Raw genomic sequence first — 266,139 nt, forward strand, 5'->3', positions numbered from 1 at the left:
GGGTGTTAGAGTATGGTCCTCGGACATCGGGGTTTCTCTTAGGTCGGAGGTTTCGGGGTCGGTTGTCTTGTGGCCGAGCGTTCCGAGGTCGGACGCTGACTTCGGCTGTCCGGGGTCGGAGGTTGTACGGCTTCTTAGGGGCATTTATGTCATTTGGGGGGAAACTTTATTCCCCCCAACACTACCCCCCGACTTCCGAGTTCGAGCGGCTTGTGGGGCTCGGATGTGGGAAGTAAAGTCTGTCACTAAGGTTGGGGGGAAGGTCTCGCCCGCCCCCTTGTGCTTTCCGGAACTTTTATAGTGAGATATGCGCCCTTTGGCGTCTCGAGGCTGCTTTATTCGGTGAGCTAATGATGGAGCTCGTATCGTCATGCTTCTTGAATCGCCAGGATCATTTTACGGCGGATTAATGATGGGGGACCTCGAGCTCGTCGAGGCGGTGTCTCGATTCCGTAATCGACGTTTCTGGCTCATTAATGAGGGTGCCGTTACAGGGTTTGAAACGGACACGCGGCGCGACCCGAGGTCGGACGCTTTCGATTTCATGTTACTGGATCATAATTCCGAAGAAGTGGAGGCCTCATCGGGGCTCCACGTGTCCCAGATCTTATTAAACGAGGGGAGCGGGGGTTACGTCCGCCCGTTCCTCAAGACGATTTGATTCTGTGGACCCATGATGAGGCCCCGAGATCCGATGGGACAACGCTTCGATTTCGTATCCGATTTATTAAACCGGAGTGAATACGGTGCCTCGGCTTCCGAGGTCGACACGTGGCGCAACCCGGTCGGGGGGATGGGAACCGACCCCGTCGATCTGGGCCGTCAGGGGGGTCTATATAAACCCCACGAGTCTGCCCCAAAGGTCTTGTTTGGCTGCCTCTTATTTTCGTCGTCTTTCCCCCCTGTTGTCGTGGATGAGGCTAGAACCTTGGCTAACCGCCTCGACGACCTCTAACTTCGTATTTTAATCTTTGGGCTGCTTAACGAAGCTGCCCTTTTCCCTGGCTATATCTTAGCCTTCTCGGATTCCAGTCGTCTCGACCAAAGGGAGCTCCGAGCTTAGGTTTCTAGAAAATTTCTCTAAGTCCTATAACTCGGATCTTAGAGTCGCGGGAGTTGCCACGTTTGGCCTTTAGGAAAATCTTAAGGTACCGAGGTCGGGCCTTAGCCCTTCAAGTGGGACCGGAATAGGTCTATTCGTGCCGCTATTCGGGGAGTTTAGTCGGGTTTCCGAACTCAACTCCGAACCTCTCATAGGGAGCGCGGGCTAATAAACAAGTTATTGCCGAAGGTTTTCGTAGTTATCGTTCTCGGACCCTGCCGAGATTTCGGTGAACAAGGTTGGGATTCCCAAAGATCGCCTTGGTACCTGTGCTTGGCTGGTACATTCGTGGCCGGGACCACTTTCTCAGCTGGACGTCAGAGTTTACTTAGAAGAGCCGAGTTGGGCCCTACTTTATGAAGCCTTAGTACGGATTGCGGAGACTTGACGAACAGAGCAGGCATAATGAGGTTGGGAGGTCGGTCTTAAGCCGACCCAGCGAAGAAGCCCGGCTTTGGGGCAAAATAAGACTCCAACATTGGACGAGATCCCGCTCGGCAATATGTAGATAAAATTTGACAAGGAGGGCGTCTAGTTGGGTGTACCTCTTGCATTCTCGGGGTCATGCTTCGCATGGTGGAGTAGGTCGCTTCCCTTCCTCGTCGACCTCCGGAGTCATTTTTGACTGGTAAAAGGGGCTCGGGCTTCCCATGGACCCGGCGACTCCTGCCGGAGTTGAGAGGATCTGGGGAGGCTCTGTTGATTTGTAGCCCTTTTTGAGATCGAGGGGGCTTAAGACCCTATGGTCGGACCTCGGAGCGCCTCAGCCTTGGTCGAGGGATCTCACATCAGGTCGGCGGGTTTGTGGACGCCTTGCTGACTTGTGATACCTCCCGAGGTCGAGGGAGTCTGGTTCTCTACGGTCGACCCTCGGGGCATCCCGACCTTAGTCGAGGGGTCGCTCGCTTCGGGGATCGGGGATCGTCGACCGCTCCCGGGGGTCCACTTTGTGGCGCCCCGGGTGGAGCCACCCTTTCCACCCCTCACGGCGCCTTTCCGAGGTCGAGGGAGTCTGGTTCTCTACGGTCGACCCTCGGGGCATCCCGACCTTAGTCGAGGGATCGTTCGTCAGGTCGGCTGGTCTGGGCACGCTCTACCGACCGGCGACGCTTCTCGAGGTCGAGGGAGTCTGGTTCTCTACGGTCGACCCTCGGGGCATCCCGACCTTAGTCGAGGGGTCGCTCGCTTCGGGGATCGGGGATCGTCGACCGCTCCCGGGGGTCCACTTTGTGGCGCCCCGGGTGGAGCCACCCTTTCCACCCCTCACGGCGCCTTCCCGAGGTCGAGGAAGTCTGGTTCTCTACGGTCGACCCTCGGGGCATCCCGACCTTAGTCGAGGGATCGTTCGTCAGGTCGGCTGGTCTGGGCACGCTCTACCGACCGGCGACGCTTCCCGAGGTCGAGGGAGTCTGGTTCTCTACGGTCGACCCTCGGGGCATCCCGACCTTAGTCGAGGGATCGCTCGCTTCGGGGATCGGAGATCGTCGACCGCTCCCGGGGGTCCACTTTGTGGCGCCCCGGGTGGAGCCACCCTTTCCACCCCTCACGGCGCCTTCCCGAGGTCGAGGGAGTCTGGTTCTCTACGGTCGACCCTCGGGGCATCCCGACCTTAGTCGAGGAGGCGCTACGGGGGGCCGCGAAGGTACTACCCCGTTGTTGGTGTCGAGCGCCACGGGGGACTGCGAAGGTACTACCCCGTCTTCCCGAAGTGTCGAGGGGTCTGGGCACGCACTGTCGACACTCGGGGCATCTCGACCTTAGTCGAGGAATCTTGCACCAGTCGACGTTTCACCGCCCTGCGATTCTTCCCGAGGTCGAGGGAGTTTGGGACTCTACGGTCGAGCCTCGAGGCATCCCGATTTTGGCCGGGGGATCTGAGGATCACAGACGACCCAATATTAGAAGAGGATTACAGTCATCAAAATGAGAGAAATATTTGCAGAAAAAGGAGCTGAGTCCATTATCCTGATTATCTTGAACCCCTTGGGGTTTCACTGGTAGTACATTCGTAAATTCTCGGAGTTCTAGCTTCGTGGGATCAGAGTCCCTTCCAGGGACTTCAATTTGTACGCCCCTGGCCGTTGTACCCGGGCGATTTGATACGGTCTTTCCCAGTTTGGGGCGAGCTTTCCTTGCTCGGTTGGTTGAGAAGCCTCGGCTTTTCTGAGGACGAGGTCCCCTACTTTGAAGAGCTTGGGCTTAACTCTGGAGTTGTAGTATTGGGCCGTTCGCTGTTGATATCTCGCCATGCGCACCCGGGCGACCTCTCTTGTCTCTTCGACGAGGTCCAAATTGCTCCTGAGCTGGGAGGAATTGGTATCGGGGTCGTAATGCTCCACCCTCAGAGAAGGCAAGCCGATCTCCAATGGGATGACGGCCTCAGTGCCGTATGCTAGGTTGAAGGGGGTCTCTCCCGTGGGCAATCGGAACGTGGTCCGGTACGCCCAAAGGATATTGTACAAGTCCTCGACCCACTGTCCTTTGGACCGATCAAGCCTAGCTTTGAGTCCCTGCAAAATAGTTCGGTTAGTTACCTCAGTTTCCCCGTTTGTCTGGGGATGGGCAACCGAGGTGAAGCGATGATCAATGCCGAGCTCAGAGCAAAACTCCCTGAAATGAACATTGTCAAATTGTCGACCATTGTCAGATATAAGGATACGGGGTAGTCCGAATCGGCAGATTATAGACTTCCACACGAAGTCCCGCATCTTTTGCTCGGTGATCCGGGCAACAGGTTCGGCCTCGACCCATTTGGTGAAGTAGTCGATGGAGACGACCAGGAACTTTCTCTGTCCGGTGGTTAGGGGAAAGGGCCCCAGGATGTCGATCCCCCATTGGGCAAACGGCCAGGGGGCGATGATGGAGGTCAGCAGAGCTGAAGGTCGGCGCTGGATATTGGCGTTTCGTTGGCACCGATCGCACTTGCGGACGAAATCCGTTGCGTCCTTCTGGAGTGTGGGCCAGTAGTATCCCTGCCGCAGGATCTTGTGGGCCAAGGCTCGACCCCCCAGGTGATTTCCGCAGATCCCTTCATGGACCTCTCGGAGGGCGTAATCCGCCTCGGAGGGGCGGAGGCATCTGAGAAGGGGGAGAAGTAAATGATTGTCGATAGAGTTTATTCTCGTACAAGACATACCGGGGAGCCTGGCGCTTGATTCGGCGAGCCTCCGTCTCGTCATGAGGTAGAGTTCCGTCCTGAAGATAGCGGACGAGCCCGTCGATCCAGCTTGGCTCGGAGTCGATGCACATAGTGGGCTCGGGTTCCTCCGTGCTGGGGACCCGAAGATACTCGAGCGCTGTTCCCTTGGGAAGCTCGCTCATGCGGGAGGTGGCCAGTTTGGATAGCTGGTCTGCCCTGAGGTTTTTCGCTCTGGGAATATACTGAATATTGAAAGAATTCAGGGCAGATGTGAGTTCCCGCACCTTTTGGAGATACTTTTGCATGGATGGCTCTTTAGCTTCAAAATCCCCTTGGACCTGGTTCACCACCAGCTGGGAGTCGCTGAAGGCCGTCAGGTCTTCCACTTTTAGTTCTTTCGCCAGCTTGAGCCCGGCGATGAGAGCCTCATACTCGGCCTCATTGTTCGAGGCCGGGAACTCGAGGCGCAGAGCTTGCTCGGCCACCACTCCATCTGGACTGGTGAGGATAAGTCCGGCCCCGCTGCCCCCCGGGGTCGAAGACCCATCCGAGTGCAGGACCCATGGCTGCTTCGGAGTCTCCTTCACGGACTCAGATGGCGGCTCGGGGTCGTCCGGAAGGGTGCACTCCACGATGAAGTCGGCGAGTATCTGAGCTTTGATAGCCGGCCTGGGCCGATATTCTAGGTCGAATTCCCCGAGCTCGACCGCCCATTTGGCGATCCTCCCCGCACGATCCGACCTCTGCAATATCTGCTTCATAGGCTGGTCGGTTAATATAGCTATCGTGTGGGCTTGGAAGTAAGGCCTGAGTCTCCGAGCCGAGTTGATGAGAGCGAAGATGGTCTTCTCAAGTTTAGAATATCGGGTCTCAGCATCCCTGAGAACCCGGCTGGTGTAATAGACCGGCTTTTGGAGCTTGTCTTCTTCCCGGACGAGGACCGAGCTTACTGCAGCTGGGGAGACGGCCAGATATAAGTAAAGAATTTCGCCCTTCTGGGGCTTGGTGAGCAGCGGGGGAGAGGCCAGAAGGCTCCGAAGCTCTTCAAAGGCTTGCTGGCATTCTTCTGTCCACCGGAAGTCTTTCGGACGTTTGAGGCTCTTGAAGAAGGGGAGGCAACGCTCGGCTGATCGAGAAACAAACCTTCCCAGGGCGGCTACCCGCCCCGCGAGCCACTGCACCTCCTTAACTGTCTTTGGAGGCGACATCTCTTGCAGTGCCCGAATTTTCTCTGGGTTGGCTTCAATTCCGCGTTGGGTCACTATGAAACCCAGGAACTTGCCCGAGGTGACTCCGAACGCGCACTTCGCCGGATTGAGTTTCATTTGGTATTTTCTGAGCTTGGCGAATGTCTCGCTGAGATCGGCTATGTGGTGTTCCGCCGCTTGGCTCTTTACCAGCATGTCGTCCACATAGACTTCCATGTTCCGGCCGATCTGGTCTTTAAAGATTTGGCTGACCAGTCTCTGATAGGTGGCCCCAGCGTTTTTCAGGCCAAAGGGCATCACCTTGTAGCAGTAGGTGCCCTTGTCGGTGATGAAGGCCGTCTTCTCCTCGTCTTCTGGCGCCATTCGGATTTGGTTGTATCCTGAAAAGGCGTCCATAAAAGTTAGCAGTTGGTGTCCTGAAGTGGAGTCGACGAGCTGGTCGATGCTCGGGAGAGGGAAGCTGTCTTTTGGGCAGGCCTTGTTCAGGTCGGTGTAGTCCACGCACATACGCCATTTTCCGTTGGCCTTCTTTACGAGGACTACATTGGCGAGCCAATCCGGGTAGGAGACCTCCCGGATGAAGCCGGCTCCGAGGAGTTTGTCCACCTCCTCGGCCGCAGCTCGTTGTCGCTCAGGGGCGGAGCCTCTTTTCTTCTGCTTTACAGGCCTGCTGGTCGGCCTCACCTGGAGTCGGTGGACCATGACCTCGGGATCAATTCCTGGCACGTCCGCGGGCGACCAGGCGAAGACGTCAGCGTTGTCCCGCAGGAAGCTGACGAGGCGATTCCTCTCATGGGCGCCGAGGCCGGAGCCAACCTGCACGGTTAGCTCGGGAAAATTTTCTTGTAGTGGGATTTGAATAAGGAGCTCACCGGGCTCTACTTGCTTCTTCCAGAGGGTGTCCCTCGCATCGAGGGTTTCTATGGGCAGTGAAGGGCCCATCGGGCGGTCTGGTGCCTCGGCTGGTTGCTTTACTGTGTGGGCCGCCATGTAGCATTGCTTGGCGACCAGTTGGTCTCCGCGGACCCCGCCCACTCCTTGGCCAGTGGGGAACCGCATGAGCAAATGGCGAGTTGAAACCACGGCTCGAAGGGCGTTTAACCCTGGGCGCCCAAGGATGGCGTTGTAGACCGAGGGCAGACGGACCACCAGGAAGTCCGTCCTCACAGTGCTCTCCCGGGGGGCGAGGCCAACTGTGACAAGGAAGCTAGCCTCACCTTCAACCGGGACCGCATCTCCGGTAAACCCGACCAGCGGGGCATTGGTTCTCCGGAGGTGTCCTTCTGTCAACCCCATTTTTTGGTAGGCATGGTAGTACAAAATGTTGGCTGAGCTTCCATTGTCAACTAGGACACGCTTTACATCAAACCTATTTACAATCATTGAGATGACCACAGCGTCATCGTGAGGGGTCTCGACCCCTTCTAAGTCCTCGTCCGAGAACGAGATGACTTCATCAGTGCGTGGGCGCTTCGGGGGTGCTCCCTGGGCGGCTGTTCCTGCCGAGGTCCGCCCAATCATGTTGATGGTGCCGGCGATAGGCCTGTTGCAGCCAGGATTTTCGGTTGGTGCGACATTCTCCGCCGGCCTCCTTTCCTCATGTCGGTTCCTCACGAACCGGTTGAGTACTCCCCGTCTGATGAGCGCTTCTATCTCGTCCCGGAGCTGGAAGCAGTCCTCCGTGTCGTGCCCGCGATCTCGGTGGAAGCGGCAGTACTTCCTGGAATTTCGGGGAAATCCTGTGTCTCGCATAGGAGGCGGGGGTCGGAAGAAGTCCCGACCCTCAATTTCCATCAGGATCTCGGCCCGAGGAGCGTTGACGGGTGTATAGTTCTCGTACCTCGCCTGGTACGTCCGGGGCCGTGGTGGAGACCTCGGGCGAGGAGGTGTCCTCTGCTGAGGTCGCCCCTGTTGACGGGGCGGGCTCCTCAGTCTGGGGAGATTCTTCTCTCGGCGGGGAGACCGGCTTCTTTGTCGACCGCGCTCCTCGCGGCGCTTCTTCCGCTTCTTCGAGGTGGGCTCGATTGCCCCCCGCCTGGAGGCGACTGCCTCCTCGGCCTTGGCGTACTTCCGGGCTCGGGCCAGCATTTCGGTGAAGTCGGCCGGGAAGCTCTTCTCGATGGAGAAGAGGAATCGGTAGGAGCGGACCCCAGTCTTCAGAGCCGACATGGCTATCGACTGGTCTAGCTCGCGAACCTCCCATGTGGCGGCGGTAAAGCGGTCCAGGTACTCTTTGAGGGACTCCCCCTCCTTCTGCTTGATGTCCAGGAGGGAGTCTGATGTTCGTCGCTGGCGCCGGCTGGCAGCAAAGTTGGTGGCGAACTGCCTGCCGAGCTGCTCAAAAGAGGACACCGTGTTCGGCTTCAGACCAGAGAACCAAAGCCGAGCGGTCCCTCGGAGGGTTGCTGGGAAGGCCTTGCAGAGTATGGCCTCCGAGGACCCTTGTAGGGCCATGAGGGCCCGATAACTCTCCAAGTGGTCGAGGGGGTCGGTGATTCCGCTGTAGGGCTCCACCTGAGGCATTTTGAACCTCGCGGGAACTGGCTCGTCCTCGATCTGGCGGGAGAAGGGGGACTTGGTAGTGAACTCAAAGTCCCCTTCCTGTCTTGCCTTCTTGCTGTGGAGTGCCGCAATCTGGCGCTCCAGATGCTGGACTTTTCGGTCGAGCTCCCCCACCCGTGGGATTGTCGCTGTGGTTTGCGCCAGCTCACGGTGATCCGGGGCTGACTCCGCCTCAGAAAGTTGGGGTCTCCGGTCGAAACCTTCTTCCGGTAACTCTCTCCGGGGAGAAGCTCGTTCTCCATTGTTGGCTCTGGAGGAGCCATGCAAATTTTGGCTGGGGAGAACCGGGCCGTTGGGGAGACACTCCGGCGGGGCTTGGGCCTGCGGGGGAAGTGCCGGTAAAGCCTCCACGTGCCGCAGGCCCTGAACGGCGGCGGCCAGGGCCTGGACTTGCTGTGCCAGGGCATTGAACTGTTCCGGCTGGACCTGAGGAGCTGGGTCAGCCGGAGTTGGAGAATTCTGGACGGAGTGTCCAGGACTTTGCGGGGGACGCCGGGAGACGTTAGAGGTTCCCTTACTTCTCAACTTCATGACTGCTACTCGGTCCCTTCCTCTAGCGCCAACTGTTGCTGGAAATTGGACCCGGGGGCAATCTTCGGTCGAGGAGAGGGAACGACTGTTAGTCCTCACGGCGGGGGCGGCGGTCTGTCGGCGGGCGGCGTCCTCCGTCCGGGGCGGTCGAAGAGAAGGAACAGCAGGTCCTCGCAGCGGGGCGGCGATCCGTTGGCTGGCGGCGTCCTCCGTCCGGGGCGGTCGGAGAGAAGAAACAGCAGGTCCTCGCAGCGGGGCGGCGATCCGTTGGCTGGCGGCGTCCTCCGTCCGGGGCGGTCGGAGAGAAGGAACAGCAGGTCCTCGCAGCGGGGCGGCGATCCGTTGGCTGGCGGCGTCCTCCGTCCGGGTGCCTGCACACGAACCGGTGGCCGGGTTCTCCGGCGCCGGCCCTCCGACGCTCAAGTCAGGGAGGGGGCAAATAGTGGGGAGAAGGAGATAAACAGTGATTTTTGGGTGTATGAATGTTCCCATCCCCTCTTGGGAGGCCAAGGCTCCCTTTTATATGCGGGGGTCGGTTTACCTGTGATGTAACAGGGCGAGGCCGTAGTACGGCTTGGCATGTTGTTCAGGTCGGCGCTCGGTCAGGCGAATCATTGCACTGATGTCGGCGGTATGGCCGAGATCAGAGACTTATCATAGTCGACTAGACCCTGCTGGGTCGATTTGCCGTGGAGAGCTGGGGATCCGTAGATGTCAGGAGCCATGCGCATTTATTGTGGAGTAAGTCGGAGATCCGCATTTATTATGGAGTAAGCCGGAGATCCGCATTATTGGTGGAGTAAGCCGGAGATCCGCATTATTGGTGGAGTAAGCCGGAGATCCGCATTTATTATGGAGTAAGCCGGAGATCCGCATTTATTGTTGAGTGTGCCGGAAGATTACAGCGGCCATGCGCAATAAATGCCGGAGGGGTGTTAGAGTATGGTCCTCGGACATCGGGGTTTCTCTTAGGTCGGAGGTTTCGAGGTCGGTTGTCTTGTGGCCGAGCGTTCCGAGGTCGGACGCTGACTTCGGCTGTCCGGGGTCGGAGGTTGTACGGCTTCTTAGGGGCATTTATGTCATTTGGGGGGAAACTTTATTCCCCCCAACAGGTTACATGCAACATAAGTGGCATGGTCAAATATATCTATCCTATTGCAGATATTTTTTGTTGGTTTTGATCTTTGACACATGTCTGCTAAAACCTTGGAAACTAATTAATAGTTATAATTTAGAGAACACATGTTAGTCAATTGGATAGATCTCATTTCAAAAGGATACAGTACATGAAGGGTAGCATATCAGTGCACTTGAGGAGAAGAAAAATAGATGGAAAGAGATGTCTAATATTATAGTAAAATTAAGTCGCAGCCTGTTCTCATTATATGGTTAGGAGGTGAAAGAGTAAAATTATATTTTGAATAATTCATGACGCCGCAATTATCTAGCCATATGCAAAAAAAAATTGTTCCAATTGAGATCAAAACCTAATAAACACACACACTTATATATATATATATATATATATATATATATATATATATATATATATATATATATATATATATATATATATATGTAGATTTTAAACAGATCATAAAACTTGATGACTCAAGATGCAAATCTAAAATTTAAATCATTGTGTATGATATAGAACACTTAAAATGTCTATATGTAGAAAATCATGTGTTTCATAGATTTCCAGCATACTCATCAAGTTGTCTTGGAGAAGTTGATGCATAAATGAGAAATTTTCAAAATCCATGGTTGTATATCTATGCACAAATTGATCTAGCATGAAGCAATAATTTCAGGTCAAGAAGAAAAAGAAGCTGAAGAAGCAATGACAACAATCCGGAAATAAGATGTAAGCTCTTTTTCGTAGGAGACTCTCGAAGTTGTTCCCCATCTGGAACAATTTTTTTTTCAAATAACCAAAAATAATGTTTCTTAGGTGATGTGATTTGCTATTTCACAAGGTTTTATTTAGACAATGTCCTCGACGCTTTTCAATGAGAGAAAAGAGAAAATCGTATGTTAAATATGATACATACTCGATCCATCTTAAGTAAAAGAAGGTTCCACTTACTATAGTATTATGTGGCATTACGAGATCCTCCATGCATTGTGCAAATTGCACCAACCTTCTGGTTCTATATATAAAAAACAATAGAAGTATGTATTAAATCAGATAAATTATTATCGACACTGCATGCACTAATACGGCCTTGCACGCAACTAAAATGGCTGCTGGTTTATGTAATAATGCATTGAGATGCAGACTTGTTTGTTGATAAACCAAGAGCATAACGTGTGTGAACAGATGAGCGCCCCCATCTGCCAAGGCTCTGACTCACTGAATCAAAATCCGACACGTTACCAATGACCCCCAGCCCCTACCCAGTCCTCTTACGTGTCTACTTGCCTATAGTGGATAAAGCCTGCCCTACCTTCCCAGGCGCAGCGGGAACGTGTTGCATCTTTCGCGTGAAAAAAATAGGAACTCCTTCCTTCGCACCTCTTGGCTATCTCAAAGTAAATTTCGATGGTGCGGCGCACGCCAGATCTCACAGTGGTCGGAGCAGAGTTGCAGGCAGCATGGGAGGGTATATCATATGCGTGGCAAGTGCTTGGTGTGGAGTGGGTATGCCTCGAGAAAAATTCTTCTGTGGTTGTCGATTGGCTTCGAGGGACGGATCGGTTTGAGGATGGTCATCCCCTCATTCGGAAGATCCGTAGCGGTTGATGGGTGATGTTCAAATAAGACATGCGTTTAGAGAGGTGAACATGGCTGCAGACTGAGTCGCCTTCTTTGTGCTCGATTAAATGAAATGAGTAGCTGTTTTTACTATATATTAAAAAAAATACTCCTTTCTTTGCACGGATCCACCGTTGGATCATCCACCGGTAGCATTGGGATCTGTGTAGGCGGAGTAGAGAGCGCTGTGAGAGCCGTACGATGGATGATCTACGCGCAAAGGGGAATCCTTGTTCAGCGCGAAAGATCCAACCCGTCGGTGGCGCCCCGCCTTCCTGAGAAAGCGCAGAGCACCAGTACGGCAATGGGGCGAGAGCTGACATCCCCATGGACCCCACCGCCAGCGTCCAATGCCAGTGCCTTTTGCTGACGTCGCACCCGCATCCCCGCCAATTAAGCACTTAAAAGCATTAAGGGCTTAGAACGAGAAAGATTGTTGTATCGACAAAATAGAACGGAAAGATGAGAGTTGGAGTGGGAGAGACCGAGAAGAGCAGGAATTTGAGTTGAAATCGAGGATCTTCCCAAAATTGGACCCGGTTGCATCCTATAATTGCGAGGATGGAGAATTCCCTCGTCGAAGAGGAGATCACAAGAAGTCGGCGGCCAAAGACGAGAGCGAGAGCGAAGCCTCCGCCGTCTGGAAGGGGCAGAGATAGCCGAATCGAATCCGTATCTCCGCCCGGTCTCGTGTCATCTTTCGAAAAAAATCGTGAGGAAAGCCTCAGGAATCGGTACGTTTCTAAAACTCGGGATGGAAAGAGCTTAGATATAGACCGAGTGATTTCTCTAGGTTGTTGTTTGATTTGGATGTTTCTGAGTTTGTCCTCAGGTCGGCGATGGTGATGAGCGTGGACCCGGCGGCGGGAGAGGTGGAGGTGGCGACGTGCGAGTTCTGCGGGCTGACGGAGGACTGTACCCAGGCGTACATCGCGCGGGTGCGGGAGAGGTACGGGGGGTTGTGGGTGTGCGGCCTCTGCAGGGTGGCGGTGGAGGAGGAGATCGAGCGGTCGGGGCGGCGGATGTCGAAGGAGGAGGCGATGACCCGGCACGCGAGCTTCTTGCGGAACTTCTGGGACGCCGCCGCGTCGCCGGTCAACCCGACGCATCTCCTCATCGCCGCCCTCCGGCGGCTCCTCCGCCGGATCCTTGACTCGCCGCGGACACCCGACGGCCCGCACCGGTGGGTGGAGGTCGCCGGCGCCGCCCTCGCCCGCTCCGGAAGATGATTCAACTTTCAAGATTAAGATACCGGTGAATGGAATGTTTTATGAAAAAAAAAAATAGTTCTTGTTCTCTTGTCAGTACCTCTAGTTTATGGTTAGACTTTCATCTTTTAATAAAATTTAGTTCTTTTGAGAGTTAGAGTTTCATATTTTAAGAAATTTTAGTTCTTTTGAGACTCAATTCTCTTACCTTCTACTTGGAAGAATTCTATTTTCGAATTGGGGGTGAAGATTTTTTGACAGTGTGCTGAAAGCATGAAGTAAGAGGCAAAGCGATGGAGTTTGAGACATGGAGCACTGGAGCAATAAAAAAGAACAGAGCTAAGAAAAACTCAGAAAGAGAATAGATTGCCAATGAGAGTTTTTTTTTTTTTTTTCCAATGCTGGCACTCATCTTGGAGTTTTCCAATGTGTTTGCTGCTGCTGCTTGGTGATGATCAACTTGGTTCAGAAAAATTAAAAAAGGAGAAAAAAGCTGCAGATTAGCTTTACATGGTCTCCTTGTAGAGGTGATTAAGATATTTAATCAAGTGATTGATATAAGATGAAGCTAAAATTCTTATATTGGAGACTAAATCCTCTGTTTAGTAGTTAAGTACAAATCATTGGACATAGAGATTAGGATATTGGGCTTGATATATGTTGGTTTCAAATATTCATGGGGCCAATTACATATCACACATTGAGATATATCGATGTATATCATATGGCATGCACGTTTCATTTGCAACACCTCAATTGTTGGGAGGCATTCCATATTTGGTTGTGGCTGAGGCTCTCCGTAAACCCTAATCATTTAGAAAAGAAGATTTCTCCATGGTTGCTCTTAACTAAAAGTATCGTCGGTAAAGTTCTGTCATCGAACACACAGATTCACAATTTGATCCCCACATGTTCCTCGTTTATTTCATGATATTTTATTTTCAAATTCTATAGGATGTATTCATATTAGAATGGTATGATTTTTTCATTCTATCAAAAAAAAAAAAAAAAAGATTTCAAAAGAAGATATAAACTGTCTATGCTTTCATAACCTATGATATCCAATAACGCCTCTCTCTTTCCAAAGTAGTCGGCAGTGATTAACATCTTGCCTCCTTAAGCCAACAAAAAATATTTGTTCAATAATCTAGTAAGCACCTTTTGTCATTGCATTCAAAAGCAGCAGTTCCCAAGCCTAGGTAACCTCTGTATTTGAAATTGATTTACCAAACCTAATCATATTAACCTACTACAATGTTCTCATTTTTGCTCCAAGTAAATCCCCACTTCATTAGGGATAATGCAAGGAAAATAAAGCTACCTTGTGACTCATCATGCAATCATTATTAACTAAACAATCCAATCATCCCTAGCTCATGTTAGTTAAAAATCCTGTCAGTCAATCTCTATTTGTCAATGCCTTGATCCTCAATTATTCCAAAATTATCACAAACCACATACCATGGTCTTCATTCATAAATACATGGAGTAGTCTGAGTGGTTGCAATTTGCACCGAGTAATTCCTTTTGAATGTCCCATTGATGGATCCACGTCAGCATGGGACCCACTTGATGTAGATACGAAAACCTTCCCCTTGGACATGTATCCATTATTATATGTGGCGGTCCTCGCGTAATAATGGGGATTTATTTCATTCGGAAGACGGACTTCAAACCTTCTAAGTTCCAACTACGTTCAAAAGAACCGCATCCAGCTTTTATGATCGTATCATTAATGCCACTGGTGAATTAATTGAGTTTCTAAAGATGAGCTATTCTACTGATCATTTCACGAGACTATGACTATCTAAGTTTTTGAGATCTTTTAAGTGTGAAGCTAATTTGAGTTAGTTCCGAGACATAAAGAATTTTGGTTTCTTATCTCACTAGGCATGTTTCCAAAAACTTTTCTTGGTGAAAGCTATATGCAAAACCATGTCATTGGTCAATCTTATATAAACATTTTCAAGATTTAATTGAGAGGATGTTTCAAACCATCAAGCTAGTAGTTGGCTGGAGGTTGGAGGTGAGATGATTGAAGTGGTAATGAAACTTGAGAGATGTTTGATTAGCGCTATGTTAAATTTCACAAGTAGCATTTGAGGTTGCAGGTAATAATATGATTGAACTCATACTACTTTTTAAACTCGTGGCTGCCAAGTCTGCAAAGCTTGATTCTTTCGTTCATGTCATGTATAATAGGAATTATCTGTTCAAAAATTAGGACCTGTTTGCTACTGCTGTTGTTTTTCAAGTTTTTGTTTCCCATGAATTAGTGACATACTTCATAGAGCTTGATTTTGGAGACAACATTTGCACAGAAATTCGATCATTCCTTGCTTTTATTTTTATTTTTATTTTTTGTTTTGACACCAAAAGCTCTAAAAGTTTTATACATAATTTCAGAAACCAAGGGTTCCATGAATGTTCTTCTTTAGTCCATTGCAATCTTTTTCTCGAAATTTTAAAAATAAAAATAAAAGCCAAACGAGCGCTTAGTTGTTCATATAAATTGATATCAAGCAAAACACAAAAGATCACTATAGGTTTTTAATTAGGAAAAACACTTGTTTAGAGGATCTATTAAAATAAATTCTAGGTAAAATGCAACTAGGATCACAAATTACATGTTCAACATTAAAGTTGGAAGAAGCAGTGGAAAACCAAGAAAAATTAAGCATATACCAAAAGTTCAGGCAGAAACAGAAAACTATGAGAATCATATAAACATAAAAATTGATCTAGTGGTATGCCATTCTATGGAAGATTATGTACAGGAAAAGCAAGAAATTGCCTCAACAATATCAGTCCAAGAATTTTTAAAAGATGGTCTTTTTGAGATGTAAATTATTATCAGGGATAGCTAAATCCTAGAATTTCATTTTTGGCTTTTAATTTTAAGGGATGGAAGGAGGTATATAATTGAGTCCTAAAAGAGAGATTCAAAGGCCTTGTACTTATTTGGGCACAAGGTGGTAGGAATCTTAGGCAAAACCTAAATTAGCCATTGCTCTGCTAGACTTTATATGATCTTTGTTTTTATCACATAAATCACCATTCCTATTAAATTTTAAAAATTTTAAAGCACCATAACAAGCATCAAACCCTTGATTTCCTCCAACTTAAATTATGTATGACTACCTAAAGTAAACCTTAATTTGACTTACATGTTCAAGGCTTATTTGGTAGGCATAATTCGAGATCTTATTGGAGTACTTTACATTCATACAGAGAAAAAGGCCGCAGAGCTGAATGCAATTTTCCATTTGTTTCCATTTTTTTTTGGTGATATTCCATTTGTTTCCATTTGAACATGATTGTGGCATGGCATCGAAAAATGCCACCAAAACCTGGCGAATTGCACCAAGCCTCATGCATCGCACCATCGCCTCATACCACGCCATGTTGAAGACTTAACGGCAGGAGTCTTCTCAGAATTAACATACTTCATTCATCACACGCCCAAATAATAGTAAGCTACGTTGTCTTTGCAATGGAGGAATTGAAGTCAAGTAAAAGCATGCAGCCTATCCTGGGGTCAGAATCGGCTTATTGAAACCATGAGTCCTATATTTTCTTCACAAGATAAACGAAGAAGACCAGAAACAAATCATTCACAGGGAATGACAGTGGTTGAAGTTATAATAAGTTTAATTATGAGCATGACTTGAAAAGCATAACGAGCTATAATGAAATGGTAGTGGTTGCATATGGAGTAGCAACAACAATACTGTATCTTTGTGGATTGTAGCCATTTGCCACTACGTGTTTTATATGACAAGAAAGAAAGATTAGCAGCTAGTTCCTTCAATTTTGAAAAGAACTGCATTAATGATCTGAACCTATATAAGGATTAAAGGATGCGATTCACAATTGGTATGATTTGTTATCCTGATTGCACCTAAAACTTGCCTAAGAATGTAAGGATTTAATTGGTATTAAATCAATCCTAATATATATATATATATATATATATATATATATATATATATATATATATATATATATATATATATATATATATATATATATATATATATATATATATATATATATCTCAAGCGATTCATTTTAAATAAAGCAAAATCTTACTCAATTTTTTTTTTGGGCTTCTCAAGATCAGCGAGCTCCCAATAACTTGGGCCGAGGCCCTATCTCTTGGCCCAGACCACAACACCCATGGAATTCAGGGTTCTGCTCGCCGACGCGTAATAATACCATCCTAACCTTTTTAGGCCTTACACGCGAAGCGCGCGAGGGAAGATGCGTACGTTACCGATCCGCTTCGTCCGTTTCGACTCAGCGAGAAGCTTCGCTGCTCGTCGTCAAGGTACGGTTCTCACGAAATCCCAAATCCATCCCAAACCCTCCTTCTTGTACTGCCCTAAAACCCTAAATTTCCCATCGAATCCTCTCTATTCCCAAAATTTTTACGCTGGCCACATCGGACGATCCTCCAATTCGAACCTCTCAGTTCGTTTGTGTTCTCATGTATCCAAAACCTAGATCTCCGAGTTAGGGTTATCGGGGAATCGGCTGGAGCTATGGAAACGGACGTGATCATCGGGCGCCATGGTGGATTTCGTGCGGTCTTCCATGGTTTTTGTGCTCTGGTGCTGCTCTTATTCTTCTACAACAGAGACGACGTTCTCCGGAACCCTTTCCTCCGTCAAAACTCCAGTTTCCCCTCTCCTTGGGTTTCAAAATCCAATCTTTTTCCTCATCGGCGGATCGCCGAGGTGCCTCTGACCAATTCAACCAAGGGGGTTGTGCAATTTGATGGGATGAATGAGAATTCGGAATCCTTTGGGAATCCGACGGAGGCGTGCGCTGGACTAGCCCAGCACGAGGGTTTTGCCACCCAGTGTGATTTCTTGAAGGCTCGTCGGCGGTGCCATTCCGGTGGATTCATCGATTACCTCACTTTCTTCTACTGCGATTGCGAGAAATTTCGTGTTCTGGGCTTCGCCATGCTTGCCCTCTGGCTAGCAGCTCTGTTTTATATGCTGGGAAACACGGCTGCCGATTACTTCTGTTGTAATCTAGAGAAGCTCTCCAGCTTACTGAAGCTTCCTGCGACCGTTGCCGGGGTCACCCTCCTCCCACTCGGGAATGGTGCTCCTGATGTCTTTGCTAGCATAGCGTCTTTTGTAGGGACCGGCACTGGGGAGGTGGGTCTCAATAGTGTATTGGGTGGCGCAGTCTTTGTTACTTGCATAGTTGTCGGGACTGTTTCGCTATGTGTTGCGGAGAAGAATGTTCAGATTGATCGGAAATGCTTCATCCGGGATATTAGCTTCTTCCTGTTGATGTTGGTATCTTTGTCCATGATCTTGATTGTTGGGAGGGTGCCTGTTTGGGGAGCAATCATGTTTGTTTCAATTTATGTGGTTTATGCATTCACCGTGGCGGCAAATGAGATGCTGAGGAAGCATGCTCGGATGTTGAAGTTGGATATCGTGACACCTTTGCTTCCGGTTAGAGGGGGCATCTTTTCTCATAGTGTTGAAGAGGATGAATCTATTTACAGCTCTCTTCTGGAAGAAGATATTGACAATGAAACGCCGCAGTTGCATACTTCATTACCTCAGTGGATGTGGGCATCACATGTGGCTATTTATTCGAATCAGGGTAGCAGGGCTAATTCATTTGAGAATGCCAGGCCTTTATGGGGTTGGAGTGATGAAGTAGAGGTGGAAACCTCGTTTTTCTCTTGTTCTAACTTAGTTTTTTGGATGGAGATGCCTCTGTCTATTCCGAGAAGGTTAACAATTCCAATTGTTGAGGAAGAAAGGTGGTCAAAAGGATATGCAGTTGCCAGTACTTTTTTAGCACCTCTTCTGTTGACATTTCTCTGGAACAGTTGTGGAAGTGAGGGCTCCAAAGTCAGCGTGGCTGCTTATGTTGTAGGTGGTATCATTGGTGTTGCACTCGCTGTTCTTGCTTTCCTATACACGAACACTGATCGCCCACCAAGAAGGTTCTTGTTTCCATGGGTAGTAGGAGGTTTTATAATGAGCATAGTGTGGTTCTATATTGTTGCTAATGAGCTAATTGCGCTTTTGGTGGCCTTGGGCGTAATCTTGGGCATCAATCCATCTATTCTTGGATTGACAGTATTGGCATGGGGTAATTCAATGGGTGACTTGATGTCAAACGTTGCTTTGGCTCTGAATGGAGGGGACGGAGTGCAAATTGCCATGTCGGGATGCTATGCTGGGCCCATGTTCAACACACTTGCTGGTCTGGGGATGTCAATGTTGCTTAAAGCATGGTCGAGGGCGCCTGCTTCATATGAACTCCCACATGATAGGTCCTTGGTTTATACAGTAGGTTTTCTTATGTCAGGACTCATCTTGGCTCTTGTTATTTTACCACGGAGTGACATGCGCCCGAACAAGATGCTGGGTTATGGCCTCATTTCTCTTTATCTGATATTTCTCTCTGTTAGGGTGATCTATGCAATGGGAGTCTTATCCTTGGCTGGTTTGCATTGATTCTCTATAGTGCTATCAGGGAATCGAACATGAATCCCTTGAGGGAACACTCAGGATGCACTTAACATGAGCAGGAAAGGTATGATTCGATGGAACTTTGTATTGTTGATCATGTTAGATCATGTTGTACTGAGGCCATGAATCAAAAACTGGCAGCAGCTACCGAGCCACATATACATAACAAAATTGAGAGTTGTATAGATTTATTTGAATCACATCTGATTTTAGTTTTCCTCCGATCTACACATTTGTCATGGCTTAATGGGTGTTCTAATTGCTGCACTTGTTGTGGGCTGGTTAGCTGGTTAGTTTGTAGATAAACAACTCTTTCTCAGTGCTGACCTATGAGGCCTGGTTTGTCTTTTTATCCTATATTGTTCTCATGTAAGATTGTAGTTTTCTTGGATTGTTTTTAATTTAGTGGCTTTTGTTTAGTTAGAACTTCCATCTTGATTATTGTAGCAGTGATCTTCTAAGGATCAAGTCAATATTTTGCCTGCCAAATAGGTCCATTTTTCAGCAAAAAATCAAGATAAATGCTCTTTGGTTTTACCTTGCTAACAAATTGAGCTTTCTAGCTGACTAAAGCAAATATCATTTTCAGGAACTTCATGTTTAAATGAAACATTGATTGGTCATGCATAATGAAGCACAATGCATCATTTTTATATTCTCTAAGAAAGTTATATTGTTTGTGACTTTCATCTTATAAATAGGAAAGGCTTTTAAACTGGAATGTCGAAGTAGCATGTATCTTTATCTGTTGGTGTTACTTTGTGGATAATTGTGATACTTATACATGGAAGTTAAAAAAAACTTCTACCTTGTTCACTTTTTTTGTAATAGCACTCACTGGAGGCAATCACCTTCGACTTGTTGAGGGCCAGACATCTAACTTAATTGTGCTCTATCTGTTTTCAATATGGTGATGAAAATCTTCAATTGAGAGCTAAGATCTTCTCTTATGGGTTGGCAAAAACAGAGAAAATTATTTGCAGAATTGTTGAAATGCGTGTAACAGTGGGATGAGAAACGAAAATGATGATTTAACCATACATATATTAGAGTTAACTTTTTGATGCAGTCACGATCAAAGAGTGCATGGTTGGGTCAGAAAGGAAGATTAGTTGTAATTGAAATGCCAATTTTTAGTTTTATTTGCTGCCCTTGCGGTGTTTTTAGGAATCCATTCATATAATTTGTCAATATTTTGTCTTTTTAAAGAGTTTTTTAGTGGTTAATTATGAATAGTTGCAAATAAAGATCTCTCTCTCATGCAAACGTGCACGCTCTTGTGTTGGGCATGCTCTTAAATAATATATCGGACAGATATTAAAACAATACTTGAAGTATTATTTTTTTCATCTTGGTCAAATAATTTTTTAAATTATTATTCGAAAGTGAATCAATTCTGATTTATTCAATTATTCTTGAATTGTATACGAATTTTATGATTTATTCATAAATTATTTATAATTACTAAACAATATATATATTACAAATTAATGATCTCTTATATTGTTGTTAGTGGTGATATTTTTTGCTATTGTTTTTTGTTCTTGCATCTTCCATACTTATTTCTAATTAAAAATTATAAATATTTTAGAAAGATCTTTTTTAAATTTTATTTTTTTTCAATTTTTATTTAATCGTTACCTTCTTGTTTTAGTACTTTCATGTCTGTTAAAATAGATGTCTTACTTGCTACGACCCCCTTTTGAGCTGGTGTGTTTCTATTACTCCTTGTCTGCTAACATTACACAGCAAGCCAGACACTATAACAATGGGAAAGCTACGCTCGATCTAACAAAGCGAGTTATTAATTTATTTTATTTTTTTTCTTGGTATTACTAATTTAATTATTTTTCATAAGTAATAAATTTCTAAGCCAAATCGTCCACGGCATCATGGAAAGAAGCAGTACAGAAATAAATCAACACCTTTCATGAACCTTGATATTTTACATATATTACTTTTCCACAGCATTTTTGCATGAGCAAGTATACCATGGCAAGTATACTTCTATATATTTAGTATGAATATATCCCATAAAGTTAGTAAATAAAATATTCCAAAATAGAAGTGTCCTTTCAATCTATGATTGGAACCCATGCAAGATTTGTGCAAAATTTAAATTAAAAAAACAAATGGAAAAGCAATAGCTTCAGATTACAAAAGGTTGACACGAAGGAGCATTGTTTCTAATAATTTTAAATCGAAATCAAACCATTCATACAGGATGATAACAAAACAAGAATGGATTTAGTAAGGTTAATAAATTTGTTTAATGTTGCTTTTTTAATTAGACAAGATGGACTCGTTTAGACTGATCCTAACACCCAAGTTACATTACCCCGATGGCCTTTGCACGTTTTTTAACCAATCTTGAGAGAGAGAGAGAGACACAGAGAGATAGGCCAGCTGGTCCAGTAGCTAATGGGCGTATATTGGATCGATCAGGCCTATGAACACCTTGGGGTGGAGGTTTGCAGGACTATCTATACAATTAAATACTAACTTCTCCCTTTGTCTACGGCTATCTTCATCTTTGTATTCTTCTGACCCAAGATGAGGCAAAGAAAGCATGAAAAAAGAGGAGAAAGAGGCTGGCCAAACAACCATTCTGATGGGAAAAAAGGAGCCCTTATATTGATGGTTCCTTTAATAAAGCTGTGATAATTATCATTATCTCTGATATTGAAGTTATAGATGTTGAAATCCATCCTCCATTAACTAGAGCATATTTGATCGTTCTCCTTAAATGGCTTAAATCTTCTACAGTGTTTAGGTTTACCTCGCTATTTCATTGGATTGTTAAATACTTTAAAATCAATCGTAACGAATCGTAACCAAAGGTCACCGGGATCTTGATGAGTTCTCTTTTCTTCTAAAAAATTTTACAATAACCTCCAACAAAATCACACCTGCCATAACATAAAACTCTAGCACGCTTTTAACAAATTTGAGACCAAAACACCAATTGGAGGTGCATAACAAGTAAAATCAAAAATGTAAAGAACGTAGAAGTTCTCACAGACACCATGAGTTCTTCGTAACTTGAACTAGATTACCTCAGACCACACTGCCACTAGAATTCAATTCCATGGTGATACAGATTATAGCATATTTTCCTTCTTTTGGTGAAAAGGGATTTGCATGAATCCAATCTCTGAATTCAGAATCTAGTATGTTTTTCATCCATGCCATCACTCTGCAGCAGCAACCAGAAGGGACATTTTTTTTTTTTTTGCTACATACCAGAAAGGACAATTTCAAAATGCTAGACCCAGAACACGAGATAGTTGTAAATGCTGGAGTAGCATTTATCTTCAATCATCTTAAACAGCCACTTTATTGAACACTTTGCTGGGAGATACTAGCCCTTATATAGACAACTGTCCATTTAATTAAATCAGCATTCATTTACACATAATGCAATACCCAGAACATATCAAAAGATTTCTTTTCCAAATCCCAAATTTGAACCTGCTATTAAGGCAATGGACAAGCTAGAAAACAATTACATTAGAGAATACAACACGCAATGGACTCAGTTATAGCCCGATCTTTCATTAGCAACATCTACCTGCATGTACACTATGATTATCTACAATAATCTAACAGGACACGACACATACACAAACAGAGAGAGAGAGAGAGAGAGAGGATTATTATTACAGATCATCTGAACGAAGAGGTCAATACAAACATGTCACATTCCAAAATTGCCAAGCCAGAAGAACAACGGGAATTGAGCAATGGCCATGAAAAGTAGTAGATAGTGTTGCCTGCTCGAGCGCTTCTCGTAGCTCCTCATCTCTGTGAAGATAACCCTCTTCATGGTCTTCACTAAAAACACCCCCATGCACATGCTCACCCATGGCATCAGAAAATAATATGAGTAACTCCATAAGATCCTTGCGAGCATAGCCAAGGACAATCCTGTGAAAGCATAGCCACCGTATGCCACAATATCAAGAAGCGGGGCCTCCCCACCACCTAATGAATATAGCAAACCTTTTAGGAGGGCAACCTGCATAAACCACCCAGCCAATCCCCTCGTGAACTGTAAACTCAAAGCTTCTGGACTGAACCTGCAAGAGATTTAACTACGATCAGCCACTGCTGTTGCTTGAAGATGCAAGGCAATGCCAGAATACACGACTTACTTTCCCATAAGACCGAATGAGAAGCCCGCAAGAATAATATAGGTACCAAAGGCCATGAAAGGGATGTATAGATCTGGGGCATTTATATCATAAATTGGAGGTTTATATGAAAGCCTACCTCCAACTGGCTCAGTTATCCTGGTCCAATGACCCTGGATGAAACAGAACATAGCAAAAACAGAAATTACTTTTGTAAGCTTGTTAAGAAGAAAGAGAAGCAATCAATTAGGAAAGCGACAGTAATGAAGAGAATAGTGAGTTTACCCTGTGCAGGAATGGAAATAGGACCACTTTCAACTTATTCCTCACATACTGGTCATTCACTTGAAAATAATACTGAGGATTGGAGAAATACTTGCTAATCTGTTACATTTGAGGCCAAAAGTTAGAAAATATAATGGCATGTTGCATTGTTTATAGTGCCTACAAATAACTCCGAAGGCAAAAGAGAGGCTATCAACTTATTTACAATGCATTGTACTAATGTGAATTCTCTGTTTGCATATTCCATACATTGCTTTGCATGAATTCAGAGCTCGAGCCCAAGAATTTTTCTCCATATGCCCCCAGGCCACCTCGGATAAGTCCAGATCCAGCCCCATAGAATGCATTGCCAAATGGGTTTGGTTGAGGATTTAATGGAGGTCTCTGCATCCCAGCCTGATTGCCCAGATTATCATACATGGCTGCAGATGACAGCAGAAGTAGTTGTCCAGCAGATTTAAACACAATTATGACTAAACAACACATCATACAGAAAAAGGACATAAATACAAAAATCGCTAGTGTTAATCAAGATTTTTTATTGACAAATATTATAAAACCACACTACATCATAAGCAGATTAAAATTACAGTTGAAAAAATTGCAGCTGCCTAGTGGTCAATCAAGGCAGGCCCAATTTGGGCCTAACTAAACTTTGACTAGTGGGCGATATTTCAGTCCCAAAACAGGACCTCCTCAGATCAGGTTGGCTGTAGTTTAATAAACAGCTCAACTCAACCCCACTAACAAGACCAAAAGAGTTAAGAATTTCAAGGCCGGCTCATTAAAAATAAGGTGGCCCCCCACCAAACCAAGCACATCATAATTGGACTGTGTCCAAGTCAATAATCTAGACATGAAACCATTTTGAAGCCCTTTTGAGGCATGCAAGGTTCTGAACCGCCTTGAACCAATCCATATTATCCTTATTTCTTCATTGAAAGAGGTTGAATGAAACAAGGAAAGAAGGACAATTACTCCGCCATGTACTACGACAAGGATATGGGAACAAGGGGATAATTTTCAGATTCTTGATTGATGGTTTGGTATTGGATAATAAAAAAAATGTTTAATGGGCTAGGTCAATTATAATATCATGCTTTATTCAAGATTGCATATATCACAAAAACATAAAGAGTCAGTGCTAAACTTATGAATAACCCACAAAGAGATCCACATGAAACAGGGTTGAGGCCAATAAAGTTACTGGTTTTCCTAACTAGGCACTAATTCTGTTCTGTATGATTTTTCTGACTTGTCCACTAATTTAGTGTTTTTTAAGAGCAAAGATAAAGGGACAGGAACAAAAAACAATACTTTCAATAACTCACAAGTGCCAACTAATATTCAGCAAAACTAAGGCCCACAAAACTTCAAAGCCCGTAGAGAGATTGAGGCCAAAGCCAATAGGGGAAGGCCCAATTGACAACAAACAGCAAGCATCAGGATGTCTGGCACCTCATCTTACTACATTATCTCCCATCCAAGCATCGATTTCTCTGTTAGGTTTATCACTATCCCTTGCCCACCGACCACAACAGTTCCTCCAGGTTTTCCTCTAGAAGAGCTAAGGAAAAGAAAAGGATATTCTAGCTCTAATAGTTTCCTGCTTAAATCATACACAGATTGATGTCTTTCAAAAATGTTTTTAAGATCCATAAAAATTCCTTAGGCCCTGCTTAAGACTGCAATGTTCAAACCAACCGATCTAGCCAAGCCATACAAAACAATCAACAGAATCTATGAAAGGATGAACGAAACTGGGACACAGGTTTTGAAAGTTAAATCAAATCCACATCTCGATTGTGCATGTCAATGGGTAAGCACACTATACAGAAGTCTAAACACTTCATATCTCTAGAAACACCGTAATGGGAGATTTAAACCAGCCCCCTTCTCCACTCGAAAATTGATCGAATAATGGCATCCCCGCATCCACTTCTGTTCTGAAATCTCCCTTGTGCTTGGGAAACTTGGTCACCCATGCAATCAGTTCAGAGGGAATTTAAGTGCCGAAAAGCCGATTTGCCATGATTTCGCGCCATCACTGCCTAGCTCAATCAGCGCATAATTAACCATTGCCTCTTATAATTCCAAGGAGGAATCCTATTTTCTTATGCATTGCAGAAGCCCACAGATAATGTTTAATAAATTGGCCGGAATAACAGAAAAATAACAATAACAGGCCGATATTAAGAACCGAATGGGATAGAGATGCACAAAAGTATAGAATCTTTGGTCATTGATGTTAACCTAGCCAGTAAAGAGCCGAACTTTTTATGAAGAAACATCATCTATCCAGATGCTTTTATCCAAAGATTTGAGTTTTCGATTGAAAAATGCTACTTTTGATAGTCGGAAGCGATCAATTTGATCCAGACAATAACGGATTCAGCACAAAACTCGTAGCTCAATAGATCAATCCATAAAGAGGCAACGACAATCAAGGTCATAACTGAAGAAGATAAAATCGAAACATTTGAACAAGGTTTAGATTAGATTGATCTAACCGAGAGAGAGAGAGAGAGAGGTAGCAATTGGAGATGGAAGGCGTACCTCCAGAGCTTGGGCGAGGCCAGATGGGCGATTCGAAGCGGAACGAAGAGGCGAAGACGAAACCCTAGACGGCGTAGCGACCAAGTGGGTGTCCGTATAAGGGATTTCTTTTGTCATGGAGGCGGGACGGGTTGATCCGTGACTTGGATGCTAGTATGAGTTGGCTCCGTGGCCAATGGACTCAACTCGTCCCGGTCGAACCGGTCTTAACCTGTCCGGAAGAACCACTCCAACAAAAAATATTGGAACAAAATAAAATAATTTTCTTACAAAAATGTTTCACTAATCACTATTCTATTCTTTTTCATTTAAATTTGATATTAGTCATAATAAAGAATTAGCATCTAATTTCCAATTCCTCTTAGGGGCGTAACTCAGGTTCTTTAGGTTAAGTAATAATGAGTCGGGTTAATAGCAAACTGAACCCAACCCAACTTGATCTCCCGAGCTACTCTAATCTAACCCAATCCAATCCCATCGTAAGATAAATTTATACAGAGTAGGACTGTGTCACGTTAATTGAGTTAGATTTGGTTAAATAGGAATCCCACAAAATACCACTATGTTATAAACCAAGTTTTCTTCATTACCTAAGGAAAATTGTTAATGACCTAGTATAATTAATCAATTTGTTCAAAAAAAAGAGAGAGAACGAAATCTGGTATTCTATGTGTTGCCGCATAAGAGGAAACTCTGGGATTGGAGGAAGCAAACCTGAGCCTTATGCAAATTCCTTTATTAGGAGACCAAAAGTTCTGGTTTTCATTCTTGAGTGTTACATCTTGTTTTTTTTTTTTTTCCTTTTCTTTTGAGGGGGGCTTGAGCGTTGCATCTTCAAAAATTTGCACATATAATTATAATAAAGGTGGATCCCCCTCACTCGTTCTCTCTCTCAAATAAAAATAAGAAATTTAATATGCAAAAACACTGAACTAAAGATAAAGAAATAAATTTTGTAGAGAAGTTATAAAGCATTCATATTTGATTGTTTATGTGGATAAAGTACGACCAATATACAACCCTTAGTATGTGACTAAGTTTGTAATTTTAAATGGAGTCCAAGGTTTTTTTGGATTACCAGCAAATCCAGGTTGTAAGGCTTCTTTGCTACCTGAATTCTGAAGACCGAACAATGCAGCGTTCAATTCGCTGGCATTTTGATAAAGAAACCAAACTCCATGGCTCTCAACTCTCAACCTCTCATTCCTCGGTCTTCAACTTGGCATCGGTCTGACGCAGGCCAATCCTGCTGCCTTCTTTTTCTATCCCTTTTTTTTGGGTACAATTTTCTATCCGTTACAATTCAAAAATTCAATTCTCCTCCCTGACGCTGCTCCAGTCTCCCTACGAGGCAGGGCAGAGCAGACCAGAAGAAAACTGAGAGAAGAAGCATCACCTTTGCTCTCTTCCCCACAAAGAGGCAAAGGGACTCTGGAGGACCGTTTGCTTTCTTCCCTTCCACAACCTCACTCTCCTTTCTCTGTGTCAAGCTTTCCCACCCAGCAAGCCTTCCTCAGTTATTCCCCTCCACACTTCCCTCTCATCTCATCTTTCACACGCTACTCGCTGTGCACCCTGAAGACCCCATCCTCGCTCATAACCTAGAGCTTTTGGTATCTTGGAATTTTCTCATCTTTGTTAGAAACCCAATTGAAAACTAGTGTTATGTTATCTTTGAGTGTGAAAATATTCCAATTACTTTTTAACTTCTGTTCCAATGCCTTTGCTTGTAATGGATTTGTTATTCTTTTGACAATACGGCTCTGACATACATTAGGCAATACCAACTTCAGACGCTAGCAATTGTAAATATCAAGAACCTTGCAACCTTTGATCTGTTAAACTTTTAAGTCCTCACTTCATCATCGTCTGAAGAAAAATGTTATTGTCCTTCTAGTCTTCTAAAGGATATGTACATTTCTTCATGGAAAGTTTTTCTCTTTACCTTTAGTAACATCAACTATGCCATGCCCACTCATTGGTGGGGTTGTAAGACTATAGACTGGAGTTCGGCTGCCATCAAGTCTCCTCTCATGACCACGACCTACACCATTGACAACACCAAATTCCCTCTCCAAGATGCTGCTAGCGGCTCACTAGCCACCCCCTTTGCCTTTGGTGTTGGTAGATCAGCGGATATGGAAAGAACTCAACTGCTCATTCGTAAATCGCGCGATCCTAATCACGCAGATTCGCATCCTCTTCTTTATAAATATCAGACATGGAGAATCTTCGGATATAAAGAAAAATCCGAATGTCATACTCTCATATTGCTATATCTTTTTCACCTCTCCTTTTTTTCTTTCGAAATTTTGCCTAACTTAAGTATCGGAGGGTCCCCAGCCAGACACATTCCAGTGACCGCCTGATTGTTTTCTATGGTTGTAGAACAACTCCAACATCGTACGCCCTTTCAACTCAATCGAGCAGAGCGGCTCATCCACCCATCAAGTTAGATTTTGAGCGGCAAAACTAGTCATGTGGATCCTGAGAAGGCTCCCTCCCTTGGCCTCATCTATAACATCATGATTCATGACTGATGAGTACATTGCTTTCCTTTGCTCCTTAGGCTGCACCATCCAACACATTCAAGTCATTGTCAAGAGGCCCAACTATCCACCCTAGTAAGTTGTGTTTGCATTTATTTTGGGTTGGAAATTATAATGGGTGCTTAGTAAGTTGTGATGGCATTTATTTTGGATTTGGAAATTGTAATGGGTGCTTAGTAAGTTATGACTGCATTTATTTTGGGTTTGAAAATTATAATGGGTGCTTAGTAAGTTGGAGCATGATTAATGCTTAGACTAATATATGCAGACCAAGTAGTAGATGGTGAAGGGCATTTTGTGATTACTAAACTATTTAATATATGAGATAACTTGAGCCGATGAATATCTGCGGAGTCCTGTTGCCTACACTTGAAAGATGAGACAAATCAGTTGATCTTTTATTTCCTCACAGTGACTGTTCAAAGATTCTGCCTAATCTCCGTTTGAAGAGAGTGATGCAATAGAGATGGTTCTGCTTCATTTGCCATTACCATTGAATCCTGCTCTATATCATGGTGTTTCTTTTGGTTGCTTTACAAAGAGCATCGATGTGAAGTATCAGGCATTGCTGGAAAGCATTGAAAGCATTGAAACTGATAGCTCAGTGGAGTTGAATACAACTGCAATCATGGTGGGCTCATATTTATTTTAAGCTATCTGGAAAAACATATAGTGATGAGTATCAGAAACTGACAAGTTCCCTTTTTTTATTTGTATTACTGCTGGGTTGTCTATAATGGACTTGCTTAAATTTATATAGGTCACCAAATGAAGATAACTGTGACTGTGGGCTACTGTTTCTTACTAATTAAAATTCTCATCTACAAGTAGGTGGACTGCATGTCAAGCAGAAAAGCCAATTTAAGTGAATTGTCTATTATTATAATTGTTGTTTTCATTGCCCATGAGATTAATTTTTTTGCACTATACTGATCTTTAAGGATGTGGATTGCATATTTTTCAGGGGAAAGAAGGGATTTACCCTCAATATAATAACTAGATCCAAATATTTGAACCTCTAGTTACTATGCAGAGGGCTATGATTGCCAGACCGGGGAGACAAGAAAGAAAATATGCATTTTTAATTTTATTCCTGATGAAGTTTAGTTATATAATGAGGTTTGCGTTTAGCAGCTAATTTCGGTGTGAAAAAACAATGTATAATGGCTGTCTGGAGCAAGTTTGTTCGTAGATTCTGAATGCCGAATTTGGCTGCGTGCAAAAAGTTGGCCTGCAGATTACGGACACTGCTTGAGACTGGTCATCATTCATCCAAATTGATGAATTCCAGGCAATGCAGAATGCCGACTCCATTAATCAGACTCATTTTTGGTACCCGAAAACTCTTGGACTTGCAGGAGCATGGCTTTCTCCTATTCCTCCAACTTCTTCCCAACTCCTCCCTTTATATCTTTGGTCTTTAGAACCATCAGAAGATTTCACATAAATAGACTGCCAACATCATATGATTCCCAAACAAGTCCATGCGTCCACACTGACATACCTCCATTACTTGTGCCAGATACTAATTACCATCTCACTGTAAGCTTGCAATGGGGGAAATAGGCTGCCTTCAGAGGATATTGAGATATGCAATGAAATATATTCTTGATCTCTATCGACAAAATCAGGTCAAAATAACACACCATTTTGCAGGTTTCGTGATTCAAGGAATGTGGAATTTGCATTTGGTGCCCCAATTTTGTTATGACCTACCCCTGCATCATAATACTCAGTTACTACGTTTCCAAAATAAGATTCCAGTGGCATAGTGTTATTGTTTATCATGGGCAAATGAAAATGCCCATGGGAATGGTGACCCAAAACCTGAGGCCAGCTATCTGATGCTCATCTCTGAAATAAGGTTTGGAACAGAAAAGAACCATCTAATTATCCAGCAAAGCTTGTTAGAGGTTGCACTATAGGCATATTAAATTCGAGCTAAGCAATATTTAGGGTTTATTTTCGATGTCGCATTTTGTCATGAAGCGATAATGTATACACCGAGGAAAAGAGATGAAAAGGGGTGATTAGTTAACAAGGATTTTAAATTGCATGAGAGATTATTAAATTTATCATTCTTAAAATTCAGGGATAAGATAAAACACCTTTCTATGAAATGTTTTATTTGAAAAAAATTGATCAGGAGCTTCGAAGGCCACCTGTTTATCTCTCCTGCATACCATCATTTTTTTCCTTAAGAATTCTATAATGTGAGGATGCGAGCAAATCTTATCACCATATAATCCCTTAGTTTACCATGGTTGATTAGTTCCATTAACTGGAGCATTCTGGTGGGTAACTTTTTTGAGCTTTAGTATACTATGATGTGTACCTTATGAGCTGTCTTCTGATTTAAAATGCTGATATTATCTTTAGAACCTCTCCTTTTTAAGACCATGTGTTTTTAATCAGGTTCTTGTACTGTGTAAAACTATTACGCTTATGAACAGGAAATGTTATTAGAACCACTCTTTGGATGTTTCATTATGTAAAGAAAGGGCTCAAAACCTTCTCTTCTTATGCATTAACTAAAGTGGGTGTATTACAAGCAAAGACATGTTATCAAGTGGTCTAATCTCATCCATTAGGACTGTTTGACTGTTAGGTGGACTCATCCTCTCTCTCTCTCTCTAAGTATTTGGTTGATAATCCCTGCCCTCTGTGGGTAGGCAAATCCAAGGCTACCCAAATAAAATGTTTGGCATGATGTTCATCAAAAAAATGTTAGCAGGCTTGAACTTTTGGATTAAAATGCCCTTAGATACTGATCCATTTGGACTTAACTCGTGTCTAAGATATAAATTTATGGGTTTGGGTTTAAATTAACAATACCAGATCTCCAACCAAGTCAGCTGTGGGTCTAGCAAGTGTGAATTCAATCCTGTAAATTTAGCTCGTTTTTGTTTTATGAAAGAGATGAATAAAGCTGGCAAGTATCGTATATCTGTAAATTGGGACATGGATGCAATATTCTGTGGCTTTGTACAAACTAGCCGCCTTTTTGATGCCTTTGTGATGTGGAAGCTTTCTAAGTCTTAGTATTAAATTTGGTAACTAATTGATGAAACTTTAGTCTTGTGTTGAGTTTTGTTAAGAAATCATTGATGCATATTCAAGCTTTGCTATTGGAATAATTTCTATGAGGTTAACCAAAAAAATCTGGAGAGCAATCAAAGGTGGAGAATTGAGGTATGAATCCTTATCTGAAAATAAGAACTTGCATAAGTTATGGCTAATCAAAGCCCAAAACGGTTAAGTTTAAAATGGTAGGAGTATCCTTATGCAATAATTGCTGTGATGAAATGTGTGTGGTGGTCCATGAAGGCTCCATTTAAAAGGATTTTCTTAATGTGATTGGTAGTTCGGTACCTTCAAGCAACCTCATTCAAATTTCAAAGATGCTACTTCGGGCTGAAGCCAGTGGAAGGTAGAAATATTCTCTTCAATGAGCCATCAATTTCTCCTTGACTTCTTACATAGAAGGGATTTTCTCTTAAACTTGTGTGAAGGATTCTTGCTTCTCCTGATCTCCAAGTCTGTAGTATATGGTTAAGGTACTCCTTTGCCACCTATAGGCGTGCCAACAATTTGGACAAGGAGGAAACCGTCCCCAGACCTCTTCAATTCTCAATATAAGCCTTGGCCCTGGGTCGTTTTATCTCATTTTGAGGCAAGGAAGATATGGGTGGAGCGACAAACATAACAGTACCAGTTGTGAGCAAGATCTATTGCTTTTCCTCTCAGACTACATTGATGGTGAGGAGGCGGCCTCGTTTGGTGAATGGAGGTGGCTTTGTGGTCATGAACTCTAATCAGAATCTGGTTTTCAAGGTTGATGGTTGTGGGATCCTCGGCATCAAGGGGGAGTTGATTCTAAGGGATGGAGATGGAGCTCCAATACTTTTCATTCGTAAAAAGGTGATCCACTTCGGCTCTTTCTCCTTGTTACTGTCGTTGTGTTCGCTGAGATCTTTCAAATTGCCAGGGAGGCGTCGTGCAAGCACTAAGTGCTCACAACCGATGGAACAGTTACCTAATGGACTACGAAGAACCAAGCAAGCTAGTCTTTAGCTTGCGAGAGCCGAAGTTACGTCTTCTGACGAAGAACTCTATAAAGATCTCCAATGATACAGACGGGAAAAACAAGGACTGGAGCTTTGAAGTGAAGGGATCCTTCATTAAGAGGGCTTGCACCATCAATGATCGAAGAGGCAACGTTGTTGCCCAGGTAATTAGCAAGCCATGCAGAAGGCCTACAATTTGTATATAAACGCAAACAATGAGACAGAAAGTATCGTAACTTGTTCTTCTTTTTGAGTTAGGTGGGTCTCAAGGAAATGATGGCAAACAAGGATTTCTACCATGTGGTGGTGCAACCAGGCTACGACCAGGCCTTCGTTATTGGAGTGATAGCTATTCTTGACAACATACATGGGGAGTCCACCAGGTGTTGATGGGAATACGAGGAAGAATAGTTGATGCTATACCTCTTTGTGAGCAAAGAAGGGAGACCAATGCAAACAGAGTTGGGAGCTATACAATAGAATAGAAGTTGCATGTGGAAGCTGAACAAGGAAATGTGTGTGGATAGCCCTCCTGAGTCCATGGGATTGCCCCTCAGTCATGGATCATCACATTCCATGGTTATCATCATTAAATAAAATTACCACTGTTTCCTATAAATGGTTAGCTAATACATGGTAGATGGACTGAAAAGAAAAGAAAAAAAGAAACTTGTGTGTAGGTAATGTTGGATTATTTGTTTGTAAGCTGAAGGGGAGAGAGTTCTGGTAGCTTCTCTTTTATTATGGAATTGCTTATACGCAACCCTTTCGTTAATTGTTATGCCAACTTTATGGAATTTCCCAGCGAGTTTATCAATTGATATTAATCTGAATCCACATACCTTATCCATTAGACAAAAGAGGATGACCTCAAACTTCAAAAATCTTTTTAAGAGAATACTTCTGTTCAAAGGCGTACGTGCCTTTCTGACATTTGTAAAGAGCTTCGAGTTGGCCTCTTTCGAATGCATGGTTGGTTCTGGCTTTTTGACGTGGGCCTCAGACCGAGGAATAAAGGTGGTTGCTACGGGCACAAACGTGAACGGTTCTTGCAAATCAAGGCCTTGGAGCAAGTCATCACTCAAAAAATGCACTACACAATAAAAACGACATCTAAATATAGGCATAAATCCAAGACAACGTGATAAAGGTGCACTGTTGGACTTATCAGCAATACGCACATAGTCAGAGAAAAGAAGCAAGAATAATTTTTAGTTGGACTTGAGCTGATAGACTAATCCAACCGCAAAGCAACACATATGGAAACACGTGTTGTGCTCTTTTCTATTTATCGATTTGTGCGCATGTTGCTCTATGGTTGGACCGATCCACCAGCTGAACCAGGGTCCAGCCAAAGAAACCAACTCAAAGTGTATGTAGAATTTTGATTCATAATGTCAAGTCCATTTCTAAAAAGAGAGAAAAACATGCGACTTCAATAAGGTCTCGTATGGTTTTTCATCAAATTAGAACTGCAAATGCGCTAAGCTTTAGGACTGTCCAAGCTCGGCCAGATAAGCTCAATTAGGGTAAATGCAAGAACAAGTTGGATTGGAATCCCACTGATTGGATTTCATCTGATCAGGTAAAGCAGGAAGATAGAGTTTGATACTAATGATCCGAGAGGTTGAACGCGACCTACTCTCTAAACTATTTCCAAAAGTAAATATCGTGTAATCTGGAGATCTCCTAGCTCATGCATTTAAACATTAAAAAATGGTTATTGTATCTGATTTTTCTTACAGAAAAATAAGCCAAGCAATATGTTGCAAGAATCTACAACTACAGGAATGCAAAATGGGCCCGGCCAAGACAATATTTTGGGCCAAGCAATATTGGAATGTAGCCCGGCCCAGGACACAGCCCATTTGCATACCATCCGTCAACTAATTCAACTCGCGTCGCGAATTAGACGTCGCCTTCCGAGCACCGAGGCGCCCTCCATGCCACCGGCCATCCCCTCTTGCTCCAGGGTCAGTGTAATCTTATTATTTGTTTTTTCTCGACGCTTTGTAAATTGGAAAGTTCTGATTTTTATTTCATTTAATTCTTAATATCTTGGGGGCAGCGAGGAGGAAGCTAGGAAGGGATCTGTTTCTCGAACTCATCGTTTTGAGCGCAAGGTTTTTGAGAATTTGACTCACTAAATTAGACGTAAGATTTGTTTTTTTTCATCCTTTTCCCTTCAGTTTTTTCTATGAGAAAAAAGAGATGCTGATCCAATTGCCATGATGAATCATTTTATAACTTTATTCTGGTCATGAATGTATCGATCGTTAGTTTGTTAGTGGAAGTCACTTGATGTTGTTTATTTGTGGATCGTGCGAGTTATTTGATGACATTGGGGATGGAAAAATTTGCTTTAAATCAGTGCTCCAAAATTTGATTGTGTCAAGATATTTCTTGCCTATAAAAGAAGACTGTATATAGAAGTGTCCCTGAAGTCCAAACACCAGAAAACGTTACCTTGAAGCAATACCTTTTCTCTCATGTCATCACAATGCGAAAATGGATAGGAATTAAATTAATACAATCTAGGAAAATCTAGTGAAGTTTGCTTCTAGAGACTTTGTGTGATGATTGATCATTGCATGTCAATAGGGTTCGATAGGAATTTTCAGCAAATAGATTTTTGCTATGTTATATCAGTTGGACTATTGGATACAATGGGGCGTATTGAGAAACTAATTGAGGATGCTACCTGAAGCCAAGAGGGAATAAACTTGGAGATGAACAGAGGACTAATGCACGTCTCGCCAAAAAGAAGATGACGTGTTTAAAATCATTCTGAGATGTTTGGGCATCAACTGTTGCTGAGAGCAGTTTTTTTTGAAGGTTTCCTAGGATACAAAACATGGCTAAATTGAATTATGTTGAGAGCCATGATGAGGTTAGATACTACCAAAAGGTATAGATGGTGATGGTTTAGGGTCACCATGCACAACTTTTATTCTTCTTGAGCTTAGAGGTCTTATGTTAGCTCTTCATGTTGAGTTGCTTATGGGTGCATTTAAGGTAGATTCTTTCTTTGCTTGTGTTGCAGCTGGAGTCTTACAAGGTCTTCAATTGTATTTTATTGCTTCTCACCATACCAAATGGGCTGATTCAGCTATTTTGGGGTGGGTAATTGCATATCTTTGATCAACTCCTGAAACTTCATAAGCACTATTCAATATTCTTCCAATATTCAATAAAATAAGGAGAGTTGTTTCGCAATTCTCTTGACACTTGGAATGATAACTTTGTAGTTTATATGTCGATCCAAATTGTGGTCCCCCAAAATATTGGAAATGCTATAGAGTCTTGTGATGACGACAACAAGAATTTATCAGTAAAGGAGTTCTTTGGAGTTTTCTTGTGGATACAATTGCCATAAGTCATTGCTTTTGAGCCTCAAGCGGAAATTTGCTATCAGGAGGATTGGACAAAATGCTAAGCGCTAGAAGACATCAAAGATGATTGCAAGTGTATTTTGGTAGCTTTACATGAAAGCTCCAACTTAGCTAAACGCTTGCCGATTTTTTCCCCAAGTAACACTAAAATTTTTGTTTGTTGTAAATAAAAGTGTGTCTGATGAATTTGATGCTTACACTATCACACTATCATATGTAGTTATACCGACACTTGCGTAAGTATCCTTGATATGAAAGCATCAACCTTTGCCAGCATGAGTGTAATTGAGTACATATTGCTCTTCTTTTGGTTAGAACATCTTCTGCTGAAGTGGGCAAAAAGCCATAGCCTTTTTTTAGTTCTATTTTGTTCTGTATCCTTTGGTGCTTTGTCTGACTCTATATAAGGAGTGATTTAGTGACTAAGCAATGAAAAACTAAAGGAAAATCATGGGCTGTAAAAGATGGAAAAGTGTTAATGATTAAATAAATTTTCAAGTGAGGTTTAATAAGCATGTGGATGGGGTACTTCTCATTATGTTTTGATGACAGTTATGATCACCATAGAACTCTAATATGTTCTGTTATTAGTTTGTCAGAGTAAAGGACGTAAAGGACAAAGGCATTTGGTGGAAAATATCATCAGATGATGTTGGTTCCAATCATTTATGTTCCTAACATGACGTTATCATTTTCTAATATTTTATGTGTTGGAGCCTTGTTCTTCTTAGACCAGTAGTTAAAGAGCTTTACTAATTCCATTGTTTTATTTAGAAGAATCTTACACTTCAATCAAACCCTATATCTCATTTCAAAATATCAAAAAGAATGACAGATATTGGGCAAGATGATCTATGTTCTCTATGTACAACACAGTTCCTTTATCACAATATATGCTCTACTCTCTTGAAGGTGTCTTGGCGAGTTTCTGTACAGCCCATGGCCTCCATCCCTTCAGACAGTCTTGGAGTGACTCCCAGACCTGGGGGACCTTAGCTTGTGCCTGTGGCCATGGTGGTGGTGTCCATTCTCTTTTACTTCTGTCTTCTCTGAGTCCTCTTCTTTACCGTTCTCCGCTGATACTGTGTAGATGAAAGGGCCGATTGGCATGTCCTCCATTTCCAAGAGAGGCTCCAAGTTCTCAACAATGGTTGACATCTGAGGCCTGGATTTTGGGGTATGGCTCAAGCACTGGTAGGCCACAGCAGCTGCCTTCTGGGCGCACTTGGTGGAGTACTGGCCCTCAAGGCTGGGGTCCATGATGCGGTTTAGCTTCCGCGCATCATTTAGACATGGCCTTGCCCATTCCACAAGGTTCTGCTCTCTGCTTGGTCGAGTCTTGTCGACAGACCGCCTCCCTGTCAGTAGCTCAAGCAACACAACTCCGAAGCTATAGACATCGCTCTTGGCTGTGAGATGGCCTAGTAACGGAGCAAATTGATTAAGAACTCATGCAAAGTTAATAGCAAGAAGGGAAGTAGATCATGTTGAAGGCTGCATCTTGTTGCATACCTGTCATGATGTATTCTGGCGCAGCATAGCCCTCCGTGCCCATGACTCGGGTCGAAACGTGGGTGTCATCTCCTTCTGGACCATCCTTTGCAAGTCCAAAATCTGAGAGCTTTGCTTTATAGTCCTGAGGATTAATGGAGCATGCTTTTATTAAGCAAATTGCCATTCAAATGGTGAGTTCTCAAAGTCCTGAGGATTAATGGAGCATGCTTTTATTAAGCAAATTGCCATTCAAATGGTGAGTTCTGAGGATTAATGGAGCATGCTTTTATTAAGCAAATTGCCATTCAAATGGTGAGTTCTAAACCTTTAGCGAACCAGAGGTTTTTCAGAGTAGCTAGAGTACTTCAAAAGGATATTTGAACTAGAAGCAGTCTAAGGTTTCTAAGCTATAACTGGAACCTATTTTCTTATCTTTCAAAGAGAATCATGAAGCAAAGCCTGACAAAACACAGACTGGTGTGCAATTGAAGTTTTTAGCCATGAACAATACCAGAGATTTTTTACTGGTGGTTGGACCCCGGCAGATAAATGCCAATTAGTGTTCTAGGGATGAGGCTTGGATGCTCAAGTCTATATGTTTGTTTGGTCCCGGGAAGGTAGTGAATATGAAGTCAAACATCAAGCCAGCCTTCGGCATAACCTTTCAGATTGGAGTTGCTTCCTCGACTAAATGCATGTCATGGTTAGATATGCAAGGAAACATGGGAAAACAAAATTTTAGTGGTTACCCTCACATTTGTGAAAATTGTTCTATCTTTGTCTGGACATCATACCATCTTCTTCTACTTTTTGTTCATATTTTGATTCTTGTATCAGTTTTCTTTGAGTGATAATTTTGTTGTCAGATCCCGACAACAATCTCGGGATAAGAATGTTCAAGGCAGTGGAAAGCTTGTTTTTTGTTTAAAAATAAATATGAAAAAATCACATCTAACTAGTTGGATGATAGCTCAAGGTGTAAATAAAGCTGGATGAGAACCTATTTTCAAAGATTCAATATGGTGAACATACTATGAACCTGTCAAATTGTGGCACTCAACCTTAAAAAAACAGAGCATTTAAATTATATAGATATATATATAAAGTCACTAGAACTTGAGACTGTGATTTGTGAGAGAAAGGAGAATACTGAAAGAGAATTACCGAGTCCAATAAGATGTTTGAAGCTTTGAAGTCTCGGTATATCACTGGCTTCTCCATTTCATGGAGAAAGGCGAGGCCTCTGGCGGCTCCGACTGCAATCTTCAGTCGTGTTAACCATGGTAAGGAAGCGAAAAATCCTGCACATAAGAGCTAACAATCTCAGTCCAAATCATCAGAGACTTGATCTATAATTAATGCCAATAGATGTGAGGATTTTCTTGTTTGGTCAAAAAAGAAAGAGAAACTTTATTCTCTCTTAAAAAGATACAAACACCTTGTTGGCTCAATCCATCATATGCGAAGAAGTTCGATACTATTTATTTACAAGCAGTACATCAGTGAAGGAGATACTTGCCTTTCATTTGATGGTTGTGCACTATTGTGAAGCCTAACGTGATTGTGCAACTGTGGTTTTGCCTCTTAACACATCGCACGTCCACTTGACCATAGGTTAGAAGGTTAGACTGTTGATTGCGTTTGGTTTTGGTGGTAATGAGAAATGATCAGAAGAAAACTTCCTAATAGATAATGGTAGTATAGGATTATAACTTATAACCATGCAGTCGCATCTCGGAGGAAGTTTTAAGTTCAAAATTTAGGAGGTTTTTCTCCCAGATACTTGACAGGGATAATTCTCACATTGTTTCTTGCAAATGATTGGTGGTGCTCTATTATTATACTAGCGTATTAATGAGTCCTTGGATGCAGATTCAAAAGCATGGAGAGAAAAAGAAATAGGAGAGGGAAGAAGGCTTGGATGAATGCAATGAAAAGAATAGTGCCAAAGAAAAACTTATATTAGCTCGACATGGTCGCTATCAACACCTTAACATACAGAAATATGGTCCTACTTAACACATGATTGTAGGAAAATTATTCCTCATATTAGCTCGACATGGTTTCTAGCAATCTATTGGCTTTTCTTTGTCTGTACACACCACTAATCACAATCGCTCGTTTCTATAGCGGTGCACCCAGATACACACTTGATGAACGAAGACTATAGAAACGAGCGATTGTGATTGGTGGCATACACAGTCATGTGATGCAAGCATTGTAGAAAATAATTTCTTCAGTAAACCACATCAATACCCATGCCTCCGGTAAAATTTTTCAAATCCATAATTGATTTCAAGGAACCTTTTTACCTTTAAGAAATATTTCATAAGGTTTGGCCTTAACTGGAAATTAAAGAGAAATATAGAATTCATGCAGCCAGCCCACAAAAATTGATGGAACAGGACTACTTATATATTCTATTTACACATTATGACTGCTTAAAACTCTTTCTTAAAATATATAAAAGTAAAGAAGAAAAGGACAAATACTGAACTCTCAAAAACACTGTGACTCCGCAAAAGGCACTACAATTGGTCCAATTCTCAGTCCATGCACTGTGAAGAGGTCCTGGGTTCAGACATGTGAAGCGACTTTCTCACCATATTTATCAAAATAATAAAATAAAAACATTATAACTTCCAAGAAAATGAACAAATAAACGGATCAAATTAACTAACTAAAGGTATGTCATACCTTTCTTTTTGAAAAATGATGCATATTGAGATGTCATATTAGCATCAGAATCACATCTCACCAAGAATTTTACCAAACCTAGATGACGACTAGAAGGGAGAGAACGACCATCAAAAAAAGACTAGAAGCGAGAATGTTCAAAGTATGCAGTCACAAAGAGACAGAGAGAGGGAGAGGGAGGGAGGGAGGGAGGGAGAATGTTCAAAGGGTTGGTTGGCTTACTTTTAAAGAGATGGTTCTCCAAGCTGCCCCGAGCCATGAATTCATAGACGAGGAGCCTGTGCTTGTCCTCGCAACAGTAACCGATCAGTTTCACAAGGTGGGGATGCCTCAATTGCCCAAGAAATATGACCTCGGCCTGCCATTTTAATCACGTAAGATATAACAAGAACTAAATCTATGCATCGAATCCGCAATTTTAGTGTACTACAAGAACAAAAAATAGCCACAAGCACATATTGTGGCTTTCGAAGCTAAAGCCAAGTTCATAGTTCTTGGTACCAGCCATTCCTTGTGGCCTTGCACCCCCTCCAAGTCCAGGAGCTTCACTGCGACCGACTGGGCCTTCAACCCGGGTTTCACCTTCTCGTCGACGAACCCTTTGTAGACGGGCCCGAACCCACCCTCTCCGAGGAAGTTGCTCGTGGAGAAGCTCTGCGTAGCCACCTTCAGCTCTGCAAGCGTGAAGACATAGAGATTGGATCCAACAAGAGATATCGAGAGGTCCTCAGGAGACAGCATGCCGGTGGAGTTGCTGAGGTCGGAGTACGACAGCCTCTGGAGCGACTTCTGCTTTGCTGCGAGCTTCTTCGGCCGGACCGATGGGCCTTCATCGTCCCCCCCACAGCACATGGTCAGAAGACACCTCCAAGAAGCTTTCGATTCCTTGGGAGACATTCTGAAGCTATCAATTAATGGAGCCTGCGAGCTCCACCCATGCAGGGCTGATCGATCACAGCGCTTAATTATCTCAGAGGTAAAAGTAATGGCTATGCTGCTGTGGAAGTGCTTGCTTGGTTTAGCTTTGGGGAGATTTTAATTGTTGAGTGTTGAATGAATGGTTACCTCAGAAGAGGCGAGGAGGTTGGAGGGATGGAGTTGGAAGTGTCTTTAGGAGGAGGAGGAGGAGGTGGTGATGGAAGACTTGAAAGAAGAGGGAGCCAATTATTCACAACTCGCCAACTGCTCTACCAAATATAAGGGCCGCTTCTTCCTTGGTTTTGAGGGAAATGTCTTTGCTGACCCTTGACTTTGGCAATGACATAAGAATTTGGAGGAGTATAAAAGATAGGAAGGAGATTTGAGGCTTCAAGGCACGTCTACCAAACGGGATTAGAGTTTCTTTTCTTAAATACTTTGTGTAAGTTTCCACGCAACCAAAATGGTATGCAGGAGTTTTTAATTTTCTTCTGACAATAATTGCTTATTTCACAGTTTAAAGGTAAACATGATTTTATTACGAACAATATGCTTCATGCATGCTATGGATGTATACTTTAAAAATTGTTTGGTGCTGAATTAAGATATGGACTGGCCAACACGATTGGAACCTTCTTGCAACCTTTGCTCATGTGGTGCAATAGAGGACACATCCATCCAAGGGAGAAAGATACAGCTTATCATTTTAGTCTAGACAAAGGGATTAGGTACTTTAAAGAATTGAACTAGATGATACTTTAGCCGATTTGTTATATCACCCACTAGATCTCAAACATGTTTAATAGAGCTTTTTTATGGATTTAGTGTAGCTTGAAAACTATTGCGATAATAAGATATAGGTTGTCGAGCTTCTAGAACTTGACCTTGCCCTTGTGGGGTGCATCATCTTTGTTGAGGGACTCCAACTGCAAGGATTTTGAGAGAGAGAGAAACTTCTGTAGGCATTTTATTCTGTTCTCCATTCTTCTATCTCCTGAAACAAGTTTAGGTTTGTAGAATATTGGAAGGGCACCAACCAACATCTACTTGAGATTTTTTATTTTTAATTCTTTGTTAGCTTGGAGGGCTACATCTGTCAATGAACTGTCCCTGGATATTTTTTTTTAGCTCGGGACTTGCGAGACTTTCCTTCGTGTGGGGCTCTGTAATTAGTCAAGACATACATGTTTGTCTTCTTATTAGAATGAACGGTACGTACACCACACGCGCGCACACACGCACTCTCTCTCTCTCTCTCTCAGCCGGCCATTTGAAGCTGGCAACCACTTTCTGGCTTCTGAGGTGAATAAAATCGCTGGTCTTTTTTCTTTTTTTTCTCTCTTCTTTTTTTGAGGTTGGGGCTGCATGTGGTTCAGGGAGATCTAGCTTAGGCTTGATCCTAGTTCAATTTGAATTGGCTTCGAAACCAAAATTTATGATGCATCACTCTGGATTGGGTGGAGGTGTGAGGAGTTAGATCCCAGATTCTTGAATAAATTTTTGCAAGGTCAAAATGGGTCCACAGTTGACTGACCAAGTCCAATCTTTTGAGAAACTGTGCCCTGCTTGATGATTTTGTGAACAGTGAGCCCATGAGTCCTAATTTTAGCTATGATAGAGTTCAGATAGATATGTTTGGCCTCCTGAGTCCTAATACAAGATTCGAATCGAAGTGCTGATAAGAACTACCAAGAGGTTTAACCAGCAGGTCAAGCTAGCACCTTCATTTAGATTACAATTCTGTAACAACCAAATGGATAGTATATATGTAAACAAATACTACAGCCTGGGAGAATGTGATCTGGTCTTCTTTACTTGAGCAGAGGTTTTCCTTACATTATTGAGTTCAATAATCCAAATCAATTTCCACATACGTTGGCTAAAAAATTTTGGCCTATACAACATCCGGTCAGTTTGCACGATTAGGCCTGGCCTCTGCCTGTTCCCTGCATGAATCAGACTAACCATGATTAATACACCATTTTTGAGAACCGGCCTAGGATTCTAAGAAGAGGTCATAATGCTTTAGACTCGAAGCTTTCGATACTCTTGTAACCTAAAAGCCTTAGGATTTGAGTGTGGATTGAATCTCTGGTGGCAGGATTGAACTAGTAACCTTCACATGCATAAAGATCATTATCATCATCATCAATTACTTCACTATTAAAACCAATAAGTTGTATAAAATAGACTATATTTGAAACAAGATTTGTAATTGGGCTTTAATTAACTTGAGTCACATGGTCAACGAGTTATGTCCACCTATCAGCTACTGAAGCTCGAGCATCAAACTGCAGAAAGCTTCTGTTCAAATACCTTAATCCCTGCTTAATGGCGCTGGCAGATCAAATATCTTTCTAATTTTATATTATAATAGATAATTATATCATAAGTTGCTTCCCCATGATAGATAATTTTATTTTGGAAATTTTGCATACATTCTCTAACAAAAAAAAAAACTATTTTAAGTATAAAATAACATTATTGTACTTTTGTATTAATATCTCGAAAAAGCTAAGCAACAGTATAGTCTTTACAATATAATTGAATATTAAAAATTTCAGAGATATTAATACAAAAGAATAATAGTGTTATTTTATACTTAAAATTAAAAATCTAATAACATGGAAATTATTGTAAAAATAGAATTATTTGATGGACACATCTATAAATAGTATTTTATATACAATAAGCCTACTATATGCACAAACATAAGCGATCCTTTTATTTTTCAGTAGGTCAAATATAGGAAGTGCATCTGAAAGAAAATGAGCAATTGAGCTCTCACACAGACAATGCCGTCAGCCACCATGATGATTATGAATCGCCATCAGATGCTATCCTGAGAGAGAATTAGTATAAGGTGCGTAAAGGAAGAAATTGTATTTCAGAAAATATTCTTCAGTACCAACGGTAATGCCCTCGGTCCAGTAGTCTGAGGTTTCGATAATAGAGACCCTCTTAAAACTTCATTCTTAATTAAGTTGTGGTGTTTGTATATTCTGCCGATCGATCTTTTGAAAACAACTACTGCTACATGTAGTCAAGATTACAGTTAGCAAGGGATTAGATTTCTAAAGCTGTAGTTGGCCTGCCATCTGATTTTCTATGAAATAGTCATATCAAATGCAATAGTTACATGATCTTTTTTTTCTTTTTTTAAGTATTAAACCATGGCAGGTGAAATCATGACCAATCTATTTGACTAATGAACGTCTATCTTTATCCTTAACCCTCTCAAATATATAAACATGATTCGGAGGGTCCTACGGGATTAGGGTTCCTTCATTTCTTTAGTAAGGTAACAATCTTAACAATGAGAAACAATGAATCTGATTCTAAGAAATTCTTAGTCTTGATTCTTATAAATTCATGAAATTCTACTGTAGCTTCTCTGGCATTAGAAAGGTGCAAACATTAATATAAGATTCTGTATCAAAGTCTAGTTACAAATTCTGAATATAATTAATTTCTTTCTAGAAATGGCTAATGAATGTAGGTTGTGAAAGTTCAAGGACCCCGCAGGGTTAACTTGATGCATATAGAATAAAAGATGTTTTTGAGAGGAATATAGGATAAAAGATGTTGCCTCATGCATTGGTGCAACGGGGTACGTTAGTTAACTGTGTTCACAGTGAAAAAATTTTCTTATTGTGTGTGTTATACCTTAGTATGGAAGTACGTATGACCTAGAAGTGGAGGAAGTGATTTAGTTATTGCCTGCCTTTCCTTCAGAAGTTATTTATATCTTTGGTTTCAGTCAACGTCTGCAACTAAAATTGCACCAAAAACAAGTTCTAGTCTGCTTCGTACAGCTGGCTGACATACATATTTACATGATCTGTGTGAGACTTTAAAAACATTCAAGACTCGTTTAGTTTGCAAAATAGAAGAGGAAAAGTATAACCAACAGAAAAAATAAAGAAAAACCTCTTATTTAGATGAAGTTTTCGAACGAGAGAGATAGAAAAGCAGTATTTCTATGGAAATAAGATTTTTATGTTTTATGGAAGAGAAAAATCTATGAATGATATAAAAAAGCTATTTTTCTATAAGTTGGGAATTCAATTTTTTTTCCAAAACTACCCTTAAGCCATCAAAATCCATGTATAAAGTTTTTTCTTTATTAAGATAATAATTCACACAATTTTTTTATGAAACTAGATGCCCAATTAAATAAGTCATTCTAGAATATGTTACTTTTACATGGTCAACCAAATATACCAAAACTATTTTTTCCGACATTATGTTTTCAAAAAAAGTTATTCAGGTAAAAAAGAAAACTCACGGTCGAAATGGTGAAACGAAGAACTTATTGCACTGCCAAAGTACAAAAAGTACAAACAATTTCTTCTAAATGTCTTGAATTGGTCCGCAGAACTCTTCAATGCCTCCATGGAAGATCAAATCTTTTCACTAATCTTTTTAGCTTATACATACTGCCTTCTCCTTCATGTAAAATTATTGAAGATATTTCTGTCTCCTTATATTAGTCTCTTTCTAAGACATTTTCGAACAAATTTCTAATCTTCTCCCCGCTTTAAATCAATATCAGTTGATATAAGGAAGGTACAAGGTCGACATCAATGGGTAGGTGAGGAAAACTATAGCCGCAAAATAAAGCAACAACTCCAGTATTTTCACGACATTTAGGTCATCTCTGAGGACCAACTTTATGAAAATTTCTGAGTCCAATAAAAACTCAAAAATGAGATCACTACCGGTTTTCCATTAAAAACAAAATATTTGATATTTGGATGAGGAACAGAGTAATAACTATGGTTTAAGAGTACACATCTTTATCTTACTCCCAGTTTAGAAATGAAACAAGGTGATCCAACATCTCTCTCTCTCTCTCCCTCTGTCTCTCTCTCTCTCCCCCTCTCTCTCTCTCTCCTTCCTACTCGTGTGTGCACACGCATGCATACATGCATGTGCGCTGTGGTTAACAGAGGAGGAGGTTCTGCAGACGATTTCTCCATGGAAAACCCCATGGAGTTCCGCTGCTGGTAATTTTTACTTCCTGCAAATCCGGTGATTTGATTCAGTTCGCATCCATTGGAGGCTGCACTAAAGTTTGTGACTTGGTCATTGCATGAAACATTCTTTCAAAGTTACACCCTTTTCTTGACAGGTAGGACGTTAAGCAATCTGCAAATTCTATTTCCATTGCATGTGGCAGGAAAACTAATACCTTGTAGCCAGAAAATCTTCCGCTTGCGTTGAAGCATATGATATCATCCGATCTCCCAATCTGCTCTTTTATGACGTTTAAGCAATGCACCTTAGAAAAACGTGACTGCTAAATTAAAGTGGCACTACTTGTGGACAGAATGGCTTCACAAGAGCCAGTACGTACAAAAGATTTTTCCTGTGTCTAGAAAATTTTATTTGCGTAAACAAAAAAAACGGTATTATTACACATACGCATAGATATATAAATGTATGCATGCATTCATATATATATGTATATATATATCTGTATATATATATATATATATATATATATATATATATATATATATATATATATATATATGTATATATATATATATATGTATATATATACACACCCATACAAAAGATCTTTTCTGTGTCTGAAAAATTTTATTTGCATGCACCGAAGACAGCATTATTCCACATCCATATAAATATATACATACACACGCGCGCATATATATCGCAGAACATTGCATCTTAAACTCTTTAGTTAATTGCTTTCTATCCATATAATGCATATAGCTATAATTTTTGGCCGGGCCGGTTCAATGGCTCTAAAAAAATTAGTGATTTTTAATCCCTCTTTTTGTTCTTGATTTAATGCGGAGACAAAATATGCTTCTTATACTCTTTATGAGGAATAATCAATTCGTAGGATGGTTGGAGAATTTCAGGAGTAACTATAAAATCTTAGTTTGGGTCCAATATTTGGGCCAGCAATTTAGACCCTTCAAACTTATTCCGACCATTAATCTGTTGCTGATGCAAGCAACATGGAAGTCAATTGTCCACACCACTAGTGGAGTCATCTTGTCAATCATTTTCCCTTTCGGTTGGCAATACTACCGTACGCATCCGCATAATCCCCAAAACCTGATCAACTGGACCGGAGAACTCTTAATTTTCTGTCGGCCAGAACAAGAGAAGTTGAACACAAGCCGTTCCTCCTCAACTAACCTTTTGCTCATCACGGCTCTATTGCTCCAGTTGTTGGTTATTTTGTCAAATCGAGGAGTACTTCTTGCTGCCACATCCACATATATCACATCTGATGGGCCATGCAGCACACAGATCATCTGTGGGCCTCGATCAATCAGATCGCACCCACCTGGTATCCACTAATTCCAGAACCAGCTTTCAAGAGACCAAAAGTAAAAAGGAAAAATTCTCCCGGCCGCTGTGGGATAAAAATTTGAATGAAGTCAGAGAACAAAAAGTTCTGATGCTTCACTGGAGATTCCTTTCCATGCCTCCTATTGGCTGTATAATATTTGTATGTATAAGAAGAAGGATTCCTTTCTGACTCCCACCAGCCATACAATCATTCCTCCACACATAAGGCTGTAAGTCCACAGGGGCTGACTTCGTCAGGCAACGAATCTTCAGAAATCTCTTACCTACTTTTGCGTGAAAGCTCAAGATATCCGTCTTGGCAAGAGCAAATAAATGGCATCGACTTCCATGCGCCCACCGGCCACACCTTCCCACTTAGTTTACCAAGAGAGTGAAACCATTCACACGCGAAGATAGAATGTATAGTTTGTGGAAGTGCAGCGCAGCAAAATCCTATTCCTGCATACAACATCACGACGACATGGTTATTGCATCATGCAAAAATTTCAGACGCCTACGGGATAGAAAATTGAGGCATGACTTGAAATACATTCATGGGGTGCCCATCCAATGTAGCATCAACAAAGAAAAGATATATTAATCAAAAAAATCTCCACCATTCACTTATACAATGAATCCACATCATGCAACTAAAAAAATCACCACCCATTATGTTTGGGAATTTGTAGGAATTCTTGGATAATGATCCTGAGATGCAAGGATCAACCCAAGGCACAGACTGCCAGCCAGACGAGTGCAAAATCTTTCTTCATCTTCTGTTGTCTTCGCAGACTCCATATTCTAGTAACTAATATTTCTGGCTGTCTGAAACTCTGAACTTATGAAACAGAATTGGCTTGAAAATTGCAAAATAAAAGAGATAAAGTATACAAAATCAATTGGTTCCTCATGGAGGATGGAAGAAATATACAGCATTGCTCCTTGCATCCCAAATTTACACTCACGGAGCACCAACCTGACAGAAAGTTATATTGCCTATTGAAAGACCGCAACCCCGCAAATATACATCTGCATGCATATAACAACAAGAATGTCTAAGGCAGTATCCCACGAAAGTCATATGACCGATGCAAGAAATACAAACAGATTAGGTATGCATAAGGTTCTGGGGGAAAACAACATGTATCTTAATCACAGGAATGGATAAAATAGAATGAAAAATAAAATCATGAACTCTTAACACTCGTTTAAAATGTTCTGTAACCAAATAAGACATCATTTTTCAATTCAATAGAGCATGAATACTAAATTCATTCCAAGAAGCTTTAGCGAACATTGCAGTGCATTAAATGATTTTATGACTCAACAAACTTTATGCTATATCACGTTTAATAACTTTAAACAGCAAGCGCTACTATATAAGGATGAGGATGACTGTAACAATCAAGGTAAATACTATCAAATTTTAGAATATTATCCCAATGGCTCTTAGCACCCAAAGGCAACCTTGTATATAACTGGTTGAATTCCAAGCTAGGCAAGTTTGGGCAAGAGTACGGCCTATATGAAACCTCAGAAGCCAATTGGTGGGTACAAAGACTGGCCTTATTGGTTATGCACATGAAGCTCAAGCATTGAGTAGGCAACCCTTGAAGATTCTCCTAGAATTGCAGAAAGAGGTGATTTAGAAAGAAGGAAAAGGCTTTTACAACTAATAGCACTCCTCTCAGATGCACATGCAGAAACCTGAAGAGCTTAAAGTTCAGCATTCCCACATCCCATATTCAAGTCATTTCTGAAAATCTAATGTTTATGTTTGAACAGAGACAAACATGAAACCATAATAGCATATCCAACCCCTTCGAATGTCCATTCTTATGCAGATATCAAACCTCAAGCACAAGCAACACCAATACCCGTTGAAATTCTAGCAACTTCAAATGCCAGGCAAACACAATATCGAGAGTTTAAAACCAAATATGAACACTTTTAAAAAATGATCCAATTGCATGTTAAGTTCAAAAATCAAGAGCAACTTGTCATACACACTATTTATGAAAATGACTATTTTGTAATCAAGGAATATTACCTCTTGATTCTGTCCGTCATTTTATACCAAAAATGCCCTCCCAGCTTTCTATAATATACAACTTATTCTCTCTCTAAATTCTGGATGTTTAGAAAAGAAAATATGGTTTGAATTGCTTTTGAAATCCAACCTAATACAAAGACTGAAATATATCTTCCAAATCAAAGCATATTTGGGACTATTTTTCAAAATCAATTTAGAAAAAGAAGAATCTGAGAAAAGATAAAATGATTTGGATTTCTTCTGAAAACAAACTCTGGTAAAAATAAGAAAATATTTCTTCCAAGTCAAATCCTATTTCTTAATAATTATTTTTTTGAAAATAAAAATTTTTATTTGAATAATACTTTTGCAGTTCATATAAAATGTAACTTGAAATTTTATTTCCATTTTTTTCTTTTAAATGTGCGTTGCACATGCCTGATTGCTAGTATAAAAAAAAGTCAAAAGTGATGTATATAATTTCACATGTGTAGGTAAAATAGTGAGGCTGAAGTTAGCTTCTCACCTCAAAGAATATTGCAGCATCATGTACACAGAAAAATTGCCCTGCAAGGATTAGTAATATAAGCACACCCAAAAAATCATCCTTGGGCTAATAAGAACTCTATTGAGATAAAAAGAACCAAAAGAGCTACCTGCACTTGACAAACAAGTCACTCCCTGAAGAAATTTAGAGAACTACTCTTAAGATAACAGTAACTCCTTCTACGGATACAACGATATACCATGATGCTATCTGAAAACAAGACTTCCATTCTGATGCTGTCTCAAATTCTCAATTAGAGTTTTATAAAAGGATTTCAGAGTCTTGATGTCATTTCCCTGTTGAAAAAGAGGCAAAGAGTTCTGGAACAGTGAGTGTACTATAAATCCAGCAAAATCAGTATCCAGCAGTTAGTTACGCTACAATATGGTAGGTCACAAAATAAATCGTCAGGAATTCCAAATTCCTCGGCAAGATTCAAGGAGAATTAGAAGAACCACTTAAAGAGCAGTTTTAGAGACTTCCTTTACTCCAAATCTAGACAAGTGGGTCACATTTAAACAATAGAGAATTGTAAATAGAAGTCTCAACTTAAAAATTTTTGGTCTTCTTTCAGATTATGCAATGCATTCCCTCTGTTCTTAAACAGCTTGCACTTCTTCACCGTGCATGGTAGAAATATCATTTTCAGGGATGACCAAGAATAGCACGTCAGCGCAAGTTTTCATACCTGCAGCTTTTGATAGTATTGTTCCACCAAATCTCGTGGACAATGATCTGCTGGAAGACCTTTCGACAGAAAATGAATAATGAAATCATCCCCAAACTTCTCATACATGACCTTCTGAGCCAGTACAATTTCTCCAAAAAGAACAAGCTGTTAAAAAGAGAAAGTGTACCATTAAATCAGTCTGAATGCAACTGATACTAAGGAAAACACAATTAACAAGCAGCCATCCAAACATCAGAACCCAAACAGTGATTTTATTGGAGGGAAACAAGAGGTTGGAAATAACAACACATGAATAACATGTTCTTTACTTTTTCTTACAACTATTCAAAATTCAGATTCATCCATGTCGACAAAACTAGAGCATGGAGGATCACATGGGACTTGCAACTAGTATGCAAAGTGGATAGAACCGTAGAAAATGCATGGCCATTTGAAAACTTAAATAAGTTTATATTAAAGCAACTCCCCAGGAAAACATTAACAAGAGAATCCAATCCCAAATGCAAAATTAAATGATTTTTGAGGATTCTGGAACATCCATCCATTTAAAAAAGATCATTGTTTGTTAAGTATATTATCCCAAAAGAACTAAAATCCTAATCAGAAAAAATCTCCAACAGCTAATCATGAGCTGAAACTGAGTGAAAGCAATAACTTTTGTTTCTTTATCCAATGGTAAGGGGGAGTAGTCATCTGGATCTTCTTCAGCACTCAAGACCATACCCACAATCATAAGGTAGAAATGTAAAGAAAAAAGAGGCAACCTTTAAAAAATCTAATAAAATACTATGAAATTAACTGGTGTGGCCCATATATGGAGTTACTGAAACAAACTGAGAACAAAATATATTAGTTGCCAAACAAGTCAACATTTTAGGTAATCCAACAAAACTGCTGCTTCTAAATTTGTCAATACCTAATCTGACCCAAACTTTAGCGCTATATCTGTAAGCAAAGCATGACCCGATTCTTTAGCAGCATTACGAGCAAGCTTAACAAAAGCTTGAAAACAAAAGTTGCAGAAACTAAAAAAGCTTCAAAACAAGTACATGCACATGCCTAAGTCATATTCAACCCACAAACCATGCCTCAAAATTTATAGCTGTCCAACTTTATGATATAGTCGAATCCTAAATTATATCTACTGCTCCTAGAACATTTAACAATAAGAACTAAAACGAAACATCCCATTATTCCCATTTGATCTTCAGCTGTAATGTTATTTTCTTCCTCCAATTTAACAGTTACAATGCGACAAGAAAGTTCTTCTCGAGAATATCAATGAAACTCTGCTTCTGCTTGCCCTTTTCACCACCATCCCGTGATTAAACGCTGACCTATCTAACATTGGCATATTTAGACTTGCTCAAAACACTACAACTTAGCCTTCATAAGAGACTCAAAAAACCAGCATGCGTGCAGTGTCTATAGGCATGAAAATTAGAGGGTTTCAAGAGTAAATAGATGAAGGATTTACAGTATTTGCATCATGGAAGTCAAATGACTTGTCCAGAACACTATATAAGCAGCATTCAGTTGCAAATTTCTCAATTATAAAGCTCCGGAAACCAGAAACCTGAAAAAATTGTAGAAAATCCTTAATGAAGCAATCAAGTAGTCAATTGAGAATATATATATATATATATATATATATATGTGTGTGTGTGTGTGTGTGTATACATATATGTACATATACATATATATATGTACATATACATATATATATGTACATATACATATATATATGTACATATATGTATATGTACATATATATATATATATATATATATATATATATATATATATATATATATATATATCAGGTTGATATGCTTACAAAGATAGATAGAATGCAAGGTACCTTATCTTCGCCACTAAAGTTGGTGCACCAATCCTTAATAAGTTTTACAAAAATTTGCACGCACAGCTGAAAAATTTGCTTGAAATGAAATGAGGTTAGAACATGCAGAAATAGAAAGGAATTGAAAAAGTTAAAGCAGAAAATGTTACTGTAGTTCTCACCTTCCTAAGAAGCATATCCTTATGACTGCAAGAAGCTAACAAGAGCACATGCATAATAGCATCCAAATACACCTTACAACTTGGTGCAAGAAAAACTGAAGAAAGATCGTGGGTCGCCATAACATGCAGAAATGTATATAATGTTCGCTGCAGTTCTTGCAGTTCACGTAATTCCTAGGAGAGTCAAGAAGGCATGTATCATGGTAAGTAACCAATGCCCTTTATGAATTTTAAAGTTGCAAAGGAAAAGAAAAACACTTGACTTTGAGTTCGTCAATAGGATTTTTACAAGGAAACAATGTTAATAACTCCTAGTAAATGCCAGGATTTCAACATGCAGCTCAGATAAAATTTGTCAAGCAGTATCACAATTTTCAGTTTTCATTTTGTCAAAAAAAAAAGACAGTAGAAAAAAAATGAAAAGTAAGAACAAAAATAAACAAGATTTTAGGTTTATCGAGATATAACTACACAGTAACACTTCTGCACTCTTCAGGTATCAACATGACTTAGAATTCATGAAAGTAGGAAGTGAAATTCTAGGAAACAATGCCACAAAAGATATGCACTAGCCATAAAATCCAACCTACTTTGTGTCCTCATCTCATTTATTATGTAAGTGTTCCATGTGTATTTGCTAAGCATAGGATGGTGAGAAGATGTGTTTATTCAAGCAAATTGCTACCCACATTTTGTTTTTACAGAACTTTAAGATTAACCTAGTTTAGTTCCAGCCAAAATTGATTATAAATCAATCTAAGGTTAGATGTTCTGAATTCAACATATTTTAGCTAGTCTAGGAGATTTTTACTAAAATATTCTGGCTATGATTTCGACTAAAATTATTGTGTTATCAATGACATGACGAATAAGGTTCAGAACAAGAAAAAACTTGAGTCATGTCCATCTTTATTAGAATGAGCATTTAAGGCAAAATTCCAAACATGCTTTTATCAGCTCTCACAAACAAGATTGCAAGGATGACAAAGTAAACAGAAGTAATCAAGTTAGCTAAAGCAAACAACAACATTCAATGTTCTGGATTTCCTGTTATATAGTGCATGTTATTGTTAAAACTGCAACATATAGATAAGCAAAAGAACAAAGATATCCATATGAAGAATGTTTGTTATTTGTGGCCCTTTTTGTGTGGATGGAAAGGCCCATGAACCAACGCTACATAAAAGGTCATATAGGCTAACTCACACTAGGCGTACAAGCCCAAACTCGCACCGTTCTCACCAGCCTATGTCGAATGCCACCCTACCCCTGCTCAACAAGAGCCATTCATATGTGCCCACCCATGCCTGACTCACACCATGACCATGCTTGAAATCCCCTTAAGCAATGGGATCAAACATGAGACTACTAAATAGGAAAATGAGGTGTAAACTAAGTTAGTAGGTTGTTGTCCCCAAGCATCAAGTTAACGGATAATCATGACCTGCCTAAATATCAGACCTATGAACAATCATAGTACGTAAAGCTATCAACAGTCAATATGGTGATGCTAGGCAAAAGGAGGTTAAGTGAATATCGGTATTCTTTTTTGACAAAAACCTAAGAAGTAGTTGCAATTATGATAGCACAAACTAGATAGTTTAATCCTCTTTCAACAATGATGACTAGGTGGATAGGAAGTTATAGACCTGAGCATCTATCGTGTCAAACCAGGTTCAGCCAGGCCTAGGTCCCATATCAACCAAAAACAAAACTTAGGCCCGAGCATGGCCCGACAAGAAATTTTGGGGCCCAAATCCAACCCTACAGGCCCAACCGAGAAGAGAGGAGAGGGAGAGATCAGTGAAATGGGGGGCAAAGAGAGAGAAGCGAAGGGCAACCATGAGAAGTGGGGGGGGCGAGAAAAGGGGAAAGGATGGAGGGAGAGAGGGGAAAAGGGAGGAGGATTGGAGAAAGGAATGGGGACTTTAGGGTTAGGGATTAGGATTCTCCCTCGGACCCCCCTATTATTTTTCTTTTTACAACTTTTTAAATAAAAAATATAATAAAATTATATATATATATATATATATAATACTTTTTGGGTCGGATTGGGGTAGGCCAGGTTAAAAACACTAAGCCCAAGCCCGGCCTGAACTTTGTTGGGCCTGAAAATGGAAACTCGGCCTGATCCGATGGGCCGAAAATCCCAGCCCAAGCCCAACAAAAATCAGTCCAGCCGGGTCAATGGGCCAAGCCTGGTTTGCGCAAGTTTAGGCTAATGTAATTGATATGTAATAGATAAGGGCACGTACGATTCAAACACTTGACAGGTTAAGGCATAAGCCTGAAGGTATATGGTTAACAAACTAAAGCAACAAGCATGTTGCACAATGGAGCACCTGCAGTGTTGTTGTTTAAGAGCCTAAAAAATTTTAAACAGCAGCCAAGGTTGCTGTGCGAGCGAGCACATTCATATGGATTGCAACAGTTAATACATTGGCATTGTGTATAATGGGACCAAGGATTCTCTTTTCATATTAGTTGGGAAGAAAAATGAGATGAAGATTTTGTTTATGATGGAGCATAGATGCAGGACACTGAAATTAAAGCTTAGGCATTAAAAACAAGCATGCTTGCTCTATATTTGCACCAGAAAGGTTGATCATAACTTTAATTATTTTATCAGTTAATTATTTAAATGTCTACTTTTTTTATTTATTTTGTTAGTTCAGTTTATACATGCCGCACAAGTCTTATGCATTTCCTTATTGCCTTAATTGAGCTTGGTTTCAGCATTCCATATGTAGAGAAAATAAATACGTATTAATAATTTCTGTTTCCTAAACGATACCAACCACATACTTCTCTAATGGCAACAAAATAATGTTGCATTAATGCAGTTATATTATCTTAAGTTATTATTATCATAATAATCACATGAGTAGATAGACAACAATCAAACTCCATATAAATCATATAAAACATAAATAAATCTTCCCCATCGGATTTGCAACAATTGCCTATTAGACTGGTTACTTTTAAAGCATAGTATAGGAAATAATATTTTTAGTGTCATGCTTATAAATATACAAATGTACATAGCAAAGTTCGCCATCTCGGTACTGGATTTGTACGAGTACCATGCTAATACAAAGTCAGTACACCTGATACGGAGGTTGGTTCGACATACCAAGACTCAGTTACGGAGTCTCCATTCGATATTGATACAGTACGGTACACTTGGTATGAGGCTACACATTGGTACGCAAACCATGGTATGTAATACTTCTAAAGCAACCAGATGTTGATATTCATGAGTTCAACATAATTTTAAGGAAAAAATGGCATATGTAATAAATGATAACCAATAAAGAAAAGAGAATATTCGTCCCTATACAAAGGTACTGCATTCGAATTAGGTTCTTCAGAGGACATGCATGAAAATTCTCAATTTCTAGAGGTGTATACATATCATGTGACAGATTTTTTCATGCTATTCAGATTTTGACCTCATAGATATGTATTGCAAAAACTATTAAAACATGACTGTTTAATTTGCAATTCGTCAAAAGGAATATACATTAAAGCCACATTTTCCGACATTCCAAATATACATGCTCTGATTTTTTTTTTTTGAGTATGCGTGCACATGTTAGTCGGTGAATCTTTTTTTACTTTTTGCCCTTATTTTGGTAAACAAGTCATCATATAGCATGTCCAAACACCCATTTCAATTCATGATCATTAATATGCAACATAATTTTAAGGGGAAAATGGCATATGTAATAAATGATAACCAATAAAGAAAAGAGAATATTCGTCCTTATACAAAGGTACTGCATTCGAATTAGGTTCTTCAGAGGACATGCATGAAAATTCTCCATTTCTAGAGGTGTATACATATCATGTGACAGATTTTTTCATGCTATTCAGATTTTGACCTTATATATATGTATTGCAAAAACTATTAAAACATGACTGTTTAATTTTCAATTCGTCAAAAAGGATATACATTAAAGCCACATTTTCCGGCATTCCCAATATACATGCTCTGATTATTTTTATTTTTTTTGAGCATGCATGCACATGTTAGTTGGTGATTAATTTTTTACTTTTTGCCCTTATTTTGGTAAACAGATCATCATATAGCATGCCCAAACACCCATACCTCAGTATTGGCTCTAGATCCTGACGGAAATGCATCACTTGAAAGAATAGCAGATAATCTACTTGCAATAGCTGGAAATATCACCTCCAATAAGCACCCCATGGAGGTATTAAATTTGCATATCAATTGATTGATTAATACAAGAAAATCCACCATATCTTTCGGCTGCAAGATAGGGAGTTCAGAGTCAAAATAAGTGACATCAACTCAAAATAGAACAGCTCATAATAATATGCATCTTTCACAAACAAAAACATCATGCCTAGGATATAACAAAGGTATCATTAGTATAGATAACAGCCACACAATAAAGTACCAAACCATTGCCCACTTCCCAACTCTACAAAGAAGACAGGCTCATAAAGTCAATGGATGTACTTGAAATGTTTTTAGCAACTAATGTCAAAGTACAATATCAGAGACCAAGTCATTAAAGATCCAGCAGAGATGTGCTGAGTAATAAATAGGATGTCTTCCACTGTTCCATTATATGCAATATCATTGCACACGATGAATTAGAAAAAAAAATTTGTTGCTCATCACATAGTCCGCTAGCCTGTAAAAGTCTATTTTCCATTCAAATATTGAAATATTTAGGCGAGGAAGAGGAAAGGCCAGTACAAACAGGAAAAGAAGATGATGCATAATAAACGCTCAGGAATCTTGAGCTGCCCACCAGAAAACTAGTTGAATAATTAGATTATAGCTGACCAATGCAGAGATGAAAATCTTCCGAATAAGTTAGGCAGATGATGGTAGCTTTATTATGTGTAGTAGAGCAGAAAGATAATGTGTTGGCTGATAAAGACCTTTTATTCCCTAAACAGGCTATGCTTGGCAAATATTATCATGTAGCTTCTAACTTAAATTCCAAGTAGCCCTTAAAAGATGATCAAAGTTTAAAGATTAGCTTATATACCAGCAAAACATGCGGCATAAGTCTAGCGACTTATAAGGAACATTGTGTGTGTGTGTGTGTGTGTGTGTGTGAGAGAGAGAGAGAGAGAGTAGCTAACACAGCTCCCAAATTCTTGTCCCTCCTTTCGAAGATGGAGGTCCCGATAAGTGAAGCAGACAATCCACATTGGAATCCAAAAACAATTTGCATCCACTACTTAACCTGATCAAACTTTTATTAGTTAGCATTAAATTCTCAATCGGAGCAACTTTCAACGCAAGCAATGCCTAATACAAATCTGGAAGGAAGATGGATAAGCAAGGAGACATATCTTATCGGTTAAGCTGTTTTGAGCTCATGCAACTAGAGAAAGGCTCAAAATACCACACACTGGCCCCATATCAACCAAGGATGGGCATGATACGTGTCATACCGTGCTCGGAGCAGGGAAAGGGTATTGATAGGACACTTTGAAATGACTAGTATACCCCTGGTACAGTGGTCTCCAAAATTATTTTTATTTTTATTATATTTTACTGTCTTAATAAAATGTTTTTGCAAGAAATATAGTAGAAGCATTACTACAAGTGCCCTTGTAATGGCTTTTTATGTATTTTAAAGCTTTTTATGTCACTCATTTATTACATGACTTGCAAGTAAAAATATATTGTACACAAACAACTGTATAAATTAACAATTTAAATGCAATTAGGATACTAGAAATCACTGGAATAATAAATGTCGTGTTTTCAATTTGATGAACCACAGGAGATCATTTTTTTGGAAAGCACATAATATTCATTGGCTTAATGGACGTTAGGTTTTCAATTTAATGAACCATGCTAGTTTACGTTTACCTAACCTCATAAGTGACAACCCCAAAATGTGCTTCCATAAAGTGGCTCACCTAGGAAAGAAAGAATCAAGAGAAATTGAAGGGAATGGGTCATATGGTCGCTAGGGGTTGTAAGTAGACTGCCTGCCTCTCAACCAATTTTCACTTCTATTCTTTGATTTTCTACTAGTTGGCCCTTAAATAAGGGCACAGCATGTTAATTAATATAAAGGTGGAACTTTCAAGTTATTTCCCGCTTTATAGACTCATCCAAACCCTCAAAATATGAGATCAAGTATCCTAATCTCAGCTTTGCATCAATATAAAGCCACTAAACAGCAAAATAATGACCAAAAACTGAAAATAAAATAATTCCACAAAATTATGGTCTGTCGTACCGGTGCGTACCAGCTAGTACGGGCCGGTACATACCGGTCCGGCCTCGAACCGGTATCAGATCAACGTGGAATCCGGTACCAATAGCTTATCATTGGAGAACCAGTATAGGACCGGTACGGATCGATATGGGACCAGTATGGGATCAGCTTGGATCAGCATTGAATCCGAGATCGGTACGGATTAGCATTCAATTCGAAACCGGTATGGACCGGTACCGGACGGTATGGGCCGCCACCGATATGCCGACCGGTGCCCGTACGGCGGACCTTGCACAAAAGCATAGCATCTAAAATCAAATTGCATTAGAAAGAAAAAGTAGAAAATTTGACCGGAGAATTGGAGGGGCTCACAAGGTAAACCAAAACTGTCTTCTTAAAGTTGTTTCTGATTGTAAATCTTCCAAATAAAGAAAAACCGTTATTGTTAGGCATTTTTGTTGGCTAAATTTATTGTACAGAACAGCGACAAATAGTAGTTCATTATCTATCTTTAAGAGCTTTCCTTAGTAAGTATATTGTTTAGTTCAGAGCCTTGAAGAACATGGTATTAATGTGACACTTAGTGAATGTTGAATAAGGAAATACTTAAAAGGCGTGGGAGGAATCTAATCGAGAGAAAAGCTGCAAACAACAATTGCCAACCTTTTTAGGGCAGTCTTGTGCTATAATCAATCCAGAGAAATTTTTGGTAGTAGTTGTATTTTGTTGGATATACAATCATTTTAATTTCTTTTTTCCATGAGTTCTTTATTTTCTTTTCTTGTATGACTTGAAAGCATACAAATATGCCATCAATACCCCTTACGAATCATAACAACTACGAATACATTTCACATAAATCAATTGAAGGCTTTCCTCATATCAATGGAAGGTTGTGAGGATTCCTTCTCTATAAATTTTCATAAATTTCCCAAGCACCGAAATATCATCCATAGTTCATTGTGCAATTCCCAACTATCTCAAAGCAACGAGTGTTGACTATCGAAATCACCTTTATAATCTCATCATAACACCTTTACAAAATACAAATTACAACAAATTCTTTGACATATTGTACTTTTAGTACTATCACAAGCTTTCTTAATGGATCTTCTCTATTATTTGCTAGTTGATCATAAAAGAAAGCCATCCACAACACTTGGTGTAATATAGTAATTCAACATAGTTCATTCCTGCCACTCGTTATCATTTTCTTAAAACAATTTAATTGGCCATTTGTTATCAATTTTTCAATTAAATTCACCCAACTTTAGTGACCCCATAATATGTTTCATATATCCATCGTAGTTGGCAAGGTATGGTAATTCATCTTTTTTTCTTTTTGCTAAAGCAGATGTATCATACAGTACGAGTACGGATACATCTAAAAAAATCGAAGAATAATAACTTCCGGATTGCACCGGATAACCCAGTTTCCCCCACCGAAAGAGTATCCCCAAAGTAATTGGCCACATGAGAGGCTACCCAATCCGTAGTTCGGTTACCGGTCTAAACACATGCTTCGCCTGCAAAACCAACCTACCACAGACCATAGCCCGGATGTCCCTAAGCAATGGGTGGTGGTCACCCACCCCTCCCATGCTCTGCTAGATTCATCTTTATACATAATAGTTAGAATAATGATAATTATTCAACCATTTGACATGTACTTTGTTTCAAAATGCCATCTAATGTTCAATAAGAACCTTGGAGGAAATATGAGGGATTCATCAAGCCTGATTTGTAGTTTCATAATCTATTGCACCTTTAACTTTTATAAGGCCTATCATTTTACTAAAGGGTGCAACAACGGGATCAACCATTTTCCATATGATTTTCTCATGATATTCAAATATGCTAGAAATTAATTAAAATATGACAAATCACTTTGAGTGAGAGAAATTTTTCTGAATTACAATGAAGATGAACACATCAAAACATATCCAACCACATAAGCATGAGCTTCAACATGACAAGCCAAAAGAAAAAGATAATTATGTAACCAAAGGTATATGTGCTTCAAATAAAAAATATTCCGAGATGGAAAGACATGCAGAATCCCCAACCTATCATCTACTGATTCCAAAACTGGGGAGAGAGAAAGAATAACATAAAGAAGCACCTCATTCTCCACAAGCAACTGTTTCAATGCCGTAGGAAGGCATGGAAATATAGATACTCCTAAAACGTCAACCATGCGATGAAGAAAGGAGGTAATCTGCACTTGCACATATTATATAAGTCTGGTAGGATAGTAATTTAGAGTGAAAAAAAAAAAAAGAAAAAGTAGAAAAATCATATAACAATCAGATGGCCACCTTTTTCCGTAAAGGTTTGATATTTGGAAATGTGACAAGGATTTGCAAAACCACTTCCAGCGTCTGTAAATCAAATAAGGGGAGGAAAGAAACATTTAGACATGTTATATGCAAGACAATTAAGAAGGACACAAAATTCCTCATTTAGCTTCAATAGTAAAAAAGCAAGCCAGCTCAGCATAATCACTTTAGTGAATATAAATGTAAAGTGTGTATATAAAGAGCAAAGAAGCAACATTATATACCATGAAAATTAATAAATAAATCGGCATATTCTTATATTACATCTATGCATTTATTGGAAATATTTAATGGACAGCCTCAACTTACCTGCTTAAACATAATGCCGATTGCTGGACGACTACCAGAAACTAGCCGCTCATTAAATCCCTAATCCATAAACCAGCACATGGTAAGCATTGGGCATAAAAAAAAAATATATAATATTCATCTTAACAATGATAAGTTGCATAAACTGATTAAAGCATTAAACATAGGAAGTGAAAAGAAAACAGTCCAGTTTGAAGTCTAAGAATCCAAATGCAGACATCAGTAATTCATACACAAAATCAGATGTGGCTTACAAGTCAAAAAAGGAACATTTTCGAATGGATGAAAGCAAAGTTGCATCACCACATAAAGATGGAAACTAGACCTTGCTAAGAGCGTTCAATGCCACAATAATCTGCTGAAGCATCATAACTTTTGCCGAAGATTCTTCTAGCATCTGTACTTTGGCATCCAAAAGCAATGCTTGAACCTGGACTTTTCAAGCACATGTTATAATCGAATAGATTATCCAATACAAAACAGGAGAAGGAATCATAAGTACCAGAGCAACTAGAGGGAGGGAAAGAGACACACTGAAAATCCAACTTCACCTGTTGACAAAGAGGATTGAGCAATGCTGCCAAGTACTCAGATTGCTGTTCAGGTAACACATCTTCCATGCCAATCAATAGTCCAATTGCCTGTCAAGCAAGTCCAGAATTTATTTAGGTTGAAGATAGCATTTGACATAACAAGAACTGGCTCCACAAAAGCACAACAACGGCCTCCTTCAAACTTAGCAAAGTTATACCTCAAATGTCTGACTACCATCTTCAGAACCAGAGCACTTCAGCTCTTTGGACGTCCAATCTACACTTGTAAACCGAGCTACCGTATCTTCCAGGCTCTGCAAACTCATGAAACACATAGTATGAAATAATTGAAAAGCAGCAGCACTTCATGGGCATAGTGTATTACTATAAAAAGGAAGAATCATGCCTGCAGAATTTTATCTAAATATGGGACAAGCTTTGCTTTCAGTAACTTCACGGCTCTCATGAATAGATAACTAGCTCGTTGGCTCACATTGAGGTTCTGATGGTGTATTCCCCTCTCATCCAGAAAAGCAGCCAGCACATGAGGTATGTACTGAACATTCTCATGCACAAACTTCATGTACCTGGCAACCGTCTCCAAATAAACGAGTGCCACCATGCGATGCGAATGGCACGAGAACCGTGCTGATAGAAGCATCAGGATCAACTCCCTCAGCAACCCACCACCTGTCCTCATTACTTCGTCACTCACCGTCTCACCATACCGGTAGAACAAGGTCAGTGCAGCTTCTACTTCCTCCACATTCATTTCTGAAGAGGGGAGAACATTAACTAACAGATTCCTGATAAACAATTGTGTAACATCGGGCGCTACTCTGCACACACTACGGAAGAGTGTGAACAGCTCCTTCCGGCGCTCGCCCATCTGGTCCTCCTCGTCCCTCCCAATCTTATCAGGGATGTCAAGATTGCTTCTGTAGGCCGGATCATAGCGTATCTGCACTCGAATCACTTCTAATATCTGTCCCAGGTAGACTACCTCTTTCTGTGATGGTGACTTCATGGTAGACACATAGTCCGACAGGAAGTCCACCACATTGCCGGAATCCACTTCATCGCAGTTTCGCATCACGTAGAACACCGACGGCAAGGCCTCCTCAAGGAGCTCCAATGAGGAAGACCTCTCGATTTCCTCCGAACCCAACTTTTTGTGGCATTCCAGAGCCTCGGACGCATAGCGAGTTATCAAAGTCGCAAGCTTTAGAACGAGATCAGGGTTAGCAAACACCTGGCTCACTCGGAGACTGCGGAGAAAGGCAAGCTTCGGGCGGGGGTCCATTCTCTTTGAGACGATGGCAAGGACGCAACCAGCGGCTGCAGACCTCAGCTGCTCCGGGGAGCCAGGAGCGAGAATGAGATCGAAGAGAAGGGGGAAGAAAGCGTCATTGACGACGAGGGTGATGTCGATCCAGGGGACGTACCGCCTCATGGTGTCGAGGGCGGCAGCGGCGAGGGCGGGGTCGGAGGAGCGGTAGAGGTAAACGGCGTCGAACCAGTGGCGAGCGATCTGGGGAACGCACTGGAGGCGCATGGAGTCCTTGACGCGGGAGGCGGCGGCGGCCTCGTCGGGCGAGCGGGGGTAGTCCTGGCTGAGGAGGTCGTCGTCGAGGACCACGAGGAGGCGGGCGAACATGTCGACGGCGAGGGAGCCAGCGGAGGGGAGGCGAGGAAGAAGCTGGAGGAAGGGGGAGGGCCAGAGGGCGGGGTACTCGATGCGGATGAGGGCGGCGATGGCCTGGGCGAGCTTGTTGCGGAGGAAAGGAGGGGAGGAAGGGGGAAGGGGGTGGTCGGAGGCGAGGGAGAGGAGGGAGGAGCGGAGGAGGGGGAGGTCGGCGGGGGGCAGGGAAGGATAGCGGAGGAGGATGGCGTCGTGGAGGGCTTGGAGGCACCAGAACTGGACGGGGACGAGGGGTGAGCGGTGGAGGCGGTCGAGGCAGAGGCGGAGGAGGGCGGAGGGGTCGGTCTTGGCCTGTTCGCAGAAGGCCATGGCTTGGGCACGAAGGCCCGGGTCGGCGGCGCCCGGCTGGTAGATTAAGAGGATGGCCTTCTCGAGGTCGTCCATGGCGGGCCTCGCCTCTCCGAAAGCCCTAGAAGCAAAACCCTAAAAACCGCAGCGGCTGATCGATTCAATTTATAAACAAACGAGAGATGGATTTATTTTTGATGAAATAAGATAATATATCGACGCTCGAGAGGAGAAGAGATGGAACTTCCGTTTTCGTTTCTTGAGCGATTGATTACTGTTTCTTTACATGGATGGCGTGAATGCGGAAGGGGAAGAGAGGGTGGCGAGCCGGGGGTGTGCGAAGCGGAGAGGGGGCTTTTTTTATATAGGGGAAGGAAAAATACGGGGAAGTATAAGATAGAGGTTTGAATTGTTTATCAGTCCTTGGGTGGGAAAACAGATAACAAGAAAAGGAAGGATGGGAGTGAATGGGCTGGAAGAGAAGGGTGGCCACATGTTTGGGACTTTGTCCCGGGTTCAATGGTCTCAGGCAGTAGAAGAAAGTGGATGATGACGAAAGATGGTGAAGCCTTTCTAGTTAAATATGTATTTAGAGAGACAAATAAGGCTGCCGACTGAGTGGCTACTTATGTGACTAATCATTCGAAAAGTACCTTATGGTCAGAAGAGGAAGAGTTGCCTCAGACACTCCATGAGCTTGTATTTTCTAATTTTATTAGGTATGTTCGTACACACATTGTATGGTTAACCCGTTAAAAAAAATAACAATAAATAAAAATTTATAAAAAAAGAAAAGTGGATGGAGGTTAGTTGGCGCTGCTTTTTTTTTTTTTGCTGAAAGAAAAAAAGGAAGAGGGGAGGAAGAGACAAGCCCATCCCCGCATAGCAGCCCTCACTAGGCCCCCACCCTGTCAGGAGAATGTTTGATGCGGGTATAAATGACCGTGTGTTGGGCACCCCGGCCGGTTTTACTCATACCCTCCCCACCCATGGGCCGGTTCGGTTACCCGACCCGACCCTCCGTGTGAGTACGTCACACCTGGCACCACCCAGGCTACCAGCCGACGAATAGCGCTTCCAAACCTCGTGTCCAGATGTGGGGCATCCAGTCCCCAAATTTAATCGACGTCCGTGCATTTCGAATCTGAAACCACTTGGTTGGAAGCAAACGCCTCGTTCTAACTGAGCTACCACCTTGGTGGTAGTTGGCGCTGCTTTTGGTTGGCTCAATTGGATTCCGTGGGTTCGAATTGGATTTATTTAAGCGATTCTGGACAAGCGGATAAACGTCGTGATTACTAGATGTGACCTATTGAGAACTAAGGAGAAGAACCGACATGAAAACCAGCACTAATGCATTGGGACTATTAAAAGAGTTTCCTGATTTTAGTTGTGCTAATTTGAACGGCCATGTTAAGGTGAGAATTATGTTGATAGATAGGACTAGAACTAGATCTAGCATTATAAAAAATAAAAAATAAAGTTCAACGGACAGACGAAGCGTATTGATATTGAAGATATGATTATTTGATGAGAAGGAGATTGATTGATTTTTTCGTGATAATGAAATTAAGACAATTGATATTAAAGATCAGAAAAAGATACATTTTCTGAGTCCATAGCCTTCACTAGCATACATGGCATCGGCATTATGAAACATCGATTGCATGGCAATAATTGGTGCATTCTTTACAAAATAGAAAGGAATCATTATTCAATGAAATGCGTGCTTAATCGAAACCAAAGCATGCACTCGAATGATATTCGCATGGCATGTCCAAGTCTAGCATGCCTCAATGAGAGGATGAGATGAACCAATCTAAAATTAGCCACTATTTGCACAATCAAGAATTGTAATCCAAGGAGTTGGAGTGCATACCTTGAAAGGCTATCCAATGGGATGCGATCAACATATCTCATCAAACCATGATCCTTGGAGTGTGAAGATAAATATAATCACCACATGAGATGGATTTTGTAGTCGATCTTGGGTACTATATAATCATCGATATATTCCAAATGCCCAGGGAGTATATTTGATAAAAAGTAAAGGTCATGAAAACAGAGGTTTAAGAATATAATGGAGATTTTAACTTTACAAACCAATACTGGTCTATCTGTATTCATAAAATGTGATGACCATCTTCAAAGTACAACTAGCGGCCTCTGCTTTATCGTACCATTTTACGGAGTGATGCAGGACAATGTAGGAAAGAGAGGGAGGAGGAGGAAGAAGAGGAGAGGAGGGAGAATCAAGCTGCTCATCTTGCTTTGTGACCATAGCTTCACATTAGAGTTTCGGAGAAAAGAGATTGATTTTCATTCATGCATTCATTCATCAACCCTAAATAAGTATATGGACTTATATATATATATATATATAGAATCACAAAATAATAAAAAAATCTCTATAAAGAAAATAATTTCATAACATCATTAGATTTGAACTAGCTGGACCCTGTGAACTGGCTGGACCTTGTGGCGACCGTAGATTCGAGTGATGGCTGACCTGGCACTGGTGTCTGCACCACAAAGATACCAACAAAATAGTGCAAGGAGAATCACTTCAATCATATAGTGTTGAAGTGGAAAGCTATAATAATATTGGTTGGTGGAAATTTTCACAATCAATGTACGTGGCAAATATTTTGGTTCAGAGATTATGGCCACATCCACCATATCAAGGAGATTGATGGCAAATGAAAAGAAAATCTCTCTCTCTCTCTTTGTGCCATGGTAAAACATATCCCGTATCATAAATTCCAAGAATTTCTTACAACCTCTATCGCACAAGATCTGTCGCCATAGCATTGAGCATGGATTTTTTGGTTTAATAGACTTGATATCCTTGCCAAATTCTATAAACTCGTATCCAGTATAGATACTTTCCCATTCAATAAGTACATACAAAAATAACTTTTAACCAAAAAATAAAAAAACATCATATTACAATACAAACAAAATGTACTAATTTATTAAACTTCAAGCTTAATTGCTCTAAGCACAAACAAGATAAAGAAAAACTCAATATTGAGTATTGTATAAATCAAAGTAGCAATGATAAAATCAAATGTCAAGCCTAAGACAATCCAAACATAGATGGCTCATTTGTTTGTTTTTTGTTTTTGGTACAAAAGTTGTTCGCACTAGGCTAACGTGAGTACAACCAACATAATCAAGGAAGAGAAAATGGCGGAGCGGCTTCCTAGTATGTCCAGAGGACCACTTCCAACTGATGAGCAGTGAAGGAGGCGACCAGTCTACGGCTATGTTCGCTTTTCGGTATATATGTACGGCCTAAAAGGTGCTACAATCTTATTTGTTAGATAACCACACATAACCATCAAAGAAGGCACCATTGCCAAAACTGCACCCCCTAGGCATCCCACAGAAGAGTGCAAAAACTACGCCCCTCACTAATTGGGCATCCGAAGGCTGGGTTCAACTCACAGCCCAATGGGCCTAAGCAGCCGATGGGCTAGACCTCGCCCAACACGATCATTCGCGGTAACCGAGATCGGACGGCCAGTCTTTCATCTCCTCCTCTATAAACAACCATCTTCGTTCGGGTTTCGTTCCCCTCTGGAACCCTAACCCTAGGAGAGGGGAGGTCAGAAGATGACGACGCGCTTCAAGAAGAACCGGAAGAAGCGTGGGCACGTGAGCGCCGGCCATGGCCGGATAGGAAAGCACCGGAAGCACCCCGGTGGCCGTGGTAACGCCGGAGGGATGCACCACCACCGGATCCTCTTCGACAAGTACCATCCAGGGTACTTCGGTAAGGTCGGCATGCGCTATTTCCACCGCCTCCGTAACAAGTTCTACTGCCCCACCGTTAACGTCGAACGCCTCTGGTCTCTCGTGCCCGACGACGTCAAGGATGCCGCCGCCGCCGCCGCCGGAAGCTCCGCCCCGATGATCGACGTCACTCAGTTCGGGTACTTCAAGGTGCTCGGCAAGGGGATGATGCCCCCCTCCTTCCCCGTTGTCGTGAAGGCCAAGCTCGTGTCCAAGATCGCCGAGAAGAAGATCAAGGCTGCCGGCGGCGCCGTCGTGCTCACCGCCTGATGGTCAGTTGGGCCAGATCTTAGTCTTTTTACCTCTGGTTTTTTCTCTCGGTACCCGTCTCTCATTATTTTGGTCGGTTGAAGGAGTGGATTTTAGATCCGAAAGCATGTTTTTATTTGAATCTGGACGTGTTCAAACTTAAATTTTGGATCCAATTGTTTAGGATTTATACATGTTTAGATTAATGAAGCGGGTAAGCATTGATGTTTTGATTGAGTTGTTGCTTGCTTTGATGATGATTGAGTTTGTGTTAGCTTTGACATCTAATGATGTTTTTGGTAGATCGTTGCAACAAACACTTGAAGGATGTAAGATAGTTCTTGGGTTGATCGATAGGGATAATTGGCATTGTTATCTATGGGAAGGTTCCATAGTGGCATTGTTGTTAATGTAATTATAAGTATTATGATGGTGGCTATAGAATTTTTGATCATATATTCTCGCATATTATATGTGTGCGTGCGTGCAAAGTTGAATTGCACACTTTGCCTTAACTCCTTGTAAATTAACGATTTAAAATCAATGACAGATTATCCAAATTTAAGTTGCAAAGTATTAAACAGGATCTACACTATAAAAAAATCCACAAATCAAAATGCATATTTTTTAGTAGTCTCTAATCTAATTATTAATTAGATATTTTTGAAATGGACGGTTTTAATGGTATGATATTATATTTTACTATGATATACTCATCAAAATCTAATTAATTTAAATTTACCAATGTTTCAAGTTGTGTAATTCCATAAAGTGGACTCTTAATTTATATGTCTTAGTATACTAGTGCGATTGATACCATTTTTTTTTTGCACTGATTTGATGCATAGATTGGAGACTAGTAAAACTTATAAATTTTGGCTTTTTGATTTTTTTTAAATGTAGATTATGTTAATGGATCACCTGCTGGTGCTAGTGGCAATGATGTGGATAATTGGGTACTGGTAGTATTACTTTGTTGCCTTTCGGATGCTGGATTCTCTTCTTCTTTCTTAGGTTGGAGGAGCTGGTTGAACCATAAGTTGCAACAGTTGTGTACCATTATAGCATCTCCATCCCATGGATAGTTAGTAGTTGTATCCTTGTATTTGTGGCTTAATGTTTTATATATAAATAACTTAGCTTTTGCTTAATATGAGAATGCCAAACATGTAGTTTGTTTAGAGCATTCTTATCGGATTTCAAGCAAATGTCTTGGATGCTTTCTAACCTATATTATCTTTGGGTTTATTATTGAGGTCCATAATGATAACATGTGCATCATCTTGTGCATCTAAGCTTGTTTGATTTTCCGTGGCATGTATTTCAGTCTAAAAAAATTACCTGCTTGGGGCCTTTTTTTTTTGTTTTGTGGGGGGGGGGGGGGTGTGAGCAGGCTGAGTGGGAATCTATTTTTTCCCCCAAGATTAGGTCGTTGTGGAAACATACTTCAGCTCCTTTTCAAGCCAACCAAATGCTCATTGTGGGCTCTTTCTGGGATGAATTGAGTTGGGATGCTCCCTTAGGGACAACCAGACAGGCTCTTAGCTTGTTTGACTTTCATGCACCTATTTCAATCTAGGGCTAGTGAAGGCTCATTAGTCTTTTCTCTACACTTCAATGCATTTTGCAATCTTATAATTTTTTTTAGATCGTTATATGCTGGTCGAAGCTGTTGCCATTGTCGGTACTTTTGATGGGGTCTCAAGATGTTGGGTATATCTGAAGAACTTGTAGATAGAACTTACAAGTCTAAGTTTGCTATTCTTTATATTCATGCAATTTCTTTTTTTTTAATGCCAATCAGAAAATAAGTGCTATCCTTGTAAGTTATGAATGCTAAAATAAGATATATGCACAAATTCAACAATATGCTATTTAATGTTATGGTACTATGGTTGTGAATCAAGGCTCAAGAAGCTGCCATGGTTTTGTTTTTTTTTTTTTTTGAACTTGTAAATATTTTCATCACTTCAGGGTAACATCGAGAGTAACTTATTTTAAACCACACTGCTGTTTTTAGCTCTATATTTAAAATGATGAAATCATAGTTCCAAAATAATCCTCTCCCTCCGAATGCTATCCAGCTACATGATTTATTTTTTGACAATATATTGTTTTAAGATCATATGCATTGATGAGTTAATGCAGGTGTTTGAGTTGTATTTTCACGCCTGCTCTAAACATTGAAAGTTTTTAGATGTTGAGAGTTTTATTGCTTTATGAAAGACTGCTTGTTTACATGTCAAGAGTGGAATGATTAAAGGTGACCGGATTATAGTTAAATTATGTTTGATGAAATGATGATATCTTTCATAGTGAATTTAATATTCTTCTGAATTTATGTTTTGTGGTCAAATAATCATTATTTTCAGACATAATTATCTGAATGAATCAAACGTTAGTTCAAGCTGGAATCAATCTGGAGTTCAAGAAAATCATCCCATATACGATAGTAACATGAAAATGCAAATGAACGGTTATTTATTGAACAAGCCTATGAAAATAAAAGGAAGAGACATGATGAAATTGATTAATCATAAATCAATATCCATGAACAATTTAGTGATTTGAAAAAAATGGGGGAAATTTTGGTCAATAATTTGGAGGACACAAAGATCAACAATTTTTTCAAGTGAACAATTCGACCCTTGGTTGCCGATCCTAAGTCTAGGGCATTGATTACCACTATCAAAATTTCTTATAATTGATTATTTTGCAGGGATCACACTTCAAATTTATCTCACTCCAAATGTTCCAGCTTATGCCTCCATTGGATCTTCATTTATAGATACTACATAAGAGAAAAGGAACCAATCATTGTGCATGCTTAAAAAGCTTATATACAAAGACAATTCCACATAATAACAAGAATGATGGACTGCATCATATGCATTTTAAATTCTTCAAGAGATACCTGGTCAAGGTCACGCTGAAGCAATTGCAAGTAAAGGGAGGACTCCATCAGGAAGTTTCAAAAAAAAAAAAAAAGCCGCTTCCATAAGATATTTAGAGTGAAGCAAAAGGAGATTTATATGATTACGGTTTTTGGATTCGGGTGGATTAGGTTTGGTTTGGGTCGGGCCTATTTTTTGTTGACTAAAATTAGATCATGATGATATAATGTTATATGAGCACAATTAGATTGAAAAATATAAGACCTAGGTCTAATCCAAAATCTAAATTGTGTCTAATTTTGAAGCCGGCACAATCCTTGGGTCTTCCAATACGGATCTAGTTAGGTTTAATTAGGTCAGATCATGGATTAGTCTGACCTATTTGCTGCTTTACCTCTTCATCATGGAAGACTTCTGTATTTATCCAAGATTTCTCTGATGGAGCTAAGTTACAGGTATAGCTTGATAATGGACTTAGACTCAATGCAAAAAGAAAGTGGCAACCTTAGGTTATGACTTGGTCAAAAATGGACTAATTGTTAACCATTTGACATTCATCAGAGTGTGATGTCAACTTTAAATTGCATCTCTAGTTTGATAACCATATTTTCTATGTAACATCACTATGGACCAATATAAATTTTAGTAAAGAAGCCATTTTCTCAAGTTGATAGAGTCTCTTAATGGGTTTACTAAAAGACTCCAATTCAAATCCCACCTTCATCATGAGTTGTCTCGTAATAAAGCTAATTGTTGTTGATACCTCCGTTCCAGTTCCTTCTTACATACGAGCTTAGAAAAAAAAAAGAGAAAAGAGAGCCTCATGGAGAATGTGGTCAATAATTCATAATTGAGCCCCACTACAATAATCGATAATTTATTGTCTCCATGGATTATCCATTAGAAAAGATTTCAAAATCATCATAAATCTTTCTTTTTGCCAAATTCTAAGGGCTCTAATGTGTTAACGAGCATAGAAGTTCTTGCTCTCTTATATACAAACATGCCTGAAAAATAATTTATTTATCTAATAATTATAATATCATTTTAAATTTAAATATTATATTTAAAAAATGTAATCTTTTTAATAAAAAGTCTGTACATGGTTTCATTATTTAAAAATTTTGATAGAAAAAATGTCATACATCCCATGAAAAATGAAGCGATACATTCACACCCGTCACAATACCATGTATAAGATTAAGAGAGGATTAATAAAAAGATATTTTATCATATACAATCAAGTAATTTTATTATCTTGTAAATTCTGTGTATTATTTTCTGTTGCAATGATTAACAGAAACATTATAATTACTCTGAAGCAAACGACATGCGTTGGAACCGCAATTTATCTTGCTTCCCGTAAAATACCCAATCCGGCAAACGACGGCTGTTATTTCCGTTACAACAACAGATGTCGGCGTTATAGCGAAACCCAGATCTCTTCCTCTCCGCCCGCGACCAAGAGCTTCTTTCCGAGGAAGGGGAGGAGGAGAATTTTCAGCAAAAAAAAAGGGGAGGAGGAGAATGCCGAAGCTCTATGCGGAGGCGGCGGGGGCGGCGCCCGTCTTGAACCGGAACACGGAGTGGGTGGTGTACCCAGGCGTGTGGACGACGTACATACTCCTCATCTTCTTCGCCTGGATCGCCGTCCTCTCCCTCCTCCGCTGCTCGCCCGGCGTCGCCTGGACCATCGTCAATCTCGCCCACTTCTTCGTAGGACCCCTTTCAATCCTTCTTCTCATTCCTCTCTCCTCAAGTTCGAATCATTTTAGGGTTTCGGTGCCACTATGGGAGCTTTCGCATGTTGGAATCTCGTGTTCTTTTTCTAATTCTTTTCTTACCATAAGATGTGGGCGTTTTTATCGGATTTTGTGATGTAGATTTGTTGTTGCTCGTGCAAAATGACTGGAATCCAATTCCTATCGATGGTGTTTCAAGCAAAAGAGAATAGAGAAACAGAGAAAATAGGTAAAAGAAAGAGTATTCAATCACTTTAGGGGAAAGGGACCTTCAGTAGCATTTAGGCTATTCTTATTAAATTGATCATCTATCTAGATGTCCCCCAAGGCACTACACATTTATAAATTGAAAATATGAGGTAACCAATCCCTAAGGGACTTGGACTGCTCCTAAACTAAACTCCCATCCTGAATCAAATTAAACTTAGGATCCTAAATAAGAAACCTATCGCAAAATTGAAGCTTTTGGTTTGAATGGATGATAATGATACCATCATACCAGGAAGAAGTAAAGGATTGGTTTCTTCATATAAAGCTTTAGGTTTTTTCTGTTTTTATTGTATAATGAAGGAATTATGGATAAGTTTAAATTTTTAACTGATCGAGGGGATAGGATTGTTCATGGCTTACATTGGACACATGTGCAGTCTCTAATCTTGTCAGGGTCTGTGATAGGGATGGTAGTAAGATAATGGATGACTGGGGTTGAAGGGACATAAGACCACTCCCCATTTCTCTGATGTTAGTAATTTGTTCTCTTGTTCTTCTAATGTTGTTTGAAAAGAACTGGAGGGCTGGATGAGACTAGAGAATTGTTAAATATGGAGAATTGATATGTGGAGAATATATACTTTGTGATAGATGAATGATGCAAACTTATGGAAATTGCTTTTCATAAAACTTTCCACCCTTGTTTTTGAGTTGAAGCATATTATTTTAGAATGTTATGAGAAGACTAGATATGTTGTTTTGGTGCTTGAATCATGGATAAACTCGGAGGATTTGAATTTTGCAGAACTCCTGGCTATGCACAGACCAGTTTACAACATTTTTTTTTCTTGAGTAGGATTAGTGCTAATCGAGAGTGGAGACCTATAGGAAATCTTCGTGAGGTCTTTCTTTGGGACTTGTACAGAAACTTGTGATAAATGGATTCAGGGCCAGATTGGCCTTTGAAGGGTTCAAATTCTAACTTAGCAGGTTTTCTTGGAAAGATCTTGAACTGCAGCAGGCCTTAGGGATGTAAGACTTCTCCTATTGATATGAAGAAGGAAGCCATAACTCAAAATTTGCTATTGCAACAGTTTGTATAATAGGTTACTTGGTAGATCATTTGCTACAAAGAACATGAGAACATCATTAGATCTTCTTTGTTTTTTTTTTAAATTTACAATGCTGTAGGATATTTGTCATTCAACCATTTCTAATCTTTCTGCATTTTGAGGTAACTAGTCTGTAATTAGGCTTTAGAAGATTTATATTTTTAAATGTAGAACTCTGAGCAAGTTTTGGTTTGTTTGGCCTCTGATGGCTTAATTACCTGCATTTATTATAAAAACTTTTTAAAACGTTTTTCTTAACAGTTGATGTATGCTCAACAATTTCATGCAAAGCTTCCAGTTTAGTTTCTGCTTCTTTCAGTTTAATAAAAAACAAGATTCAAAGTTTTTGGCCCCTCTTCCCTGGTGTCTTAAGATGATAATAGATCCGTGGCCTATGTAAATACTCTGCTTATAGTGTTGGAGCATCATCTCACTGGTGGCTACTTTGGTATTTGTTTAGGTGACGTATCACTGCTTTCATTGGAGGAAGGGAACTCCATTTGCTGAAGACCAGGGTATCTATAATGGTTTAACTTGGTGGGAGCAGGTGGACAATGGCAAGCAGCTCACCAACAATAGAAAGTTTTTGTCTACTGTACCAGTGATCCTGTGAGTATCCTCCAGACATGTCCTGAAAAGAAATTCAAAACTGAAGTTGCAATAGTGGATGCATCTTTGTGGCAAAGAAGGTTCACGAGCTTTCAAGCCAGCCAGTGATTTGACCTATTTTTCTTCCCATGTTGTTCTGATACTTTGACCTTTAGTAGCTGCTAGATTTTGCACTGTATTTCATATTTAGTACTCAATTGCCTTCTAATTTTTGCCATGGTCATGCGGAAAGGTTGCATTTTATTTCATATACCGTCTTTTTTTTTGTACGTATACTGCTGTTTATATGCTAAAAATGTCATGAAATATTTGGTTGGTGAAGGCACTTAAAAGTCATGTCTTGTTGTTAACTATATATTTCTTTTCCAAATTCCAAAATATGAGGTTTCTACCTTTACTGACTTTGTTATTATTGATATCAAAAACTCTATAAATATAATCATGGCTTAAATTAACTGACTAGCAATGACATCAAACATGTCTATGGGTAATATGGATAGAGATTACCGGAGCTATCCGAAGAAAATTGAAGGTGGCTGGCTTGTATAGTGTAGGCATGGGGGAAAAAAGTATGAATTGGAAAGAGTTGCTGGCTTTTGCATCATAATTCTTTTATTTTATTGTATTTTATACCTCTAGGAACGCTCCCTAGTATGTATAATGTTTTGTTGCATGTTAATTCTGCCTTCTTATTCCTGCTCCACTTTATAAATTTCTTAGCTCCACAATTAATTATTATTACATGGATGTAATTGTCTTTTTCTTGAGAATATGGTGGCTATTCACCACATTCATGTTTGAACTTGAGACCTCTGATCAACTGAGCTACCAGCTGTTGGCATTCTTCTTATGATCAAATAAGAAATACTTTCATTGTGTTGATGTATCTTCTGAATGGGAAATGGACTTTTTTTTTTCTAAATTATTTGTTGCTTGTAGTCGCTAGGTATCATGATTGCTACGTACATAGTCTTGTTTCTTGCCAAACAAATACAGATTGGAATTTTATGAATGCGATTCCACCTCAGAAAAGTAAACTTGATTGAAGGATGTAAGAAATTATGTGGTTGAATTATGATGTTCTTTCATACGACTTCTAAATTTATCCCAAATCTCCTATCAAAGCTTGAACCTTTTCTTTCTTTTTAACATGCGCTTGCCTTTATTGAAATTTATTGATATAACCATGTGTATCTGGCAGGTACCTGATTGCCTTACATACGACGGACTACCAGTATCCGATGCTCTTTCTCAATACACTTGCTGTGTTTGTGCTGGTGGTTGCCAAGTTCCCTAACATGCACAAAGTCCGTATCTTTGGAATTAATGGAGATCACTGATCTATGCCCTAAGAATAGGGTGTGCGATTATTTTCTTCATGTACCTTCATGGCTGAAAGAAAATGGAAGTTTTGGGTTTTGATAAGGGATGCTTTGCTCTCAGTGCTGCAATTCTTCTTGCATTATTGTATATTAGGTTAAAATAAATAACAAAAACATATACACGAAATCGATTGAGCATTGGCACAAAGTTTTGGCTTTTGCAGGATGGATATTATGCAGTTAATGTTGCAAAACTCTCTCCTTCAGCATTTGTTCAAGAGATATTTGTTGTTCAGCTGGTGTTGCAACTATTCTTCCTCCCTCTCTGATCCATCTGTTTTCTTCTTGTGTTTTAATTCAGACATTTATTTCCCGATCCAATTAAGTATTGTTCTCCAGCTTTGATGTGTTGTTATTCATCTTAGCAGGGCTCTGAACTAAAACACCTGAAACTCTTGGGAAGCACGCCGGCTTCCGGGTGTCGCACCAAGCCCCAAGGGCACGTGGCATCGTTTGAGGCCCAAAAAAATCCCAGGCTTTGGCTCGTGTTTGAGGCCCGAAAGCCAGACTCTGGTTGAAACGTTCCAGATTCAGATGAGGCCTGCATCATGTTAAATCTGGGCCTTACTCGCTCGTTTCCTCGCCCGTGCACTATGACTCAACTTCTCCAGTTATTGATGGATTCTTTTTTAAAAAACATGATGGATGTTTAGAAAAAAAGGAAAAGAAAAAGATTGTACCCATGATGGTTTAATCATCCAATTTGTTCTCGAATACAAACGACGTGAGGTTTGAATGCTACCCGCGATTTTAGGAATTGGCTTGCAGAAATTTAATTTGTGATCATGCCAAGATGCATCATAAATGATTCCTTCCATCTTTCCAAAAAGAATTAAAAAGACAGGTGAAGGGAGTGACTGAGTTTGGATGTGAAGTGCCAAATATACCACTGACCTGCTCTAAAAGTAATGGGTTGGTGTGGGGTTAGATGGGCAGGTTGTCCACAGTTAGCTGCTTACCAGCAATAGTTCTCTGTTAAATCAAGTAAAAATGGCCATCTTCTACATCATGAATTGAGTAATTTGCTCTTCCACTTAGTTTAAGTAGTCTGTTTTAACTGCTTCTTGGATCTCATCCTCGACTCCACCTTTTTCAGGTTAATCTTTCAATCATTCCCTAAGTTAGTTGTTCTCTTATTCTACATCGACGGATGATGAGCTAAGTAACATTAGCCTTTCCATGCTTATGCATCCACTTGACTTTTTTTTTTTTGGCACAATCGCTACCAGGTAGGTAGATGACATTGATCTATTTTTATATGTAGAATGGTTTGCACAATTAGTATGTACCTATAGCCATTATCATCTTCGGCTCTTGGCCTAAAAATGTACTTTCATATCACAACAAACAAAGGAACAAAGATGGTATTCTATTGATCATTCGAGATTTCTGTCATCGTTAATATGAGGATCCGTGCGGGTATATGTTTAGTCCCACATTGGTTATTCGTTAGGTAGATCTTGGAAACTTATACAACATCAAAAAACACAAATAATATCTTCCAACTAGTTATTTTGGATGAGGTTTTGGATTGCTACAGTTAATTGCGCTTGAGAACTCAATGAGTTAACACAAGAAGTTCCATATGTCAATGAACAAACATATGATTGATCTTAGCCATTCATGCGGTAGAATTTGCACTTTACTCATGCTCTTGGCTTTGATAGTTAAAACCGGCATTAAAAACTCAATGGCATAATGATATTTCTTATTAAGCGAACACGGAGGACACAAATGGCTCAACCAACCATCCAGGTCATTATCACTATCTACCAAAGCTGGACCACCAGTCAGCTTTACTTTCTTTGTAACACTGCACGAAATATTATGTCCATTCGTTGCAACACGACATACCTCCGAGTGATGCTACATTATATATGAATAAAGTAGCGTGGATCATGAGATGTGGCTCTAAAGTCTAACAAGCGTTCTTGTTGTTTCCTTACTTTCTTTCCTACTATCTAGAATTCAATTTCGGATGGAGAAATCTCTCTCTCTCTCTCTCTCTCTCTCTCTCTCTCTCTCTCGGGGTCATGGATTGACCAAATCCAACGATCATAATAACCATTTTATCCTCGTCTAACCGTACAACCGATCCGAAATCCAACGGCTACTGCCTCTCGGGAACACCGCACTCCCAGTATCCACTCGGACTCCTCTTATCTATTTTTATCGGGATCTTTTTTCGATTGCCTTCATCCAGTATTTACCAAAACAACGCCTCCAATCTCCATAAATTCCTTAGACTCTCTCTCTCTCTCGAATTACGATGGGTTTGAGCCTCGTTTCGTTCATGGAGTCCTTCCTCCGCCTCTCCTTCATCGCCGCCGGGCTCCGCCTCCGCACCGTCGCCATCGACGCCGACACCACCCTCCGCTGCTGGATCTCAAACTCGCTCCCCATCTCTTCTTCCAATTCTGGACCTGACAGGCGTCGCCTCAAGCCCCTGCTCGTCCTCATCCACGGCTTCGGACCCAGCGCTACGTGGCAGTGGCGCCACCAGGTCCGGCCCCTTTCCCGCCACTTCGACCTCGTCATCCCCGACCTCCTCTTCTTCGGCGGCTCCACCACCCGCTCCCCCCACCGCTCCGAGGCCTTCCAGGCCGCCTCCCTCGCCCGCCTCCTCGACGCCCTCCGCCTCTCCAAGATCTCCGTGGTCGGGACCAGCTACGGTGGCTTCGTGGCATACCACCTGGCCCGGGCACTCGGGCTGGAGCGGGTCGAGCGGGTGGTGATCGCCAGCTCCGACGTGCTCAAGTCCGCCGGCGACGATAAGGGCCTGGCGGAGCGGGCCGGCGTGGAGAACGTCCAGGACCTGATGCTCCCCCGGACCGCCGCGAATCTCCGCGCGCTCATCGGCCTCGCCGTCCACCGGCCGCCGCGGTTCATGCCGGAATTCGTTCTCCGCGACGTCGTAAGGGTGCGCTGTTCGTTTTCTTCCCTTTCTCCTTCCTCTTCCCCATTTTTGCTCTTTTTCGTTCCGATTTCTCCTATGTGAATTTATTGCTACAATGCTATGTAATCTAAGCGTACAAAATGACAATCTTTTTTGTGCTTGTAGAATGATCTAAAAAAAAAACATATATATAATTATCTAATTTTTTAAGCATTTGATGCTCTAAATTATATAATTTTCTATATCTAAGTATTAAGGTTACAAGCTAGTGTATCTATAATTCTATATATATGTATATATATAATTATTATATACAATGTTACGTTAAAACATCACCTATCAGTACTGTGCCACTATTGGTGGATTCTTATGGAGACAAGGGAAATGGAGGGCCCACATGCTGTTTAATATGGAAGCCGGGTTGATTGGTCTTATTTATGTTTGAAGTTTGGCGTGTGGGTCCTGCAAGGCATTGCGTTCCTCCATGACTGCCCTCTTAAGACGATCGAAAGCTTCCATGCCCTCGTTCATGTCGCTTGGCGTGATTCATGGATGCAAGCCAGCGTTAGCATCTAAACTAATAGTTTAGTTTGTCAGAAATTACAATCGCAGTACATCGTAGCTGTTTAGATGAAGGTGTTGAATAAAAATTCCGTGCTCTTTTTCGTTCAGCAGTGCTTTGAGGAGAATGTGAGCAAAACACGTAATTCCATTAAGGATTCCATCAAATTATAGAATAACACGTAATTCGCATTCTCCAAGTTATATCTTCTTACGTCATTATTCATTGACATCGTTCTTTTAGTTGGCCGGTTCATATGTTTATACTGGACAATGAAATAACTGAAGGTGGTCTTAAATAATAGCTTCTCCGTACAGTCACTGTGTAATGTAGATTGAGACCTCTGTTTGGAAGGTGAAGTTATTATTTGTTAGTATTTGTTGTAGTCGCCAGCTCCCCATAATTTAGACAAATGTCTCCATCTGTAATCGTTGTCCTGGCGATGTGGAATGGCATTTAATAATATAATTATATTGAGCTTCATGTATGGTGGTTTGGCACAAGGGGCTACCATTGATTTATGAAGGTAGATGAGTTAGGTAAGATGTTGGTGCTCGTTTGGAGTGAGAATGCTTTCATTGAATTCATTAGCTGAGATGACTTAATAAAGAATATGAAGGAAAGAATTTATTTTGGTTAAAGTAGAAGAAAAAGGAAGGAGGAGAAGAAGCTGAAGAAAAAGACATGCGGCAGAATTGGTGCTGGAGATCAAATTAACTTCAAATACAGGAAGCAGGTAAAGGTGCATTATTTCATAAGTTTACTCTGCCTTTAAGTGTGGCTTTGTGGGATATGATGTACTTTGCTTTACACCATGAAGACTAACTGATCTAGAAGTATTTTTGCTTGCAAAGAAAATAAGGAACGTACTGGCATTTTTAATTGAATCTTGGAGATGCAGATGAGACAGACCTTCAGCTTTTTCAGAACTCCATTGCCTTCAATAATTTCCCAGCTCTTGGTCTGTGAGATGCAGGCGACTGGTTCAAAAGGTCGTTTCTGGTTGATACCATTTGCAATATAAATACTTTTCTAATTCAAGAGCTTGGAGTATTTGATTGAATAGTTAAATTTCATCTATTATAAATGTAATTCGGTAGATGGCTGTCAGTTAAGAGAAGGAATACTTGGAAAATGGCGAGTTGTTGAAGAAGTACTCGATAGATGAAAAGAGCGTTGTAAGTCAAAAATTGGGATGGAAGTTTGCTATCATACCTCCATAGTGGAGATACAAGCTATTGGATGATAATACAGCCATTAGATTAGTTTAGGCTCTAGAGTGGCCAAGGGTATATTGTGTCATGCTTTGAGGGTGGACATGATCCCTAGAGTTTGCATCATATTTGTAGGTACAGAGATGTTAAAAATAATGCAAATGGATTAATTTTTGAGCCAGATCTAATTTGTAAAGGTCTTTCTTTTCATTAAAGAGATAAAGATAGATTGATTGACACCCACACACACACACACACACACACACAGAGGGGGGGTTTTTAGGCCCTCTCCTGATCTAATTTGTAAAGTTGCAAGTTCTAATTGCCTTTTGGCAATAGATGCATGCATCATAGGGCCTGTTTTTACCCTTCCAACAGCTTCAAAATACTTCATGTGATTCCTACTTGGAAAGTCACAAGTTTGGTTCCATATTTAACATGGAGGCTTGGAATTATTGTCCTGACTTTCCTTGGTCATCTTGTTTCTGAATGCTGTTTGTGATCATAAAATCTCTTGCACCATAACCTGTGTAAATTAAATCTTATCCTTGTCTCAAGCTTTTCATTTAGAGAAGTGGCTGATGGAGTGGTTGCGCAGAATCTCTACAACCAGAACGTAGAAGAAAAGAAGGAACTTATGAGGGCAGTCACTCTCGGTAACAGAGATGAGTTCCAGCTGACTCCTCTCCCTCAGGTGACAATGATGTCCATGCACAATTGTAAGCGAGGTTGTTCATGGTCCTTCCCTGCTAAATGATTTCTTTCCACTTCTTGTAGGATGTTCTGATCATATGGGGAGAGTATGATCGTATTTTTCCATTGGAGAAGGCATACGAGATCAAGAAGTAAGTCATCACTCATGTATACCATATTTATGCATTCTTGTGTGGTGATGGCTGGGTTATCAACTTAAATTAATGGATGCAGGCGTTTGGGAGAGAAGGCTAGATTAGAAATTATGAAGGACACAGCCCACGTACCTCAGGGGGAGGACCCAGAAAAGTTCAACGAGATCCTTCTAAACTTCTTACTTGGTGCTCCAAGATCTGCAATGTGAATTTTGGCTTCTTACTTGGTGCTCCTAAAGCTCTTTTCAATCTGCAAAAAAGGCCGGGTGGTATTCTTAGCTCCCTTCTACTCAAAAAAAAAAAAAGGAAAAAGAAAAGAAAAAAAAAGAGTTTTGGCTTATGATGCTTCAGAGCTTCCATGGATGGATTTGTGGGACGAGGATAATTATTGGACTTGGTCCAACCTATGTGTCTGAGGCATAGTGATTTAAGCTTTCTTATTTGGAATGTTTGGAGGGATGGGACTCATTCCATCGAATAAGAATTTAGTGCATTTAATTGGAGGGATAAGTGAATGTGATAGGTGCATATATTTATGAATTTTTTGGCGTACATATCCTCCTAAATATTAAAATTTGTATAAATATTCTTCCAGAATTGATATTTGCACGTAAGCCCTTATGAAACATTTATTTTGAGCATATATCTTTTTTTTTTTTGTATATGTGCCCACACCATCAAATGCCGTTAAGAAATTGGCGGTTTAAAATAAAAAATAATTACATACTTTCAATGCGTAGACTAGCAAAAAAAAATATTGATAAGGATATAAATGCAAATAATAACTTTGCAAGGATATTCATACAATTTCACATATTTAGAAGGGTTTATATGCAAAAAAATTAATTTTATTTTGTCTATTTTAACTTATTTTAACACTCGGATTTTACAAAAAGATATGATTCGACAATTGGGTGACCAAAAGAGTTATAGAAGTTTTTTTATTAATCATAAAATTATTCTACATTATTTTTCTTCATTTATAGCAATCATTATATCTTATTTCATCGAATTATAGCTTGTAATATTCATTGTTATAGATGCATATACGAGGATATGTATTAGAATACAGAAAGAGATTAGAATCTCTTAAAGACACATGATAGATTGTAATGATTAAGTTTCTTTATTAGTGTCGTGCTTATGGGTGAAAAATAATATTAATCATCCCTAAGCAAAATCATCGAAGGACTTCATAACTCTTCAAAACCTTCAGACTCATTAACAAGCTTTGCGGACATGTGGTAGAAAGCCACCCTTTACGTTGTGTATTTTAAGTCACTTATCTTTGGAGCTTTGATTTTTTGAAAAAAGAAAAGACTGCTGCATGGGGCTCATCTTATCACATCAATTTTAAATTAGCCATCAACCTACACACAAGAAATTTTTCAGCTCCCAAAGATAAACATTGCAAATCTCATATATTAAAACATAAATGTTACAAATATCTCACAACATTTTTATTAAAATAATTTATAAAGCTAAAGACATGATTTGACCATCTTTATGTAAAAAAAAAAAAGACACAATGAAGGAAGAACCTTGGCGACCATGAAAAGAACTTAGATTCCAATGGTGAGAACTCCGATGATCGAAAGAGGAGGATAAGAGTTGCCTATGGTGGAGAAAAGAGTCGAAAGAATGATTTTGATTTCGGACGAATGATTGAAATAGAGGGTTCGAGAGAGATCAGAAAATTTCTTAAAAGTGGTAAAAATATTATTTTTCAGTAAGATTCGTTAACTTGTTACCCGCTTCAAAAGTAAAAAGATAATTTTATAATTTTAATTATTTTTAATTTAAATAAATATGTTTTTAACTAATCCAATGAGCTAAATAAATATGATTTTGACTAATCAAATGAGTTGAATTGCTATGTCAAAAATATTCATAAAAATAACATTTTACGAGGGCATGCATGTAAATATTAATTCGGGAGGATATTCATGCAAATTCTAATATTTAGGAGGGTATTCATGCAAAAATTCAAGATTATTTTTTTTGCATCTAGACTCTTCTAAAATATATAAAATTACATGAATACCCTTCAAAATTACCATTTACATATATACCCTTATAAACATTTATTTTTGCATGTTTAGCCGTTACAGGTATTTCTGTTATTTTAATTTTAAATCACTAACTTCTTAACGACATTAGATGGCACGGATACATATGAAAAAAAAAGAATGGTATATATACAAAACAAGTGTTTTATGAGTATATACATGCAAATATTAATTTTGAAAGTATATTCACATAAATTTTTATATTTAGAAGGGTATATATGTAAAATATATATTTAATAGTCATTGTATTTTGCAATGATTTGTATCTATCAAAGGAATAAAATCAATTTTCCACTCTTTGTGTATATATATTTAGAGAGTAAATAGGAGCAAAGAAGTAATTAGAGAAAGGAAGGGGGAAGCCACCCCCAAGGCTCCATTCAAGCGCTTTAACGGTAAGCTTCCCCCCAAGGCTCCATTCAAGCGCTTTAACGGTAAAGAATATGTCTTTTTCTAGCACTTAACAGCGACACATTTTGGTATTGATATTTTTAAGGTGGTTGAGACTTAATTGAGCTGCATCCATTTGATAAACACGACGAGACAATCAAATCGTCCTTCCTAAAACAGACTCGCATAGCTTTGCTCTAACCTTCACGCGCAGCCACTTTGTAGCCCATGTAATATCGAGTGGGTCGTATACTTCCAATTCATGGACCATGCAAACTCCATGGAAGTGGATAGTTACAAGTAAGGTTTGCCTAACCAGCCTATACCGGCCGATTCGGGCTCTATCGGATCAGTCCGGCCTATAACTGGTATAACGGAGCCGTGGAAAGTGGTACAGTGCTGAAACCAGTCGGAGCCGGAGAAGAAGAAAAGAATGAGAGAGAGCGGAAAATAGAGGGAGGAGGAGAGGCCTCCGCCGTCTGCAGAGGGCTGTCGGGGGCTGGCGGAGGCCGAGGGGGGCAGCAGAGCCCGTGAGGGGTGGGGGAGCCCTCGGTGGTGAAGTGGAGGCAAAGGCCGCGGTCGTGGAAAATTTTTTTTAGGAATTGTTAAGTGAAGTCGGTAAATCTGTTACCGACTTTATTTAAAAATCTGAGCTCGCGGGCGGTCTCTCCTCTCCTCACTCCCTCACCCGCTCGCTCTTTCCTTCTCTTCTTCTTTCTCGGCTCCGGCGGGGAAGAGCTGGCCGGTTCGATCCAGTTTAAACCGATCCGAACCGAAACCATACCGATCCAGTAGACGATCGGTACGCCTATCAGTACCGGTACGACGAACTTTGCTTACAAGAAACTATCTGGCAGCCTTCACAATTGGGAAATCAAGGTTTCGGTAGCGTCATTGTCGTCTCTTTTCGAAATTACCATGCATGAACCACTCGGCCAAAATAGGTTGATAACATCAATCATTTGCTACCCTAATCTCTAGATGCATTCCTTTTGGCGTGCATGATGTCTGTAAAAATAGTTGTTACTAGTGATGTGCATGGATAAAACCATGAAGAGGTCAGGGTTGCACTTAGGACAAGTTGGGGCTGGATTGCTGGCTAACTCCACGCTAGACCAACCTCTGTATCTCCTAATTACAACCCAACCTAACTCAACCACAGGTGGGATCTCCAATCCAACCTCACCTTCAGCTTAAATTGGGATCCGGTTGGATTTGTATCAAGTTGAACTGGGTTGGATTGGATCAATTGGTTGGAGCAAGGCAGATGGGCTATTTATGAATGGAGAAAGGTTTAGAACATTTCTATTCAGCAGTATCGGATCAGTTGGGTGCTTTTTTTGCAATTTTATAATTCAGCAGAGATAGAGGTTTAGTTAAATAAAATATACAATGTGATAAAAGAAACAAATTTATGTATTTATCAAAGCTTGGAATTTGTTTCAGTATTTAGGATGTGTTTGTTACGTCACTGGAATGAGAATCAAAATCATAATCGAAATGGATTGGAGTAGAAATCAATATGGCTATATCCTCCGACATGTTTGGTTCATGATCGGAATCGGAATGAAAATCGAGATGACATGAATGCTAGAGAAAATTAGAAATTGAGTTTTGGAGGATCGTGACATTTCTATTCCTCTCTAAAGCTGGAATGGAAATACGAGGCTCTTCTCAACCAAATGGTTGGAATGAGAGTCACTTATTTTCATTTCCATTATAGAGTCCTCTACCCAGAAGATTTTTTCTTTTTTTTTTTGCTGAACAAAGGAACACTGACTCACCTTTAGTGGAGGGAATGAATCAGAAATCATACGTGGAAAGAGATACGAAGTCGGGTGGGATCTGCTTTCAAACAGCCATATAGAGGTTCACTCTCCTGAGCAAACATACCCTTGATTTAACTTTAAATCTATTCTAGCCAACTTGGGATTAGGTTGGGATTTTTGAACCTAAGCTTAATTGCATTTCATAAAATCTCAGCCGACCTGGCTAGAGAATTGGGATGGTTGACTTTGGGTTAAGCCCAACCAAGTTGCATCCCATGGAGCGACCATGTCTTCTTCTTCTTCTTCTTTTTCTTCTTCTTTCTTTTTTTGTACAACGGCGGTTCACACTCTACGGATGTGGATATGGCTAACAAAATCAGAAAACAATAAAGCAGACAAAGAACCCGGCACTATGTCCCGGTTCCTCCACAAAAATCCACCAGAATGGTGCGTCGCATAGGATGCAACTCAATCAGCTGCTCCATTCGCTTCCCTGAAGGTATGTGTGGCCTAATGACTATCACATTCCTGCAGTAATCTACGAATATCGAGGAGCAGTGACCTATCCTCACTTGCATGCCTTTGACCTCGGACCCAGCCGATCACCGTGGCCGAGTCGCCCTCAAGAATAAGTTGGTCCGCACCCAATATCCGACGGCCAAACAAGGTACCCTCCCAGGCTGCTTTAAGCTCGACACACACTACTGAGGCATCAAAGATCTGTTGACCCCCTGCCGCCATAAGTCTAGACTCAGGGTCTCTGATGATAAAACCTGCACCTCCGCTTCTCCCCTCGTCCATTACACTGTTATCGAAATTCATCTTTAGGAAACCAAGGGGTGGAGCACCCAAGATACGAACACATACCTGGGTGCTGCAAGAGCATGAAGGGGGCCCAGATGTTCCTGGCCAATCCGGTAGGTGAAGTCTCAGCAGTCCTAATGAACTCCGCTGCGTGCAGTAATGTTTTGGCCGCCGCCACCCTCGGGGGCGAACTACTGCTCTCAAAGACTCAGGTATTTCTGTCCAACCACGTGTGGTATGCCAGGTAGGCAGCATGGCCCCTCTCTCCTCCAACCCCGATCCTGACGCTGACTCCTCCAGAAAAAGCAGAAACTCCTCAATGGACAACCACTTCTGCTCTTGGACATGATGTACACCTGCACTCCTCCAGATCTGACTAGCTCGTGGGCACTCAATCAGTACGTGGTATATGGACTTCTCCATCGTCGGACAATCTCCATAAGCTACAGTAATTCTCACTCCTCGCCATGCCAGAACACTTTTTATGAGTAGGCAGGCTCCATACTATCTTCCACAGAAAGTGCCACATAAGAGTGAACCCGTAACCTCCAAATTTACTGCTCTCAATTTGCCGTGCCACCAACTCCCGGCTTATCCTCAGTATGTCGTGAATTCCCACAACCGTCCGCCGAGTCAACCTCCATACCCTTATGTCTCCTCCACCGGGATCGGGACCATGTCTTCTTTTGACACCTTGCGCCGGAGTCACGATTCTCTACTCCCACCGTCCCACGTGACTACACTTTGTTTATGGAGCGTGAGAATATCACTCCCTGCGCTCTCCGACACCTCAAATTCAGCTGGTCTCTGATTCCAGCCTTCAGATTCGCCACGTTGGAGTTTGGAAGGCCAAGATCACATATAGGGTTGAGAAGGGCACAGTCAGAGATCGCGACCGCCGACGACTCGCGAGGGTTTCCGCTTGGACTCCAGGGAACGGCGACGGCGGTTTGGAGCTTTCGCATTCTGGCCAGCCTCCGATCGCTGCTGGGGAGTGGTTTTCTCTGGGAATTCTAAGAAACCCTGGAGAGATTCGAGGGATCTCGTCTTCTTCAGAACGCATTGCCCCCATCTATGCCATCCAGGTCTTGTGAGTTCTTCCGTACTCTTTTTCTTTAATCATTCTCGAGGAATTTTTTCTTCTGGCTTTGTGTCGGTGTGTACAGTCTCCATTTCGCAATATTATGATAGCTTCAATTCATACAGTAGCAGCGTAGATTATTTCAGAGAAAGCAAAGAATTTGGAGAATTTCATGTTGTTTGAATCAAGTGAAGGTTTTGATTTCAAAATTATTGTTTTTTTTTTTTTTTGAATATAGAGCAGGAGCATTCTGAGCTTTTTATTCTCTTATTTTAAACTTTTATGCATGGAAAATATTAATATGTAACTTCTCCAAGAAATCAGATTCCACTGGGCTCCAGCTGATCGGTTGGAGCATCCACTATAATAAATTTGGAATCCTTCATATAGCCACTTTCTCGTACATCCAAATAACTATCTTAGTGTCTTTGTTCAGTTATTCCAATAATTATACTATTTCTTGAGTGCTCTCTCAAAATTGAATCTTTCATTCAATAATTATCTATTTCTTGGGTGTTCTGTTAAAATTGAAACTTTCATCCCATAATTTCCAATTTTGGATTTCAAAAAAACGCATATCGAGAGATTGCCCGGTATCAGTTGGCATACCACAAACGGTAGTAATTTTGGCGACATGCTTTTGAATTAAACTGGCAAAACTTTGATGATCAATGTTCCCCCTTGGTTTCACCCAGGATTCCATGCGTTCTACTTCTCAATGGGGGCAAAGGAATCCTCCTTTGGCATCCAGACTGCTATCACATTGTCTGATGCAATCTCTAAGCTGACAATTCATAAGGAGTTTGCTTGAACTTAAAAGACAGAAAAAATCCTCAAAGTTGGAGAGGAACAATCGAATGCTAGGTGGAACATTTGGATCTGGCTTGCTTGTGCCATGGGGTAAAACTACAAAAGCACACCTATACTACTCTTCTAAATCATCTCAGTGCATTGGTTCCCATAATTCCAGGGGCATATTTCAGTTGCAGCATTGGCTTGCGTGCCTCTTTTGTTCTCCTATTACTAAAAATAGCATCACTATTGGATTCTACTTTATTTTCTCTAATAATGTGACTTAAAATAAACAAGTTTTTCGCATACATGTTCCTCCATCATCATAATCACATGAGCATCCTCTCTTAGCTGGGGATGAAGAACAAATATGAAAGGGCTCCCTAGGAACAAATGAAACTTAAAGATGTTTTAAGATTTCATGGAGGAGAGATCAATAAGTAGATGAGAATCAATATGGCACTCTCTATAATAGGATGACATGCTGCTAGACATGAAGCTGCAAAGTGAATGAGTCATCATGTCCATATGCTCTCGAGCTAATCTGAAGAGACACACTAGGCAGCTAGAGAAAAGTGCTAGAGCTTTATGCCAAAACCAATCATGGAAAAATGGGATGAACTAAAAAGAGACAAATCTTTGGATAAGAACAATAGGGGCCACCGACAACCTTCTAGCAGATCCTTTTGCAATTCGTTAATGTAAAAAGCCGCCCCTCCAAAGTTATCATTACCATCTTATCGCCGTCTGCTTTTACATTACTTTCTTCATGAGTTAGCTGTAACATATATTTGGTGCATCCTGACATGTTATTAACTTGCAGATAGGTAGCATTGCCTCATTCAGATTCTTCTAGAGATGGAATTATGTTTGCAGAGCTCACAAGGGAAACAGGACAAAACACATATAGTATGATATCCATGCTTTCCCTTGCTTTTGAAGGCATGGGTTCATTCTGTAGCAGACAAAAACCTTACAGTGAGGCTGACGCTGAAGAAAATAAACAGGTAATCTTCTCCATAGATCAAAGTGCTAACCATCAACATTTATAAGTTGCACCCTTCAATATTATCCTTTCTCATGTCTTTCATTGCCCTAAGATTTTAATGCCCATGGCTTCTCGTTTTGTTTCTCCTTTTATCTTGTTTGAGCATTTTCAGGCTGCAGAAATTGAGAGGCGAATTGCTCAAGAAACAAAGGCTGAGCAACATATCCATAAACTTCTACTCCTTGGTATGCTTGACATATATTTTTTATTTCATTTATACGAATATCATAAATATCTGGGATATTATAGTGATGTCCTGCAAGAGAAATGGTATTAAAGAGTTTAAATTAGAAGCCAGAATGTGATACTTCTTGGTTGTGGTCATGGTTCATGGTTACCTAGAACAGTCTATTGGAATTAATAACTAGATAGTGACAATTTCAAATGTGCATTGCTCATAAACTGAGATGGTGTATACTTACTCTCTATGTTATGAAACAGTATTTCTTGCTAATTCTTACTCGTTACACACTAATGAAAGAATGCTATTCTTTGTATTGATAAAAATGGCTGGGTAAGCAAGATCAGCTGACAATGCACAGAATTAGTATAAATTCCATTGAAGCTTACTGGACAGATTTTTTTTTACTTTCTAGAAGAAAGAACAATGAACATGCCTGAAGATCTAGCAAGAAGAGTTTTGCACACCAAGTGTCTTGCCAAAAGAAAAAAGCTGAAAGAAAATTGAAGAGAAACAGTACATGTATATAATTTATATTATTTATATATATGCATATAATATGTGTTATATATAATGTAAAGATGGCTTGTTTTGGTTTAAAATATCATCATTGTGAACAACAAGATTTGAATGAGGTGGTGTTCTGGATGAGTCCTTGGCTGGGTTGCAGTGAGAGATGATTATGTTGGTGCTGCATTGTATAGCACAAAGATGGAGTAAGGAACTAAAAAGAGGTACTTTTGTTACAGAGGCCAGTCGAGATTACCTTCAACTCCAGGAGAGTAATGCGGAATTGGGCCATTAGATGCTGGAAAGGAGCATAGCCGTTGCAAATTCTGCAACTTGGCATATTGAAACATTTACATGTTGTATTTGACCCTAATAATGGTTAAGAGATTATGGATGAGTTGAAGGTAACTCAACTCATCTCTTCATCTGCAAAGAATTCTCGACGTAGTTGGTGGATGAGTGATGCTTTGGTGCAACTGGTGTCTGCATGACATGGTGAATAGTTTGATAATGAATCTCTTTGGCTGTGCCTGTACTTCATGTATCTCTTTCTAGCGATAAGTCAAAATTTTGGAACTCATTAATATTTTGTTAAAAGATGCCATACTTAATGATTTTGTTGGCTTGAGGCTAAATATCCATTGATGGTCAATCGTGATAACTAGAGTTTGTGGTTAAGGAAAATTGTGATTGGGGGCTGCACAGGTTCAAGCAAATGGAAGGATGGTCTTGGTGGTTGAGGACTGTGGTGAATGAAAGGTGCATTTTATTTATTTTTCTGGTACCAATAGACAAACAGGGTAACCTGTGTGCTTTCTTGCTTTCTACGATGCCCACTTCTTTATCTTTTATATCTTCAAGTATTTTTGAAGCCTTACATAACCCATACGCATCTTTATGGGCACACTAGTTGTGTTTTTCTTACTGTTGTCAGGTTGGCAACTTCTGTTCCTCTAGTTCCTTGCATTCTTAAAATTTTCCTTTCTAATTTCAAAATAGTCTTTAGAATGTCCATTCAGTACGATAATAATATAGAAGAAATTAACTTTGTAACTTATTTTTTAATAGGAAGGAACATGAAGAAAACCTTTTTTGCTTGTTCTCATAATTGATTTTATTTTTAAAATATGTAGATATAAATGTGGCAATCTAATAAATAACCTTTGATTCTTGTAAGTGACATGTTAAATAGTACCATCTCTGACTAGCTAAGTCTGACCATGAAATTTAATAGGTTCTATAATTACTGTGATCTGAGACTGAGCGTAACAGCTGGTTACACTACTTTGTGGTCTTCAGCTTTGAGCATAGAAAGCATGATCTGTTCATGAAATTATCATAGATGCCAGATGGCAGGGATAAACTGAAACTGATATAAATTTCTGCATTCAGGGTTTTTATATTTCTGCTTCTTGATTCTCATCTCTTTGTCTGTGTTCATTTTTGTAACTTGTAGTTTTCTGCCTATATAAGCTGATCCTTTTCGTTTTTTCTTTGAGTTGAAGGTGCAGGAGAATCAGGAAAATCTACAATTTTTAAGCAGGTGAGATAACCTGAGTCCATGATGTTTTTTGCTGCATTAGAATTAATCCCGACACTTCTTGTGCTTAATTTTTCTTCAGATGAAACTAATCATTCCGAGCTAGCTTTGTTAACAATATAATGACTGGATTTGCTTTTATTTTTTTGATCTGCAGTAGTTTAATCCTGGCATTTCTTGTGCTTTATTTTTCTGCAGATAAAACTACTCTTTCAAACTGGCTTTGATGAGGCGGAACTCAGAAGTTATACATCAGTTATCCATGCTAATGTGTATCAGACAATTAAAGTATGCAATACTGAAAAGGGTGTGTCTGTTTGTTTCTCTAATTCACGTAATGAGGGTTCCTTAGTGTCAAGAGCTTGGGAGAGTTGAACTTCTTTGGATGTGATCATTCATATGCTCTTCTTTCCTGAGGTTAAATTGATTGGTTATGAACAGATATTGTACGATGGAGCAAAAGAATTGGGACAAAATGAATCAGATTCGTCGAAGTATGTTGTGTCCATTGAAAATAAGGTTTGTTTAAGCCTTTCCTCATTTTAAATTGTCTCTTGACTCTTCATCCACAACCTACTTGCGTACATCCCCAAAAACAAGAGACTGGATGAATGGAAATAATATCTGCATTTGTCTACTTTTGTGTTTGTCATGAAGATTAAATCCTGGAAGTATGGTTCTTTTATTGTAATATCTTGCTAACACCATAACGTAGACCAGGAACTTGTTCATGTGCACTTAATGCCAGAGCAATATATTGTCCGCGTACTTTTTTTGAGAATATGGTGCAGTCAAACCCAATATTGTCTTAGTGTTTTTTGGACAGCATGTTAACATCATGCTGGCCAGAGCTTATTTAAATAGCCTGACATTTTATATTTTATCATATTCGCACTTATCTCAGAATTGCTAGATGTATAAATGCCTTGAACTCCATCGAACTGGAAACATCATTTTTTAGGCGGATCTTCAATCACCTGCCTCTTCGACGAGAAGCGGTCGAGAGCTCAGACAAAAGAGTACAAGATATGCCTAGAGTTTCATTAGTTTTTGATCCATAAATATTCCTGAATTTGATAGCTAACCAGCAAACACTTACTCCTTTGCTGGAGAAAACACTTGCATGCTCTTGATTTTTATAACTCTTCATGAGTGTTTTGTGCTAGACTTTAAACTAAGGACATTTTTTGTGAAGATAGGTCAAGTGATTAGAGTAATGATTGTCTTCTACTTGCTTACATTTTCTTTCTGTTTTATTATTTGTGATGTTTGGCCTAAGTTTAAAACAATACTGCCCTTTTGATATCAGGAAATTGGAGAAAAACTGTCTGCAATCGGAAGCAGGTTGGATTATCCATATCTTACTAAAGATATTGCACACGAGATAAAAACCTTATGGAAAGATGCTGCTATTCAGGTAGATTCTGGTATATTGTGAAGTACCATGAAATGGTGATATTTTCATAGTTCTATTTGTAGATAGGTAATTGAGAGCAGCTAATCATTCCTGATAGTTGATAATGTGTATATTTGCAGGAAACTTATGCTCGTGGAAATATACTACAAGTTCCTGATTGTGCTCAATATTTCATGGAGAATTTGGAACGATTATCCGAAGCAGACTATGTTCCAACAAAGGTATAGTATGTGTAAAAATTACTCTTCCATTATGTACCAGTTTAGTATTGTATTTTGAAATTGTTTTTTTCCTGGTTTTGTTCATAGCATTTTGGTTATGTTTGTGAATACCTCTGCATCGTCATGTATTTGATGAACTCCATTTATCAGAAATCATGCTACAGAAGTGGAATACACTGACATACCCAGTGTAAAGGACTGGTCTATATTCTTTAAGCTTATTGCAGTGTTAATTTAATGAGGTGATGGTGTAAACCCTCTTTTAGGCAGAAGGTGTAGCAGATGAAGGGGAATCGTATGGTTGCTGGTTTTGGTATTATTCTGTTCCAAAATTTATAAATGGAAGAACTTAAGTTTCAGAAAGGGCATTGTGATGCGAGGTAATTGATTAGGAACATTGGAACCTCGAATTGTTGGCATCAGAGGCACCAATGCTCACCAAAAACCTTTCAGGATCAAGCATGCAAGCAATGTAGATGCCTCTAACTGCCTGATCTGGGACCAATCGAGCGCCTAGGCACCACATGGCCAGTACATGTGCAATCCATTGCAGATCAAGCAGGTTGGCACCAATCAGTTCTTAAAACTATAGAGACAAGAACAAATAGAAGACAAATAACCCACATAATGGTGGAAATCAAAGCGGAGTTTAGGTATAAACGGAGGATTAGGGTTCAGGTTAGATCTTGAGTGGATCAAGCGAGTGATGGGGTCGATGGCCATGGACGAGCTCCAGATCATAGAGATCGGTGAAGAGGCATGGGGGAGTGGTTAGGGTTTAGGTAGAAATTTGGGTTAGGTTTCAGGATTTTAGCCATAGAGTGAACTAGTGCCTCAGGATGTCAGCTGACATGGTAGAATGGGAAGCAGAAGCACCTGGGCTTGGCTGGAGGGGAGGAGGCATGAGTGAGAGGGTGAGAGGGGAAGGACAAGGTGAAAGGCATGGGGGAGAGGAGGGATGAGATGATGAGGAAGCAAACCCCAAGCGAAGGTGGTTGAACGAAGTTCTGAGGATGGGGACAGTGGCTGGAGGTGATAGACGAGCGTGAATGAGAAGAAAGAGACGATTCCCATGAGAGGTGATGGCAACGCTAAGAGTAACCCAACCGATGCGACGGGTGTAAGTGAAGCCCCTTTGCACCCTTTCCCATTTGCTGTATTTGTCCTGTGTAATTCGGTCCTAGGATCACTTGCAGCAGGTGAGGCCCTGCTGCAGCTCCAAATACATTGGGCCCACTCATTTTACACCCAGCCAAACAGCTGAAAAAGGCCACTTACTAAACTAGGGTCGACTTGCACCTAGTTACAGGTATCCAAACAGCATCTAAATAAGTTTTAGCTCCTTATTATTAGGCTAATTCATACTTTAGAAGAACTTCTGAAACATGAGGGTAGATTTGTTATTTACTCTGTTACCTCTTGACCCCTTCTGTTTAACCTTCTGTTTAATTCTTTTTCCCTTCTGTTTATCTATATTTCAATTTAGAATCACTTTTATGATGACAAGTGGACAATGTTTAACTTAACGTGCTTTTGTAAGGAGGCCGTGCTTCTAAGTCTATCTTCTCTACAAAAGTTGCACCAATCATCTTTCAGCGGTAACATGATGCTAATAGTTGATCTTTCCTTTGACTGTTCTGATTTTGCTTCCTTTACACTATGGATGTTACAGGAGGATGTTCTTTATGCCAGAGTGCGAACAACAGGAGTTGTAGAGATCCAATTCAGGTGGCCTTTCTGCTTGCTGTATCTTTTCAGTAGATATCTTTTTGCCTCTTTATACAATCTCATTTATGCACCCCATGAAATAGTGGTTTTAAGATTTACCTTAGCTGTTAGTTTAATCATTTGCTCCTACTGATCCTTTCCCTGTCATTTTAATAGAACACAGCCCCTTCTTTTAGGAAAGAAGGGTGGAACTGAAATTGAGTATGACAACTTCGTAATCTGTTGATCCATTGTTTCAACAATATCTAGCTATCGACGTTTACCTTCTGGAATATGTAATCTATGACTCTATACAGTTTTGTTTGGGGAGAAAATGTGCACATTAATATTATACTCTAATTCTGATACTCTGGTTTGTGGACCTGATTTTTACTGTTTTTTTTATAAATTTTTTTAGCTGTCACCCCAGAATACTTATTTATTTTTTAATAAAACATTTTTTCTTTCCCAATCAGTAAAATATTGTGGGTGCTTGATAAAAGTGTTCAAGTTATTTTGCTCTTCGCAATCAGTAAAATGTTATTGTTGCTTGGTAAAAGTGTTCAAGTTATCTTGTGACCGGTGATCTTATTAAATGGAATGGTCCTTCTGCAGCCCTGTAGGGGAGAGTAGAAAAAGTGGTGAAGTTTATCGGTTATATGATGTTGGAGGCCAGAGAAATGAGAGGAGAAAATGGATCCATCTGTTTGAAGGTGTTACGGCTGTAATTTTCTGTGCTGCAATTAGCGAGTAAGCCTCCGATACTCTATACGATATGAGTCCTGCAAATATTTTTATTTTTTATAGTTTTCATGATACAAAAAATCCTGCTATCTATGTTATGTAAAACCTTCTCTTTATATTTTAGAACTTGAAGTGCATAGCTTAAACATCAACGAATTTGCAATGTTCTGTCAGTTTTAAGTGTGGTCAAACCAACTCTATTGACATGCTTATGGGGTCTCCAATATTTTGTTTGTTTAATGTCTTCTGGTTAAACATGCCTTCTATTTTATCTTCCAATCTTTTGCTTTTTCAAAGAATACTTTTTGACTGTTCTCTGTCCTAATGTTTCTGGTTAAATATGCCTTCTATTTTAGCTGCCGGCTTTTTGATTTTTCAGAACATACTTTTTGACTGCTCTTTATCTTAAGCAACTGCCCTATGTGCATCTTAATCCATGAGTTGGAATGGCATCTCTTGCAGACCTCAGATGCTACTAAAGTAATAATCTGTACTTCTGGGCCACTGGACTGGGCCACACTAGTATTCCATGCATGAATTTCTGTCAATCTAGGTTCCTTTTAATTGACGTTTGCTGTTACAGGTATGATCAGATGCTTTTTGAGGATGAGACAAAGAATCGGATGATGGAGACCAAAGAGCTCTTTGATTGGGTCCTGAAGCAAGCATGCTTTGAGGTCTTTGTGTAGCTTTTGTTAGAAGTTTTGGTTCCATATTTAGAATTCAGCCAGTTGTGAGCCCTCTCTAAATTTAATAAATTGTCTTGAGCAGAAAACGTCATTCATGCTGTTCCTCAACAAATTTGATATTTTTGAGAAGAAGGTTCAAAAAGTAAGAGTTCTACCACTGGTCATCAGTCAATGATAAGCATTTATGCAAATACACTATTCACTCTTCTACAGGTTCCCCTGAATGTTTGTGAGTGGTTCAAGGATTATCAACCCAAGGCATCGGGAAAGCATGAGGTGGAACATGCATATGAGTAAGTGGTTTGGTGCTTAGCAATGCAATAGCAAATGATCCAAATCCACTGTAAGATGCCTATGAAAATTTTAATAGAAGAATTCATCATATAAATAAGGAGATACCACTGTAGGTCTGTGCATGAAACGAGGTTTCCATGCAAATTACATGCTTTATTGGGATTCTTTATATTATCATTTTATTTGTTCTTTAACTATTCTATGAGAATGCCATTGTTAAATGAGGTTTTCAAATGGTTTGCTGGTTCTACCCTTGATTTGAATCGTCTCATGAAAGGGGAATTACAGTGAGCTGGGGCTTGCCCTGGTTGTCACACGCCCCTCTGCTTTAGCAACAGGAGGTTTTGGGTTCAATTCTTGGGTGGTGCATCCCCAAAAATCTGGACTTGGTAACTAAAATGCAGGTGTCTCTCCCTCCCTCTCTCTATTAAAAGAAAGAAAAAAGAAAAAAAGAGCAAAGGGAAATGCTGTGCTCTTCTGGCCCAAGTGGTATTCAAAGTCTCTGTGGGTTACGTCAAAGGCAAGGGACTCAAAGGGAACATGCAATTGTTATTAGTAAATAGTTGAAATAAATTGCCTACTAAATTCATAATGTGTAGTTCAGTCGAATGTGGAAATATACTTAAATAATCTTACAGCCTCAGCATGATCTTTTAATCATTGTGGACTCCTTACCAGCTGTCTTATCAATCAATACTATATTGTCTTCAGATAAACAGATGTATGTGTAGGAACAGACGAATGGGCAAAATCATTTCTAATAAAACTAGAGCTGAGTTAGTGGAGTAGAAAAAGAGGTGCTTCTGGGTTGCTAAACATGACCTGCCAACGTAAGGGTAGGATGGCAGTGGTTGGCATTAGGTCTTGGTGAATGAAAAATACCCACATAATACAATAAACATGGGAGAGCTATGAATGTATAAATGGATATGTGGTAGATTGAGGAAGAACAAGGTGAGAGACCGGCATATCAATGGGAGGAGGCATAGGGTTTGCTTCAATCATGGAAGAATTATTAACCTATACAGTGAACATGGGAGAGTTATGAATGTTGAAATGGGTATGTTGTAGATTGAGAAACCGGCATATCAAAGGAAGGCGGCACAGGGTTTGCTTCAATTGTGGACAAAACTATTAACCTTTTGGGTTTGCTCCAATCATGGAAGAATTATTAACCTATACAGTGAACATGGGAGAGTTACGAATGTTGAAAGGGATATGTTGTAGATTGAGAAACTGGCATATCAAAGGAAGGCGGCACAGGGTTTGCTTCAATTGTGGACAAAACTATTAACCTTTTGAGATAGTGTTGGCATCTTCCATGGCTATATGTGGACTGTGGAGACTCAGCAATAAGGGATACTTGAATGTGTATGAGAGTGAGGAGGTGGATAGCCATTAACAAGAAGGATTTGCAAGTAAGGATTCATTAAGACAAGTTCAATTTACAAATGCAAAACTTGATGTTCATGGTTGTAGCTAGCGTGCTGTTAAACCTGCATATTTTCCTACATTCACATGCATTTTTGTAAGAAAGTAAATCGTAAACTTTGTGATATTTATTTTACATGGGCACATGACGTTCTTAATTTCTTATGTTTCCCTTGTCATTATTGTTAAGCTTGTGTATGTTGTATCAATATCTAAGCTTGTGACAGGTTTGTGAAGAAGAAATTTGAGGAACTTTACTTTCAAAGTACCAAACCAGATTGTGTGGACCGTGTATTCAAGATCTACAGGACAACTGCCTTGGATCAGAAACTTGTAAAGAAAACTTTCAAGCTGGTTGATGAGACCCTGAGGAGGAGGAATCTCATTGAGGCTGGCTTGTTGTGAGCTTCACATCTTCCCAAATATTTGATGAGTTGATCAAGAATTTTGGTACTTATTTGTAATTCTTTTTACCCGAAACAAAATTCTTCATTTATCTCCCACTGGTAAAGAAAATTGAAGCCTTTAATTGCATCTGATTTTTTCCGTTATTGTTCAATTTACTTCCAGATCCTTGATTTGGTTATACTCGAATGGACATCGATTTTCCCCCCCTGGTGTTGGGGTTCTTAGCCGTGAATTTGTGCTTGTGCAGAGCCTGGATCTTTTGATCATTCTCTGATTATATCATATGTTCTAAAACCGTCCAAGAGTTGTGTTATGAGACCTAACTTTTCAGTGTATGGAGGGGAACTAATTTTCCTAGACTTCACCTTTTGCCTGATTTTAATTTTGTATTGTCATCAACATATGTATTAATGTTGTACAGAATAAGGGGCCAATTTTACTTGGATTTGAGTTGCTAGAAGGAAAATGTCAGTAAGAGAATTGTTTAGCAGATGCAGTAAATGGTGATCATTTTAGGTTGGGGAACAGTATTGACTAGGAGAGCCAGAAAAGTCTGGTGGATTGCATGTCCTTTTTTTTTTTTTTTGTCAGACGAAAGGGGAAGAGGAAGGGACAAGCCCACCCTCGCGTAGCAGTCCCCATTGGGCCTCTATCCCGCCAGGAGAATGTTCGATGCGGATGGAAATGATCGTGTGTTGGGCACTCCGGCCGGTTTTACTCATACCCTCTTCACCCGTGGGCCCGGTTCGATTATCCCTCTGGGCTCCGGCACGAATACCATGTGTGAATACGTCACACCTGGCACCACCGAGGCTACCAGCAGAGCGATACGCGCTTCCAAACCTCGTGTCCGAATAGGGAGCATCCGGTCTCCACAATTTAATCGATGCCCGTGCGTTTCGAATTCGGAATCACTTGGTTGGAAGTAAGGCTATGCTCCCACTAGGCTACCACCTCAGTGTTGATCGCATGTCCGATTTTCGGATAGAGATTTTCGTACAAACATTTGCTTTGATATTCTTCTCAAGACGTTGTAACACCTAACATCTTGTTCTTGTAGCCTGCTTGCACGTTTATTTCGTTTGTTTGCGTCTGACGTTCTTACCTTCACGGAGATCCTTCTGTTGGAAGTTTAGCACCAGTTGGCCTTCTAAATAGCCTAGAACTCAAGATGCTCTTCAAAAGAAGGGCATCACTTATGCGAGACTTATTTTGTATGCGAGAGGTGAATTGATTAGGTTGCTTTTTAGTGGCTCATCATTTTGGAAGTTTTCTTTGGAAAAACCATGTGTTTGTTCTTTTTTTTTTGTCTAACTTTTTTTTTTTTTTTTTTTTGATTTTGGTGGTTACATCCACATCCGTCGTGTGTGAGAAGCCGTTGTACCAAAAAAAAAAAACCAAAAAGAATAAAGATGGGGTTGGGTTTGTGCGAACAAAATATATACATATATTTTGGTACAAATGTGAACAACATGTTTGGATGCTTAGTAGAGTCACACTCAATTCAAACTCTATTGGCTTGTAGCTTGTAAATTGTGTAAGCAAGGCCTAAGATAATAATGTTGAACGACCACCTCCGCCCAAGTATTGTTATGCGCTTTGATTTCGGACTCGTGCTCTCTACATCGAGAGATATTACGACCATTCGATGCTTTTCTGCATGCACCAAAGAATTGGCTGCTATAGTTGGCATGAAATTTATCATATGGTTGTGCGCATTGATTCTCAAATAAATTTTAATTTCGATACTTGCATGCTTTCAATTAAAAGGGTATTTATTCCCTGTTATTCACATAAAATTATTCCAAGTTTTCCTCCCAATTTATTATAACTTGAATAAAGCTGACTAAGTACTAAAAGAGTATTCTTTATTCAAGTATCCAAATTGTCATTTGGCTATTGTATAGCAGTACCTTTTTTTTTTCCTTATATATATATATATATTAATAATTTGGATGGTGGATAGAAGTTCAAATCTCTCTTTAACGCCCCATCGGTTATATTAATGGTCCAGTCATTTTGGTGGGCCATCTGGATGATCCTCCCAAGATATTGGATGGTCCCGCAAAACGAAAACTTCGATAACCGCCTCGTTTCGGATTTCTTGGGTGGACCCGATCCCGGGCAACGGGGCATCCAAGTTAAATCACCCTTTAATTTCAGCATTCAAGATCATAACGGGAGATCCAACGGCTGGAAACGGCACTGGTTCATGATTTAAAATTTTCTCGGGTAGATATATCATCTCCACCCTATCCCTAAATCGCTCTTCCCCATCCCTTCCTCTCTCCTCTCCACCGTCGCAGCGCCGGCCCGACCAGAGCTCCCCCGGACGGACGTGTCCAAGTCCAGCCACCCGCTGACGCCGCCGCCGCCGCCGCCGCGGTCGCTTCTCTCCGGTGAGCTCTCCTCTCCCTCGGCCGTCCGCCGCCTCTCCCGCTCTTTCTCTCTCTCTCTCTCTCTGTCCCCCCTCCCTATCTCCGCCCCACCCTACCCTCCTCTCCTGCATCTCTTTCCTCCATTATGGTCGCTCCCTCGGGCTAGGGTTATGGTTTACCAGAAGCAGTAGTAGAGGTTTCATGCGATCTTTTTCTGATCGCTAGGTTGGCCTGAGAAGGGTTTAATCTCTTTAATTTGCGCCATTTCTTTCCATACAGCCTGCCGTTTCAGGTCATGCGGAAGAGAACGCAAATGTTTCACCTGAGAATTAATTTTTATGCTTTTCTTTTTCTAGCTTGTACGCTTTTATTCTTGTTATAGTTGGTTGCATGGAATGTGTTCGGGTAGTCATCTCTCGTATGTGTCATTTCGCATAAAATTTTGCTAATGATAGAATGTTTAGGTCTCACCTATGTTTCCTTACCTAATCCCTGTCCTGAAATTTCTAGGGCATCAAGAATCCGCCGTTATCAAGCCTTAAGAACGACTTTCATAAACCTAAGTTTATACTTCGGTTATATGTTTGTAGTTGCTATCCAAACTTTGGTTGATGGCATATTATTGCTTGATCCCTGTTTTCTGTTTGTCTTGTACTGGTTCTGCTACTACGTCTTGTGTTACTGCAACACCCCTTCAAAAAGAAAAAGAAAAAGAAGAAAATCTAACTGTCAGAATAACTCTGATATAAATGTGGAACAAAAATGGCAAACAAGATGGGTCCCTTCTTCTTTCTATTGGTTAATCACACAACTCTATGCCACTTTTCAGATCTCAGGACACTTGGATCCTTGCCATCGTGTAATTCTTACTTATTTAACTATGGACCAGTCCGTGTTTTTAAATTTCGACATTGTTGAGGATCCAACATTCTTATTACTCAAATATTGCTTTTGTAGTGTTAAATGTATGCTTTGCTTGCATATCTGCAACCATGCTCTGCTCTACTCTACTCTCTCTTTGGGGTGGGTGGGGTGCGGCTATATGTCTCCCTTGTACCTTCTTTTATCTGTAAAAAATACAAGCTTAAGATCCTGCCTTCCTCAAACATTTCATCCCAAAAGTTTCTAGAAATTAATTTTTATTATTATAAATAGTGTTCAATTGTTGTCCATGTGCCATTCACACTTTTTCATCTTCCAATCCTTGTGTTGATGACATAGTTATTAAACTTGGATTGGAGACCGACTCAAGGGTTGGGTCATTGGGTCACTAGTCCAATTGTACCGAGTCAATCAATTAGACTAGGTTTACATTAAAAATATACTAAAAATTTTAAAAAATATAAAAATAGAATTATTGTAATAAAACTTGCATAAATATTGATAATTTTCATTTAATACTATGCTACTCTTCGAGCATAAAATAAAAATAATCATGAATCATTTTATATTTTGAAAAGGATATACAAAATATATATATAATATATAATAATGCTTGGAATTTATTGATATTTTTAATAGTAAATAGTAAAGTTCTAAAAGTATCAAAAAATAAGATTAGTGTATATATATATATATATATATACACATACATACATATATTCTATCAGAAGAAAATAGTCACCTATTTTTTATGGAAATAATTGACTAGAAAATATTAGAACCTATCTAGATTAGCTTCATCTAATGATATAGATAAGAATAATAAAGCATCTTAATGAAATGATAATGGGTGCTGGTGCAATGGTTGAGCGGTTTTATATTGTACCATAATCGATTAGAAAATATTACAGTCTGTTTAATATAGCTTCATCTAATGATGTAGATTAGTATTATAAGCATCTTAGTGAAATGACAGAGAGGTTTTATATTGTACCAGACATCTGCAATTTTTCTGGGTTACAACCAGAAATCAGCAGTTTGATTCCCACTTTCAGCTCTATTTTTTGAAGCCTTAGAAAACTCAGTTCACCCAGTTTTCGCCTGCCTGGTTGCCCTTTTTTCCAAGAAGCCAGCCGAGTCAGTGGTTTTGTACCAGTTGAAATGCATTTCCTGTTCCCTCAGGGAACCGGACCAGCCAGGGGTCCAATTCTCTTGTTTTCCGGTCCAACTGGATGGTCCAGTCTGTGTTAATTAATATGTTTGAGGATCCACCATCTTCATGCCTCGGAATGATCCTTCTATTACTGGATTTATATGTTGGTTGCTTTCTTATAATTTCTTTGCAAATATTCCTAATATCTTTTTTTCTTGCTTCAATTCCCTAACTTTGGGTATGGATTTGGTACTGCCTTTCTTTGATCAATAAATATTACATATATTGATGTCCAAGCTTTCTTTAAGTTTCTAACCAAGAGTCGCAAAAATCCAACTTCATTTAATCAATGTTCCTAGATCTTTGCCCATGGTGTGTTTCTCAGCTAATTTAACCTAGTCTAACTAATGTCCTTAAATATCTTGTGTGCTGAGGATCCACCATCTGCAAAGCTCAAGAATGTATACTTTTGTTACATGTTTATTGAAATTCTTTGTGTAAGCCTCTCATTGTTTGTTTAATGGGTGAAACCATGGTCTGTCGAACCGGTATTGACTGATCCGGCCTGGAACCGGTATCTGGACAACGTGGATACTGGTTCTAGTTGTCCGGGTACCGGTTCCAGCTGTTTTCGAGCTGGTACCGACTGGTACGCATGCGTACCGGCTGCATACTGGTCTCGTACCGGTCGGTACCGATACCATTTCTTTAAGCACAGCGCGCGCGCTGTGGTGTGAGAGCATGTGGCCCAAAAGAGCGCCCTGCGTGTGGGGCAGAGTGCCCTGCCCTTGCGCGGCACGGTTTTTCGGCGCGTGGTTCCCCCCGCGCGCGATTCCCCCACCAGCATGGGGCGCGAGCCGGCTCATCCGCGCGGTGCAGTGCACGAGCGCGCTGCCCCGCGTGGGTCATAAATGCCACAGAGTGGCATTTCTGTGGCCAGCTCTCGTGTGTCTGCTCAGGCGCGGACGCGAAGCAAAAATTTTTTTTTCCGCGCGCGTTCGTTAACCAAAAAAAGAAAAGAAAAAACAAAGACTGATTCGTATCAGACCGGTTTTGGTACGAACCGGTCCAGTGGGCGACCAGTACGCCTACCGGTATCGGTTCAACGTACTTTGGGTGAAACTATTCGTTTTCTAATGCCTGGCCATTACTTTTCCCTTGACCTGGAATCCTACAAGAAGAATATTAGTGAAATGTGAAGAACCACTCATAAATTTTCTAGAGAATAGATATTAACATTTAAAATCCCAAATAAGGGATGGAATGATGTTTGTGTTGTTGGGAGAAGGGAAATGAAAGGATGCTCAAACTAAATTTTTTATAATTTTTGTAGGTGCATCTTTTGTCAGGGCATTAGCTTAATGTCCCAGGGGGGATGGGTGACTGTTTCCTAGCTTTTTTGGGTCTATCTTGCTTCATTCATGTGGTGGTCATCTTCCTTGAAAAATTATGATTTTGATATTATATTTCAGTATCATAAGTATTTTTAAGTCCTTGCCAAAGTGTAATTATTACTCGTAATAAGTTCGGTGAACCCATTTCTTGAAATTTGGTCGGTGCTGGGTCTGCTTTTTTAACGTCTTGAGATGGTACCCATACAATTATATCTTTACTATTGCTGCATGCTTGCTATTACATACTGGCCTGTTATCCTTTGGTTGTCAACATCTGTTCGTTTTTTATGCTCTGCCATTCTTTTCAATGTATATAGCGCTATATGTTCCATTTTGCAGTTGTACTGTTGTTGCTCAATGTATATAGCGCTATTTGTTCCATTTATGCAGTTGTACTGTTGTTGCTTTTGATATCTTTCACCAACTTGTTCATATGGATGCTAATAGAGAATTATTATTTTATAGACTTCAATATGGAGACTGAAGCACAAGATTCTCAACCCCATAAATTTTCAATCAAGCTATGGCCACCCAGTGAAAGTACAAGATTGATGCTTGTGGAGCGGATGACCAGGAACCTTTCCACGGAATCTATATTTTCCAGATGGTACGGACTTTTGAGCAAAGAAGAGGCCAGTGAGCATGCTAAACAGATAGAGGATGCATGTTTTGCTGCTGTTAATGAACATTTTAATAAAGAGCCTGATGGGGATGGGAGTTCTGCAGTTCACCTATATGCCAATAAAACTAGTAAGCTCATTCTGGAAGTTCTCAAAAGAGGCCCAAGGCCAAAAGAGAATGGGGAAGTGACTCTGGGTAGTAAGTCTCTTACACCTGGCAAAACTTATTTTGATATCTCTGGTGGTCGTCGGGCTTTTATTGATGCTGAGGAAGCCAGGGAACTCCTAAGTCCTCTGACAGAGCAAGGGAATTTGTATACAAAGATTTGCTTCAGCAATAGAAGCTTTGGTATTGATGCGGCTCATGTTGCAGAGCCTATCCTCACATCCCTCAAAGAGCAGCTGAAAGAAGTAGACCTTTCCGATATAGTTGCAGGAAGGCCAGAGGATGAAGCTCTTGAGGTTATGAGGATATTCTCATCAGCTTTGGAAGGTTGTGTGCTGAGATATCTGAACCTCTCTGACAATGCCTTAGGTGAGAAGGGTGTCAGGGCATTTGGGGCACTTCTAAAATCCCAGAACAGCTTGGAGGAGCTTTACTTAATGAATGATGGGATATCTGAGGAAGCTGCAAAGGCCCTGAGTGAGCTTGTTCCATCGACTGAAAATATTAAGATCCTGCATTTCCATAACAATATGTCTGGAGACGAAGGTGCAGCTGCAATCTCTCAAATGCTGAAACAATCTCCTGCATTAGAGGACTTCAGATGCTCGTCAACGAGGGTAGGCTCTGAGGGAGGTATTGCATTGTCTGAGGCCTTAGAGGCCTGTACTCATTTGAAGAAACTTGACCTCCGAGACAACCTATTTGGTGTGGATGCTGGGAATGCCCTAAGTAAGACTCTCGGAAAGCTTGTTGGCCTTACTGAAGTTTACCTGAGCTATCTCAATTTGGAAGATGAAGGGGCCATAGCAATTGCCAATGCCCTGAAACAGTCTGTTCATTCCCTTGATGTCTTGGAGATTGCTGGAAATGAGATCACCGCCAAAGCTGCCCCTGCATTGGCAGAATGTGTGGGTTCGAAGCAGTTCCTCAGTAAGCTGAACTTGTCTGAGAACGAACTGAAGGACGAGGGTGCAGTTCTGATTGGCAAAGCATTGGAAGGTCATTCAAAGCTCAAAGAACTTGATCTAAACACTAATATGATAAGGAGGGCCGGGGCAAGGTGCCTGGCTCAGGCAGTGTCAAATAAACCTCACTTTGTGCTTCTGAACATTAATGGTAATGCCATCTCTGAGGAAGGTATTGATGAAGTGAAGGAGATACTGAAGGCAGGTAAGAACTCTATGGGCGTCCTTGGGCCATTGGACGAGAATGATTCTGAGGGGGAAGGTAGAGAAGAGGCAGAGGAGGCAGAAGGAGAGGAGGGTATTTCAGGAGATGGAGGGGAATTGGAGTTGAAGCTTCAGCATCTCAAGGTAGATCAGGAGTAAAGATTGTCATTTGATTCATTGGGATACAAGCTTCAGCTGTGCCACTCAGTTTTTGCTCTTTCTGTGGACTACTTTGTGTCTTCAGAAATGTCTTACAAATGGCAGCAACACATTTTCTGGCATGTTGACCGTCATTGCTCTTGCTGTTGAAGGCCAGCTTTTACTGGAGCTGGACAACTCTGTATTAGGTCCTTCGTAGCTAAGGGTTGACCTTTAAGATGTCTTGCCATGTTTCTCTCATTGTTATAAAATAGGATTTGGATTCGGGGGTCGTTTGGGCTCCTTGCTGTGTTCCCTTTTGTTATCCTGTTGGTGATTGCTGCTGTTTTTACTTGGTTTTTGAAAATAACAACAGCTCATTCGGCATGAAGTTTGGTTTATCCTACAACAGCAGCTGTCATCTTAGTCATCTGATGGTGCCAATTATTGTTGGCTTTGGCTTTCATGTTATTTGAGGTAATTAATGTTTCTGACATATGTAGCCTGTTATTTTAATCATTGGACTACCAAATGTGGCTGGGACCAACTTTTTATAATGTTGGACCTAACACTAGCCATGAGCCAATCAAATGTTGGCTGCATTTGGGTGTGGAATGTAAATACTACATACTTGTACAACTTGTTAGGAGTTGTTTCTTTGCAGGCAATTTGGCAGGTTGCTGTTGCAAATACTGCCAGTTCTGCAACTGTAGGCTATATTTGAGCTGCAGAAAAGATCTAAATCTAGATCGTGTAATTGGTGGTACAAGTAAAATTGGCTATAATTCAAATTATAAAATATGTTGCAATTGGAATAAGTCTTTGGAAGAGTCCTCTCACCGCTCACCAACCGTTAAAATTAAATATTATATAATTTCAAGATATGAAATATATAAAATTATTTTAATAAATAAATCATAAGTTTTATAATAATCTGCATTATTATAATAATAACACAATTGTTGTTGTTACGATCATAATATACTTATTTGATTATTAATGTTTCATAATAGTTCTTGTGGTAATCTATAATAGTAATCATAATTATTATAATATATCTAATATCCAATCGTACATCTAATTTTAGTGATATTAATTACTATAGTAATAATTGCTATAATATTATAATAATTTAGGAATAATCTTTCCCTCTTAAAACTACAAAAATAATATGGTAATTTAATAATACAACTATTACTATTCTAATTTTAATATGCTATTTAATTATTATTTTGTATCATAATGATTCTTATCATAATCTATATAATATTATAACAGTAATCATAGTTATATTATAATAACCATTAGAAAATAATTATTACCTATTACAAATGACACATGGAGACATGCATTAGGGTTTAGACAGAGGGAAAATAAATATAATAGAGGGGAAGAGAGAAGGATAAAGAGGGATAATACCGATTAGATGACAAGTGGGAGGAAAATGGGAGAAGAGAGAAAGAGGTGCGGATTAACTGGGAGAGAAAAGAAGAAGGGAGAAGATGAGGCAGGTGAGGAAGGAGAATAGAGTCAGGGATAGAGATATGGACCATGGAGTAGGGGAGTGCGGAGGGTGGGAAGAGCAGCAGCAGCAGCAGCAGGAGGGTCGTTCGCGCACGAAATAGCGATGTAAGGAGGGTGGTTCCGGTCCGGGGGGTCCAGCCGGTCTTAGTTGGCCAAGTCGGATTCGACCATGTTCATGGGCTCGGGAGTTACATAGCTGAGTGTTTTTTTTTTGGTAGAATAACATATACAATAGCCTACCCTAAAAACAAAAGTCAGCATTAGCTGTAAAAGATAGGCTAGTAGAGCGAAGGATATCAATGTAACAACTAAGCACAGGCTAATGAGAGAAACAAAAACCCGGCGGAGAAGTGAAATACAAGTACAAAAATGTGATTCACTCATAAGAGACCAAACATGAGCATAGATATCATAATCAGGCCACCTACAGCAGTCCAAACCTTGTGCAACCAGAAACCAACGGAGCGCTGAAATTTGGTGCCTCATATAGGAACTAACTGCAAAGAGAACTAGAAAACCATAGTCATTGACCGACAGAAGTTTGACATCCTGGTAACCACTTGGAAGCTGATATCTGATAGCTGGAAGAAATAATACCACTATAGTTGGAAAAACCAGTGCATGATCCTTGATCCTGAAAACGGTGCTCCCAGAACGAGCAAGAGGCACAAACAGCAGACTTGTGTTAAGATCAAAAGCCGAACCGAGTGTGGTTAGCAAGCATGAGAATGGCTTTACATCAAGTTGTTGGCTTGGAAGCTTTCACATTCTGTAATAGTTGAAATAATAAAAGTTTAAATATACTCGATATAACTACTATACCTTTAGAGCGTCCAATATTTAATGGGGAATAATAGATGATGTAATTTATCATTTTCATTGCAAATGTAATTGAAAAATATTTTAAAATTCAAATCTTGATTTAAGTTTAGAAGATATTTTTTTTGTTAATTCAATGGTCAATGATATATTTAAACATCATCATTTATTTTCTGTGATATCATTCATCATGTCTTTCATATTAGCTATTTTTTATCTCACAAACATCGGCACAAACGTCTGATTGGACAAATCAAAGTCGTTGTCACTGTGATACCAAGGATAAAAGCATAAACGAATCATTGGAGTTCTTTTTTTTTTTTTTTTATACAGAATCTTTGGAGTTCTTAGTACCTCACAAGCGGACAAAGGTGGGTTTTAGACCTAGATCTCCAATATAATCACCAAAAACTTCAGCAATAAAGCTAAGCTGGCTTCTTCCCAATCTCATCCCCTTTTCCATTGCTCACAGGTCACTCTTACATATGACACTAGAAAGACAGATGGGATGGCTTTGGAAGGATATCGCTATGGGCAGGCCTCAATCCTACACTTAAACTGACAATGACATTCTTGTTGGTACATACCAACTATGAATACTGCCATTCACCTCCTATGCTGCTTAGCATTCCAAAAAGGTCCTTTAGACGCATTAGGAAGCTTCCCACCCATGCTTTTGTCACTTTCTTTCACTTGATTCTGTAGGCTACATTTATGCGAGAGTAGTATGAGCAGCCATTGTACCAAAAAAAAAATAAAATACTGACGTACTTGTTTACCTAAGAGAATGTCATCTCCCTTTTAGTGTGAGATTCAGATCTGAAACTGGACCAGATGAGATTTTGACCCAATCCCAACCCATAGGCAATCCTACTGAAGACGTTCTGAACATTACAATTGTTCGCTCTCCCTGTAAAGATCACAACGCCAATCCTGAGCATTCAAAAAGACCGGGCCCATATGCAGCCCAATTGTAGAACTCTCCGTCTCAATTGTCTATCTGGAACTATTGATCCAACTCTAATTGTTCTTCCGTTTCTACTTGAATAAGTTATTTGAGCTAATCATTCTGCACAAACCCCCTACGTCATCAGCAACATATATCATATAAAGAAATTTTCAGCAACTACAAGATCTCTGTGACATGAATCAATAGAAGTCATAAAACAATTTTAACCATCCCCTATGCAGTCAGCAAAGTGATCCACGGCACTCTGGAGCTTGCTAGATAAAAACATTAACAAACTAAACTTGCTAGATTAGTGAAGAAGAGTGGATTTCATGTTACAAGTGGTTACAATACCTAAGTTCTATATGTTAGATTATGCAGCATTTTTCGTCAAAATTGCATGGTTAGCAGGCCGGTGCTTGTGATGATCTTCAATTTTAATAGCATTGAAGCCAAGACCTCTTTCACCGTTCACAAGCATATATAGTTCTTGAGCTTTCAGATCTCTGATAACCTACTCCCACAGAAGCATGTTGAATAGAAGTTCGATTTCATAGCATGGTTCTTCAACTAAGCAGGTAGTGGCTCAAGGGGTTGGATTAAGAACTGAGCAGATGGGAATTGTCGAAGGGATGGTGGGAGTTCGACGTCTGTTGGATCTATCATGGGAATAGCCTTTGATATGTCTTCAGTTGAAAATGGAATGCTGCAATCACCGAAGCATCAGGATGCAATAATATGGTAGTAAAAGCAGTAAATAAAGAGGAGATTAAAGCTTTTGAAAAAAACTGTTTTCTTCATCTTCAATGTGCTTTGAGATTTGGTGTGCTCATATTTACATCAATTCTAAAGTTGACATTGCATTCTAAGTGTAATTATGCAGTTTGATGGCAAGTACTTCATAAACTATTAAAAATTTCACTTCTCATAGCGGATAATAATAGATCTTTCCAGGAAAAGGATATCACTTGGTAGTGCAATCTTGAGGCAGTATTCCTTGGTCTGTAGCTTCCATGTTTCAACTTTCAAGGTAATTGTAGAAAGGTTGAACATGATTGATGGAGATACCATTTTAGCACAACCAACTTTGTGGAAGGTTAACGAATTCCAGTCAATGTAGCTCTTACAAAGTGGGGACTCCATGCATGCAGTGGTAAGCAAGGGGTAACAATGGGTAAGATTGAGTATGATCCATGTCAGGTGGAGGCATATGTCATAGGGCAAAATTGTAAACCTGAACCTGACTTATTTATTAAATGGATCAGAAAGCAAAACCTGGATTAAATAGATAAGACGATATCACATCTAAAAATAAAAACATTACACGTAAGTAAGACCCATTTAGTAAGCAGGTCAGGTTGGGCTAGGTCTATGACGATCAGTCGACCTGATTTTACACGGTAATCTTCTGGCCAACATTAACCCCGTTTCTCCACACAAATGCGCAAGAAGGAAAAGAAATCCAAATCTTGCATCCCAAGGCCCTAAATCTTACCCTTATCCTTATATTAGCTAATCGGATCTTAAATAGGTTGGGTCATAAATTCATCATTGTGTTAATCCTACCTGACTATTAAATGAATCAAACTGGATTAGATAGGTAAAAGACTCTAAACCTAAAGCTGACCTGCTTATTAAACAGGTTAGTGATGTTGATCCATTTACAACATGAGCCTATTTATAACAAATCCATACCTGCTTATCTCAGATCGGGTTATTGTCTGATTGGTGGGCCGAGTCTGGATTGCCACTCCTAGTAGTAAGTCTCAGACAATTGGCATTAGTTTTCAGATACAGACTTTTTTAAGCAAGAAACAAGGGATGCATTTGCTACTTATTTTGGTATTATGTTCTGAGTAGATCAATGCCAGGTGCTAACTCCTTTTATGTTGAGAAGTAGTTGAACTGAAAGAACTATCATATGGAATATGAGAGAGCAATTTCATTGGTTGTGAAGCAACATGGGCTGCAAAAATTGAGGATGTCAGACGTATTCTTGTTCACAGAATGGTGACTACAGGAATGTCTTCAAATTGGCTAAGTTGGTCGACTCTATAGTTTAAACTGATTCCTACTTGGACTGTGTTCTAAGCCACCTTGTCTTCCCTTACTAGTGATTTAATGGTGGAGCAAAATCTTAGATTATCTTGATAACAAAACATGCAATTCTTTTGGGAGATATGCGTGCTTATAACATGGAGTCTTTCAACCATCCTTGCCTAAGATGTTTGATGCTGACAAAATGAACCTCCAATATAGACAGAAAGAATGATCAATCTTGAATTGTGTTGTAGGGGTGGTGGACTTGGTATTTAGAAATTAGAACTATAGAACCAAAATTAACAACTAAGCTAAATGGATTGGGAAATTTGGCATTGAGAATTCATGTTTTGGTGCAGTCATTAGCTTGGTGATTTGGATCCTCTGAATCTGCAACACTTCTCAGGAAAAAATTGACATTTATACATGAATATATGCTAGAAGTAGACTAAAAATGAGAGTGGTACCAAATTGGCCAGAATGCTCACTCTCAACAAAGTGGTCAAAGTCGGGAGTTTCAAGAGTTTTATTGGCTTGATGTAGTGAAGAAGATATCTCAATCTCCTGGTTAGACTTAAGGTATTTAGGCCCAAGATTGAGACTGATGTGCATATGAAAGCAGTCCTACTTTGCCATTTGTCCTATACAAGGCTAAGGTCAAATTCTCTAGTGCAATTGTTTTCTAATCATTTCTTACACTGTATTTGAGACCACCATTCAAACTATCCACTGTACCTGGGACCACCTTCTAATTGAGGCCACACCAACATTTCATATATCTGATCCATCTTAAAAGTTTTCTGTTACTTCACTCAGATTATGCTAAAATTCCTCTATTTTTTTGGGGGCAAAAAGGAGAGTTCTGTAGAAAAATATGATGCCTCTGATTGCAACCAGAAATATCATAAGACAAACAACAAAGGGGAATGGGAGAAGATGACAAACTATTCACTAGTCCTTTTTTTAAGGGAAAAGACTAATTTTATCCTATCATGTAACAAAACTGATGCGTTATTGTGAATGTTACTGTGCACTATGAAGATTTTCAATGGAGTTGATGTCAACAAAATGGCAGAACCTTGATATAGGAAGGCTGATGCCCTGAAGAATAGAGATAAGAAGACAAGTTTTAATTGCTTTAGAAATAAAAATTACTCTAGTAAATGCCATGATGGAGATAATATGAATTACCACCCCTGAAAATTTACAAAACAAAAACAACCAACAGTAACTCTAATATAACTTAAGAGGTTGTAAGTCAAAGATACTGCAACTTATTTTGCATCTATTTAGCTAAAAAGGTTTTTTCTAGATGAAGCAAATTAAATCCATCAAAGAACATGGAACAACCAGGAACTGATAGTTCAATATGAAGGGGGCAGACAAAACCCAATATGTTTTGTCTTTTGATGACAATAAAGATATTGATTATGATGGGGACTTAGTTTAAGCCATTTAAACAAAGTCAGAGAGATTGTCCAAGCAATGCTAGGTAGGGTCTGCTAGCAAAATTTTAGCATAAAAGAGCCACTTGATGGTCTCCATTGTGGCTACTCCATTAGCCGAGCAGCCTTTTGTAACATATGATTATTGCCTCTGATGAACAAAGTCCTCAATCAAAAAGATAAACAACAGAAAATATATTTTCTTATCTAATAATAGAATTTGTACCATCATGGTCATTCAATCAGGTATTTTTGATTATGTTTGAAATAATTTGAATTCTAAGTGGAACATTTATTAGACTAAATAGCACGAGTAAATAAAACATCCAATAGAAAAATCAGTAGGAAATAACATAGTTAAAAGTAAAAGTAGTCAGTGCAAGAATATGGAAGAGTCCAGAACATCCAATTAAATGTTTGCTAGCTCAAACAAGCTTTCTCCTTGTGGAGAACTCACCTAAGATCATCATCCAGTAAAAATGAATTTGAAATAAGATTTTGAGAGTCTTCGTTCACCATATCCCTCATTGCTGCAACAACCTGCCATTTTGTCCAACCAATTTTCAGAATAACAAAAGACGCCATACCATGCAAAAGTAGGAAGAATAGGAAAATGGAGATGAATTTAGCATGCCTCATTTGAGACGCTTTGTGTACTATATTTGTCATCCCAATACATTGTGCATATTCGATAAATTTGCCTTACACTCAACGCCTGTCCAAATTCAGTCAAACTCAGATCAAATGATTTATCACCAAAATCATTTCGCAAAAGAAGGTTTGTAGTTTGTACCCTACCTATAAAACACATTATTAATATTTTCATAAATTTGAAAAATAAGTGAAGGTTAACTCTACCGGACAAAGATTTTTCCTGATATCCTCAAGAGATTTTTTCCTCTTCTGATGTACAACCTGTAATATTTCCACAATAGAATAAGAAAATAAATGTCATAAGACTTGTTGCTGCTAAGTGTCGACAATCATGACAGTTATAAGTACCAAAAACCCAACGGCTTGTCTGATATAGTTTAGCTCATGCCATGATGTACCTGCAAACTACAGCAGATAAAGTATTAGTTTGTAATATATCAACTGCATAGGGGATAAAATTATATTCACCTCCTCTGTAGAATCAGAAATCCACTTTTCCAGCACTGCAAGCCCAGATTTTACATACTCCCCATTAGAAAATGTGCAACATTCACGTCGCAGTAGCAGACTGAGAGTGGGACAGATGGGATAAGTAGCTTCAATCTCAATGTCAAAATCTCATTTATTGTCAATAAAAGTAACTTTATGTAAGAATCACTTACCTATTGAAAAGCTGGATATTGATAAAAGAAAAAACCTGGGTGACAAGCTTGCGGATAAAAAAGCAAGGTACCTAAATGAATAATTTTGATTAATCACATGATGTGAACCTGACTTGAAAGAATGACTGAAACAGGTGTGCTCCCAAGGTATTATGGCAGTAAATTCTACAGTTACTAGTCAAAATATAAAATGATACAATCTTCTCAATTCTAAAGAAGCAAAAAATGTGATAATGATGCTGAGTATCAAATACATAGTTGTTAACTAATCAATTGATGTCAAAAGTTTTAAGTTGACGGGGAATGGTTCAGCAGTGCATATCAGGCTTTAACGAACCTCATCACATGTGGCCTAGACCACACACGTGGAGATAACTGAGTCAAGACAGAGATAAGTCAAGACGACAGACAAGAATCAAGATAGCAGGGGATAATTAAATAAATAATTGAACTGGAAGGGATTTGAATTCATGACCTCCAGCAACCTGAGCCATGATACCATGCAAACCAATCCATTGATACCAAAAAAAAAAAAAAAACTTAAGTTGACAGGTAATGGGTCAAATATATACAAGCTTAACATGAGTTTTACATTAAAAAAAGGCTAGCAAGCTCCTCTTTAATCCCACTACTCCTCCATCCATGGTATGTTGAACCGGCCCGTACCGGATTGGTCCCTGACCGGTCCGGTTCGGCTGTGGAAAACGGTTGCGGCCCCTATGGGGCCGGAACTGAGCAGTTTCCACTGCGTATTAATGCGAACCAGACCGATTCGCACCGGCCTGCATGCAGGAAAGAGCGCACGCATGCTCGCGCGGTTCCCCACGCTGGAAACTGCGCCCGCGAGCTGCCATGAGCTGGAGGATATTCATGCCACAGAGTGGCATTTGGCATTTAACGTGGGGGGCGCGCCCCCGTGCGCGCTTTTCCTTTCTTCCGGTTTGGTACTTCGAACCGGAACTGTACCGGTCCGGTAGGCGACTAGTTTGCCTACCGGTACCGATACGGCGTACCCTGCCTCCATCCACATTCACTTACAAAAAACCAAGTTTCAACAGTTTTAGACCTTGCACTCTTCTTAATGTTCCATCTAACATTTAATGTCATTATGCTTTTTTTTGTTTAACCAAAAATTACGTTCGGGTTCCTTGTCCATTCTTTAAGCCTAAATACATGAATCTATCCTCAAAAGACTGAAAAAGTTATGCCCTAATAGTATAATAAACATGTTGAAACAATAATGAGAAGCATTTCTAGTAAGCAGATTATTTTGTAATAAGCATAATCTGCAGTAAACTTGTAAAATTTCTTATCAAAATTACAAAAATAGAAAATCCAAAAGAGAGTGAAACATTTAATGACAGATCATAAAGAGGTCCAGCGAAAAAAATGACAAAAACAAAATGTAAGCTAGAAATTTTGGAACGGGCTGATATTGTAGAATATTGAAAAAAAAAAGATACAGAGGCAAAAGAAAAAAAATCTAAATGGTTTCAATCTGTTTTATAAGCTTGGATACCTTAACGCATGGGAACTTTAGAACAACCATAATCCATTGTCTATTCACGAGGATCACCAGATCCTCTATGGACTATGCTGGCCATATTGGGTAAGTCTAGATAGGGTCTGGGAGTAAGATCCATCACATCGGAAGATGAATCATGCATCAAAGCTTCTGAAGGCAGAACTTCTCCGTACAACTTCTAACTAAGAAGCTCTTTCTTTTGAAATTGGATAACTTTTTGAGATCTACGAAGTTGCGCCACCTCTAAAGGGTTTTATGCATGCAATAAACAAAGACATACAATAACATTTAGGCTTCCAAGAGGACGGTCAAAGTAAAAGTTTTCTTTTCAAGAAAGACTTTGGTTGGCCATAACTCACAATCTAAAAATAATTAGGTAAAGTAGCTAGAGACAAAGTTAATATGGAAGTCTAGATCTAGCTCCAGGAGGATTTTAGATTTTCGTGATTAGTTCCACTAATCATGGCTATGTTGGGCAAGCCATGACCTCTTCCAACTAAAAGAAGATTCTAACCTGAATTTTGAAAGGATGGACCTTACTAGCATAAGTAGAAGGATTGAAATCAATTTTATTATTTAATTAATGAAAGAAAAGGTACCTAGAATCCTACTTTCACAATTCTCTTACTCTTTCTCATTTTTTCGAGTTGAGCCGGTTTAAGAAATTTTTTTCTTCTCCATGATTAGATCACCATCTCTTTTACTCAAGATTGGCTTCTAAATCCTTATTCACTAATCCTTTCCATCACCTCTTTATGCCACTTCAATTTTTCCAAATCCCTTTTCGCAACTTCGTTAGTTCTCTCCTCTCTTTCTTTCTCCTTCAAAACAACACATTTCCTCATTGGGATCTGCACCATCTAGTTGGTTCTTTATCACGCTTTCCTTAAATAGTGCAACTCTTATGTTTCCTTTAACAAATTCATTCCTCACTCTACTTTTCTAGCAAATAGAGCACACATCCACATAAATATTCTCAACTTTGTTGTACTCAAGGTTTCAAATACCATCAAAAAAGGAAAGCATTTACGGCAAGGATGGCGGAACCGGTATTGGGCACCGTACCAGTTGCCTGGCGGGACGAGTCGGTACGGGCCCGTGCCATGCCGTGCCGTGCCGAGCCCGTACCAACACATCTTCTACGGCGAGGGAGAGAGAGAGAACGAGAGAGGAAAAGAGAGAGAGATATAGAGCGAGGGAGGGAGGGAGAAGGAGAGGAGGGAAGAGAGAGGCCGGTTGGGGTCGGCCGGCCCCAGCCGATTTCTCTTCCTTCCTCTCCCTCTGTCAGCCCCGATCGGCTTATCTTCCTTCCTTCCTCTCCCTCTCCCTCCCCCGCTCTCTCTCTCTTCTTCTTCTCCTTTCTCTCCGGCGAGGGGTCTCGGTTTCAATAGTGGAACCATCTCGGTTCGCCGCCGGTATAGCTTGGGACGCCCCAAACCGGGCAGTTCGGGACGGTTCTGCAGACCTTGATTTATGGTCTATATCATTTCGATGAAGAAACGACACCATACTAGGTGCCGGATGTCAAAACAGGTTCCATTACATATTGGTCCATAGATACCATATCGGTTGCATACCGATAATAAAGATGCTCTAGGAATCGGTATGCACCGAAAGGCAGTATCTATCAGTTTCTTATTTGTTTGGGTTTTCTTATATGTTTCCGTCCGTCTCGATGGTACTGGTACCATATTGGTACAATCCAGTTCAAAGATAGTATGGGGTCTGCTACCATTTTAAACCTTGGTCATATTCATCTTTATTTGTTTGAGTTATTCATGGAAGTACAGTAAAAGTATTTGTTGTATAATCTGAATCATGATCACATATTTAATGGTAAATAATGATCACATTGCAAGTGTACAAATTCACAAAATGTTAGATGAGAGGGATATAGAATAATACAAAAATAATATATTGTAATACATCACCCAATACCATACTTGATGGGATTTTTGACATGACATATCAATCTGAAAAGATTTGCAGGAATTACTATTCTGTTAGAGACTAGCAAGCTGTGGTGATGATGCAGTAGATAGTGACACGGTTCCAACAGGAAATGAAAACAAAGTTAACCAATCACAACATGGATGATGATGCTAATATGGAGGTGTTTGATCAAAGACAGGCACATACCTGTAAATGGGGTGGCCTTGGTTAAGACTAATACAAATAATTAGGACCCCAAGGAACAGCATGAAAAGAATAGACCAAACCATTTTCTATAACTTTCAAGAAAAGTACTGCTAGGAAAACCATTTTCTAGTAATCAAATATGTAGCAACTCATGTGGCACAACCTTTTTCATCATCCAAACATCTTCAATGCACACAAATAATGATGATTTGAACAGATGGGAGGGTATGAAAAAAATTTCTTTGATAGCCATGAAAAGATATCAAGCACATGGACCAAACTCATATTGCATCCATCAGACTTGCTGGCATTTAAATTCCTAAACAAATTAATAGAAAGATATCATAAGAACCAAATTCAGGCAAACTCTGAGCTAAGCCAAATGGACAGAGGACCAGCAGTTTAGCTAAAAGATGAATCAACAAATTGCCAGCAAAAGGAAAGCTGAACTACCATGACCTAAACATAACGGTCTTTACCTTGACTTGTTAAGCATTGTATTCTTTCACATATCTAAGCTAAGGAATTAAAACAGGACACCATTATTATCCAAAATATAGCTGACATCAAAATTACATATAAGGCATGACAACAGAAGTATCAATCATGTATTCCCAACAAAGGAATGCATGGAATAATACAGCATAAAGTTAAAAAGCGAAAGAAGTTCACACAAATTTTAACTTCAGCAGAAATGATCATCTACTTAAATATAGTGTATAGTCTCTCACATAAAGCTATTGGAAGCTTTTGGTTTTGCAATAAAGCAGGGCATAAGGCTTGGCATAAGCCTTACGCCTGCCAAACAGCCTTTAAAGAACATGACTATTCCAACTCCCAAGACCAAGCTACTATAAGCTGTTCCTAGCATAAAGCCATCATTTATGTCTGCTTCCACTTTATACAGACAAGCACACATTGTCAAAAGTTATTTCAGAATTTGTAGCCAAAAAAGTATAGGAACAACTTGCGCACAACTTTTCCTGTTATACTTTTTCTTATTCCCAAACCAAATGCAGCCATCGAGAAATAAAAGAAAGAAAAAGAAAAATAAATCTCACATAGTTTTTATGCAATCGGTCCATAAAAGAATCCAAAAATTTGAGGATGCGATCCCAATGACTGCTCATTGGCTGCTGAACAGTACCATCAGGTGATTTAGATCTCCTTCCGCTTGCTGCTCGAGTAGATTTAGGTGCCTTCATATGACAAATTGGTGAAACTTAAAATTAAAAAATTGAAGGTGAATATAGCACATGCTTGGTAAATAATTTTAAATAGAAATGAACATATATCTCATTATGCTAAAACTTATAAGATCTGATGTGATTTTGTGCACACACAAATACATATATAATTTATCCATAAAAATATCAAGATATCAGAGAACATAACAAATGCATGTGTATACTATTTGTGAAAAAGGTTGTTACTCTGTAATAATTTTCACAGAGCACAATGATCATTGGATAATTCTGATTAAGGATTGAGGTATTGCGCGCCAATGCCATGATGGGCTTGCATTGGCAGGATATGTATCATGCCATGTGATGTTGTGCCAATGCTTGGCATTCATTGGCACATAGACGTGCCAACCACTGGCATATAAATGTGCCAAGCACTAGCACACAGCAATACTGTGCCAGTAAGATACCAGCAGAGTACATACCATTTTGACCTAATTTCAGCATATGGTTCTGATACTTGCACCTTTCAACGTATACTGCAATAAATTAATATTCTAAAGAATCTAAACAAAAAAAACGAAGAGCATAACCAACTGAGAATTCAAATTTTAAAATAAGGACCTTCTACGGTTTGGGATACATATGATCATGCCATCTCAACTGGCATGCAATCTTTTGAAATATTTTAGTCCAACATCTAACGTTCTACTTATGTACTCAATTTCTAGCTGTCTTTCAAGTTCTACCCAAGGTCTCACTCTCACGTATGATCCATGCCAGCTTGCATGTACCAAGCTAAGCTAGTACACGCAGCTAGCATGGGTCACCACGGCTCGACACAAGACCTACTAATTTTTTTTTAGTAAAATCTACTAAAACTTTTCATTTTTAATTTCAGAAAAGCATAGCAAGGGTGATAATGTAGCAAAACATGTGGCATACTAGCTAGTGGTTGGCATGCCCACCAGCACTAGCACTAGAATTCTTGGTCCTACCACACCTCAACCTCAACACTCTATTAGAAACATCCTTGGAAACAGAAAGACCGTGGTCATGTTTGACCATAGGAAGAATGTGATAAAAGTAATAAACCTAGTTACCATAGCTTGGCTGTGGAAGGAAAAAGAAATAGGGCAATAATATTAGCAATAGTCCTTTGACTCCTTTCACATTCCTAAGAATGCTTTAGAAAAGATAAGTAAGGTTTGAAAGTAGCTCACTATCAACAGAATCAAACTTTACAAGAAGCCCCATTTGTTTATCAAGAATCAATTGGTCACACATGTTAATTAAAATTGAGGTCCACTTCTATTATAATTCTAAGAATCTTTGGGGAGAAAAGGCAACTTCAACGTTCAATAAGCAGCAGAAAAGGGCCATTATCTTTCATCTCGAGCATGAAGTAAATCTCGCTCCATATGATTACTGACTGAAGCATCATGAGAACTATCAGTGTTATGTTATAGAAGTGAGTAATTTGTTGGGCATGCCTGGTTCTCTCATGTAGTATGTGCTATACACCCATATAATGCACAAGACTAACTAGTTTAAGATGTGTAAATTATCAGTAATTTATAATTTTAGATTTTCAATTTCTTTTTGTATGTTGGAACCAAGGCATAACTAGGGTTGGCGGAACCGTCCCGAACCGGGCAGTTCCATTCATACCGAGCCGTCCCGACGGCCAACCGGGATGGTTCCGGCAACGGAAACGAAACCTGTTGCTAGAGGGGGAGAAGGAGAAGGAAAGAGAGGAAAAGAGAGAGCGAACGGGGAAGGGGGGGAGAGGGAGGCCGGCAGAGGCCGGTGAACAAATTTCTAGAGAATCAGATGTCACACAAACAGCCATTCATAAAATCTGCCCAATCCTTTCACGGATCCTTCTCAACTTTGACTTGTGCTCTCTATAACTAATCTCATATTTGATTTGAGGAGGATTGAGTAATGATGATAGGATTTTGTTGCATGAACAAATTCCTAACATTTTATTTTTGAACAAAAAGACTTGTTACTTAGCTTTCATCCAAGCACACCCTAAGCCATTTTGCTTCAGAAAAAGGAAAAAGTGGAATAGGAACAACTATTTCTTTTCTGTTTGGTTGACTTTTATATTCCTGGATGGAATAACTCTATGATTGAGGGTAATTTTGCTCATATGGCAAATAAGGAATAAGGGGACCTTATTCCAGGAAAAAGGTTATTCCATCCACCTGGAGTGGTTACTCCAAGAATAAGCACAGAATAACTGTTTCTCCCTTATTTCTGCTTTTCCTAAACCAGGTTGGAAGAAATGAAGCTTTAACAGGTCTAATCCTGATTTATTCCTACTATAGACACAACCTAATTGACCAAAGATAACAACTAACACATATGAATGCAAAATTACTCTTCAAAACATAGTAAATTGGTTCATAATGAAGATAGTGAATTTTAAATATTAAAACAATATGTTAAGATAATTTTAAGGCATATTATCATGATATTTTTTTGATAACCAAATTTAAGGAATAAACCCTAAAAAACAACATTATCAAAGTGCATAAAGAAAGCTACTTTTGTTGTCAAGTTGACCTGAATGCAAAGACTTAGAAGTGGTGATATCTCTTTCTTTAAATTATCCCGAATCAATCCAAATATCTTCTCCAAGCAGGCCGTCAATTGCTGCTTAAATAGCATAGCTGGATATCGAGCATCTACACGTGACCAGCTCTCTTCTAGCCCAATAAGCTTTGTAGGAGATTTTACACCCTAGAATAATCAGATCAATGTAAATCAACATGCAATATAAGAAATAACTAAAAAATGAAATTGAAGTCATGTATTTAATTTAAAATTTAGTAGGTGTAAGGCATCAATATGTGTCGTCATCTCTTCCAGGCCTAATAATATCTATTTACTAAGCCAAAAAGGATAAGCATGGCAACTATCAACTACTTCTAACCATAACATGTAAAAAACATTATCTGAGTTCAGCATTGCTGGCTATAGTTATTCAATGTTTAAGTTCAACCAAATCTTCAAATCATCGATCCAAAGTGATCTGTTTTCTTTCCATTTTTCACAAGATTATTTAGCAGCAGCCTGGATATGTCCCTGCCGGGGGGGGGGGGGGGGGGGGTTGCAAAATCCACCCACACCCACCAACCTGCCTGAACCCACCTGGAACAAATGGGTTCTAGTGGCATTTTTCAAAAGTCGGCTTGCTTTCATGTCAATCCATAAGTATGTGGGTTCAGGTTTAGCCCCCTCGACCTGATGGGTCATCATTATGTGAACCAACCAAGAACCTCTTTTAAACATGATTATTTATCGATAATATTATGCTTTCTTTATCTTAGCATAATTTTCATTTGTCATGCAGAAAATATTTTTTTCATTTTATTATTTGCCATGCGGTGTGTTATTCTTATTGTTGCATTTTAGTTAGTTTTATCTTTAGTTAGTTTATGAATTTCATATATATTTCATATATCTTAAATTCCTAAACTAATTGTGATTCAATATTATATTTGAAGTTAAATTAGATTTTTTTTATTTGATATCTTCACATGCCATGATTTGTTTTTACTTTTTTTCTTATATGAATGATTGAAGTGAGAACTTAAATGGGTTGATGGGTGGGTATGGGTTTATGTAAAATAAATGGGTTGTGCATGAATTTACATATTCCATCCTGATTATAAATGGGTCAGGTATGAGTTGAGTGATTTCAACCCAATTCTATCTCGATCTGACCCGGACCAACCCAAAACTGACCTATTGCCACACCTACTTCCCAACTGCTCTATCTAAAAAGCAACCTTTTCTAGTCAGATAAATAGCGTACTAAGAGCTTGAAACTCAACTAATTATTTGAATATGACTGATTCTTACTGTGTCTGAAAATCCAGATGATCCTAAGATTATTGAAGGTCATTCAACAAAAATATAAATCCTGAATGCAGTATGACCAATTGGTAAAATGTTAGACCAAGCTAATATTTATAAACAGGCAGATATAGATGCAGCACAGAAACATAGCAACCCGTCTTCAAAAAAATTTACTACAAATTGTCCATATAAGACAAGCCAAGCAACTTGGAAGGCACTAACTCACTTGTGTCATCCTTCCACTCAATGCGAAAGACCCAGTAGAACATCTAGGTGTTGTAAGATATCCATTTGATCGTAGATTTCTCTGCAGGAGGCATAAAAGTGCAGAAGAATTGGACAGCCAATACGGCAAGACATCATTCTCATTGTCCACCTGAAACAATTTTAACATATGGGAATAGAAGCATTCTCAAAGGAAAAAAATTGAAGTTTGTGAATTATGAAAGGATATGAATTATGAAATGGTTATCAACCTTGATAGCATTATTAACTGCCTCAATTATGTAGTCGAAAATTGTTGTCCTCTCAGCCTCAAAAACTCTCCAATGGACTAAGCATTTATATATGATACAAGCTGCAACTGGCTTACCATCCTTAAACCCCAAATCTTCCTTTATGCACCTCAGAAGTAGTTCGTGATACTCCTGCATAAGATTTCACTCAGATCCCAAAAGGCTGAACTCATGTACAAGGGGATGCAGAAGAGAAAAAAGAGGTCAAAGAAAAATGAAGAAAAAACATGACAGTGAAGAATGGCATAAAACTCAAAATGTCAGTAGAAATCCCTATGAAGTATCAACTGCCTTTTTGGCAACAATATGGTCAAAGTGTGCTGAAAACAAGAAAATAACAGCAAGTTCTAGTTGCAAACCACCAAAAAAAGAAAAAAAATCCAAACATTAACCTCATGTCTCTCAGTCATCCTTGATCTTCGTGAGTCCATTAAGCTGTGAGGAAATGGAAAAAGATTTGCAGGTGGCGGAGTTTCCTATAAAAATTGGAAAAACAAATAATTAGAACAAGTTATTCACATGATTTCAATTTCTTAATTTAAAAAGAAAATCTGCATGGGATTTTCTTACAAATACAGGTTTCTGGTTGATATTGGAAAGCACGGATGCCACAGAATACTTCTGCTTTAGCCAAAAAACACCACCTTAAGCCATGCTTTGATTAACTGATGTCTATTCAAAATATCATGAACAAGCAGAATTTCGGATATTAAAAAGTTAATTAAAGGAGTAAAACCTCAGTAAAAGGTTTTAGAACCCCAACTAGGTTCTTCCTGGGAGATAAGCTTAATGCTTTTTGCCTCAGAAAGTGATTCTCATCTTCTAAGTTTGCAAGCTTCTCCTCCAAGCTGACGCATCACCAAAGGAATGCAAACATTAGCCTAGAAAATAAAATTTGAACAAACAAGGATAAGCAAAATAATGCAATTAGTGTAAATCAGAAAAATGTTATGTAAAAACAACATTGCCACAGCTTATTTGTCATAATCAGAAAAAGAAATTTTTGAAAGTTTGACATGTTTGGCAAGTTAGCTCTATTCATTATCATGAACCTAGTAAATAGTGTCTTTCTAATGATAATATAATACTTATGCACGTTCTGACGAAGTTGCAAATATTTTGATTCCACATCCTGCAATTTATCCAAAGTATCATGACTGCATTCTCGAGCTTTCAGAAGCTCTAGCTCCATTTCCAAGTTCTTTTTTGTCAGAGATTCCAGTGAACTCTGCGGAAAAACACCAAAGTTTCATTATTTGACTTTTCTATAATCAGTTAGGCTAGCAATTAATAATAGCTGTGACTCAGATTGCACAACCTACTTCCCCAGATTCAGCATCACAAAAGAAAGACAATAATACAACTTCTATTACGAGAATGGCTCATTCCAGTGAATCCATGGCCCCCATAACAAGCTACTGATGTTGATTAGGCACAACATGCAGATGTCCTTGAGATAGTAATTCTTAGATTAAACAAATTCATGCATATCAATATAGGAAAAAGAAAAGACAATTTTGCGACATTAGGTAAAAGTGATGCAAAATATTATATAAGAGACATTAAGACAAACTGTTAATTGATTATATATGGATGCTGATTTATGAAATGCACACATTGAGCTATACCAGTTCCAATTTCCAATCGATGTAATTCTACTATGAAGAAAATGAAAGTTATGAACCTATGGCGGATGGCCAATGAACTGAACTGGTTCTTCAAGAGACTTGTATCCATAGTTAATACTAAAATTTATATTGGCAAATGGCAATACATATTATGAAGGCTGCATGTATGACACATACCACTCTCCTTTTCGCTTTTTAACCTTTTAATTCTTAGATCTTCGGAGGCCATTATAATAGATCATAGCAAGAAGAATCTTATTTTCAATTCTTGCCAACATATCACATGACTAGATATTATTGATATTATTGGACATGTCTTGTAATATTTCAAAAAAAAAAAAGATTTTTTATTTGATAGATATCACATTCAGTGATTGCTCCCAATTTGAAAAAGAGAATAACTTCAGATAGAGAACAGATGTATGATCTGAACCTAGGTAGCTGGGATCTACCACTTATGTTGCTGCATGTGCTTCAAAAACTCTCCCACACCCCAAGTTTGCTCCCCCACTTTCTCCCTGTTCACTTAACTAAGATCTAAACTCTAAACCAATAAGTATGGCTTCTCAGTTTTTTTGTAGTGGTATCTAACATAAAACAACACAAGAACTATGAAGATTTTCTACCAATAGATTCGCGATGACATGCTTAAATTTAAACCAAGAATGAAGTCATTTATGTCTTGGTTGTTAAGCCTTATCCCATCTACAGGTCAGAAATATGGTTTAGGCTACGATCCGTCAACATATGAGATTTTGTCTTGATCATCAAGACTTGTCCCATTTGTACAGGCTTGGTCTATGTAACAAGCTATGATTCATCAAAATTTGAGTACATTTTATGATCAACACTTAAGCTAAAGCCAACCCTCTAATGGAGGGCATGCTGTAAAAACTGAAGGGCTAATATGCCGGTAAGGAAACAAAAATAGAGAAATAGTTTAGGCTCATGCAACCATGAAGAAGTCCATTAAGGTTCCCAAACACTTGGAACACGCCTAGATAAAGAGGTAGAAGGCAAGACTTCTAATATGAAGTTCATAAATGGAATAATTCATGTGGATAAACAGAAACCATGAAAAAAATAGATTGAAGTCTACATAAATCTTTCAATTTTTGATGTGTTACTAAGTTATGGGTTGTCTAACAATTTCGGATATAAATATTGAATTTTGACAGTTGGCACATGGAATGCACATGTGAGAAGTTAAGGATGGCTGTGAGTTCCCATAATCACATTTTCCGTTATTTATAAAACTTGATAAATGCACCAATATCTGGAACATGCATTTCTCTTGTTACTCTCCCTTAAAAAACTGAACTAAGTGTATATTAAAGATGGGACTAACTTTAGAGGTGTGGAGAGTGGTGGGAAGTGCTGAGAGATGATTGATTTCTTACATATACACTAAAACAAAATGATGTCCTACATATAGTGAAGCCAGACTTGAAAGCTTTTACAGTAAATAATAGAAGAAGTATGGAATAGTTTAACAAACAGAGAATAACCAACTTACATACACCAAGTACATGGTAGGCCATCTAAAAAGATAATCAACAATTTTCATGATGTTTCAGTTCTACAATAACTAAAATGTTTACAAGACTTATCACCCAAGTATTAGGGTATGAGCAATTTTCAGCATCAGGAACAATATATTTACCTTGAACAAATTTTTGGAACTATTTAAATCATTTGTATGCATGTATGTGTACACATGGGTCATGAATGGTTGCCTTAACAAACTCATGATTTTATATATCAAATAGAATAACAAGTCCTTAATGAGATGATATTTTTCTCTTCCATATACAATTGGATGCAGTTTTTTCTTAACATGAGATGCTTCATTCTCATTTACTTACTTTCAGCAATTAATGGAGAAATAAGATTCAATTCTACATTCATGAAACCAACCACAGATATGGATGAAGTTGGAATACCTAATTTATACAATTGCCAATTATGGACATTGTCCATCTTACCCCAAGATGGAGGTGACTTTTCTCAATTCGAGTAGAGACTCCATATCAATGCATGACTTGGTTCTATGATACTTGGACAACACCTTACCTTAAACCGTGCTGACATGAGAAAACACAAGTAGAGCTGCAAGTTCTGAATCAGCAGGTCAACCAACCTTCATACACAGCTCTTAGAGAGATCAAGAAGTAGAGATGGAGAAGGTGAGAGAATGCAGTTGGATGTCCAGAAATTACAGAGAGGACTGTTGAAAGGAGGTATAGGACACCTATTTGGGATGAGTTTGGTTGGTGGTTGGCTATATTAGCCAGCTAGATTCTACTTTATTCTATTGTTTTTTAACTCCTCACACTCTAAAGCTTTCTTCCATAAATTAACTTAGCATTTAGTCTAGTTCTTTTTCCATCAACCAATACTATATAGTCTGCAAATAATATACACCATGATCAATCTTTCTAAAACTTAGCATTAAGTTCATTTATAATTAGTGTAACTATATGGGCTTAGTATTGTTATCTGATGCAAGACTATTGTGATTGGAGATACACTTGTTAAACCTCTTGTTACTGGTACACCTTTCCTTCTTTTTTGCTTTTCTGGAATAATATATCCTTCCTTCTTAAAGCCTGCCAAATTACCTAAACATAATTATAAGCTTTATCAAAGTCAATAAGAACCACATATAGACTTTTGTTTGCTTTTCACGATATGTTTCTATCAATTGCCACAACAAGATAGATTTGTGGCATAGATCGAAATTAGTTTTTTTTTCAAGATTGTTGTCATTTTTCTTAATCTTTCTGCAATTACTTTTATAATTTTGTAGAGACCAACAATGGTTAATGTCTTAATGATAATTAAAATTATAACAATACAGTTATTCTAGTCCTAACCTTATGTGTCAATCAGTCAATATCTACATTAGCAATTTTCTTGGAATAGCAAATTTGCAACTGAAATATTATTAGGATAAGAGAATTGAGTATTAGATATAGCGAGAAACAGTTAGGATGGACAGAAATTAACCATGGATAAAGTACTCGATATTACTTCTGATGGACTTTAGAGTGTATTTTTGCACTCGCAAATTGTTATTATAGAATATCTGGCTCACCCCACCCGACAAAAAAAAAAATAAATATGGATGTAAGTATGTAACTATCTTCCTGTTATAGTAGTTGTGAAAAGACAGATAAAAATAGTCCACTACCAGTCAATGTAAGATGTCTATTGTACCAAATCCACAAGTTAAATATCTGCCACACCTTCAATAAGAAGTTCTCCTTGTTCAGTTCTGCCATTTCAACAAGACTACTCCTTGTAGTTTCTTGATCCTTCATTGACAACTCCAACTGAATTTGAAGCGAGGAATTTTTATCGCGCTCAGTAATAGTGGCCAATTTGGCCACTTCCAACTCAGCGTTCAATGACTCCAAAGCTTTCTGAAGCTTTGAAATTTCTGCTGCCTTTGAATCTTCAGCAGCTACCTGCATTCCAAATTTCATATCATAAGCAACTAAATTACTAAGAATAAAGCTGCATTTTGAATTTAAACAGGTATATCTGCAAGAACTACACAAAAGTGAGCGGGGTACTTGAAGTAAAATAATAAATTACGTCCATCTATTTGGACAAATAATTTGGGGTACGGAATCTTAAGACCTATAGAACATTATCAATGAGTGAACTTTTAGCATTCACAAATGTTTATTTGTGACTGCAAGAAGCCATGCTTTGGACGTATAGTAAGTCTGTAATTTACGATTATTTGTGTACTTGACTGAACCATTTCTGTAGTGGTTTCCCATGTCAAACTTGTACATTTATACATAGGAATTCGAAAAAATGGTAAATGGTTCTTCTCCTATTTGTTTTTTCCCTCTCTTCCTCCAACTTGATGAGTGCCATATTTTTTTAACAGAATTGCTCTACCCCAATGCACCATTCACCATTCTGCTGAATAGCATGGTCTAATTGCTACTGTTCTAACAAGCAGATAATATCAATTTGATATTATCTACTTTGAGAGAGACCAATCTGAATTTTTCATATAGGTCCACTTCCATCTTGATGCTGAACTCTGCGAAACTCTGCACGTCACTGATCTATGCTGTCCAAGTATGACAAGCACCAGTTCCACCATGGATTACCATCAGGTCTCATGCTAATAGGCTTAATAACAACCAAAAACCATCATCCATCCAGCTATTGTCACCAATAGCTGCAACAGTTCCTTGCAAATGTCTGTCATATCGTTTCACCTTCAAATCATTGTTGAAAGAAAATGCTTCTAAAGTTAGGTTGATGGAGCAGAACCATATATTGTTCGCCATACCACCCCAAATCGGGACCGTACCGCCCCGAACTGTGACCGTACCAAGGGTGAAAAGAGGGAGGCACGGGTTCACCCCTCGGTTCGCAAAATCAGGCAAGGAACGAGGAGAGGGAGAAAGAGAGAGAAAGAGGGGGGAAGAGGAAGAGGGAGGAAGGGAAGAGAGAGAGGGAAAGGGAGGAGGAGATAGAGAGAGGCTGAGAGAGAGGAAGGGAGGCAGGAAAAGAGGGAGCTTGCCAAGGGCTCTCCCGTTTTGAAACAAAATAGGGGAGCCTCGTCGGCCTTCCTCCCTCTATCTTAGCCTCTCTTTCTCCCCCTCCTTCCAAGGGAACCTTGTTGGCCTCCTTACCTCTCTCTCAGCCTCTCTTTTTCTCCCCCTCCCTCTCCCTCTCCCACCCCCCTCTCTTTCTTTTCCTTTCTCTCCTTCTCCCTCTCCCCTTCCCTTCTGGCTCTCTCTTTGTTGGTACGTGCTGGAACAACACCATACCATTGAAAAACTGGTACGGATCCCGGTACTGGTACAACCAACCTTAGAACCATATAGTTGGATCCTATAAATGCGAAGGAGGCTCAACAGTGGAGAGTTTTATAAACTAATATTATTACTTGAATTCCAATTATTGCACATAACAATATTGAAATTGCATTAAGATTTAAGATGTATCCATACAACATAGAAAATCTTGGAATATCTTTAAAAGTATATTTGGGTGAGTATTCTATAAGATAATGAGAATTTCAAAGCTCCCAAAGATTTTCTGGTTTGGAGACTCGTAATCTTGAAAGACATCCGTGAAAAATGTTGAATGGAAAATTGAAGAGGATAACTGATGCGAGAAAATGCAATCTTCAATGAGAAATCCCAAGTATGAAATTATTCACTCAAATGCATCAAACAAAGAAACATTATTAGACAGAATCAGTTCTTCTCTATGAGGAAGCAAGAATTTCAATTGAAGCAAATCGTGGAGGAAAAGGAGGCAAGATATATTCACTAAACCCAACATTGTTTGATTAACCCTTCCTTGAATTCTCGAAGCTTCATCATCTTGTGATAGGCATCAATAGGTGCACCGCACACATATCCAATGGGCTCACCTAAGAGCTTTGGTAAACAACATACTGTTATTGAACCTTCAAATGGTTAAACTTTTTCTTGCAAAATGGGCTTTCAGATAGTGTTTAAATGTGTCCCAACTCCCAACGCCAAGATAAATTACATTAAGGACCCGTTTGGTTCGCGAGAAAAGGAGGAAAAGTGTGGTCAACAGGAAAACAAAGAAATACCTCTTGATTGGTTGGAGTTTTCAAAGGAGACATGAGAAAGCTACTTTCCCATTGGTTGGGAATTGGGGTCCCTTTTTTTTTCCCCCAAAAGTACCTCTAAGTCATCAAAATCCAGGGGTAAGAACTTTCCCTTTATTAAGGGTATGATAGGTATTTCATACAACTTTTTCTAAGAAAGTAGATGCTCAACCAAATATAAACTACTTTGGGATGTGCCACTTTTTTATGATCAACCAAACATACTAAAACCATATTTCAAGCACCATATTTTCAGAAATCATCTTCCTAGAAAAAACATTCCAGCGAGAAAAAAATTTTCTCGTGAACCAAACGAGTCCTAAGAAAGTGCATCCTGGCAAAAGATAAAATAAAAAATATACATGTCGAGAGGATAAAATATAATGAATAAGATGAGCAAATTTCAACATTTCAAATTCAAACAACTGCAAGAACAATAAATTTGAATCCATAATCTAGGAAAAGAAGGGTACTCTTAATCTTTTTTCCAATGTCAGTCGCAATGTAAGATCTTCCAAACTCTTCTCAAGTTTGTCTTTCGCTTTACGCAATGCACCAGCTTCGTTTGCAGCCTAAAAGGAAAATAACAAACAGAAGAAGTAAGCAAAAGCATCTTTTCAAACCAAAAAATGAACAGAGAACGAAACTAAGTATGTAAAAACGAATTGCTAGAACACTAATACAACAACTAGATGGAATACTTGTTTGATAAAATAGAAGAATAACAGCATAATCAGGTGACAGGAAGAGGGGATCTTTCTTGTAAACTTTCATTAACCTCAGACTAGGTTCATGAAAAAGATTACAATCTGTACCCATAAACCACCTAATACTGCATATAGGATTCTATTTTGAAATTCGAGATGATATAGGTACAGGTCTAACTTTATCCTATCCTCATCTGCTCTCTCTCTAAATTTTTTTTGCTTCAATTTAGAGAGAAAGAGCAGATATTTCTATATCAAAAAAAAAAGAAAATCGGGAGATGATTAAATAATAGATACATAGACATCTAAAGGGATGTATATTCGATAGCAGTCTGAGCGGCCATTCTCTTTCTGGCTGTTGTGACAGGTGAAGTGGGCAGACCAGCAAAGGGAATTTATCCATTTGGATAGGAAAGCCATTCTTTCAAAACCGATTCTGGCTCATTTGGCATACCTGCATGGATTAGATGTCCAGATAAACCCCCCGACCTGGGAAGTCTTTCGACCTCACTCACTTGATCAGCAAATGGGAAGCTTGAAAAAGCGGCTTTTCGCTCCTCTCCTTACAGTCGAGTGGCTTTCGCTCCTTCTTCCGTAAAATAAAGCAAAACGGCTGCTGCAACTACAGGTGAAAGTGGCACGGGTCTTGTATGATGGAGAAAAAATGACCAGAATCAAAAGATAGACCAAATTCAATGGAGGATGGGGAGTATGGCTGAGATTCGACGTCAAATCCCTTCTTATTTTGTATGGGATCCGAACTAGGCTCTCAGAAGCAATCCATGCTTTCAGAATGATGTTTTTTTGATTACGAGGAAAAGGAAAATCGAAAATCGACCAAGATCCTCGGGTCATTTCTTGGTGAACATAATCTGCAATAATCTCTTCGATTTATTCTTAATATTTTTCATTATCGAAAAAAGTAAGCAGCCGGTTACTCCCCAGGTATGCTCCCTAGTTAACATCAAGAACAGTTAAGCAAAGAGAAGGAAAGTTGTTTCCTGGTTCTTTATTGAACTATTAAACCATCTTTATACCTTTTTTGATGCTTAGACTGATGCAGGAAGAAGTGAAGACCAAAATAATAAAATCCTTTCTCAAAAATCATGCCCACTCTGGTAGACTGATAGTATTTTTCAAGTTTCTGTTGCTTTCAAATTTTATATTTAGCTCATCTGGTGTGCAAATTGATGAACAGATGAGGCTTTAGTATGGGTTAGTAAAAAGAAGTGAAGGACAATTACAGTATACAAATAAGTGTTGTGAGCAAGGATTTAGAAAGGGATAGAGTGAAAGCAGATGTATCCCTTAACAGAAACAACTGGTTATAAGATATTTGTAAAACCAACCCCATAAAATATCGAGATATTGGATTTGATGGTTATAGTTATGTTTGTCTGTGACTTCCTTGCAAAAAACCAACCAGAAAGATATGTTGTCCTTTTAAGTTACTTCTAGGACTGAATAGCCACAACAAAAAGTCCATGTCTCAAGAGAAACTCTAAAACAAGGAAGAAAATATTAGAAAAATCCATGCAGCATGGATGGAATGACACATGAAGACCTAAACATCAGGTTCCAGAAGCAACAGCTGTTGTGTTTTGGATATCAAGACTTGCACTCTATTTCATATTGCAAGTAATTAAGATCTGTTTCCCTGCTAGATATAACATTTAATTAATAGCAGTCAGATAAAATATGTGAAGTAATTCATAATTAAATTCATAGGGGAGAAGTAACTATGAATAAAAACTGCAGTCAATCTCCGAGTACGGTATGCCCCATATCGGGCGCTACAGCAGACCATGAACAAACTACCGAATAGTTAAGTGGTAAAAAGTTATATGCAACTTTAAATTATGCAATTTTACGTGAAAATGATTAAAATAATAATCTATACATAATGAGCTACCTAGTTGGTATCAATAATTTAATCAATATAAGCATAATTTTATCATCAACTTTAGGAGAGAGCTAATGAAGAGAAGTATTAGTAGGTATGAGAGTACAAATATATTGGTAGTGGTGGTGATGATGACAAAAAAGGAAGGGAAAAATTGTTTAGAATAATTTAAAATAAAAGAATGAGGGGAACAGAGCATCTAAAGTTTAAATGCAAAGGAAATTAAGAAATAGAAAGAAAAGGCTAAGGATGCCTCCCTTTCACTGATGGATTACTAAATGGATTACTTACTGTGAGATTAATGCTAAGTTCAAGATGCAAGTAAAGGAAATGATTACATTTCTCTCATCCTAGCATCCTTAGTTGTATTCAAAAGAAACATGTTCCTGATTATGCAATTATCTTGAAAGGAAACAATACTAAGTGAGATAAAATCTCATTTAATTGTTAGATAATTTATATATTATGTAAATATATTTTTTACTTATTTAATTAATAGTCGAACATACTAGATATTGCACATAGAAAATTTCAGAATAAATGGCTGACAATTATTTGAGCAATTAATTGGATTAAATAGCTGCTTAAGCACTTAAGTAGATGTCTAAATGGCTAACCTGACTAAACAACTGCTAAACACTTAACTGGTTAAGAACTGGATGGTTGTTTAACATGCTACCTAATCTGCTGTGTCCAATAACATTGCCAAGAAGCATTATAAGTTATAACCTTACTCCAAAAGGCAAGAATCTATTTTTTTTAATTGCTGATAAAACTGCAGGCAATCTGAGAGAAGGTGAACTTTTGCCAATGCATGCTGTAGAAAAGACAATACCAAACGAATAATGTATAACAACAACCAGTAACCAGTTCACTGCACTTTTGACATGCAGCATTACACTACCAAGGCTTGTCTTGCAAGCTTGAAACTATCACCCCATTCTCTGTATTTCCCAGATTTAGAGAAAATGAAAAAAGTAAAAGTGAATACCCAAAACTGACACAGTTAAAAAAATTGCAAAATCTCAGCAACATTTTAAAAAAGAGAAGAAGGATCAGAACTGAAAGATGAAATATAAAATAAGTATAATATTGGAAAAAAGGATCCAGTTAATGATACTGCACTCTAGACGGACTTACAAAGTAGCTAATCATTCCCATCCTGATTCAGACTTGCATGAGTTGGGAAGAGCATTTCTTTATGACTGTCCGAGAAAAGAGACAAAAGGGAACATAACCCAACTCCCCCACACCCTCCCTTCCCGGACAAAAAAAGAAAATCAAATAAACAAAATAAAAGAGCTACAAAATTTTCTCAAAAACTTCATTTCAATAAAGCTTACGAGCATATACATGGAGGCATAAGCTAGAAATTAACAGAAAATTTAAATTTCCATAGTGCTGCTACCTTATTCTTTCCCAGTAACTTTACTAGTTGCACAGGAAACAGTAGGAAACAATTTTATCATTTACACATATACTTTTTAGGAAATGCCCCTTGTAATGAACCAAAAAAAAACTTTCAAGATCATCTAATTGTTTAGAAAGTGTTCATACCAATTTGAGCCTCCTAAGCTCTCTTTTTGCAAGCTTCTGTCTCCAAGCACATTGTATGGATATTGCAGCATGTTGATACTGCCGATAAAGCAAGGAGATCTTTTGCATCCTCCATTGCGCCTACATGATTTAAGTAAACATCAGTAAACACATTCTACTTTTAACACTAATAGTTTCCAGATGCTAACTCACAGAATGAACCTAAGCATTATGAGATATCACTAAGCAATGGTGGTAACTTAATACTTAAAAGCCAGAACAGAGAACCAACTTCAGTAACAACTTACAGGAACAACTAAATATTCCATCGAAAGTTCATCTACTGCTTCAAAAAGGAAAAGAATACCAATAATACAAACAAAAATATTTTCAAATCAAGCGATGCAAAAATGATAAGCTCGCAGAAGCAACACTTAATTAGAATCACTGATTAAACAAAAATAAATGCTTCTGATAATTAGTAAAGAGCGGACCTAGAAGAAGTGAGGTTGAATATGTTAGACGAACATGAACATACAATGTCTCTTAGTCATAGTCATCACGAACATTTTACTACTTAGTCTCGTCATATTTTTTGCCAGTATAATTAAAAAAAGACCATTCTTGCCGTATATATTTGGGTTATTGCCCTTAAAATTGCAATGTGAGGATGAGCTCTAGGCGCAATGGTAAGGTTTCTCCATTATAACCTAGAAGTCATAGGTTTGAAACACAAAAACAACCTCTCTGCATGATAAGGCTGTGTATATCCACCCCTTCCCAAACCTTGCAATTGTAGGAGGTTCATGCACTAGGATGCCCTTAAAATTGCAATATACCATGCATACCATGCATCTCAAAATATCATGGTGTTAGAGATATATCAAATCCCTAGATTTGTCATTCAAGCTTCAGGTAAAATATCTTGAGGATCAGACTGTTGCAAAAAGAAATAGGATTGACTCTGCACACTTGTTACTTTGCCAGAGGATTGCTTATCCCAGCAATTGCTCTCACATGGTGACAAGAAAATTCAGAGGAGGAACTGACTAATCATTGCAGATTTCTTCGAGTGTTTAAATGGATCTTGTGATGTGATCACATTCTACAAATATCTCTTTAAGTTAGGAATAAAATAGAACCTTCTCGTTTAGGTTAATGAGCAAAATACCAAAATTACCATCTCTCCTTCGTCTAGTCATCTTAGGACTAGTAACACAATAGGTTTGTTTGTTATCTCGTTCACCACCTGCATTATACACATGAATTTTCTGCAAGATTTAGGCCCCAAAATTAGGGCAGGTATGCCAGTCCACCTGAAGTATGCACACTTCAATATTTCTGTCTCACATTTGCAGTCTAATTTATGTCAAAGCCCAGAAGGTTCCTATATTAACCGTCTTAAGTTCATAGATTGATTGACAGCTGAAATGTTAGCACTTGCTTTGAGATTCTTTAACTGGACATTCCATTTATGAAGTGTTAAGAAATATCAAGAAATATCATGTCAACTCCAATACTGTGAGCACTCAAAAAATCCTAAAACTTGAAATTTCCAACATAATCCAGAAACCAAACTCCCAATAACAAATGAAATGACAATGAGCAAAAAAAATATTCCAACAAACAAACAAAGCATTTGGAATTTTGATGCTTCAGAATGAAAGATAATGAGTAATGAAAAGCTAACTATATAGCTGCCAATTAGTTATGCGAGAAATCAGCTTTGGAAAAGTCTAAAAAGATAGACTAAAAATGAACACAAAGTACACTAGAAAAGCACATTTGATAGAGGCATCAAGAAAAATGTTTATATTTCAATAGATATGAAATTAAGTTAAATAAATGTCTTTGGGAACCTTGAAAATATGGAAATAGACAAATGGTTGGAGAGAAAAAGTGGTACATCTCAGTACGTCTCAGTCCGATCAGTACACTTCGGTATGGAGCGGTACACCTTGATACAGGCGATTCCAACTTGAAGGTATGTTTTGTACCGGTTTTCTCCCGATATGGTACGCCCCATATCGGGCGGTACAACAGACCATGCTCTAATCCTTAAGGGCTTAAACAAACTATCGAATAGTTAAGTGGCAAAAAGTTATATGCAACTTTAAATTATGCCATTTTACACGAAAATAATGATTAAAATAATAAACTATACATAATGAGCTACCTAGTTGGTATGAATAATATAATCAATACAAGCATAATTTTATCATCAACTTTAGGAGAAAGCTAATGAAGAGAAGTATTAGTAGGTATGAGAGTACAAAAATATTGGTAGTGGTGGTGATGACAAAAAAAAAGAAGGGAAAAATTGTTTAGAATGATTTAAAATAAAGGAATGAGGAGAACAGAGCATCTAAAGTTAAAATGCAAAGGAAATTAAGAAATAGAGAGAGGTGGGTAAGGATGCCACCCTTTCACTGATGGATTACCAAATGGATTACTTACTGTGAGATTAAATGCTAAGTTCAGAATGCAAGTAAAGGAAATGATTACATTTCTCTCATCCTAGAATCCTTAGTTGTATTCAAAAGAAACATGTTCCAGATTCTGCAATATCTTGAAAGGAAAAAATACTAAGTGAAATAAAATCTCATTCAATTGCCAGATAATTTATATATTATATAAATGTATTTTTTAGTTATTTAATTAATAGTTGAACATACCAGATATTGCACATAAAAAATTTCAAAATAAATGGCCGACAATTATTTGAGCAATTAATTGGATTAAATAGCTGCTTAAGCACTTAAGTAGATGTCTAAATGGCTAACCTGACTAAACAACTGCTAAACACTTAACTGGTTAAGAACTGGATGGTTGTTTAACACGGTACCTAATCTGCTGTTTCCAATAACATTGCCAAGAAGCATTATAACCTTACTCCAAAAGGCAAGAATCTATTTTTTTCAATTGCTGATAAAATATTCAGACTTATAGGACAATCTACCCTAGCTTTTGTTTCTTTGGAGAAAAAGCAAATGATGGAGTACCAAAACTGATATTTTTATGGAGGTTAAAGAAAACATATTAGCAACGGAATATTTTGGGATCATACGGGAAAGTAGACAAGCAAGAAGAAAATTGTGGTAAGCAGCATCCAGGTTAAATTTTCTCTCAAATGGCAGATCTACATTAACAATGCCATACAACCATGACTATTTCATTAAATATGACAATCTTATTAAAAGTGTTATGAAAGAAAGTCAATCATCAAAACAAAAATTCTCTATGAACAGTCTTTGAACCCTTTACAAGCCGTGTCACCAGCAAAAGAAAATTTCAGGCTTCTTCATGAACTGGAAGAATGGTCCAAAAGTATGATGAGTGACTTGGCAAGGAGCAAAGTTTCAAACAGTGGCACCACCAAGTAGAAGCAAATTGCATAGCTGGACACTGCAAGAGAGACACTGCAAAAATTCTATAATGCCTAGCCAGCTTATACCAAGATAAATTTGTTACTGTCTTGTTGCATGCTTAATTAGAGACATTTTATTATATGCCACATCATCTATGTAGCGGATTAAGGGATGGGAAGGAAAGAGTAGAAGAGTCCTGAGCAAAACTAAATGAACTATGTAGCAATGCTAGCAAGAAATACCAACCCAAGCTATTTTTTTTTTTTAAACAAACTCATCATGGTTTGAAGGAGATATCATTGGTGTCTTATATATCCTTATTACCTACAATTGTAACAACATTTTGTGGATGTTCTGAATTGATTACTCCTATAATTTTCTTTCCTAGTAATCTTTTCAAATTTGCTTGAAATTTGTTCACAGAAAGCTATGCATGCAAACTGTCCAAGCCAACTGGTTGTGATACCAAATTAAAAATTTAGTTCTAGAATTTTGAGCATCAGCTTAAAATAATTCCTTAAATTCCAACAAGAGTGAAAGTTGTTCCTCATACCAGGAGATAACAACATGAACATGCAATTATGAAGCTACTTACATATTAATAGTCTCCAAAAGAAAAGAAACAAGGTTTTTTTGTCTCGGTATCAAACCCTATATCGGTGCCATACTAGCACTGTGTTAGTACCATGATATGCTGAACCGGCCGATTCAGCACGTACTGTATCAGTCTGAGTCCTGATCGGTACGACAGAGCAGTGAAAACTGGTACACGGCCCGTAGATGCCGAACCCAGCCGGAGCCAGGGAAGAAGAAGAGAAGGAGAGAGCGGGCAAGGGGGGGGGGAGGAGAGGCCTCCATTGCCCATGAAGGACCGCGGCGAGCCGGCGGAGGCCAAGGGGAGCCGGCGGAGCCCGAGGGGGAGCCTGTGGGGACGCAGCGGAGGCCGAGGCTGCAGCTGTGTCCCCTGTTTCTTTCGAAACAGGGGACACGGCCGCGGTTTTTTAATTTGAGAATTTTTAAGTGAAGTCGGTAAATTGCTTGCCGACTTCACTTAAAAAATTTCAAATTAAAAAATTTGGAGACTAAGGCTTCTCCTCCCTCCCTCCCCCGTTCGCACTCTCCTTCTCTTCTTCTTTTCTGACTCCGGCTAAGCGCACCCGCTTCCGTGGGAAAGAGCTGACCGGTTCGGTACCGGTTTAAACCAATCCAAACCGAACCATACCGGTCCGATAGGCCACCGGTATGCCTATCGGTACCGATACGGTGTACCTTAATTGGTACAGTATGGTACAGAGTCTTTTTGACGTACTAACTATTGGTATGCTTTTTGTACCAGATACCGATACCAAATTGGTACGGTACGGCCCATACTGCCCAGTTCGGGCCAATACGGCAAACCATGAAAAAAAGAATCCAAACTAGAATATCATATGCATGTGCAACAGAACAAAGTAGCTAATACTGTGAATAAACTATGCTCAAACAAATGAACAAATTTGCACACAAAAAGAAAAAGAGTGATTTCATACCATGCAGTTAAAAATAAAAAAAAGAAACCTGGATCAGCATGGCAGCCCTATGCTCCTTCATGCGCATGAAACTTTGGCGAATGACATAACCTCGAATGCTAGATTGAATGACTAAAACTGCTGAACAACAATGCAAGAAAGCATCGTGTGATATCCATCTTCGTATATATTTTTGAATTGTGAGAGCTGCAGCTGTTTGTCTTTTAATTTCATATCTACTTTGAGCCAAACAGCCTGGAAAAAATAGCAGAAATTGTGGCAAATATAATTTAATTAGGTATAAATTGTCACAGTTTTGCATTCATTCGACATATAGTGGAGCGGAAAGGAAAAACAATGCAGTAGAACAAGTATCAGCATTGATAATATGATCCTTTCATAGGTTACACTAATGGCATCCATCAAGAAAAACAAGTAAAATATGAAGGTACAGTAATAATATATATTTATATGTGCACGACCTCATAATCATCAGACAAGCATTTAAAAATAGGAGGATGTCTTTAAATAAGCACAAACTTTGTCATAATTCATAAGACATAAAAAATTGATTTAACAAAGATGGTTTTCAAGCCAATAATTTCCAGTATTCAAATTTAAGATTCATATATTTTATAGTTGGTTACAACCGGCAGGAAACTGTTAGAAACTTAGAAAGGCCCAAGTTTCTTTACATCCACTTTTTTTGCTAACCATAATTGAAGAAGCATACCTGCACAACCTCAGCCTACTTTGTGATAAATCACCAATATAACATAGTCTAATAAAAATTTACACCTGTAGGAGCATAGTATCATAGAACATACCCCGCCAATATGCTTGGAGAGTAATCGCAGCCCTCCTAGTTATCACAAATTCTTTGTTTGCAATAAATGTTCGTAAATACCCTTGAATAATCCTTGCAGCATTATCCAGAACCTCAGCACGCCGAGAATCTAAAACTGCAATCTGACCGGCCCGAAGGAAAACCTTGGTCCTGCCAAGCTGCAAAAATCAAATATTAACATACAAAAGATGATAAAAAAAAGTCATCTTAAATTTTCCATTAAATAAAGAAAAAAGGACAGAAAGAGGAGAATTTTACTAAAAGGTCAAAGTAGACTATTATGTACATCCATATTTAAAGTTCATTCGTGTTGCTAATCTACATCAAAAGGTGGCATCTACTAATGTAATTGTAATACCTCAATGCACTAGTATCTTAATCATCATCATTTGTATATACGAGCCAAGTAAATTATAGCAACTATTGATATGCATGCATAGAATCCTCATGAGAATGAATCTTTTGTATGGGAACTCCATTAGTTAGTGAAGATTAGGATAAAATTACTAATAATATTCTAAAAATAAATTAAAAAAAAATTGAGGGACTAAATTGCTAATACTGGAAGTTATGGCCATCTCATTCTTAATACCACTCATGCTTGTAGATACCTCATGTTTACATAGCTAATTGCCATCTAGGGCTTGAATTGCCACCTCATGCTTAACCACTGAAACGACCACTTCATGCTTACCAGTTACTACCACCTCATGCTTGCTATAAGACTATCACATAAAGTGTATCATTACTTGAAAGTTGAAACGGACACCCTGTGCTTACCAATCAGCCACCCAGCTAAACCTAATCTTGATGCCCATCTACCATTTTATGATATCTGGAAATCTCATGCTTGGTGCTGGGCTCCTGCCATTTTGCAATTCTAGATAAATTACAGCCACATAGAGAATAAGCAATTGGTGAAGAGAAAGGAAGGAGCGTAGGAAGAGGAAGAAAGAGATGAGGATAAGACGAAGAGCTGGACAAGGGGCATAGGAGTTTAATTAACACTATTAGGTAACTAGCATCTCCAAGTTTCCCCAATTTAAGTTTTTGTGCTTCTAAGTTTTGAAATCAATCTTGCCTATACGGTTAAGTTCCTGATAAGTCAGGCTTCTTTCGTACCTTTCAACTTAATCTTTATGAAAACATTTAGAAAAATAAAAATAGATGTCATAGTTGGAGAACATTAGTGGAGCCCTAGCCTGGTGGTATATGAGTTCCCTTACTCGATTTATCAATCAGGAACCTTTGGTTGTGTAGTATTTACACCTTCATTTGGATTATCTATAAGAATATATGTGGATCCCAGATACGTGTATGAGTGGCCTCACTCGGTATTGATGAGGAAGCTTTGGCCAAGTGATATGTAGACCCTTGGCCAATGGGTATAACAGGACCTTGAGGAACATGAGTACCCTCATTTGCATTAGCGACAAGGATACTGAGTGGCCTCCTTCCAATTATCAATGAGAATATGAGTGGGAACCGACCGGTTCAGCAGACCTTCAGATTAACAATATTCTTGTAATATCTAACCTATTCTTAAAGTAAAATTATTTAAAAATCATAAAAATCTGATTAATCATTAAAAGTATGGTAAATATATCAGTAACTATTTACAAAAATTTTAAACTACCTAACTTGCATTTTGTTCTTCGATGGAACTTATATGATTTTTAATTATTTCAAAATAAAAGTTAATTATAAAATATTAAATGATTAAATTCTATAAATGCGGATTATGTGTCAATCAACAAATCTGTGAATCTCGATTGTCTATTATCAATAAGGTATGCCATATCGCATCGAACCAGACTGTACAGGGCGTACCATACCATATCGATTCGATACTGCTATGTGGTATAGGGGTGTCTTGACTCTCGGTATGCCGAACCAACTTTGGTACCGGGCATACCGACATAGTAACAGGGTGGCATGGATACAGGGTCCTGTACCGAGATAGTGTATCTTGATTATTAGATATGCAAGCAATATAGATAGGTCGGGAAATAGATTCTAGTAAGAAGCATCAAAAAGGGACCAGATATTGGATGGCGCCATAAAAAGATGGATTTTAAGAGGCGCCATTGGATCTGCAACTAGTGAAGTGGATAATAAAGGAGGTGGGATCACTCGGTTCAAACAACATTCAGCAGGTGGCTATAGTGATGTTGTAAAGTGTACCAAGGTGCCTAAGAACGTCAGACAGGCAATGAGGGACCACTTGCTTAGCCTGAAGAAAGTGAAGTAGGTTGCTAGAAATGAGAGGGCTCAATTGACCATAGGGTAGCTGAGCCTGAGAACTAGTTTGTCACAGATGATGATGAGGACATGTATGAACAGTCCAATCCAGATGATATGGAGGCTGTTGAGATGTGCAAGGCCACTCGAGTCTTGATATGAGGAGGCAATTAAGGCACCATGGATAGTTTGGAGTTTGGACCTTTGCATTACAAGATGGGTGGTGGCTCCAGTTCATTGGAGGCCACAGTTGGAGGCAACCCTGAGTTATAGAGGAGTCAGAGGAAAAAGCAAAGGCATCAGATCCATGTTCACTTCATCTGGGAAGCATGGAAAGAAGACCAACTCAGGGACTAATATTCATGTTATCGATTCATGTGGATATGCAGACCAAACAGCCAAGCAACCCCAGATGGATGACTATATCAGGAAGGACAAGAAGATCACATTAAGCACCACCATCACCAAGAAGTTCCACGAAGTCACATCCTGACTCTCATTGCAACAAATAGATTTTTTTCTCAAATATGATCACTGAAGTGCAGAAGCAGCGCCCGGATATTGAGCCTCCTACGCCATATGTGATGCACGGGCCATATTTGAAGTGAGGGTCTAAAGAAGTGGATCAACTCATATAAGCCTTAATATGAGTTATATAGTGTGATATTAATGCATGATGGCTGGTCCAAGCCAATATGAAGGAGAATCATCAGCTTTCTACAATATTGTGACAAGTTGACTTTCTTCCATGAGTCCATCCAGGATATCCAAGAGCTATTGCGTCGAATAAAGGAAAGTGGAGATTAGTAACAGATCTGCCAATGTATCATATAGCTATAGTAGAAAGCAAATTTTATTATATGCCAGACGTGAATCTCCTAGTGCATTAGATAGAGTGGACAATATTCTCTATCCACGTACGATCCATATGCATTCTTCCACTCGTTATTATTAAAGGAAATTCGACTCTGCCCATTACTCCTCCCCTATGGATAAGGTATAGCCAGGGGTCAAACTATGGTGCTACCTTCTACAATACCCAGACTATGAACCAATCTCGGATATCTATGAGGGCCATAGACACTCTACTTGAGATTGAATTAATAAAGTGAGTTATTATACATTTTCCTTTTATAATATCATACTTTATTTGCCATTTCTAATTATGAACATTGCTATCTTAATGATCATGCTACGTCAATTGGTGTCAATACCGATATCGGCACTTCGGTATCGAACAACCAGTGAAAATGTAGCTAAAACACTGAAAATATAAAAGAAAGTCATCCCAATAGCCTTCTTATGCACTAGGATGGAGCCTCATATTGTGTGTAAATACTGGATGGACTGATACCATACCAGTCCAGCCAAAACCTGGTATTGGTTTTTAAAACCTTGTATACAATTGTGTATTAAAGTATATCTTTAAGCTGCGAAGCAGATTTTATCTTAAATATTTATACAATATTTCTATCTATATATTTCTGGATCATATGGTTTCTTTTGAGGATTTTAAATTTCGATGATGTTTCGATCAATCACGATGATCACACCTTGGGATTCAAGCAAGGTCGGACTGTAACAGTAACAGGCACATGTTAAGAAAATTTCAAACCCAACTAGTCCTAAAGAATTCTATTTATTTACATGTGCAACTTCTCACTTTTGTACATTGCTATGACAAATAATTTTTTTTAGTTTTTTTGGTATCATTGTTTTTCATATAAACAAACCAGTAATGTTTGGCCAACTCAATATGGAGCATTTATTGACCAAGTCTTATTCTTGCTTGAAGTAAAATTTCTGAGGCAAAAATTTGCACTTTATGATCCATTCCTCAAAAATCCATTTAAATAAAAATCGCCTGCACAAGTCTATGCCTAACTCCATGTTATTCAACATGAACATGTTAACAATTCATAAGTATATTTCTAAGGACGAAAAACGATAAACATAATGCTTTCTTTCAAACAAAAATTATAGATGTATACTAAAAAGCTATTCATCTTTAAAAACTCCATAAAGTACATTCATATTTTCAAACACAAAGTTGCAGCAGACCATAAGATACATAAACAAAATACTATAAGCCATTATCAAAAGAAGAAATGGAGAGGCATACTTGGAAGTTCTCAAGTTTCAACTTCTTTATTATTTTCTCTGTAACAGACTTCTCATCGAATCTGCGTGTCAAAAAAGACTGTAACACTTGATACAAAGCTTATTAAAAACACATAAAACAGGAACAATGACAGTGAAGAGGCTCATGAGAATAAAGTAAGGACTAAATGTATTTAAAAGTGAGTGAAAAACATCCACATCGGAAGGTCTTGGAGTGGGCATGAGCTGATGAACTGATATCTATGCAGCTAATAGCTGATAAGGCTTTTAAATTTAATGTTGACACAGCTCAAAAGACAAGAACCTTTGAAGTGCCCATAAATTACCTTCCGTCTGTACATTCTAGAGCTAGGATTCCAAAACGATCTACAAATTCAGAATATGTCCTCCGAGTAGGATAACCGGCAAGACTTATCCTAACTGCCTCAAGAACACCCTGTAGATCAATGCACCTTGCTCAAGAATAATTATAGATAATAAACGATCTATTGTCATTGTTAAAGGAATAAAAGAATAAACAAGAAGAAATACTCAGAAGTATTTCAAAGATAAAAGAAAAAATAGATTAACAAAACCAACTTTGATTTGTACAACTTGGATATAAACTTTGATATGTGAGAATCAGTACCATGAATTTCAGTTGTGCAACTTGAAGCATCAGCATACAGAACATAGGCTGATTTTGAATAAAATCCAGCATGCATATGCATGCATCTTTCTACAAGTTTTAATATATGGAACTGTGCAGTGTTAGATCATCATATGTCAAAGTGATTTAATGCAAAGGATCATCCAGCCAGAGAAGCACAGTTAGTAATTAAATATACATCATCTAAAGTACAGCCTTAGAAAGCAAAAGATGAGATGACTTCAAATTTACAGACTCATTCATAATTACAACGGATTACAGGAGTTGTTACCATGTGACCACGTCGACTATATTGTTTATGAAACATTATCGAGAAGTTACATGTATAGCAAGGAACAAGGTACGACATATGGTACAACATAATATTTACTAAACACGTGTCATATAGTATTCTATGGTAGAACATATCATCCCCATATGCGAATGATACACACACATTATATCAAGCATTGACTGATCAGCCCTGTAATCTATGAAATGGTTAGCACAGCCCAATCAAATTGTCCATATAAGTTATAATTTGTCAACTGACAACCAGAACTAATCTGGTTAATTCAAGGGAATCATACTGAACAAATTGATAATAACAAAGATAAATAAGAGAAATCCCACAATTTTTCCATCCAGACCAATCAAATATGCTCAATTAGGAGGCAAAAAGAGAACAACAGAAGGATCAATTTGAACAGCTAAGTCAATTTGCATGGTTTTCATGATTCTTCATTAAGAAGAATTTGTTAAGATAAGTTTCTATTTCAAATCATAAAACCCATCAACTTATGCTTGAATCAAGTGAGTACCTGAAAATTTAGGGTGAAAATGGGTTCCACAAACTCTGTTTTCCAAAATTTGATATTTTTGGAATGTATCTGAGATAAATTGTCTACAGAGTTGAAATTTTGATATGTTCTTTAATTTTTACTTATGGATGATCCTGTAAGCCTCCAAGATGCACTTTTTCTCTCTCTAGAATATATTTATCATCATACTTATAGAAAAACTATGTTCTTTTTTGGTCTCTCTAGAATATATTTCCTTAGCATTTTTGGACTTTGTTCTTTTGGGGGGGGGGGGGGGGGGTCGACTGGACTCACTCACTCCAAACCGCTCATGGAGTGAGTGAGTCAGGGCGTAGCCCTTCGATTTGCCCTTGAACCAAGCAGTTCAGCAGCAGAACTGAGTGATACAGTGCAACAAGAGGGAGAACCAGGTGGCTTCTAAGAAGGTTTCAAGCAACCATCTGGAGCTGAATATCAATATTTTTGGGAAACAAAAATTTTCTTCCATGGCCCTTACTCTCTTTCCTCTCTTGAAATCTGACCCTAAATCCATGTTTAATTGGGGGAAATTCTCTCAAAATTTTAACAAAAAAGCTATTTGGTGCTCAGTGTCATGCTTTGGAGCATGACTCTAGGATCAAATCAAGAGTTTTGCAGGTTTTGGTTTGAACTCCAAAACCTATACAAAGAACCATGTAAATCTGGAATTAACCCAAGCAATTTTTTTTTAATGGTTGATTTTTGGATATGTTGTTGAGAATCAGAAATCTACAGCCCTATTAGAATTTTTTTTTGATCTATTTTCTTTAACAAATACTTTTCATAAAAAAAAGTTTAAAAATAGTAAATAGCTGAATTTGGGGAGAAAATTGGTAGTATGTTTGTACTACTAATATGCAATTGCACATGCTACCAAATTTTCAAGAATTGTAGGTTCAATTTGGGCATGCTCAGGTTTCACCTAGTCCTGGGCCCAGAAATGTTGTAAATTAAAAATCAACCAATGAAAAATGAAAATACATTCATTTGAGACTTTGAGTTGATTTTTATATATGATGTACATGTGGGGCTCATCTAAACAGGATCTCAAATAGAAAAATGAAATTTTAGTTTAATTTGAATTTTTAAATAACCTTTGAATTAGTTATTTATAAAATAGTAAAATTTTATAATTTCAAGAAAATTATACATACAATATTACATAGTTAGGAAGTAACTTTTGAGATAGGTAGTGAATTTTTGTAAAAGCTTTTTTTATCAATGTTCCAATTTTAATTAATTTAAAAATATTTGAAGAATAGAATTAAATCACGAAGATAAGGAAGATAAATTGATGCAATTGTGCATATAACATGGATGCGCTAATAAATTGCATGTAATGAGCTTGCATTTCAATCTAAGCTAAAAATATTTATAGAAATTAAGAAAATTGATAAAAATAAGGAAGATGTTTGTGGGCTTTCATAGACTAGTTCAATGCATTTAAATTGTTGATTTAAAAATATATATGTTTTAAATCTAGTTTAACTTACAAGTCATGTTCAGCTTATGTTATAAATATGCACTTTACGGACTTCAGTTGCAGGGAAAACCACAAATTCAAGCGCACTAATTTTGTTACTCCCAACTTATTTCTTGCAAAAATATATATAGTACCAAGAAAAGAAAATATGAAAACACGTTGAAACAAGATTTTGGAAGCCAAAAAAATGCTATATCAAGCGTGTTCTGGTGCATTTATGTATATCCCTTGATATCTGTTGTCGGCACAATCCTTGGTATGGCACATGCCCCACCCACCCTTGGTCAATACAGTTTGATACTTTGATCCTTGATATTTGCAAACTTGGTTGATCATAATAATTTCAACAGCCACCACACAATGCGAGTGAATAATTCTTTGACATCAACACAATTCTGATGATAAAAACCTTAATCCTCATCGTTATCTCCTCGATCGTGAGGTGGCTTATAAGTTACAATAACCAAAGGGACTTTCTTTTATAACATATTTACACTATGACTAAATTTCTCTTGCTTACTGGATAAACACAAAGGTTATTCCTACCCTGTACACCTTTAAACAAATGATGCCGATAAGGCAGTTTGGTCTCTCTTACTTGAGCATTGTTTACATAGCTCATTAGGTTACCAAGATTTTAGATTCTTAGTTTGTCACTCACTGCTCACCATGGTGCTCTCAAGCAAGAATTTTCCTTTTTATCTCCAGTTGCGCTTCAACTTGAAGAAAATTTACATGTTGGCTAGCCAGCAATGTTACAAATCAACAATCCATAACTTGGTATGGTGGTCCATCATAGCAATTTGTCCATCATTGCATCGTGATGGAAAGCAAAGCAAAGTACTGCCCCATGACTGATACCATGGTAAAGATTTCAGCATCTGCTATTCTGCTTCATGACAAGGGAACTTTTTCTAGACAATCTACGCACCTTGATGTTGTGACACTGAGAGTGATGTTCAGATTTTTAGAAATTCAATTTTCAATGAGTGTGCTAAAAATGCTAAAAACATTTAGTATGATCAGCAGTTCACACATCAATACTAAACAAAGATGCTCTCCTTGCCAATTTACCTAGCTGACTTCATGAATTTGAATTCTGCTTAAAAATTTTCTTACCTAACACATAATTCTTTGTTATAGTCCGAAGGAGGGGATGACGTCAGAATATGTGTATGATTCTTTTATCACAGCATGTTTACTTTCTGCGGTTCTTAACCAACTTATAGACTGCAAGATAAAGTTTTCTTAATAGAAGTTGCATGCAAATCTCAAGCCAAAGATTTAAAAATTAAGGTACAGACTGTACACACCACTGGCCAGTATGGTGCATGGTGCATTATGGGGTTGATATGGGTTTGACACAGGCCCATATGAAGTCATTTCAAAGAAGCAAATAAAAAATAGTACCAAGTGAGATGAGTTGGTGCAGGGTCCACCTGCAAAACCATCCCAAGGGGTGTGGTGTACCGATCCCAGCTTTTTACGATTTGTACTTTAGCAGTACAGGGCTAATAAGGAGGGAACATTAATCTTACCTTAGGTTTTCCCTTCTCATCTTTCTTTGTTAAGAAACAAAAAAATAACTTTTAGTTTGCCAATTTAACCTAAATGTTAAGATATGATGCCAACTTTTTTTCCAGAATGCTCTTATTAGATAGCACTTTCAAATAATACTTAAAATGCTTTTAGTACAAGCACTAGCAAAACATACTCTTTTTAAGTTTTAACATAGACCACAAAATGTTTTTAGAAAATATGCAATAGTGCACATATGGACAATAGTGAAAGGTGAATCTTGGAAAAAAATCCCACATAACTATAAGATGAGAAGTATGACAACATGCAGGCATGGAATACAAAAAGGAAAAAAGTTACTTATTTAACCAAGGAAAAAAGTAATGGACCAATGTTACTAACCCCACATCGTAACTGATGTAAGACACTCTGATTTTCAAAATTCTGAGGAGAATTCAAAGAATTAGGCTTTATACACCGAATATAATGAGGTTCTGTTGAGTTGAGCGTTTCCATTAGAGCCTGGAGTTGTTGCTATGAAAAAATAGACAACTAAAAATGTCAGATAGCAAAATAAATAGAAAGGTGACTACTTAAAAGGAACACTTAAAAAGAAACTAATGATGTCAAAGAAGGATAGACTTATGCTGAACCATAAAATGGATACTATCAGCAAAAGCCAAAGCTGCTAAACATCCTCAAAACCAAGATGTGAGTACCAATTTCAATACCCATATTAGTACTCAACCGGTACAGGTCATACCATCATACCAAGTATCTGTGTGGTACATCCCCTGGTACCAACACTCGGAGCAGTACCTGGTACCAGTTCCCTCTTGATCCGAAACAGGACACCCCATACAAGTCGATATGTTGCCGTCCCTAAACCTTGTTCAAAACAATTATATTGCTAGCATGCCTTTTAATCCTTAAAGTCCAGAAGATAAAGGAATAAGGTATAAAATGAATAGCTAAAAAAGTAAAAACCATATCCAAACAAAGGTAACATACAAAGCTTAAGCTCAATTTTTTTCACAATCTGATGACAAATCAGCATGTCATGGATGTCATTTATAATAAAAAAAAGATTTTTTTTGTCTTAGTTATTTATATGAATATTCCGTCTAACTAGTGTTTGGCACATGCAATGCATGTGAAAGTGAGGTATGGAGAACTTTGATGCACCAGCAAGAGAGATATTGACAAAGAAGCCAAAGGAATTTTGAATACTAGATATGCGATGCAGAGATTATGTCAAGAATCTCGAGACCTATGAGAAACAAGGTAAAAAAAAAAAACAAATATGTATTAGAGCCTAGCCACGCTTTGTAGATTCCATTTCTTTTGCAATTATAATACAAGTATCTGACACATGAGATGCATGTGAAAGGGGATAAGATGGTTGGGTTTTCAATGGAAGGCCACAGGACTCCAATCACATAAAGTGTGGCCCGCAAGATTTTAACATTGAATTACATCAAAGAAGGCCTCATTGAGCTGCTTCAAGGTAGAAATTCTGACCATGCAGGTAGCCATGGAGGCTTTAATGTTATACATGAAAAGAGATATACTTAATATATGGATTCAATAAAGTCATGAAGATGCACGGAAAAAAATGACTCAATAAATCAGGAAATGTAACAAATTATGCAACAACATATGAATATTCATATTTATGGGAGGGTCTTAAAAATATCATTGCATAGTTTTAACAAAAAAAAAAAAACTCATTCCTTCCCTCAGGAAAGTGCTTGAAGAAGGGTCACTAGGGTCGATGGTTCTAAGGAGGAGGCTTCAATACCACTAGATGTGCTTTGGACAAATGCAACAGGAAAATAGAAGGGATCAAATTGACCTGTCCAACTTCATTAGGGAACAAACTCTGATTGACCTCCTACTTGAAAGATGTTTCACATGGAGTAACAACGGATGTAACCCTTTAATGGAAAAACTGGATTTCTTCCATCTATCCACACTCCACAGAATGTGACGGTCTATACCCAAATACTATTCAAAATGCCTTATCTAACTCATATGCAGATCACTCACCCATCACACTATCTGCCAAGAAAGGTAGAAGTGACCGTAGAACCATGTTGAACTGTATCGATCACCTTCCAATGTAGTTCAAACCATTAATTAGGTTCGATATAACCCCCTCCGTTTCGATCTTTCTTCACCTCCATCCATCTTTTCGGGTCGTCATCTCTCCCCGAGACCCTTGTGCTCGTACCTCAATCGTCAAAGGTACATGTTCTCACACCCCCTCTCTCCCTCTCTCTCTCTCTCATAGGGGGTTAGGGTTAGAGTTTCAAGCCCCCTGCCCATGGTCTGCCGAACCGGCCGGTTCCAGCTATTTTAGGGCTGGTACCGACCGGTACGCATGCGTACCGGCTGCCGGTTTGCAACGGTACTATTTTTTTTGAACTACAGTGCATGCGCGGTGGATTTTTTTTAAAACTACAGCGCACGTGCTATGGTGTTTCGGGCCATGCACTCGCGCATCCGCGTGCGGACGAGAAGCGAAAAAAAACAAGAGAATCGGTTCGTACCGAACCGGTTTCGGTACGAACCGGTCTAATAGGCGACCGGTACGCCTACTAGTACCAGTTCAGCGTACCTTGTACCTGCCCCAAAGTTAGTGCATCCTTTGCCAACATCAGCTCAAAATAAAAAAAAAATAAAAAAAGAGGCCAAAAAATGCTCCTAACATGGTATGGTATGAACCCGTACCGTACCATGCGAGTTTCCGACCGGCATAGGTACCACTACCAATTTCAGGACCTTGCTATCTACTGTTCCAGAGTAGCAAAAATTGAAATTATTTAGATTCAAAGTTTTGGCTGCAAAAGGAGTGCTTGAGACCACTTGTCACTAAGACATTGATGCCTATAGATAGAAGTGATGATGCAGCAGCCACCAAGAAGAAGGCGGAGGTGGACCGCCGAGCGGCAGAACCACCTTCCTATCACTCCGGAGAGTCAGAGGAGATGTCCACTCCAGATGACGAGGCACAGATCCAAGCTGCTATGCAAGCGATCCTGGATAATCAGTGACAACGGGATGAAGTGGCCGGGCATAGGGCTCGATTTGGGCCCTCATACTACGAGTTGGGCTCCAGTTCTTTGAGCAGCGAGGACCTCCTCAGTTAGAGAGGCCGTCAGCAGAGGCGGTGGTCGTATTGCATCTATGCTAGAAATTTTTGATAGCAAAAAAAAAATCATCCAGAGAGATTCCACTGAGAGTATCAATCCATGATTTAGATCCATATGCCTTCTCCAGCAGAGATTCAAAGTAGCAAAAGGTTGACACAATGCTGAAGAAGGATAATAAGAAGAATATGTGGCGAGCTATTGGATCCTAGTTTCACTTCAACCACACCCCGGCGAATGTGGCAGATAATACGTACTATAGGTCTACCATTTCTTCCAATACAAGTTGTCGGTCCTGGTATAAATCCTCCAGGCCCAAAGGACATCTATGGTGAGCTTTTTAATAATAATGAACTAGAGAAATGGATTGTCTCATACAAGAGCAAGTGGCCACATATGGACTGATGGTGATGTATGATGGTTAGACCGGTCCTACCAGACGGAGCATTATTAACTTCTTAACATATTATGATATGAAAACTTTCTTCCATAAATTAGTTCATGCTTTTTATCAGGTGAACGGCACCACGTACATCCTCAAATTGATGGAGGAAGTAATTGATCCGGTAGGATAGAAAAATGTTGTACAGATCATCACTAATAATGGGACACAATATAAGGCCGCCAGAGAGATCTTGATGGAGCGGCGGCCACATATTTTCTGCACTCTATGTGCTGCATATTGTATCAACGTCATATTGATGGATATTACGAAGATTCATGGGGTGCGGCAGATAGTGCAGATAGCCCAAACCATCATCAGATATATTTATAACCAGAAGTCACACAATTTGCTACCAACTACGTTGCACTTGATAGCATTCTTGAAAAGAAAGCAGCCCTACATCAGATGTTTGTCAGTCTCGAGTGGCAGAAAAGTAGATATGCGAGGGCCTGGACTGAAAGGAGCATTGTCGAGAGTCGAGACTATTGTAACAGCAGGCTACTACAATATAAAGGCTATCAGAACATTGTATGAAGTGCTTTGGGCCAAATTTTTCAGCAGACTATTTTTGGAATTTATTACGGTTTAAACTAAAATGTTCTATATTTAGTTTTGCATAAATCTGAAGAATAATTGCTGAAATTTTATGGTTATTTTACTATTTTCAGATGGACTTACATGTTTTTCTATAAAATAATTTTAATATACTTCAGTCTATTGAACTTTATATGAAACTTATGCCAACCATTTATCTAGTTGTTTCCTTTCTTCCTTTCATTTTAATCCTTAATGCTAATCTACCCTATAGTGCATTTAATGTACACTATTCTATGCCAAACCTTCATTTATATCTTGATTCTAACTTTGCCTTTATTTGTCTTGCAATTCCCTTACTAATATTTTATATGTGCCCACGTTCTTCATTTCAATTTGCATTACAATGCTTAGAACATACTGATCTCATGCAGTAGCATAACCAAGTACTTCTGTAACAACTCCAATAAGATGTCATTTTTTTCTTTTTTTTTTTCTTTCTTCCTTATATACTAAATTGCCATATCCAATTTATCCTCTTGAGTTTTAGGCTTAAAATTTTTCCTCCACCATACTTCTTTCTAGTCGAAAATGACCAAATTCATCTATTATTTATCCTTTGTTTCACATTCTATCAAAGTGACCTTTGAACTCCCTCTAATGGTCTTTTATGTGTCACCACCTCCATCCAACTTTTCCTCTCAAACCATATGTTGAAAGGTCTTTCTTGTTTATCCTACTTGTTTCTAGTTGGAACAATCATGTATGCTATTTATCCATAGTCTATCGCACTGCCGGATATAGGGGTACTGTATCGTAGTAGGCAAGAACTGATTTGAAACTCAAGTTCGGGTCGATCCCGAACCCATACTGTCCATACTAAGTTGTCCATCCCATACCGAGGCGTATCGAGATGTGTATCGATCTATACCGAGGCGTACCTAGATAAAAAGTGAAAAAAATAGTTAGAGTGATTTTTTTTACTGGATGCGTACCATACCTTACTGATTGTACTAACCAGTATGGTACTGCGGTTTTTAGTACCGAGATTTACATAAGTTCCCTCATAAGGACCCATTTTAAATCTCTCGCATGGTTGCTAGAATCAGGATCAGATGTGGGTGCATGGAAGTTGATTTTGTAGAACACAAAGTGCTTAGGAAGTTGGTTCAGGTTTCAAGATTCTGGGAAAGATTTCCAAACAGTTGCGGTGCCTTAGGTAGAATACTTTGGCTATTGAGATCTATCCTTTATAGCAAGGTTTAATGTACCGGATGGTACTGTAGTGTACCAAGCATACCCTACCGTACCGTATCAATACTTTGTACGCCAAATCTTACTGCATCGTACTGTGTGCGGATACCGTAATAGGATGGTACTGATATAGGTCCGGTATCGAGATGGTGAACCTTGCTTCATAATATTGCCACTTAGTTATGCCATCTTTGTTAATCTCATAGTGAAGTATCATTCTTTTTGCTTAATAATCAAAATTGTGAAGCATATCTTGTATTATTAATTTTACATTTTTTATTGCCGGCGGCGGTCTCAAACCATAGAAATGCATCTCAACTCTTTCCACTTTGTTATTTCCTGTTAGGAACAAAGATGGTCAAACCATCCCAAACTATTGTTTTCGGGGCATACCGACCCAAACCGGTTAGTTATTGTGACAAAACAGGCTTCCAATTCAGTTCGGGTTCCGGCTTTGTATGACCCTCCAACCATCTTGCTCGCCTCACTCACTCTCTTGCTAGCACTAGGGTTTCATGGCCACCCTCGCTACTAACGACAACAATGACAACGATGATGGAACATTACGCATCTCCTCTCAAGTCTCTCTCTTGTGCCCTCTTCGTTATTTCCATTCTTTCTCTCGCCTTAATCTCCTCTCTCTCTAGCCTCTTTGTTCGAGGAAGGCCCTTGCTCTCTCTCTTTCTAGCTTGCCTCTTTTTCTAGGGTTAGGTTCGTCACCACCACGACCAACGATGATAACAATGACAATGACAGAATGGTACACATTTCTCTCTTTTTCACAATCTTGCCATCTCTGTCCTCTTCACTCTCTCGCTCGCCTCTCTCTCCCCTCTTTCGCTCACCATCTTTGTTCGAGGAGGCTCTTCGCCTTGGTAGGCCAAACCAGACCGAACCGCCCGGTTCGGCCCATATCGAACCGATCCAGTGGAAAATCAAGTCAATTCGCCTCCCAACACTTTCTCTGCTTCATTTAACCTTAAGACGCCTAAGCGGCTCTCTCTTCCCTCCAATTTACGAAATTACACCGATTCAGTGCGATTGAAGAAAGATCTACGCCTAAATATGATATGCTTTCTCTCCCCTATCTCGTTCTCTCTATTTTTTTTGGGCTGGCTTGAAAAAATAGCTTGATATTTGCAAAATAAAGAGCAATCATGCCAAAATTATCGATTTGGGCTTGATTTTATTATATATTATAGATCTATAGATGATCTACACGATAAAAATAAAAAATTTTAATTTTTGGATTATATATAATTTTTTAAATTAAAATATATTTTTGATTTGGGTTGTCTCTACTGTCTGCCGCACTCTATGAATCTTTGCAATGTCCATCAATATGAAGTCGATACAATATGCAGCACATGAAGTCCAAAAAATATTTGGCCGCCGCTCCATCAAGATCCTCTTGGCAGACTCGGTACGCCTCGGTATGCCTCGGTATGAAGTCCAAAAAATATCTGTACGCCTCGGTATAGATCGATACACATCTCGATACGCCTCGGTATGGGATAGACAACTTAGTATGGGACAGTATGGGTTCGGGATCGACCCGAACTTGAGTTTCAAATCAGTTCTTGCCTACTACGATACAGTACCCCTATATCCGGCAGTGCGATAGACTATGGATAAATAGCATACATGATTGTTCCAACTAGAAACAAGTAGGATAAACAAGAAAGACCTTTCAACATATGGTTTGAGAGGAAAAGTTGGATGGAGGTGGTGACACATAAAAGACCATTAGAGGGAGTTCAAAGGTCACTTTGATAGAATGTGAAACAAAGGATAAATAATAGATGAATTTGGTCATTTTCGACTAGAAAGAAGTATGGTGGAGGAAAAATTTTAAGCCTAAAACTCAAGAGGATAAATTGGATATGGCAATTTAGTATATAAGGAAAAAAGAAAAAAAAAGAAAAAAATGACATCTTATTGGAGTTGTTACAGAAGTACTTGGTTATGCTACTGCATGAGATCAGTATGTTCTAAGCATTGTAATGCAAATTGAAATGAAGAACGTGGGCACATATAAAATATTAGTAAGGGAATTGCAAGACAAATAAAGGCAAAGTTAGAATCAAGATATAAATGAAGGTTTGGCATAGAATAGTGTACATTAAATGCACTATAGGGTAGATTAGCATTAAGGATTAAAATGAAAGGAAGAAAGGAAACAACTAGATAAATGGTTGGCATAAATTTCATATAAAGTTCAATAGACTGAAGTATATTAAAATTATTTTATAGAAAAACATGTAAGTCCATCTGAAAATGGTAAAATAACCATAAAATTTCAGCAATTATTCTTCAGATTTATGCAAAATCTAAATATAGAACATTTTAGTTTAAACCGTAATAAATTCCAAAAATAGTCTGCTGAAAAATTTGGTATTAATTCAAGAAACTTCCAAAGAGACCAAGAACAACTCAAGTATAGAAAATCTAATGCATGAAATAACTAGGTATGAAGGCTAGCAAATCTAAGGCTTAAAAAACTCAGCGAGAGGACAATATTTTCACAGATGAGAACATATATAAACTGGATGCAAGTAATGGCATGTACCATAAGAGGATAAGATATGTTTACTGTAGCAATATCATTGTCCAAGCACAATCTACCATCTTACAGGTACTATCTAATAATTTTTTCAAAATGATTAGGGCTGGCAATAGGCTCGAGCCGGGGTATAGGCTAGGCTTGAGAGAGTTCAGACCAGATTTGGACTTATATGTAGAGCCCATTTATTTTTGGGGTCGGGCTCGGGTGCCGGAGCTTGAGCTCGAACAAGGCCAGAAGTAAAGCCCAAATTTTGGCCCAAATTCCAGCCTAAATCAATTTGTTTTTTGTATGTATTTATTTAAAGAGAATAATAAGTAAAGAAAAATTGAATTGGGCTTAGCTAAGAATAATATATCATGAATTATTTACTTGTGTTATAGGAGAGAGCCAATTTTTAGCTAGCTCATTTACTTGTAAAGCAATATTATGAAATATTAAACTTCAATAGAGTTCGGGCCAAACCTATTTTTGGCCCAATCAGGTAATTTGTGCTAGCACAATCGGGTTTGGGTAGGGCCTGGGCCTGAGCTCGAATCAGGCTTAGGCTTGGATTATACAAAAAATTTCAGGCCTAAGCCTGACCCGAAGCCCCCCAAAAAAATTCAGGTGAGGTGTGGGTAGGGGCATGGCCCAACCGAGCCCGGCCTAACCCGGCCCACTTCTAGCCCTAAAGATGATAGATACTTCTAAGTTGAGACTAAAGGTAGTCAAACAAAAACTAAGGAGGTCTTTACACAATTAAGTTCATTCATTTCTTGTAAACACAATATTAACCAACTGACAAAACCTCCTTTCCAATATGTAATATCATAATGTATTGATTTTAGAAACCCTTGGACCATGAAATTGTAAATTTAAAAGATTAACATAAATTAGTTGCTTATACGAGAAGGAAATTAAAAACAAGAAGTTTCAAATGTCTTGTTTGTTAAATTTCCATCTCTCTGTGTTTCAACCAAAATCTTTGAAATCTACATAGCAAGCAAACACAGTGACTTCACTACGGAGATACTTACTAGTGAGTTAAATAGTATAACCATGGTATGCCGAACCGGGCTGAACCGTTCGGTTCGATATGACGTTCGGTTCCCCCCATATCGAACAGAACCGGGGTGGAACCAAGACAATTCGGCCATATTTTCTGAGTAATCCTCACCAACCGCCCTGGACTCCCCCCCCCCCCCCAACTTCTATTTCAATAAAAGAGTATGGTATGTCAAACCGGGGTGATCACCCGGTTACCCTCGTACTGAACCGGCATCTGACTAGTATCGGTTCAACTAACCTTGGGTATTAACAAATGCCATGCATGACGATATTTTTTAAAAAAGGTATTTCTCCTAGAAGCATCTATTTACTCAAGCAGTACATTCCAATATTGTTATTATGCTATTTTATAATTAATTTTAAGAGTGAAAGAGTTAGACCCTGTATCGAAGTTTCATGAACTAACAACATAAATGTGACCTGTTGCTTCATCGCAATTTATGATAAGTCAATGTCACAAATTCAGAAATTTACAATGACATAATCCAATCTTATAAATTATAATATAAAAAAAATCACCAGACAATCTGCACAACAATACCTTAAATCTAGAAGAAACTGAAGAAAACTTGTAAGAAGATCTTGACGATTCCTCGGGCAATGAAGCGAAAAGCCCAGAAATGAAAGAGCATTTTGAAGAAGATAACAGATTGCAGTGTTCTATAACAACATAGTCTCGATTTTTATCCAAAAAGGAATCTGTTTGATATATCACCTACAATGAGAAAAATTATGATGGAACGACAACTTACAGCTTACCAGACTGAACCTTAATATATACTTTTATTGCTTACTAGCATAACTGATTCATTGAACATGCCTTTCCAGCATAATGAGATAAAGTAAAATCTGTTTCAGAAAACTTCGGCTTTCCCAATCTCGGATGTGTCCGGAAGCTTTGAAACAGCTTGGTTGTAAATGTTGCATGTGTTGATTTTGGAAACATACTGAAAATCAGAGCTAGAGTGAAGTCAATGTATAACTTTCTCACAAAAAAGGAAAATTGATACAAGTGGAAATTTAATTTTTACCAAGCTTCATCCAGGAGTGCAATTATTCCAATTGGCTTCTGCAGAAAGATTACGAACCACCATTAAGTCAAATGGTTCCACTAAGACTTTTGAGAAGACAATGAGTAAATGAATGATATGAGAGTGGACTACATCTGTAATCTCTGAGGTTAATTTTCTAATATCAACATGTTTCCAGTATTCTTTTTAGATAAATGAAAATAATAAAAAAGAAATTCCATGAGATATGCAACTTCATGCTGTCATATTCAGAATAAAGGGTAGATATTTTAATAACTGTAGGGATGGCCCAGAACCATTTTTAATCTAATGGCCAAGATTTTCAAGAAGTATTCTGTATATATGCCTTAAAGATCCACAAGGTCAAGTTTCCATGGCAGCTGGGCATACCATACTGTCAGTTGGCATCACTTGTGCACTGAACCAAGTATAGGCATCACTGTAAATTTTAGTAAATCATGAACCGAATAGACAAGTCATTGTTATTACTTATTAGGATAATTCTTGACACGTAATTATAGACTTGAAGCTACTTCTAACTTTAAACTTCCAAAGTTTGCCTCCAATTCGCTCATTGTTATACACATCCAGTGTTCAGATCTCAATTGAAAGCACTTAAAATCATGTCCCTCAAGCAACATATCTATGCAACTTAATTAAAAAAATAAATCTGATACCCAGCAAACCTAGTGTTTAAGATAATATATTATCACCCAATTTCCTCTTCTTGAAGGAATCTAAGGTACAAAAATAAATACTACTCAGTAACCAAAACTAGTAATTGATACATTTTATGCATGTTACTGATTCAACAGGGAGGATTATTTGATGGTTGCCCGTGATTCCATCAACTAATAAATGTTTGGACATTTTTTGGGCAACATTTTTTTATTCCTGAATTGAAAGAAAATATTTATGACATTGCAAAATTCTGTTTCTAAAGATTAACATGGAGCTTTCAGAGCTTTTCATCTGAACAGAGAGATTGTGCCAAAAACTTGAGATGTGGTTTCTAAGTTGTCACCCTGAGGAATTTGGATTCCTCACCTTTACTAGCAAATATCATGGATCAAATTCAATAGATAGAAATCAGCTTGTTATACCTTATATGTGAACTAAGATAAGGTATCCTTATCTATCTAATGACTTAGCTGAAATTACCTCACCCAGTGTCTATGTTTCACTATCATGCACGTCTAGATGAATCTTCAGTACAGTATTTAACTTTGGTGAAGTTATTTATACCAGCAGGCTTAGAGCAACCTTATAGCCATTGTACTGAGTCATGCAGCAACCCAAACAGCCTCATTTGGTTCACCAGCATCTTTGCACTATGGTTTTGCAGATGGAAATGTTATAGCAAAAGAATAGTAAGACAAAATTATATATGAAATAATAATAAGATATATCTGACAGGAAAAAAGCAGAAATTACTGGAGACTGGAGAGAGGACAGACAAGACTATGCAGTTATCCTTAAAAAACAGAACATGTAAGCCACGATCAATGAAAATTTAATACAATATATCTTAAGAATATTCAATCAGAATGAGAACATATTGGAAATATACTTTAAAAATAAGGAGAAAGCAAAACCTTTTCAATCAAATCCAAAACATCTTGATTATCTACAAATTCAATGTAGCTCCAATTAATTCTCTCATTTTTGTATTCTTCCTGCTCCGTCTTAAATACATGCTGAAATAAGAATAAAAAACAAAATAACGTAGCTTAGAAAATCAAGGAACTTCTGAACTAAGGATAGTACAGCAGACTGAGCCGAGTCATCAAAAGATAAAATAAACTGATCATAGCACACCTCATTGAAATGTTGTTGAAGTTTCTCATTAGCAAAGTTAATGCAGAACTGCTCAAAACTAGGCAAAGGAATATGCTGTCAGTTCATTAAAAAGCCACATATGTGATGAGATCATGAGACAGTTTGCACCAAGAGAGAGGGAGGGAGGGAATAGAATAAGAGAGGCTACCACCAACCAATAAGAGATGATATCACTTTAAGACATAATATAGATACGATATAATCAAGAAGTTTCAACAACAACATGCATGGAACATATCTATATATTTAGAAGATGCTTGGACAAAATTTCGAGCTAAACTTTGGAGAATAGAAACCAGCAAATATCCAAATAGCCAGAAAAGTTTAAAGAGCCCTTAAACATAAATAGAAAACCTAATAAACCACCTAGCTTGCATCTGTTGTGACAGATATGGGCATACTGCACCATGATTCGAGCCAAAACAATTTAGCACCTTTAATGCTACAAGATATGTAAATTCCTCTTGTAAAATTGTTTTAACATTGTATCCCCATTTTCAAAGCATAACACATGTAAGCATTTTCCTTGCACACAATAGCTTAAAATTTGGCTAATATAGTAAAGCACCTTCTTCCTTATATAAAATGTACCTACATGAATGAAGAAATACCATGGTACAGAAGACAATACATGAGTATGACTGAAAAAATGGCGACCCAAATGTAGAGTCTGCAATACATGAAGAATATGTTACGGTTGCACAACCACAAAGAAAGGTCATGATCACTATCATACTCCAAAATAGCTAAGGTGCAGTTTGGTAGTCACAAAATAGGAGATAGCACGAAATGAAGCACGAGTATATCATATGAACCATGGAATGGGCAGATGGCCAAGACCAGCTAGGGCATGTAACAAGTGATACTATTGATGGACAAGAGGTTGGCTAGAAGCAATTTTTGAATTCCTGGTTTTGGTTTTGGTCATCTCAAATTAGTTTAGTTTTTCCACGGAAAACAAAAGGCAAGGCCTGCATTCTCAGTGCTAGGTACCGTATCGGTACTTTATCGGTTCAGTACGGTATGGTACACCTCTATGCCAAAATAGCTCTCTAACCACCTATGTCATCCTAGGTCTTTCCCTCCACCTACTTCCTTTAACAAAAGTTATAATACCTTCCCTTGCTAGAGCCCCCTAAGATCTCCATTGCACATGTCTAAACCATGTAAATCAATTCTCAATCACTTTGTCCTTAACTTATGCAACTTTAACAGCTCCTCTAATATACTAATTTCTCAAGCTATCCATTTTAGTTTGACCAGATGTCCATCTTAACATTCTCATTAACACTACATTTACCTTGTTTCCCTAAACCTTTGTTGCCCAACATTCAGAGCCATACAACCTTGCAAGCCTTATAATTGTTCTATAATTTTTTTCTTTAAGTCACCGAGGTATATGATTGTAACATAATACCACAAAAGCACCACACTACTTCAGCCAACCAATTCTAATCCTATTATACATATCTTCATTTGTCTCTTTATTATTTTGTATAATAGATCTAAATAACAAAAGTTATCATTTTATGGTAACTCTTGCACATTGATCTTAATTCGGAACTTCATCTTCATCTCTAAATTCACTAAATTGCATTCCATATAATTTGTCTTTGTTCTGCTGATTTCTAAGACTATGTCCTCTAAATCTCTCTTCCTTGAAACTAATTTAGCATTCAGCATACTTCTTTTCTCATCAACCAACACTGCATCTTTTGTAGATAGCATACACCAATGCACATCTATCTAAATATTAGGTGTAAGGTCATCCATGATTACTAAAGATATGGACTTAGCATCGATCCTTGACATGATCCTATCATGAATAGAAATACATTTCATGTAGCATAACAACACTTAAAACTTGTCAAAGCTCTAGCATACATATTTTCAATGATTTCAATGTACTATTTAGGGACATCCTTCTTAAAGCCCAACAAATTACCATTTTTGGCACCTTATCATAAGTTTTCTCGAATTTAATAAAGACCATGATTTGCCATACTAATCGGTACCAGTGCATACTGTACCGGCACTAAACTGGTATGCAGTATAGGGGGCATATCGAGTGTCGGTACGCTGAACTGGCCCCGTACCGATATAGTAACAGGATGGACCAATACAGGATCCAGTATCGGTACCAAGATGAGAACCTTATTAAAGACCATATGTACATTTTTTTTATTTTTCTTTATATTTTCAATCAATTGTCTAAGTGTGAAGATAGCCTTTGTTTTGACCTCTCAAGTATTAATCCAAATTGGTTATATGAGATTGTTGTAATATTTCTTATCTATGTGCAATTACCAACCATTTCTTAATAAAATGAATCATAAGTTTAGTTCCTCTATTAGAGCAATATTGTACATTACCTTTGTTCTTATATATGGGTGCCACAATATTTATGCTCTAGCAAACTGCAAACATAAGAATAAAACAACAATCTTACTACTACATGGAGCAAGGTAGGCCAAACCGGGCCGAACCACCCAGTTCACCCGTACCGAACTGAACTGGTGAGGAACCGGGTCGGTTTGGCCCTAAATTTTGAAATCCCCTATGAACCATCCTGAACCACTCCGAACCAACCGGTTTGAACTGGTTCCACCCCCGCGCCCCACACCTCTTTAAAAGGCTTAAATCATGGTCTATTGAACCAAAGTGAACGCCCGGTTCACCACGTTCCAAACAGGTACCATATCGAACCGGTAGCCAACCGGCATAGGTCCCGGTACTGGTTTGGCAGATCTTGATATGGAGGATGAACTTTGATTGTAAATCAGGTTCTCGGGTTTCCATTTTTCATTTTTTCTAATGGGTGGGGGAGTTGGAGAGGGTAGGGGTGGGGAGGGAAGCGGAGGGGTCAAAGTTGGTTTCAGAGCCTTTTAGAGTCCAGCCAGACTTATTACTCAAAATTGGTTTCGAAGTCCCATAGAGATATTGCTAGACTTGTAAAGGCCACATAAAAGGGTGGAACAAATGGAGTTGGACCTATTTCTTCCATTAATCCGAATCTCTTTTGGCTATTGCTTTTCCTCCTATTTTGCTAATTGTTGGGGAGTTATTGATTTTTCCTGACAGTAGAACTTGGTGCCCATTGCATGAAATCAGCAGAATTTTCCAGATACTTATCATATTTTTTAAATAAAAATTTAGGGCTTCGTAAAAATAGACATGCTAATTTTAAATGTCATAGACACCATACTATCAACTCATGCTAGAAAGATAAGTGTAATGACAACATAGAAGAAAAATAGTATGTGATAAGTAATGACCATTTGCAAGACAAAAATCGTATAGCAAAAATAGGTTCACATCCCTAATCATCAAAAGAAAATGATGCAATGCTATTATTTCTTACAATATTAAGACATCACTACTAGTTTATAGTTTAAACTAGATTTTGATCATTCATGACCTGTTCTTTTTAAAGCATTCAAAGCCGTAGATGTCCAAAACTCCAATCTGCATCCTAGAATCAACATCTTGTCCAACAGACTTATTAATATGTTTAACGAGCCTGCAAAAAGCAGTTGACGGATAAGCAACTGTAAAAAATCTCACAGGATGAAAGGGGAAAAAAGAATATGAAGAGGGCATGCCAGTCAAATAAACGAGCATATACAGTCTTAGCTAAAGCATCACGACTAGCTGCAGCAGCAGCACAGTCAAGTGCTTTAACAATACTTCCTTCACGAGTTTGTATGGAACGTGAAGACAAGGTCACAAGCAAAAGGCTCTGATCACACCTGATGCACCAAACAAATCAATACGACAATTCTGAAAAACTGTTAGAAAAAAAATGCATAAACATTCTCTGGATTAAAAAATTATATAGTCACATCAACAGGAGATGCAAGAACCTTATTATTCAAGAAGAAGAAGATTTGACTTGCTGAATTCAAAGTGGCATTAATATGGAAAAAAAATAAAGCAAACCATTAAAGACCCAATAAGGTAAGAACTATGTCCCAAGGCATAAGGATAGGCTTCATGGACTCACCTCCTTATACGATAAACATTTATAAAAATAAAAAGTCTTGCAGGAAAAGAAAACAAGATGGAGGATATAATTGTTATTTTTGTAGTCCAATGCGATACAAACATTGATGAGTTTGTAAACCAGAGCAGTTCGAGTGCATGGTAATTATAATCAAAGAAAAAGAATAGCATTAGTTCTGATGCTCCTGTAAAGTTACAAAATTACGATATTCCAAAGTCTGGCATGTAGGTCCATAAACCACAATATGTTTGCAAAAATAATTAAACTTTCTGTCCCTCTTTTTCAACTAGCTATGGAACAACTGAAAAATTAGTGTATAGATGGTCGAAATAAGTGTAAGGCATACAGCTTGCAAAAGCCTCTCCTGTTACATCACATGGACTCTGCATAAACCTCAAGAAGTTTCTTATGTGCATCTAATTGTTGTATGAGGTAAATATATGCATTCTAAAGAAAGTAAAAAAAAGTTAAGCAACAGGATTTTCAACAACCTTCCAACATGGTTGGTTAATGTAGTGGTTGTAGTAGCAGCAATTTTCAAGAAGATATCAGCTCATGGAGCATTCAGAATAACTCTTACAAGGTGTGCAAAGTTTCAATAAAATGTCAAAAATAAATCGTGGTGAAATTTAGACATAATCAGCAAAACAATGTATTTGCACTGCCATTATCAGGTCAACAAGATTTGTCGTGTAATACCTTGTGGGAGGCCAAATCCTGGATTGTCAGAAGCCCAATCCTGGAACCTTAATTCCCCCTTTTCTACTTCTTCCATCAAATTCCCTTCTGGTCTACTGATCCTCTTCTACATCTCTTTGTTTCAAACATAAGAAATCCTCCTTGATAGAAATGTTTCGGGCACAAATTGCCCATGGACAAACCCTCTTCCATGGCTCTCCGCCTCTCCCTCTCTTTATCCTTTATCAGGATTCCTCAAATTTACTACCCATATCCTTCCTACTTTTTACACATCCTTCCAAACATCCACATTCTAATGGACCTCCTTCACTGCCCAATATTTTAATCCAACCAGAGATCTGGTCCCATAGGAAACATTAACTTTCCATTTATGACGAAATGGTATGGAGCACTTGAGGCATCCACCAGGTTTGCACTTCAAACTAGGCAAGTACTTCGCTTCCAAACATTATGTGACTGAAGGTAAGTCACTAGGTTGGATCAGGGTCGGCCCTCGAACCGGGTAGTTCCAGCCGTCCCGATGGCTCACTGGTACAATTCCGACAATGGAAACAAAACCCATTGCCAAAGCCGGAGAAGGAGAAGGAAAGAGAGAGCTAGCGGGGGAGGGAGGGAGAGAGAGAGGGTGGGACGTCGGCAGAGGCCAGCCTCGGCCAAGGGAAGCGAGGCCGCAGCCACTGCCTCTGCTTCAAAAGAAGCAGGGTCCGGCCACGGACTTAAAAAAATTCATAATTTTTAAGTGAAGTCGGCAAATCGCTTGCCGACTTCACATAAAAAATGTGAAATTTTTTAGCCGCAGCTGGTTCTTTTGTTTTGCCTCCTCCGGCCCTCCGCTGACGTCCGCCACCCTCCTCCGGCCCTCCGCTGACGTCCGCCACCCTCCTCCGGCCCTCCCTCCACTGCTCGCTCTCTCTCTCTGTTCCTCTCTCGGTACAGGCCTGGCACGGTCCGTACCAAGTCATCCCGCCGGAGAACCGATACGGTGCCCGGTATCGGTTCCTCCGACCTTGGGTTGGATCAAGTTTTGTTTGAAACATCTAGCCCAATATCAAATAAGGCTAAACTTCAAAAAAAAATTATGAACCTAACAGTCCAGCAAGTTCAGTAAAAAATTTACAAGCATAAATGTATGTATGGCACAAATGGACTATAACACAAAAAAAAAATCTTTACTCAAAGTACGCCGTCTCGGTACCAAGCCACCTTGTTACGGTGTCGGTACGCCCGATATGGAGGTCAGTTCGGCGTACTGAGTATCAATACCCCCTCTATACCACATATCGGCCCATACTGTCCGATTCAGTATGGTATAGTGTACCTTGCTTTTGCTCCAATTAACTTTCAAAAAACTATAATAAAGAAAATTTTCTTACAATAATCAAATCATGATCTCTCAAAATAAATTCTACTGGTTGCACTTAATTGAGCTTGCTAAGGTTATATTTGCACTAAACTTAAACAGGTTAATCCTAATCAAGCCATGATTAAGTGATAATTTTGTAAGAATTAAAGATAAGATAGTTCAAACTTTTGTTATGACTTCAACTTGGGCTAACAAATTTAGCATGAACCTACTAACCAAGAACAATCCACAATAAAGGTACGCGGTATCGACTGTACCGACGTACCGATGGGCATCGGTACCAGTACGGTACCAAACCGAACCGGTACTATACCAATGGGGCTAAAAGCAAAAAAAAAAATTGGAGCCAGTACGGACAGGCCGGTACCGGTCGGTACAGTTCGGTACCGAAATATGTAGCTATACCGTACTGGTAGGGTCCGGTACCAATCCGTACCGGTAGGGTCCGGTACCGGTCCGTACCGGCCAGTACCGCAAACCATGATCCACACCAACATATTCTTGATAATACTAAAAAAATAATACCAACCTCTCCTCTCCCTTCCTCTCCTCCTTTCGATCCTCTCCTTTGCCTCCTCTCCACCCTTGATCTCTCCTTTGCTTCCTCTCCCTTCTCTTCCTTGTTCTCTCTTCTTATCCCCTCTCCTTTTTCCTATGTTCCCTCTATTTCCTCCTTCCATCCACCTCGTCACCCTCATCTTCTACTCATCTTAGTTGTTAGGCCCATCCCCATGAACTTTACGACAACCCACCACCCATTAATCTGTGTCCTCAATCTATTTCCAAGCATCTTGTTAGTAGTTACCATCCTTCACCACTACATCACTCTGCTTCTCTCCTCCCTTCCCCTCTTTCCTCTCCTTCTCTTCCTCCTAAGGACGGCGGAACTGTCCCAAACCATACTGGTGGCGGACCGGGATGGTTCCAGGCTTCCAGCCTTCAAGTAGAAACCAACATAACGGCAGAGGGAGAAAGAGAGAGAGAGAGGAAGGTGGAGAGAGAGGGAGTGGTCGGCGGCGGCTGAAACATGGGTAAGGGAAGGGTTAGAGAGGGTTTTCGAAGCCCTCTCTCCTCCGTGCATCAGAACAGAGTTGGAGCCCCTATTTCGAAAGGAAACAAGGGTTTTTGCACCTTTTTATATATATATTTGAATTTTTTTAATTGAAGTTGGTAGACACTACAGACTTCACTTATTATTTCCTTTTTAAAGTGAAGTCGGTATCGTTCCCCTGTTCCGAAGCAAGAGGAGAGAGGGCTTTAGAATCCCTCTCTAACTCCTCCCTCACTCCTGTTCTGGCCACCACCGCCCTCTCTCTCTCTCTTTTGCTCTCTCCTCTCTCTCCCCCACCCTTTTCGTTTTGCTTGTTAGTTCATGTCGGGACAGCACAGCACAAGGGCATATCATACCATCCCGCCGGCAAACCGGCAGGGATGCCAGTTCCGGTACTACCTTCCTTGCTTCCTCCTCTCCTCCATCCATCATCTTACTCACCATCCTATGTTAATACCAATCTACTAACCCTTCTTATAATCTTCACAGACCTCACCACCTTCTTAGGCACATTGCTCAAGTCACCATTCACCACCCTTTCTCTTCTCTCTTCCTCCATTTTTGGTCTCCTAAATACCCTCCCTCAAGTTGAGTCCAGATCAACCTAAATTATCCATCAGCAAATTTGGATCTAGCATTCTGACTTATTGATATGTCAAGTCTAGTTTAACTTAGCCCAATGGAGCTTTTATAGACAAGATTGGCATGCCAAAATCCAATCTAACACAGCCATTCTCAAACCTACATTATATAGTGTAAGCCTAAGACCACCTCTAACTATCCCAACTCACACAACGTGCATATTAGTTATCACTTACTAGTTCATTCGCAATCCATACTGCAACGTTATGGGTATGCTATAACAACCTAGGACCTCACCCTAATGGGCTAGCCAAAAGTTACTAATTAGAATCCTTGGCCCCTGCTTATAAGTATCCAAGACCTACCTAACACATACTGGATGTGAGACTAAATGAGCACCTACATAGATTTTCATATACTCCCCCATTTAAACCTTAGCATCCTCTGGGATCCAATCACAAACATCATGACTAGCTCATGGTCAGCCCTAATCAGGGGCGGCTCAATACATTCTGGGGCCTAAGGCGAATCCAATGAACGAGGCCTTTTTTTTTAATAATAATTTTTTTAATAAATATAAAATACTTAAAAAAATATATGAAAGTAGATAGCTATCAAGTACACTATTTCAACAAAGAGAAGGCTTTTTAATTTAATATAATTCTTGAATGGAAGCACATAAAAGTAATTACTCTATATGAAGGGCCATGAAACTGATTAAATAACTGAGATAATGCTTGGCAATACTGTTTACCATGTCAAGCAAGAGCCGAATAGGAAAAGATCATCCCATGGCACTTCATGGTCAAGGTAAAGAAAAGAATTTGTCCATAAAGGAACCTCTCTATAAGAGAAACTAGGGTCATTATGGGAAATTCACTCCATCTAATTAATAAAAGTCCCGTCCCACCATCTCCCCTTCAAGTGAGTACCCAAGCAGCAACTGCAACATCACAACACAGCAGCCATTCAACCCCCTCCCTCCTTTTCTCTCTCTACCACCCAAGAGGGGAGAAGAAACCGAGAGGAGAAAACTAAAAGAATCTCCACCCTCCAAGAAGTCCATCTCCAATCCCCCTATCTTTCTTCCGGATGGCCCAGCTGGATCAGGAGTAATGTGAGGGAAGGAAAACCAAGACCAAAACCAAAAAAGAGAAGGGATGAAAGATAAGAGTGGCTTCAGGCGTCTATCAAGCCAACCAAATCCCTCTTCTCTCTCTCTCTCTCCCCACCCAAAACAAAACTACTGTCCCCAACATCCCAAGTTGCCCCTTCTGCAGGCCAGGAAACTCTCCACCTCCCTTCCATCAAGGGGGAAGACTCGTAGCCAGCTCCTGATCCCGTTTTATATGGGGCCTTTGCTTCCTTTTGGTCAGCCTCTCGGGGGCCTTAGGCGACCGCCTCGGTCGCCTAGGGCTCGGGCCGGCCCTGGCCCTAATAGAGTAACCCCTAGCTATATGGACTATAGGCTAGGTTGGCTCTAATACCATTTGTAATAACTCAAGACATCACCCAAAAAGACTAGCATAACTTTTTTCCCTATTCAAGGATCTAGGACCTCCCTAATGCACACCTAATGTAAGTTTAACGCATGGCTATATGAGTCCTCACACACTCTCCCAATTTAAGCCTTGATATCCTCGCCAACGGAAGGGTCCAATCACAAATACCAAGACTGCCTCGTGGTCAGCCCCAAAAGGACCCATGTTGTTACCACATTGGCCATGGGATGGGTCCACTAAGATACAAATTGTAATAGCCCAAGATCTTGTCAAAGAGGGCTAGCAAGAAGTTATTAATTAGGATCCTTGGCCCTGCTTAAGAACCCAAGGCCTCCCCAATAGACACACGGTATGAGACTAAGCAATAGCATGCCGTACTGTACCGATCCAGACGGTACTGGGTGTACCATAACACACCATATCGAATTCGAAGGTACCAGATGTACCATACCAATTCGGTACCGGTATGGTACCGAACCGCACCGACACTATGCTAGTGTGGCACCGGTATAGGGTCCGCTATCGAGACGGCAAATCTTGGACTGAATACATATCTACACAGGTCCACACATATGCACAACAAAGATTCAAGCCACCAAGAAGGGCAATTCTTAGAGTTTATAGTAGAGGAACAAAATGAAGAGAGGCAGAACTAATGTAGCAACAAGAAAACACTTAAACAAGTTAGCAATAAACATACATTGTAGGTATATGGCCCATCATAAAATGAATAGTAACAATTGAATCCTATAGCCATCCTAAAAATGGTGGAATAAGACTTGCTAGATATATTTAGTTTATAGGTAAAATAAGGGATGAGTTATCTACAAAAGAAATACAAAACGACATCCAAGACGATGACTAGGTTCTTATAATGCAAATAGCTGCACCAGCTAATAGTGTCAATCAAATACAAAGCTCCTTAGGGTGAGACAGTTGTTAACAAGGTTTGCAGAACTGTCCCGAACTGCCAAGTTCGGAGCATCCCGGGCCGTAGGTTCCGCCATTGAAATCGAAACGCCTCTTGCCGTCGTCGGAGAGGGAGAAGAAAAAGAAAGAAGAGAAAAAGAGAGGGAGGGGAAGAGAGGGAGAGTGAGGAAGAGAGAGGCTGGCCGGCGAAGGCCGGGGAGCCTTTGCGCAAAGGCGGAGGCTGGGGAGACGTGGAGGCAGGGCTCCACCTCCGATCCCCTGTTTCCTTCGAAACAGAGGCTGGAGGGGGCCACTTTTATTTTGCTTTTTTTAGTTGAAGTTGGCAAACCATTCTCGACTTCGCTTAATTTAAGAAAAAAATTAAGCGAAGTCGACAATAAGTTTGCCAACTTCAACTTAAAAAACACAAAAATAAAAGAAGCCCCCTCCGAGCCCCTATTTCGAATGAAACAGGAGACCGGAGGCGGAGCCCTGCCTTCGCGTCTCCCCGGCCGGCCTCTCTCTTCCTTCCTTTCCCTCTCCCTCCCTCCCCCGCCCTCTCTTTTCCTCTCTCGTTTTCCCTCTCTCCTATCTCTTCTACTGTGTTGGTATGGGCCCGACGCGGCACGGCGCAGGCCCGTACCGACTCGTCCCGCCGGGCAACCGATACGGTGCCTGGTACCAGTTCCGTCGACTTTGGTTTTTAATATTATTGAATCAATCAATCCAAGATACTACTTGGCTCGCAACATATTTGAAACTATACAAAGTCTACAAGTTGCTATAAAAAGGCTATTTGTCCCAATTTCTACTACAATTCAACATTCTGACCCAAAAAAAAAAGCGAGAGCACATTTTAAGAGTGAAGTACGATCATCAACCAGTTTTATTGCACGGCATGGAATGGTTAACTAGCACAACAGCAAAAGATAACATTGAGATTGCCTGACTTCCACATTAAACTTTTAGACTCCATGAAGATGATAATCACTTGAATATGGATGAGTAAGTCACTAACATAAAGAGTTCAGCAGCCATCTGAAGGTGAAAATTAGACTTTGCATCCTTTATGACAGATGAATCAGGTTCTTTTCCAGGAGAAAATTCAACATTTCCAAGATGAAGGATAGCAGCCAAGGTGCGAAATATAGCTTCCTGATAAATAGAGAAAAGATGACATTGCTAATGAGACATTTTTCAAGAGGACAATAAAGAATAACCTCTAGTTCTGGATTATGATGCAAAAAAAGCTTTAGACCTGATTAATAAGACTAATACCAACAATATCCATTGCCCTCCGTGTCTTCATATATTCTTCTGCACTGCTTACTCCATCTAACTCACATGTTTTGCTCTGATTCAAGTAATGAAAGTTGCTTGGGTGGGCAAGCTTGTACCTTTCTGCATCCTGGAAATTCAATTGCAGCATAGAATGTGAAATTTGCAAGCTTACAGACACCTCTTAACAATGTACTGGAGACAATATGACCAGTAACAATGGAAAGATGTAACTGGTTATGCTAAACTGAAGCAGAAGTGCTCTTCCACGTCAAACCAACAGCATGACCATCTTGAACAAATTTACTCATGTAAAAACAATATGCAAAGCTTCTTGATTGATACTTCGAGAAAAAAATTATATCATCCTATGATCCTAATGAGGCTAAACTAACAGTGTACTTGGATTTTGGACACAATATAATACCATGATATTTTTATAATTTCTTAATTAATCTACAAGTTACTGTTCTGTAATACCAAGTTTTTGGCTATGCAACTCCCAGGTCTAGGTTTTTTCTCTCCTTAACATTTTTTAAATTGTTAAACCATCTCTTTTAACTACCAAATATCTCCTAATAACATTTCTGTTCTCAACAATCAAAAAATTTAATTTTAGGAGAAGGATAAAATCATGAATTTGAATATAAAAACATGTAAACATAATCTAAGAGAGAAAATACCAACATTTGCATACTAACTCAAGTAACCAAATGTAGTTTCAATTTCTTCCCAGTAGCTTGCACAAGCAACCGCAGCTTTATATGAGTATTTTCAGGTTTCCTTTCTCATTTGTTCTTATTACAAGTCAAACAAGTTCAAGCAGCATCAAGATTACAAAGAGTTAGTAATGTGATCCCAGATGAAAATGAGAAGTTCCTATGAGTTCTCATACCTTTATTCTGTGCCCTTACGAGACAAATGCAGTAGGCTAAGAGCCTAAGACTCTAACTCAAAGAATCAGCTTCCATTCCATTAACAAAATTCATTGTATACTTCCATTTCTGGAATGCAAGTAATCATTTTAAGATACCCAAGGCCCCATGAATTTGAACTCACAAATTTTAGTTGATTTAGTTAATTTTGTATCTAAGTGCATTTATGTCAAGTGATAGTAACATAAGAAAGATCTTAATAATCTGTTCATTTGTTTCCATTTATTGATGAACCAATATCGCTTGATAGGCATCAAATATCACTTTATGGACTTCCAATTCGATCCTGAAAAGGGGACCTTACAAAGGGATGCTTCTGATCATTGTAAATTTGTAAGATTATTTGACAGCAGAAAGTTCTTTTCGTCTCTTTCTCCTTCTTTCTGTAAGAGAAATAGAAAGAATATCCTCTGTAACTAATTCCGACCGGTTCTATATGGGTTCCGGCTAAGGGCCAGAACCGAATATAATAGGCGAACCGATCCGGTTTCACACCGGGTCGGTTCAGCACTGCCTGAACCAGGCAGTTCGGCCCGGTTCGATAGTCTTTGCTTACAACCTTTAATAATCTAACTTATGATTAAGTATGTTTGGCATATATTAATAATCAAAAGATTGAGTTAGAATATGATGACAAGAATGGTGTTGAAGTTCGAGTCATATAGAGGTAGATTTAAATGATTTTTCTTTTCTTATCTTGGGCCACCAACCACTCTAAAAAGTCATAATACTGGTTCAGAGAGAGAGAGAGAGGGGTGGGGTGGAAGAAGGGAGGGAATGTGGTAGAAGAGATCTTACACTGATCCACAGCAACCCAAATTTAAAACATGCAAAACTCCTTATCTTCCTCTAAGATGCTTATTGGACAGGTTTTTTTCCCTGCAAAAACATTCTACAGCCAAAATGGAATGGAGATATATGTTTTTTATGTCTTTTTTCTCCTTGGACTTAAAATCAAGAGTTAAGAGATTGCGCAAGCATTTATTATTGAAGTCATGGAACAACATCATGAGTTCATGTCAGATGATACCCATGAATTAGGTTTAGTAAAACATATTCCAACCAGAATAGCCTATGTATTATTCTCCTGATGGGATATGTATATTTTTGACACATTCATCACGACTAACACCAAAAACCAGAAGTTGATGTAAAGAAAAGATAATAAAATGTGCAGGCGAAGTCATTTACAGAACACACTAATCTCTGCCTTGGCGCATCATCCCACAAAAGTATGCAGCTATAAACACCTTAAATAAGTGGGTTCTTGGGAAACATATATCAACTTGCTAGGGGAGCACAAATAGTTACCGGCTGCAAGTGTAACAAAAATTTATTAACTTGGCAAGTATGGGTGAACATAAATGTAGTCTATGATTAAAAGAATGCAGTGTCCACAAATACAAGGGATATACAACACAGTAATATTTACCTTTCCAGAAGCACATAGCTGATAGAAACAGTGGTAATTCCTTTCAGGATTTGTAATCTGCACAACACGAGATCTTTCCAAAAGGTAGGTTCTAATTGCAGCACCAGAAATTCTACCACTTCGATCAAACTGGATTTCGACAAACTTCCCAAAACGACTGGAAAAAAAGGAATAGCGAAAATATCAACATTAATGATAATTAAGAAGAAAACTATAACTGCATATACGGTATAGAACATTACATGCGAACAAGTCATAATGCACAAGAATCTAGAATAAAAGAAAAAAGAATTTCAAAGACACTTCAAAAGAAACTTCCCAAAACTGCTGAAAACAACAAGCACTGAAGAAAATTAGAGCTGATACTAAGTCGGAAGAAAACTTCAACTGCATTCCTGTTGTAGGATATAATATCACAAACCATTAGTATGCAAGAAACTAGATCAAAGAAAATTTTCAAAGACATTTAAGTTTTGAAAGATTTGATGGAAGAAAATTGAAATAAAACCTCTTCAATAGTCAGATTATGTGAAAATCATATCGAATCAAAAATACAAATTAGATAAAAGAAAAAAGCACAAGGATGAAACATACAAAAAATTTGCATAGAAGAGAAATAAATTAGTTAGTAAAAAAAATGATAACTAATGAAGTGCAAAAAGCACAATATGGCCACATGATGGCACCTCTTCAAGCACCCATCATTATAATCAATAGATTAGGGCCTTTGTCCCATGGAGACCACATAACGAAACTGCCACTGGTGAGGAAGATGATAATATAAAGGTTTGCGCTCAATATGAAGCGGTTCTAATGCATCCAAAACCACCTAATGCAGAGCACATACCCCAACTGCCACTAGAAAGTAAGACAATAATATAAAGATTTGCGCATCAATATGAGAAAGTAAGAAAGTAATGTGTCCAAACCACCTAATGGACTTAAATCAATCAATATGCCATGAATGATAAAGACACTAACATAATTGGTGCAGGAGTGGTGGGACTTTTTATGAGAAATTTAAAATGCACACCCTCCTCACCTATAAACATCATGATAGAAAAATAGCTACTAGCAAAGCAAGTCCAACTGCCTTTTTATGAGAAAAATAAAATGCTAATAAATAAGTGTTGAGGAAATAAATTGCTTGACATGGTAAAATTCTAAAATGAACACAAACCTGGAATTATTATTTCTAACTGTTTTTGCATTACCAAAAGCCTCTAAAAGTGGATTCGACTGCATCAAAGCATAAGAAAGCAAGATTAACTTTCAAAAACGGGTCAAAAACAATCTGACTAATTGAGAAAACAACAAACTCTACAAGAATTGAAAAATAACAATAATTCTCTGTAAACTTGTCCGTGATGGTGGTGCAGCACTCACTTCCAAGACTTGTTGCTCGACTGTTCGGTCATCACCAACAGCCCGACCACCAACATATGTTAGGTATTGCATAATGAGCTTTGTTGTTTCAGTTTTTCCAGCCCCGCTTTCTCCACTGACCAAGATAGACTGGCTGCAGTTGTCCTTCGTCATGGCCCTGAAACAAGAAATAAATAGAAATCAGCCAAATAATATGGGCACATATGCAGCATTATACTACAACCCACCTGTATGAAGCATCAGCTACAGCAAAGACATGTGGACTTAACTCCCCAAATTGAACACCCTTATACTGCTCCATCATGTGCCCATCATAAAGATGAGGAAGCCTTGTGAACGGATTAACTGCAATCAAAATGCTTCCTGTGTATGTCTATAGAAAGTGTAAATGTCAAAAACTATGTATAAAATGAAGATTAGAGAAGAGAGAAAAGGGGGATGGAGTAACGTGAGCATGGCATGATTGCTCCATCATACAGGAATCAAGACATGCACAAACATGCACGCACAAACACAGAAACACAGAGACAAATATGTAGTATATGCTTGTACGTTCAGTTCCCTCATGCTTTTAGAGATCCCTTTTGAGCATAAATGAATTTTCAGATATCTCATTTGAGTTTTAGCTTCTCAGCTATGAATACTCAAGCTCATTTCATATGCCACTTAAACTATTTTCAAGACAAGCCTAAGCTGTTATTTATATTTGTCAGTCAAGGACTAATCAACCTCAGATTGTTTATATAAGGAACCTTGACAAGTTGACATAAAGCTTAAGATTGGCTCTTTTCCTAAGAAAACAGGCTTCGATGAGCTCATATCTAGCCAAGTTTGAAAAACTCATTGACAGCTTATTTTTTTGAATCCCTAACTATGCACGGCTCATCTTCGAGCCAGAAGACCATACAGGGTTGGTTGCGCATGGAGTTCCTGGATAAACTCAGTTGTTTTGATTGTGAATCACAAGGGTTCGTCAAACTAGTTAAATGAAATGGCTCATTTTGTAGGAAGAGAGAATTTGACCCTCCCCTTGTGCTGGTATAAGTACTCTCTCATATAGAATAAGTTAAGGCATAATCATATAACCGGCATCTTCCAGAAAGATAATTTACCTTTACATGAATTAGCTACCGTTATTAATGCAATTCTCAAACAGATGTTTTCATCGCATGCAAGGAGAACATTGCTGAGGCCCATGTCTTAGTGAAGTGGTACGCAGTTGGGCATTTTAGGAAATGGGTGTGTGAAGCAGGTGTATTAAGAGTTTTTTGGACAACAGCAATATTAATATTTAATAAACCCACTTTTAATGACATCTCAGACCCATGCTGCCCTCTCATCAACATGTGGGGACCACATTGGATGGTGGCCATTTCTCTATTAGAGGGTGTGCAGTTAGTACTCTAAGAAGAGGGCGTATTAATATTGAAAGCCACGGCCTCTCACTAACATGTGGAGACAACATAGGATCATGGCTATGGCTCTACGCAGGGATGTGCAGTTAGGTGATTTGGGAAGTGGGTGCAATAAGCATAATTTCCCTGTAGCATTGTTAAATTGGCGATCAACAATTTCAAAAGCCCAACACAGACTAAGGTTAATTCAAATTTCAAACAAAAGACATGAAAATGAATCCAAGAATCGCTTACATATATCTCATTAAGAGCGTATCTCCTTGAGAGGTTATAAAGAACTCCCGGCTCGTTAAGATACGTCAATTTGGTCATATCATCCACTCCTCCAAGATCTGCCTCCGGATCCCTGGGCGGCAATTTCTCAGGAGAGGTCGTGATCTTCAAACAATCAAACAGAACATATATATATAATACATTAGGAATACTCTCAAAGATCCTAAAAACATCAGATAAGTCAATTTAAAATAGAAAAAACACAAAGAAATACAACCTTATTTCCTTGAGAGGTTGTCACCACCACGGATTTGTCTCTGACATCAACCACCTCCGCCTCCGCCCAGCCGCATTGCTTGTCTTCCACCCACACCGCCGCGCCTTTCCGGTATCTCATTTCCATTTTTTTTAAAACAAAGGATCACCTGGGAACCTAGCAACTCTCAAGAAATGCCGAATCCGAGGCAGAGCAGACGAAACCCGGTCCTTGTAACGTCTATGACCTACACCACCGGACCCTTCGGATAGCGCATCTTCTATTCTTTCAACAAAAAGATCGCGCCCGGACCCTATAAACCTCGCAAGAACAGACGAATCCAAGGCAGATAAATCAAGAAAATGGTTTTTCAAAACGCCTATCAACACGCACACCCGGGCATTCCCGAAAGCTCGTTTTCTAGCCGTTCAATAAAAGAACGTTTAAAAACCCCGGAAATGGCTCAAGAAGTGACGAATCGGAAGAAAATACTCGAGAAGTAGGAGAAAAAAAGACCTCCGAAACCCTAGAAACAGAGAAGAAAGAGAGGAAGGAGGAGGGTTTTCTCTCGTTTTAATCTTCGCAGCCCTCAAAAAAGAGAATGGTGTGACCGCCAAGAAGCTGGCATTCACGGTGGCCGGCCCTTGATACCGATGCTGAGATCCTCCGTTTAGGTTGAACGGCGAGCGGTGGCCAGAGCACGCCGAGGTCTCGAGCGGCGTTTCTCTCTGCGAACGGCGGAGCTTCTCCCAGGTTAGCGATGGTGCGAGCACGCGGTAACCGAAGGCGAAACGCTCGTTCGAACTTCCGGTTTCTTATAAACTAGTACCCACCCTTTCAATTAAATAACGAAAATGCCATCAAGAGTCTTTTCGTCTTTTTCGGCGTATGATCGGCTTGTAATTCGGACCAATTTTCCGGACCGCTCATCCAATCATGGATCTTCTTTGATCTTCTGAAGGAAGTATGTTGACCGTTGATTGCCATACCAGATAGAGTGGACGGTCGATTTTACCCCCAGGAGCTTGCGCCTCGAGGCGGGGTGGGGTAGTTTTGGGGCCCAGCGCGCATGGCGGTTCCCGTCACGTGCACGGCGTGCGAGAAAACGGATGCGGTACGAATTATGTTGAGTGTCGATTGAGACCGTCTGTTCGGACTCTCAAAGGTCGTGGGTCCCAGTGGGGTTCTTCTGTAGCATCAGATGGCTGACGTTGATTGCATATCACTTCTTGCGACGGATCCGAGATGGGTGGGTCCCACTTGCGTCTCGAATTACTGGAATTGCCGTGACATGCCAACTTAAATTGCATGGCGTTTTGGAGCGGTGATGGAGGCGGCTTGGACCGTTGGATGTGTGCGGTGAGATCCGTGTACCCACGTGATGTGTTTTAGATGAGAAACCTGCAGTGATGCAAAGGACAAAAAAAAAAAAAAAAAAAAAGCCAACACAGTTGGTCAAAACTCTCAATCATCAAATAAATAAAAAAATGACTTAATACAATTGGCCAATAGACAAAGGGCTATGCAGGTCATGGTTGGATGCCCAACCACGGGGTGGTTCTATATACACCCCCCCTATTGCTAAGGACACCCCCCAAAAACCAAAATAAAAATACCCAAACTAACCTTTAGTGTAATTACCATATTGCCCTTGAAATTTTCTCATGCACCCCCCCTTCCTCCTCCTCCGTTTCGTTTTGAAAAGAAAAAAAAAAAACACCCCTCAAACCCCCCTTAAACCCCTCCTCCCCCGTTCCCCCTTCTCCCTCTCGTCGCCGGCATTCTCCCGATCTCCAACCACCTCGCCGGCTTCTCTCAGAACCACCTCGCCGGCTTCTCCCGAAATTTTTTTTTTTCACGGTTCGTGCTCCGTTCGGCACTAGATCGCCGAACAAAAGGCTTCTGTTCGGCTGAACAGAACCGAACACAGCTGTTCGGTTGAGGGTTGCCGAACAGAAGGCTTCTGTTCGGCACTGTTCAGCCGAACAGAAGCCTTTTGTTCGGCGATCCAGTGCCGAACGGAGCACGAACCGTGAAAAAAAAAAATTTCGGGAGAAGCCGGCGAGGTGGTTCCGAGAGAAGCCGGCGAGGTGGTCGGAGATCGGGAGAATGCCGGCGACGAGAGGGAGAAGGGGGAACGGGGGGGTTTTGGGCGTTGGCGAGGTGTTTTGGAGAGGAAGAGCGGGGTGGGGGGGGTTTGGGGGGTGTAGAGAGCAATTTAGGTGAGGGGGTGGGGAGGGTGGGGGGTAATTTAGAAATTTTTAATTTTTTAGGGGTGTCCTTAGCAAATGGGGGGGTGTAGAGAGTATTTAATTTTTTTTTAATTTTTGGGGGGTGTCCTGAGCAATAGGGGGGGTGTATATAGAACCACCCCCAACCACGCCATTCCTTTATGAAAATGCAACTCAAACTACCCATAGAAGTGCTTCAAATATCTTTACCACAATAAGTAAACCAATTCTTATAGAAATTAGACTAAGTTTCATCATTTGGGAAATCATGGATACAGACTATTGTTTGTCTTTTTATTTTCATATTTTATTACCTAAACTGCTTCAATATCTTTATAGTATATATGTACAATCTATTAATGAAACATCAAAAAAATTAGACTAAATTCTATAATTTGGGAAGTCATGGATCCTATGATCCTGTTTATTTTCAAATGAATTGTTAAAAGTTATTCTACGAATCTTATTCTTATCCTTGGTGATAAAACCATCCTGTCTCTTTGACCAAGCCCTGGAAGCTAGCATGAGAGAAAAGCAGTTCTATTTACTTGCGCATCGTGAGTTAGTAATTTAAGAAAAAGTAGAATAGGTATCGATATGCCTCCCTGAATCATTATTCCAAAGGTTCATTCTTGTTTTTCTTTTGAGTGGAATGACTAAGTATATATGCAATTTGCCTGTTTTAAGGGAATATGGCACATCACTGAAATATTCTCATCAAAAATGGACATATTTCTAGAATATATATAGTATCTGACTTTAGATCAACAATGTTGTTGGATCCAAGTCTTAATTCTACATATTTAACTTTCTAATTTCCATGTAGTTCAAGCCTTGGTCTGATATCATATGATAAAGTAATAAACATTGATTCATGGACGCACATCTAACTCACTTTCATTATATCATTCAGAATTACCAATTTGTATCGACCACTCGCTGGTGTGCACGACTATAGTCCAATTTCACCATCATGGAATCGGCCATTTTGACAGCTAAATTCTTACTGATGACTATGAGAAGCATTTATATTACAATAGTATATGAGTGCTGATTTATTGTGATTTTGTGATACTAGACTTCTTCTCCCAAAAGTCCACTAAGACAAATTTCCAACATAAATTTAAATTTCCTTCAAAATAAATTAAAAAATCTGAAATTGTATCATTCTCCCCCATGAAATCATGCTTTTTATAACTCATAAAAGGTTGTGAAATACCCACCACTTAGAATTATGTATTTTGGCACTATGTACAAGATAAATATAGAATTCATTTTTTTCTATTTTTCACCAATATGATTTGATTTGTTCAGTTAACTAGTCACTTGTTCCATTTTGGGTTTGTCACTTATGTGACTAGTTAAAATCAAGGAATGGCTTTAGAAGCCCGATTTGACTAATATAGTTGTCTCCAAAATGAGTTTTAAGTATTTCTGAGCCATCTCTCTTCCCTATCTCTCTCCCGCTATAGTCTAGATGATTACTGCAACATTGTTCAAATTCGAGTACCACCTATTGCGTGCACAGTTCGTGGGAAGGATCATTGTATGTATATTGAAAAAAAAAATACCAAGCAATCAGTTCACCTTATGGGAACAAATCTTTATCTAGAGATAGTGTGCATCCTCAATTAATAAGCCTTTCTCTCCTTATTCTGTTATGCATGTTGCTAGAGTTTCTTACTTTATTTATACTTTCTTATAGAAAGCATTCAGGATTTATGTTTCTTCCATCTTTTTAGCAAGGTTAGATCACAAAGGAACTCTCGCCTGAGTCACATAAATTCAGGATTCCAAGGTTAGGTCATAGGTTCAAACCTTCAAACTTCTCCACGATATTAAGGTATCAAATTCACCAGGCCGAGCAATAGCATCGATTACTAGTGTAATTAATAACTCAACCTGTAAGGCTTGCAACTAATTTTAGCTCTTATTATAGGAATGAGTTGGCGCATAAATACTAGACAATTATAAATAACCATCTATCTAAGGTCCAAGGTGGCTTGAGAGTAGCTTAGTGATTCATTTACTTGTTCCGGCAGCAGTAGGCTAGAGGTAATGCTACCATCATTGGATTGTCATAAAAAAGTCTAGTCCGCCCTACTAGGACCCTAAATCCTAAAGGTCAAGTAATAGATGCAGTTCGACGCTAGTCCTCAACAGAAATGGAGCCCAATTCTTTTGCTTCACTAATTTTCTAAAAAGCATTATTTTTTTTTATACTGCTAATATGACAGAAAAAAAAGTTTATCGATCAAAGCCTCATACGGTTTGTATTAAATGCTACTCTAGATATGCAAAACTAAGATTTTTATTTTTTTATTTATCTTTGTACCACACAAAGGTAGATCAGATTCAGGTCTCCTCTTCGCCAGTGTCATCTCACACGCAAGAAAGACGACACCGAGTGGATGGCAGCGATGTCGCGGATCATGTGATAACATTCTCTTGCACGCATCACACTGACAATCTATGCTAATATGGCTTGATGTTACTCATCAGTCATCACACTGCGCTTCCACCAAAGCTGATTGTAGTTACCTCCCCCAGAAAGGCAAACTTACATCCTACTAATCGCGTACTACACGGAGATTAGATTCAGTTCTCCTCTTCGCCGGCGTCATATCACATGACCAAGAGCCACCGAGCGGACGGCAGTGATGCCGTGGATCATGTGAAAACTCGAGGAGCCCCATCACGGCCGTTACGGCGTTACACCGAAGCCTCCTCTCACTGGCTTCTGGTGTGGGGCTTCCACAGGGAACAGAAGGAGACGCGCTGGCCCTTCCACCCGAGCCCCACTGCTGCCCCCGCCATCCTCGTCTCCCAGTTGCCGTCGTACTTCCTCAGCAGCGCCCGCCCCGCCTCCACCGCCTCCTCCCCGAACCGTTCCTCCCGGAACCCTAGCCCGACCATCCTCTCCCGCCACCTCTCACACCCCTCTGCCGCCGCCGCCCCCCACTCCAAAACCCTCGCCGCCTCCCCTTCCACCACCCGCCGCTCCGCGCAGTCCCTCCCCTTGAACGCCGCGCTCGTCGAGTCCAGGAACTTCCACAACAACTCCGCCCTCCTTCCGAACTCCGCCGGGAATCTGTCATCGCTCTCGCCGGCGCCGTCGACCTCGCCCAGCACCACTAGGTCGGGGTTTAGTTCCCTCACCGACCGGAGGAACGCTGTCCGGTCTTCCGGCCCGCCGTGGCCCACCCGGAACTGGGCGCAGACCACCAGGGTCTCGCGGCGGGCGAGAGACAGGGAACGTGGCGCGAGGGTGTCGGCGCGGTCGATCCGGAGGTTGAGGTCAATGGAATTGGCGTAGCGGAGGAGGTGGGAGGAGAAGTCGTACCCCGGCGGCGCCGCCGAGAAGGGCCCAGGCGGGGCGGCGGCGCCGGCGACGGTGATGCGGACGAGGGCGGGGGCGCCGCCTGGGCGGCGACTCAGCGCATCGAGGAGTGTTGGCCACTGAATCCCGTGGGAGACGCCGACGTCCACCACGTGGAGGGGCCGCGGCCGCTGGTTGGAAGAATCTAGGGTTACGGCTTGGAGGATGGATGCGTTGGCGAGGGAGTTGGGGAGCGCGAACCAGGGGCTGACCTCGTGGAACTTGATGAGAGCCGACCGGAAGAGCTTCGGCTCCGTCGAAGCGAAGGACGGGGAATCGTCAGCTGGGCCACCTCCCTGGCCGGGGACGCCCGCCGCCGCCGCCGCGATCCCGGCGGAGGAGAGGTGGCGGGTGAGGGCGCGTAGGCCGTAAGCGGCAAGGCGGTGGTTGGCATCGCCGGAGGTGCAGGCGAGCTCCTGGAGAACGTATAATAAATGGTAGACCCTCGAGAGGTTGGCCGCCTCGATGGCGGTGGCGCAGGGGTTAAGCAAATGCTCGGCCCATCTCACCTCCTTATTCCCACTGCCGGAATTCCCTCCATTCCCCTTCCTCTCTCCCTTCCTCCCATTCCCCTGCTTCCTGGTGATCTCGCCGTCTTCCTCAGACACCCCATCGTCCTCGTCGCCAGAGTCAGCGACCGTCCTCCTCCGGTTCTGGTGAGCTGCCGCCTTGTCGAGGGTGGTTGAACTGGTGGGTAGCTTCCGTTTCTTGGAGAATTCAGGTTGGGGGAGCGATGGAGGGCTGGTGGTGGGAGGGGCGACTACGGGGGTGGTGGACGGGGGACTGTGGATGAGGTTGGCTTCTTCTTGGTCCTGAGGCCAGCATTCGCAGCCGGCAATGGCATCGGGGAGGGTGTAGGGGTCATCGAGGAAGGAAGGGATGTAGGAGATGGAGTCCTCCGACCAATCTAGGAGGTTGTGGTCGTGGGTTGTGAGGTTGAAGTCTGGTCCCTCCTCAAAGATCATGGTGATCTAGAGAGACTAATATGATACGAAAGCAGGTTTAGGCTTCAAGCTATTAGGCTTGAGAGTGTTTTGAGAGAGAGAGAGATTACACAAAATGAAAGTTTACGCTTTCAAAGGGCTCTTTGAGTTCAGAAAGTGGGAACGGATCAAGGGGAACAGGATATTAGCTTTAGGAGTTGGGAGAGGTGGAAGGAGGTTCAGGGATTTGACTTTATAGACTTCAAAATTGTTTGGGATAGGGAAAAAGTATGGTCCTGCTTTGGATGTTCATTTATAAAGAAGACTTGGGTATCAGAATGGCAAGACAACAGGAATATATGAGAGACAGGGAGAGGGAGAGGGAGAGGGAGAGTATTTTTTGCTCAAGGAGGGTGAGAAACTTGAGGGGATTGGATTAAGACTTAAGAGGGAGTGGGAAAGGGGGATGAACACATTGGGAATGCGTTGTTGGTAATTTTGGTTTGTTCTGTGATTGGAGGCTTAAGCAATAGGGAGGAGACGGTAGGAGTCGTAGGACGGGCGGTGGGATTGATATATTTTATGGCTGTGGTTGGTGTTGTGATTGGAGGTCGGACTGTGCCTTTTTGTACTTTCCTGCATGTTTACTTGGGGGTGAGAGTGATGGCTGTTGGTTGTTAGTTGGTATGCAATACTTGTTCCGCTCTGCATTATAAATGTGAATAATTGGGATCCTAATGACAACATAAGACGTATGAGGTTGTAGGATAGTGATCTATTGGTTTTGGATTGAATATCTTGTAGATGCCACAGATTTGACCTATAGAATATCGACATCTGTCTTTAGGCAGATGCTGTGCATGTATGTATAATGTTCTGGTTGGCTAAGTGCGAAGTTGCATGCTGCAAGATTTCCCTCAGTTTTAAGCAACAAACGTAGTTGATTTTGATTTTGGTGGTTAGCGAGAACACATTGTAATGAAACTGTGAATGAATCTTAGGCACACTACAAGTCCTTGTGGGCACCATGTATCATCAAGCTTTGGAAGCCACTGATATTTTCAGTATTTTTCTTTTTGTGTGAAGGGTTATCACCGCATCTGAATGAACAGTGAACTTTGGATGGATCTTTGGCGTCTTAACTGTGGAGTAAGGCCACCTATAACTATAAGCGTAGCCAACAAACAATATCCCTACTATTTAGACGGCTTTATGAATTGTTTTCCATTTTGTCGAAACATTGTCCTTAGGTAGAGAAAGTGTATTAAATTTAATATTTAAAATCAGCATGCATGTTATATTGGATCTTCACCTCCCAACAAGAAATAGAATAAACTATAAATGAATCTTTGTTTGATATACGCCCAAGATTTAACCATACCCTCTCTTCCTAGCTTTCAATGCATTTGCAGATAGCTCTTCCTACCATTTTCTTCCATCTTTGTTGCACATAAACATGTCATCTCAATCTATACTACGGTCAAGGTTGCTAGTTTCGATGTCGAGAAAGGAATAGGGACTCAGGAATAGCACAAAAAGATACAAAGATAAGATTAAGATCATGTATTTTTGATAAACACTAGCACATATGGTTCAGTGCTGAAATCTCTGCAGCAATCCAATTTTTGTTGTTTCTCTTTCCTGTTAGTTCTATCTCGTAGAGAATTTGCCGTGTGGGCTCACGCTTGGGATAAATCTCTTCTTCTTTTTTTTGTCAGCCTCAGGAAAGTAGATTTAGATGCAGGCTGAAGTACATGACAGAAATAAGCATTACAACATAAAATACAAAATAAGCTTTAAAAAATGATTTTTAGATGCAGGCAGAAGTAGACGACAGAAATAAGCATTACAGCATAAAATACAAAACGAACTTAACCTTTTTTTTCATTTTTTTCAAAATAAATGGGTAGGTACACCATTTGAACCTTTTGACCTCTTCCAAGGGGAGTGAAGTGCCCAACGAGCTGAGCTAAGGCTGGTTGGAAGACAAGTTGTCTTTGCTATGAAAAACTACCTTCCAAGTTTAAAGGGTTGCTAATTGTTACGCTGTTTGGAAGTCTGTTTGGTGTCTATTACATGCAAATGTCTTTACTTATTCCATAGATTCAATCCTTGTTCCTACTACGTTTCCAAGTTATAAGCCATGGGCAACAGAAAATGACAAACTCCAATTCCAATAATTATCTAGGAACGTAGATGAGACAAGATAAGAAGGGAGGCGATGTTCCAAAGTTTGGGAAAGGGTGAATAAAAGTCATAAAAGTCAATGACAGGAGGTTAATTATGGCATAGACCTTCACCGTCGCAATCAATTTGTTGATGAAGAGCTTATGTCAAACAACCTCTGTCTACTATCTCTAGTATTTGGGCTATGCCAAACTCAGTAGAGCTTATCAATAATGTAGGATGAGATCTAGGAGGTCTCACAGGGATGTGGCTCAAAGGTTGGAAGGACAGAGTGGGTGACCTGTCAAGTGAAGGCTTAGATCACATTTGGTTCTTTATTCCAACCAGTTGGATCAAGACAACCATGATGAAGGTAGCCACCAACTTGCATGTTATTCTAAACATAGAGACAATAACATGGTTCTAGTTAGAACAACATCGTGCTATGCTTTTTATCTATTTTCTTGATTATTGTTAGTAGGAATCTTGGCAAGGTAATCCTCAAGTCTATAGAAACTATCAGCCTGGCCAATTCATACAGATAATTTACTTGGTCCAGTGATGTTTAAGAGTGGGTGGCAATGAATGATGACTCGAAGTCTTGGATCTATCTATATGAGTAAGACGATTGTTTATGACAAGCTGTTGGGTGAGTGAAAATTGTCAGTATATGCCTTTTTCTTAATCCGATGTATTTGTTAAAAAAGTAGACTTCAGTCTTTGGAACCATATCGTTTAATCCTATCCTTTGTCTTATCTTTCTTGTTATAAACAACCTCCAATAAAGTCCTCTGTCTCGTTACCATTTTAACCTCGTACTTATGAAAAGTAAATCAAGCGAACGCAGAAATCTTGTTGCTGCTCTTTATAGCTTAAAACCTTAAAATAGCTATAAAACAAAGGGAATGGAAGAAGAAAGATACAGCATAGCCATGGATTTTTTATTTCTTCATTTTCTTTTTCATGAATAGAGCCTTAGATTCTTCTGTTTTTCTTAGATTTGGTAAGGTGTCATGAAAGAATAAAGAGGGAAAGAAGCGCATGTTTTCATTATTTCTCATGGTGCATGTTTCTTAGCTGTCTTACTGCAACGGAACTAGGCATCCTGGAATACTTTGTAAGCTAGACTTTGAGAAGGTCTTCAACAAGGTCAATTGAGACTTCCTGTTTTCTTGATGCTTGATAGAGGTTCCCTGCCGATGTAGGTTATTTTTTTTTAATCCCTCCTTTCCTTGGTCTTGGATGCTCTGCTTGTGAATGGTGTACCTGGCAGGTGGATCAAGTGCAAGCAAGGACTGAGACAAGGTGATACTCTCTCCCCGACCCTCTTCATCCTTGTCACGGACGTCCTTTCTAAGTCATTAAAACAGGCAGGGTCCATTAGGTTGATTGAAGGTATTGGGGATTTACCATGCTTCCACAATGTTAAAAGTTTGCACTTTGCTGATGACTTCCTTCTCTTCTGTACGAGGAAAAAGAAGAGTATTTTAGTAGTTAAAGCTCTTTTTCTTGCTTTTGAGAATGCCGCTGGATTCAAAATCAATTTCCACAAAAAGCTCAGTCATCTGCATCAATATGGATGTGATCGGGGCTTCAGATTTTGCCATAATGATGAACTGTAATAAAGGAAGCTTGCCTCTCAACTACCTGGGTCTACCTCTGTATCACAAGAAGCTACCAAAGCAATGTTGGATGCCTTTGATTGAGAAAAGCAGTAGAAGACTTGCATCGTGGAAGGATAAGTTACTCTCTATGGGCGGTGGATGTATTAGCCTTATCAATGTTGTGTTATCCACACTTCTTATTTTATGTCCATCTTTAAATTTCCGAAATAGGTGCTCACTTCAGAATTTTAAAGATAGGTAATGACCATTCCGGTTTGCAGATGGTTTTTAGAAAAAAATGTCATTTGCTCCTTGCTATTAAAACTAGTCATCCCCTTTGGATGACAGATGGAGGGCAGCAACTCAATCCACCTATCGTGCAGCTTATCCCTATTCCGAAGGTTACGGATAGCCACCCTAGTGGGTACCACCACTTTTTCAGCACGCTAAATCTACATACGAGGGAGTAACCCACTAACTAGGTAATGGCCTATGTTCCTCCAAATCAAAGAGCTAGAGGACATCGGCTATATTAGGTACCTTCACCTCCAAATCAACTACATCCACCATACCTATAGGCTAAGGGGCAAGCATGACGATGGGTCTTACCATCACCAGATTCTGCATGGTTTCTATTTGCTGCTCAAGTTTGAGTCTCACCTCTACCAAATCCTCCATGGTCCATATTTGTCGCTCAAGTTCACCTTTCTTAAGAGGCGAACTTATCAACCTCCATAGTAAATGAAGTGATTGATGGGTTTGCAAGATCTCCGTTAGCTTTTCGTTAAATCATCTAAGTAGAATTAGTTCCAAGTCGAAAAATAGGTTGATGTGTAGGGTGTCAGATACATCTCATTATCCTCCTGGTCGTTGACTGATGGGATGTGAAGGGCTTGTTTACGCCATATCTAGACCAACAACTATGATTTAAAGGCCAATACACTAAAGGTGTAGGTCCAATAACATGATATAAACTGAGGAGAGTGAGGGCTATCGGCCTAGGAAGAGGTCTTTTATGGAGTGGAAGTCAAGAGGTAGCTAACTAGAAGTTATCACTACTCAATACGTGATGGAATGGTAGTATATCTAGAAAATAAGAGTACTGAAAGGTAGATGATGTCATGTATAACAATAGAGGTCCGCATAGTAAATCAACAAGAACAAGTATCAAAACTGAGTAGTTACACCAATCTTACTACTATCTAGGACGTGAGAGGAGGGGTGGCACTACTTAAAATATAATAGTAACGAAGAGAAGATAACTACCACGTATGACAATAGTACCCCCTACAAGGCATAAATTAGTAAGAACTAGTATCCTATCAACCTTTTTCTCTTTGCTCCTCTCGTTTTCCTCCTCTTCCAACTGCATTGTACTGGATCTTGCTGTGATTTGCCTCTTTTAGCCATTTCTGCAGTTGATTTTTTTTTTGTGTGCGCGCGCGCGCGCGCGCTGATTATATTGTTTTACGTCAATGTGACGTTTACTGTTTTAAATACATAAAGGTCCCTGTCTTGAAATGGCAATAAGTTTCGGGACTTCAGACTCTTAATATAAATACTGACTAGTGTTCTCTGCTGACAAAACTATCCCAAATTTTAACTCCAAATGGCTCGTTGTCACCATTTGTTTAGATTACGTAACCTTCTTCTGTGCCATGACCATTCACCTCAACATCACATAAAGGCTCACTTCCTCTCTACTTGTCTAGTTGTCTGGTTCAGTAATTGTTGGGCAAATGATAATATTTTGATCTCAACTAAAGACTGTTCTTTCTAGCAATTATCATGCCTTGCAAGTCTCATAGCAGGAATCGCGATGAGTAATGCTCGTTGTATAGAATCATCTGATGCTTTCTATAGTTGGGGAGCCATGAGTGTCAAGTTGTTTCTTTATGGAGGCTGGAGTTTTTTTTACTGTAGTCCATAGGTGCGTAAAATGAGAGCAATGGAGGAGATGGTGATAGCCTTCAATTTCTCAGAGTTTTAAAAATGCCACTTAATCTAATTGTTCTCCCATGTTGAGTTGTAATCTTTTTTGCCTTTTCCTTTTTCGAAAAGATGATGGTGCAATTTGTTTCAGCCCCGGAATGCTGAAAAAACAAAGCAAGCATGCGATGGTCAAATAAATGAGCACAAGTTATTCTATAACCTTTCTTGTTGACAATTGGTTGGTTGGAATCATTCAATCATTTGATATAAACTATGGGAGTAGTTTTCCTGCTATCTACGCTCTACTTGCCATTTTTGCTTTGCATGGTGCATTTTTAGTTCGTTATTATATTTGTATGAAGATCTATAATTGCTGCATCCATTAACCGAACTGGTACCATTCGCCAGTTTGTTTTCTTTTAAAAAGGGCCTCCATTGTTGCCAGCAAATTAGGGCTGATGGCTCATGGGTCTCATATTTTTCAAAAAGCAAACAAATCAATTGTTTTCCCTTACATTTAGGATGCATTTGGTTTAGGATTGATGTCGGAATTGAAATTGAAATCAAAATCGAAATCAAAAAAAAATTTAAATATTAGAAAAAAGTTGCAATTGGGTTTTAAAAGATTGGGACATTTTTATTTTTTTTGAAAGGATTTTTTGCATGAATATCTTTCTAAATACTCAAATTTGCATGAATACCCTCTTCAAATTTATATTTATTTCTGCACCCTCATAAAATACTATTTTTGCACAAATGCCCCTAATATAACGATTCTTCTAACACCGTTAATAGAAACCATACTTATTTTTATTAAAAATAAAATAAAATTTTAAAATTACTTTTTTATCTCCATCACAATCGCCTTATAAATGTTTCTTATTGCACATCTATCCATTAAAAGTATTTTAGTCATTTTAATTTGAAACCGCTAATTTTTTTAACGGCATTAGATGGTGCTAGCATATATGCAAAAATAAGGATAAGAAAGGGTAGAATAGCAAAACAAGTGTTTTATGAGGATATATATGTATATATCAATTTTGGAAGGATATTTATGTAAAATTTAATATTTAGAAAGGTATTCATCCAAAAAGCCCTTTCTGAAAAGAGAGTCGTTCATATTCATTTTTCTTTTTAAATTGATTTAACCTAAGTGCTGCACAATCCGGTCCGGCTTAATTTTGCGAAACGAAGAAATGACTGTTTTAAACGACTGTATCAGTTGTTAAGATGGAAAATGATGGATCCTCTTAGAAAAGTAATGTCGTAATCATAAACTCACTTTGTTGAACTAAAACCTGTGCACACTAAAATATTGATTTAAAAAGATTAAATATATTGATTTAAAAATTGTTACTGCTGTTATACTGATGCAATTCAAGTTCCAGTTTACCATTGTTTTGAATGCAGAAGCCAGATAGCAGAGTAGGAATCTAAGAATTAAATCTGCTAACACCGCTTGCTTCCTCCTTTCAAAGACTGGGGAGGAGTTCTGAGTCTTCTATCCCCCTATTCTGCACCATCCCCCCCAAACCGAGCTGAAGCTCAGATCCCGTATGAGCAATGGGGGTCGAAACAGGGGTTGACACCCTGCAAAATCTAACCTCATCCCCATCTTAAGTAATCACTCAAACTAAAGTTTGGTGGCCTGCTTGATTCTTTTTTTATTACAGCGGTTGGTGCCTAATTTTTTCAAATGTTTTTGATATAACGAGGACAAAAGATGCTAACAGCAATCATAACCCTCGAACACGGAGAAAGGCAAGCAAGAGGATGAAAATTATGGGCTCCACCTCCCAACCTAGCCGTTAGCTAAGGGCTCCAACGGTCACATACCACTCTATTTAAACAATTCCAGATCTCCAGCACCAACATCAGAGAAACGAAAACAATTTGAAAAAATGATGGCCTCCTCCACCAAACTTAGAAGCTCCTCCACGCTCCCTCATCTCATCCTCTCAGCTCTAAATCTCTGCCTCTTCTTCATCTCCTCAGCCTCCTTTGCCCCCGTCATCCTCTTAAGGTTTCCCCCAACTACTTTTGGCTGGGCCCTGTTCATAGTCTCTGCCACCACCCTCCTCTCCTCCCTCCTGGGATTCTGCTCCCAACTGACCCACCTTTGTTTCGTCACCCACATCTCCATCATCCTTTCTTCCTCCATAGGGCAGGCGCTGGGCTTCCTTTCGCTCTTTCTCCGGCCCGACCCAAGCCTCCGGTTGCTGTCTTCAGCGAGGAGCCTGAGGGAGCAGCAGGTGCTGATTAAAATAGAGGAAGGGATGCTACTGGGGATGTTCATGGTGCAGTCGGCAGTGCTGGTCTCAGCATGCATCATACAGAGGTGGTGGGCGAAGGAGTATGAGGAGGTGGAGGCCGAAAGGGAGGTGATTGCAAGGAAGAGGAGCCGAAGGATGGCTCGGGTGCAGGAGGAGGCAATGGCAAATGCTGCAGCCATGGCAGACGTCAAGGCAAGGGCGCTGGATGAGAAGATGAAGAACAAGTATGGGCAGTGGGTGAAGAACGACTTCGAAGGTTGATGTGGGGCTCTCTTTGTACATTGTTAATCTCTGAGTGTGTCCTCCCAGGTTGCTTGTCTCCATGTATGAGCTAAGTTTGGTTTGGTTGGCCACTATAGGGTGGCCACCGGATACAGAGCTCACCATTGTTAATCAGTTGTACTGTGCTTTCGGTGTGCGAACTTGTTAAAAACTTTTAAATTATTTAATAACTTAATATTATTTAATTAAAAAGTTTTATAAGGATGAAATTGTAGCTTACTTGTACTTTTCGGATCTTTGTAGCATTCAACTAGTGGTATTTATAAGAATGTCAAACTAGCCATATCCAAATTCTACAAGTGACCAACAGAGTTTTGTTCACTCCCATCATTGTTTGGCCCTTCCTTTCAAATCTAGAAGAACTCTTATATATAACATGTTAAAATTTATAGATTTTCAGTATCAGAGCATTTGAAGAATCCTTATTCACCTAGCTAAGTTTGATCGAAACCTAGGTAAGGACAAACCTAAGAAATGAAAAACTAAAATAATTCTTGATAGAGGTTTACCCTACATGCTTTAACATCTTTCAGCTCTCAAACAACCTGCTAATGACTCCTTACACCCAAGTTTCCAATGCCCACCCCAACAATCTGCTGTATTTGAGGACCCTAGTTTAGAAATTTGTCAAAAAGATATGCTTGATAAATAGATGACCATAAACTCTCATAACCTACCCAACCTCCCCCCCCCCCCCCCCCCCCCCCAAAAAAAATAAATAAATAAATAAATAAATCAGATGAGTCAAAAAGAAACAAGAATAGAAACTCAAATGTTTCTAAAAATCCATATTCAACTTCTTCTACCTCCATCAACTGCTGAAGGACTTGCATGCATTATTCATCCAAACAAATGCACTTATATGTTCCAGTGCTAGCAAGATCTAGCTAAAGAAACTTGTCTCCTTCAGACTATGCAACTTCCAAAAAGCACTCCTAAGTATATTGTTTCACAAGATTCTTTGTTTAATAGGTAAGTTAGGATTCAATTGAATAAAAATGAGCAAGAGAAGAATGAAAAAAAAGAACCTTCATACAAAAGGAACGAAAGAAGATCAAGATAGAGGGGAAAGGAACTAAGGCAAGACAAACATAAAACATAGATTACATTTTACAAACATGAGATTCCAAAAGCACAAGGCAAATATACTTTTAGTTTGGCATGCTTTGAATTTCCCCTTCTCTGTTCCAACATTTGTATATTAATAACATCTTCTAAATCCGAAATGCATTAGTGGATGTAGTTTGGGGTCTCCAGATATAACCCCAAGAACCAGGCACGCTAGAAAAATTCTCAACCAATATCCTTTAACAACCATGTAGAATTATATACATGGAGTCATGGACTCTGTATCTGATCTATCCATTGTCCAAATTTTGTGGACATATGTGGTTCCCTCTATAAATGACACAAGAAGCTTTAGAAATAGTGAAATGCTGACAATGAAGATGAAGCTGAACGCCTTCAAGCCTCCTATGGAACAATTGTCAACATAGTGTCACTGTTGTTCAAATTAGTTTCTTTCCTTTTCTACTTTAACCAATTAAATTCTAACTTTAGGGGATGATCAAAACAAGATTTTTTGTATTAACATGTACCAGTCGATATGGAATGTACAATGCCAACTAGGTATAATACCAGTATGATACATGGGCTCAATCTACCCCTTTACCAACACATGATACAGAAGTTGTAATGATTCCAACAACATATGTACAGTACTGACCTAAATGTAAGGTTTCGGTCCAGGGTCCGATACCGGAACTTTTAATATTAGTGAAGTTTATATACCATAGCCCATGCTAAATTCTAGTTAACCTTTGCCATGTTGCTTGAATAAGGTGTAGAGCATCAACTATCTGTCCGTGAAGGAAGTTTCGAATCAAATTAAGAATAATTTAGTGAAGTTCTTTTCCAATCATGATAAAGAGGAAATGACACTCACATAAATCAAGAAATTGCAAATACTTTCTATTGGAACATCTACATTAGTATGATTCTCATAAAAATGCTCATTGGAAGATTTAGCATGGAAAATTAATTGATGCAATGAATTCTTCCCAAACTTCCGCATGCAAAGAAAAATAAGTAAAATTTCATGCAAGAGTAGGTGGTTTCTTGTATCCAAACATGAGGCGAAGATGACGAAATTGGCAGGAGCTTCAGTTAACTCACCAAGCACTGATGAAAGAAGATGACTATCACTCTTCATCTTCAAGGCCGTCAGATTCTGCAACAAAGGAACGGGCAATACCTATTCAAACTAGATATTCTCCAAGCTAGGCTACTTACGGAACTTGTTCAAGCCTGTTACGTACCCAAAAAGAATGACAGATACAGCTCTAACAATTAAATTATGCATTTTGCAAAGATCTTGAAGCCAAGGATCTTCTATAACTTGTAAATTTATCAAGAATCAGAAAAATTAAGTGGCCCCCAACAAAGGAAAAGCTACTAAACTAAAAGAAGGAAGGGGAAAAACTTGTTGAATTGGCTGACATGAATACAATTCGCACTATCAAACCATTCAGAACTGGCGTATGTGTATATGAGCTTGTTATTTAGATATACCTATTCCCTGTAGATTCTGCATCATGGATGTCATTATAGATGACAGTCATGCTACCTGATTCTCTAGATCCATCAATTCAGAGTGTTTTGCTTTACTTTAAAAAGATCATGGACCTAATGTGTATCAACAGCAACCAAAGAACCACCAAAATTTCTAAGGTACGAAAATCAGGTTCTATCAACTGTGTTGTTGTGCTAGAGAGTTCCAAATTCAGTAACTCTGCAGCTCTGCTTTGGTTATAATAGCCTCTGCAATATGATGTGATGTTTTTTCTCTACTGCAGCAGCTAGATAAAGGATTTCAGATTCTTTATAAGCCAAAGAAGCAACAACCGTTACAACAGGTTTTCCTTCTATAACGGCTCCTGTCTGTTGGTTAGAACGAGTAGGTTGGCAAACTACACAAAGCGAAAACCAAAGCCAGGTATACCTGAAGATGGGTAGATCGGAGAGGAACATGGACCTGCTCCTCCTCGTACTCCCCTCTTGCTCGCGGGCTGGCGCCGCCTCTCCGCCGGTGGGGCTCACCGTCCTCTCTTGCCACTCTCGTCGATGCCTTGCAGCTGCTCGTGGGGATCTTTCGCGACGTCGACCGTCCGATCGCGATCCACGCAGCTCCTAAAGCACTTCTCGTCCGAAGAATACGAATTCCAGTCGGAATAGGACTTGGAGTCCTAAGTCCGACTCCTGCTGGGATAATTCCATAATACATGCATCCGAACCACAACTATAAATTTGCTGAGCTTGTTGAAGAGGGAGGAAGACAGAAAGAGAGAAAGAGTTAGGATGACGGGCCTGCGAGCATGATTCCTTCGAACACCGCCGCACATCTTTCTTGGCTGGCACCTTTTGTGAAGACAAAGTTCCATGGTCCCTGCCCAATGCATGGAGTTTCTAAATGCTATTTGCTCAATTATTACTGTACAAATTGCATGGGCCTCCCTTTTGCTACCAATGTTATAAGGAAGATATTAAACATAGCGATCACCTGATCCTTCAAGTAAGTAAATTATTCTTTTCCAAAATATTGGTCATTATATTTATTTTATTTTATTGTAACGATAGTATTCTTACCTCTTACATAGAATTAACACTTGTGATATAGGTAAGGAGGGCATCAGGACATTCTGCAATTGAAGTTGGTGACATTAATAAACTTTTAGATGCATCAGGTATTAAAGAATTTAATATAAATAAAAAGAAAATTTTTCATCTTGATAGTCGGCAAACCAAGAAACATACTGGCTTAAGCCTAAAGGGGTGTTGCAAGACATGCAATTGGGAGTTGAAAACGGACGATCTCTTTTGCTCAATAGAATGCAAGGTAAGAATCACTTATGATTTATTTCGATGCCTAGCTCAATTGGATCACTTAAAAAATATTAACTGTCCACATTTTGTATTTTTGTTATATATATAGATTTTTCTTGTATCTATTTCAATCTCTCTCTATTTTGTACTATTTTTTTGGGTAGGCTTGTTGTATTTTTTTTTTGTTTTTTGTTACTTGTTCCATATTCTCTATTGTATTGATGCTACATCCATGTCATGACCTAGCTTGTTGCAAGCCAAGAAGAAGAGATGGAGCTTGTTGCTAGCCAAAAAGAAGAGATGGATGGGATCCGATGTGCTAGTGCTAGTATGACACCCGAAGAGATAGAACTACCCAGATCAAAACGTCCATGCATTCACAATACTTCGAACAAGCTTCACAATCAACAAACAATCAAGAGAGATGTAGCCTTGGAGGCAGATTCTTGCAGTAAAAGCCTACGGCGGAGGAGTAGAAAAGGAATACCTCATCGATCGCCTTTTTATTGAAGCATATATGGATCGATTTATCATATATTTTTGTGCACCCTGTTAGTTTGTAGTGATCTCAAGAACATTGTTTAGTTAGTTGCATAGTATGCTTTTGGTTTGAATTTGTTATTGAGAGATTGTGAGATTTTTTTCTATATTGCAACTCTCGAACAAGAAAATGCAGTTTTCTAGAAATACTTTGCAATTCATAAGCATCAAAGATGCAAGGCTTGCTCCATTCTACATCATAATTTGTGATTAAGGTAAAATAATTATAGTCATACCAGTATAGTCCCAAAGTTAATTTGAATGAAAATATTTTTCACCTACACAGAAATCATAACTATTGCAGATGTTCCTGATCTATTTTGATATTCAGTAGTTAATTTAATGCTGATACTTGTTGCTAATATTCAACTATTGCAGTTGGAAACTTGGATAGAGTCCGGTTTAATTTTTAAGCCTTACATGCTTCACCTGTTTAAAAAAAGAAGGTTTTATAGGGCTCCAATCTTATGTCAATAAAATTGAATCCTTTTGAAAACATTCATCCATTTCTATATTTGCAAATGAGTTTGATGGTCTCAGGATTTTTTTTTTTTTTTTTTTTTTGAGGTCGTTTTAAAGTGGTCCTTAGTTTGGTACATGTTATAACTTGTCAGAAAAGAAAAAATTCAATATTTATGAAAAGATTACAGAAAGAAACATTCAAATATGTAAAATACGTGATTTGCCTGCTTAACGAGCGTGAAAAGATAGAGGAAACTAGGCAACAAGTATAGGTAACATCAATTGGGCACTATCATATGTTGGAGCCAAACAAGAACAAGTTCATAAACATTAACGAAGATGGCATTCTCAGATGGCTTGCTTTGAATTGCCCCTCCTCAATACCAATATTTGTGTATTAATAACATATTATAAATCCAAAATATATTAGTGGATGTTGTTTGAGGTCTCTAGATATAATCCCAAAAACCGGGCATCTTAGAAAAATTCTCAATTAATATCTTCTAACAATCATGTTGGTAGAAAGATGTTATTCAATCAAACGATGCGTAAAATTATATACCTGGACTCTGTATCAAATCTTATAACTAAAAGGTTCAAATATTATAACCTTAGCAAATAATGCATCCTGGCACTTCAATTTCACGCATATATTATAGCTTCCGCATACAACGTTTATGCTGATCTCCGCACGTGAGCTTCGTCTCGACCGCCGATCCTCGATCATCGAGTGCAGCCCAAGTCTGGATCCATCACTAACCGTCAAAAAACGGAACCCATCGAATCAAACGGCAACGTCCTCCTCCCAACGTTATCCTTTCTTTCTCTCTTTCTAATATCTCCCCACCAAGTTCTCCGTGCAACCAGGAATTCATGGCTCCTCCGCCTCCACCTTCGGAGACTCCTCGAGCCAGCGGCTTCACCGCTCCCTCCAATTGCCTCCTCTCCTCCGCCTTCCGCCACTTCCCTTTCTCCCCCCCTCTCCCCCCATCAAAGCCGTCCGGCCCCGACCACACGGCTCCCGACCGCGCTCCCTACCCTATCTCGCTGCTCTCCGCCGCCGAGCGCTTCCTCCGTTCGCTCGGCGCCGCCGTCTCCGGCAACCCACTTCTCAAACCCCTCCTCTCCCTCCATTCCGACCTCCGAAGCTTCGGCCAGGTGAGATGATTTCTACGCCTTTAAATCCCCCGGCAATCCAAGTGAAGCCACGAAATTTGCTTGGGTATTTTGGTGATTTTTTAAGGCGTAAGTGGGTGCATTGTTGAATTGTATGTTCAGGTCCATTGTGGAAACCATAGGAATCATAACTTATTGAAGGCCCATGGCTTTGCGGCGATCTTACCAGGGGACTCGGTGGCGGGGCTGGTGGTGGCCAACGGCATCACCAACTTCTTGAACATATACAATACGTTACTGGTGGTCAGGCTGGTGCTGACCTGGTTTCCCAACTCCCCTCCGGCCATCGTCAGCCCTCTCAGGTATACTTGACCATTTAGTTTCCGCAAAGTTTCGATTTTTAGTACCCTGGTAGTCATTTGAAGTATATGTCACATGGGTAGTCTCAGCATAATAAATTTCTTATAATCAGTGGGTTAGGCGTGCATTCTTGGTTATTGGATAAAGGTGGATGATGAGATGTAGTAAATAATAATATTACTTTATATTGTTAGGTGGATTAGAATGTGTGCAGACTGAAGATACTGTACTTTATAACTTGGTATTAGAATTGGCAAACTAATCGGAATTTGTTGGTCACTTTCCAAGGATTTAGTTTGTACTTCAATGAATCAGCTTGGGCATGTGGCAAGCATAAACAACCAGTCTCTTCCCATCTATGTGGTTTAGATTTTATAATTTTATTTGTCCAATTTCACCACTCATTTCTGTCTCTGTCATCCTTTGAGAGCACTATGTATTTTTTTAACCATTCCCACTACTCGAATCCACTCGCCTACTTAGTTATCCTGAGGATTCTAGATTTTGGATTTCCTTCTCAGGGGACCCAGGATTTTCTCTGAATATTTTGCTATTGTTATTCAGTCGGTTGAGTACATGATCTTTTTGAAAGAAGTTGAGTTAATGTTCACTTTATGTGAGTCGTAATAAAACTTCCCCTGCTCAATGAGATCTTCAATCAGAAAAACGGAGACACAAATACTTGTTTTAACCCTTCAAGCTCTCACTCTAACTAGTTAGTCTCTTAGAATGATATATAGGACAGGCATCAGTTACATGCAAGGAAGTCTCGTGTGGCTAGATATTAGAATTTCTTCTCCAATATTGCCTCCATCTAATTCTTATGTCTTCTTTCTTTGTTGAAATTTGATAAATTTCTCAAAAATAGATTGCACTATATGGCAAAAAAAGAAAGAAAAAAATAACAGCAGAATACTATGTACTCAAAATTACCCCGTCTTCTGTCTTTGCTGCATTTCATTGTATAACTAACAAATTCAATTTGGAAATTCTGAAATAAGGTTTGTTTCTCATGAGTTAATGGCTTGATTTGGCTTTAAGTTTAAAGCCCATCAGACTGCTACCAAGCATTCTTTGGAGTGCTAGTCTGTCTTATTTTCATATTAAAATAATTAGGTTTCATTGCTTTATATGCGATCTGGATTCTGTATAGAACTTAACCACTTTGTAAAGTAGTATTAAAGAATATGAGGCAGACTTCACTGTGCTTCAAGATGCCTGCTGTTGAAGATTGGTGCTAATCTTATGATATGGCTGTTGTTTTGTATTTTTACTATCCATAAACAACTGAATTTTCAAACTTGAGCAAATTATGTATGAGTATTTAATCTAATTTTGATGAAGCTCCCATAGTTCAGTTTGGGAAGAGTTTTCAATTCTTTAATTGGAACCAAGTTCCTCACTGGACTACCACCTGGCCAGACCATTAGCGTGCATTCTAAATATGGTTAATCATTATTATATTCTTTATGTCTTAATCTGTTATTTCTTAAGCATACAACAGAAGCATAAATTTAACAAGCTAAAACACTTCTTCAAAGATGGTACTTAGTTTTCATATAGCCTTAAAGTTTGTATTTTTAACATCAGGTCTTTTGCACTGAAATTGGTGATTTAGTCACCATAAGATTTCTTTAGATTTTTAAATTTGTTTCCTTCTTGAGTTTCAGAGCATCAAGCTGTTTCACTAACCTTCTGTTTGGCTTCTAATTTGTCTTCAGCACTTTATGTGATCCTTACCTGAACATATTCCGTGGGATTATTCCCCCTCTTGGTGGAACATTGGATCTGTCACCCATACTGGCCTTCATAGTTCTGAATGCTTTTACAAGCACTGCTGCGGCACTTCCTGCTGAACTTCCAGTCACCACCACAACTCAGCAAAATACTTTATCACACCCCATGACCGCCAATCTCACAACAACACAGGAAAAATGGATGAGAAGGATATGCCACAAAAGATCCAGCAACTCGGAAGATGTCAATTAGGCCTTGACGTGCATGAGCTTGACTTTTTGTTGCATGAACCTCATTGATTTAAGTGGCCTGCAGAATTGTTGAGGTTGATGGAGTTTTTCTGTATCTCAATGTTAATTGATGGTAATTAAGAGTTACTCTGTAAGTACTTATAGATGCTTTGTTAGTTAAGCATAATATATAAGATAGCATTCTTTACTTCCTTTTTGGCTATTTATATCTTCTCACATTTTCGTGGCTTGGAGGCTATATTGTGAATGTCATCAGTGACAGTTTGCTGTGTTGCCATTCACTTTGTTCTGCTTCATTAATATGGTGATGTTCGATGGTATGACCACTGGTTAGTGTTGTATCAGCTTGTTCTAGTTTGGGAGCTCTCGGCACTGGGTAGTGGACTAGTGGGTACATAAACTTGTAAAAAGCAGAGGACTAGAAACTGATGTGAGAGTTGGCAATGCATTATTAGACATGTATGCGAGGCATGGGAATGTAGATTCAGCTGGAGAAATTTTCGAGAAGCCGCTGTGGAGGGATGTGTTCTCTTGGAGTGCCATGATCAGGGCTTGTGCTGCTCATAGGCATGCAGAGATGGCACTCGAGCTTTTCTCTGAGATGCAAGCTGGAGGGGTGAGACTGAACACTTCCACTTTCACTTCAGTGCTCATAGCTTGCAGCTGTTCAGGCCTTGTAGATGAAGAGATGAAGCATTTTGAAATCAAGGAGAAAGAATATGCAATTACACCTACTGTTGACCATTGTACATGAATGTTGGATCTCCTGGGTTGTGCTGGCAGACTTACACATATTAGAATCAAGGAAGTCCTTTGAATAACTCATGACTAACAAAGCAATATTATCTTGAATAGCAATTTCTCACCTGAATAGAATTCGAATCTCAAAATTAGAGGAAAAATGAAGATAACATATTTGAATAGAATTTGAATAGCAATACCATTTTCTAGTTAAGTTAGCATGCGCTTATGAGCTTAGAAACCTAAACTGAGTTGGGAGTGGAGTGAGCTAGGGTATGGAAGCACTAGTCATACAGAATTCAGAAGCATAAAGAAGAAAGATGATCTTTGGGATAGATATTGATTTTTATTTAGAAGAAGATATTGTTCAAATTATCAAGGATGATGAGAATAAAAGAACAAAGAATATGCAGATGCAAGGGAAGAGATCTCGGGAAAACAGAGAGGGCCTCGCAGATGCTTGAGGGATATATGAACAGTATTTTCCTCACAAGATGGTGAAAGAATTAACAAAACTATTGACAAATGCTGGAGGAAAAAAATCTGTCATGAAATATTACACGTCGTGACCGGCTTATAATAGACAGAGGCCTTTGTTTTTGATGTTCTTAACATTCCAGGGCATCCTAAAGATGCTGAATTCTAATTGAAAGAGAGGTTGACTGGGACAGTATCAAAGAGGATCTACTAGATGAAAGGAGAGAGAGAGAAAGCTTCGAGGTCCAGGTGCTCTTATATGGATGTCATTAAGGATAATTTTATGGAAATCTTCTTCGGTTACCCTAGGGTGCCTAATCATTGTTCTTATATGAAGATTCTTCTTTGTGCCTGATCATGGAGATAGAGGTAATTGGAGAGTTGAGCAAGTTGAGGGCCTCGGAGAATTTATAAAATGGTCTCTTTGGTTCTGGCAACTTTGCTCATGTCAATCTCGAGAGCCTTGCTCCTTTATTAGAAAGGTGAATCTCATGCATAGAATTATCATAGCATTTGATTGTGTTCAGAGTATTCCCATGGTTGAGCCATATATTTTCAATTGTAAAAACTTTAGTGAAACTTGTCTGGCTCAATTCACTACTTCTCTATATCACATATCACCATATCCATGCCCATTGTTGCATTCATTAGCATCAGTAACCACCACAATCCTAAAAAGAGACAAACATTCTGAGAAAACTCGACCCATTTATAGATGTGCACTTCGTCCATCATAAATTTCAGAAGTGTCAGCCATCCTTTTTTTTATCGAGAAAAGCAGTAATTTTCTTATGCATCGCAATAAGCAAAAAACGGAATTTCTTTAGATCTATTTTAACTACATAGTGTTGAACCTAGACAAGAAAAGATGATTGGCGATGAATTTTCCTGGATTTATCAAAGTCAGCTTCAGCTTTATCAAGTTTCTCAGAAATTGCTTGGAATGTGCAGCAAAGGTTTCTATCTTTTGATACTGTAAGAGCATTTGACAAATGCTTTTTTCTTAGGGAAGGAGTGCTCCTGTCTTTGTGAAATTAAAGCAGCCTAACCACCACGATATAAAGTTTCTCAGGTGGCACCTTTGACGATGTATGAAAGGAATTGATGCCAATCTTACAGTTTACACTCTCCTTCCAGCGGTAAGAGATGCTCTTAAAGCGTTGATAAAGTGTGTACTTTAAAGAAACAACAACAGAAAGCAAAGAGATGCTTGTGCCAAGCTCAAGCCCTTTCATGCTTGCTCGGCGAGTAGGCCTCGTCTCTATGCCTTGCAGTGTTCCATATTGCTAGGTGAGGGTTAATGTAATTCAACAGAAAATACAAATGTTTTGCATTATTTTCCTTCCATATTCTACTATGATTATGGGCTAGACAAAACACATTGTCCGTGATGTTTTGAGTTTTGACCATTAAGGGAGGAACCTGCTGATCCCAGTTGGCAAGCAAAGATGTCTCTAAGTGAATTCAAAAGTGGCTGTGTATTGCTCCAAACTGGATATTATTTACTAATCATTCAATTGATCGCATGCTTTAGTTTGTCAAATATTGCAAATAGGCATAGGTTGCATCCATGGAAAAAACATCTCTGATCAGACTGCCATTACACTGCTAGTTGCTAGGGAATTCTTCGACCTTGTTTACTTTCCAGCAGTTTAAGCATCCGATTCCATCGAACACCAATTGTTTGGCTCATGCAGAATAACTACGTCTTCATCATATATCTTATTCTCTTGCTCGCCTATATAATCAAGACCTGAGAAGATTCTCTTTCATAAAAGAATTACTTAAATAACCTAGGGCATGATAAGGTGTCATACAAACCACCAGTAATAGTTAAGGGCACCAAGTGATGAAAATATCAGAAGGTTAGCCTCAGATGTCAAAAGCTTGCTTTGTCTGATGGCATAAAAGCTCAAGGGGAAGAAAGGGTCTCCTTGCCCTCAAGAGAGCGGCATGAGGAGGACTACCTACACTGAGAAGCTAGCTGCCATTGCCTTAGGGCTACTTGCTGTACTTTCACCATTGTACATCGATCGAAAGCCCCCCGTCGAGCCTGAATATGACGACGGCTATGGGAGTTTGGCCATGTGGCTGCCTTTTGTGCTCATAGTGTTGATTGTGGTCATCAACTTCACATGTTTCTTGGACCGGAGGTTCACGAGGTTCGACCCCTACTGGATACATAGAGTGGGAGGCTCTTCATGTGGGATCATAGCTATTCTGTTGGTGCTTGGATTTGTCTTGAAATGCAAGGCCTCTCTCAAGAGCTGATCTCAGGTTACTTGCATGGATGTCCTTCGATCAAAGCCAAATTGTGAGAATATAAGGCTGGTCAGTTTTCCTTACTGATATTGTTCCATGTCGAGATGCAATTTAGCCTCCTAGTTGTGGCATTACAAGTGTATTTTGAGACTTGGGATCTGAGTTGATGTTGTTAACTCTTTCAGTCTATGTTCCACATGTTATCTATGGGTGAGAAGGTGGGTTGGTGGGATCAATGAAATTTAACCAATAGTAGTGGCAAATACAACTCTCAGCTTAAGTAGAACCACTATACACTGTTATTAATGAAGTTTCCCTATTGTGCCTTCTTCTTATCAGATGTAAATATCAAACTGCAAGGTCAGGCAATATTAGGTATGCTTCTTGATAATTTGAGTATTGATTAAATATTTCTTGGCCTCCAATCCTTGGCCCTAACCCACAAATTCTTTCATCAGCCAATGGATCTTGACGTAGTATGTTTGTTTAAATTCAGCTTGAATACGATCTCATGGCGTCTCCTTAGTGGTAGTTTTACAAATCCAGCTTGAATACAAACCCAAGCAAACTTTTCAGCGGCTGTTTGGATTCTCATTTCTCTCACGAACTGCCAAATAATCAGCAGCTTGATTGTCTCTTTAAAGAGTAACAGAACATTAGCCTGCAAAATATTTCATAATAGGAAGTGTCCAAACACCTGGTTTACCAAATCTGTATTTCAGATAATCTTCTTGCATGTATAATGTATCCATGTTAGAGAAGCATGTGTGGGAGGAAACTGCATTGGCTCAAGAAATTAGGTTCAATTTATCAAGATGGATAAAAACTCGGCACTCGATTTACGTATTTGAGAGCTGAATTGAAATTTTTACCTCATTCTTAGAGAGAGAGAGTCTTCGCAAAAGGCCGATAACTTTGTAATGCAGTTTGTGGGAACAAGTCTAAAATCCAAGCTAGCATCTAATTATTCATTTGATGATTGGACAAAATGATCCTGTGCTGTCTTACTTCTGACCAATTCATGTCATTCCTACATGATATGGGAATGGTCGACCCTACGGCATTATAGTTTCCTCTGAAGGATGCATATTTATATATTGCAGTCAGACCTTGAGACGCTGAGCAACCCAACAAAACAAAATTCATGCTTTATCTTGACTCCGGTGATGTCCGGCAACCCCATTTTTTTGGCAAGCACAGTGACAAAATGCCATAACTTTGAAGAAAGAAAAGAAGGTGAGAGGGCCGTGGCACTCGACGGTGGTTGGAGGCTCGTTTTTATAGAGGAGCCCCTAGGATCCCCACGACCCTGAGATTCCTCATCCTAGCCGAAATCGCCGGAGAGAGAGGAGAAACACTCTCCCCCTCCTTGCGCCAAGCTTGGGCTGGTCGAATGGACTAGGCTAGACGGACCTTCATATGAAGAAACAAAGAAACATCAAATAACAACTCAGTCTGCCGCAACCACTAGGGCATGCATGTGCCACGTTGGCCAAAACTTGTGATGATTCATTGAACTGCAAGATAACTTGATGAAGGGTTGCACAATTTCTTGGCAAATTGCATCATGCACGGTAGATTAATCGAACAGTTTTGAAGTGGCGGCCATATGCTAATGTGTTTATTTGTCGAATTTTGTTCATGAATGTTCATAAATAGATACCTCATTTGCTTAAATAATTATTGCATGGACATTAGGTAAAAGAGATTGTGCATTTTATCTGATTTCAATTATACTCTTCGCATTTGCTGATCAGATAAATGCAACTTTTCTCGGATGAATAAAATGCCTTTCAGGCTTCCTGGTGTCCAAATGCATAAATAAACATGGGAAAAGCAGCCCATCACATCATCATCACCAAGATCTTCTGGAGAGCCACCTGTTAGCGGTTGCTCGATCTCTCCTCGCGCTCTTCTATTACAGAAGCTCTCTCCCTCATCACACCATCACCAAGATGTCTTGCTCTCTCTACCACTACTCCCATGGGGAAGGGCGTTGCCACCTTTGTCGCATTCCATCTCCCCAGCCTCCGGCCACCGGATCAACTTCTTGTTCTCTTTCCTCTTCATCCGTTTCATAGTTAATTCCGTTCATGTTCCTCCTCGTCAAATTCATCCATCATCATCCAACGCAACCGCTGCTCTTCGGTCCTCGAGTCTAACCAAGTCGATCATCTATATATATGACTCTTCCCCTGATATTAAAGCTAGGTCTTGTGAATCTGGTAGCTGGCCAATATGCATGCATGCTTGGAGGAGCTGGCGGAAGGAGAAGAGGTTCGCGTGCTGCCGCGGCGCAGCCTCTTGTACCACACCAGGCATGCATCGAGCAGCGGCTGCAGAGATCTGCCCTCTCCGCGGGACCGCGTGATTGGGACAAGAGAAGGGAGGTCGATGACCAACAACCACGGTGAGAACGACAACGGGCAACAGCAGTGGCATGCACGTAATGCGACTGGCAATTAACAGCTCTCTCCATGCGTTCCGTTCTAGTAAAGTGCTCTAGGGTATAGCTCGTGCTGCTTTTTTCTCTCTCCTAGTCTGTTTTCATTGTACTGGTGATTGTCTTGGTGCAAGTATTATGTGGGGATTAGCAAGTGATAAAGGTTAAGCGATTCTCTGATTCATTAATCTGCATGATGTTTTGGCTGGCCATGGACTACAAGTCTTGTTTAAAGTTGATGCTGATTGGCTCCAAAGGGAGAAAACTGGGGGAAAAAGATAAAAGAGTACCGGGTTTCATCAGGGACACCTATGCATTGATCTTTTTGTTTTGTTTTTGTTATTATCTTCAAAAATACAAGGAAAATCATTTTTATTTTCTATTTGTGTTTTCGAAAATCTAAGAAAAAAAAGATGAACTAGACTAAACAATGTCGATCTATATATGCTACTTCACTAATTTGTAGAGAAATGAAAAGCACAATCAACAAGAATGCCAGGCCTGACCTTGCACCTCTTTTTTTTTGGCAATTGCGTGCAGGGCGAATATAAGATTTCTTGTCCGGCCTTCATAATTTATTCGTTTCACAAGATTCACGATGTCTGATATGTTTTGTTGGGCACCCAGATTCAGCAAAGCAGGGTCAGCATATGCTATCTAACAAACCAGCAGGCTCTGGCAGTAGGTCCACCACAACCAAAACTCAACAAACTAATAAACGAATTACTAATTGAAACTATTAGTTCATATGATTCTAGAATCAAAATCCATTTTAGACTGGAACCAACTTAAATCCATTAATGATCTGGCAGCATAGATCTAGCCAAACCCAGGTGCACCCTGGTCTGCAACCTGAAATATAAACATCGACCACAGACACAAACAAGGAATACTGTAGATCATCACTTGATCTTTTTTTTTTATTTATTGAGTATACCTTGTTCTTTCTTACAAATAACAATCACCTTCATGAGGGTTCAATATATGAATGTTATTGGACTAATTTGGGGACAAGAAGTATAGACAATGCAAATGCTATGTTCAGAACAGAATGAGGAATCGAACAAAAGGACTTGAAAACTTATATGAAATTGGGCATCTCTATTTCCTCCAATATCGGCCCCCTCAGTCCAATGATCATAACCTGGGAATTGGAATGGCCATCCAGGAACATCTCTGTAATCTGCAGGGAAACTTATTATCAGATATTTTCATTGCAAATCAAACTTAAAAATTCATAAATAAATTCATAAAGGCAAAACCGTAATAGCATAAACATCTCTCTCTCTCTCTCTGTGTGTGTGTCAATCTCTCTGAGAGAGAGAGAGAGAGACTTAACCCTTAACAGAACCAAGTGTCCTGAAATCATGCCTAGAAACCACAAACTTTTGTCCTCTGAATGGACAATTATTGAAATATAAAGTGATAGTGTTTATTGCTATAATCAGGGATCAACAAAATTCTTTGATCTACAAGGATTTTATATATATATATATATATCCATTTATCTGAAATGGTATCTGGGAATCTACCAAATAATACCCATGGATGAGGAACTCAAGTATGAACATAACCAGATGCTAACAGAATCCCTATTCCCTAATATGGCTCCTGAAACATTTTTGTATACACTCGGTTTTCTGTTACGAAATGACTCCAGTACCTAGTTATGGCAAGCGGATGCCAACATGCAAATGCACTTGGATGCGTTCTGAACGGATACTGATGGGAGGTATTTCCTAAGCAGGGGGAAAATAAAAGGCATTCATTCAATGATTTCACTAGGAGGCAAATGTCCACACTACATGATATTGCCAACTGGAAAAAAGCTGTTAAATGGACATATATACCTGTCTGCATCCAAATAGTTTGAGGATCCTTAGATTGACGCAGCTGTCAACAATCAAACCAAGGGCTTCATCCGTAATGTTCCGGCAAAAGGATAGATCCAGACTCTGCAACTTCAAATAACAGCGGCGAGAAATAGATATGGCTGTTTGTTGCGAAACCTGAGGTCACAATGGCAATACCATTTATGAATATGGACATCAAAATTGGCCTCACAAGGGGCAAAATATATAAACTTGACTAATGAAGGAAATGGTGGAGTGTGGAGGCTGTGGTGTCCAGAAAAATTTTAAGAAGGATGTATAGCAATAGTGTAAAAGAAATTTTTGCATGACAGCCTGATGATTTCTGATTTAACCACTATGAGTGTTTGAACTCATCCATCATACTGCAACATCATGACAAATTTAACCTGAAAGCCTTAATAGCCACATCGGGTGCTTAACAATAGACGCTTGCATTGCTTCGGAGATGTGACCAAAGTTTAGTATAAAACTGTTAATACTTATGTGTAGTGTGTGAGGGGTCAATAGGCCTTTTTAAAATGAATTCCTAAATATTTCTGAAGCAAACATATATTGAAAGACATTTTATTCTTTTTGGCATCGCAAAGAATAATTTCTACAGAGAACCATGTAATGACACTAAAATGGAAGTTTGTGCCATACCTTTTTAATACCATTGAGTGAAAGTTCAGTCAATGACTCTCCAGATGCTTCCAAGAATGCAGCAATTGCTTCGTCACTGACATTTGAGAGAGGATTAGTTCTAGAGTAAGTGACAATTACTTGCCACAATGAGCACTCCTGACAAAACTCAAACATCATCAATGTGTTGCAGACCCACTAATACCCCACACAATGCAAGGTGTAGAAGTGAATGACTAAATACATTTTATAGTTAGACTGGGAAAACTAAGGATGCAAACAAAGTTAGCATCAAGTGGACCAGATATACAATAATATGAAGCAGTCTGCAAATAAATGTCACATGAAAGACAATTTTATGTGGCAAAATTAGAAATTAGCTAGCTTAAGAAAAAGAAAAAGGCAAAATAATGTGTAAAGGATCCTATATATGATATATTCAAATAGTATCTCAGAACCATTTAAGATTAACTGGCTGGTTATGATAAAGTGGCTCCCATTTCTTTGGCAGGAAGAAGGGGGGGAAAAATGAAATCAAATTCCCAAACCATCTTTAATGTTATGCCCTGGCCTCAGGACTCATGTCAGTATGTTGTATGGTAACTGAGAAAAATAGAAGCAAGGTAGATTGTAAAGAAGGGCAAGCATTACGGTAATAAAAACAGGAAATAATAAAATAGAAAAAAAAGGAAGAAACACATGATAAGCATCATTAGCATCAACATGAATATCTCATATATAGTTAAAGGACATTGTCAACAAGTTTTAGAAGCTCAAGCCCAACTTCAGGCATTGATAGGTCAAGATAAACAGCTGAAAGGGTATTTATCTAAGGTATTCAGGGCATATTAAAGTACTTGCAAGATCACATAGATTTATAAAAAGATGTATAACATGTTGAGCCTGAGAATTAGTCTTTTAAAGCGGTTACATAATTCTATTTTGCTATGATAAACAACATATCAATTGATAATCATTAGCTAGACCTCAACCTTTGTAATTCTACCAAAGATACACATACAATTGAGAGATCAAAAACACAAGCAATAATGAGAATATCGCAGAAAAAGGAAGTCATACAATTGCCTTTCAACTTATCAATCATTAACTGAACCAGTTAAGAAAGGAGTACATAGGGGATTGATATAGAACAGAAAACACTAGGTGGCGAGATGCTGAAACAACGAGGCAAAAATTATTCTGTCACAAGCAAGATTCTTTAAGAATGCAATGATAAATTCTCACATATGCAGTGAAACCATAAATGAAAATGAATAATGCCAATCACAACTGGCGTTAATTGGACATGGCAAGTCTTGTGGTGCCCCAAAGCGATTAAAAATTTCAATACCCAAAAAAACAACACAAATACAATTAAAAAGATAATGCATATGTTAATATATATGCTGAATAATATACTACTGTAAATACTCAAGAGTACATTTTGTTGGAAAGTACTTAACTGCATCATAAATTACATCAACAAAAGCAAAAAAGTCTATACTTCAAATTGATCAACACAATCATGACAATATAATGCATCAATTGATGGTGATGTTCCACTGTAAATGATCTTTGGATCAATCCTTCCTATCCAAGATACAACACATATTCTGTAAAAAGGGGATGCTACAATAGGTAAAAAGAACTGATTTAGAAGCCAAAAGGTCCCAGGAACATCTAAACCTCCTAATTGTAATAATGGTCTTAACATTTTCCAATCTTTGCAATAATGGCAGACCATAAGATAAAAATTTTGCATGAGGATAAACTTCTTGTCATCACATTCATGATAAATGCTACTTGTTTGGGATACTAAATGCATGCAGACCAAGAAATTTGCTGCATGCTATCTAACAACCCCTGCTCTTTTCTACTGTGATGGACTAGTGTTGCTCTAAGCACAAAGGTAAGCTAGCAAACTTTTTAAGACAATAAATAATTAGATCTGAGGAGGAAGCACAAAAGACATAAGGTAATTCTGTTTCTGTCAACTGTCAATAGATTTTTGGTTCGCATTTTGGATTGAGTTTCGGGGCTTTTAAGCTCAATGATGTTGTTCAATGTCTAGTCTAGTAGGGAGGATGTACATTGAGTAGCGCCATGGAATTTTATGAATTCATATATTGTCTCAATTTTGCTTTTCCCGCCTTATTGACCTATCATTACTAATGATAGTGAAAAGCAACCTATTACAAATGAAATAGAAATAGCCACTGAAAAATCAATCTCCTTTCAGACCACTTAATATTCCTTACTTTTTTTTTCTCCTTTTTTTTAAGAGACATGGCAGGAATGTCACCTTCCAGGTTTGAACCTGAACCTCTTCCACCAGGAGTGGGTGCCAATCAGCTGACCTAAGTCTAAGACCCATTGGCAATCTACCTTACCTTTATGTTTTGCAGGCAATTTACCAAGCTAGTTTACCAAGGAATATGAGGGAAAAAATAAATTTCTTCGATTGGAGGTTCTAAAGGTAAAACAGTGTGCTAGTGATAAAATACAGATGGCCAATAGACATGCTTGCTTACGTGCATACATACATATATAGGATGCACAAATTAAAGTCAGTATCTTTTTTGAGTGACAACAACTTCTGGCATACCATATAGGGAGCACCATGTTCTACATAACTGGCCTTACATCAAGATAATATCATCTGAAAATCATATTAATTATTGCATTAAAAAAGGAAAATCATAATTAATGAATGTATAAAGTTGATAAAGAAAACCTGAATGTGTTGCCACAAAGCTTGAGTTTTGTAATTGATCTACAACCATCAGCTAGGTATTTCATTGTAGTATCATTCAAACGGTGCAGCTTCCGGAGATCGAGAGCACACAACTGATGACAATATGCCCCAATAGCTCTCATGGCAGCATTAGTCAATTCTCTGCACGCAAAGAAAAAAAAGGAAAAATAAAAAAATCAGCATGAGCTGGATTTACATCCTTAGAACCTTTCTCAATAATTGAGAGACTTTCTGTGAAATATAATATACAAACACACATATACAGATATCTAAGTATATATTTATACATATCGAAAACATTTTAACAAACATGCTAATGCAGCCAAAATAATATGCAAAAGAGAGTGATTAAGCTAAGGTCCCTCTATTATTTAGGACAAGTTATGAGATAAGGAGCGTACCGACAATCAGCAAAGGCGAGCTTCTTCATGTTCCGACCACAAACAGGCAGGAGTTTGCGGACAAAAGCATCACAAACATTTGGTATACCTGCTACTGACAAAACTTCTAGATTCTCTAACTTCTTCAATGCAGGAAGAATCAGCATAACATCTATATTATGACAATCATCAATGTACAGTTCTCTCAATACTGATTTCAACTTATCAGCTAGGTTGATGACTCCATCTGTAGTGATAAGGGTACATTGGCCCAAATTTATGGAACTTAACAAAGGTGCCGAAGAAACAAGCGCAGTTAATCCATCATCTGAAAGACGACATGCACCCTTCAGAGATATCCTAGTTAATGATGGCAAACTATTTGGTGCCTTTGCTAACATGGCTTCCAATACATAATCAGTCATACATCGCCCACAGATGTCAAGTTGCACCACCTGAACCACCACAAGAAAATATAAATTTTATCTTAAACAGATGTTTTCAGTTCTAATATAAGAAATTTAAAGATAGGAATCATTTAAAGATAACAATCTACAAGACAAAATACCATGTGGAACCAAATATGCAGAAAGTTTTCTTTCTTTTTATCTAACTAAACTGCATTCTGGGTGGTTATTTATCGCAAAGGCTTTAGGATTGTTGCAACAACTAGATGCATCGTATTGCTTGCATGAGAGATATCTATGGTGAAGTATGTATCTAGCTAAGATGCTTTTCTACTGAAAACCCAAAGAAAAAAAGAAAAAAAACTAAGTAATGGAAAATAATTCAAAACCAACTCAACATATACTAAACGTTTGACAGAAAGATTCAGGAAATCACAAATTATGAGTTGCAATCCACTTAGTAGGATAGGATAAGATACCGTCAGCTGATCGATTTTACATGCAGCGAGGGCCTTCTCAAGCTGCTCCTCTGTTGCCCAACAACAATTGCTTAAGTGTATTTCTGTGGAAGATTCATCCAAGTAGAGACCAAGAACATGAGCATTCATTGTCCCATATCTGCACAGCACCGAGACAATCGAGTGCTTCACTGGATCATAAATTCCTTCAAGAGATGGGATCTCCTCACTGTATTTGGAAAGAACCTTCAAGCTAAGATCTTTCAGGGATGGAGCCAACAGCTTGCGCTTTCCATCATTTGAAGGTTTCCACAGAATGTCTGCTTCTCGAGGCTCAGTCTTTCTGGATAACACTCGTTGCTCGACAATTTTCATGGCATCAGAGAATGGCCCTGGCAAGTCTTGCCCTTCCTGCTCAACATCCGATGATAAAGCTCCAGGCTCATCTTCTTTATCCCCAGATACATCTCTATATACGGCAAATTTGGGAGCTAGATCAACCGCTATACTCCTGTCTCGGTCTCTTCGATGCTGACACCAATCCATCCAAGCCTTTGAGGGCCAGTATTCTTCAGTTCTATTCTGCAATGGATGCAATGTTTTCTTGCTTTTATCGACGTTGCTCTCAGCAAATTGATCAATGCTGAAAGACGGCCAATCGTCTTTCACAATCCATTCCTCCTCACCGTTCTCCTCCATACCACATACCGTCCTTGGACTCTCTATGAGCGTCATTAGATCGACAGCTCCATTAAAGATTTCGACGTCGACATCCATCGGAACCGCAGCATGCTCATCTCCACTGGATTCCACATCAATTACTTCAATTCTTCTCGGGGCATCTTCAGTTCCAGCTCCAGGGCAGGGATTGAATGACAACGAGAGACCAAGAGGATCGCCGAACGCTCCTCCTCCTGCCGCCTCCGGAGATGAATTCACCATCACAGGAAGATTTATATCGAACCTTTCCATCTCCTGGGGAAAATTCACCGCTCGAGGAAAATAGTCATCAAACCCTCCCATTTCTTCCGAAAAATTCATCACCGGAAGGGGGTTTCCATCGAAAAAATTCATGTCTGGAAGGAGATAAACATCGATTCCTCCCACCTCTTGGGGCAGATTCACCGCTGCCGCAAGATCGACATCGATTCCTCCCACCTCTTGGGGCAGATTCACCCCTTCCGCAAGATCGACATCGATTCTTTCCATTTCTGGAGACGAATGCACCCCCGGAGGGAGGCCGACATCGATGCCTGAAGTTTCTTGGGTTGAATTCTCCGCCGGAGGGAGATTGACATCAATCCGCCTCCCAGAATCCATGCTTCGCCACCGAAGGAGATGGTCCAGATGGATCGGAACCAAACCTCGACCCTAGATTGATGGAAGGAGAGGGGGAAGAGGGACGGAGAGAGAAGAGTACTTGAGGGAATGGATTCGACGGAGGAGTCGAGAGCGAGGAGTTTGGGGGATTTTATTAGGGTTCCGGGGAGAAATTGGGGGAGTAGCTGCGGAGAGCCCAACGCCGGCAAGTAGTGGAGACCCGAAGGTGAACTCGAGTTGCTGAGAAAAAAAAAGGAAAAGAAGGGAAAACCGATGGTGGGGTAGGAGTAGCGCCGTCGAAGCTTCGTTCCCTTGTTGTTATCCGGCGGGATCACGTTGGTGACGCGATATGCGTCGTCTCCGGCTCGTGAAAGTGACGTGTACTTAAGTGGGTCCAACAGTCAACCTCGTCAACGACGGTCCCACTAAACGCATCGCGGGGCCCACTTGTCGGTTAACGGTTTCTGGTTCCGCCTCGCCCTTTCTCTCCACGAGAAAAAAAAAACCCCTAAATATCAAAATTTATATAAATATATATTTACATATATATCATTATAAAATATTTATTTTATTATTTTATTTTTTAAAAAATCTATGTTTTTGCATACCAGCTAACACCGTTAAAAAATTTAATAATTTAAAATTAAAATAACTAAAATATTTTTAATAGATAGGTGTGCAAAAAAAATATTTATAATATGATAGACAAAAAAATAATTTTAAGATTTTACTTTATTTTTAATTAAAATAAATATGATTTTTATTAATGATTTTAGAAAAACTGTTATATTAGAGGCATTTGTGCACAACAGTGTTTTATGAGGGTATAGAAATAAACATAAATTTTAAGAGAGTATTTATATAAATTTAAATTTTTAGAAGAATATTCATGCAAAAAAAAAATCTCAAAAAAAAATGCTGATATGCTTGTTCTATCATCCCTCTCTAAATTAATTTATTTTTATTCAATAAGATTCAAGATCTGTCATTAACTAGACTCCTTACTCCTTCTATAGCTTGATCTGAAAATATAATGTGTTATAGGATGAATTGCTGCATTAGGATGTGTGGCTTTAGGCATGCATAATGCGAACAAAACCCAAATATTTTGCCTTCTGTGGGCCTAATGATGTGATGCTAATAAAAAGTTAATGATGCAATACTGTCCTTCAAAACTTGTTCATCAAGATATTAGTTGGACTCACATGTTTAATGTTATGACAACGAAAGAGTATAAACCACACCAGGTGTCTCCTAAATCTTTCTCGGATTTGGCCTCACTAACATCACTCTTAAATATAGAGATATAACTGGGTTATTTTCTTCCCAATAAGAGAAGGCCCATGCTTTTCATAATAGAGGTAGAGATAGGAAAAAACTAGAAAAGTTCTACATTTTTCAGTACACAGATTCCAAGTCTTCTGCTGCTTCTTTTACAAATCCATCCTATTTTTTTCCTCTACTAATTACATAATCTATCAACTGCAATATCCTATTGCATGGATCATACATGTTATATTTCCGCAGTCATATAAAGATAACAGAACAAATGAATGTGATCCACCGAGACCTAGCAAGAGAAAGGTGTACCCCTCCATGATGCTATCTTCCGTAGCATGTACTGCATGTTATGGTATAATTTGATAAATACCTTTTTTTTTGACTTTGGGGAGATCCACTTCTCTTGTTTCTCTTCTTGAAATAAGCCATAGCCTATAGATCTCATCCAACTCCATATTTGGATAGTGATCATAATTTGAACATATATTTTGATGTCCATTGGCCATAGCTCTTGCTCCTGTTTCACAAAAGATACAACAGAGTGGTTCCAACCTTCTCGTCTTTGGTGACAAACAACAGTTCACTAACCATCCACATTAGCACTTCCAACATGTCCCAATTTAAGGGGAAGCAAAATAAATATTTATTTCTCAGTTTCATAGACCATAATATCATAAAATCAAAATAAGTTAACAAGCAGAGCATCAGATGTCCAAGTTGTTGCAGATATTCCTGTCTATAAGTACAGATTACATGGACATACAGTGGCAATAGGCAACAGCCATTATGAATAGCATACAAAGACACTGAAGGCAGAAATATAGACTGCACATATACGTACAAGAATCTTTTATCCTCAGGAAAAGAAAAACAAAAGGCTTACACCGCCATCAACTTGCCATCGCTGAAAGTGGAGTTAATTACATTAGCAGATGAGAGGGCTGGTATCTTCACATGGTAGTGTTCCAGGAAAACACCTCTTCCTTAGAAGATTAAAGCTCGTGATTTTTGTAAACCTTTGCATTGGATTCAACTTATCATACAAAAGAGACAAATTTTGCATGGTAGGAAATTTAACAATTTTGGCATATGTATTGCAAGTAATGGTATGCAATGGCAGGTTGCCAGACAATCTCAGCCATTTCCAAAACAAAAAGCATCTAAAAAAGGATCCACAAGTTGCATAAACCATCCTCCTTACAAAACAAAACTGTCATCAAGCAGATAGTACATAGGCATGAAAACAATCATGAAACGGAGGACCTTTAAACTGAAAAACATACATACACTCCAAGAGCAATCAATCTCGAGAGGCAGACTGAAAGATAAAGAAAGCTGTCAGAACACCCACTAGTGCTGTAACAACCAATGCTAGCATTGGTAGTGGTGTGGTGATCCCAAAATTCTGCATAACAAACAAGACATTACCCATTTGTATTGCTATTAGTAATAAAAACAGGAGATATAATTCTCAAAAGAATTGCCACAATCCTGAATGCATCCAATTATATAAAGATGGAGGTCACCTACGCGACCAATTTAAGGGATGCTCAGACTGCTAACTATATCTTAATTAAACAGAGACCAGTCATTACTTGAGCAACAACAACAAGGCAAAGAATTTAGCAAGGCCAAACATGAAGCATGAGACAATTCTTACGACTGATAAGATGCAAGAAACAATAATCAAGAATCTAAAATCTGGCAGAAATGGAACGAAAAGTATGACATATGCATGAAGATTGTGAATAATAGAATTTTGAGGTGATGAATAGTAAGACAATGAGACGAATGTGAAATGGGGCATGATGGGGCTTGCCCTAGTGGTCACAACCCTCTGTTTAGTTGTAAAGGCCCACATTTTACTGGGCTTGGGATACAATCCGACCCATGAGAAGGGGGAGGGAGACTCCCGATCGGGTCTTCTCCCTCCCCTGTTTCAAACCCATCTTCCTCCTCCCGAATCCACCAGAAAAAAAATAAATAAAAAATAACAGAGGAAAAAGGGGGATTAAATCTTACCTAAATTGAACCAAACTCCATCTATAAAAGATCCCTTTCTCCTCATCGTAGGGCATCAACCGAGTGCCGTTCAAAACAAAAAGGAAAGAAAAAAAAGGGGATCCGTGAGATTGGGTTGTTTGCCGCCGATCTTGCTGGAGGAACTCGTCGCCGGAGGTAAGGTGAGCACCTTCTCCTCCTTCTCCTTTGTCTTTGGGCCACCGTCGCCTTGGAATCCGGCTGGCAAGCCGCCGGACTAATAAGGAAAGCCGAGTCTCTGTTCCGCCTTCTCCTCTTCCGTTCCGGCCGACCGTCGCCGGGCGTGGCACCACCGGCACCACCATGGGCCAACGACCATGGGGCGTCGCCGGCCATGGGCCGCCTGCTGCCGAGCACTCTCCTCCTTCCCGTCGGGAACGAGGAAGGAAGAGAGGGAGAGAGAGAGAGCCAACTCTCTCTCTTCTTTGCTATTTTATTGACGGGAAGGAGGAAGGAAGAGAGAGGGAGAGAGAGAGTTGGTTATTTTATCTTCTCTCTCTAGTTGTTGTCTCTTATTAGTTTGTTTTCTCTCTAGTTCAATTCAGGGAGATCATGAATTGTTGGTTAGTCTTGGGGTACTAGATACTTGTAGACCCTTGAGAGGATCCATAGAGAGTTTTGGGTTGTCAGATATCTTGGGTAATTTTTAATATTGTCTTGGTTTTGTAGGAGAACAATCTATTGGACGAAAGGACATTGAGTGGAGTTCTGCGCATCCCAGTTCCTAGATCGCCGTGAGGGCGGGTGATTAGTCTGTCTGAGTTTTTCAACAAAGAATAAGAATCCTTGTACGCCAATCCTACATGATAAAAATATTTTTGCATTATATATGTTTGATATGCTATGATTCAGACAAAGCAAAATAGTTTTATATTTAATTATATTTTGATCGTGTTGGCTTGTGATTTGTAGTATGATGGATGCATGTATGTGATTAACTTGTACCTGCATAATTGAATTCATAAATGTGGTGGTATGGACTAACCATGTTATATTGATTGCCCTGTCACGGGCCGGAAACGTGACCATGGTTAGTCTAGGCCGGATATAAGATGGAAAAAGGAATTGATGTATGTATGTGAATTGGTTAAATGAGTAGAGACTTTGGGCTTATCTCGTTAGTATTGATTGCCCCATCACAGGCTGGAAATGTGATATTATCGTTTGCCCCGTCACAGGCTGGAAATGTGATACTATCGATTGCCCCATCACAGGCTGGAAATGTGATACCATCGATTGCCCCGTCACAGGCCGGAAATGTAATACTATCGATTGCCCCGTCACGGGCCGGAAACGTGACCGGGATGTAGCTCAAAGTCGGAAAGATAATTGATCCGGATCAAGTTAACATAAAATGGAAGGAAAAAGCATTGAAAACAGTCATAATGACTTATAAGCTATTATATACTATATCATTCTTGTGTGGCTGGACTTTCATTGATGTTTGATGTATAATTATGGACTTTCATTGATGTTTGATGTACATAATTATATTGATTATTTGAGTCTTTTGGAAACTGTTTATGATTTCATGAAATGTGCCTCGATTTGTCGTGGTTTTCAAATTCATATTATTATTGTATTGGTATGGATGTGTAGGGATTCTTATTGGACTGTAAAGCTCACCCTCTTTTCTTCTTTTTCTTTATCAGAGTTGCAGGATGCGTAGATTTGGATGGGATGGGCGCAGAGTGCGAGTACCAGAGTCATTAGTTAATTAGTTTGTTTATCCTTCTTTAATGTCGATGAACATGTGAAGATCTTGTAATTGAACTAATTTGTTTATCTAGACATGTCGGATTTGTCTATTTGAATTACTAAATTAATTGTGGATTTATTTAAATTTTTGTTAATCATAGGCCTTGCATGATTTTTAGGGCACTGCTCTAGGGCTCATGCGGCCGGTCGCGTACCAGACCCGGGTGCTGGGTTCGGGGCGTGACATTAGTAACCAGATGTTCTAGGTTCGACACCTCTATGGTGCATCCCCAAGTATTTAAACCTAGTTAATTAAAGTGCAGATGGGTCTCCCTCCCTTCTTCTCAAAAAAAAAAAAAGAAGATAAAATGAGATGAACTGCTGAAAGAAATACTCTAACAAAATTAATATTTCAGACCATTCTTCTAATAGAGTATAGAATCAACAAATCCATAAAGGCTAATGAAGTATCATTGAGTCTGCTGATGTCATATACTCTTTATTAAGATGGAGTGATTTTGTTAACCCTGCTTCCTTTCCTAGTTCATTCTTTGTCTCCTTCTGGCCTAATAAAAAGAAACCAAATGTGGATTTATTCATGACAAAAAGATACATAGAGGGTGGAAAACATGTACCCCAAAATCATTTTGTTTTTACCCTATAGAATTCAACTATTCAAGAAAGCAGACTCAAGTACCATGAAAAGGTAACTACGTGCATTAAGTAAGATTGGTGTATTGAAGAGCTCTATCAATATCAGAGAGTTTTAATGACATGTCATCCAGCAAAATAATTTGCAAGATGCAGTTTGTCCTATAACAGGAATCAACAAATAACCCTCATCTCTTTAAAACATTTTGAATAAAGTTAGCATTAATCTATAGAAAGTAAAATCGTGGTTCTTGTTTGCAGTGATGCAACCTTTTGTGATAAGATGAGAATATGAATGAATAATATGTTCTAACATGGAGGAATATTGGAGGATAAGAACCTCATGTTTAGTAGATATAGGGCATATTATGTGAACAAAACAGTGGGATATGAAAATAAGGTCTTGTTCAAAATTGATGCTAAGAGATCGCCAATTGAGTCAATGCAAAATTATCTAGGAAGATTTGTCCTGTTATATGTTGCATGAGACATGTATTATAGAATTAGGTAATCTTATAGAAAGGATCAATGTATCAAGATGTCAGTTAAAAACATAGTCTCACTCAATGGATTACAAACAGCTGGAGAAACAGGGCATGTACTTTATATAAATCACCTTCTTACAGTTCCAAGAAAATGACCGATATATATATGATATATTAAGATCAAAGTACATATTTATCTAACTTTTGAATAACTAAAGCATTTATGTATGCATTACCATAAGTTTCATTATGTTTCATAATGTCATTTGACATCCTTCATATTTCTGGTCTTTGATAAAGCCCATACCTCTAGAAGTCCTTTCCCGGTCACTATTTCAACAGTTATTGCTGTTGCAAACCCAACCATCGCAAGGCGACCAAGCCATACGTCCAATCTGTTGTTCTGCTTTGCACCCTGCTCGCACCTTATGGAAACTGACATTGCTTGGCATATATTTTTCCTTTTCCTAGATGTAGTCAAAAAAACTGGAACCAAATGCCTTCATTAAAATAATAGACAATGGCTTAATTCTTGAATGCTGTTCTGTAACAGCAAAAGAAAACATAATGCCTGTTTCTGTTAAAATTAGTAGGTAATAGATTAAAGCCAGGCCAAAGATCTGGCATTTTAAGTGCACAAGATCGAGAAAAATAAAAAGACCAAAGATGCACATTACCAAAGAAAAGTATCAAACAATATTTTACAATGCAATAAAACACATATTTTTAAATAAATAGCCATTAGAAAATAAACCAATCTTCTAACTAAGGATTTCTAAAATGAAACAGAGATTACGGTCCCTTCTGAAGGAGTAGATATATAGTGCCCAGAATATCTTATAACATTATGCACTTCTATGTTCAGGTGATATGATAACAAGGAACATGAAGCAAACAACGTCTATGAAAGTGGACAGAAAAATGAAATTCTAGTGCAAGGCTGAGTTGCTTAGCTATTTGATTTTGGCTTATGTCTATTAACAGTAATATATAGGTTAGAAAAAGCTTAGCTTGTCCATAGTCCAATGCATTCAATTTCACAATCTAGAATGCCTTTAATAGGTCCTTAGCAGTGTGAAATCATGCAAAATTAAACCAGAACACAATATGTTTCTTGATTCTATTGCATGGACCCATGCATGTCTGGAAGCACAAAAACAAATATACTGATAAAAAAAAGTGCTCAGTTAGGGCGAAATTGGGCTACAACTGTAGAACAGGTAACTCAAGAAGAAATGCTCTCAACAAGAGAAGGGTGCAACAAAAAGACAATAAGATAGCACATCCATTGCCTAGTATTTGATTCTTCCTCCATTTTCCATGCCTAAGTCTACATAAGGCAAGACTCGTCCAAACCAACTGCCTTACAGTTATGGCAACTTAAACCGACCCAATCACTTGCATTCCCAAAGAAATTCAAATATTCCCTGACAAAATGCACAAACGCAAGGGGGAATACTAGTCTATGGCCAGTTGCCCACAATTCACATCCTACATGGATGTATTTGTCATATTTATTTGGACACTATTCAAGGTGCTCTCTCAGAATAAGAGCAAATAACACAGCATTATTTGAAGTGTATGTAAGGGAGCACTTACTTTTAGTACAAGGTCCAACATATTTCATTTTAAAACAATTAGCCGAAATAATTAGTATTTGGGAGATCGAATTTGGACAGTTTTGACCAATATTTTTTGTACTGGTACGGGGTGCTGTGCCGGTAGATTACCGGTACAGTACGGTTCAGCACGGTACACCTGTTTTGGCCTATAACAGTTCAGTTGAAGTTCCAGTTTTAGCCTAAACTAATTTTGCCCAGAAAGAAACAGGAAACAGAGTATATGTCTGTTTCAGATCTCAATCTGAGTTGGCAATCAAAGCTCTGAAATCTTTTTTGTATTTTGGAACAAATTCTAAATCATCATTGCTATCTGTCCAAGAGAGTCAAGATGAAATTTTCTTTAAATTCTAACATCTGGCATAAATCTAAAAAATAGCAAGTTCGGCTACAGCCCAGCAGTTGCACTGCTTCGCCATCTAGGAGGAGCTTCTGTGTTCGGACCTTGGGAGGTAATTCCTAAGTGGTGGGCTAGGATAAGTCCACTTGGTGATGATTTCACCATTATTCTCCAAAAGAAAAAATAAATAAATAAGAAATAACATAATTGGTTCAGAATAGGCTTTTAAACCACAGTAAACTTAATCCAAGCATCATCATGCAAAAAGCATTCACTAGGTAGAATGAATAAGAGGAAGCATATAAAATTACATAAACACATTATATATCTATATCACCATAATCAGCATGAAACATCATGTCAGTCTCACTTTGATGAAATTAAAAAATTGGGATATGTATACATGGCCAGCAAGGATTTTAACAAAAAGATAACAAATAGCATACCTTGTATCCAGCTTGGACAATATGTTAGGCTGGCTTTATAAAACTAAACTCTTTTCTTCCAATATTTCAAAAGCAAATATTAAATCAGTATAAAGCACAGAACGAAATGGAAGATCATTAAAAAATTAAGGGGCTATATCATTATTTCATTATGGCATGCAGACTAACAAGGGAACCTACCACATAAGAAGATCCAAAGCTCATATACAAAGGCCATGTACAAAGAATCCAACATATATCCATCCAGTAACTTCTACTATGATGAACTAAGTAGAATACCCAATTCAACAGTAAGGCAAGAAAAAAAAGGAAATTTTCAACAAGGATGGTGAAACATGTATTAAAGTCTGCAAAAAATATTTTCTTTTAACTGAGGTAATAAACGGCCACAAGCACTTCAAGAGAAACCCATTCTCGGCATTTTGCAACATGAGATGCAAATTACATTAAAAAGATGGAGTATGGTTATGGCAAATGTCATGTCCTTGGCATTTGATTAGTGAGCATAGTTGAAGCCAGCTAGTTATTCATATTCATTAACTTAGTAGACTGTGCTCCCTGCATTGGCACTTGTTAGTGAATTTAGCAGTTCCATTTCACAAGTTATTAAATGCATGAATCCAGGGCTGCACCAGAGAGAACTGAAATAGAAGATATTTTCTGTATGATACAAGGCTAAGATGGAAATCGCCAATGAGTTTTTAAGAATATCATATGTCGTTGAAGTAGGAGCAAGAGTTCATATTTAATTAAGGCATTAAAGCACACATGCACACAAACAGACATCAACTTGAGGCATATAGCAGAAACGTACAATTAAGCATTTGTTATTTTACCAAAAAGACTATTTTGCTCAGTACAATAAAGGCAGGTAGAACCGCATTCTAACTTATACGATCAGATTATGTTCTAGTCTCTGCAATAGAAAATTTAGCATTTCAATATTGCATCACACATGGCAAGGAGGGGGGAAAAGAATCATTAATTTCATTTGTGCTGTTTGACTCAATTTTGAATTCATCCTAGACATAGTCATTGAGCAGCAGAAGGTAACATCAAAGTGATAGTATTCCAGATTAAGTTAACATAGGTGAAAATAGTGAATATTTTTAGGAGTGAAAGTAGGTATTCATGGTGAATTCTGAGGAAGGTCCAAATCTTTGAGGTTCCCATCAACCTTAAAAATACTTAATTCCCAGACTGCCCATTATTTTAAGTCCACAGATTAGTTCCCATATCACTATAACTAAAAGAAAATGGCAGAAGTCCCCCCGAGAAAACTCCAATAACCAGCATTCTTTTTTACTTTTAAGTTGTAACAGTAATCCCTCAAGTTAGAATTCTCACAACTTTGCTGTCTCACATAAATCACAAATAAAATGCTAAATTAACAATCTTGGTAATAAGAGAAGTGTCACCTCTCAACTAGAAGAAGAAGAATACGAGGAAAGAACCCATAATTGATGCCCAAAAATGAAGGAGAAGAGAGTTTTAAGCATTACAATGGGTAGAGCTACGCTTGAAGGAAGAGACGAGCTCAGGTGCCTTGCAGGAGGGGATCCGCCGAGGAAGGCCGCGAGCTCCGGCGGATCTGGCGGCAGCGGCATCTGCACAAAGAGAAAGAGGGAGAACAATTAGAATTGTGCGATGGGGGATTATTCGGGAGAGAGATAGTATGAGGGAAGAGAGAGACGTATGAGCGAGGAGGGGATGAGAGCTCGAGCCATGGACAGCGGAGAGGACGCAGGAGGCGCTGGGTTGGTCCCGACATCTTATCGCCTCAATCCGTTGTCTAGAATCTACGCAACTCCCTTCCCCGTTCCCGTCGCCTAAAATCTATCCAAAACTTTTATTGAAGGAGTATAATTACTTCCGTTTTAGCGCTTAGCCGCCGTTGCCCGTCCGCTACTGTTAGTATTTTTTTTGGCACGTGCAACACATGAGGACGCGTAGTTTTCATCTGGCCATACAAGTCTTAAAAAAAAAAAAAAAAAAAAGCAAATGATTTAGTTAACTGGAATCCATACGACTTACCATTCCGAAGGCTTCGTATAGATGGATTACGATATAGAGCTGGATTCTTTATCTGATTTTTTATTTTCTAATTTTGTTGAACGCTTCCACATCCGTAAAGTATGAACCATCATTGTACTATATATATATATTATAGCTTGTCGACTTCTCTTATTTTCTTTCGTTAGAGCAGAATTTTAATGAGACTTGAATTTTGTCTGAAAAATCCAACAAGACTAGATTAGATATTTTATAGATATTGGTCTGTTAGTTTGTTCAATTTGTTTTTTTTTTTTGAAGGCTCATTTTAGTTTTGACCTAAATTCTATCTATAAATTTATTAGACTTCTGAATAAAAAAAAAAATTCATAAAAATTGGGTCAAAGAAAAATTAGGCTGGTATCCGTCTTACTTAAATGGACTATATAATCTATAATCTTACGGGAAAGTCAGCCCATTCTATTGATTTTCTAAACAGAGTTTTAGTGCACTTAGTATAAGAGCAACTATATAAAGTTGGTAAGAAAAAAAAAAAAAATACTGCCAATGGCTAGCACGTGCGATGCACATGGATATTAAGCATAGATCGCTTTAATCCCATCCCATCCGATAACGTATTTTTTATTGTAGTTTGATAGATATACTCCAATTTTCATCCAGTATGCTTGTGCCTCTCGCTTGGAGAAGAAACCTAGCGTAGTAGGGTGGACTATAGGAAAAATTATATACACCTGATGTACCGATTCAACAGTACACCGGATCAATAACATACTGCCATGTGGATGTTCCAGCCACCTCAGCTAACGAGCAAAAAAAGAAGAAACGGATTCGGCCAAGCACTCCGCCCCCTCTCTCGAGCGAACACAACCAAGCGCTTCGTCCCTGGCTTCGTCCTCCACTCTTGCCTCTCTTCCTTCCTCTTCTGCCACCGCCTCGGCCATGGACGACTTCGTCTCTGCCTCCAAGTCCCTCCGCATCTGCCTCTGCTTCATTTGCAGTGATCCCATCGCCCACACGACAACGATCTACGCCAACCATGCCGCGCTCAAGCTCATCAAGTTCGAGGGCCGGATCGCTGATAACATCGCCATCGGCGGCCAGCTCACCGCTACCACTGATGTCGAGACTTCACCGGCTTCTCCAAGGGCATCCTAGGCTACGATCTCATGGACTATTAAATATAATCTGAATGTTCAGATATGTCCTCTAATATTATTGGCTTGATCTACAACTAAGCCGGTAAGCAAGGCGTAGGATATAATTTCTCGTACTTACATAGCTTTGGAGCAGCAGCAAATATATCACGGGATAACAGTACTGTTATTGAAACCTCGGCCAAAGATGGATTTCTCCCTCGCTCGCTCAGTGTCCTCTCAGCCATGACCCCCACTTTGAGCTCTGCTCGCCTTCTCCCCAAGAATCTCCCACCTCAATCAAGGAGCCGCGCTGCCGGTTTGAAAACGAGTGATTATTCGTGGTCGCTTGATGAGGCTTTGGAAAAAATAAGATCTTCGGCCTCTCATCCCTTCACAGGGGATACGCAAGTAAGGAACTCTTCCTTGGCGCACGCCACGAACTCGATGGAGAGATGACGAATATCCTGTGCAGGCATGCAGTTTCAGACACGCATTGAGAGAGCAGTTAAACAAAATGAAACCGGATCAAGCTCAAGGTAGGCACCCTCTTCTCTATGCATCCCGAGCCTGAGTCTGGATAAGGCCTGATTTAGAGCCCGAATGCAGGCCAGAACCCAACCCAGATCAGAATGGGCTGATCGGGCCATTGGGCCTCCACCTAGTCCCCCAAACCCAGGAAGTGCTTCTAGGCCGTCGTTTGGCGCAGCCACCCGTGCACCGTCGCCCCTGCCAAATCCATATCCTTCAGCTCCTCTACCTGAAGGCTCACATACAAGATAGACAACATGCTGCTAAAGTACCCGGCCATCTCATGCTGCGGGCCAACCGGTTGTAGCCGTCGACAACGGCGCCATGCGGTAGGCCTTGTCCTCCGAGCAAGTGCCGCGGGGGAGGACGCACCAGAGATAGGCGGTGAAGGGCTCGATCATAATGCGTTGGCCGCCAATGGCAGCTTAGATCCGGTCGATATCGAGGGCGGCGATGTATTTCGAGTCGAATCAGTTTAAAAATAATTAATATAAATCATAAGAAACATATAGTAACAGATTGCTTAATTTTGTTAAACTTCTTAGAGAAAAAAAATCAATTAAATAATATTTAAACATCATCAACAACCCACTTCACGTGAGATTTGAGCGGCAACACTATATAAATTATAGTCAACAATATGAAATGTTAATTAACTGCATAAAAAGTCATTACTAAAAGTGAACAAAGTTACTAGATTCAAAGAAGATAGGAAAAGATATCTTATTAATTTTGGATTAGCTCTGGTTGGTTTCAGTATATCTTGGGACACTCGGTGATCCAAATTCAATTCATACACAAAACCGGTCATATTTTTAAATCCAAGATCAATTCAAGAATCTCCATTTTGATTCGGTCAGATGGGTTTTATAGATCAGAAATGAGTCGATTCAATTCACTTATAGCACTAAATAGAAATGGCTGATCTTAACCAATATCTTAAAAGATCAATTTATATTCGCTAAGATCATAAAGATGAGATTCTTAAGAATATCATAATAGTGCTGATACCGATACGACCTGATCTCTGTCCAGATAAAAATCTTATCTTACTACATGCTCTCCGACCATGTCATCAACAACTACCGCAGCTTTTCACCTTGGAGCGAGTTAAAAGGAGAAAAAGGTCCCTTGCTCCTCCCTTGCTCCTCTTGCCTTGTAGCGAGTTACTTCATTTTTTGGGTTAAGGTGCACCGGCAGGGCATGTGAGAACGTGGTGTGTTTTTTTTTTTTTTGTGACTCTCTTTTTAACTCAGATAAAGGATATCTTCTGTGAGTCCAACAAGAAGAAAACAAAGAAGAAAACTGGCTCAGGGGCAGAAAAAGAAGGGTTAAAACTTCAAAAGAACTGGCAGAGAGTGAGAAGCAATAGTAAAAAGTGCGGTATACTCAGGCTATTCCCCTTCAGTCTCTCACTCACTCACTCACTCTCTCTCTCCCACATTTTTTCACATTTTTTTTCCTCTCTTTCCTGTTCTTTTAAACCTCAGGAGCAGCCCTTTTGCTTATGGGTTTCTGCAAAGCTGGCAGGGAGTCAGAGACCACAGCCACAAAAGGCAGCACGGAACAGCTGCTGGTCCACTTGAGAAGGGAAGGAGAGCTAAACCGCTGCGCCTGACCCACCTGCTCCTGCCTTTGCTCTCAGTCATAATAATAAGAACAGACCACTGGCTCCAGTCGGCAGCAGCATCAGCTGCACCACTCTGACACCATTAGTTTTAAATAAAACAAAGAGCTTTATCTTGCTACAAATTCACTTAAGCTACCAAAGCACAACCCCCTCATCGACTCTGTCTCTCTCTCTCTCTCTCTCCAGACTCGACAGTCTCTTGATCCATCCATGCAACAACTCCAAAGATTCTGCAGTCCCCTTATATCTGCCCCTTGACTGAATGACATTTCCTCTGAAAACAAAACAGCACTATTTTTTCCAGTGGGTATCATAAAAGACAGATTTGAAAGGCAGTTGCATGCTTCTGCCTGTCCCCATCATCTCTTTTTGTTTCTTTCTTCTCGTCTCCTCCTTGGAGCTCCGGGTGGTTTAAAGCGTTGGCCTTGTGAGGCTAAACCAATCCAATTAACTAGTGAGGTGATGATGTATGGGAGTGGAAGTAGAAGCAGATATCCCTTCACAGAATCCCAATGGCAAGAGCTGGAGCACCAGGCGATCATCTTCAGATACTTGGTCTCAGGTATCCCCGTACCAAATGATCTCATCCTTCCCATCAGGAGAAGCCACTTGCTGGATTTCCCAACACTGTGTTTTCCTCATCTTCCTTCAGGTAAGCTGCTCTGCTCTTAGCTTCAAGTCGGTTCCTTATGTGCTTGGTTCTCTCCTTTTTTTTTCTTTCTTTTCTTTTTCTCTTCGATTGATTTCCATGGTCAAAAAGAGATTCCGATCTGATTTTTTTAGTGGCAGCTGGGTGGGGGTGCTTCCAGATGGGTTGTGGGAGAAAGGTAGAGGACCCAGAGCCGGGGAGGTGCAGGAGAACTGACGGGAAGAAGTGGAGGTGCTCCAAGGAGGCCTGCCCAGACTCCAAGTATTGTGAGAGGCATATGCACAGAGGCAAGAGAAGTTCAAGAAAGCAAGTGGACTTGTCTCTGGCCTCCAACCCAACATCTTCGCGACTGTCATCTCCATACTCTTCTCTTCTTTCCTTGTCACCACCTGAGGCCGACCGTGCTCTTTTCCCCTCTTCATCTTCTTCAGGATCTCCTAGTATTAGCCTCTCAGCCCAGAATAATATTCCCTATTCTCATTTGGACACTGTGTCCCTCTCAGCTGATAAAAGTAACAGGTATGAGTGCAGGATCTCTGTGTGTGTGTGTTTGTGTGTCCCCCCACGCGCGCATGTGTGCGCGTAGGGTTTTTTCACCTTATAAGTGACCGAAAAACTTTGAAACGCAGGGAGTTGTATGGACTCAAGGAGGATGTAAATGAATATAACTTCTTCTCAGAAGACTCCCGGGCTGAAAGGGAGGGGAAGTTTAGGCCACTGGTGTTGAGCTCCATGGGCGAGATTCAACAGAGCTCTGATCAAAATCTGATTACTAACTTCGCAATTGCTTTGGCTTCTGAGGAAGACAAAGTTGTGGAGTCGGAGGGGGACTCCCGAAAGGCAAGTTCTTTCGACTGTTTATTTAATGAGTGGCCTCAAAGAAGCACGGGAGCATGGATAAGTTTGGAGGAGAACCAGTCGAAACGAGCATCCTATTCGAACACCCAGCTCTCGATTTCCAGTTCCCAGTATCACAATGGTTTGATGGTCTTTACCTTGTCGGAACATCCAATATATGCATCTGTGATTCGTTGTTTTAAAATTCATCCTCCTTTTTTCATTATCTGAATATTTGTTTGCAGATGCTTGAATTATGAAGACGAGCTTACTTTTCAAGAGAAGCGATCAAAGGTTCATGGAACGCTGTCAAATTGTTGTCGATATGTTTGAGCTCTCCATCCTCTTACTCTTTCTCTTCCCCTGGTCTTGCTGGTCATGTTTCTTTTTTTCTTGTAAGTTGCTGGTCTTGTTTCAATAAATGAGAAGAAACGTTTGAGGTCAAGATCTGTTTTGTGTTGTTTTTCTGATGTCCTGGGCCCCAAAGGGAACTGGAAATTCTATCTATAACTCTCCACTATTTAGCTTCAGCTTTGGCTTGCAAAGTTTTAAAGACTATTAAGGAAGCAAACCTGAACTATTTCCCAAACAACACAGTCAGAAAAGAGTTTGTATCATCTTTTGCAACCTATATCAGCCACTTGTCTCAGTATGAACAAGCTCAGGGCGTGTTTGATAGTTTTTAGATTCCTTTCCCACTTTCAGGAAGCACTTGCAATTAACTTGCTAAACTTGAAGCTTTTTTGTACATTTGGCGTTTGACAATCACACAATGCAGAATTACTTTTTTGGGAGTCACTAATTCTTATTACAAATCTTTCTGATCGCTGCCAAAAGAAAAGACCTTTGACATAAATTTTTCAGTACTGTGTTCAGCAAATTATGAACCTGAGCTGACACTTGGTGGACTGCTTGTTCTTTCTCCGTATGAAAGGGGCCACTTTGCACCAATTGCACTAATTGCACTCTCCTAATAATAGCAGGCGTTTTGTAGTGTTTTGCCATGGAAGCCATCCATCAAAGGATTTGAACAATATCCTTACGAAGTAGGCACTTGACCTTAAACTGAAGCCAAGGGTCGATCGGACGGGTACGTTAATGTTGCTCAGGCTCAGCCCAGCACGGTCGTCTGGGACCTTCTTCCCCATCGCCACCACATTGAGGTCCTTCTAGCTCTTCTTAAATTCGCAGAGGTTGTTCTTCTGCCTACTTTCCACTGGCGAATCCAAGTTGGAGGTAGCTCAAAGCGTCCATGACGCATGGAATCCGAGGAATGTCCCGCTGTTGCGGCATGGAAGCTTCGTGGATTTGGCGCCGGTTGGCACAAATGAATTCTTTTCCCGATTGGACGAAAAAAATGCTCTGATGCAATACTCCACGCATGCGTGCCTATCACAGATTCACAAGAGTGATATATAATATCTCAAATGTCATTCATGTAAATTTTATTTTTTAAAAAAAAAATCATACACAAAGTACTTGTTTTATTAAAAAAAATACTCTAAAGGGCTACCCACAAGATTTCTTAAAAGAGATAACTATAGAAATTTATATTATGTAAAATATATTTATATAAAATAGGAGATGACCTGTTTTCTGTAAAATATATACGAGTACTTGAAAGCTACGAGGTATGACATTTTTTTTTTTGGAAAGTAACCAAAGAAGCGATTTTATAAAATAATTTGTTCTTTCCATGGGTGCCAATGGATCAGATTTGGATCAGATTTTGATCATTTCTATATCCAAATCCAAAATATGTTTATTAGATCCAAACCAAAAATCAATTAAAACTCTATACCAATATCTAATATTGGACCAAATATGGTCTGGTATCACATCGGGTTTTGAGTAGAAATTTTGTCTTTAACAAGTTATTTAGGTGCACTTTGGATTATTTTTTAAAAATTATTTAATGTCAAAATGCTACGCAAACTATGAAACAATATACATAAATATGTAAAAAGTTATACCTAAAGGAGGGTACCTATTCAACTATTATTTTTGCTACTTAAACATCCACACAATCCTTGTACCCAAAAAGAAAAAGAAAAGCATCCGCGCAATCCAAAAGAAAATGAATCATGAAACAATCCAACAATAATCAAGCTTGACATAAATATTAAACCATAATAAATATATTGTAAAAAAATACCACAACTGACATGGATGAATATTTGGTGGAACAAGGTGGATCGTGGTTTTACTATACTCTTCTTGATTTTTTTTTCTTTGATTAAATAGAAAGATTGATATACACACAAGCTTGTAAGTGTATATTTACATGTTTATATGTGATAGTATGTATACACATATTTGCACATGTGCATATAATCTAATTAGTTGGGTTTTGGGTTTTTGGGTATCGATGTACCTAAATCCAAACTAGATCCAGTAAGACTGTAGGTCTAATTTCAGAACTCAAACCCAACCTAATAATCTATTGGGTTTATTTTTCATACCCGAATTCTATGTTTGAGGTCACTTTCAGATTGGGTTAGCAAGTTATCGACCTCCATTAACATTCTTATTTTTTTTGTATAAAATTTGTTTTATTAACACCTGACCAAGCAATAACCCCAAAAATAATTAATTCAGTTCCAAACCTTTTAAATTAAATCATATGATGATATAAATGAGCTGAGGATGAAGAACTCACCTGCATGGTCATGTTAGGGTTTTGAAAACGGCTTGTTCCGCAAAGAACCAGATCAACAAAGGAGAAATTGAAAATGAAAGCCACCATGGATACACAAAACTGGCATCGACAGCGTGATTCCTTCACCATCCTTATCCTCGAGGAAGCTTTCTTCCTCCATCATCTCATCTTCTTCTTTGGATTGTCACCTTGTGACAGCCACTACTTTCAGTTCCACCAGGAGGAGCGATCCTTCTTGGGCCGGGCCGCAGAAAGCCCAAGAGATAGGTCAAAGCCCGCCAAAGGCTGGTTTGGGGTGCCCATGGAGCTGATGACCGGGCCAGACTGGCAAAATGTGGTTGTCTTCGGCCCCGCGAGGGACTCATCTGATGGGAATGGGATTTGATCATAGTGGGTGGGCTGCTTCCAGTGGGACATGACAAGCCCAAGCTCGTCATCTCTCGTAGCTTTGCCCCAAGTCAGTCGAGAGGTGCATCTCTCGTATCTTTGATTTCATCTTTGAGATCGTTCTCTTCTTTCTGCATATATATTATCTTGAATTTTGAATGTTTTTAACTCTAAGATAGTGTTAGTGATCTAAATAGGATTTCCAAGATGATCTTAGATCACCATTGATCCTTATCCCAAGATAATATGATTTTTGATGATCTAAAATTACCTCATTTGGTATGTTATTTTTCAATAATTAAGAATTTCTAGATATTCACCGGTAACATGTTTGGTTTTCTATGAAAATACAAGATCACTAACCATATAATACCAAAATTACCCCTAATGTATTTCATAAAAATATATTTATTAATCATATAAAATATATTATAATAAAATATTAATATATTAATTATTAATATATTTCATAAAAATATATTTACTAGTCTATAAATTATTAGTCCTTATTCCGAGGCCAACAGCGTCGATGACACTCGCGGCCACATACGCGGCGAGTCCCTTCTTCCTTCTCTTCTTCTTCTTCTTTATTTCACCTCAGAAATAGGAAAGAGGGAAAGAGAGGTAGCTAGTCTCCAACCCCATGGCAGCTGCGGTCGAGGACCGGGGACATTGGTGGCCGAGGGCTGGCGATGCCGACAACCACATATATGGGTCTCTCTCTCTCCTTTGTTTCTTCTTCCTTTAATCTCTTACCCGAATAGATCAGAACATGGTAAAGCATGGAAAGGAATAATGAAGTGGTCAGAAGACTCACCTAGCCCTGTGAAGGAGCTGAGAAGCTTCTTCCGGCAGCTTGGGCCGCTTCCTCCGACGGCTCGGCGGCGAATCCGGATCGGTCTGGTGCCATTAGAAGAAGGGAAGAGAGAGAGAGAGCAGTGAGAGGTAGGAGTGCTTCTAAGAGACCCTCTAAGGACTTTTTATAGCCTTCTTCGGAGAAAGGCATGGCTGCAACGACCACCACCGCGGCTGTTAAGCGGTTATAACTACCTCAATAGCTAGCGATCGCAGGGTTCCTGCTTTCTGAAGGAGACCAAGGTAGCATCTAGATGGGCTGCCTCGTGCCAGGTCATAGTGGCCCTTGGGCTGGCTACATTGAACTGGCCCACTGGCCCAATTGTGTGCGGTCTGGTCAATGGACCAGCCTCATAGATAGTTTCCAAGAGTTATATACTTCGATCTCAGCTCAATGCAAGGAGAATAACTTTTTTCACAATGAATTGACCCATGACAGATCCAAATGGCAATCTCTAATTGATTTGACTCACCGACGGGGTATGAGAAGCACGGCCGAGCATTGTACCCGCCAACTTTCCGCGAGCAGCACACTTAAACCGTGCCCTATGTTTCAGTGATGCCAAACGTTTTCCATAGCAAAAAGGTTATATTTTCTCCAAAACAGTGAGATATTAAAATTATTCTATAAATTTTCTCACCCGAGATCTCGATCTTATAGGGAAACCCTTAGTGTCTACCTTAGCAACCTTTAATTAGATTATTAGAACAATAAAATGATATAGTTGTCTCAGAGGTTTACATTGCCCCTCGCATTTTTAGGTGAAAGCTTTTATTGTTCTAAATTTTTCTTGTTTTTCTTTCATCCTACCCTTGCTATCTTTCTTGGTTTAGGCTTTTACTGTAAAAAGAAATCCAGTTCCTGCTATATCTTTTGGAATTGCTCCTCGGTCTGGGGTTTACCTCCCGTCTTTTCATTTTATGGATTAACGGACAATGGTAGCAAGATATCTGAATTATTTGATTGCTCCATATTTTCAATGTTCACATAATAAAATAATTTTTTAAAGCAGATATGAACATTTAAACTATATAAATAAAATAATTACTTGAAGGTTGAAAAGGTCGTATAAGGGCTGTTGATTGGCACATAATAGCAGTTGTAGCTTTCATCAAAAAAAAAAAAAAAAAAAGAGCAGTTCAAAGCCCATTTGAGTGCCATTGACCTGTATTCTCTTTCCCTTGGCCCAATCCAGCCCAATGGGCATTGGGCCAAGGTAAAAAGGAAAAAACAAAGATGCGCTGGATTTAGAAAAGCTAAAGGAAAAGCCACTATAAAACGAAGAAAAGAAAAACTAAAAAATTGGATTTAGGATATCTAGTTTTTTTTGTTTTCTCAAGATATTACTAAACTACTTAGATTCATCGTGTACAATGAAACTCTTGTTCCCTCATTAGTAATGGACATAAGATGGGCTTGGCCGGCTAGCTTTCCGGCCACAAACAACTTGGACCCTGCCTTAGCTAGGAAATCTAAATGGCCAACATCTATATCCCTCATGAGCCTGATCTTCTACACCATCAGATATATCTACAGAGATGAAACAAACATGTTTTGTTAGTGGTTATGAGAACATGAGATTAATTTGAATTAAATAAAAAGTAAAATAAAATATTTTTTTCTAATATCTATCTAATACCATAATGTCTTCGGATAGTTTTTAGACTATAATCGATCAAAAGGCAATATGAATGAATATATTTGGCTGCATTTATTTCGGAACAAGAAAGAATAAACATCATTTATTTTTTTTTTAAAACAATTATTGATTTGAATATATGAGTTAAATCACTTATAAATTAAGAAGGATAAAATAGCATTTAAAAAATAGTACATAATAAATGCATTCTCAATGAAAAATAGGTAAAATATTTCTTCTATATCCTTCTAACCCATTCATTCTGTTTAATCCGAAAATAATTTATGACTTCTATCTATAGAAACATAAAATACTTTAACCCTTCATATCCCTCTCCAAATTATTCTATTTAATCTAACTAATTTAATTTTTTTATTCAACCGAACACAGCATTTGCAACCGATGATCAGAAGCAAGTGGGAGGACATAAAAAGCGTGTAAACGACAACAACACTGGACCAAGAATTAGATAGAAGTGAATAGGGGTGCAAATGGGTCGGATCAAATCAGGTCATAAATGATTTTGATCCGACTTAGTTCCTTGCTCAGGTCTTAGTGTTAGACCCAACCCAACCTAATAAAAGATTGGGTTAGATCAGGTTAGGTCTACGGCTAAAAGTTTTAACTCAACAAATCATTCCTATCACGTCGGATTGATCATAAAATATGAATATCTTTTTAGAAGCATGTTATGATATATTTAGCATGATAAATTTTTTCTAAAAAATCTCAAAAAATAATTAAAAAGAATTCTAAAACTTGATCACTCCCTTTGGATTATACAAGTTATTATATTTAACTATATCTAATGGACTAAAATAGATCATGAGTAGAATGCTAAGTCAGTCACTTTATCAATCTATGGTCTAAAAGTTAAATTTTCTATTCAAAAATAACACTCAACTATGTAATTTGCTGCAACATGTCCCATATCATGTGAATAAAATTAGATTAAGAAGTTTGGAATGGTAGAACGATGACATTATTTATTTCAAACCAATTAATTGATGATAGATGCTATCATTATATGAAACTAATTTATAATTAGAACTTTGGTAAAGTAGACCATAGAAGGTAAACTGGCTTAATACCATTCTTTTTTCGGATCGTCTTAGATAATGAGTTAGAAGATTCGGATTAGATTTATATAATAATCGGATCGAATTGAATTGGGACAATCCGATCCATTTGCAGCATCAGAAGTGATCGGCGCAAAAAAAAGGCCTCATGCATTAATGGGACGGTGGGAGTATATAAGAGAGAGAATTATGACCTGCAAGAGAGAGAGAGAGAGAGAGAGAGAGAGAGAGAGAGAGAGAGAGAGAGAGAGAGAGAGAGAGAGAGAGAGAGCATAAAAACAAGTATATACCCATATATTTCCAGGCCAGTTCCACCAACCCAATGCCTCTGATACTTAAAACCCAAACCTTATTTGGCAAAAAGGAAGACTCCCTCCCCTTTCCTTTTATTTGAATCCCTGAGAAGATTCCCCAATGGTTGACAGGAAGGCCTCTGGCTCCTCCCTCGGGAACACAAAACCAATCCAACTCCAATCCAGTAAACAATCCAGCCTAGATTTGTACCTTGCCCTTTGCTGCCGAAGTGAAACCAGAAGCAGCCCCTCCGTAGCATTATAGCCTTGTAGCCTAGCACAAAAGAAAGTAGGAGAGAGAGAGATGGCACGGCTTTCAATGCATATCACTGTCTCCTGTCCTTGTCTGCCGAGATATATCTATCTTTTTATCTCTTCTTCTGTAGGTCAATTGCCGAGATATGTCTATCTCTTCATCTCTGATTCTTTAGGTCAATTTAAAGGGCAGCGCTCACTTTATAGGACATGCATGGGTGTGTGAGACCCTCCTAGAGGACAAGATGTATTGCAGGAATGGTACCATCTCAGCTCTTTATGGTCGGGATCCTTGCAGTGGCTCCTTCGTTTTTTTTTAAAGGGTGGCTGGGTTGGGTTCAGAGCCGAGCCCAACTAAGTTGGGCAGAAGGTTAAAACCACGTAGATCAGCAGCCAAAATGCTGCTCAACTCAGGTGGAACGGAAGTGGGAATGTCAATGGTTGCTGGCTGAGTGAATACATTGTGAAGGAGAGGAGGAGGAGACTGGGAGCTGGGCTTCTCAGCGATTCCATGGCCTTTGGTCCGCACGTAAAAAAACCAATCAACTTAGAACAAAATTAATATATATTCATAAATGTTTTGTTAAAATAGAAATAAAATAATTATCCACTCGACTAGTTAAATCCCTTTCAACAGAGAAGAGGCTAGCTATATATGAATTTTAGAAGATGGAAATTAAGTTTAATTAAGATGAGCCAATATATATATAACCTCGTAGTAAGTAAAGTTTCATTTATGTATTTACATACCAGTTTTATTTACTGACCTAATAGCTTCACGAGCCTATTTGCCCTCGATGAGATTAAATTAATAAGGGCTTTATGTTATGTATAACAATGGAGAAAAAGAAAATGGCTATTATGATAGGTAATGGCCTATTATAGTACAAATAATGATCTTCTTTGCATATTTTATACCCATTTTGATAAAGTAGCATCTTTTTTATTTCAAATTTATTTGTAAACTTTCTCTCTAAAAGAGTTTATATATATATATATATATCATCCAAAAAAATATTTTTTACATGAGTAATCATTTGAAAAATAGTATTTAGACCATCATAGCATGAATGATATCGTTGTTTACATATTTATACCATTTTTTTTCAAAATTTTGAATAATTTTTCTCCAAAAGAGTATGTATCATTCAGAATAATTATAAGTAAATAATAATTTGTAAAATAACACTGTTGCCTTTTTTTTCTTATGCCGTTATAAGGCCGGACAATTATTATTTTATGGTTAAAAGCATTTAAAATATAGATCATATGATAAATCATAGCTCATATTGATCAATATTTTAAAACAAATCTGTTATACAGATGTTGTCTGAATCTTAGCTCCAGCGGCAGTCCTTCTATTATCTCCAATATTGGTATCGTGTTACACCCTCGCACGAGCGGAACCCGTCCACCGCCCCTTGCAAACAAGGCAAGCCATCCAACACTAAATAGTCCTCGTAGACTTTGGCTGCCACCCGCCTCCACCAACCTCGCCGTGCTCCTCATCTGACAAAGATCATCAGCATCAAAGCGGTGACATTTTTGAGTACTGTAGTAGGCGGTGGCACCTGAGAACTTCCTACCGCATTAAACTGAGAAATCTCAATCATTATAATACATGAAGTCTACTTAACACCCCACACAGAGAGAGAGAGAGAGAGAGAGAGAGAGAGAGAGAGAGAGAGAGAGCAGCTGCTTCTGTGCCCCCTGCAAGACATATCTATGGTGGGGCCAGAGAACGAAACCCAAAGTAGCCCAGGGCCCAGAGGTCTGCAGTGAGAGAGAGAGAGAGAGAGAGAGAGAGAGAGAGGGAGAGAGAGAGGGAGGGGGGTGGCGTTTAGCCTTCTCTCATTTGTTTATTATTATTCCCGTATAAATCCTACAGAGAAGGTCAAGCCCATGATGCCGGGTTTAGTCTTCCGCCACCGCCTCGTTCGTGGGTCTCTCTCTCTCTCTCTCTCTCTCTCTCAAGTCTGAAGGGAGGGAAGGAACGAAAGCATAGAGCGATAGAGCTTGCTTTGGAGTTTGAGCACCAGATAGAGATCGGGTGAGATCCCCGTTGAACTTCTCATCATTTCTCCCTTGGTTTCTGGGTTGGCTCTTTTAGGCTCTTCATGTGATGGAGATGAGCGGCTGGCTTGGCTTCTCTCTGTCCTCCTGCAAAGGAGAGAGCTCCTGCTGCTGTGATGAGGGGTATGGAGGTGGGGCAGAGGGTGGTGGTGATGGTGGAGAGGTGGGCTTCCATCATCCCTGGGCTGGTATGCCTCTGCGCTCGGATGGCTCCATCTGCCTCATGGAGCTTCCCCTTAGGCCGCCGCCTCCTCCTCATGGTGCCTCAGGTATAGAAGAAATAGAACCTTTTTTTTCCTTCTCTTGTATCTGTTATTACTTGTTTCACCATTTGCTCACTGGTCATTTTGTGCCACTGGTGCCATGTTTTGGATGGTAAACTTATTTTTGGTTGGGTTTTTTAAGCTCTTTATAATCCATCTTTTAGCTTGTTTGTAGAATTGTAGTATATGTGTTGATCATGGTCCTGAAGTTTGGTGTAAGTGCGTGCTATTGTTCTTTGCAAGTTTGAACTGATGATCTCTCCCTCTCCCTCTCTCTCTTCGATGAACAGCTTGAACTGATATACTGAAGATAGTTTCCCCCCCTCGATATATGGTTGTATATTTATTGTTTGTTGTTGCTGAGCTTGTTGTCCTATTGGCATCTTTCTGTTTAAACCTCCATTTGATTTGGCCTTCTAGCTCGTTACAAACACATCTTTTGGCTTCCGTGGATATGGTCCTTGTGTAAGCACGGGTGTGTTATGTGTCTGCCTAAAAATTCACTCTAAATTTCTTTCTAAAAGGATAAATTTAATCTAGTATTGAATGGTTCTATTTTGTGTAACTATGTTGCTAACCGTGCCAAATTGGATCCTTTGGCTCTTCGTAACACATCTTTTAGTTTGTATGGATTCTGTTTTTTGTGTTGTAATGAATGAGTTTTGTAGCTTTATTCAAGTTTATTTCAAGAGTTTTCTTCTTCCTCTTCTTTATTAAAGAAAAAAAAGTTTGTCATATAGTTTAAGTTTTTCATGTTATAGGTATTAATCAGGACCTATGATTTTCTCACTTAAACACTTCAAGGATAGTACTATGATTCGGGCCTTTAGGCTCTATGACCCCTTGCTAGTTTCTCTGAGGTATTGGCTCTCGCGTTACTATGGCTATGTTTTCTGGTCCTTGTGCTAGATCAGAGGAGTGTTAAATTGTAATTTACGCCACCATTTTTTTTTTGCCATTTTCTTCTTTTGGCACCCCTTATTCCACTGCTTTGCTTTTGGTCCTCGAATAGTATCTTCCCATCCTTTCTCTCAGTTTCTTTTATTTCTATTTGCTGTAGTTTTACAAAAATTTCTTTACATATTTTAAGGCTTCATCCGTCCATTTAAGCAACATTTTTGTCTCTATAGTTTTTAGGCAAATTCATTAAAGAAATATATAATTAACGAGGGATGAAGTAGTTTTAATTAGGGTTGAATGAATGTCTTCCATGGTGTTCAAATTTTTTTTTTTGGGGTACATCAGCAGATCACACACACAAACACAATCGATATGAGTACAGCACAAGGAGTCTGAACAGTAAAAGACAATGCAAGAGAGATAAAATATAGGCATGAAAAATAAGTCAGTCTTTTTGTCGTTTACTATATTTGGAATTGTGGAAAATAATAATACATAACTATGTTCTTTTTCCTTTTACCATATTTAGAATTGTGGAAAATAACAATACATAACAATGTCCCTTTTTATTTTATTTTATTTTTTTGGTGGGGTGGGGGGCTGGGGAGTCATAGATTGGAGATATGGGAGTACCATGGCCACCGCACCCACCGGCTCAAATCAGGAAGGGAAAGGGCCAAAGCTGGAGGATTTTTTGGGTGGGTATTCTGAGAATGCCAATGAAGAGAACCCAAATCACCATCCGGTCTCCAACTACCATGACCTTTACTATCAAAGCCCTGATGGTCCTGGAATCAATGTCAATATGCCCCCCTCCTTCAGCCCTGACGAAAGAGGAACAGAAGAAGGCATCCGCAGCTCTTATCATTTCCTCCAAGCTTTCCACCACCCTAACCATTCTTTCCAAGAGATCCCCTCCCTCAAGCCTCAATTCCTTGTACCCAGCTCTAACTCCAACCCCACCCCAGTTCCTAACTCGATGTACAACGTGGGCATGGATGGCCCAGCCTCTATCTCGGGAATTAAGTCGTGGCTCCGACAAAACCAATATGCTCCAGAGAAACAATCGACCGAGCCGAGCGAGTGCAATATCCAATCATTAACCCTTTCAATGAGCCCTGGCATGCATTCTGGGTCTGGTGAAATGGTACCGGCGAGTTCATCTCCTGCACCTGCCGACGGACCGAAGTGCCCAAATGCCAAGGCCACCACTCGAGAACCAGTTCCTCGCAAGTCTATCGAGACCTTTGGGCAGAGGACCTCTCAGTATCGAGGAGTTACGAGGTGGGCTTGTGCTGGGAACTCTGATAAGTGAATAATATTTTGTAGAACTTGATGTTTCCCGTAGATCATTAACCTATGTTAACTAATGCCTTAAAAACCACCATCGAGTCTTGTAGGCACAGATGGACGGGAAGATATGAAGCCCATCTGTGGGATAACAGTTGTAGAAAGGAAGGTCAGACAAGAAAGGGAAGGCAAGGTATGGACACTGCCGTAAACCCCGCTTAGCCTTGAGTTTTCTGTTGAATCAGTGAATTATTTCTTGGGTGTTATGGGAAGTGTACGTTCTAACTATTATATTTCTCATGTTTTCTTCTGATTCCATATGTTGCTGCCACTCCATTTGAGCAGTTTATTTAGGTAAGGATGCAGACCAGGCTGATGTGGATTTTGTTAAGATGAGTTGAGGTTGGCTTTTGAGCTCCCTGGCATGTTTGTGTTGATCTCTGTTCTTTGTTCTTATGCTTTTGGTAAGGGGGATATGATAAGGAGGAAAAGGCAGCAAGGGCATATGATTTGGCTTCTTTGAAGTACTGGGGTCCAGCAGCTAACATAAATTTTCCAGTAAGTGGCATGATTCTACTCTATTCCATCTTCTTCCCTTTTCTGAGCTCAATGGAGTTCTTTTTGTAGCGCTGCTATGTAACTCTTTTTGTTCCCTCATCATAACCGTTACTAGCTGAGCGCCTATGAGAAGGAGCTCGAAGAGATGAAGCACATGACGAGACAAGAGTTTGTGGCCAACTTAAGGCGGTTTGTTTCTTTAATTAATGCTGTACCTCTTGATTCTTCCGTGCGTTAATTTCAAAGTAAAAAAATATATAAGTGTTTGGGTGAGAGAGCTTATTTCTCTTAAATTTACTTGTACTTTTTTTAAATGATTATTGTCATCTATTTCTGTTTTATAGGAAAAGCAGTGGATTTTCCAGAGGGGCATCTGTGTACAGAGGGGTGACGAGGTCCTGTCAATTCCAACTTTAATATCAAAGTCCACTTTTTGGCTTCTTTGCAGCTTTTATCGGCAAACCTCCGGCCACGCTATCATAGAACCCATGCGCTTCTCTCTCCCTCTTCCTCTCTCCCCCCATTTTTGTTGTTGTGTTCTCTCACATCCTTTTGTTGCGTTCATAGGCACCACCAACATGGAAGATGGCAAGCTAGAATAGGGAGGGTGGCGGGGAACAAAGACCTGTACCTTGGAACATTCAGTGAGTTTCCCCATGCATGCAATGCCTCTATTCCAGTATTCTTTTTTGAACAAAATGGTGAAACCAGCAACAATATTTGCATTCATAAATAAAAATGAAACCCCTATAAAAATAATCATGTAACGCCTACTTGTCTTGTTATCTGTTCTACTACACTCATCATTATTATATGATAGCAAGTGTTATTTTGCTCTATTAAGGATGATTGGTACTGCTGACAAACCTTCTGAAATTCTAAACAGCCGAATCTATTTGTGGACCTTACTCAAATGAGACTGCTGCTTAGCTCGAGTTTCTTTTCTTTGAATTTTTTTCTTTTGCTTCAAAGAAATGTTGCTAAGTAAAACTTGCCCTATTTCCTCGCAAATTTATTTACCTAATCAAAGAATTGGCGATGAAATATTTTAGAATTAGATGGATGCTAGACCAAGAACTGGCACCCCATTAGGGTTTTGTCTTGCTCGGTGTCGAAGCCCATATATTTCTCGAGATGTCGTGAGCGACCCACCGAAGCTGGGGCCACCGAACCAGTTGAGAACCCGGAGGAAGCAAAACTAGGAATCGCTCCTGATCCCACCTGACTTGATTTGCCGCTTCTGCCTCTTTAGGCTTCACTCTCCCCCGGCCTCCCTGGCCGTCCACACTTCAGAAGGCCTGTTCGGGATCCTGCACTTTACCTGTCCCTGGCCTTCCTTGTCCCCTACAGCCATGGCTGAAATAATATGGTTTTCCAATCCCTTTCAGCTTTTAAATTTGTGGAAGGAATAAAAGTATGTGCCATTTGCACCCTCCTTTCCAGATCCCGTGCATGCCGATTTTTTTTGCTGCTGCCCCTGCTTAAACAATCATTTGATCATGGTGTTTCTTATTTGCAGGCACTCAAGAGGAAGCTGCTGAAGCCTATGACATTGCTGCGATCAAATTCCGTGGTGTGAATGCAGTGACCAACTTCGACATTAGCAGGTACGACGTGAAGCGCATATGCTCAAGTTCCCATCTCATCACCGGCGATCTCGCCAAGCGCTCCCCCAGGGCGACTCCCGCACCTTCAGAGCCGTCGACCGACGCCGACCGACTTGCACGAGCCATCACAAACTCTGGTAGCGGTGGCATCGACGACCTATCCGACATGCTATGGAACTCTAAAGATGGACCTTCTTCAAGCAACACAGTCGCCTTAACTTCGGCGAGAAACCCAAGCTCTTTGGACAGCAAGGCTGAGAGCACAAGGATTAATGCCGGCCCCAACCAGAGTGCCTGTGGGGACTTCCCTCAGGCAGTCTACTTCCCTAATGGAATAAAGTATGAGGGTGGGGAGAACGGCAACGTAGGTAGCGGAACTGGGGGGAGCATGAATTGGATGGTGGCAGCGGCGGGGCGGACGTCCGGGGTGCCCGTGGCTCATCAGCTTCCTATGTTTGCTCTGTGGAACGAGTGACCCAGTGCTGCAGGAGCCGCTGTGTTCTTGTCAGTCCTTTTTTTTTTTTCACCCCGTTGGACCGTACGTATGTCTTTTGAGCAACTAGACCATTACAAGTGTTTCCTGTTGTTAGTTATCTTCAAGAGACGATGACAATTTTGTAGCAACTTATAATGGTCGGTGCTAATCATTAGTGTTACCCAGATGTGTTTTAAAGGGGTAAAGAATCTGAAAATTTAGTAATCTATGAATGGATATGCAAAATTATCCTTTTTAGTAGTTTGGTATCTGGATTATTTTGTTCAAATATGCATGGAGTGTTCTAAGTTGCTAGTACCTTTGTACTCTGGGATATTTTTAATATGCAATTTAGAGGGTCTTACGTAGGGAAGCATGTCTTTTTAATGCAAGATTTAGGGTATTTTTGGATTTGTTTGAAGGGAGAATTTTTTCAATCCGTGATTTTTTTTTTAAAAATAGAAGAATTGTGAAAGTAGATTTTAATTTTTTTAATTGGTGATTTATATTTCTTAAATTGAGGTACATAGCTTTTTTTTTTTTACAATTTAAGTTGGATTTTTTTTAATAAAACTAGATATCCTAAAATAAATATATTCAATAGAAATATTTTTTTAAAAAATAAAATTTATCAATATTTTAGAAGAAATTAAAATTTTCGAGGAGGTATGTACCACTTATAGAGTATGGCATCACATCTTAAATATCGAAAAAATAATTTTGTTAAAAAAAATATCATTTTAATTAGATGTCATATAACTAAAATATAGCATCCGAAAGCTCGCTTTGATTTTTCGACATGGCACTTGTAATAGTCAAAATAATTTATATTTGAGGATTGTTCTGAATCAATTTTATTTTTTTGGCTTATGGTTGAGAAATTTTGAGTATGATCAGATTAAATGCATCAATAATTTGTTTTGTTGGGCATATAAATGCTATAACTGTATGTAGTTTGTGGATCGTTATATAGGGTTTGGTTACCAAATAAAATATATATTGGCCTAGGTGCATTATGTAGTTCTTGTCTTCTTCTAAAATATTGGTTATATCTGAATATTTCTTCAAATTATGTCTTATTCTACGCTTTCTTATCAAGTAAGAAATGCTACCCGTACTATTGGCAGTGGATTGATACAACAACAAAAGACAAATGGATCCTCTCCTCTCTCCCTGTCTGCGCCCTTGCGCACGCCAAAAAAAATCTAAAGGACGAGATCCCCTCCAAAACACCCTCCGTCCATCAAACGTCTTTGCCTTCAGGCTCCTGTCCCTCTGCTCTTTATTAATAGTAATAAAAAGGGAAAAAATTTCTCTGCATGGTACACTACTTTGTCCCACACAAGGCTTAGGAGCCAGGTTCAAAAGGCCAGCTCGGATTCGCAGCGCCTTTGCTGTAGCTAGGTTTGCAATTGCATGCATGTTTGATATATTAGACTTTATATATCCTTTAGAAATATTTTAAATATAATTATAGATTTTTTTTCATTTGCTTACTATTACAAAAATCACATTTTCCTTCATAACCAGATTCGAAGAATGCATATTCCTTCGTATAACCGCAGTTTACCGCCAATTTACTCAGAAAATCACTCTCCAATAAAATTGTCATTAGTTATTATAATAGATAATATGTGCAGATTGAGATTACTTATGAATTATGAGTAATTATTTATGATGAGAATTATTTAGAAAACAACTGAATAATAGCCAAATATTTGTATCCATTTTGGTGCTTGTGTATCGTAAGCCTTAATCAATCTGCATTATTGATAATATAATTTTGTATATTAGTATATTAGTAGAATATGATTGCTTATAATAAAAAAAAATAGAAATAGTGAAGGTAAAATGGTAACGTAATGAAAACTAACGAGCCTAGGTTATAGAGAATAGTTGATATTTTCAATAGAACAGTCCAAAATAAAAAAAAAATGAAATATCTAAAAAAAGAACCTAAAAACAAATATACGGCAGCATACTTGAGTCGTATTTTGTCCAATTCCGGCATCTCCTACTCCTCCCCTTTGTCATCTTGGACGACTATTTAAATCTGAATTTTAATTTTAAAAAAATTATATGAAAAACAATGATTGGATCGGTTTTCTTGCCACATGACAACAGGTATGGACGAAAAATTATTGAAACCGGTAGAAAAAATTATTCTTGGTGTGATAGCAGCACCATTTTGTTAACAATAATGTGTCCAATATTATTGATACCTTCATCATAGCTCGATGATAGAGAGTTTTTCATCTTATTAGTAAATTAAGAAACAAGTTATATATATATATATATATATATATATATATATATATATATATATATATTCTGTTTATTTTAAGGCATGGAGTTGTTGAATACAAATGGTACAGCATTCTCGCCCTTCTTCCCGTCCTTGCCTTAGGAGTTCTTGCTTATCGAATAAGACAAGAGAATCTGGGTTAAAGCATTACCGGAGAACTAAAGTCGATACGCTTGAGTAAGCTTCAGCTGCTATGTGTACTCATCCGTGTAAAGGTAAGGATGGTTGGCTATATAATTTACATCACAATCTTACTTGAGAAAGGTATATACTTTTGGAGTAAATACATGATAGAAAGCGAAGCCCTTCGCTAATCTCTAGGCGAGGGCTAAGAGATTCTCACGGGTTGTGTCAGCCCGTGGCTCAGAAGCTCAATGGCAGGGATGGGAAGGAAGCAGTGCAGCAGTTCCAAGGCAAATACACCACATGGACATGCATGAACAATGCGTTGGATTGCCCGTCACCTTTTAAATTTCTCTCCCCCTCCTTCACCCCCAACTCGCCCACCACCATCTAAAATTCATGAAGTTTAAAGTACCACAATAGCATGAAGACGGCCCATGCGGCCATGCCTTCCTTTTGTTCCTTTCCCTGTGTCTCTTCAATTCCAACATCCACCCACACCATAATATACCCCACTTCTCCTCGCTCAAGGTGTCTCTTCGTACCCAAAACCACCCCTTCTGAAGCACCAAAACGGCACCATCTCATGGCCGAAGCACTGCCTTTTTTTGGACTGCCATGGGAGGGAAAGGAATCCATCTAGACCCGGCCGGGCCCTTCGACACGCTGTTCATTTCCCTTCGTTGTCAGCCTCCATACATCACTTCCCCTTGTTTTTATCTCCTCCCTCTCCTTTGTGAGCCTCGTAACTTGGTGCGGTAATATTCGGGGCATTTGAATTGACCTTGGTTTGTCCAGAATGAACTCAGACATGTCATCTGGCCATCATTAATCTTCATTGCTAAAGGAAATTGGTGAGACATGAATTTGCGTATGATCAGAATATTGCCACGCTTGGTGTGGGTCAATAATTGTTCAAAAAGAAACAAATTGTTCACCTTCTTAAAGTGAATGGAGGGTAGCAACGGGTTCAGCTGGCTCCACCGCCATGCATGAATAATTCACAATTATTTCACCAGTCATATTCTTCTAGGAATTGTAGTCATGCAATTGATCATGAATTGTTCAAAAGTTTGGATTTTCTTAATTCGTTCATGAATTATTCATGATTTATCTAAAAGAGCATGGATGATCGAAGAATGATTTTTTTTTTTTGTGAAAAAGGAGTAAATGATACAGGTGGAGCACCCCCAAATGGAAATACCCGGGACTAGTAATTGGAAATCAACATCACTGACCACATTTGATGAACCCCGAGCCTCATCAAATGTGGTCATTTTATTCCTACGGATGAGGTCCAATTTCAATATATGGGGTGATTCTCTCCGGGAAGCTGCGCCTTTGTACAGGTTAGAACTGGCTGCATCAACCCAATCTTTTTTACGCAATTTTTGCACTGTTCGGGTTCCTATTTCATGATCCACCAGTTGAGTTGCGAATATCAAAACCATCTGAAGATACCAAACACCATCACCCAGCCAATTATGCCCCCTTTTTTTTAAAATCTTTTTTATCACCATTAAAGTTGTTGGATATGGATTGATTGTGTTTTGAATGGTTTTAAATAAGTTTGGTTGATTCGTTTTCTTAAATTTTGAAGCTTCAAGGTATAAGAGATAAGTAAGCAAGATTTTTTTTACTAATTTGTGAACTATCGGTCATTTTTAATATTTAAAAATTCTATAAAATGTATATAAAAATAGATTCTAGAATGATAAATTTATATATAGAAGCATCAAGCATCTTGTTGGCTCATAAGGTAACTTTAAGATTTACAATTGATACCTCATAGCTTTTGAAAATAAATGTTAGCTATATATTTTATCAAACAATAACCAAAGTAGAAAATCGAAAGATTCGAAATGTTTTTGAAGGTTGACTTGATTAGCATATGGAGAGATTTCTTCCAATACAAATCTATGGTTGAAAATTATTTTCTAAACTAATTTCAAAAACTCAATCTGATAAAAATGTGAAAAGATTTTTTTTTTTTTACAAAAATCAAATCCTATCTCTAACAAGAGCTATTTTCAATGCAATATTTTGTTATAACACATCTTTATTATTTGCATGTAATATAATCTAAGATTTTGTTTTTATTTTTTCACTCAATCATGTTTGTTGCATCCGTGGGTTAAACTAGCAAAAAAACAAAAAAGAAAGAAAAAAGAATAACTGAATGGGCTTGTTGTAGGCCGTATCATGTTTGGAGTCATGGTCAGCAGAGGGCTTTGGAAAGAGTCTTAACTTAACAAATGAGGTCTATTATTAAATGAGTACATTCATAAGATTGTGAGAACAAGGAGCGGCCATAAGGATGGATTAGAGTAGAAAAGATTTATACAGGACTTCTATGCCCTTTATTGCCTATCTAAATTCAAACTAAAGAAGATTAAAGAAATATAATTATGGCAACAGATTATGTTTGGCCTTCTGCATAACTATAGCTAGTGCAAGCTTTAGAGCACGGCCGAGTTGAACACTGGTTTAGTTTTAATATATACGAATATTTGGCTGGGGTCATGCACATGCCGATTGATCTCGGATGCTTTAGGTTACATTTGTTTGAAAGAGCAAAAAAAAAAAAAAAAAATTCAAGCCCTTTGGGTTATTCTTGTGCTTCATGATTTGCCCAATTCTAATAAAAGGGACTCAAAGATCTGATCAGTTTATATCATGAGAAAATAAAAATAACGCTGCACGATGGTTATAAAATAGAAGTCACACAAAACATAATATTCAAGGAAGGAAATGTCCTACTCTAGCTTAGGTGATGATGGAGAAAATATTGAACATCTCGACTTCGGGTTAAACCGACTTTCTTGACCTTGGACCTAAACCGAGGTGAATGACTTCGGCCCCAGCCGAGGAGCAAATCAACCGAAGAGAACAATCATCACATGTCAACAAGGATTGACGGTTCTAACAACCGTCAGCCCTGGCATCCTGCAATCGTGGCAGCACCACGGTCTCCGCCCGACCAACGCTACACGCAGCCCATGTAGACTGACTTCCTCGTCACTACCGTACTATCGACCATTACCAGGCTATCAGTGCACGTCACGTCGGCCCACGTAATGACAAAATAGGCTCACCTATATAAAGAGGCAGCCTCGGGACCTCAGGTATGCCATAACACACACTACGCAATAATAGAATAACACTCTGTTGAAATATTTTTCTTTTATATTGTTGCTTCTCTATTTTGACTTAGACATCGGAGGAGACTAGCACCCGACGCTTTAACCAGCCTACTCAGGTCACCTCTAGCTGACCCCAAGATTGTCAGAACTACTCTTCGCCAGATCCTATAGTAACAAATAAGCATTAGAATGAGAGCGTCGCCCCCTAGCTACATCAACATCAATAGAGGGGAGAGATAACTAGCATGAGGTGATGAGGAGTGTGCGACACATCGCATCTTCGCAACACCACACTCCGACCTCCCAAGGGTCATTGCAGATCTTGGAACCTGCTCCACTGGAACAACCCGCCATGCTTGTAGGCAATGAACAGTTCAACCTGCTCATTCAGCAGGTGTAGGCATTAACCACAATGGTCTATAGCCTGCAATAGGTAGCAGCATGACTATAGTCGGTCCAGCCAGAATCCGTCCAACCTATCCGATACTCTCGATCACCGACTCACCTCATGCACTGGTCAACCACCGCTCTCAGGATCGTGAACCCGAGCAGTCGCATCACAGCTGATGCACTTAGCAAAGTAGTCTTGGTCGGGATGGGAAACAACATGCTTCAAGCCCCCATTTCGGTAGGGACTCCGTTCACAGCCTATCGCATGTTTGCCTCACGGAGCCTCCGCCCCAACGGGATGCCGACCTCGATAGGAGAATTAAAGAAATAGGCCAGAATATCTAGACCCTTATAGGACATACTCTAAGTGCGAACAATGACCTCAACTACTCCTTGGGGCCCCCTTCTCTCGGCACATCATGAAGGAACCGATCTCACCTTGATTCAAGATACCCCAAGTGGAGCCATACGATGGTAGCACCAATCCTCTGGATCATCTGGAGAGCTTTAAGGCTCTCATGATCCCGCATTAAGCCACCGATGTTGTGCTGTGCAAGGCATTTCCTGTGAGCCATCATAGGGCGGCTCGGTTCTTGTTTTCTGGGCTTTAACCCGAATCTATCCATTCCTTCGAGCAACTCCCTCACCTCTTCGTAGCACACTTCGTCTCCAGCTGGAGACGACACTGCAGTTCGGACGTGCTGTTCAACATCAAGCAGCAAGAGGAGTCCCTCAAGGACTAGCTCGGCCGCTCCAATGCAGCGACACTAGAGGTTCACGACCTAGATCAGTCAGTCGCGATGTCGGCAATGAAGAGCAGCCTACAACCATCGTGCTTTCTCTTCTCCTTAGATAAGCTATTTTCGATGGATTTTGCCGAAATGTTGGCGCATGTAGACAAGTATGCAAATGTGGAGGAAGCCATGATCTTCCATCGCGAATCTGCTAGCGGGAGACTTCCCTGAGGGGCCAAGAGGAGATGTAAGGAATGGAAAGCTTTTACCGATACCAAATAGACAAGGGTGTTTGGTTGGGGAGACACCCTGGAGACCAACCTAGGACCTCTTCAAGACCAAGCCCACTCAAAATTTCTCTGGGAATATAGTCCAGAGATGCCTTTGAAACCATAGTCGAGAGATGAAAGGAGACAACCCGGGACGACGTGGGATATTCTCAAGACCGAGCCCACTGATAATTCCTCTCGGACCATAGTTTAGAGATGCCTCTAGGACCATAGTCCAGAGATGAACAAGACCAAGCCCACTTAGAATTCCTTTAGGGCCATAGTCTGAGATGCCTCTAAGACCATAGTCTAGAGATGATCAACAAAGGAGACACCATGAGGACTTGGGACCTTCTCAAGACCGTGCCCACTCAAAATTTCTCTGAAACCATAGTTCAGAGATGCCACTAAGACCGTTTTCCAAAGATGAAAGGAGATGCTCTGGGCTGACCTGGGACCTCCTCAAGGCCGAGTCCACTTAGAATCTCTCTGAAACCTTGGTCCAGAGATGAAAAGAGATACCTCAGGCCGACCTGGGATCTCCTCAAGGCCAAGCCCACTCGAAATTCCACTAGGACCATAGTCTAGAGACGCTTATGGGATCGTACTTTAGAAATGAAAGGAGACACCTCAGGCTTACCTAGAACCTCCTCAAGACTGGGCCCACTTAGAATTCCTCTACGACCATCATCCAGAGATTCTTCTAGGACCGTAGTCCAAAGGTGAATAAGACCGAGCCCACTCAGAATTGTTATGGGACCATAGTTCAGAGATGCTTATGGGACCATAGTCCAAAGATGAAAGAAAACACCCCGAGCCGACCTGGGACCTCCTCAAGACCGAGCCCACTCGAAATTCCTCGGAGACCATAGTCTATAGATGAAAGGAGATACCTCGGGTTGATTTGGGATCTCCACAAGCCGAGTCCACTCAGAATTTCTCTAGGACCATGGTCTAGAGATGCCTACTATAGCTAAGAGATGAACAAGCCGAGCTCACTCGGAATCCCTCTGGAGCCGAACTCCAAAATGATCTACCGAGGAGCCCGAGATAGACCGAAGCTTCTTACCGCCCCTTCATGGACGAAATTAAACACAAGGGGAAGAGTTCGGTGTGACAACCGAACTCAAATCAAGAGATGAACAGTACAAGTAAAGGCCAAAGTCAGGTACTTTGAAAAATTCTTTACTTTTTATTATCTTTTACAATATACATTGACTTCGGCAGAAATCGAGCAAAAAGAGTTACAAAAGAAGATCAAAGCTTAGGCGACAGCTTGAACTCGAGCAAGAAAAACAAACAATAAAATTAAAAAACAAAGTCAGAAACTTAGGAAAATTTAATATTTTCATTAGTTTTGAATTTTTACGCTAATCTCAACAGAGGCCGAAGAGAAAGAAGAGTACATTGAGCTCAGTTTATCCGAGTGAGAAGAAAAGCAAGTAAAAAGACAGAAAGGCAGGACTTCATCCCTCACCTCCATTGGTGTCGAGGTAGCCAGCTTCCTTTTGTTGAAAAGAACTCCCAATCTGATCTCGTAAGATGCAAATATTTGTGAACATCCTCACCGATAGGATCACCACCCTTGAGGACGAGTCCTCAGACACGATCCGCAACGTCAAGGCCAAGACCCAACACAAGAGGGGTATCCCCCAGATAAGATGACGCTTCCAAAAGACCAATCGATGCATTTGAATGCCCCTGACCAAAGTCTTGCCCTCAATTGAGGTAACGACTCGACTTTCATCTTCCGAATAGAAATGCAGTCCCACCTCGAAAGTGGGGGCAAGTGAGGGGGAATTATTGAACACTTCGATCTTGAGCTAGACTGACTTCTTTGACCTCAGACCTAAACCGAGGTGAACGACTTCGACCCCGACCGAGGAGCTATAGTCGAGGAGCCAATCAGCTGAGGAGAACAATCAGTATGTATTGATAAGGACTGATGGTTCTAACAACCGACAACCCTGGCAGCCTGCAGTCGTGGCAGCATCATAATTTGCACCCAACTAGCATTGCACGCCGCCCATGCGGATTGATTCCCGCACCGCTGCCATATTGCAGGCCATTATCTAGCCATGATGCATGTCACGTCGGCTTAGAAAACGATAAAACAACTTTCTTATATAAAGAGGCAGCCTGAGGACCTCAGATATGCAATAACACGCATTACGCAGTATCAGAAGAGCACTCTACAGAAATCTCTTTCTTTTTTATATTGTTGTTTTTCTATTTTGAATTAGGTATTAGAGGGTCTACCGCCGAAAATTTTTCGATAGGCAGACTTCTTATAGGTCATCTCCGAAGGAGACCAACGCCCGACGTCTTAACCGGCTTGCTCAACTCGCCTCCAGCCGACCCCAAGGTCATTCGAGCTGCTCTCCGATTTCAGTCCAAATGTTACGGCAATAGGTGAGGTAAGTGAGTTAAACTCACTTAGAAGAACTAAATGTCCTCAATTAATCCGTAACATCAGACTCCAAGTTCTAAAAAAAAATCTCTCGGTTCTTTCTCTCCACACTAATCCACTGGATGGCCATTATGAGCAGGTTCGCTCTGTTTTTGTTCTCTCTTTTTCTTCACTCTCTTACCCTTTATAATTTCTGCTGCTTTCATGGGGTGTCCTTTGGACACCAGTCTGCTTTAGTTGGAATAGAATCACCCTGCGTGGGGGCTCTGCCTCCACTCAAATCCCAACTTATTATGCCAAATTGACCTAACTCGGATTCTTTGCACATATTTCTTGAAGATGACCGGCACATGCCGTCACGATTCTCTTTTTCGTTTTAATGGTTAAGGAATCTTTTAGCTCAAATTTGTTCTCGCATCTTTTCATCCTGACCAACTTATTCGAACCGCACCTTTTATTGCATGGCTCTCAATCACATCACAAACAAATATGCCAAACAAAAGAACTTTTTTTTCTCTCTCTCTATCCTCTCACTCTCCAACTCTATAAATTCAGCAGGGCACCTACTGTTTTCATGCAGATCGAGTCGTCGGAGAGGGATGCCGAAGAAGATAACCCACTTCACCCATCCAAAACACCCGTTGGTGCGAACCATAATCGACCAAAGATTCACCTGCGACGGGTGCAGGTACCCGGGCTCCGGGCTGCGCTGCCACTGCGATCGCTGCGACTTCGTCCTCCACGTCCACTGCGCCACCAGCCCGCCGGCCCTCCAGTTCTTCGCCCACCCACTCCACAAGCTCACCCAGGTCGCGCGTGCGGACCCAGCCGACCCTCGCGTCTGCGACCTGTGCCGGGAGCCGGTGCGCGGGATGTCGTACAGGTGCGTCGCGTGCGCTTTCGACGTGCACCCTCTGTGCGCGCAGCTGCCGCCAACCGTCGAGTCTGATGTGCACGCCGGCCATGCCCTCTCGCTCGTCCCCGCCATCCCGCAGCCGTGCTCGGCCTGCGGCAGGGTGTGCCAGGTCTGGCGCTACCGCTGCGGCCCGTGCATGGTAAACCTCCACCCCCAGTGCCTCCTCGGGCCGGACGCTGAGATTAGGGCCCTGATAGGAACTGGAAATCGAAGGGGAAGACGTCCTGCGCTCAAATTTTGAGCGGCGGCAGCAGAAGACTGGATTTGGATTGAATAAAAACCATCGTACGCGAGAGGATGTGGTGCCGCTGGCATGAAACAGGGAGGGATTGATGGGCGAGGGTGTTTTTGACAAACTCCAAAGACATTTGGGAGGAAAGAGAATGGAGGTTTTATTTATAAATTCAGGTTTTATTTATATGATCGGGTCAGACCTGTTATATATTTTATGGATCCAAATTATACTGGATGATACAACTTATATATGCAACTAGAGATTAAATTTGTCTCTGGTTGGAACTGACCATCTATGTGCATCGACAACTTCATTGTATTTGGTGAGTGATCATTCTTTAGATGTGAGTTTACAAATTATAGTTTTTTTTAAAAAAAATTGATATTGGTGAGAGTACTATAAATGAAAATTCAACAAATAAATAATGGATGCTTAAATATAATTAAGTGGGAGGGAGCAGTTCCAATTAAAGGCTGCTAATGTCTGAGCATGAAAGGGTCTAAACGGAGGATATAAACCAGTTAGTCTATGCATGCTAATTAATCTCTCCAACTAGAAATTTTATTATTATTATTATTATTATTATTATTGTTGTTGTTATTATTATTATTATTTATGACTTAACAAAAGGCCATGGGGAGGAGGCAATATCAATGAACGATGTGGGGTGACAGAGGAGGGAGTCTTGTCCGATCGTAAGTACCGTAATGTGTATGCTTTAGGGTCAAAATTGGACGACAAATAAACCAGAAAACAGTATACCGATATTTATATTTATTTTATTTGATAAATATAAATATAGATATAGTTATTAGTTTGATAAAAAAATTAATACTAATATTTATTTTAAAACAATACGGATACAAATCAGATACCAGATATATGGATATAAATATAATATTAAAAAAATTAAACAAGTGGAAGATAAATCAAGTTATGTTAATATAGTTATTTATTTCTCTCAAAAATTTATGATTGCTATACAAAATTAAACAAAAGTATAAATAAAATTGGATATTCAGATACGGATCAGATAATTATTTATCTATATTCATATCTAGGTTTCTTTAATAGATATCGATGCTTATATGAATATTAGTTGGATGCTCAAATTTCTATTCATATTCGAATAAATTTTTCAGATACCAAAATGAATTTGGATAGATATTATGTTGTCAACCTGTTGAAACTTGTAATATAACCAGTTGCCTGAAGAATCAGAAGTAGAGAATCCCGGACTCATTAGTGAAGTCAGAAAGAGGACAGGGCCGCCTTGAGAGGCCACTGGACCTGCTCTCTTTTTCCTCTTCCTGGATCCTGGTTCCCACATCCAAAGAAAAACAAAATTAGTGAACCTTGCTGAAGGCAGTAAGGACATGCTCAATTTGATTATTGAGTGATATTGGTCATATCCCCCTCCTTCACTGAGGACTGTTTGTTTGCATCTAATTGACACTACAAGAAAATACATTTTCAGCGACTAAGATTCTAATCGCCGAATAACCATATTTGGTCGCCGAAATATTTTCGCGACTAGCATACCCTTCGTCGCCGAACTCTAGTCACTGAAAAATTTTGGCGACCAATATTGTGTGGTCACCTAAGGTACACCAACAACGACCAACGTTTGGTTGCCGAAGAAAATTTTCAGGAACCGAATCTGTTGTCGCTAATTCCAACGCCGACCAAATAGTTGGTCGTGGAATGTTTGTCTTCCGCTACAAAAAAAAATGGTCACTGAATGTCTATCTTCCCCCACCAATAGTTTGGTAGCAGAATGTATTGGAATGCATTGGCAACAAATATTTTTTGGTGGCAGAAAGTATTAACATGTATTTAATTAACAATTCAAATTATAAGCTTAATATTTATTTTTGGGCTCGTTCCAAATCCTATACAACCAACACAGCCTATCCAATATCCATATTGCACAATACATTTGCTCATCCAAATAGAAGTATACACAATGTTGGAGAATCCATTATCATTCATTATAAATATCATTATCTATAAGTCTAAAGTCAAGCATACCTATTAATACCATACATCACAATGTTTCATCCATACCATATGTTAAGGTGATAATCATCACCAAATACATCAAAATGTAAATTAAAAATCTCAAAATATCTGATCTTGCTATTCATCCAAACAACCATCATGTAGACAAAAATATTCTTATACCAAAAACTGAATTCTGCTTGTAGACAACTCCACCATGATCATCTGAACAAAAGCTATCCATGTACCAAAAACTAGATTTCACATGCTCATAACTCCACCATATATCTGAGAAAGCAAAAAAGAATACACAATCAATAACCACATGTGAAAAATAATAAACTAAAATTCAAGTATAAGTTCACAATGACATTTCGCTTAATTTGGTCAAAATCTCTAAATAACCTACGTAATAAAATGAGAATACATACCAACGAGTATTTGTACCACCAGTTGAATACATGGCCCCATCATGATGGATAGATGACTTGTGCGTTTGAGTCTTTTCCTTTCAGAACTTTGTCACCAAACTTGTAAGATGTGCAATTTGCTTCTGTTCTTCCTCTCGCTCTTTCCTTTCCTCCTCACACTCTCTCTTCTCCTGCTCCAATTGCCTCCGCAGCTCCTCACGCTCCATCTCACGCTGGTAAGTTTTAGGAGGAAGCTGGTAATCCTCAACTGGTGTAATGCTGACACAAAGATCAGCTATAGTTGCTCCCTGCATCCATAAAGAACTGAAATGGTGCACCCAAAATCTTCCAGATTGTATATTAGAAAAACATGAAGGACATGAAGGTTATTTGTAAAATTTCTTTTCCTAAGATTGGAACATGTTATGGAGTAATTTGCATTATTAAAATTTAACTCACTGAGAGAAGCATTGCTATGTCTGCTCCCTGTGACTCCTTGAAAGTGACATAGGCAATCTGAGACCTTTCAGATTCGCTGCCGAAGTGAAAACAACATGATTTTGATAATGATTTCCCACAAGAGAAATGCATAAGACATAATTAGAAGGACAATGACCTCCGCAATTCAATATATTGAATGTTCCCTGAGAAGGAAAAGAATTCCTTGATGTCCCTTTCTGATGCAGCCAGGAAAATGTTGCTGACTTTCACTGTTCTTACCTACAACAGGAGACAAGGACAATATTTCATGAACACTGCAGTTATCCACCACGCAATTGATTTATCTTACAACCAATTAACTTAGCACACATTGAAGTGCACATGCCATGAATGGTTGTGCCATAGGAATCCTATCAAGACTCATTATATGTGTGAGTGACACAAAAAAGTAAATTTAAAACTATTGAAAATGAGCTTTCTTGGGGAAAATTATTAAACAGTGACGGGAAGTCATAGGAAAATGATAGATATAATGTTAGATCAAATACAAATTTCAGTAAAAAAGGATACAATATTTTTCTTACTAAGATAAGATCCTACTCGTTGGCGCCAATTTGAATAAACATGCTTTGTTGAGGAACAAGAGATGGATCTACATGGACTATCTAGCAGTTGTTAGCTGAGACATTATGCACTATTTTCACTAACATCAGTAAATTAGATTGTTAAAAAAAAAAATCTCTCACATCTGAAACATCGATAGTCCAATTTGATGTAACCATCAACTGAGGATCCACTCTCATCCTCAAATAGCCCTGGTCCAAAGGACATGCAATAACATGCTCCATTAGGTGCTTCTCATGGAAAGAAAAGGGGGGGGGGGGGGGGGGTGGTGGTTTCATGTGGCACGCTTAGATGAATGTCAGAACAGAAAAATAAAAGGGCAAAGAAATGGAAGAAGTCAGTGTAGGCTTGGCTTTGATGATATACGATCATGTGCAAATTAACCAAAAAGATAACAAGCTTACTTGCATCATTGATCGAGGATTTGCAGTGTAAGTCGTCTCAATGATTTTCTCCATCTGTGGTTCATGAAACCAATATGTGGAAACATGAATCAATGAACTTCTCTAAAATCTATGAGGTTAAAAATTAATTGTAGATACCTCCAATTCAAATCCATAGTGGAAAGCAACTTTCTTCACATCTTCCAAACTGAGTTCAATGGACATCTCCTGGATGTCAGAGGAGAACAAGTTACAGCTAGCTCATTAAGTAAAAAAAAATCAACCCATTATATATCTTATCTGCGCTTGAAATTATATATACATACATCATCAGGTGAGTATGAGTCTGCAAAGTGATAAAGTAGAGGGCCCAAATTTATCAAGACCTGTTCATATAACAAGTATGAATCGTTCATACCATTAGATCAAGATAATGCTTATCACTTACCAAGAAATAAGGCACAAAAACCATTGATTAAAAAATTGGATCTGCTTACAAATCAAATTTTGAGAAAAAGTTGGTAAGGTTCAGGAATCTCTGAAAAGTTACTAAATGCAGAAGTTTATTCTAAACAGTTTCAAAAAAACTTACTCCTCCACTTTTGAGAATTTTTGATATTATTTCAATGTATTCAACAATGTTATGTGCCGTATCCAGGAAGAAACATGTTACAACAGCATCCCAAAATGCTGCAAGAACAAAAGGAGTGCAGTAAGCATATGAAAGAATTTCAGCACAATTATAGTGTTAAAGTATGTGACCTGAAATAAATTCAGAGAAACCCCTGTTGGATTAAAGTTAAACGACACCTAGTTATCAAACTCTTACAGTGGAGGAAACAGACTGCAGCAAGCTTTCAAATGTTTAACATACAGCATAAGATTTAACTTTTTTTTTTTTTGGGCGCAAAGAGCATGCCTCGGTTGACCCATGCATATGCAGTCAGCTTTGTGAATCCTCCACAGATTAATAAGATGACTTCTTGTGTCCTTAGTTTCAAGTCATGGGGAAATTACAAGGAGTGAAAATTGAGTTCCTAGCAAGAGTTGCAACAAAAGAAGAGTAACTCTTCAACCCTTCTTTTTTTCCCATCTCTTTTCTAACAACTTGTAGAAGAAAATGGAAGAAGTCAGGTACTTCAATTACGTCAGACACTTTTGATTTACATAGTGGAGAAGAAAATCAATCTAAGAATCTCAGTCTTTTTACCGAATGGAACTATTCAAAAAGTGATTTTCACATAACATACGATACGATTATAAAAATATAATCCTATTTCCTCCTGTGAGGAAACAAATAGCATTAATTATCCAACATATGAGAAATTTTTTCTTTATTTCAATATTACACTACCTACTTGAAGAAAGCATATCTTTGTGACTCAAGAATCTTTACAATGAGAAAATTATGATGTAACAGAAATTAAGAGAGAGAGAGAGAGAGAGAGAGAGAGAGAGAGAAAGAGGAGAAAGAGGAGAAATTTGCCTATGTTGGAAGAGAACTGGACCAACCGATACCTCTCCCCATCCGGAATCAAGTTTGCGAAACCTCGATGAAGAAGAAGAGCAGCAGAACCCTAGGCGGCGAAACCAGAGGGGTCTCCGGTGGCCATCGAAGCAGCTCCGCCTGGCCGAGATGGAGGATCTCGGGGCGGCAGCGGAGAAGCGGCACTGGGATTGGGGGGATAGGAGGGCCGCCATGGGAGCTAGGGTTTCGAGAGAAGAGGGATTGGGGAAGCTAGGGTTTTGGAGTTAACGCAAAGGATGGAGGAGGGGTTAGGGAGGAGGAGGAGGAGGGGGAGGGGTTATCCCTGCCGTGGACGGCCTTCTGGTTAGGGATTTGTTGGATTTGTGTTAAGGAGGAGGAGGAGGAGGGGATAGGGATCACCGAGGGCGGAGGAGGGGGGGTGGGGGGTGTGCACGGGTTGAGGGGCGGCTGCAGGGCTGGAGGATTAAAATTTACCTTGCTTTCGTGTTGGCGCCGGACTGGGGGGATTTGGGCGGGGCGCACTTAGTTTCATTTTAAATTTTTCTCTTTTTATTTTTTTAATTTATAATTATTTAAAAATAATATTTTTAATATTTTTGGAATTAGAAATTAAATTTAGTGACGGAAATTTCTGTCAATAATTCGTCACTGCCAAAAATAATCTTTTAAAAATTTATAAATACTTGAGTTACGATTTTTGTGACGGTTGAATTTGTCACTATCTAGTTGCAATTTTTGTTACCAATTTTGCGACAGATATTCCGTCACTACGGTGGTCACTAAGTTTTGGCGCCCATCCTATCCGTGTATTCTGTGATCGGTCTGTCACTAATCTGTCACTAAGTTCACACCACGGTGATCAAATTTCTGTCTGTCACTAATCTGTCACTAAGTTCACACCACGGTGACCAAATTTCTGTCTGTCACTACTCCATCACAAATAGTAACTGATAATGGGCCGTCACTAGTTTTCCGTCACTATACGCTTGTTTTCTGGTAGTGTCCGCCGCAACCGGACATGGTTTTCCTCTTCTCCAGATATAGGGCAGGAACTCGGAAGCGAAGAAGGCTTGGCTAGCACCGAGTGGGAGGGATTTGGGATTTTGGATAGGGGAACGACGAACGGGCGAAGGAATTAACTACAACGACGGGTGAAGGCAAGGAGTTAAAGCCGAATAGAGGAATAGGAAATTAGGATTTGTTTGGTTTCTCACACGACGTCCTCTACATGCATACTTTTCTCAACTTTTGTGGGATTGAGATTCAGCCGAAGAGACGAGGATATACCTAAGTGAATTAAGGTGTTAAACGATATTGTTTGAAAATAAGCAGTTTTTTTTTTTTGAACATAGAAATTAGCATCTTACTGGGGTTAGTACAACATCATTCAGTTTTACGGGAACCTTCCACTATCAAAAGTTTGGTCACTAAAAAATTCAAACTTTCTGCCCAACTTTTTCATCGGAAAAAGGCGCCATTCGTAAAATTTTTCTTGGACTAATTTTTTTTTAGTCGCTGGAGGTGAACCTTTAAGGACTAAAATTTAGTCGCCAATTTACCTCCAGCCCGCGCGAAATTTTGGACTCGTGCCAACTTGGTATTGCTTTTCCGCGACCAAATATGCATTTAGTCGGTGTAGGACAATTATTCAGTAACTAACAAGAATGTTGGTCGCAGATAGCTTTATTTTCAGCGACCAAACTTTAGTCACCAATCGTTTTACCTCCACCCCGCCAACTTGGTTTTGATTTTCCGCGACCAAATATGTATTTAGTCGGTGTAGGACAATCATTTAGTAACTAACAAGGATGTTGGTCGCAAATAGCCTTATTTGTAGCGACCACTATTCATTTAGTCGCCGAAATTGATCTCTGAAAGTGTATTTTCTTGTAGTGTGAGCAGATTGCACTTGTAGATGTTGCAATTGAATCATAGATCTCTAAAAACAACTATTTGGATGCTTGTAGTTGTGGCTATAGGCTGTATTTGTACTGCAAGAAAGTTCCAAATCTTGTAGTTGAAACTGAAAGCCAGATTGATTGCAGTTTGAATTACAAGATTTGTTGTAATTGGAAGCCATCTTCAGTGAATTCCCTTCACCACTCTCTAACCATTAAAATTTACTCATATAATTTCAGCATATTAAATATACATTAACTACTTAAAATATAAATATATTATAATATCAAACAAAATTTTATAGCATTATATCACTAAAATAATTATTATTGTTACAATTTATGATGAGTATTTAGTTATAGAACTATTGTTCTGGGTTGAGACTTCTCGATCCTAATCCGATCAAGAGCATATGACATACCCAACAAGTAAGAAAGAAAAATGCTTTAGATTCGGTCAGTTTTGATCGCAAAATTTTGTTTTTTTTTTTTTTTTTTTCTGTGGGTAACAGGGGAGTGAGAAAACTTACTACAAATGAATGAAGGGGATAACCCCTGCATCCGCTTTGCTCCAACCTATTAATGTTCCTCAAAAGGCCCAGAAGCTAAGCCCTCGCTTCCTAGGAACATAACTAGGAATGGTCAAGGTCCAAAATCCGCACTCAAGCCTCATGGATATTTTATGCGCCGGTCCGTACAGGGGCTTTCTTCCAGTACGGTTGTCCGGCTTCCCCATCTGAGCCCCGACCTCGGTGTACCTGTCCGAAGATGAGCCCTCGCCTCCTAGGAACATATTCCCGCATATTCATTTTGTGCGGATTTTCGTCCGTTGAGAAATTTTATGCACGCGGCCGTTGGTTTTCCCCCAGGAAAAAATAGTTTCATGCCCGCATCGGGAGGGCAGAATGCGGATCAGAGATCAGGCTCGCGGGAGGTCTCATCTTAGTCACTCGATCAACATCAGACTGTCATCTTTCGATAATTTCTTCAGCTGCGATCAGAGCCCGAGGTGTTTCCGAAGTTTCCAACTCAGAGCTCAAATCCAAGCCGTATTTCTTTAGGAGGTCTGCTAACCTTTATCAGCATAAATTCTATCCGGATTAAAGTTCAGGCCTATAAATAAAATTTTATGGAGATAAAATCTAAGCTAACCCAACCCAATTGCTCGAACTGTAACTTCCGAAGTTGGCTCGGGTTCATTAATTTGATTTTGCACAGTCAGGTTCCATTGCTCGAGCTAGTCATATGAGGTTTGGGAGTTCTACTAGCTTGACCGTGTTGGGTTTGATCTTGGCTAATTTTTGTAAGTTCCCTCCTATTAGCTGTGGTCCTTTGTGGTTCGATCAGACGGGCCTAGATTAGGACTCAAGTCAGCCATTTAATTTAGATAGCCATATAAATAACACCTCAATTGTCGATATCTAGTTACTTGAGTTGCATCATGGAACAGTTAATGAGTTTAGATAGTTACCATGCAAATTGTGATAAACTGACAGAAACCATTTTCTACATAGGTTCTTAAAATCAGGACCATATTCAGAAATTACTTTCAAAAATTCTACTCACATGGACATTCATACCTAAAAAGATACACATGTAATGTTGGGACTCCATGGAGTTGCATCATTTTTGAAAAAGAACCTATACGGTGTTTGGACTCTTATAAAACTATTAGAATACGAGAAACTGAGTTGAACTAAACTTACTTCTCCTCTCCTGACTTGCTATCCCTACAAAGTCCTTTCTCATTCTGACTCTTTTGTGATAAATTTCTTTTCTGTGACTTTCCTTCCACACGATACTGGGTTAATGGATCTTAAGAGAGAAACTGATCGAGGAGTGCATCCTGCATTTTTCTTGGTTCCGCACCGTATTCTGGGGTTTGCATTTCCAATTGCATCTACGTCCATAGTGAGAAAATAACTATTCTTTTAAGTAATATTTTGAAAATATCTTGTCTAATAATATTTTTGGACCATATTCTAAATTTTTGTCCATACGACAGCATGGCAATTACGCTTTTGGTTTGTGATGGTGCCGCACGTGTGGTCCCTATTGAGAACAAAACGATGAATAGTTATTTGTTGTATTCCACGACTTAGCCTGTGTGGAGGGCCCTCCGAGTGGCTTTTGCCTCCCTCACAATCCAAAAAAAGGCGGCATGAGTGGACGGTTAGTTCACACAAGACCACAAGACGAGCTTTAAGGCCTGATAAAAGCCATGCATGGTGATACGTCCACGTTATGGCTTGAGGTGGCGGCTGACCAAGAGCGTTTTGGTGCAAAATTTTGGTTTATTATTTTGGCGCAAGTCTATCTGGATTGCAGCTTTTGGTGACCCATATATATATATATATATATATATATATATATATATCACCCACAAGGTTAAGGAGTTATATATAGAAGAATCTAGACTTGTTTTATCACAAGCCACAACTTTGAGATATGTTATAGCAAGCTAGTCTATATATATATATATATATATATATATATATATCACCCACAAAGTTAAGGAGTTATATATAGAAGAATCTAGACTTGTTTTATCACAAGCCACAACTTTGAGATATGTTATAGCAAGCTAGTCATTTGTGCAACGGTTGTAGGAGTTTGCAACTAAGTTTTGCCCGGTTGGTGCACGTAACATTACTCGTTTAGAAATAGAATAATTAGTTCTGACAATCATTTAAACAAGCACTTCATAATTTAACAAAGTTATGATGAGAGATAGGGCCCTAATCATTGCTTGGTTTGTCCCATTTAGAACCCATTCTAATATTATTATCTATTAAAATATCCCAAGAAAGAATTGACGGTTAAATTAAATATTAAAAAATATATAATTTAAATAACGACAAATCAAAAATAAGGCAGAGGGCTACGAATCATGCAAGCTTTCTGACATGATTTTTTTTTTCTTTTTTTTTTTTAAGATTGCAAAAAAAAAAAAGATCAAGAGACCAACTTGAAAATATTAGCATTTGGATTCAGC

At 39.4% G+C, this 266,139-nt stretch overlaps 19 protein-coding genes, 2 long non-coding RNA genes and 3 pseudogenes across 36 annotated transcripts; 16 read left to right on the top strand and 8 right to left on the bottom strand.

The window, feature by feature from the left end:
- Nucleotides 1-11,646: 11,646 nt before the first annotated feature.
- On the top strand, nucleotides 11,647-12,895 carry LOC103716305 (uncharacterized). The gene is made up of 2 exons (XM_008804247.5): nucleotides 11,647-12,034; nucleotides 12,133-12,895. Exons 1-2 carry the CDS (start codon nucleotides 11,862-11,864, stop codon nucleotides 12,527-12,529), a joined length of 570 nt encoding a protein of 189 aa, XP_008802469.3. The 5' UTR covers nucleotides 11,647-11,861; the 3' UTR covers nucleotides 12,530-12,895.
- A 3,859-nt stretch (nucleotides 12,896-16,754) lies between these two features.
- On the top strand, nucleotides 16,755-19,244 carry LOC103716304 (cation/calcium exchanger 4-like). Its single transcript, XM_088711473.2, has 2 exons — nucleotides 16,755-16,838; nucleotides 17,015-19,244. Exons 1-2 carry the CDS (start codon nucleotides 16,772-16,774, stop codon nucleotides 19,003-19,005), a joined length of 2,058 nt encoding a protein of 685 aa, XP_088567599.2. The 5' UTR covers nucleotides 16,755-16,771; the 3' UTR covers nucleotides 19,006-19,244.
- A 3,220-nt stretch (nucleotides 19,245-22,464) lies between these two features.
- LOC103716303 (uncharacterized) lies at nucleotides 22,465-26,128 on the bottom strand. The gene is made up of 5 exons (XM_039134354.2): nucleotides 25,995-26,128; nucleotides 23,688-23,860; nucleotides 23,439-23,537; nucleotides 23,175-23,326; nucleotides 22,465-23,099 (listed from the first exon to the last, which is right to left on the bottom strand). Exons 2-5 carry the CDS (start codon nucleotides 23,856-23,858, stop codon nucleotides 22,718-22,720), a joined length of 804 nt encoding a protein of 267 aa, XP_038990282.1. The 5' UTR covers nucleotides 23,859-23,860; nucleotides 25,995-26,128; the 3' UTR covers nucleotides 22,465-22,717.
- Nucleotides 26,129-31,616: 5,488 nt separating this feature from the next.
- LOC103716302 (protein LURP-one-related 6-like) lies at nucleotides 31,617-33,820 on the top strand. The gene is made up of 3 exons (XM_008804243.5): nucleotides 31,617-32,464; nucleotides 32,532-32,774; nucleotides 32,869-33,820. The coding sequence occupies exons 1-3, from the start codon at nucleotides 32,228-32,230 to the stop codon at nucleotides 32,998-33,000; spliced, it is 612 nt and encodes a 203-aa protein (XP_008802465.3). The 5' UTR covers nucleotides 31,617-32,227; the 3' UTR covers nucleotides 33,001-33,820.
- A 574-nt stretch (nucleotides 33,821-34,394) lies between these two features.
- LOC108511618 (uncharacterized) lies at nucleotides 34,395-36,458 on the top strand. Its single transcript, XR_001879958.5, has 2 exons — nucleotides 34,395-34,583; nucleotides 34,679-36,458. It is a non-coding gene; the product is annotated as an uncharacterized LOC108511618 (long non-coding RNA).
- A 331-nt stretch (nucleotides 36,459-36,789) lies between these two features.
- LOC103716300 (serine/threonine-protein kinase RIPK-like) lies at nucleotides 36,790-41,490 on the bottom strand. Its single transcript, XM_017845009.5, has 5 exons — nucleotides 40,695-41,490; nucleotides 40,416-40,551; nucleotides 38,661-38,797; nucleotides 37,515-37,638; nucleotides 36,790-37,423 (listed from the first exon to the last, which is right to left on the bottom strand). Exons 1-5 carry the CDS (start codon nucleotides 41,088-41,090, stop codon nucleotides 36,957-36,959), a joined length of 1,260 nt encoding a protein of 419 aa, XP_017700498.4. The 5' UTR covers nucleotides 41,091-41,490; the 3' UTR covers nucleotides 36,790-36,956.
- A 6,280-nt stretch (nucleotides 41,491-47,770) lies between these two features.
- LOC103716299 (exportin-T-like) lies at nucleotides 47,771-64,463 on the bottom strand. 3 transcript variants are annotated; one of them, XM_088711345.2, is made up of 16 exons: nucleotides 62,545-64,463; nucleotides 62,357-62,452; nucleotides 62,157-62,246; nucleotides 61,931-62,035; nucleotides 61,606-61,665; nucleotides 61,276-61,338; nucleotides 61,080-61,175; nucleotides 56,848-57,012; nucleotides 52,737-52,910; nucleotides 52,576-52,641; nucleotides 52,192-52,290; nucleotides 50,712-50,858; nucleotides 50,133-50,319; nucleotides 50,003-50,043; nucleotides 48,421-48,473; nucleotides 47,771-47,903 (listed from the first exon to the last, which is right to left on the bottom strand). In XM_088711345.2, the coding sequence occupies exons 1-13, from the start codon at nucleotides 64,222-64,224 to the stop codon at nucleotides 50,230-50,232; spliced, it is 2,931 nt and encodes a 976-aa protein (XP_088567471.2). In that variant the 5' UTR covers nucleotides 64,225-64,463; the 3' UTR covers nucleotides 47,771-47,903; nucleotides 48,421-48,473; nucleotides 50,003-50,043; nucleotides 50,133-50,229. The 3 variants fall into 3 exon arrangements, with proteins under 3 accessions (XP_088567471.2, XP_088567472.2, XP_038990283.3); XM_088711346.2 differs by lacking the exon at nucleotides 48,421-48,473 and having other exon boundaries at nucleotides 47,793-47,903; XM_039134355.3 differs by lacking the exon at nucleotides 47,771-47,903 and having other exon boundaries at nucleotides 48,018-48,473.
- Nucleotides 64,464-67,685: 3,222 nt separating this feature from the next.
- Nucleotides 67,686-74,726, top strand: LOC103716297 (large ribosomal subunit protein uL15x pseudogene; annotated as a pseudogene). 2 transcript variants are annotated; one of them, XR_001879957.4, is made up of 2 exons: nucleotides 67,686-68,198; nucleotides 74,594-74,726. The product of XR_001879957.4 is annotated as a large ribosomal subunit protein uL15x pseudogene, transcript variant X2 (transcript). The 2 variants fall into 2 exon arrangements; XR_015973489.2 differs by lacking the exon at nucleotides 74,594-74,726 and adding an exon at nucleotides 69,079-69,430.
- LOC103716298 (uncharacterized) lies at nucleotides 72,348-76,462 on the top strand. Its single transcript, XM_008804238.6, has 3 exons — nucleotides 72,348-72,785; nucleotides 74,594-74,742; nucleotides 75,944-76,462. The coding sequence occupies exons 1-3, from the start codon at nucleotides 72,597-72,599 to the stop codon at nucleotides 76,080-76,082; spliced, it is 477 nt and encodes a 158-aa protein (XP_008802460.3). The 5' UTR covers nucleotides 72,348-72,596; the 3' UTR covers nucleotides 76,083-76,462.
- Nucleotides 76,463-77,981: 1,519 nt separating this feature from the next.
- LOC103716296 (alpha/beta-Hydrolases superfamily protein) lies at nucleotides 77,982-82,285 on the top strand. Its single transcript, XM_008804235.6, has 4 exons — nucleotides 77,982-79,044; nucleotides 81,395-81,490; nucleotides 81,574-81,641; nucleotides 81,724-82,285. The coding sequence occupies exons 1-4, from the start codon at nucleotides 78,394-78,396 to the stop codon at nucleotides 81,851-81,853; spliced, it is 945 nt and encodes a 314-aa protein (XP_008802457.1). The 5' UTR covers nucleotides 77,982-78,393; the 3' UTR covers nucleotides 81,854-82,285.
- A 5,061-nt stretch (nucleotides 82,286-87,346) lies between these two features.
- Nucleotides 87,347-99,016, top strand: LOC103716295 (guanine nucleotide-binding protein alpha-1 subunit-like). Of its 4 annotated transcripts, XM_088711317.2 has the most exons (15): nucleotides 87,499-87,766; nucleotides 89,373-89,556; nucleotides 89,710-89,782; nucleotides 91,794-91,831; nucleotides 92,027-92,116; nucleotides 92,270-92,347; nucleotides 93,138-93,245; nucleotides 93,365-93,466; nucleotides 95,139-95,194; nucleotides 95,789-95,923; nucleotides 96,501-96,594; nucleotides 96,689-96,748; nucleotides 96,820-96,899; nucleotides 98,559-98,781; nucleotides 98,902-99,016. In XM_088711317.2, the coding sequence occupies exons 2-14, from the start codon at nucleotides 89,416-89,418 to the stop codon at nucleotides 98,734-98,736; spliced, it is 1,233 nt and encodes a 410-aa protein (XP_088567443.2). In that variant the 5' UTR covers nucleotides 87,499-87,766; nucleotides 89,373-89,415; the 3' UTR covers nucleotides 98,737-98,781; nucleotides 98,902-99,016. The 4 variants fall into 4 exon arrangements, with proteins under 4 accessions (XP_017700497.4, XP_008802455.4, XP_088567443.2 ...); XM_017845008.5 differs by lacking the exon at nucleotides 98,902-99,016 and having other exon boundaries at nucleotides 87,347-87,761; nucleotides 98,559-98,865; XM_008804233.6 differs by lacking the exon at nucleotides 98,902-99,016 and having other exon boundaries at nucleotides 87,397-87,766; nucleotides 98,559-98,865.
- A 1,976-nt stretch (nucleotides 99,017-100,992) lies between these two features.
- On the top strand, nucleotides 100,993-107,048 carry LOC103716294 (RAN GTPase-activating protein 1 pseudogene; annotated as a pseudogene). The gene is made up of 2 exons (XR_015973433.1): nucleotides 100,993-101,138; nucleotides 105,012-107,048. The product of XR_015973433.1 is annotated as an RAN GTPase-activating protein 1 pseudogene (transcript).
- A 3,087-nt stretch (nucleotides 107,049-110,135) lies between these two features.
- On the bottom strand, nucleotides 110,136-179,675 carry LOC103716291 (protein OPAQUE1-like; annotated as a pseudogene). The gene is made up of 37 exons (XR_015973803.2): nucleotides 178,829-179,675; nucleotides 178,573-178,716; nucleotides 177,151-177,296; nucleotides 176,924-177,080; nucleotides 176,718-176,776; nucleotides 175,538-175,694; nucleotides 173,151-173,300; nucleotides 172,911-173,047; nucleotides 165,386-165,532; nucleotides 165,202-165,303; nucleotides 161,763-161,820; nucleotides 161,540-161,641; nucleotides 159,945-159,982; nucleotides 159,455-159,860; nucleotides 150,318-150,449; nucleotides 145,774-145,883; nucleotides 145,449-145,509; nucleotides 141,066-141,243; nucleotides 140,288-140,493; nucleotides 135,384-135,503; nucleotides 131,690-131,788; nucleotides 128,845-129,066; nucleotides 125,057-125,196; nucleotides 124,705-124,816; nucleotides 124,539-124,589; nucleotides 124,361-124,444; nucleotides 123,930-124,100; nucleotides 123,680-123,829; nucleotides 122,155-122,331; nucleotides 119,458-119,595; nucleotides 114,733-114,803; nucleotides 114,539-114,638; nucleotides 114,419-114,475; nucleotides 114,275-114,331; nucleotides 114,051-114,131; nucleotides 113,874-113,956; nucleotides 110,136-110,637 (listed from the first exon to the last, which is right to left on the bottom strand). The product of XR_015973803.2 is annotated as a protein OPAQUE1-like (transcript).
- A 3,220-nt stretch (nucleotides 179,676-182,895) lies between these two features.
- On the bottom strand, nucleotides 182,896-185,969 carry LOC103716290 (protein NODULATION SIGNALING PATHWAY 1-like). The gene has a single exon (XM_008804230.6). It carries the CDS (start codon nucleotides 185,380-185,382, stop codon nucleotides 183,769-183,771), a length of 1,614 nt encoding a protein of 537 aa, XP_008802452.3. The 5' UTR covers nucleotides 185,383-185,969; the 3' UTR covers nucleotides 182,896-183,768.
- Nucleotides 185,970-192,907: 6,938 nt separating this feature from the next.
- LOC103716289 (Putative membrane lipoprotein) lies at nucleotides 192,908-193,734 on the top strand. Its single transcript, XM_008804229.6, has one exon. It carries the CDS (start codon nucleotides 192,947-192,949, stop codon nucleotides 193,577-193,579), a length of 633 nt encoding a protein of 210 aa, XP_008802451.3. The 5' UTR covers nucleotides 192,908-192,946; the 3' UTR covers nucleotides 193,580-193,734.
- Nucleotides 193,735-199,303: 5,569 nt separating this feature from the next.
- On the top strand, nucleotides 199,304-202,150 carry YLMG2 (YGGT family protein). Its single transcript, XM_008804228.6, has 3 exons — nucleotides 199,304-199,642; nucleotides 199,763-199,962; nucleotides 201,682-202,150. The coding sequence occupies exons 1-3, from the start codon at nucleotides 199,358-199,360 to the stop codon at nucleotides 201,947-201,949; spliced, it is 753 nt and encodes a 250-aa protein (XP_008802450.2). The 5' UTR covers nucleotides 199,304-199,357; the 3' UTR covers nucleotides 201,950-202,150.
- Nucleotides 202,151-204,382: 2,232 nt separating this feature from the next.
- On the top strand, nucleotides 204,383-207,289 carry LOC103716287 (uncharacterized). Of its 2 annotated transcripts, XR_016398435.1 has the most exons (2): nucleotides 204,383-205,497; nucleotides 207,226-207,289. XR_016398435.1 is itself a non-coding variant. In XM_008804227.6 (1 exon), exon 1 carries the CDS (start codon nucleotides 205,120-205,122, stop codon nucleotides 205,435-205,437), a length of 318 nt encoding a protein of 105 aa, XP_008802449.1. In that variant the 5' UTR covers nucleotides 204,389-205,119; the 3' UTR covers nucleotides 205,438-205,853. The 2 variants fall into 2 exon arrangements, 1 of the variants encoding a protein (XP_008802449.1); XM_008804227.6 differs by lacking the exon at nucleotides 207,226-207,289 and having other exon boundaries at nucleotides 204,389-205,853.
- A 1,469-nt stretch (nucleotides 207,290-208,758) lies between these two features.
- LOC103705857 (RNI-like superfamily protein) lies at nucleotides 208,759-216,324 on the bottom strand. 4 transcript variants are annotated; one of them, XR_003385406.4, is made up of 6 exons: nucleotides 214,388-216,324; nucleotides 213,523-213,956; nucleotides 213,101-213,262; nucleotides 210,388-210,525; nucleotides 209,722-209,880; nucleotides 208,759-209,054 (listed from the first exon to the last, which is right to left on the bottom strand). XR_003385406.4 is itself a non-coding variant. In XM_039134356.3 (6 exons), the coding sequence occupies exons 1-6, from the start codon at nucleotides 215,684-215,686 to the stop codon at nucleotides 208,953-208,955; spliced, it is 2,232 nt and encodes a 743-aa protein (XP_038990284.3). In that variant the 5' UTR covers nucleotides 215,687-216,320; the 3' UTR covers nucleotides 208,759-208,952. The 4 variants fall into 4 exon arrangements, 3 of the variants coding, with proteins under 3 accessions (XP_038990284.3, XP_088568171.2, XP_088568172.2); XM_039134356.3 differs by having other exon boundaries at nucleotides 210,388-210,463; nucleotides 214,388-216,320; XM_088712045.2 differs by lacking the exons at nucleotides 208,759-209,054; nucleotides 209,722-209,880 and having other exon boundaries at nucleotides 210,390-210,969.
- A 1,715-nt stretch (nucleotides 216,325-218,039) lies between these two features.
- LOC103705766 (stress enhanced protein 1, chloroplastic-like) lies at nucleotides 218,040-226,125 on the bottom strand. The gene is made up of 4 exons (XM_008789617.5): nucleotides 225,940-226,125; nucleotides 225,749-225,853; nucleotides 222,149-222,327; nucleotides 218,040-218,372 (listed from the first exon to the last, which is right to left on the bottom strand). Exons 1-4 carry the CDS (start codon nucleotides 225,971-225,973, stop codon nucleotides 218,268-218,270), a joined length of 423 nt encoding a protein of 140 aa, XP_008787839.4. The 5' UTR covers nucleotides 225,974-226,125; the 3' UTR covers nucleotides 218,040-218,267.
- A 3,471-nt stretch (nucleotides 226,126-229,596) lies between these two features.
- On the top strand, nucleotides 229,597-232,113 carry LOC103705768 (growth-regulating factor 4-like). Of its 3 annotated transcripts, none has more exons than XM_089927582.1 (4): nucleotides 229,597-230,205; nucleotides 230,337-230,721; nucleotides 230,832-231,189; nucleotides 231,285-232,113. In XM_089927582.1, exons 1-4 carry the CDS (start codon nucleotides 230,016-230,018, stop codon nucleotides 231,297-231,299), a joined length of 948 nt encoding a protein of 315 aa, XP_089783708.1. In that variant the 5' UTR covers nucleotides 229,597-230,015; the 3' UTR covers nucleotides 231,300-232,113. The 3 variants fall into 3 exon arrangements, with proteins under 3 accessions (XP_089783708.1, XP_089783709.1, XP_038990435.3); XM_089927583.1 differs by having other exon boundaries at nucleotides 229,601-230,205; nucleotides 230,832-231,181; XM_039134507.3 differs by having other exon boundaries at nucleotides 229,602-230,205; nucleotides 230,343-230,721.
- An 8,017-nt stretch (nucleotides 232,114-240,130) lies between these two features.
- On the top strand, nucleotides 240,131-243,039 carry LOC148699945 (AP2-like ethylene-responsive transcription factor ANT). Its single transcript, XM_088711887.2, has 3 exons — nucleotides 240,131-240,549; nucleotides 242,058-242,727; nucleotides 242,844-243,039. Exons 1-3 carry the CDS (start codon nucleotides 240,330-240,332, stop codon nucleotides 242,953-242,955), a joined length of 1,002 nt encoding a protein of 333 aa, XP_088568013.1. The 5' UTR covers nucleotides 240,131-240,329; the 3' UTR covers nucleotides 242,956-243,039.
- A 144-nt stretch (nucleotides 243,040-243,183) lies between these two features.
- On the top strand, nucleotides 243,184-245,592 carry LOC103705769 (AP2-like ethylene-responsive transcription factor CRL5). The gene is made up of 5 exons (XM_008789619.5): nucleotides 243,184-243,291; nucleotides 243,407-243,480; nucleotides 243,636-243,686; nucleotides 243,859-243,935; nucleotides 244,811-245,592. Exons 2-5 carry the CDS (start codon nucleotides 243,437-243,439, stop codon nucleotides 245,371-245,373), a joined length of 735 nt encoding a protein of 244 aa, XP_008787841.4. The 5' UTR covers nucleotides 243,184-243,291; nucleotides 243,407-243,436; the 3' UTR covers nucleotides 245,374-245,592.
- Nucleotides 245,593-255,346: 9,754 nt separating this feature from the next.
- Nucleotides 255,347-255,904, top strand: LOC103705770 (protein VACUOLELESS GAMETOPHYTES-like). The gene has a single exon (XM_008789620.5). It carries the CDS (start codon nucleotides 255,347-255,349, stop codon nucleotides 255,902-255,904), a length of 558 nt encoding a protein of 185 aa, XP_008787842.3.
- Nucleotides 255,905-259,778: 3,874 nt separating this feature from the next.
- LOC120113359 (uncharacterized) lies at nucleotides 259,779-260,863 on the bottom strand. The gene is made up of 4 exons (XR_005515274.3): nucleotides 260,350-260,863; nucleotides 260,084-260,143; nucleotides 259,917-259,985; nucleotides 259,779-259,832 (listed from the first exon to the last, which is right to left on the bottom strand). It is a non-coding gene; the product is annotated as an uncharacterized LOC120113359 (long non-coding RNA).
- Nucleotides 260,864-266,139: the final 5,276 nt, after the last annotated feature.

Source organism: Phoenix dactylifera, chromosome 15 (assembly GCF_051530095.1).
Source record: "Phoenix dactylifera cultivar Ajwa chromosome 15, Ajwa_hap1_PhDact_Kaust_v1.1, whole genome shotgun sequence".
NCBI lineage: Eukaryota > Viridiplantae > Streptophyta > Magnoliopsida > Arecales > Arecaceae > Phoenix > Phoenix dactylifera.

Excerpts from the sequence above, each read along its gene's own strand:
- LOC103716305 (XM_008804247.5), top strand. The coding sequence starts at position 11,862 with ATGGAGAATTCCCTCGTCGAAGAGGAGATCACAAGAAGTCGGCGGCCA. Across the intron at positions 12,035-12,132 it reads GAGGAAAGCCTCAGGAATCG|GTCGGCGATGGTGATGAGCG; the intron begins GTACGTTTCTAA and ends GTTTGTCCTCAG.
- LOC103716303 (XM_039134354.2), bottom strand. The coding sequence starts at position 23,858 with ATGTATGATAATCTGGGCAATCAGGCTGGGATGCAGAGACCTCCATTA. Across the intron at positions 23,327-23,438 it reads TATTTCCATTCCTGCACAGG|GGTCATTGGACCAGGATAAC; the intron begins GTAAACTCACTA and ends TGTTTCATCCAG. Across the intron at positions 23,100-23,174 it reads TCATTCGGTCTTATGGGAAA|GTTCAGTCCAGAAGCTTTGA; the intron begins GTAAGTCGTGTA and ends AATCTCTTGCAG.
- LOC103716287 (XM_008804227.6), top strand. The coding sequence starts at position 205,120 with ATGAGGAGGACTACCTACACTGAGAAGCTAGCTGCCATTGCCTTAGGG.
- LOC103716296 (XM_008804235.6), top strand. The coding sequence starts at position 78,394 with ATGGGTTTGAGCCTCGTTTCGTTCATGGAGTCCTTCCTCCGCCTCTCC. Across the intron at positions 79,045-81,394 it reads TTCTCCGCGACGTCGTAAGG|AATCTCTACAACCAGAACGT; the intron begins GTGCGCTGTTCG and ends GTGGTTGCGCAG. Across the intron at positions 81,491-81,573 it reads AGCTGACTCCTCTCCCTCAG|GATGTTCTGATCATATGGGG; the intron begins GTGACAATGATG and ends CACTTCTTGTAG.
- LOC103716298 (XM_008804238.6), top strand. The coding sequence starts at position 72,597 with ATGCCGAAGCTCTATGCGGAGGCGGCGGGGGCGGCGCCCGTCTTGAAC. Across the intron at positions 72,786-74,593 it reads TCAATCTCGCCCACTTCTTC|GTGACGTATCACTGCTTTCA; the intron begins GTAGGACCCCTT and ends GTATTTGTTTAG. Across the intron at positions 74,743-75,943 it reads TCTACTGTACCAGTGATCCT|GTACCTGATTGCCTTACATA; the intron begins GTGAGTATCCTC and ends TGTATCTGGCAG.
- LOC103716302 (XM_008804243.5), top strand. The coding sequence starts at position 32,228 with ATGGGTGGAGCGACAAACATAACAGTACCAGTTGTGAGCAAGATCTAT. Across the intron at positions 32,465-32,531 it reads TACTTTTCATTCGTAAAAAG|GGAGGCGTCGTGCAAGCACT; the intron begins GTGATCCACTTC and ends TCAAATTGCCAG. Across the intron at positions 32,775-32,868 it reads GAGGCAACGTTGTTGCCCAG|GTGGGTCTCAAGGAAATGAT; the intron begins GTAATTAGCAAG and ends TTTTTGAGTTAG.
- LOC103705769 (XM_008789619.5), top strand. The coding sequence starts at position 243,437 with ATGAAGCACATGACGAGACAAGAGTTTGTGGCCAACTTAAGGCG. Across the intron at positions 243,687-243,858 it reads GTGTACAGAGGGGTGACGAG|GCACCACCAACATGGAAGAT; the intron begins GTCCTGTCAATT and ends TTGCGTTCATAG. Across the intron at positions 243,936-244,810 it reads CCTGTACCTTGGAACATTCA|GCACTCAAGAGGAAGCTGCT; the intron begins GTGAGTTTCCCC and ends TCTTATTTGCAG.
- LOC103716299 (XM_088711345.2), bottom strand. The coding sequence starts at position 64,224 with ATGGACGACCTCGAGAAGGCCATCCTCTTAATCTACCAGCCGGGCGCC. Across the intron at positions 62,453-62,544 it reads ATTTAGATAAAATTCTGCAG|AGCCTGGAAGATACGGTAGC; the intron begins GCATGATTCTTC and ends ATGAGTTTGCAG. Across the intron at positions 52,291-52,575 it reads ACTTTAGTGGCGAAGATAAG|GTTTCTGGTTTCCGGAGCTT; the intron begins GTACCTTGCATT and ends CAATTTTTTCAG.
- LOC103716290 (XM_008804230.6), bottom strand. The coding sequence starts at position 185,382 with ATGATCTTTGAGGAGGGACCAGACTTCAACCTCACAACCCACGACCAC.
- LOC103716295 (XM_017845008.5), top strand. The coding sequence starts at position 89,416 with ATGTTTGCAGAGCTCACAAGGGAAACAGGACAAAACACATATAGTATG. Across the intron at positions 93,246-93,364 it reads GGAAAGATGCTGCTATTCAG|GAAACTTATGCTCGTGGAAA; the intron begins GTAGATTCTGGT and ends GTATATTTGCAG. Across the intron at positions 96,595-96,688 it reads TGAAGCAAGCATGCTTTGAG|AAAACGTCATTCATGCTGTT; the intron begins GTCTTTGTGTAG and ends TGTCTTGAGCAG.
- LOC103705768 (XM_089927582.1), top strand. The coding sequence starts at position 230,016 with ATGATGTATGGGAGTGGAAGTAGAAGCAGATATCCCTTCACAGAATCC. Across the intron at positions 230,206-230,336 it reads TTTTCCTCATCTTCCTTCAG|TGGCAGCTGGGTGGGGGTGC; the intron begins GTAAGCTGCTCT and ends TGATTTTTTTAG. Across the intron at positions 230,722-230,831 it reads TCAGCTGATAAAAGTAACAG|GGAGTTGTATGGACTCAAGG; the intron begins GTATGAGTGCAG and ends TTTGAAACGCAG.
- LOC148699945 (XM_088711887.2), top strand. The coding sequence starts at position 240,330 with ATGGAGATGAGCGGCTGGCTTGGCTTCTCTCTGTCCTCCTGCAAAGGA. Across the intron at positions 240,550-242,057 it reads TCCTCCTCATGGTGCCTCAG|ATTGGAGATATGGGAGTACC; the intron begins GTATAGAAGAAA and ends GGGGAGTCATAG. Across the intron at positions 242,728-242,843 it reads CAGTATCGAGGAGTTACGAG|GCACAGATGGACGGGAAGAT; the intron begins GTGGGCTTGTGC and ends CGAGTCTTGTAG.
- LOC103716300 (XM_017845009.5), bottom strand. The coding sequence starts at position 41,090 with ATGTCTCCCAAGGAATCGAAAGCTTCTTGGAGGTGTCTTCTGACCATG. Across the intron at positions 40,552-40,694 it reads AAGGCCACAAGGAATGGCTG|GCCGAGGTCATATTTCTTGG; the intron begins GTACCAAGAACT and ends TTAAAATGGCAG. Across the intron at positions 37,639-38,660 it reads CAAACATCTTATTGGACTCG|GACTATAAAGCAAAGCTCTC; the intron begins GTAATTCTCTTT and ends ATTAATCCTCAG.
- YLMG2 (XM_008804228.6), top strand. The coding sequence starts at position 199,358 with ATGGCTCCTCCGCCTCCACCTTCGGAGACTCCTCGAGCCAGCGGCTTC. Across the intron at positions 199,643-199,762 it reads ACCTCCGAAGCTTCGGCCAG|GTCCATTGTGGAAACCATAG; the intron begins GTGAGATGATTT and ends TTGTATGTTCAG. Across the intron at positions 199,963-201,681 it reads GCCATCGTCAGCCCTCTCAG|CACTTTATGTGATCCTTACC; the intron begins GTATACTTGACC and ends ATTTGTCTTCAG.
- LOC103705857 (XM_039134356.3), bottom strand. The coding sequence starts at position 215,686 with ATGGATTCTGGGAGGCGGATTGATGTCAATCTCCCTCCGGCGGAGAAT. Across the intron at positions 213,263-213,522 it reads CTCGCCTTTGCTGATTGTCG|AGAATTGACTAATGCTGCCA; the intron begins GTACGCTCCTTA and ends CTTTGCGTGCAG. Across the intron at positions 209,055-209,721 it reads AACTATTTGGATGCAGACAG|ATTACAGAGATGTTCCTGGA; the intron begins GTATATATGTCC and ends GTTTCCCTGCAG.
- LOC103705770 (XM_008789620.5), top strand. The coding sequence starts at position 255,347 with ATGCCGAAGAAGATAACCCACTTCACCCATCCAAAACACCCGTTGGTG.
- LOC103716304 (XM_088711473.2), top strand. The coding sequence starts at position 16,772 with ATGCGTACGTTACCGATCCGCTTCGTCCGTTTCGACTCAGCGAGAAGC. Across the intron at positions 16,839-17,014 it reads CTTCGCTGCTCGTCGTCAAG|ATCTCCGAGTTAGGGTTATC; the intron begins GTACGGTTCTCA and ends TCCAAAACCTAG.
- LOC103705766 (XM_008789617.5), bottom strand. The coding sequence starts at position 225,973 with ATGGCTCGAGCTCTCATCCCCTCCTCGCTCATAC. Across the intron at positions 225,854-225,939 it reads CATCCCCTCCTCGCTCATAC|ATGCCGCTGCCGCCAGATCC; the intron begins GTCTCTCTCTTC and ends CTCTTTGTGCAG. Across the intron at positions 218,373-222,148 it reads CCGGGAAAGGACTTCTAGAG|AATTTTGGGATCACCACACC; the intron begins GTATGGGCTTTA and ends TTTGTTATGCAG.
- LOC103716289 (XM_008804229.6), top strand. The coding sequence starts at position 192,947 with ATGATGGCCTCCTCCACCAAACTTAGAAGCTCCTCCACGCTCCCTCAT.